General features: G+C 44.0%; 1 protein-coding gene across 1 annotated transcript; it reads left to right on the forward strand.

Annotated features, from left to right (window-relative positions):
- Window positions 1–31,253: 31,253 nt before the first annotated feature.
- GAREM1 (GRB2 associated regulator of MAPK1 subtype 1) lies at window positions 31,254–188,524 on the forward strand. Its single transcript, XM_044294980.1, has 6 exons — window positions 31,254–31,650; window positions 61,574–61,714; window positions 128,485–128,615; window positions 159,018–160,193; window positions 170,602–170,768; window positions 186,416–188,524. Exons 1-6 carry the CDS (start codon window positions 31,536–31,538, stop codon window positions 187,323–187,325), a joined length of 2,640 nt encoding a protein of 879 aa, XP_044150915.1. The 5' UTR covers window positions 31,254–31,535; the 3' UTR covers window positions 187,326–188,524.
- Window positions 188,525–229,003: the final 40,479 nt, after the last annotated feature.

The following is a 229,003-nucleotide window of genomic DNA, read 5'->3' on the forward strand; positions in this document are numbered from 1 at the left end:
AGCAGAAACCACTAAATTATGAAATTGCTAAATTGGGAATTGTACTTCAACCCAGAACAAAAAATGTGCTTTGACGGACACTAAATATCTTGCCCAGCAACAACAGTACAGCGGTGGGTAACGAGAGATTTAGAGGGATTTAAATTTGAGGCCTAGTATTTAGGCGCTGGGTGACAGGTATGGATTTAGTGACAGAATTAGACTTGGAAATGCACAGTAGCGGGTGTGTGTGAAGTTATTCTGAATGACCCTATGTGCACCTTCAATATTATATACCCTTTTAGGGATAGATTTCAAATAGCTCTGATATAGCAGGAAACCACTAAATTATGAAATTGCTAAATTGGGAATTGTACTTCAACCCAGAACAAAAAATGTGCTTTGACGGACACTAAATATCTTGCCCAGCAACAACAGTACAGCGGTGGGTAACGAGAGATTTAGAGGGATTTAAATTTGAGGCCTAGTATTTAGGCGCTGGGTCACCGGTATGGATTTAGTGACAGAATTAGACTTGGAAATGCACAGAAGCGTGTGTGTGAAGTTATTCTGAATGACCCTATGTGCACCTTCAATATTATATACCCTTTTAGGGATAGATTTCAAATAGCTCTGATATAGCAGAAACCACTAAATTATGAAATTGCTAAATTGGGAATTGTACTTCAACCCAGAACAAAAAATGTGCTTTGACGGACACTAAATATCTTGCCCAGCAACAACAGTACAGCGGTGGGTAACGAGAGATTTAGAGGGATTTAAATTTGAGGCCTAGTATTTAGGCGCTGGGTCACCGGTATGGATTTAGTGACAGAATTAGACTTGGAAATGCACAGAAGCGTGTGTGTGAAGTTATTCTGAATGACCCTATGTGCACCTTCAATATTATATACCCTTTTAGGGATAGATTTCAAATAGCTCTGATATAGCAGAAACCACTAAATTATGAAATTGCTAAATTGGGAATTGTACTTCAACCCAGAACAAAAAATGTGCTTTGACGGACACTAAATATCTTGCCCAGCAACAACAGTACAGCGGTGGGTAACGAGAGATTTAGAGGGATTTAAATTTGAGGCCTAGTATTTAGGCGCTGGGTGCACCGGTATGGATTTAGTGACAGAATTAGACTTGGAAATGCACAGAAGCGTGTGTGTGAAGTTATTCTGAATGACCCTATGTGCACCTTCAATATTATATACCCTTTTAGGGATAGATTTCAAATAGCTCTGATATAGCAGAAACCACTAAATTATGAAATTGCTAAATTGGGAATTGTACTTCAACCCAGAACAAAAAATGTGCTTTGACGGACACTAAATATCTTGCCCAGCAACAACAGTACAGCGGTGGGTAACGAGAGATTTAGAGGGATTTAAATTTGAGGCCTAGTATTTAGGCGCTGGGTCACCGGTATGGATTTAGTGACAGAATTAGACTTGGAAATGCACAGAAGCGGTGTGTGTGAAGTTATTCTGAATGACCCTATGTGCACCTTCAATATTATATACCCTTTTAGGGATAGATTTCAAATAGCTCTGATATAGCAGAAACCACTAAATTATGAAATTGCTAAATTGGGAATTGTACTTCAACCCAGAACAAAAAATGTGCTTTGACGGACACTAAATATCTTGCCCAGCAACAACAGTACAGCGGTGGGTAACGAGAGATTTAGAGGGATTTAAATTTGAGGCCTAGTATTTAGGCGCTGGGTCACCGGTATGGATTTAGTGACAGAATTAGACTTGGAAATGCACAGAAGCGTGTGTGTGAAGTTATTCTGAATGACCCTATGTGCACCTTCAATATTATATACCCTTTTAGGGATAGATTTCAAATAGCTCTGATATAGCAGAAACCACTAAATTATGAAATTGCTAAATTGGGAATTGTACTTCAACCCAGAACAAAAAATGTGCTTTGACGGACACTAAATATCTTGCCCAGCAACAACAGTACAGCGGTGGGTAACGAGAGATTTAGAGGGATTTAAATTTGAGGCCTAGTATTTAGGCGCTGGGTCACCGGTATGGATTTAGTGACAGAATTAGACTTGGAAATGCACAGAAGCGTGTGTGTGAAGTTATTCTGAATGACCCTATGTGCACCTTCAATATTATATACCCTTTTAGGGATAGATTTCAAATAGCTCTGATATAGCAGAAACCACTAAATTATGAAATTGCTAAATTGGGAATTGTACTTCAACCCAGAACAAAAAATGTGCTTTGACGGACACTAAATATCTTGCCCAGCAACAACAGTACAGCGGTGGGTAACGAGAGATTTAGAGGGATTTAAATTTGAGGCCTAGTATTTAGGCGCTGGGTCACCGGTATGGATTTAGTGACAGAATTAGACTTGGAAATGCACAGAAGCGTGTGTGTGAAGTTATTCTGAATGACCCTATGTGCACCTTCAATATTATATACCCTTTTAGGGATAGATTTCAAATAGCTCTGATATAGCAGAAACCACTAAATTATGAAATTGCTAAATTGGGAATTGTACTTCAACCCAGAACAAAAAATGTGCTTTGACGGACACTAAATATCTTGCCCAGCAACAACAGTACAGCGGTGGGTAACGAGAGATTTAGAGGGATTTAAATTTGAGGCCTAGTATTTAGGCGCTGGGTGACAGGTATGGGTTTAGTGACAGAATTAGACTTGGAAATACACAGTAGCGGGTGTGTGTGAAGTTATTCTGAATGACCCAATGTGCACCTTCAATATTATATACCCTTTTTGGGATAGATTTCAAATAGCTCTGATATAGCAGGAACCACTAAATTATGAAATTGCTAAATTGGGAATTGTATTTCAACCCAGAACAAGAAATGTGCTTGAACGGACACTAAATAACTCGCCCAGCTACAGCACTAGGGACAGATTTAGCTGGATATAAATTTGAGGCCTAGTATTTAGGCGCTGGGTGACCGGTATGGATTTAGTGACAGAATTAGACTGGGATATGGCCAAAAAATGAACAGACTATTGCTGGTTAAATGCACTTGGTGTGACAGCTTCACCCTGATGTAGGCTTTAGCCAAAAAACAACCACACCATTGAGGGTTAAATGCACTTGGTGACAGGCGCAGCTTGCCCCTGATTTTGTATATGGCCAAAAAATGAACAGACTATTGCTGGTTAAATGCACTTGGTGTGACAGCTTCACCCTGATGTAGGCTTTAGCCAAAAAACAACCACACCATTGAGGGTTAAATGCACTTGGTGACAGGCGCAGCTTGCCCCTGATTTTGTATATGGCCAAAAAATGAACAGACTATTGCTGGTTAAATGCACTTGGTGTGACAGCTTCACCCTGATGTAGGCTTTAGCCAAAAAACAACCACACCATTGAGGGTTAAATGCACTTGGTGACAGGCGCAGCTTGCCCCTGATTTTGTATATGGCCAAAAAATGAACAGACTATTGCTGGTTAAATGCACTTGGTGTGACAGCTTCACCCTGATGTAGGCTTTAGCCAAAAAACAACCACACCATTGAGGGTTAAATGCACTTGGTCGCAGCTTGTGCTGGCGCACCACAAGACACAAAATGGCCGCCGATCACCCCAGAAAAATGAGACTGACAAACGGTCTGTGCAGCCTAAAAACAGTGAGCAATTGAGGATCAGCAGCTCAATGATCCACAGCTGCAGATCGATCAGTTAATCAAGTCCTTTGGAGGAGTTAATCTGCCTAATCTCGCCCTACTGTCGCAGCCGCAACCTCTCCCTACGCTAATCAGAGCAGAGTGACGGGCGGCGCTATGTGACTCCAGCTTAAATAGAGGCTGGGTCACATGGTGCTCTGGCCAATCACAGCCATGCCAATAGTAGGCATGGCTGTGATGGCCTCTTGGGGCAAGTAGTATGACGCTTGTTGATTGGCTGCTTTGCAGCCTTTCAAAAAGCGCCAAGAAAGCGTCACAAAAGCGCGAAGAAAGCGACGAACACCGAACCCGAACCCGGACTTTTACGAAAATGTCCGGGTTCGGGTCCGTGTCACGGACACCCCAAAATTCGGTACGAACCCGAACTATACAGTTCGAGTTCGCTCATCCCTAGTTACAAGTACTCAAGCACTTTATATGATATTTATGAATAGCTGCTACAAATATATGAGTGACTTTTGAGATGGTATAGAAAAGACTATCAATACAACAGTATCTATCTTAACCCATTATACCTCATTTATACAGTCCTGATCAAAAGTTTAAGACCACTTGAAAAATGGCAAAAAATCATATTTAGCATGGCTGGATCTTAACAAGGTTCCAAGTAGAGCTTCAACATGCAACAAGAAGAAATGGGAGTGAGACAAAACATTTTTTGAGCATTCAATTAATTGAAAATAACGATTAAACTGAAACAGGCTGTTTTTCAGCTGATCAAAAGTTTAGGAGCACGCCTCCAAAAAAAAAAAAAACGAAACCCCCCCAAAACAGAAATCCAACTTCCAAACATGAACTCAGTAATGAGTAGCTCTGCCGTTATTGTTTATCACTTCAAAAATTCGTTTTGGCATGTTTGATGCAAGCATTTCCATGAGGTGAGTGGGAACATTTCTCCAAGTGGTGAAGACGGCCGCAGGAAGCCCATCTACTGTCTGGAACTGTTGTCCATTTTTGTAAACTTCCCTTGCCATCCATCCCCAAAGGTTCTCAATTGGATTTAGATCAGAGGAACACGCAGGATGGGCCAAAAGAGTGATGTTATGCTCCTGGAAGAAGTCCCTTGTCCTGCGGGCATTGTGTACTGTAGCGTTGTCCTGTTGAAAAACCCAGTCGTTACCACACAGACAAGGGCCCTCAGTCATGAGGAATGCTCTCTGCAACATCTGGACATAGCCAGCGGCCGTTTGACGCCCCTGCACTTCCTGAAGCTCCATTGTTCCACTAAAGGAAAAAGCACCCCAGACCATTATGGCGCCCCCTCCACTGTGGCACGTAGAAAACATCTCAGGTGGGATCTGCTTATCATGCCAGTAACATTGGAAACCGTCAGGACCATCAAGGTTAAATTTTTTCTCATCAGAGAATAAAACTTTCTTCCACCTTTGAATGTCCCATGTTTGGTGCTCTCTTGCAAAGTCCAAACGAGCAGTTCTGTGGCGTTCAAGGAGACGAGGTCTTTGAAGAAGTTTTTTGTTTTTGAAGCTCTTCAGTCTCAGATGCCGTCTGATGGTTATGGGGCTGCAGTCAGCACCAGTAAGGGCCTTAATTTGGGTCGAGGATCGTCCATTGTCTTGACGGACAGCCAATTGGATCCTCCAGCTCAGTGCTGATGACATTTTTTGGGGTCTTCCACTTGACTTTTTTGTTCCATAACCCTCAGGATCATTTAAGAAATTCCAAATGACTGTCTTACTGCTTCCCACCTCAGCAGCGATGGCGCGCTGAGAGAGACCCTGCTTATGCAGTTCAACAACCCGACCACATTCAAAAAGGGACAGTTTTCTTGTCTTTGCCATCACAACATGTGACTACCTGACAGAGAATGACAATGAATCCACATCTTTGGACAGATTTGGCCTTTTAAAGGCATGTGGTCCTAAACTTTGGATCAGCTGAAAAACAGCCTGTTTCAGTTTTATCGTTATTTTCAATTAATTGAATGCTCAAAAAATGTTTTGTCTCACTCTCATTTCTTTTTGTTGCATGTTGAAGCTCTACTTGGAACATTGTTAAGATCCAACAATGTAAAATATATTTTTTTTTTGCCATTTTTCAAGTGGTCTCTAATTTTTGATCAGGACTGTATATACACCAACGGATTTCATCTATAATAGTGACTTGTACATTATTACCAATAGCAGCAATGGACACATAATGAGCTCATTCAGTATTCTTGATACCACTCCTATATAAGTGGTAATTTCCAATAGAATATATGAATATTGGTTTTATATAGAGACCAGATATATCGTGGACCAATTTAATCTTATTCACTACAACCAATACTATGGTCTGGCCAGCTTAACCACTTCAGCCCCGCTAGGTGAAACCCCCTTCATGACCAGGCCACTTTTTACACTTCGGCACTACACTCCTTTCACCGTTTATCGCTCGGTCATGCAACTTACCACCCAAATGAATTTTACCTCCTTTTCTTCTCACTAATGGAGCTTTCATTTGGTGGTATTTTATTGCTGCTGACATTTTTACTTTTTTTGTTATTAATCAAAATATAACGATTTTTTTGCAAAAAAATGACATTTTTCTCTTTCAGCTGTGAAATTTTGCAAAAAAAACGACATCCATATATAAATTTTTCGCTAAATTTATAGTTCTACATGTCTTTGATAAAAAAAAAATGTTTGGGCAAAAATAAAATGGTTTGGGTAAAAGTTATAGCATTTACAAACTATGGTACAAAAATGTGAATTTCCGCTTTTTGAAACGGCTCTGATTTTCTGAGCACCTGTCATGTTTCCTGAGGTTCTACAATGCCCAAACAGTAGAAAACCCCCACAAATGACCCCATTTCGGAAAGTAGACACCCTAAGGTATTCGCTGATGGGCATAGTGAGTTCATAGAACTTTTTATTTTTTGTCACAAGTTAGCGGAAAATGATGATGATTTTTTTTTATTTATTTTTTCTTACAAAGTCTCATATTCCACTAACTTGCGACAAAAAATAAAAAATTCTAGGAACTCGCCATGCCCCTCACAGAATACCTTGGGGTGTCTTCTTTCCAAAATGGGGTCACTTGTGGTGTAGTTATACTGCCCTGGCAATTTAGGGGCCCAAATGTGTGAGAAGAACTTTGCAATCAAAATGTGTAAAAAATGACCGGTGAAATCCGAAAGGTGCACTTTGGAATATGCGCCCCTTTGCCCACCTTGGCAGCAAAAAAGTGTCACACATGTGGTATCGCCGTACTCAGGAGAAGTTGGGGAATGTGTTTTGGGGTGTCATTTTACATATACCCATGCTGGGTGAGAGAAATATCTTGGCAAAAGACAACTTTTCCCATTTTTTTATACAAAGTTGGCATTTGACCAAGATATTTTTCTCACCCAGCATGGGTATATGTAAAATGACACCCCAAAACACATTCCCCAACTTCTCCTGAGTACGGCGATACCAGATGTGTCACACTTTTTTGCTGCCAAGGTGGGCAAAGGGGCACATATTCCAAAGTGCACCTTTCGGATTTTGCAGGGCATTTTTTACACATTTTGATTGCAAGGTACTTCTCATACATTTGGGCCCCTAAATTGCCAGGGCAGTATAACTACGCCACAAGTGACCCCATTTTGGAAAGAAGACACCCCAAGGTATTCCGTGAGGGGCACGGCGAGTTCCTAGAATTTTTTATTTTTTGTCACAAGTTAGCGGAAAATGATGATTTTTTTTTTTTCTCTTTTTTCCTTACAAAGTCTCATATTCCACTAACTTGCGACAAAAAATAAAAAATTCTAGGAACTCGCCATGCCCCTCACGGAATACCTTGGGGTGTCTTCTTTCCAAAATGGGGTCACTTGTGGCGTAGTTATACTGCCCTGGCAATTTAGGGGCCCATATGTGTGAGAAGTACTTTGCAATCAAAATCTGTAAAAAATGACCGGTGAAATCCGAAAGGTGCACTTTGGAATATGCGCCCCTTTGCCCACCTTGGCATCAAAAAAGTGTCACACATCTGGTATCGCCGTACTCAGGAGAAGTTGGGGAATGTGTTTTGGGGTGTCATTTTACATATACCCATGCTGGGTGAGAGAAATATCTTGGCAAAAGACAACTTTTCCCATTTTTTATACAAAGTTGGCATTTGACCAAGATATTTTTCTCACCCAGCATGGGTATATGTAAAATGACACCCCAAAACACATTCCCCAACTTCTTCTGAGTACGGCGATACCAGATGTGTCACACTTTTTTGCAGCCTAGATGCGCAAAGGGGCCCAAATTCCTTTTAGGAGGGCATTTTTAGACATTTGGATCCCAGACTTCTTCTCACGCTTTAGGGCCCCTAAAAAGCCAGGGCAGTATAAATACCCCACATGTGACCCCACTTGGAAAGAAGACACCCCAAGGTATCCAATGAGGGGCCTGGCAAGTTCATAGAATTTTTTTTTTTTTCGCATAAGTTAGCGGAAATTGATTTTTTTTTGTTTTTTCTCACAAAGTCTCACTTTCCGCTAACTTAGGACAAAAATTTCAATCTTTCATGGACTCAATATGCCCCTCAGCAAATACCTTGGGGTGTCTTCTTTCCAAAATGGGGTCAGTTGTGGGGTGTTTGTACTGCCCTGGCATTTGAGGGTCTCCGCAATCATTACATGTATGGCCAGCATTAGGAGTTTCTGCTATTCTCCTTATATTGAGCATACAGGTAATGAGATTTTTTTTTCCGTTCAGCTTCTGGGCTGAAAGAAAAAAATGAACGGCACAGATTTCTTCATTCGCATCGATCAATGTGGATGAAAAAATCTCTGCCAAAAAAAAAAAATGGAGGGGAAAGGCGTCTGCCAGGACATAGGAGCTCCGCCCTACATCCATACCCACTTAGCTCGTATGCCCTGGCAAACCAGATTTCTCCATTCGCATCAATCGATGTGGATGAATAAATCATTGCCGGGATTTTTTTTTTTATATATATATATATATATATATATATATATATATATATATATATATACAAAATGCTTGCCAAAGCATAGGAACGCCGCCTCCTCCTCAGCTCGTATGCTTCGGCAAACGTATCTGTCACTGCAGAGGAGAAAATCCCGTCTTGCAGCGCCGCATACACCGACTTGCGTGTAATCTGACAGCAGCGCAATGCTTCTGTCAGAATGCACATCGGTGCTGCAGCTAGTTCATCGGTTGGTCCACCTGGAAGGTAAAAAGACAAAAAAAAAAAAAAGAAAAAACCAGGCCACAACGCAATAATTTTATTAACTTTGGAACAGAACATGTAACTTTAACTTTTGGAACTAAACATTAACCTGTTTGCTTACCTGTTTTTTTTTTTTTGTTTTTTTTTTGTTTTTTTACCTTTATAGAACAAACCTCTCCTCCCCCATGGGTCAATGTGCAAAGCGCAAATCGCCCAAAGATGTGGCGAAGTGCGTTATGCACTTTGTCCCAGGTGAAAGGAGAGGTTTGCAGCAGCAGTGAGTGAATGGGCCCTAAAAGCCCTGTGTGCCTATCCTGGTGAGATGTGATCCCTATGCTAGGTGTACCTGTGTGTGGTACTTTCGGAAACAATCCCCTAAGCATAGGGCAGGGTGGTCAGGACAGTCAGGACAGAAATACCGGGTGTCACGCCTTATTCCACTCCTGCTACAGACACGACATCTTTTTCGGGGTGACGGTTGGGTTGAGGTACCAGCAACGACATTGGGGAAATGTCGCTCGTGTAGACGGCTAACTACACTGGTGGATGGGGCCACGGAACCTTCTGGATACAGGAGGTTCTCAATGATCTCTTCCTGAAATTTGAGGAAGGATCCAGTTCTCCCAGCCTTACTGTAGAGAACAAAACTATTATACAGCGCCAATTGAATCAAATATACAGACACCTTCTTATACCAGCGTCTGGTTCTGCGGGAAACTAAATACGGAGACAACATCTGGTCATTGAAGTCGACCCCTCCCATGTGGAGGTTATAGTCGTGGACTGAGAGGGGCTTTTCAATGACACGGGTTGCTCGCTCAATTTGTATTGTCGTGTCTGCGTGAATGGAGGAGAGCATGTAAACGTCACGCTTGTCTCTCCATTTCACCGCGAGCAGTTCTTCGTTACACAGTGCGGCCCTCTGCCCCCTTGCAAGACGGGTGCTAACGAGCCGTTGGGGGAAGCCCGCGCGACTAGTTCGCGCGGTACCACAGGCGCCAATCCGTTCTAGAAACAAATGCCTAAAGAGGGCCACACTTGTGTAAAAATTGTCCACATAAAGATGGTACCCCTTGCCGAATAAGGGTGACACCAAGTCCCAAACTATCTTCCCACTGCTCCCCAGGTAGTCAGGGCAACCGACCGGCTCCAGGGTCTGATCTTTTCCCTCATAGACACGAAATTTGTGGGTATAGCCTGTGGCCCTTTCACAGAGCTTATACAATTTGACCCCATACCGGGCGCGCTTGCTTGGGATGTATTGTTTGAAGCCAAGGCGCCCGGTAAAATGTATTAGGGACTCGTCTACGCAGATGTTTTGCTCAGGGGTATACAAATCTGCAAATTTCTGGTTGAAATGGTCTATGAGGGGCCGAATTTTGTGGAGCCGGTCAAAAGCAGGGTGGCCTCTGGGACGGGAGGCGGTGTTGTCACTAAAGTGCAAGAAACGCAGGATGGTCTCAAATCGTGTCCTGGACATTGCACCAGAGAACATGGGCATGTGATGAATTGGGTTCGTGGACCAATATGACCGCAATTCATGTTTTTTTGTCAGGCCCATGTTGAGGAGGAGGCCCAGAAAAGTTTTAAATTCGGAAACTTGGACTGGTTTCCACCGGAAAGGCTGGGCATAAAAGCTTCCCGGGTTAGCGGTTATAAATTGTGTGGCATACCGGTTTGTCTCTGCCACGACTATGTCTAAGAGCTCCGCAGTCAAGAACAGCTCAAAAAATCCCAGGGCCGAACCGATCTGAGCTGTCTCAACCCGAACTCCAGACAGGGCGGTGAAAGGGGGAACTACAGGTGCGGCTGAAGTTGGGGGCTGCCAATCAGGGTTTGCCAGCACCTCTGGGATTCTAGGGGCTCTACGGGCACGTCTTTGCGGTGGCTGCGACGGGGTCACTACTGCTCGTGCCACCGTACCAGCTTCAACTGCCCTTCTGGTGCTCGCTACTTCACCAGGTTGTACGGCAGTGCTGGTACTAGGTCCAGGATGGGCTGGTCTGCTGGTGTATGCCTCACCACGTAATCCGGCAGCACCAGCCCCACTCTGATGCTCTTGAAGCGGATCCTGCGCAACCTGCGGTCTAGCAACACGGGGCCGGGTACGCCTGGTTCTATCAGGGACCTCAGCCTCCTCGTCCGAACTTTGGGTCAGAGAGCCGCTGCTTTCTACAGGTTCGTATTCTGACCCGCTGGATTCATCAGATGAGGGTTCCCACTCCTCATCCGACTGGGTCAGAAGCCTGTAGGCCTCTTCAGAGGAATACCCCCTGTTTGACATGTGGGCAACTAAATTTAGGGGTATTCCCTGAGACTACCCAGGTAAAAAAAGCAAGCCTGTCTTACAAAGGGGAGGCTAGCGAAGTACCGGAGGCCGCTGCGGTTGATAAAAAATATCAAAAGTGATTTTTTTATCGCCGCAGTGCGTGTAAAGTGGATGTGCAGCGATCAAAAAAAAATTTTTTTTTGTCACTGCGGTGGGGCGGGTGTGGGCGAACGCACGTGTGGGCGACCGATCAGGCCTGATCGGGCAAACACTGCGTTTTGGGTGGAGGGCGAACCTAAAGTGACACTAATACAGTTATAGATCTGACCGTGATCAGTTTTGATCACTTCCAGATACTATAAAAGTACAAATGCTGATTAGCGATACGCTAATCAGCGAATAACGGACTGCGGTGCGGTGGGCTGGGCGCTAACTGATCCCTAACTACCTAACCAAGGGACCTAAACTATACCTAAAACCTAACGGTCAATACCAGTGAAAAAAAAAAGTGACAGTTTGCACTGATCACTTTTTTTCCTTTCACTAGTGATTGACAGGGGCTAGAAGGGGTGATCAAAGGGTTAATAGGGGTTCAGGGGGGTGATCTGGGGCTAAGTATGTACTGTTGGTGTACTCACTGTGAAGCCTGCTCCTCTGCTGGATCCAACCGACGAAAAGAACCAGCAGAGGAGCAGGCAGCCATATAACAGATCATATTTACAAATATGATCTGCTATATTCAAAGAGTATAGGTTAGAGAGGGCTCACCTACTAGTCAAAAATGATATGGGTGCTCCTACAAGAGGATTTACCCACTCCTCTGAAATTTATGACGAAAAATGTAAAATTAGTAGGGCACACCAACACCTGGATTTCACACGGAGAGTTGGGTACAATATATGTATTTATTAGACACATAAAACAATCTATTCCGACATGTTATAATGCATGGATAAAATCTATAAAAGACATGGGTATGTGGATGTAAAAATATAAAATATAATATAAAACAAAAATAAAAAAATTCCTTATATTGACCTGTGGGTCAGAGTCTTTTGAGACAAAAGAGCTTATCGTGCTCGGCAGTAAATTGTTGCTGCAAAGTCAGTAAATTCACTATTAGTAATAGATAGGTCGCAGTTGTTTTACTCACTGTTTCGATACTGATGATTTATTTGTAACACTGGTGGCGTCCCACAAGTGATACTATTCTTAATGCGTTGCGGTGTAATAGGAATTTCCACCGAGTCTATGTAAATATCAGGTCCGGGATCTTCGGTGATGTAAGAAGCTGTACTGTCGTAGAAGCCGCTCAGTGATGTCTTAGTGCTGCGCTGTTTGTTTGTATCACGCAAGCTGTGGAGTCATCAAATGCGCTTCCCATAAGTTACCGACAGGTATCCAGCTTTCCTTTATGAAAGTGTATTCTCACCGATCCCTCGGCTGTTGATTCCTTTTCTTTAAGCGCTTTAATCTTCTGGTTCTATGTCTTATTTCATGGGATTTAAATCCCATGAAATAAGACATAGAACCAGAAGATTAAAGCGCTTAAAGAAAAGGAATCAACAGCCGAGGGATCGGTGAGAATACACTTTCATAAAGGAAAGCTGGATACCTGTCGGTAACTTATGGGAAGCGCATTTGATGACTCCACAGCTTGCGTGATACAAACAAACAGCGCAGCACTAAGACATCACTGAGCGGCTTCTACGACAGTACAGCTTCTTACATCACCGAAGATCCCGGACCTGATATTTACATAGACTCGGTGGAAATTCCTATTACACCGCAACGCATTAAGAATAGTATCACTTGTGGGACGCCACCAGTGTTACAAATAAATCATCAGTATCGAAACAGTGAGTAAAACAACTGCGACCTATCTATTACTAATAGTGAATTTACTGACTTTGCAGCAACAATTTACTGCCGAGCACGATAAGCTCTTTTGTCTCAAAAGACTCTGACCCACAGGTCAATATAAGGAATTTTTTTATTTTTGTTTTATATTATATTTTATATTTTTACATCCACATACCCATGTCTTTTATAGATTTTATCCATGCATTATAACATGTCGGAATAGATTGTTTTATGTGTCTAATAAATACATATATTGTACCCAACTCTCCGTGTGAAATCCAGGTGTTGGTGTGCCCTACTAATTTTACATGATCTGCTATATGGCTCTGTGATTGGCTTTTTTGAAAATCAGCAACCTGCCAGCCAATGATCGCTGGCTGGCAGGTCCTGACGAAATACTCCTCTATGAAATGCCGGCCCGCGATGCGCATGTGCGGGCCAGCTGCGGCGAAATCTCGCGTCTCGCGAGATGACGCGCCGATGCGTCCAGGAGGAGAAAAGCAACCACCTTCCGGACGCATCGGCGCGTTAGGCGGTCCGGAGGTGGTTAAAGGGCTTCTGTCACCCCACTAAAGTGATTTTTTTTTTTGGGCTGGTGAAATTAGTTATATTGCGATATATCACAATATAATTCTGTCACTTACTTTGATCCAGCAGTTTCTTCCAAAAACGAAGTTTTATCATATGTAAATTAGGTCTCTAACAGCAAGTAGGGCGGCTACTTGCTGCTAGCTGCTGCAGAAATCCGCCCCCTCGCCGTGTTGATTGACAGGGCCAGCCGGGATCTCCTCCTCCGACCAGCCCTGTCGGCATTTCAAAAATCGCGCGCCTCTGTGGGTTCGGCGCAGGCGCTCTGAGATGAGGAGGCTCGTCTCCTCAGCACTCCCTCAGTGCGCCTGCGCCGATGACATCACCGAAATAGAAGACGTCATCGGCGCAGGCGCACTGAGGGAGTGCTGAGGAGACGAGCCTCCTCATCTCAGAGCGCCTGCGCCGAACCCACAGAGGCGCGCGATTTTTGAAATGCCGACAGGGCTGGCCGGAGGAGGAGATCCCGGCTGGCCCTGTCAATCAACACGGCGAGGGGGCGGATTTCTGCAGCAGCTAGCAGCAAGTAGCCGCCCTACTTGCTGTTAGAGACCTAATTTACATATGATAAAACTTCGTTTTTGGAAGAAACTGCTGGATCAAAGTAAGTGACAGAATTATATTGTGATATATCGCAATATAACTAATTTCACCAGCCCAAAAAAAAAAATCACTTTAGTGGGGTGACAGAAGCCCTTTAAGTCTGTCTATACACTATATACAGTCAGGTCCATAAATTTTAGGACATCAACACAATTCTAACATTTTTGGCTCTATACACCACCACAGTGAATTTGAAATGAAACAAACAAGATGTGCTTTAACTGCAGACTGTCAGCTTTAATTTGAGGGTATTTACATCCAAATCTGGTGAACGGTGTAGGAAGGAATTACAACAGTTTGCATATGTGCCTCCCACTTGTTAAGGAACCAAAAGTAATGGGACGAAATAATCAGAAATCAAACTTTCACTTTTTAATACTTGGTTGCAAATCCTTTGCAGTCAATTACAGCCTGAAGTCTGGAACACATAGACATCACCAGATGCTGGGTTTCATCCCTGGAGATGCTCTGCCAGGCCTCTACTGCAACTGTCTTCAGTTCCTGCTTGTTCTTGGGGCATTTTCCCTTCAGTTTTGTCTTCAGCAAGTGAAATGCATGCTCAATCGGATTCAGGTCAGGTGATTGACTTGGCCTTTGAATAACATTCCACTTCTTTCCCTTAAAAAACTCTTTGGTTGCTTTTGCAGTATGCTTTGGGTCATTGTCCATCTGCACTGGGAAGCGACGTCCAATGAGTTCTGAAGCATTTGGCTGAATATGAGCAGATAATATTGCCCGAAATACTTCAGAATTCATCCTGCTGCTTTTGTTAGCAGTCCCATCATCAATAAATACAAGAGAACCAGTTCTATTGGCAGACATACATGCCCACACCATGACACTACCACCACCATGCTTCACTGATGAGGTGGTATGCTTAGGATCATGAGCAGTTCCTTTCCTTCTCCATTCTCTTCTCTTCCCATCACTCTGGTACAAGTTGATATTGGTCTCATCTGTCCATAGGATGTTCCAGAACTGTGAAGGCTTTTTTAGATCTCTGTCCTGTTCTCACAACATGTACCCCCGGGGTCTGTATGCAGTTCAACAGGCAGATATCACCATTCTACTAGTTAATAATATGAGACTTGTTTCTGTAGTCTGTGGTTTTTATTAACCGGCAGTAGATAAGGTAAACTAGGAAAATGAACATACAATAACTGAGTATACAGCACAATGTACACAAAATCAATACAAAAACATAAATAAATCCCTTACCGACGATGCTTTAGTAAGAGACACACAATGTGCAGCTGCTCCTTCCATGAGGTGAGGAGAAAAGGAAGCAGGAGCTTGTCTCTTTCCCAGAAAGCACTGTGAGCAGGAAGTCAGGTGACCTAATGAATATGCATAACTTAGCAAGGCAGAAGATGCACTTACAGCTAGAGGTCACTAGATGGTGCTGAAGGCACACACATGAGCACTCGCATTAACAAACTATGAAAGAAGACAGTACACTCCCCGCTTGACATCAGCCGATGTCACCATTAGAGTCCTCAACAGGTAACAGTAGGATTAGTTCGGAAGTAGGTCTGATAAACAGTTTGGTCTCATTTTGTTTGAAAATCTTGACCTCTACTTTACGGACATGTCCGTCTTCACTTGGGAACACTTTAGTAATGAGGCCCAAAGGCCAATGATTTCTTTGAGCCTGAGAGTCTTTAACAAGAACAATGTCATCAGGTTTTAGGTTGGGCTTAACTGTGTGCCATTTGGTTCTTGTCTGTAAGGTGGGAAGATATTGCCTCTTCCACTTATTCCAGAAGGTATCGGCAAGGCCTTGCACTTGTCTCCATTGGCGTTTGTAGAGATCTTTGGTGCCAAACTCTCCAGAAGGAGCACTCACTATACCAGTCTTTTGGGTAAGTAGAGAGGCAGGCGTAAGCAGTATTGGATCTCCTGGGTCATTTGATATTGGAGCCAAGGGTCTGGCATTGATAATGGCTGAGACTTCGGCCATAAAGGTTGTAAGGCATTCATGAGAGAGTCTAGCATTACCTACTTGTAGGAAAATAGAGTTCAAGATTCTGCGGGCTATGCCAATCATTCTTTCCCAGGCTCCTCCCATGTGAGAAGTGCATCCTTGCTCACTAAGGAATCTTTTTACACTGTTATTATCCAAGTTGGAGAGAATCTTTAGCTCATTAGCAGCCCCAACGAAGTTTGTGCCTCTGTCAGAGCGGATTTGTTTTACAGGACCTCTGATTGCAATAAAGCGCCTGAGGGCATTTATGAAGCTAGAAGTGTCCATAGACTCAATAACTTCAATGTGGACGGCTCGAATTGACATACAACTGAAAATGACTGCCCATCGCTTGGAGCTAGCGTGGCTACTTCTAGTTTGACGTGTGATAACGGACCAGGGACCAAACACGTCAAGGCCCACATTAGTAAATGGAGGGTCCATGTTAACCCTGTCGGGTGGGAGATTGGCCATTTTTTGCGTTTGTAAACTCCCACGTAGTCTGCGGCAAATGATGCATTTGAATATACATTTGTTAATACACCTTTTTACACCAACGACCCACAGCCCAGCAGCACGTAACGCCCCTTCGGTGAATAGTCGGCCCTGGTGTTTTATCTTACTGTGGTAGTGCTTTACAAGCAAGGAAGCTAAATGATGACCAGGTATTATGATAGGATGTTTCTCATTAAACTCTAATTTGGCCTCTTTAAGCCGCCCTCCCACTCTTAGCAGACCATTCTCATCAAGGACTGGGTCGAGCTTCACTAACACACTGTCTTTTGACACAGGTTTTTTGTTGTTGATGCAGTAGACTTCCTTAGCGAATGTCTCTCGTTGCATGGAACAAATAATTAGATTTTTCGATTGTTCTAGCTCACTTACTGAGTATCCATTCTTACAATGGTGCCAACCTTTGCAGTTACATTCCATAACAAATGGGGCATGCTTGAAGGAACGGGCTACGTGTGCTAAGCAGGTGATAGCTCGCACAAGTGACTTCCAGGTGGAAAACCTGATGAAACGGTAGACTACCGAGCTGATTGTACGAATTTACAGTGAGTAGTACAGATACTTGGGGGCGGATTTCTTTGTCAGAATCTGCATCTAACAGCTCATATGAGTCACAGGCAGAAGAATGTTCTGAGTTGTATAGAAAAGCAGGACCCGTGAACCAGACTGTGTTCTTAAGGTGACTGGCAGCAACTGACCTGGTTGCTAAGTCTGCTGGGTTATGGTCAGTAGGTACAAAGTGCCATTGCTTTGGGATAGTGGACCTCCTGATTCTTAACACTCGGTTGTTAACGTAAACGTAAAAACGCCTAGTTTGGTTGTAAATGTAGCCCAGGACCACTTTACTGTCTGTATAAAACTCGGTGTCTCGAATCTCTAGGTTTATCTCTGTTGTAATTAATTCCGCTAGTTCAACGGCTAGTACAGCGGCACAGAGTTCTAGCCTGGGTATTGTATGTTCGAGAAGTGGTGCGAGTTTTGCTTTGCCCATGACAAACCCTGTGTGGCACTGACCTTTGTTATCTATAGTTTTAAGATACGCTACAGCGGCAATTGCTTTGATGGACGCATCAGAGAATACATAGAGTTTTTGTGTTTTTACTTCTGTGGATGGCACAGGAGCGTAAGAACGTGGAACATGCAGGCTAGATAAAGTCTTTAGGGAGTTTCTCCACTCTATCCATAGGTTTCTTTTTTCAGGGGATAGTGGGTGATCCCAATCCAATGTTTCCTGAGTTAAGTCTCTAAGTAGCGATTTGCCCTGGATTGTAACAGGGGCAGTGAATCCTAAGGGATCATAAAGACTGTTTATGGCAGACAGGACACCTCTACGGGTAAAGGGCTTCTCTTCCTGGCTGACTTGGAAGGTAAACGTATCTGATTTTAGATCCCAGAGGAGACCAAGGCTACGTTGTATAGGAAGGGAGTCAGTCCCTAAGTCTAAGCTCTGTAGGTCATTTGAATGGTCTTGAGAGGGAAATGCTTCTATCAGCTGCTTACTATTAGAGGCTATTTTGTGGAGTCTCAGGTTTGAGCATGCAAGCATTTCTTGAGCTCTCTTAAGGAGACTTATTGCATCCTCAACAGTGGGTAGTGATTTTAGACAGTCATCTACATAAAAGTCTCTTTCTACGAATTGTCTGACGTCTGACCCATATTCTAGTTCGCCTTCCTGAGCAGAATGTCTAAGACCATAAGTTGCAACTGCAGGGGAGGGGCTGTTACCAAAGATATGTACCCGCATGCGGTACTCCGCAATATCTTTTGTGGGGTCATTGTCAACAAACCAAAGAAATCTTAAGAAGTTTCTGTGTTCCTCTTTAACGAGAAAGCAATGAAACATCTGCTGAATGTCTGCCATGAAGGCAACAGAGTCTTTGCGAAAACGAAGCAGTACTCCTAGGAGCTTGTTGTTAAGATCAGGACCTGAGAGCAGGACGTCGTTTAAGGAGACGCCTTCATATTTTGCACTAGAGTCAAACACTACTCTAATTTGACCCGGTTTCTTTGGGTGGTAAACCCCGAATATGGGTAAATACCAACATTCTTCAGAGTTTTTAAGGGTAGGAGCTACCTCAGCATGACCATTCTCAAATATTTTCCTCATGAAAGTAAAGAAGTGGTCTTTCATTTCTGGTTTCTTGTGGAAGCTACGCCTTAGAGAGACAAAACGTCTGTAGACTTGCTCTCTGTTGTTAGGCAAACGTTGCCTTTGAGGCCTGAAGGGAAGGGGTGCTACCCAACTATTTGTTTCATCCTTAGTGATTTCCTTTTGCATGGTTTCTAAAAACAATCTGTCTTCGTGGGACATTGCTACCCGATTGTCCTCCTTGGTCCTTTGGAACACTGAGCAACCTAGATGGTCTTTGTCACTGTCACAAGCTATGTCGTGGTCTACAGAGTCTATGAAAGAACAAGGTAGTTGAGTGCTATGTGGCAATTCCTTTATGAGGAAGTTGTTTTTACATTGTTGGAAGATAGAGGGACGTCCATTATCTAATGTGCTTGTAAGCATGCTATTAATGGAAGTTGGTTTGTGTATGCTTCCTAAGCAGACATCTCCTACTATGACCCATCCTAGGTCATGCCTTTGGGCATAAGGAGCATGATGAGGGCCATTAATCTGCTCTCTAGTTTTATGAACTTATAAGATATCTCTCCCTAGGAGTAAGATTATCTGAGCGTTAGGATCAAGTTTTGGTAAGAGATGGGCTATACGCTGTAAATGGGGGTGATGTATGGCTACCTCTGGTGTAGGGATCTCGTGTCTATTATCAGGAATTTGGTTACATTCAGTAATAGTTGGTAAGGAAAGACACGTTTTACCATCTATGGATTCGATTAGATAGCCACTAGCTCTCCTCCCCGCCGTTTCTACAGTACCTGCACAGGTCTTTAGGGAATAAGGAGTGTTGGGCCCTTTGATGCTGAAAATGTCAAAGAAAGTAGATTTGGCTAGGGACGCATTACTTTGGTCATCTAGGATGGCGTAAACATTGATGGCTTTGTCTCTGCAGCCCTTTGGGTATACTTTTGTTAGGCAGATTTTTGAGCAGGACCTGCCGCCTATGAGTCCTTTACAGACTTCAGTGCATTGTGAAGTAACTGCTGGTGGGTTAGCTTCAGAGGTACTTTCCTCCCCGCCATGCTCTCTGGCACTGTTACTTTGTGATGAGGTCCATGGGGAAGGCCCAGGATGTAGGGCCGTGTTGTGATCTGAGTTGTTGCATTCTGTGCATTTTACACTAACCTGACAGTCTTTGGCAATATGTGATGTAGATGAGCAGCACTTGTAGCAAATGCGGTTCTCTTTGAGGAAGGCTTTGCAATCTCCTATGGACATTTCTCTAAAGGCTCTGCACTTCAGAAGAGGGTGTGGCTTCTTGTGTAGAGGGCACTGCTTACCAGGATCTTTGACTGTTTCGCGGCTGGCGGAGCCGTAATGCCTGTAAGAATCTGCAGGTGAAATGTTAGTTTTGTGCACTGCCACTGATCCTTTGTGTGGTCTGTGGTCATAGGGAGTGGCACAAGACTGTGATAGATCAAAGCTAGGGTCATTACGAATATTAGCTTCTAGCCTTACAAAGTCAACAAACACACTGAAGGGAGGGAATGGCACATTGTAGGTATGTTTGTACCTTGACCCGTGGGAGACCCATTTCTCCTGCAGGTTGTGGGGAAGCTTTAATACAATAGGTTTGACACCTCTGGCAGTGTCGAGGAAAGCAAGCCCCGGTAAATCCCCTTCGGCTTTGGCAACCTGTAATTCCATCAGTAGATCACTTAGATCCCTAAGTTTCTGAAACCCATTGCTAGATATTTTAGGGAATTTGTCAATTCTTTTAAACAATGCATCCTCTATGACCTCTGCAGAACCATAACATTCATCAAGTCTATCCCAGATCATTTTTAGGCCAATCTCTGGGTAGTTTATATTAATATCCCTGATTCTCTTGGCATGTTCTACTGAGTCTTTTCCAAGTCGATCTACGAGGAAGTCTATCTCCTCACTGTATGACAGACCCAAGTCTTTTGTAATGTTATAAAAGGAGGCCCGCCATGCTCTATAGTTTTCAGGGCGATCGCTGAACTTCGCCAGTCCCTTTGTAACAAGCTCTCGTTTAGTAAAGAACCTGGCAAAGTCTATTGTGCTCTGGTTACTACTAAGGTTGGTTGGAGGTGGAAAGTCACAGTGAGAGTGTGGTGTGCGATCATACCTGTATGGAGTCTCTGACTTAGGCCAGCCCGTGTCATACCGTCTTATGGGATGCGGTGGCTCTGCAGGCTGGACTGGAAGCTGGCTTCCTTGGTGTGCAGGGAAGTTAGCTGGAGTTTTGTCACGTGGCTCTGGGTTCTCTTGTTTGTAGGACTGGGTTCCGAGTGTGACTCTTTCTTTTGGACGGTATGATTCTTCTGTGGCATAGGTGACATCTTCGGTTCCTGGGAATGGATCAGCATTGCTGCTTGGTCTGGAGTGTTGACAGACGTACTCTGAAGTGCGTTGTACAGGATCTTGCTGGCCGAGTTCTGGGCTAAGCACGCTGCGGTGACTTCCGGTTTTTGGGTATTCCATTGCCTCCAAGAACTCTGCTTCAGCTATGGCGGCTGCCGTTTCTTTCTCTACGGCGAGTTTCTCTAGCTTTGCATCTAAAAGGACCTTTTGCATGTCTATTGAAGCCTGTTGCTTTGCTTTCTCAGCCTTTAGCTTTGCCTTTTCTTCTTTCATCTTCATTTCCAGCTGTGCCTTTTCTTCTTTCATCTTCATTTCCAGCTGTGCCTTTTTTTCTTTCATCTTCATTTCTTGTTCGGCGAAGGCTGCTTTGACCTTCGCGGCTTCTGCCTTTGCGCGGGCAATGGCAGCCGCATTGCTAACAGAAGACGACTTAGTGGAACCATCCTTCCCTGATCTTGTCTTGTAGCTTGATACTGTGCTACGCGACATGGTGTTGATGAAGACACTTTTTTTTTTTTATTCTTTTTTTTTTCTTTTTTAAAAACATATCCACATAACATTTATAATATTATAAAGTCTAAGATCATCCCCGGCCCACCCCATCTATTCCCCCCCCCCTCCCAACCTTGCAGGAGGAAAAAAAAAAAAAAAAAAAGGTACATATGCATGCATACACATATACACACACATACATACGTGCATATACATATATACACATGCACATACACATACATATACACACAAAAAAAAAAAAAATAAAAAAAAAAATATATATATATATATATATATATATAAAAAAAAAAAAAAATAAAAAAAAATAAATGAAATCCAAATTAATTAACCATATCCCAGTCTTCCCACAGTTTACCCCATTTTAAATAGGATCCTCTTTGTTTATACAGAATCCTCTCATAGCTTTTCACTTTCTCTACCAAGGCCAGCCAATTGCGGCAATCTGGAGCGGAGGAACTAAACCATAACCTGGAAACAAGAAGCCTGGCCAAGAACATAACCTTAATCAATAATTTACGTTTTATGGGCTGATAATTAACCTCCGATAAGTCTCCCAAGACCCATATCCTGGGAGACAGAGGAACAGCAATGTTGAGTTTACGAGCCAGAGTGGTCTGGACCGATCTCCAATAGCTGCCCACCATTGGGCAGTCCCAAAACAGGTGTAAGTGGTCTGCCTCGGAGTCGCCACAGCGTGGGCAATCGGAGGAGGCTCTAAGTCCTCTTCTATATAACCACATAGGTGTCACATATATTTTGTGCAAAATGTTAAATTGTACAACAGTGTGATTAAAATTGTGTGAAACATATTTTAAACTTTCCCCTATGTTCTCCCAATCTGGGGGACCCACCTCTAAAAGTAACGAAGACCAGGACTTCTGTCCTGGTGAAAGAAGACCCAAAAAAAAATGTTTCATTAAGTGTCTATAGCAATGTGATATTTTAATTTTCGTGACGGGTTTCTTAATAATTAAATCGTGTAAAAATTCAGGAGTATCTATAAGAAAAAGGTGACTATTCAAAGTACTAGAAAGTGCAGACCTCAATTGAAAATATGCGTACCAGGCCACCTCACTCAGATTAGCCCTTTGCCCCAATTCCATCGAGGACAGAATTTGTCCACCACTAACCACCTGATGTAAGTACTCAACATTCCTAGTCCTCCAATACTGGCAGCAATTCAAGTCCCTTAAATTCAAAAGCTTTGGATTATGCCATAGTGGGGTACATATAAGTGATGCCTTAACTCCACACCAGCTCCTAATAACCCGCCAGGTCTTTATAGCCATTCTGCAGAAAAGTGTATGCCCGGTCTGTATATTTGATAAATAGTCGGACTCCAATACAGTAAGGAAATCCGTAAAACCTGAGTCTTTCACCACTTTACTGCAAAAGCTGCTATTTTCCCAGTCCTTAAAAAGGCAGAGTTGAGAGGCCATAAAGTAACCCCTAAAATAGGGGAGATTAAGGCCTCCCTGGTTATAAGGCATGGAGAAATAAAGCGCCTTCAATCTAACACGCTTCCTCCCCCATAATAGATCGTTAAGCATCCGCTCTATCAATCTAAAATACTTATCTGCGATCCATACAGGTGAGTTGCGCAGGACATAAAGAACCTGGGGAAGTACTACCATTTTTATTAGAGAAATTCTATCAGCTCTTGTATGCAGAATTTTTTGCCATATCTTGATTTTAGCCCTCAACTTTATCAGCAGGGGAATCAAGTTAAGTTGTAGATATTCCTGAGGTTTGGCAGAAACTGAAATCCCCAGGTACTTTATTGATTCAGAGACTGTTAACTGGTTATCCCAATCGCCTCGCAGCTCGTCTATAGGGAGGAGAACAGTCTTCTCCCAATTGATCTCCAGGCCAGACGGAGCAGAGAAAGAACCAACCAAATTCATTATACGAGGGAGAGTGGTTTCTGTTTGATGAAGAAAAACCAAGATATCATCTGCGTAAAGAGATACACGGTCATACTTCCCCATTATACCGAAGCCGGCCACCTGCAGATCCTGCCTTATACTGGCTGCTAAAGGTTCAATATAAATATTGAACAAAAGAGGGGAGAGAGGACATCCTTGACGGGTGCCTCTTCCTAAGGTGAAGCTCTCTGTAATCGTGTCGTTAATCCTGATCCTAGCAGCTGGGGAGCTATATAATAACTGAACCATCGCCATAAATCTAGGGCCAAAGCCCATTTTTTTCATCACCTCCCAGAGAAAAGTCCACTCCACCCTGTCGAAGGCTTTGGTGGCATCCAACGACAGGATGGAGCGGGCGCCGCACCCCGGGGACTGAATATTCATAAATAGCCTGTGCAGGTTGTGATGGGTACCCCTTTTGGGCATAAAACCATTTTGGTCTGGGTGGATAATAGTGGATATGACCCGTGAAAGCCTCCTAGCCAAAACTTTGGATAATAACTTAGCGTCTGTGTTTAGTAGCGAAATTGGTCTATAAGAGCTCATTTCTATCGGGTCCTTGTCCTTTTTAGGAATTAAAACGATAAGAGCCTCCATCATAGTACATGGTAAGCTCCCTGCCTGTGTTGCCTGGGAGAAGACCTCTAACAGCTGAGGGAAAATCACATCGCTGTACTTGCGGTAGACCTCATATGAAAGACCATCCATACCTGGCGACGAATTCCCCGAGACAGATCCCAAAGCCTCCTGGAGCTCCGAAAGAGACAACTCCTCTTCCAGATATTCTATTTGGGCTTCGTTTAGAGTAGAAAGTGAAATCCTCTCCAGGAACCGCGTCGCCAGGTCGGGTGACAGGCCAGAAGGCGGACTGTATGTCTGAATAAAATATTGTAGAAAAGTGTCCCTGATTCCTTCTGGATCTGTTATAATTACCCCCGCTATATTACGAATAGCGACAATAGATTGATTTTTCTTGTCTTGTTGTGTGATTATCCTAGCTAGCAGCCTACCAGGACGTCCAGACTCCGAAAAATATTTTAAGCCCTTGAAAAATACTCTATGATTTGCTTTCTCTATTATATATTTTTCCAAGGAGCAACTGGCCCTCTGCATCTCTTCCCTGTTATACTCAGTAGGTTGACTGGAAAATCGCTCAGTTGTGTCTGCAGCAGCCTTGGCCAGTTCCTCCTCTTTTTTTTTAAATGTTCTCTTTACTGCCGCAATCTCGCTTATAAAGACCCCCCTCAGATATGCTTTCAGGGCATCCCATACTATATTGATGTTGGCAGAGGGGCGATTCACCTCCCAAAAGGAGGATATCAGAGATTTAGTGGACTGAAGATTGTCCATAATAGTAAACCAATATGGATTCAACTTAAATCCTAGCCCCCTATTATCCTTGTTCTTCCCAGTGCAAACCTCAACCAGTACGGGTGAATGATCCGAAATTGTTCTTACCCCATATCGTATCTTGCGGATGTTACTCAGATTACTCTCATTAGTAAATGCTAAATCAATTCTAGACATTGCTCTACCGCCCCTGCTAACACAAGAATATACTCGCTTACCTCCGCCAAGATGTTCCCATATATCCACCAGTCCAACCTCCAGGCAGAATTGTGGCAGCGGGGAAGTACATAAGCTCCTCCCCCGTTCTGCATCTGATGTAAATCTATCTTTATTGGGGTCCATTACTGCATTGAAGTCCCCCATCAGAACTAGCCGGCATTCTGATCTCCCTTCAAAAAAAAGTGTTAGCTGGATCAGTGGATACATTGAAAAAGGCGGAGGTATATAAAAGAAAGCAAGGATATAACTATAGCCATGCAGCTTACCATACAAAAAGATAAATCTTCCCTGGTCATCTATATAGGATTCTATAAGGGTAAAGTCCACAGAATTATGAATCAGAACTGAGACGCCCCTAGAAGAGCTGCTAAAGGTAGAGTGATAAGATTGAGAGTACCATCCCGTTGTCAAGCGGGACACGGTTTCTCTAGTAAGATGAGTTTCTACCATGCAGATAATTGCTGGAAGATATCTTTTAAGTGCATCCATGATAGCTTGTCTTTTGACCCTTTCCCCAAGCCCTCTAATATTCCAAGTTACAATTCTAGTGGACATCCTTCACTGTAGCAAGAAAGAAAAAAAAAACAAAAAAAAAAAAAAAAAAACACCAAAGCAAAAAAAATAAAAAAATAAAAAAAATAAAGGAAAAAAAAAAAAAAAACCACACAACCCCAAACCTGCAAGGTGGGTTCCCCCCTCCCCTCTCCATTGATCCGCCCGATCTAATCAGCGAACCTCTAAACCTCCGGCCGTTCTCCCTTACCCCAACCCCCCCGCCCCCTCCATAATGATATTGCGCAATTTCATATGCCCATTTGCTCCATCCAGTCTAGCGCTTGTTGTGGTTTTTCAAAAAATTGAACAATTCCCTTATGGATCACTCTTAGTTTCGCTGGATACTGTAAAGAATATTTAATGTCCTTGGACGCCAAGCGTTTTTTAATCTCTATAAAATTTCTTCTTTTTTCCTGGGTCTGCCGAGCAAAGTCTGGAAAAAAGAGCAATTTAGTGCCCTGATATTCAGTAGGTGTGCACTCTCTTGCTCTTTTCAGTATCATATCTCTATCAGCAGACAATAATAATTTCATTATAATTGCTCGCGGCGGCCTCCCTGGAGTAGGTTTCCCCCCTGGTATTCGATGGGCTCTTTCTATTTGAAACATCGAGGAAAAGTAATCACTACCAAGATTGTTCAAAACCACATCTTTGAGTTGTTCCTCTAACTGTCGACCTTCAGCTCCTTCTGGAAAGCCAATTATGCGGACATTATTTCGCCTTGCCCTGTTTTCCAGATCCTCCAGCTTATTTTGTAATGATTGATTTTCTGAAGCCAGGAGCACGGTTTTGGATCTTAGCATTTCCACATCGGTTTGCAAGGAATCAACTATTTTTTCAACATTATAGACTCGCTCCCGGATATTTACAAGATCTTCTCTAATTAAGGCAATATCACTCTGCACTGAGCCCAGCTGGGTAGCCATCCCTTGCACTAAGGTGCCGTTATTTTCCACGGCGCACAAGATTTTATTCAGAACTGAAGGATCGTATTCAGTTCGCATTTGTGCAGAGAGACTTTCCTCTCCTGTCTCATGTCCTGCCTCCACTGATCCGTTATCGGATAGTTCATCAGTTTGGGGAATTCTCGCAGGTTTCTTTAAGTTCGCAGTCGATTTTATTTTAGCTGTGTTCTTTTCATTTGGGAGGGGTGATTTCAGGAACTTATCTATTTTATTGTCAGGGGTCTTAGACACCATCTTTGCTGCGGAGGAATCCACTGACCGTCGCTTTGGGGCCATTTTCTTCCCCCCCTCTTTACTCCTCTTATCCTCTTTCTCCCCCTTTTTTCCTCCCTTCCCTTGCTTTATCACCCTTCTATCCCCTCTTCTCCAAACACCACTAGAGGGAGCAAGACCAAAAAAAAAAATATAGCGGGGGAGTTTAGCAAGAAAAACAAGAATAGCGTCACAAACAGCAAATTGCAATGTTCTCACGTGTCCAGCATGCGCCTCAAGCCTAGCAGAAAGTCCAGGACCGGCCAAAAACGAAGGTGCACGAAATCCTTGCGGTCGCCCGGGTGGTTAAGTAAGCCAGGTGATGAGCCAGGGAATCTTCTCCAAAAAATAACCATCCAGATGCCGCCTTCAGCCGCGGATGAGAACCCAGGTCACAGAAGAAAAAAAGAAACAACATAGATGCCTGCAGTCCCAAGAATCACCAGCAGAGGGCAGGCTGCCACAAGCCAAGGAGCAGCCAAGGAACAGCTGATCGCAGACGAGTGCCGTGCACCAGGGTAAGGAGCCGGAGGCAAGCTGAGGAGGAGACCGCAGATTCCTCAAGGGAAACCAGGAAAACAGACCCCCCAGGAAGCGACACCGACCAACAACCAATGGAACAGCCGGCCCCCAGCCAGCAGAGAGGGAGGTAAGCCGACACCAACGAGAGTAGGCCAGGGAGCCGCCGCATTCAAGGCATCAGCTGTTTCGGCAGGAGCGGGAGCAGGAGCCTGGAGGGAGGAGGCTGGCGAGGAGGGAGAGCGAGACGCGTCTCTCACATCACGTCATCACGCCCCACGCCCCGTTGATGAAGACACTTAACCGCGTGGAGACTACTGTGCGGTGGAATGCCGGTCGCTATGCTTAGAGAGCGGTCACAGTATGCAATCAAATGTGTCTACATTGCTTGAAGCGGCTATCCCCTTGCAGCACTGGACTGTATAGAAGTCGCTGTGGTGTCCGTTTGCGGATATTGCGTGGACCGTAACAGACTTCTGTGTAGTCAGGTGTGCTTCTCTTGCTAGAAGTCGTCGTTTACTGTCCTGTTCTCACAACATGTACCCCCGGGGTCTGTATGCAGTTCAACAGGCAGATATCACCATTCTACTAGTTAATAATATGAGACTTGTTTCTGTAGTCTGTGGTTTTTATTAACCGGCAGTAGATAAGGTAAACTAGGAAAATGAACATACAAGAACTGAGTATACAGCACAATGTACACAAAATCAATACAAAAACATAAATAAATCCCTTACCGACGATGCTTTAGTAAGAGACACACAATGTGCAGCTGCTCCTTCCATGAGGTGAGGAGAAAAGGAAGCAGGAGCTTGTCTCTTTCCCAGAAAGCACTGTGAGCAGGAAGTCAGGTGACCTAATGAATATGCATAACTTAGCAAGGCAGAAGATGCACTTACAGCTAGAGGTCACTAGATGGTGCTGAAGGCACACACATGAGCACTCGCATTAACAAACTATGAAAGAAGACAGTACAATCTCGTTTGGCAAACTCTAATCTGGCCTTCCCGGTTTTGAAGCTCACCAATGGTTTACATCTTGTGGTGAACCCTCTGTATTCACTCTGGTGAAGTCTTCTCTTGATTGTTGACTTTGACACACATACACCTACCTCGTGGAGAGTGTTCTTGATCTGGCCAACTGTTGTGATGGGTGTTTTATTCACCAGGGAAAGAATTATTCGGTCATCCACCACAGTTGTTTTCCATGGTCTTCCGAGTCTTTTGGTGTTGCTGAGCTCATCGGTGCCTTCTTTCTTTTTAAGAAAGTTCCAAACAGTTGTTTTGGCCACGCCTAATGTTTTTGCTATCTCTCTGATGGGTTTGTTGTGATTTTTCAGCCTAATGATGGCTTGCTTCACTGATAGTGACAGCTCTTTGGATCTCATCTTGAGAGTTGAAAGCAATAGATTCCAAATGCAAATCGCACACTTGAAATAAACTCTGGACCTTTTATCTGCTCATTGTAATAGGCATAATGAGGGAATAACACACACCTGGCCATGGAACAGCTGAGAAGCCAATTGTCCCGTTACTTTTGGTTCCTTAACAAGTGGGAGGCACATATGCAAACTGTTGTAATTCCTACACCGTTCATCTGATTTGGATGTAAATTCCCTCAAATTAAAGCTGACAGTCTGCAGGTAAAGCACATCTTGTTAGTTTCATTTCAAATCCATTGTGGTGGTGTATAGAGCCAAACATGTTAGAATTGTGTTGATGTCCCAATATTTATGGACCTGACTGTAATACTGGTCTATCTACAAGGTATTTCTATTATTTTTATTAATTTTTTTATCTTTATGATTGAATTAGTATTTTTTATATTCTTTACCTTATGTGGTTAAATGATATATGGAGTCTGGCATGATATAGTACTATATACATTTTGAATGGAGAGATTCCATCCTTAGCTACCAATTGTCATAATTTTCAACACTAATAGGGGCTAACAGTGTCGGTTATGTGCTGATCCAACACCCTACGACCTATGTGATCGTGCGGTTCTGGACCATCCATATACATGACTACACATTGTTATCCTGTACCCCCTGTGGGGATTCACTCTGGTAGTTAGAATAAGCGGGTGCAGCACAGAGGCAAAGTACAAGTTTTTGGCCCAAAAACTGTGAACAAGTATCGGGGAATGAAGTGAAGGGAACCCGTCACCACCAAAATGCCCCCTAAACCACCCGCAGTACCTCACAGCTGAAGTCACCTCGTTTTTAATGAAGTCTTTGACTAATTTATCTGATGGGCAAAATTGCAGGAAAACAAGTTTTAGGCCCCATTCACATGACCATATTTTTGGTCTGCATCCGATCCGCATTTTTTGCTGATTGGATGTGGACCCTTTCACTTCAATGGGGCCGCAAAAAATGTTCATTCTGTGACCTCGCAAAAAAGATTTTACGTTTTACGGACAAGAATAGGCATTGTTATGAGTCTACTAAAAAAACTGATGAAACGCGGACATCACACAGACACCATCCGTATTTTTGCGTATCCGCGTTTTGCTGACCGCAGTATACATACGTTCATGTGAATGCACCCTTAGGCCTCATGCACACGACCGTTTTTTTTTAAGGTCCGCAAAAACGGGGTCCGTAGGTCTGTGATCCGTGACCGTTTTTTCGTCCGTGGGTCTTCCTTGATTTTTGGAGGATCCACGGACATGAAAAATGAAAAAAAAATCTAAGTCAAGTTTGCCATTGAAATGATAGGAAAAAACGGACACGGATCACGGACACGGATGCGGATGACAATCTTGTGTGCATCCGTGTTTTTTCACGGACCTATTGACTTGAATGGGTCCGTGAACCGTTGGCCGTGAAAAAAATAGGACAGGTCATATTTTTTTCACGGCCAGGAAAAACGGATCACGGATGCGGCTGCCAAACGGTGAAAGTCAATGGTTCCGCGAAAAAAAATGGAAAACGGCACAACGGCCACGGATGCACACAACGGCCGTGTGCATGAGGCCTTATTCTGCCACGGCTGTATGCAAATGAGGAGCTTGAAGTCGGGGGGGGGGAGAGGGCCAGCGGCCCCAGCCCTTGAACTCAAGCTCGCTGCACCCCCTTCCTGCCCTTTTGCGTTTGATGGCCTTTTGTATTGGTTTTTCCACACGAGATTCCCCAGGAGATTTTGGGCCTGTGCCGTACAATCTCGTTTTCGACGCCTGCGCAGTGAGCCCCGCAGAGATCTCCTGGGGAATTGCGCATGAAGAAAAAAAAGGCCATGAGTCAAACGTGAAGGGGCAGGAAGGGGATGCAGCATGCTTGAGTTCAAGTGTCGAGGCTGCTGCTCCCTTTACTTCAAGCTCTTCATTTGCGTACAGCCAGTGGTGGAATAAAAGTTGTTTTCCTGCGATTTTGCCCGTCGACCAATTAGCCAGACACCATTAGAAACTAGATGACTTCAGCAGTGTGGTCCTGCGGGCAGTTTAGGGGGCACCTTCTAACTCATGGGGATGGAAAAAAATGACACGTTGCTGTCAGAAGTCCTCCTCCTGCACTATGGTACACCTACCTATGTCACCTAGGTTTGGCTGTTACTAGTGGTGTCCCCCAGGCTCTAAATGGCAGACTTCATTACATTCTGGTGCTCAGGAACCGCACAGCTCAGTAAGAACAGAGCCATAAAGGTGAGTGCTGCAGCTAATGTAAGTAATGGCAGCATCCTCCAGGGGGCGCCCTCGGTAGTAGAACATCTTCCAGAATCAGAGCGACCATTCAGCTGTCCACATGAATGGCGCCGCAGTTCTCCGCGCGGCCACTAGGGGGCAGGGGCGGGCTGCCGCCTTCCCTCAGCTCCAGAGCAGCCGCCTGTGGATGTCAGGAAGTGTTCCGCTTGCAGTGGGATTTGGGCAGGGGAGGAGGCGTCTCCCGGAGCCGCACACCCTGTTGATTAGTCAGCGCGGGTATGGTGTATCTAGTCCCCGCAGGAGGGGAGCGACAACCAGAGCAGCAACTGCAGCCAAAGTGGCCTGGAGAGGAGACTCGCAACTCCGGCCAGCAGCCGCAGCATGAACCCGAGCAGCTGAGGACAGTGCACTAGAGCCTGCACTGCAGAGAGCGGCCGCCCCTGGAGCCCCCAGCCCTGCTGTCTCCCCCTGCACGGGGCCGGGGGAAGAAGATGGAGCTGGCACCCCCGCCGGGGCTGAAGGATGTGAAGTGGAGCTCGGCCTCGTTCCCCTTGGACTTGCTGGTCAGCTCTTACCGGCTGCCTCAGCTCGTCAGGCTGGAGAGCGGTGAGTGGCTGCCCCTACTGCATGTCCAGACAGTGTGCATATACAGTGTGCATATACAGGGTACAGACAGTGTGCATTATACAGGGTACAGACAGTGTGCATATACAGGGTACAGACAGTGTGCATATACAGTGTACAGACAGCCGTGCATATACAGTGTACAGACAGCCATAGGTATACAGGGTACAGACAGTGTGCATATACAGGGTACAGACAGTGTGCATATACAGGGTACAGACAGTGTGCATATACAGTGTGCATATACAGTGTACATATACAGGGTACAGACAGTGTGCATATACAGGGTACAGACAGTGTGCATATACAGGGTACAGACAGTGTGCATATACAGGGTACAGACAGTGTGCATATACAGTGTACAGACAGCCGTGCATATACAGTGTACAGACAGCCGTGCATATACAGTGTACAGACAGCCGTGCATATACAGTGTACAGACAGCCGTGCATATACAGTGTACAGACAGTGTGCATATACAGTGTACAGACAGTGTGCATATACAGGGTACAGACAGTGTGCATATACAGGGTACAGACAGTGTGCATATACAGGGTACAGACAGTGTGCATATACAGGGTACAGACAGTGTGCATATACAGGGTACAGACAGTGTGCATATACAGGGTACAGACAGTGTGCATATACAGGGTACAGACAGTGTGCATATACAGGGTACAGACAGTGTGCATATACAGGGTACAGACAGTGTGCATATACAGGGTACAGACAGTGTGCATATACAGGGTACAGACAGTGTGCATATACAGGGTACAGACAGTGTGCATATACAGGGTACAGACAGTGTGCATATACAGGGTACAGACAGTGTGCATATACAGGGTACAGACAGTGTGCATATACAGGGTACAGACAGTGTGCATATACAGGGTACAGACAGCCGTAGGTATACAGTGTACAGACAGCCGTAGGTATACAGTGTACAGACAGCCGTAGGTATACAGTGTACAGACAGCCGTAGGTATACAGTGTACAGACAGCCGTAGGTATACAGTGTACAGACAGCCGTAGGTATACAGTGTACAGACAGCCGTAGTATACAGTGTACAGACAGCCGTAGGTATACAGTGTACAGCCAGCCGTAGGTATACAGTGTACAGACAGCCGTAGGTATACAGTGTACAGACAGCCGTAGGTATACAGTGTACAGACAGCCGTAGGTATACAGTGTACAGACAGCCGTAGGTATACAGTGTACAGACAGCCGTAGGTATACAGTGTACAGACAGCCGTAGGTATACAGTGTACAGACAGCCGTAGGTATACAGTGTACAGACAGCCGTAGGTATACAGTGTACAGACAGCCGTAGGTATACAGTGTACAGACAGCCGTAGGTATACAGTGTACAGACAGCCGTAGGTATACAGTGTACAGACAGCCGTAGGTATACAGTGTACAGACAGCCGTAGGTATACAGTGTACAGACAGCCGTAGGTATACAGTGTACAGACAGCCGTAGGTATACAGTGTACAGACAGCCGTAGGTATACAGTGTACAGACAGCCGTAGGTATACAGTGTACAGACAGCCGTAGGTATACAGTGTACAGACAGCCGTAGGTATACAGTGTACAGACAGCCGAGGTATACAGTGTACAGACAGCCGTAGGTATACAGTGTACAGACAGCCGTAGGTATACAGTGTACAGACAGCCGTAGGTATACAGTGTACAGACAGCCGTAGGTATACAGTGTACAGACAGCCGTAGGTATACAGTGTACAGACAGCCGTAGGTATACAGTGTACAGACAGCCGTAGGTATACAGTGTACAGACAGCCGTAGGTATACAGTGTACAGACAGCCGTAGGTATACAGTGTACAGACAGCCGTAGGTATACAGTGTACAGACAGCCGTAGGTATACAGTGTACAGACAGCCGTAGGTATACAGTGTACAGACAGCCGTAGGTATACAGTGTACAGACAGCCGTAGGTATACAGTGTACAGACAGCCGTAGGTATACAGTGTACAGACAGCCGTAGGTATACAGTGTACAGACAGCCGTAGGTATACAGTGTACAGACAGCCGTAGGTATACAGTGTACAGACAGCCGTAGGTATACAGTGTACAGACAGCCGTAGGTATACAGTGTACAGACAGCCGTAGGTATACAGTGTACAGACAGCCGTAGGTATACAGTGTACAGACAGCCGTAGGTATACAGTGTACAGACAGCCGTAGGTATACAGTGTACAGACAGCCGTAGGTATACAGTGTACAGACAGCCGTAGGTATACAGTGTACAGACAGCCGTAGGTATACAGTGTACAGACAGCCGTAGGTATACAGTGTACAGACAGCCGTAGGTATACAGTGTACAGACAGCCGTAGGTATACAGTGTACAGACAGCCGTAGGTATACAGTGTACAGACAGCCGTAGGTATACAGTGTACAGACAGCCGTAGGTATACAGTGTACAGACAGCCGTAGGTATACAGTGTACAGACAGCCGTAGGTATACAGTGTACAGACAGCCGTAGGTATACAGTGTACAGACAGCCGTAGGTATACAGGGTACAGACAGCCGTAGGTATACAGGGTACAGACAGCCGTAGGTATACAGGGTACAGACAGCCGTAGGTATACAGTGTACATATACAGGGTACAGACAGCCGTAGGTATACAGTGTGCATATACAGTGTACATATACAGTGTACAGACAGCCGTGCGTATGCAGTGTACAGACAGCCGTGCGTATGCAGTGTACAGACAGCCGTGCGTATGCAGTGTACAGACAGCCGTGCGTATGCAGTGTACGTATGCAGGGTACAGACAGCTGTACGTATGCAGGGTACAGACAGCCGTACAGGCAGCCGCAGGTGTACCGGGTACAGGCAGCCGCACTGTGTACAGACAGCCGTGCGTATGCAGTGTACAGACAGCCGTGCGTATGCAGTGTACAGACAGCCGTGCGTATGCAGTGTACAGACAGCCGTGCGTATGCAGTGTACAGACAGCCGTGCGTATGCAGTGTACGTATGCAGGGTACAGACAGCTGTACGTATGCAGGGTACAGACAGCCGTACAGGCAGCCGCAGGTGTACCGGGTACAGGCAGCCGCAGGTGTACCGGGTACAGGCAGCCGCACTGTGTACAGACAGCCGCACATACATGTGTGCCCCCTGCTAGCGCCGCACATACCAGCAGACTGCACGTCCTGGCTATTTATAGCACTGTCTGCAGGTCAAGCCAGGGGGCACTGCTGGACTCCTGATGGCACCTGGGCACTCACTATGTCATACCAGCAGTGGTGCCAGCCAGAGTGTCCATAGAGCGGGGCCCTGACAGTGCTGCTCACATTTTTCATGGCAGCTGGGTTCAGAGGTTCACTGTTATCTGTGTGCTGCTGGCATCATCATACAGCTGTGCCCTGTGGTATGGTGCCACCACAGCGATATTGGCTGGCTCTAACCCAGCTTTTCTCAATCAGGTGACTTGGATGTGGCAGCTCCTGACAGACCTGTCTTCTGTATTCTGCCTGCTGGCATATAATAGTTTGCACCTGTAATGGATGCCCACTAAGTGCAGTGCCCGGCACTGCCGATTTGTAGTGCTGCTGCAGGTAATTGGCCCACGACGGGTTCTTCAGCAGTGACACGATTTTGGATTTTGCATTGGTCCGGTAATGAATGATGTCTGTTGCTGCAGTCATGGCATCGTCCACGCGCTTGTCACAGAAGAGCTGGGTATTCTGTACCAAGACCATGACCATACCCTGTCCAGGGGAAGTGAGGAAGACTGTCCTGTCTGCTGTGATGAGATCCAGTGCAGTTCTTGGTACATAATATAGGACGCTCTCGTTGGAGGTGTGACTGAAGCCTCAGGCGGTGTGCACACGGCAGTGTAGTTTATGTGGCTTTTTGTGCAGTTTTTGCTGCGTTTCCACAAGTCTGCATTTAGTTACTTGATTTTGAAGCTCTTTGCAAAGGGTGAGATCTGCACTGAAATTCCCCACAAGCAGTAGTAAATCTGCAGATTTCAAAATCATAAAAAAAACACACCATGTACATGAGATTTAGAAAATCTAATTACAGCGTACCTAACCTTTCAACAAACTTTGCATTAATCGATAACACAGTGGGTGTACATGAGCAATAACATGATTTGTGGCCCCTATGTGACTTGTATCTGACATTTCTTTAGCAGTTTTCCCGCTGTGCATGCTGAATGTCTAGTTTGCAGTTTTCTTCGAGAAGGTGGTGGAGACTAGCTGCCATCCACTGCGTACAGAAAGTAGAGGAGAATCTGCTTCCTAACCTTGTTTTATTCAATGAGAAGTAGCCCCAGGATCACGGAGGACGTTACAGAGAGGTACTGACTAGCGATGAGCAAATCGAGTCTAGTTTAGCAAGACTTTTTCATCTTCTGGTTTGGGAGCAGCTACTGTGCACATGCCGCTGCTCAGAAGAGTAGCGGTGCTGGTGCAGTAGCTGAATTTGGGCTTTGTCAGTGTCCTGTGCAGGATGTCAATCATATGGCAGGTGGGCGCTTCTTCACCTATTAAGACAGCCCCCCACAGCTGAGGAAGTCTGGCTAATGAGACAAATTGGTTTGTTAGAATTGATTTGCTCGTCTCTAGTACTGACCTGCATAGTTGTGAGTGAAGCACTTGTGCTGAGATATAAACTTCCTATTTAGCTGTGCAGTTTGTGTGCCTCATTCAGCTCCTGCTCACTCCTCCCCTCTCCATAGACTTGTAGTGACATGTGTAATATGATCCTTCTCTGGAGCTGATCTGTGCTGGACAGGTTTGGGAATAAACACTTTTTTTTTTTTTTCTCTCTAATGCCCACAGCCAGCCTCCGTAAATAGAAGTCCTCCAGTCCTCCTCGCCGGCTCCCCCATGTCCATATTCCAGTCCCTTGACTGTTTACATCCGGTGCTGCATGGGACTGGTCACATGCTCCGCTGCAGCCAATAACTGCCTTTAGCGGTGACTTGGCCACAAGCGGCACATCACCTCTGAAGCCAGTTATTGGCTGCAGCAGGGCATGTGACCAGTCCCATGCAGTGGCGGATGTAAATCAACCGTCTGGAGACTGGAATGTGGACATGGGGGAGCCAGCGTGGAGGGCCAGGAAGTATGAATCCTTTATTTACGAAGGCAGGCTGCGGGCATTAGATAAAAAGTCTTTATTCCTAGAGAACCCCTTTAAGACATTTTACGTAGTGTTTTCATGCCTTGGGCAAGGCATTGATAATATCTAAGCTTTACAAGGCGTTTCTTCATGCGTTTTTTTATGATGGTGCCATGTATACTTAGGACATGGTGGGCACTAGCTAGTGTAAATTTCCACCTTATGCAGTGTCTACATGGGCACAGGACCCTTCATTGACCTCTTACCGTATACTAGAGCAGGGATCAGCAACCTCAGGCACTCCAGATGTTCTGAAACTACAACTCCCAGGATGCTCCATTCACTTCTGTGGGAGTTGTGAGAACAGCCGGGCATGTTTGCATGCTGGGAGTTGTAGTTTCAGAGCAGCTGGAGTGCCGGAGGTTGTTGATCCCTGTAGTAGCGGCTGCACATAAGGGTTTTAATACAGGTAAGTTCAGACATGGTGGCAGGGCGTGAATGTGTTCTGAGTAGGGAGAGAGGAAGGAGACCCCCATACACATTAGTCAGGTCTGGTCAGAGTTCATTTAATGTATGTATTTGCACCTCACCATTACAGCTCCTGTAGAGGTGGTTACTCGCCACTTTAAACTTTGCTTATCAGAGAAATCCTAGGCCGTGTTCTGCTGCGAAACAGGACATTAGGGGTTATTTACTATGACCCTCTATGCCAGAAATTGGCAGGAAAAAAAGTTACAAATCCATGGTTTGCGACATTTGGATGCCACTTCACTTAAATTTAGGCGAATGTGGTGTTTGTATGCCACCCTTGCCACTTTTCGAAAAGGGGGAGTGGCAGGGGCATGGTGTGGGCGGGGCCACCGCCTATGGCACATTCACTAGTGTAAATGACGACTGAAATCTGCTGTAGCTCGGAGCTGGAGTACATTTAATTGTAGGCGCACGGTCTGCTGGAAAATGGGCCTCAGTGTTTGTCTCACCGAATCCTGGCAGATCGGAGTACCAGTTTAATCGCTGGGGCTCCGATCGGTAACCATGGCAACCAGGAGGCTACTGCAGTCCTGGTTGCCATGGTTACTTAGCAATATTAGAAGCATTATACTTACCTGCTGCGCTGTCTGTGACCGGCCGGGCGCTCCTCCTACTGGTAAGTGACAGGTCTGTGCTTTAAAGGGAACCTGTCACCGGGATTTTGTGTATAGAGCTGAGGACATGGGCTGCTAGATCACCGCTAGCACATCCGCAATACCCAGTCCCCATAGCTCTGTGTGCTTTTATTGTGTCAAAAAAAACGATTTGATACATATGCAAATTAACCTGAGATGAGTCCTGTCCCTGACTCATCTCACATACAGGACTCATCTCAGGTTAATTTGCATATGTATCAAATCGTTTTTTATACACAATAAAAGCACACAGAGCTATGGGGACTGGGTATTGCGGATGTGCTAGCGGCCATCTAGCAGCCTATGTCCTCAGCTCTATACACAAAATCCCGGTGACAGGTTCCCTTTAAGCAATGCGCCGCACAAACCTTTCACTTACCAGTAGGAGGAGCGCCCGGCCGGTCACAGAGAGCACAGCAGGTAAGTATAATGCTTCCAATATTGCTAAGTAACCATGGCAGCCAGGACTGCAGTAGCGTCCTGGTTGCCATGGTCACCGATCAGAGCCCCAGCGATTAAACTGGGACTCTGATCGGAACTCTCTGCTGCCACCAATGATGGGGGGGGGCGGGGGCACCAATGAAATTAATACAGTAGAGGGAGGCGGGGGGGCCGCACTCTGGCTACCAATGAAATTAATACAGTAAAGGGAGGGAGGGGGGGCCGGGGCGCACTGGCCACCAATGAAATTAATACAGTAGAGGGAGGGAGGGGGGGCCGGGGCGCACTGGCCACCAATGAAATTAATACAGTAGAGGGAGGGAGGGGGGGCCCCGCACTGGCCACCAATGAAATTAATACAGTAGAGGGGGGGGGGGGCGCAGTAGAGATCGGGTGCTGCTAGGCAGCAGGGGGCAGTCATGTACACAGTTCGTAGTATATTCTAACTTGAAGCGTCCCCATCACTATGGGAACGCCTCTGTTAGAATATACTGTCGGATCTGAGTTTTCACGAAATCTTTTATGCAGACGGATCTTCGGATCCGTCTGTATGAAAGTAGCCTACGGACACGGATCACTGACGCAGATGACAATCTTGTGTGCATCCGTGTTTTTTCACAGACCCATTGACTTGAATGGGTCCGTGAACCGTTGTCCGACAAAAAATAGAACAGGTCATATTTTTTTGACTGACAGGAATCACGGACGCGGATGAACAATGGTGCATTTTCCGAGTTTTCAATGGACCCATTGAAAGTCAATGGGTCCGCAGAAAATCACGGAAAACGGAACAACAGACACGGATGCACACAACGGTCGTGTGCATGAGGCCTTAGGCCGTGGTCACACGTGACTGATTAGCTGCAGATTTTTGTGCTGCAAATTTACAGTGTTGTACAGTACCAGCAAAGTGGGTGAGGATTTCAGAATTCACATTCACATGCTGCGTAAAAAAAAAAAAGCTGTTATATTGCTGATGAGAAATCGGCAGCATGTCTATTAATCCAGCAGATTTTACCCTTCTCAATGGAGAGGGTGAAATCTGCTGGCTTTTCTGCAGCAAAAACCATGTGTAACGCGTGCGATTTTGCTGCGTAGTTTTTTTTCTTTCTTTTTTTTTACAGCTGGATTTTCTGTCCCGTGTGAACCCGGCCTAACATCTGCAGCATTCCTTTCTTCTGGAGTTTGGCCGCAGTAAAATGTGCATACATTATAGTTGATGCTGTTTTTGTCATAAAAAGCAGAGAAGCTTGTTCGATATAGTCCTCCCACTGTTACCACACGGATTGCCGGTGGGAAGTGCTCCTAGTCTGGACTGACCATCTTCAAGAACAGAGAGCGCCCACGTCAGAAGGGGGCAAGAATCTGAGGAAGGGGCAGTAAAGGGAAGGCTTCTTTCAGACGCACCACAAATGTCCAGTGAAGCTGTTGGCCTTCATTTATATGAAGATGCAGCCTGGTAAATAATTGTACTGTGTATATAGCTTTACAGCGCAGTACGGAGGAAATGAATGCGCTGGGTGACTACAGACATTGATTTCTCTGCATATAAAGAGGCAGTGCCAGGAAATCTGCATCATTGCATGGTTTCCTGGTCTCTGTTATGGAATCAACGCAGGGTCCTAATCTCGTATAGGATGATGTGTTATATGATCACTCTTAGTGCTTCAGATGGTTAGACGTAATATAGCGCAGCAATTTAACCTGCTGGACATTGATCAGGGTGGTTGTAGAAGAGCGTTTCTTCTCCTCATCCATTACAGTGTGGTCTCAGGGATCATAGAGGATCTGTCCGTTCTCCTGACTTGTCTGTTTTAAGCCTCATTCACACATCAGTGTTTTGGTCAGTGATTTCAATCAGTGATTTTTAGCCTCCACAGACATAAGGTGTAAGGAAAAGATCTGCTCCTGTTCTGTGTTTAGAGCCGCACCTGATTTTGGCTTAAAATCACTGACCGAACACTGACGTGTGAATGAGGCATTAGTCAACCCTTGTATTATACTATATTCTGGATCATCGTCTCTTGGATCTGTTTGTCTGTTATTCCTCCTAGAAATATGAGTAAATTGACAACTGGGTGTTACCAGGTGCCGGGTGCCCTACACAGTTTTACACTGTCCATTCAGAGCTAACATTGTCACTCTGTACGGACACTCCCCTATAAAAAGGGAAATGGTAACTCCCAGTTGTCGATTTATTCATAAGTCTAAAGGAGGAATAAGGCCCCTTTCACACGAGCGAGTTTTCTGAGCGGGTGCAATGCGTGATGCGCACTGAATCCGGACCCATTCATTTCAATACGTCTGAGTACATGAGCGTTGTTTTTCACGCATCACTTCTTCCTTGCATGAAAATTGCAGCATATTCTATATTCTGCATTTTTCACGCAACACTGACCCCATAGAAGTGAATGGGGCTGTGTGAAAAGTGCATGGCAGCACTTTGTGTCAGTCATCTAATAAACCTCATCTCTAAACTACTGAGAGGTCATAAACACTTATTTAAGCCACATTCTTATCAGTAAGATAAGGACTGAGCTATAATGAGTCTTTATAATGTCAGAGAAAAGAGATAAGGAGCCTGTCTGCCCAGATGACGGAAAAGACATAAAATCCACAGGCAGCTAGTAGAGCATCTCGGCTCTGTACAGAAAAAAGGATTCCATATTGTTAATAAAGACCAATTGAAAAAATTATCTTTAGCTTAAAATGAGCACAATGCACTAATAAAGGTGTCGATGCCGGCTGTCTGCTTCAGCATAATACAGGCAACTGTCTCTGCTTCCTATCGAAAGCAGGTAAGTCCTATGGAAGCAGAGACAGCTGCCAGAAAGCGGGACATACCGTAACGGGACGGCCACTGCAATTCGGGACTGTCCCGCCGGATCTAAGACGGTTGGGAGGTATGTAAATGGAAGCCATGATACCAGTGTGACCAGAGTACCAAAGTGCTGGACTCACTGTGGTAAAGTGTGCTGGACTTTCATAAGACGCTATTGCTGTGCTGTTCAGTAAATTATTTAACGGAATACTTATGTCTTCATTTTAAGGCTCATGCACATGACTGTATGTATTTTGCGGTCTGCAAAAAATACGGATTACATGATCCATATTGCATCCATTTTTTTTGGCGGATCCACTGTAACAATGCCTGTCCTTGTCCGCAAAACAGACATATATGTTCGTTCTATCTTTTTTTTTCTTTTTTTTTATGTTCTATCTTTTTTGCGGAACGACCATGCGGATATACGAAAACGGAATTCAATGCACACTGAGTAATTTCAGTTTATTTTAGTAGACCTATTAAAGTAAATGGTTCCACATACGGGCCGCTAAAAAACCGGAACGGACACTGAAACGAAATACGTTCGTGTGCATGAGCCCTAAAACTGGGAATTCCACCAAAATAACACCCTGTAGTTAAAGGGGTTGTGCAAGAATGGGGGTGGTTTTGGCAAACCCCAAGATGATTTCTTGGTGCTGGCTCCCCACTCATTCTGCTCCAGGCCTGCAATGCTCCGCTGGACTCCATCGATGTCAACATACGGTTTGACATTGCCGCAGCCAATCGCTGGCCTCAGCGGTGTTCGGCTCCCCTTGAGTCATGTGACCATTTCCCATGACATCACAGGAGCCAGACACCGCTGTGGCCAGTCAAACTGGATGTTGACATCGTCGGAGCCCAGCGGAGCATCATAGGCCTGCAGGAGAAGGAGCTGCCACTGGAAAGCAGGTAAGTCCTTCAGAATTGGGGGAAGTGTGGTGGTGGGGGGGGGGGGGGGGTGCAGAAAACCAATAACCAAACCAAATGAATTAGGCTACATTCACACTTGCGGCAGGACGGATCCGACAGGCTGTTCACCCTGTCAGATCCGTCCTTTCGCTGTAATTGACTATAATGGAGATGGCGCTCCGGCGCAGTACGGCAGTTCGCGGTCAGAGGCTGCCGGACTAAAAAGTCGGACATGCAGGACTTTTAGTCCGGCGGCCTTTCGCTGTGCACTGCCGTACTGCGCCGGAGCACCACCCCCGTCCCCATTATAGTCAATGGGGGCGGCACAGGCGAAACAGCGGAAGGACGGATCCGACAGGGTGAACATCCTGTCGGATCCGTCCTGCCGCAAGTGTGAAAGTACCCTAATCATTTACCATCATCTTGTAACTAGGTGAGTAATGTGTGTTGATTAATCTGAGTAAGAAATGTTAAATTGTGTGGCTTCTGATATTTGTGGAGAATGTGACCTTGGCAGTTGTGGGCAGTGAATATCTATTGTTTCATTGTCTTAAAGTCCAGAACATGCAGGTCAAGACCGTAAAAGACGGAAAGCTAACATATAACCGCACTACATACAGTATTGTACTGCAGGTTTCACGTGAAACGTATACCGTATATAGAGCCTAAAGGTGTTCCACAAGCTTTTGTCTCTCACTTATGGTTTACTGGTTATTCAGCTTTTATGCCTGACACAAAAAAAGGGAAGGTCATGACTGTCAGAAAAATGACCTATTGAGCAAATCATGTCTTTACGTTAAACGTGTTTTTAAAGAATTTGTGGTAATGTTGTTTTAAATTTTTGCATTTCACTATCTATATTAAAAAATAAATAAAATTAAAAGATCCTGCGGTTTTCGCACTGGCTAGGGCATCTAATAATATTCACCACTTCTTCTTAGTCTCTGATCACTTTACTGCAGTCATCTCCTTATCATTACAGGCAGAAATACAATGACAAATATTACCTATATATTGATAACTCAGGACTAATTCTTTACAACAGGTGATATCACAGCTTATCTACTCCCTCCTGACCTCTTCACAGGTCACAGAGCATGTGGCTGCTGTTAAGAGCAGCTCAGGCAAGATGGCCGCCCACATAATCATGTTCAGGAAATAGAATAAATCTAGAATCGGAAAGAAAAATGGAAAATCGGTCTAAGGCTATGGGGCTAACACATTTTTGTCTAAAATATTCAATATTTTATTTTACAAAGATTGTAGACAATGGGGGTATGTCACTTACATAATGCTATTGAGCTGTTCGGCGGGGGTCCTGGGTGTCGGACCCCCACGATAAGATACTGATAACCTATCCAGAGAATAGGTAATCAGTATAAAGATTTCGGAAAACCGTTTTAAGTGTAACTCTATTTTGTAATGTACTGTTATTTATTTTTTCTGTATGCCTTTCCTTTGCTGGGAGAAAATGCACGATAAATGGAATGTTTTTTTGCTGCACTGAAAGTACAGCACAGTGCAATGTGTGGCAGTACCCTTACTGTACAAATTTTTAACGCAAGCGACTCTCCAAATCATCGCATGTTAATGACAAATATCTGCCCATCTAGTAGGACCCTTTCACTTTAAAGAGGACCTTTCACCAGTTCTGAGATTACAATCTTAATACTTGGCACTGTGGGTCATGTTTAGGAGATGTCATATCGCCATTTGTTCTTCAGATCCGCTGCTCCATTGCAGCATTGTGCCCCCCGTTCTCTTTTGGTGCCCTGTATGCTAATCAATAGCATCGGTACAGGGAGGAGGGGACAGCCATGTTTCTCAAGGGGCCTCTCCTTCTCCTTGGCTGTGATTGGTGAGCTTTTTTTTTTTTTCCTCAATGGCAGTGACGCGATCCGCTGTGATTGGACAGCTCACTGCCAGGGAGAAGGAGACACCCCCTGAGAAACACAGCCGTCTCCTCCTCCCTGTACCGATGCTATTGATTAGCATACATGGCAGCAAAAAAGAATAGGCACGGTGACCCAACGGAGCAGTGGATCTAAAAAAGAGAAGTTGTGATATGACATCTCCTAAACATGCCCTATGGTGCCAGGTATTAATACTGTAATCTCAGAACCAGTGAAAGGTCCTCTTTAAGGACTGTGCGTGGTGCTCTGCATACTGCTGTGCTGTTCCCTTGGCAACCCACAATTTAACTTTAAAAATGACGCGGGGAGGGGCAGACTTACATTATAAGCGACATAATAACTTTCCAGCTATGTAGTTACAATCATTTAAAGCACAAAAGAACACTAACCGCTAAATGCGTGTAAAAGGTAGCTTTATCTATAATAACACTCAACGTCCAAAAATTGCATGTTGTAAATGGTTGTCCTTTGTTGCTGTTGCTTTCATTTTTTGGGGTGAGCAATTACGTTCCACTCACTAACTTTTTTTTTTTTTTTTCCCTTCTATAACCTTTTCAGGATATGTAAGCTTGATATCACTTAGGTACAATTAAATGTATGTCTGTGTTCACCCTGCGCTTTGCTGTGTCATGCGGTATGAGGCGCATTTGATGGTAGGATAACAATGCAGGATGTAGAAAGACGAGAAGGACGCGCGTAATAACTTGACTGGTCACACTGTGATGGTGTCAAAAAGGTGAGGGAAAACTCATTACAGGGACTTAAAGGCATTTCTCATCCACGTGTACGACACGTATTCAGGAGATGTCTGAGGAGCTCATTACAAGGGAGTAGAGTTGTTGCGATACAAATTTTTGATTTGATTTTGATACCATAAAAAAGTATTGCGATATTCGATACCACGTGAAAAAAATATAAAACGCCAAAAAAGCCACGTGCATTCCGCATTTTAAAAAATGCGAATCGTGCAGTTTTTATTTTACATTATATATTTTTTTCTGTTCCAGCATTCACCGCATTTTTAAACTATTTTAATAGTTTGGACTTTTCGGACGTGGTGATATGTTTATTTATTGTTTATATATTTTTTATGTAAAATTGGGAAAGGGGGTGATTTATACTTAATATTTTGGTGTTTTTTTTTTTTGTTTTTTTTTGTTTTTTTTTGTCTTTTAAATTAATAACGATTTCCCCTCTTAGGGGGTAGAACCTGGGATCTTTTCATACCTTGTTCTATTCACCCTAATCGATCTCTATTAGGGTGAATAGGACTTTACACTCTCTCTGCTGACCTGTGCATAGTACACACAGCAGCAAGCAGGAAGCTGACCATGGCAGCCTGGGCTTCAGTAGCGTCCTGGCTGCCATGGTAACCGATCAGAGCCCCAGGATTACACTGCTGGGGCTCCGATCAGAAGCTGCCACTGCCACCAACGAGAAGGGGAGGGGACCCTGTGGCCCACTGCCACCAATGATTTTAATACTGGGTGGGTTGAGGGGGGGGCGCACTGCACCACCAATGATAATTAACCTTTAATACAGGAGGCGGGTGTCGGCAGCAGATCAGCGGCAGTTAACCCCCTCAGGTGCCGCACCTGAGGGGTTAACTGCCGCTAATCGCAGCTCCCTGTCAGAGGCAGGGTGCCAGCTATGTGATTCTGCTGCTGGCACCTGCCTCCTGTATTAAAAGTTAAAGACGCCCTTTCATGGATTCGGACTTTAAGTTAGCGGGCTACATAGAGCGGTGCCCAGAGATCTCCCTGCACTTACTATTATTCCTGGGCGCCGCTCCGTTCGCCCGCTGTAGCCCAGTTATCGTCTCCTGCTCCTTAATCTAATTACTACTATCGGAGCAATTGGGAGGAGACATCAGCTTCTCTCCTGGGCGTTCCTTCTCCCTGGCTGTGACGTTCTGCGCTGCGATTGGACAGCGCTACAGCCAGGGAGAAGGAACGCCCAGGAGAGAAGCTGATGTCTCTTCCCTGGTGTGCAGATAGTAGTAATTAGCATACGAAGCAGGAGACTGTAACTGGGCCACAGCAGGCGAATGGAGCGGCGCCCAGGAATAATAGTGCAGGGAAATCCCTGGGCGCCGCTCTATGTAGCCTGCTACTTAACAAAGTCCGGACCTATGAAAGGTCCTCCTATCATTGGTGGCGCAGTGCGCCCGCCCCTCTTTACTGACAGCACGGCACAGGGGGGGAGGGAGAGACTGCTTCCTTCTCCCCTGTGCAGCAGCGCAGCCCATTATAAAAAAAATAGAAATCCTGGTATTGTATCGATACCGAGAAAAGGTATCGATTGGGTATCGAAATTTCGATACCTGCAACAACCCTACAAGGGAGTTTTTTTTCTTTAGGCCTGGTTCACACTTCAGTGATTGTGAACCAAAACCATAAGCGGGTTAGAAACACAGAAGAGGAGCACATCTTTCCATCATACCTGATCTCTATGTAGGCTCCACTCCTGGTTTTGCCTCAGTCACTGACCAAATCACAGAAGGGTGAACTAGGCCTTGGGCCGTCTTCGCACGAGCATATTTGCAATTAAAATGGGCTGGATTTTTTTTTTTGTGCCGTCATGTTTTAAAATATATACAGTATAGACCAAAAGTTTGGACACACCTTCTCATTCAACGAGTTTTCTTTATTTTCATGACTATGAAAATTGTAGATTCACACTGAAGGCATCAAAACTATGAATTAACACATGTGGAATTATATACATAACAAAAAAGTGTGAAACAACTGAAAATATGTCATATTCTAGCTTCTTCAAAGTAGCCACCTTTTGCTTTGATTACTGCTTTGCACACTCTTGGCATTCTCTTGATGAGCTTCAAGAGGTAGTCACCTGAAATGGTCTTCCAACAGTCTTGAAGGAGTTCCCAGAGATGCTTAGCACTTGTTGGCCCTTTTGCCTTCACTCTGCGGTCCAGCTCACCCCAAACCATCTCGATTGGGTTCAGGTCCAGTGACTGTGGAGGCCAGGTCATCTGGTGCAGCACCCCATCACTCTCCTTCATGGTCAAATAGCCCTTACAGCCTGGAGGTGTGTTTGGGGTCATTGTCCTGTTGAAAAATAAATGATGGTCCAACTAAACGCAAACCGGATGGAATAGCATGCCGCTGCAAGATGCTGTGGTAGCCATGCTGGTTCAGTATGCCTTCAATTTTGAATAAATCCCCAACAGTGTCACCAGCAAAGCACCCCCACACCATCACACCTCCTCCTCCATACTTCACGGTGGGAACCAGGCATGTAGAGTCCATCCGTTCACCTTTTCTGCGTCGCACAAAGACACGGTGGTTGGAACCAAAGATCTCAAATTTGGATTCATCAGACCAAAGCACAGATTTCCACTGGTCTAATGTCCATTCCTTGTGTTCTTTAGCCCAAACAAGTCTCTTCTGCTTGTTGCCTGTCCTTAGCAGTGGTTTCCTAGCAGATATTCTACCATGAAGGCCTGATTCACACAGTCTCCTCTTAACAGTTGTTCTAGAGATGTGTCTGCTGCTAGAACTCTGTGTGGCATTGACCTGGTCTCTAATCTGAGCTGCTGTTAACCTGCGATTTCTGAGGCTGGTGACTTGGATGAACTTATCCTCCGCAGCAGAGGTGACTCTTGGTCTTCCTTTCCTGGGGCGGTCCGCATGTGAGCCAGTTTCTTTGTAGCGCTTGCTGGTTTTTGTGACTGCACTTGGGGACACTTTCAAAGTTTTCCCAATTTTTGGACTGACTGACCTTCATTTCTTAAAGTAATGATGGCCACTCGTTTTTCTTTACTTAGCTGCTTTTTTCTTGCCATAATACAAATTCTAACAGTCTATTCAGTAGGACTATAAGCTGTGTATCCACCTGACTTCTCCACAACGCAACTGATGGTCCCAACCCCATTTATAAGGCAAGAAATCCCACTTATTAAACCTGACAGGGCACACCTGTGAAGTGAAAACCATTTCAGGTGACTACCTCTTGAAGCTCATCAAGAGAATGCCAAGAGGTGTGCAAAGCAGTAATCAAAGCAAAAGGTGGCTACTTTGAAGAAGCTAGAATATGACATATTTTCAGTTGTTTCACACTTTTTTGTTATGTATATAATTCCACATGTGTTAATTCATAGTTTAGATGCCTTCAGTGTGAATCTACAATTTTCATAGTCGTGAAAATAAAGAAAACTTTGAATGAGAAGGTGTGTCCAAACTTTTGGTCTGTACTGTGTGTGTGTGTGTGTGTGTATGTATATGTGTGTGTATATATGTGTATACATATATACACACACCATTTTTTTTTTTTTAATAAGGCTCCATGTGACGGAAAATATTAAAGTAATGCTCACCTTACCAAACTGATGGTGCCAACACTTCAGACTTCTATCTCTACTTCCTGCTCCCTCTTGACATGAAGGAAACAACCGCTCAGCTATTCACTGGCAGAGACGGGTCCCGCGGTCGCCAGTGACTTCTGAGTGGTCGTTTCCTGACCAGGAAGTAGAGACTGGCAGGATACCGTGAATGTATAATATAACGTTCTCTACACAGAGACAATTGGACAATGTGGCGTCAATTTCTTTAACACTTGTTAGAATGAAATTACACAGAGTGTTGTTTTTTTTTTTTTTGTTTTTTTTTTGCGCCAAAGCCAGAAGTGAGCCTAACGGTAAAGAGATGTTTAAGCCCTTTCTTTATATTTCTTCCTTTTTTGGATCTGCTTTACTTTCAAAAACTGAATGTATGATCTCAGTCTTAGGCCTCATGCTCACAACCGTGAGGTGCGCAAATTGCGGATCCACAAAACACAGATACTGGCCATGTGTGTCCTGCATTTTCCCTTTCCAAATGTCCTGTACTATGTTAATAATGCCTATTCTTGTCCACAAAACAGACAAATAGAACATGTCCTATCTTTTTTACGTGGAGACGGAACGGACATACAGATGAGGACAGCACACTGTGTGCTGTCCTCATTTTTTGAAACGAATGGGTGCGCATCTGATCTGCACCAAAAATAGTCGTGTGCAGAGGTCGTGCTACATTTTTTCCCGGAAGAGTAAGTATTTTTTAGCCGAGGGGGAGTATGAAAGTTGAAGTAATTTTAAATGGATAATACGTAGCCTGCACTTGTTCACATCTACGTTTGTAGCCTCCGTCACAGATTTTGTTAAAAAGACTGGACAAAAAAATCCTTATATGCAGGACTTTTTTGTCTGGTAAAAAAAAGAGGATCCCAAACAGAAACTGAATGGATTCTATCATAGTCATTGGAGTCTGTCCAGCTCTGTTCCTGTCAGTTAGGCTGGGTGGACATCAGGATGATGCAGGATGAGAAGACTTGGTACACTACGATTTCCCATTCTGCCCAAAAAAAAAAGTATACACAAGCATATATGTGATATATATATATATATATATATATATATATATATAGATAGATATATATATATATAGATATATATTACACACACACACACACACACACAATTGAACTCTATGGTGATGGATACCAGAGTGTCATCTGTCTGAGGCCTCCATTAACATACAGTTTTTTTTTTTTTGTATACGTTAAAATCCAAGACTTCCATTATTTTCATTGTTCTGCTCATCTAACGGAGCAGAGCAACAGAAATAGTGGTGGTGTGAACTGGGCCTAAGAGGTGGGTATGCAGGGAACCATTACTGGTCTAAATAACATGAAGCAATTATAGCGAAGGGATAAAGTCCAGTCCAATATGGCGGATCTTCCCTGTACTTTATTACTTGGCTATAATAGCCTGCTGTGCATTCACTACACACTGCAGCACATACATCACACACCCTGCACTACATACACCAGTGTGTGGTGCAGTGTGTAGATCACCTTGTGGTGCAGGTCAGACTGGATGTCTGGGCTCCCCTGCAGTTGTCCAGCACTCCATTCCTCTTCAGCTCTACGCCATGTTTGTCGGTGTAATGTTATGTTTACCTACCTCGTGAGATTTCCCTACCCTCGTCACATCTGGTCGCACTGGACATGACGTGAGGAGGTGTGCTGCGCAGGCGCACAACGAGGGGGTGGGGAAATTTCACAGCAGAGTGCGCATGCGCCGGGAGCCTCGCCAGCGCTTAGGGTAGGGAAAAAGCACTGGCCCGTACGTAATTTTTTCCTTCCCGTAACCGCTGGTGAGGCTCCTGGCGCATGCGCAGTGTCGGCCGGTGTCCAGCTGAGAACATCCATCCGACCACCGCGCCTGTGCACTGGCCGGTGCAAGGTTTTTTGCCAACACAAGCGAAGCTACATTTTGGCGCCCCCCCACCTCGCAGCTCACCTGGCCCTGGTCCCGTCTGCAGCAGCTGGCTTCTCCTCTGTGTGTTCCTGGTATTTTCTCTCTGCTTCAGACAATAGCTGGTTTGAGGACCATATTTTTCACCCTCTAAGACGCACCTAGGTTTTAGAGGAGGATAATAAGAAAAAAATATTTTCCATTACACCTCAGGTCAGACCAGCCATCAGACCCCCAATGTTAATCAGACCTCAGATCAGACCCCCATGTCGGCCATAAGCCCCCCATGTCAGCCATTAGTTCTACCGGGCGTGTCATTCTTCTCTCTGGCGCGGAGCGCATCCAATCAGCGCGCTCCGCTCTTAGCCAGGGAGAAGACGCTCCAGTTCTCGCGAGATTCGCGAGAACTGGAGCGATTTCATCTATCCGGCGCCATCTCGCGAGAACTGGAGCGTCTTCTCCCTGGCTAAGAGCGGAGCGCGCTGATTGGATGCGCTCCATGCCAGGGAGAAGAATGACATGCCCGGGAGAACTTTTGAAGGCCCACCCAGTTGAGCCGAATCACTCATTAGCATACAAGGCGGCAAATATTCCGGAGGGCAGCGCGGACAAACGGGGGGCACTGATTGAAAAATGAATGACTGAATAAGCAATATCGGGGGCATGTAAGTAAGGCCATATCTTTAGTTTAACTTTCATTTTCAGGTGAAAGGTCCTCTTTAATCAAGAAATTTGATTAGTTATTAATTCATTTGTCACGAATCTCTGTAAATCTGGTATACCCAGGCCTTAGGGTATTGCCACACAGAGCGGCTGTGCTGCGGTGACTAACTAGGCACCCAATTAGCATCTGCCTTTCAGTTCATAATAAAGATCGCACTGTGTAGTTCTGCATTGTTAACGGCTGTGCAACACCTTTAAACAGGGTCTGTTGCTGGTATGTCTGTAAAGAATAAATCAAGGCAACTGGACGTACTGTAGATTTCTTGAAAACGTTTCGCTTGTTCTTCCAACGAGCTTTCTCAATTCTGAGTGATTGTCCAAAAATTCTGGGAATAAATATGTAACTGAATCAACATCTGGTAATTATACCCAGCGTTGGGTCAAAGGTGTTGATTCATTATTCTAATTGAAGTCAGTAGGTGATAAAGACTTCCCAGAAAAAGGTGTCAAGACAGAATTGTATGTGGCAGACAATAGATGTCTAACCCTCCCCCCCCCCCCGCCTCTATTCAAGCTTGGCTTCTCCATTTTTACGTAGATGGCCTCTTTCACGCCTCGTTTGTACCAATCGACCTCCTTATCAAAAACACGTACTTGTCTGTCTTCAAAGGTGTGACCTGTTCCTTTTAGATGTAAGTACACGGCTGAATCTTGACCAGAGGTTTTGGCTCTTCTATGTCTGCCACATACAATGCTGTCTTGACACCTTTTTCTGGGAAGTCTTTATCACCTACTGACTCCAATTAGGATAATGAATCAACACCTTTGACCCAACTCTGGGTATAATTACCAGATGTTGATTCAGTTACATATTTATTCCCAGAATTTTTGTACAGTCACTCAGAATTCAGAGAGCTTGTTGGAAGAAAGAGTGAAACGTTTTCAAGAAATCTACAGTACGTCCAGTTGCCTTGATTTATTCTTTACAGATATACCATGACCTGGATAAATGAGAACCTTCACAGACATGTTGCTGGTATGGGGTTTGGCTGGTTAGGTGGGGGGACACTATGCATATTATTGCTGTTCTGGCCTACAATCTCCTGCAGATTATTTGACAGTAAATTTGAAAGGAAAAAATCCAGCACCTCGATTTTTCGTTCTTAACGATGTTTTATTCCACAAAACCAAATATACAGCGGTGAAAAATCCTCAAGGTGCAAGCCCCAATACGGTCTACGCGTTTCGAACCAGATGGTTCTTAATCATGACCGAGCACTGGCTCAGCTATTTCTGTCGGCCCCATAGAAATTAATGGGAGCAGTGGGCGCACATGCGCAGGGCGCTCCCATTCACTTCAATAGGAGAGGCGGGGATCTGTGCCTGGTGGTGGACGGACCCCAGGAAACCCAAGGTCCTCCAGCCGCAACTCTCCCCGGCTCCGTTCTCCTTGTAGGTGCTGGTCCCACCTCAGGGATATGCCCCCATTGTCTAAGATGGGATAACCCCTTTAAGAAAGCGATTCACACCAGACATCCCAAGAATATTGCTGAACTGAAACAGTTCTGTATAGAGGAATGGTCAAGAATTACTCCTGACTGTTGTGCAAGTCTGATCTGCAACTACAGGGAACGTTTGGTTGAAGTTTTTGCTGCCAAATAGAGGTTCAACCAGTTATTAAATCCAAGGGTTCACATACTTTTTCCACCTGCACTGTGAATGTTTACATGGTATGTTCAATAAAAACATGGTAACATTTAATTCTTTGTGTGTTATTAGTTTAAGCAGACTGCGATTGTCTATTGTTGTGACTTAGATGAAGATCAGATCACATTTTATGACCAATTTGTGCAGAAATCCATATCATTCCAAAGGGTTCACATACTTTTTCTTGCAACTGTATATTTATGGCTGATGTAGGAATAAATAAGTGATGCAGAATAAATCTCCCTGCACTGTACCTGCACTCTCCCTCTCCAATATTCAGCAACACTGTCCCTAGCGCATGACCGCCTGCCACGTTTCTCCCTGTGCTCAGCTCACAGGACAATGGCAGGGATTAACGCGGATTAGGCTTCTATAGAGTTTATAGGGGATGGCTATCTGCGGATTGGCTGGCAGCATGGCAGCGTTCCTGTGCTTCTTACTTTCACTTTGTAAGACGTACAGCCACCATTTTAAGAAAAAGTGATTAGTTGCCACGAAGCGCAAGGAAATTTGGCTTGGTTCCGAATCGAAATTTTCTTAATATTTTTTGGACTGAATTTCGCTTTGCTCAACACTAATTATGACCTTTATCAAGTCATATATGGTGTGGGTGCATAAAAAGGAATGAGTACATGGCGCCACTGGAGGAGGAGAGAGCGCCGGAGATCCCAGGGTTATAAAATAGGCAGAGCTCAGGCACAGAACAATGATGGCAGCAATGCCCCAAGATTAGGGAACTCAATGCATTGTCACATAGAAAGTATTTCTGAAACATTCAGTGAGTCACAAACATAAAACGTAGAACTGCAATTTTCCGTTATCAATTGCTATGAAACTTAATAGGCGTTTTATTTCCTTATCTTTTTAAATGGCTCCTACTTGTCTAGGTGAGTGGTGTGTCCTGTGCATTTGGCCTTCAAAAATTCTCCTTAAATCTGAGGTCCAGTATTTATTAATTTGTTGAAGTAATGGTTAATCGCTGATTTTAGAACTGTTGTATTTTTGTGTAAAAGGAGCTGCCAAATCTCGTATTGTAGAATTACATGGGAGACAAGTGGCAGATGCTAGCATTGTAATGTTTTGTGGTATTGGCAGACGAACAGGAACAACCTATAATTATTACTTTTCTGTAAAGAGTCAGCTGAACATTCCATATTTCTTAGACGGTCCTGATCTAGGGAAGTATTGGGTTTACTTGGGAGGGTTCCTTATTCCAGCATCTAGGGAGAATGCAGCCAGATCAATGTCTACAGTCTCGGGCTAGGTGGCTTTCTTACTGTTTGAGCGGTTCTTCAGGGTTTTCTTTTATGCAAGTTATTTATTACATTTCAGATGGACATGAGTATTCCACACACACTTAGGTTTTTGTGTACTTCCAGTAGTTATCTATGGGGTCTATCAGAACATTTATGACTGGTTTTAAAAGATGTTTTGTAGAGGATAAGTGAAAATAACTAATGACGTGCGGACATTTGCTGGCTCATCGTGACGTGACCAGACGAGTGATATTACCCCTACTTTGTCATCACACAGAAATGTACCACATTTTGATGATAAGGAGACACTGTTTGTACCTACAGCGCAGTACTGCTTCATGCTTTGAAGGTCATGGACACAGTCACATTATTGATTCTAGATCTTTAGAAACCGAGGAATTGAAGACTTAATTGATGACTTGTCTGTGAAATAGGCTCAATCTTTCTGCAGAGTTGGCTAAAATCAGGGAAGAACAATCATTAGCAGGAATAATACGCCTGGCTGATGGCAGCCTTAAAAAAATATCACCTTAACATGTCTTTTTAGTTCTAAGTCGAGAATTAATAATCTCTCTATCGATCTATGTGTCTCCAGTATATAAAATTTAACCAAAATCTAAACCTCACTCCTATCTCCAAGACTGCACCAGTTCTCTGGAATACCCTACCCAGTTAGGTTAATTCACAACATCCACAGTTTTGGTCACTCCCTAAATACACATATTTTTTTTAGTGTCCTATCACTTCCTCTAATCTAACTCTTCTCCATTCAAACTTATTCTTCAGAACCTGATACACCATCTAACGCTATCCACCACACCAGGGACTCAGAAGCTCTACAGATATTGGCTGGTGACTGGCTCATGCAGCTTGTCTGGTTCTATGTTATGTGAGATTTTCTTAGATAAAGCCCTGCGGAATACGTTGGTGCTCTATAAATAAAGGTTAATATAAAAGAGCTATCTATGTTCTTGCAAAGCCTATTAGGGAGCAGTCATAAAGATAAGATGTCTATTCATTTATACAGTGTTAAAAAAAAACATTATATATTCTGGGAACTGCTTAAAGGGGTGGAGCAACAAAAAAAAAGTTTTTCAAGCCAGCACTTGGATTTGAAAACATTTGTAATTGCATGTAATAAAACATTTAGTACAGCCACTGAGTTATTTAATAAAATTGCACTGTATAGTGCCAACTGCTTTATTTTATTTTTTTCTCTCTCTCTCTTAGGGCAACTAAAGTAATAACTGGAATGAGGGAACTATAGTACCCTGAAATATTATCAAAATTAGGGTTATTCACTTTAGAAAAAAGACGACTGAGGGGAGATTTAATTACCGTCTTTTTCATCCCATAAGACGCACCTGCCCATAAGATGCACTAGGTGCCCATAAGACGCACCTAGGTGTTTGAGGAAGAAAATAAGAAAAAATAATTTTGAACCACAAGGTGTGCTTTTGGTGGGTTTTGAACTAATGGGGGATCTGTGGATGGCACTGTTATGGGGGGATCTGTGGATGGCACTGTTATGGGGGGGATCTGTGGATGGCACTGTTATGGGGGGATCTGTGGATGGCACATATAGCATCTTATGCTATAGTGTTGTCCACAGATCCCCTCCCCATAACAGTGTCCCTGTGCAAAAAGTGACCCCCAATACAGGGGGTGTAGGCCGGCAACTGGTGTTAAAATCGCGGTGGGGCCCGATGCTATCACTGTACTCTATTATACCGGGCCCCGCTCACCCCAGTATTCATATGTAAAGTGTAGGCAAGGTAGCGCAATCCACTACTCACTATGAAACTCCCGTACTAGCAGGCACTGCAGGCTGGCCGGTCACTCACTTAGTCATGGCGCATGCTCCTCCCACTTTATTAATGAAGCAGGCGGAGCCTGCACCGTGACAAAGTGAGTGACCAGCCAGCCTGTAGTGCCTGCTAGTACGGGAGTTTCATAGTGAGTAGTGGATTGCGCTACCTTGCCTACACTTTACATATGGATTGGCCACACTTTACATATGAATGCTGGTGTGAGCGCGGCCCGGTGTAATAGAGTACAGTGACTGCACTAGACCCTGCCGTGAGTCGCCGGCCTTCAGCCCCTTCTCCCCCCCCCCGCTGATACATCGCAGGTCGCGCTGTGCAGCATCGTGGCCGGCAATGTATTAGTGTTAGCAGAGTAAAAATGGCAGCATGCGTCTTATGGGGCGAAAAATACGGTACTATGTATAAATATATCAGGGGTCAGTACAGGGATCTCTCCCACATCATCTATTTATCCCCAGGACTGTGACTCTGACGAGGGGACATCCTCTGCGTCTGGAGGAAAGAAGGTTTGTACACAAACATAGAAAAGGATTCTTTACGGTAAGAGCAGTGAGACTATGGAACTCTCTGCCTGAGGAGGTGGTGATGGTGAGTACAATAAAGGAATTCAAGAGGGGCCTGGATGTATTTCTGGAGCGTAATAATATTACAGGCTATAGCTACTAGAGAGGGGTCGTTGATCCAGGGAGTTATTCTGATTGCCTGATTGGAGTCAGGAAGGAATTTTTTATTCCCCTAAAGTGGGGAAAATTGGCTTCTTCCTCACAGGGTTTTTTTTTTGCCTTCCACTGGATCAACTTGCAGGATAACAGGCCGAACTTGATGGACAAATGTCATTTTTTTCGGCCTTATATACTATGTTACTTCTCTGTCCACCTCACTAAGGTGGTCACACATGCTCGATTTAAATCTTCAACTGTCACCAGCCATGTCTTCTGTTAGAAGCTGTGGTAGTTACAAGGAAAGAGCTACAGCAGAAAGGGCATGCCCCTTGTGCTGCCAACCTGGAATGAATCTAGCAGAACAATTGGAACAATGAATGGGGAGATCTCTGGAGATTTGTGAGGTACATGGCTGGTTCTCACTTTGCTAGAGATGTACTGTATGATGTCTGAGTTTCAGTTTTTTATATCAATCATGGCATAAAGCCTTTAAAGGGTTTCCTCATGAAAGTTTCAGAATCGTTGGCAATTCCATTGTCTGTCCCCCACTAATTGGCATGTCCCAGCTACTTGTTGTAAAAGACTTCAGCATGGCACAGTTCATTAAAGGGACACTACACTACGCTAAAATCACATAACATAATTGACATGCTGCGGATTTTCAAATCCTCACGGAAACAAAATGTACATGAGACTTGTGTAATCTCATACACTTTGCTGGAACTGTACCACGGTGCAGATTTTCCGCACGGAAATCCGTGCAGAAAAACTGTGCGTATTCCGCAATGTGTGCGGAAACCTTGGCTTTGAAAGATGTGAACATGGCCTAAGCTCAGTGATTTTCTACGGATTTTAGGTACACATTTGTCCTTCTTTTACTACCTGATACCACAGTACTACAGCTTTACATTTTTACCAAGCTACAATCTCTGCTACAAACTCCGTAAGGCTATATTCACATCTTGTTGGAGGCTATGCTTGCTGTATTAGTATACATGAACCTGCTAGCGTATAGGTCAAATATATCCAGGGGGCTCCATTCACCCAATGGAGGCCAAAAGTGGTGTCCCTTTGACCTCCGTTGGATTCATCCCATGGTATGCTTAAACAGTTGGATATGTAGCAGCCTCCCATCTTAGGTATAAATCAGGAGATCCTCCCAACGTAAACTGCCTACATAGACTCCAAATATGGTGTGAACAGAGTCCAAGGCTAAATTCACACACAGTGGAGATAGAAAATTGATTTTCAGTTGCAGCAAATTGGCTTTGTGTGCCCGTTCCTATTTCAGAAATGTAATTTATACACCCCAGTAAAATATTGTAGTTTGTCACGTAATGTATGGGAGGGTCACAAATATGGAACTGTGGAGGTGTCCTAAAAGGTCAAGGACCTTTTCTGTAAGTGCTTCTAGATAGGATTTCAGCGAATCCAGTATATGGTTCAGATGGCTTTATTAGGTGCAGTTACATCAATGTGCAATGAGATCAAACCGATCTGTTCATCAAGATAGTACAAGATCCATGATGAAGACTTTTGATCAATATTCTGGATCTGTAGGAATGTTTCATCATGCGGTGCTACCAGAAAATGTCCTTCACTACTTCTGACCTTTCCATTGCACATGAACAGATGCCTGAGCCCACCATGGCAGGCGTTGGCAGCTTGACAACGTATACACAGGTTGAGCTGTTGTGCCCATAACATTAACTGTATAAAGGGAAGGGCACCTTCCCTGCTCAATGGTCTCTAAAGGGATTGCTCTGGGGAGTGTTAACTTTAGGAAAAACTGGATTAACGAATTAATACAGTGTTGTATTCCAATAGCAAGTCATCCCCTTTCCACTGGATTAAGTTATAACTAAAGAGTCAATTCTAATGAATCAAATACTTTCAGCCATATGGGGCACTGAGGGTCTGTCCTGATGCTTTAAGGGGTTATCCAACCCCTATAATGCCTGGGCCCCTCACACAGAATGTACTTTCCCTACTCTCTGGCACCCATGTCGCTCCTGATGCCTGTACTGCATCTCCCTGTCGTACGGGTGACGCTAAGGAGGATCGTCCCCTTTATGGCCTGCTATTGGCTGCTCTCAGTCTTTGGATGTTTTTATCCGTGCAACGGGGAGATGCAGCGGCGGCCATGTGGGCATCAGGAGTGACGCGGGTGCCAAGGAGCGAGATAAGTACATTTGGCGAGGCATTATAGGGGTTGGATAACATCTTTAAGGCCCCTTTAACACAAGCGAGAATTCCGCGCGAGTGCAATGCGTGACGTGAACGCATGGCACCGGCACTGAATCCTGACCCATTCATTTCAATGGGTCTATGTACATGCGCGTTTTTGTTTCACGCATCAGTTCTGCGTTGCGTGAAAAACGCAGCATGTTCTATATTTAGCGTTTTTCACGCAGACCTGGCCCCATAGAAGTGAATGGGGCTTCAGTGAAAAACACATTGCATCTGGAAGCAAGTGCTAAGAGATGTTTGTAAACCTTCAGTTTTTTATCACGTGTGTGAAAAACATATCAAAACACATTGCACCCGCGCGGAAAAAACTGACTGAACTTGCTAGCAAAATGGTGCGAGTTTCACTAAACTTTCATGCAAGCGCAGAGACTGCACTTGCGCCGCTGACATCTGGGTACGCCTGGAAGTGGGGACGGCAAGTGGATTCGCTCATGTCTAGTTTGAACTGTTAGATCAGTGGGGTCTAACTGCTGGGACCCCCTCTGATCACAAGAACAGGGGCCCTGTATCTCCCCATGTGAACGGAGTGGCAGTGGTGCATCTGCCACTGTTCATCTCTATAGGACTGCGGGAGATAGCAGAGTAGACTGCTCGGACTGTCTCTGAAAGTCCCTTAGAGTTTTAATGGAGTGGCAGTGCCTATGCTCATCGGTCATTCTGTTAGAATGGAAGATTTTGTCATACAGCTCATGAAAACCCAAATTTCCTATCTAAAAAAATTAGCATATTTCATCCGACCAATAAAAGAAAAGTGTTTTTAATACAAAAAAAGTCAACCTTCAAATAATGATCTTCAGTTATGCACTCAATACTTGGTGGGGAATCCTTTTGCAGAAATGACTGCTTCAATGCGGCGTGGCATGGAGGCAATCAGCCTGTGGCACTGCTGAGGTGTTATGGAGGCCCAGGATGCTTCGATAGCGGCCTTAAGCTCATCCAGAGTGTTGGGTCTTGCGTCTCTCAACTTCACTTCCCAATATCCCACAGATTCTCTATGGAGTTCAGGTCAGGAGAGTTGGCAGGCCAATTGAGCACAGTAATACCATGGTCAGTAAACCATTTACCAGTGGTTTTGGCACTGTGAGCAGGTGCCAGGTCGTGCTGAAAAATGAAATCTTCATCTCCATAAAGCTTTTCAGCAGATGGAAGCATGAAGTGCTCCAAAATCTCCTGATAGCTAGTTGCATTGACCCTGCCCTTGATAAAACACAGTGGACCAACACCAGCAGATGACATGGCACCCCAGACCATCACTGACTGTGGGTACTTGACACTGTACTTCAGGCATTTTGGCATTTCCCTCTCCCCAGTCTTCCTCCAGACTCTGGCACCTTGATTTCCGAATGACATGCAAAATTTGCTTTCATCCGAAAAAAGTACTTTGGACCACTGAGCAACAGTCCAGTGCTGCTTCTCTGTAGCCCAGGTCAGGCGCTTCTGCCGCTGTTTCTGGTTCAAAAGTGGCTCGACCTGGGGAATGCGGCACCTGTAGCCCATTTCCTGCACACGCCTGTACACGGTGGCTCTGGATGTTTCTACTCCAGACTCAGTCCACTGCTTCCGCAGGTCCCCCAAGGTCTGGAATCGGTCCTTCTCCACAATCTTCCTCAGGGTCCGGTCACCTCTTCTCGTTGTGCAGCGTTTTCTGCCACACTTTTTTTCCTTCCCACAGACTTCCCACTGAGGTGCCTTGATACAGCACTCTGGGAACAGCCTATTCGTTCAGAAATTTCTTTCTGTGTCTTACCCTCTTGCTTGAGGGTTTCAATGATGGCCTTCTGGACAGCAGTCAGGTCGGCAGTCTTACCCAGGATTGCGGTTTTGAGTAATGAACCAGGCTGGGAGTTTTTAAAAGCCTCAGGAATCTTTTGCAGGTGTTTAGAGTTAATTAGTTGATTCAGATGATTAGGTTAATAGCTCATTTAGAGAACCTTTTCATGATATGCAAATTTTTTTAGATAGGAATTTTGGGTTTTCATGAGCTGTATGCCAAAATCATCAATATTAAAACAATAAAAGGCTTGAACTACTTCAGTTGGTGTGTAATGAATCAAAAATATATGAAATTCTAATGTTTATCAGTACATTACAGAAAATAATGAACTTTATCACAATATGCTAATTTTTTGAGAAGGACCTGTATTTTAGCAGAATGCCCCTTAAGTAGCCATTGTGTTCCATTTATTTACTACCTTAACAGTCCCAGTTAATAAGTGAGCACACTTATCCTTCTCGTTGGGTTCATATATGATCCATTATGTACAGTGCCTGTTAATATCTAATCTCCCCATTAAATCTGATGTCTTTTATTTGATTAATAATGCGTGTATTGGTCCTTCTATGTGTGCTTTGTCATGGCTAAGCATGCTGCTCTAACCTAACGTTACACCATCGCATGGAGTTTGTATGTTCTCCCCGTGTTTGCGTGGGATTCCTCCGGTTCCTCCCACACTCCAAAGACATACTGAAATTTACCGTAGATTGTGAGCTCCACTGGGGACAGCGAATTATGACAATGTTTGTAAAGTGCTGCATATAAAATACAGTATGTAATAGATAAAAAATAAATGTTGGTCCTTATTTCTATTGTGGGTCTGGTCCATCTACTTCCTAGTGCCTCATACTTTACTAGGATACTCCGGACTAATGTCTTCAAAGGCATATTGGCTGAAAATATCCTAGGACACGTGCATAGAGACAGGCTATTATGTTCTGTTTTTTTCAGGGACATGTTCAATAATGGAGAGTATTTTTTTTTCTGTTACCTATCTTACCAAGATTGGAATAACGGTCAGCGTTCTTGGGTTAATATTGGATTTATCATGTATATTAATGATAGATATCTGTTTGAAATCTCACGTTGAGACTGTGTGAATTGAATGGATGAGTGTCATGTCCTCATGCATATATTTTACTTATTTCTCAGGGGAAAACATTGAAGGCCTGCGGGAGAATGACTATCTCTTGATTCACTCATGCCGGCAGTGGACAACCATCACAGCCCACAGTTTAGAAGAGGGACATTACGTCATTGGGCCGAAGATTGAGATTCCTGTGCACTATGGAGGTATGCTTACAGAAATATCAGTGCTATATTTTGTAGCAGTAAATGCAACGGTTTACAGTTTCACTTTTTATCATCATTGCCATTGGTCTGATATTGTCTGGGAGTGGACTGGAGTATTGGGCAAGCCGTATGCAAGCGCAGAGTATGTACAAATTCCAGTCAGATGTTCAAGCCTATGGGTACGGCCACATGGGGTGGATATACTGTGGATTTTCTGCCATGGATTTTTATGCATAAGCTACAAAGTAGATGAGATATTACCAAATCCATCAGCCACCTCTGAAGGAAAAAAATAAATCCTGTGTGAAAATTAACCTACGTTGCTAATTTTATATCTATAACATGTCAGTTTCAATTGCAGATTGCGACCACAACTTTATCTGTAGATAAAGACATAGTTTGCACATGCCATTCATTTATCTTTTCATTTTTAGGATAATTTATAAATGTGTCCATGAGGCACTTGGTATACATTTTGATTAAAATGCATAGGCCCACTCACCACGTCAAGGTGGCCTCTTTCCAGTGGGTCCCTAGTGTGCTGCCTGTGTGGTCCTATTTCAACAACATCCATCCCCTTTTTATTCCATCTACTTTGCCGTCTCATTGTCCAGATTTCAGAAGAAGACATTTTCCACCTGCAACACTTTAGGAATCTGTATCAATAAATTGCACATACAGTCAACCCCTGTATATGTATAATAGCCAAATCTATATCCCCTGTTTAATCCCAGAGGAATCGACAAGCTTCTTCAGTTTTCCTGTTGTATCTCATGCACAGTAGCTGCAACATTCTCTATAGTTTCTAAACGTTCATCTGCATTTGTATAGTGGATTTTTATGGGTTTTATTGGTTTCGAACATCCAGACAAATCCATTAGTGCGTCATTTGTAGTCAACATGGAAATACCTATGACTGTAGAATACAGTGGTCCCTCAAGTTACCATATTAATTGGTTCCAGGAAGACCATTGTATGTTGAAACCATTGTAAGTTAAGCAATCTGTTCCAAAGCCCCAAAATGTCATCCAAGATGAGAGAAAATGAAGATGTAAGAAAAGCAAGAAGATAACTAAGACAGATAAAACAAGTCCTTACCTATAACAGTCAGGAATAGCTGCTAACTATAACTAATCCAGCTATTTTACCAGAGAAGAGGCCTTGATTGGTTGGATCTGAGTCTGATGTGCTGTATGTGGAGTTTAGCTTCAACTTGTGATGTGTCAGAAAAGACCATTGTATGTCCAAAATATTGTATCCTGAGGCCATTATATTGCCCTGTAATCTGACTTTACCTGACCTGGGGTCTAGGATATTTGTGAGCAATGTGCACAGATGTCGACATTTATTGTAAAGTAGGGCTAGGACCTGCACCTACCTGACTTTGATGGCATATCCTAGCAATTCCATCAAAGTCTAAGATGAGCCAACCCCTTTAGGCTACATTCACACGACTGTATGTGTTTTGCGGTCCGCAAAAATGAATGGTTTCTTATCCAATCCGCAAAAAAAACGGAACGGACACGTAAACAAAATACGTTTGTGTGAATGTAGCCTTAAGGGGACAGCAGTCCCTTTTCTCTGCAGGAACCCCAACTCCTGAGTCACTGCATGACGATTGGCTGGAGGCTTTACTTCTGATCACACTTTCATGTCTGCTGCCAGGCTCGTCTATGGCAATTTCTGTGGAAACGTGATGCGTACCTAATCTGCTCCCAGTTATGTAACTAGCACATTGTTAGCATAATCAATAATGACTTTTTTTTTTGTGCAGCATTTTATGTAATGACATTTGAAATGCTCGGATGTTCGGTGCCTCCAGCAATGGGACATGATATTGCGGTTTCTCTCTTCTGTGCCGTGCTTCATTATTATCCCTTTGCAAGTTTTTGAAAACCGAAGAAGAGAAAATGAAATGAAACAATTCTGATGCAGGGGATAGTATGTAACTGTTATGCTGAAGGCCCTTCAGTGTGCAGTAAAAATGTGACAATACAGTTTCTTCACATCTGCATCGAGCCTAACAAAGTGTAAAGGACTATTGGGGGCTATTTATCATCTCCCTGTGCCACTTTCCTGGCATATAAAAGTCGCAAACACCGCGTTTGTGACTTTTTACATGACACTTGCATCAAACTTTGTCACAAGTGACCGTTTTACAACACCCTCAACACTTTTCAAAAAGAGAGTGTGGCCAGCACTCTCGACACAAGGTCATCGGCGCCAATTTTTTGGCAGAAATGTATGACGGCTCCGAGCTGCCGTAGATTTCATTATGGCGCAGGGGCCGCCAAAGGATGCGCCTTATTTATGAAGAGACGTGCACCTTGCCATAAATTAGGCGCATCCTCCAGCAGCGCTGGAGATTACAATGAAGGATCTGGACAGATTTTTGTTGCGCCATGAACACGCAGTTATTCTGCAAGAAGAATGAACATGGCCATACTTGTAGATTCATACGGAAAAGCCAAGCACGGTATGAGGCCCATGTGGAGTAGCCCCATGAATGAGGCTAAATCTCTTGCAGATCCATTGGCACCTCTAAGATACTTTCATGGCAAAAATCTAAATGTCAAGCTCCAAATCTGCCATGAATCGTATTGTGGCAAATCCAATACATATGAAAGGGAATGGAATATATTTCAGTTTCAATTAGAGGTGCTAAACCAGTATTAAAAGCTGTGAAAATTTTAGTATTGGTCACCGTTGACCAGTAGAGCTCTCCTTTTTGCTGTTGCCCAATTTCAACTTGAATAAATTAATTCTATATTTTTGCTATGGTTTGTTACACTGTATGTGTCTTATCAGATTGGATTGGATTGTCCATGAAAGCTTTCTGTGCAGTCGTTTGTTTGCTATAATGTTTATTAGGACTAGAAAATTACAAATATGAAATCGGAACTGATTTGCAATTCTTGGTTTCATGGTTGGCCATCTGTTACTGTAATAGATAAAGGGTTATTTTATATTCTCTCTGTATGTGGTGTAAAGGTTTGCGGTTCATATGGATTCAATGATAAAATTCTGCATCCTACAAATGACACAGTGATGTTTTCCTACATCTCTTATCACGTGGTGGTTTCCCACCAAGACTAAATGAAAGCAGGGGACCATGATGGCAATAAAATCTTTTGCAGTTTGAATATTTTCTTTGCTGATTCACTGGGTTTTAGATAAGGAACAGAATGGTGTACAGAATAAAAGAAGCATTACTCACCTCACTGTTACCCCACCGTTGCCGTTCCAACACTTACTGGGACCCTGCTGATCTCTTCTTCCTGTTCCAGGCTCTACACACACAAAATTACTAGAAATGTCTGCTCATCCAATCACTGACTGAAGCAGGTCCCTGCTGTGACCAGTGATTGGGTGAACGGACATCTCCTGCCATTTCTTGTGTTGAGCCCAGATTAGGAAGTGGAGAAGAACAGTGAGGACTTGGTAAGTACATATATATATATATATATATATATATATATATATATGTTTTAACATCATACTGCCGTTTATTTGAAATAATTTATCCCACCAAACCACCCCTTTTAAAAAGCACTGTTCAATAGAACCATCTATTTACCGTTTCCTATATTAGTTACCACGACTACGTTGCCTTCATGTTTCTGTTCCATGGCCGTCTTTGTAGCATCTTCCTCTCTTGGGGCCAGAGGAACTGTTCCCTGTTGCATTGCTTCTCTCTGACGTTGGATGGTTGCGTTCAGCGGGGAAAGCAGCTTGCAGTGAAATGTATGCTTACGGGCAGCCAGAAGTGGGTTATGTCAGGAGACTGTGACCCCCTTTTTATGACAAGGACTCAAGAAACTTGCCAACAGGACAAAAACATGGAATTTTGACTGAAAAGAAAATCGGGTACTATGGTACTAGTAAGGTCATTTGATATATTGGTACAGTAGGCTTCTAAAAATTTGGACTTAAACACACAAAAAAGCACCAAGTACTTCTTTAATTTTGAAAGTCATGATCAAGACAAAAGAACATGCATATGGCCCTTCAGGTCAGTCATCTGTATGTTGTATGCAGACCGGTGCCGTTAGCAAGAACTTCACTTTGCCTTATCGACCTTTTTATATTTTTTAGCTTATTTTTTATTTATTTTTTTGAAGACCATTTATGACTCCGTATAAATATAAAAAAGAGATTCAATTTTTGTGACCGTCTATTGCAATGCTCCTCCTGCAATGTTATGTGACATGAATATGCGTTGCGGAGAAGCTAGAACAGCTGTGACTTGAACTGTGGGTTGTTAAAAACTTGTTAAGACCAGTTTGATTAGTTAATGCTTTTTATAATAGGTGTTCATTACTTCACTTCATCCTGTTATTAGAGGGGACGGCATTGCAAATGCTTATAGGGCTGATCTGGTTTTGCTCTTGTTCTGTAAGGCAGGGTTTTGAAGCTCAGGTTTTTTTAGATGCAGTTTTTAAAGCGGAAGCCAGGAATGGATCTCTAAGGGGTTGTCCCATCAAGCCATTTCCACAGTGAGATAGGACTAAGCACCAACCCTGGTTTCAGCATAGCAGAAACGGAAAAGCTTCTGTAACTACGAGAGTTAAGGGGTTTTTCTCAACCCAGACGATGGGGGCATATTGTTAGGATATGCCTCCATTGGCTTATAGGTCCAACCTCTGGGACCCGCACCTATGATCACTTCTATGGGGAGTACACTTGGTGGTGGCTGGACAAAAGTCCTCCAGCCACCACCTTGCGGGGCTCCGTTCCCGATATAGGTGCGGGTCCCATCGGTGGGACCTGCACCTATAAGACAATGAGGGTATATCCTAGGGATATGCCCCCATTGTCTGAGATGAGACAACCCCTTTAAGGAAACAACATAGCTCTCATTAATGACAATGGAAGTTATGAAAAAAGCAGAGCGTCTGCCCAACCAGCTGTTTCTGTAAGCCCAGCCATCTGGGGCTGGTGCTTAGCCTCATCTCGTCACAGAAACAGCGAGATGGGTCAACCCTTTAAATGGAGGAACATATAAAGGAAATACTGAGTCTTGTGCTCTTTTTCAATCCTCTCCTGACTTTAGCTTCAGAAACTGCATCTAAAATCCTGGAAATGTCCAGTCATGTGAGTAACTGCTTGGAATGGAAATGCTGTGATTACAGTATCGGTATTGTCTGTGCCTAAAAGTATTTTTAAAGGGTTTACCTGGCTTTTTTTTTTTATATAAATGAAGCTAGTATATGCCAACTATTACTTCCTGTTTGCTTACTTCTTGATTTTGTACACTTTCTTGTTGGCACTTGTTTATATGTGCCTAGTGGCGTCGCTAGAGGGGGGCGAGGGGGGGCAAATGGCAGGCGGCGTCCGTCCAGGAGCAGGAGAGGTAAGTGTTTTTTTTATTTTATTTTATAAAAAAATGTGGCTGCTGGGGGCATTATGGGGGCTAATAGGAGGCACATGGGGGCTAATAGGAGGCATATGGGGGCATTTGGAGGCATATTTGGGGGCTAATTGGAGGCATATGGGGCATTTGGAGGCATATTTGGGGGCTAATTGGAGGCATATTTGGGGGCTAATTGGAGGCATATTTGGGGGCTAATTGGAGGCATATTTGGGGGCTAATTGGAGGCATATTTGGGGGCTAATTGGAGGCATATTTGGGGGCTAATTGGAGGCATATGGGGGCTAATTGGAGGCATATGGGGGCTAATTGGAGGCATTTGGGGGCTAATTGGAGGCATTTGGGGGCTAATTGGAGGCATATGGGGTCTATGGGGTTAATAGGAGGCATATGGGGTTAATAGGAGGCATATGGGGTTAATAGGAGGCATATGGGGTTAATAGGAGGCATATGGGGTTAATAGGAGGCATATGGGGGCTAATTGGAGGCATATGGGGGCTAATTGGAGGCATATGGGGGCTAATTGGAGGCATATGGGGGCTAATTGGAGGCATATGGGGGCTAATTGGAGGCATATGGGGGCTAATTGGAGGCATATGGGGGCTAATTGGAGGCATATGGGGGCTAATTGGAGGCATATGGGGGCTAATTGGAGGCATATGGGGGCTAATTTGGGGCTAATTGGAGGCATATGGGGGCTAATTGGAGGCATATGGGGGCTAATTGGAGGCATATGGGGTCTATGGGGCTAATTGGAGGCATATGGGGTTAATTGGAGGCATATGGGGCTAATTGGGGACTAATTGGAGGCATATGGAGCTAATAGGAGGCATAATGGGGGCTAATAAGAGGCATAATGGGGGCTAATGAGGCATAATAGGGGCTAATAAGAAGAATAATGGGGGCTAATGAGGCATAAGGGCTTATAATGGGGGCTAATGAGGCATAAGGGCTGATATGGGAGTGATGAGAGGCATAATGAGGGCTAATGAGAGGCATAATGTGTCATCCACAGATTCCCCATAACAGTGTGTCTTCCACAGATCCACCATAACAGTGCGCCTGTGCACTGACGAGAGACAGAAAGAAGGGGAAAGAATCCGTCGAAGCAAGCAGAGGACGGCACAGCAGATGACTCAATAGCTTCTTTTGTAAGTAAATTGTTTTATTATAACTGTATCCCTGCAGACCGCAACTCTCTCGTATTTTGTAATCTTATTTCTATATACTTATTTTGTTTTTGCCCCCCCATTTTTGACTGTGGTATCTTTGTGCCCCCCCTATATATTGTTCCTAGAGTCGCCACTGTATGTGCCTCTGATGAAAGATGGGTGGTCGTACTCGGCTTCAGTAAAACCAGCAAAACTACTTCTGCTATGATTCCCCTGCTTCCAAGTTCCTTCTTGTGAAAGCCCATCCTCCATGTGATGATTCATAATTTTTGAACTCACAGAGGGGAGAAGTCTATATAATACTAAAAGATCAGGGTACTTTCACACTTGCGTTGTTTGATTCCGGCAGGCAGTTCCGTTGCCTGAACTGCCTGCCTGATCAGGCAAACTGTATGCAAACGGATGTCATTTTTTCTGACTGATCAGGCATTTTTCAGACTGATCAGGATCCTGATCAGTCAGAAAAATGCCTGATCAGTCAGAAAAATGCCTGATCAGTCAGAAAAATGCATTGCAATACCGGATCCGTTTTTCCGGTGTCATCAGGCAAAACGGATCCGTTTTTTTATTTTTTTTCATTTTTAAAGGTCTGCGCATGCGCAGACCGGAATGACGGATCCGGTATTCCGGTATTTTGAATGCCGGATCCGGCACTAATACATTCCTATGGAAAAAAATGCATTCAGGCAAGTCTTCAGTTTTTTTCGCCGGAGATAAAACCGTAGCATGCTGCGGTTTTCTCTTTTGCCTGATCAGTCAAAACGACTGAACTGAAGACATCCTGATGCAAACTGAACGGATTACTCTCCATTCAGAATGCATGGGGATATGCCTGATCAGTTATTTTCCGGTATAGAGCCCCTGTGACGGAACTCTATGCCGGAAAAGAAAAACGCAAGTGTGAAAGTACCCTCAGACTGGTTTGTTATTTGTGCCTATTACTATAATACTACTATAATTTGGAAAGGTGGGTGGCCGGTTTCAGGAAGAAACCAGACGACCTCTGGGAGATGCCTGAAAGATTCTGCTCCACCGCTCCGGTTCTTTATTTATCCGACTGCAGCCGTGACCTCATGTCGGCCACGTGACTGCTAGAGCCAATCAGTGGCCGCTTTGGTGCACCCACTAGTGTACATGCGTTCAAAATGTGTGCGCCTCCTACATGGCAACAAACTAACATATTTTTTCAAGGATTTGTTAAAATGGCAAATTAAACGTGTTTTTCAGATCATTTAAAAGCCTGCCTCAGTAAGGCTACTAACTCTTTGTCGAACACTGTAGAACTTGCTGTAAGTAGGGTTCCAACCCCGTTAGTAGTAATAAATACAACTGCAGCATCAGGCCTTCCTCACACTGCCCATAGCATAGAAAGTACTGACCAGAGTGTATATATTAGTCAAAAACATGGTGATAAGACATAGTAAATATGATTTCCATCAAATATGATATTTTGTCTGAATTGCAGTAAACATTTGTATTTATTGAAAAACATGTATTACAAAGATATATTACAAAAGACGCACGTTATCCTGGATATCACGAGTTCCATGTGATGACATGCCATATCTCATCACATGGAACTCATGATATCCAGGATAACGTGTGTCTTTTGTAATAGTTTTACTGAAGCTTTTTCCTCCGGTTTTGGATCTCAAAACTGGAAAGGAAAGCACATATGTAAAAGTAGCAGACTTGTATCTAAGCCATGTTGGTGAATGCACAAGGGAAGAGATCAAGGCTTCATTTGTATCCTGCCAGTTCCCAATTTTAGCTGAATCAGGCACTTCAAACGTCTCATATTCGGAAATTTTTCCCTTCTTACCACATATATACCTATCTTTGTAGGTGACCAAAAAGAGGAGAAAACAGATCTTAGTGTGTAATATTAGGGAGTTGCAAGTATAGCAGTCACTTCATGTAATCTTATTGGGAGCATTTCTGTTAAACCAACATATTAAAGGGGTATCCTGGTTAGATTGCTATCCCCTATCCACAGATTGATTGGGGTCTTACCGTTGGAACCCCCATCAATCACGAGAAAGGGGGCCCCCGTATCACCTGCAGCCCCCCTGAAATGAACAGTCGCTCCGTTGATTTCTATGGGAATACCGGAACTTCCATAGAAATGAATGGAGCGGCCACACACATGTGTGACCAGCTGCTCTGTTTATTTCAGGGGTTATGGGGACCCGTTCTCGTGATCTGTGGGGCTCCCAGCGATAGGACTCCCTCTAATAGTTATCCCCTATCCTATGGATAGGGGATAATTTAATCTAACTGGGATCTCCCCTCTCCAGACATGTTTATTTTAGTAACTCTTTGTATTCCCCATGTAATACCAATTCTGGAGCCTCTATTCTTATCACTCTGTGCTGTGCCATTCCTTTATTATTCCCGCTAAAAGTTTACAAATAAATTTACAAGCAGTCTGCAGTAAAGATACTGCTGGGTGTTACCAGTAGTGGGTGTGTCTGACTGTCCAATCAGTGCTGCCAGTGTCAGTTTGTGCAGGGACTCCCCACCGGCTGGTAACACCCATCTGTACCTTTACTGCAAGCTGCTGACAATTGATTCATAACACAACACCGAGTCATAAGAACAGATGCTCCAGAATTGTTATTACATGGGGAATGCAAGTAGTTACTAAAGCCTACATGTCTGGCGAGGGGACAGCTCCTGTTTAGGGGAATGTGATTCGGTGCAGGTTGCTCAGCAGAAGGCAGATGTAGAAATGTAAGTGGGAACAATCTAGAAGATGCATGGCTGATTAAACCTTTCTAAACTAAGCGAGTAATGTGAAGCGTACTTCTATGTGCAGAAATGTGGCGGTGACGCAGATGTCACATGCAGCGCTGTCTCCCCTTATAAACAAAATGCTTGTGTCTTCTAATTACAGCCATTCTTCCCATTTCCTGCTCTTAGATCCCACTGAACAGCAATAAAGAAACCACTAGCGTGGGTAAGAATGCTCCCATTGTGCCTGTCGGTGGGCTGAAGAGCCAGCAGGCAGGACATACACTGCCGCGCGGCCTGCGCTGCACATGGATTACTGAGCACGTTGATTTTTATCTCACACTTTTTTTTCATCTTAACTATTTACATATCTACAAATATGAATGTTAGGAACAGGAAATTAACCAAATGAATTACTATAATCATTTACGTCTGAATCCCTATATAAAAGGCCGAGTACTGAATCCTGTCTGCATCATGGTTTCCACATATAACCCTTTCTTCATGGGGGATCTTTTAATCTTTTAAGACTTTTTAGGTATTGGTATATTTTCTTTGGAATCATTTTACATGGCTGTTTGCCTTGAACTGAGAAATGGCTAAAAAAACACCTTGCTGTATATAGTCTCTGCTTGTGTGTAATGCCATCAATGTCAGATGGTCGCACGTCTGGGGTCTGCTGTCTTGCAATGTCAGGTTACACGTCGGGGACCCGCTCCTACCTCCAGAACGAGACCCCCCGAATTGAACAGAGAGCACACTGTGCATGCGCGGCCACCCTCTCTTCACCGTTATGAGAGTTCTGAAAATAGTCATGTACGGTGTGCTGACCTTCACTTCGGGGGTCACCTCTGGGACCCGCTCCTATCTGACATTGATGGCATATCATAGCAGTACCCATTAATTCCGAGATGAATCTTGGGATTGTAGATCTTTTTAGGTCCAAATTGCACCAAATAATAAAGTTGTGGCCTAATATACAGATAGTTTAGTAAGGAGCAATTTAATAAAATTATTAAGGCATATTTATGCACTAATTCCCCAGGTCAAAAAAAAGGACGTTTAAGGATCAAAGAGGGACAGAGGGACTTGGATCAAAAAGAGGGACTGTCCTCCCAAAAGAGGGATGCAATAGATCATCAATATTAATGGCTAGACAAGCCATACACATTAGATTTTGGCATGTGTTATGGTGGCCTCCCGTCTCTCCCCTGACAGCTGATGTTGAGGGAGATGAAGATTGGGCAGGTTGGATTCAAGTGCCTGATCCTTTTATTGGCAGGGAAGCACCACTGGCAGTGCCCCTCCCCCACTTACTATGATACGGATTGGCTCTGGGTGTGTTCCGGGAAACTCCCACCCTTTTTCAATTAAGTTCAGTCAGTTTTGTCTGCGATTTGCGTTCAGTTTCTTCTGCGGGTGCAATGCGTTCTGATGCATTTTTCACACACGTGATAAAAAAGTGAAGGTTTACAAACCTCTCCTAGCAACCATCAGTGAAAAAACCCATCGCATCCAGACTTGCTACCAGATGCAATGCGTTTTTCACTGAAGCCGCATTCACTTCTATGGGGCCAGGGCTGCGTGAAAAACGTAGAATATAGAACATGCTGCGTTTTTCACGCAACGCAGAACTGATGCGTGAAAAAAAAAAAAACACTCATGTACACAGCCCCATTGAAATGAATGGGTCAGGATTCAGTGCGGGTGCTATGCGTTCATGTCGTTCAAGCATGTGGGTCAACATACAAGACCAATAGGAAGGAGCTACATAAATGCATTTAGGATGGAATTGAAGAAGATGACAACAATGAACTCATGATGTTCAGTGACTTACTGTTGTTTTCCAATTTGCTCTGGCTCTCAAAATAAGACGTTTGATAAAAACTGTGTCCAGGAAATCATTTTTTCTACACTTTTCTAGGAAAAAAAAAATATTAATAAGGTTCTTCTGCAATTCCATACAAAGTCTTGTGAAGTGCTCCTGGTGAAGTGGAAACACGCACTGTGCTGTGTGGGCTGTGTTTGTTCCTGCTCTTCCAGTTACATATGTACTGAAGCGTTATTTTTCCTGGAATATACTTGAAACAAAAATGCTGTTCCTGCCTTCAGAATTAGAGCTGGTTGTGACTACAACTGGTCTGAGTCACGGAGCGGCCTGTGCTTTGCAGCCCAGCTGACAGGTTCATTATGCTGCTATTGTTTGGTTGAATCTGAATTCCAGATTTATTGTTAGTTATAATGTTTTTACTAATACCCTATTATTCTTGTACAATGATCTTATAATGCACCTTTAGGGTTGCCCTGATATGGCACTGTACAAGATAGCACATATGAGACCTTAAAGGGGTGGTTTCACGTCAGCAAATAGCATTTATTACATAGAGGAAGTTAAGACATGGCACTTACTAATGTATTATGATTGTCCATATTGCCTCCTTTGCTGGCTGGATTCATTTTTCCATTCCATTATACTCTGCTCGTTTCTATGGTTACGACAATCCTGCAATTCACCATTGGATGTCATGCTTGCACACTATAGGAAAAAGCGCCAGCCTTTTTGGTGGCTGGGTCTGTGGAAATGCACATAGGCTGGGGCTTTTTACTATACTGTGCAAGCACGGCCACCTGCTGCTGGATTGCAGGGTGGTTGTAACCATGGAAACGAGCAGTGTATAATGTGATGGAAAAATGAATCCAGCAAAGGAAGCAATATGGACAATCACAGTAAATTAGTAAGTGCCTTGTATTATCTTTGTCTACATGATGAATGCCATTTGCTGAAGTGAGACAACCCCTTTAACCCATTAGCGATATGTATTGTACATGTACATTACATGCGTGCAAGGATTGTATGGAGAGAGTTCAGAAGCTGAACCCATTCCATACACAGTGGGTTCCAACAGCATCTGGGATCAGAGATCACTCCAATCTCAGCCTTTTAATCCTTCAGATGCAACAGTCAGTAACCACCACAGCATCTGAGTGGGGCACTTGGGGGCTGCCAAGTAAATCCAAAGGGAATAAATGATACCACAGAGTTTGTTTTTGAGTCACCTCGTCTCCTAAAATTTTTTAAGTAAGATCAAAAAGTCATATGGACCCTTAATACATTATATGGAACATTTACTCCAACTCGTCCTTGCAAAAAGACAAACGTCCATACTGCTATGCTGACGGAAAAATAAAAAAGCTCTTATAAGGCAGGGATGAAAAAACAAAAAGTGCCCGTGGTGCTAAGGGGTACCTTGGATAGCAGACTGGACTTTAAAAGGGTCTGCGAAATTCTGAATCTCTCTGATTTATGTTCCACTACTGTACAATGTGATCCCTAATCCAAGATCTTGGGGTGCAGAGCTATGAGAACGTGTGCATCTGTTCTGTACGTAAACTTTATTTTACAAAGTGCCTCCATAATGTTTTTTAATTAATTTTCCATTGGATTATTGGGTACCCTTACACTATTTTCACACATCGAAAATTTCACGTGGGTTTTAGAAAGTATTAAAGGGGGCTGCCTGCCAGGATTTCTGTGTCAATAAGTGTCATGTCAGTCACTTATTTTCCAGCAATGCGTACCGCACAGATTTCTCATCAAAATTAATGGGACACAGTGTACTGGTGGATTTTAGCATTTGAACATTCACTAAGCAGCATTTCACCTATTGAGGTAACATTTCACCACTGAATGGGGCTGATAAGCGTGCACTTATGCAGTTGGAAATCTATGGCAGAAATTGGATAACCAGTCTGAGTTCTGCTGCAAATATTCTCATTATAATTGCGCCCCCTGGTGTTCTGTATAGTAATGTTTGTCCACCTATTGAGGGGGTCGCACACTGCCATCAGCCATATCTACTGTTAGAAGCTCCAGGGAGAGAGGTACAGTAGATACTATACACCCCCGAGCTTTTGTACACACACACACCTGGGTGGGACTTGCACCTATCTGACATTGATGGCATATACTACCAATATGCCATCAATGTCCCAGTTGGGCCAACCCCTTTAAAGGTAAAATCACAATTTGCATATTAGCTGTCGCTTTTTCTGTCTATTTATTTGCAGATTTTTTACTATAGATTTCACGCGTTTCAATGTGATGGATTTGAAGCAAAATTGCCTAGGATCTGCATCACAATATTCTGTCCTGTGTGAATCATCATGGGGCTCGTTCACATTTCCGTTTGGAGATCTGCAGGGTCTTCTGACACAGAGCAGCATGCCGGATGATCCGGCCAATTTCCAGCCTAAATGCCGGATTTTGTCTAGACAAAAAAAAGTTGGATGCATTGTTTTTTTTTTTTTTTGTCCTGCTGATATTTGCACTGGATCCAGCCCACGGATCTCCGAACAGACACGTGAAAAGGGCCTAAAGGGTCCAGGATTAGAAAAAGCAGTCACTTTTTATTTGCCAGAAATGGGGTGGGCCGTTCCTAGTATTGCAGCTTATGTCTACTCAAGTGGTGAGGTTTCTTGAGGGAATACAGCGGACGAAAGAGATAAGATCTTCTGCAGAACCTGTGAAGCTCTCCATATGTTTTTAAGTCCTAAATTCGGCAGGAGAGGGCAGGGGTACTATTTCTCCTTGTGGACAGCACCTAGTAGGTTAAAGGGGTCTTAGGTAATGCTCCCCTTGGGAAAAAGGCATGCAAGAAAAGAAAGCTGTGACACTAGATGGTAGTAAGTCAAGTAAAATCGTAGCAAAGCCAGTATCTCATCTGTAGACAGCTGTTTCGGTTTGATTGGCCCTCATCAGTGCAGAGCACAGAGAAAAGACGTAGCTGGGTGAATGGGTCTTCCCAGAGGAGCACTACATGGCCTATAAGACTCCTTTAAACTACTAGGAGCTTTCCACAAGAAGAAACCGTGCGCCATGGATCTCTGACAAAGACCTCTCACCTAGCTAAGGGTACTTTAACACTTGAGGCAGGACGGATCCGACAGGCTGTTCACCCTGTCTTATCCGTCCTTCCGCTATTTCGCCGGACCGCCGCTCCGTCCCCATTGACTATAATGGGGACGGGGGCGGCGTTCCGCCGCATTACGGCAGTGCACGGCTAAAGGCTGCCGGACTAAAAGTCCTCCATATCCGACTTTTGACGGCGAACTTCCGTGCTGCGTCGGAGCGCTGCCCCGTCCCCATTATAGTCAATGGGGACTGAGTGGCGGCACGGCGAAATAGCCGAAGGACGGATCCTACAGGGTTAACAGCCTGTCGGATCCGTCCTGCCGCAAGTGCGAAACTACCCTAAGTTAGTTCTCTCTGCTCTACACTGATGAGGGAATTCGCCCTGAAAGAGTCATCTGCAGAAGATGGTACTGGCTTAGCTATAATACGTTATGTCTGAAGGCCTGTTTAAAGGTCAAACATTGACTTATTGGATAGGTGCCTTTCAACTGGTGCCACTTGAGGTTCAGTTTTCTTTTCTATTTTTTTGGAAAGAGCTAATTTCTACACCTTCAAATCCTAAATGAACATTCCTGCATGATCCGCAGTATTTTCCATAATTATGTACCAGTTGGAATAATTAAAATGAAGCACAATATTACCGCTAACGACATAAAAAGTGTTTTTCTGATTCTCTTTCCATCTGGTAATTGTTTTGTCTGAGAGATCTGATTATATGTCAGATGAAAAGAGAGACAGTGATTGCATCTTGTTAGCATATGGATTCAAACAATGATATAAACTTCTATCTTTCTGATTACCTAAAGAGTATGGGCCAGATTTATCATGACTCTGACAGCTCACTCCACTTTAACATATGGCTAAAGTCAGTTTTAGCCAAGTCAGATTTATGATCGGCCCTTTTAAGACTGTAATAAATGTGGTTTGACGGTAGCAGTTTACGAAAAAGTTGCACGTTTTTATGAAAAAGTTGCATGTTCTATTAAAAAGTCTCATAAGATAAGCATGGTCCTCACTGGAGTGTAATTGCGACTTTTTAAATAGTCCCAATAGTAAATCTGTCTAGAGATTCATTTACATAAGAAAACACGCCCACTTTCAGAAAACTGGCGAGCATAGTGCAGAGCAGAAAAAAGTCGCAAATTTGTGCGCAGTTTTAGCGTTTGGGACTTTTTGGGGGGACTTTTTCACTCCATTATTCTGACCTGAGCTAATGATAAATCTGGCCCTATGTTACTATCGTTCTCACGGACGGCACATAGAACAGATGAGGATCTTTCACTCATAGGAATTGAGTTATTAATTTATCATCTCCCTTTTGGTTGTAGTCAGTGACCCGAGTTGCAGAAATCATCCACATAAATCTTTTAAAGGGGTTATCCGTGAGTACAATACTGATTAACTATTCTCAGGATAGGCCATTGATATAAGATCAAGGGGCTCTGACTCCGGGCACCACTGCTGATCAGCTTTTTAAAAGGGATGCAGCACTTAGGTAAGCACTGCGGTCCCTTCGCAGCATATCAAGTACAGTGCTATACATTGTATAGTGGCTGTGCTTGGTATTGCAGCCCAAGCCCATTTACTTGAATAGGACTGAATTGCACATAGACTATGTGACTGATGAATGTAACTTCACTAGCCTAGGAACAGTTTTCAGCGCTCACCAGGGTGCCTAGGTCACTTCAAACAGCTGATCGGTGGGATGCTGGAAGTTCCACCCCCACCAATCAGATATTGATGACCCATTCTTAGAATAGGTTATCAATGTACGAATCCTGAAGACCCCTTTAAGGACACAAGGGAACTTATCTTTAACAACTTTCAATACGTTGGCATGTCATTTTATGTGGATGATAACCACACAAAGTGCATCTGTGTCATGTGGTTCCTCTAAAACATGGGTGCACAACCCGCGTCCCCCAGAACCAAGTTTCGCGCCCCCCGTTTTGCTGGGCAGAAACACAACTGATCGTGCGAACAGCCTTGTTTTTTCCTGAAGCGCCGTAAGATGATGGATGACTGCTCCTGCACTGTAGCAGGAGCGGGTCGGGCCCCCCCTGCTGGAAGTGATAGTGAGGGAGCCGAGGAGAAGGCATAAGCACTTTATCAGCACTTCTGAGTTCTTCTCAGATAGATGAGCGGTGCAATGAGCGACTTGGGGCAGAGGAGCGCAGAGCTACAGGGTCAGGAAACCCTGATCTGCTCTGCCTTCTAAGTACAAACTCCCACAGGAGGCTGGTTTCCCCTGTAACTGGGGATCCTTGAGGACAAGTTATGTAGAAAAACTAAATATATAAAAAAAAAAATACTTAAAAATATTGAAAACTAAATAAAAAATAAAATAACATTTAAATAAAAGAAAAAAAGAAATAAAATATGTGGCAAAAGAATATAAAGAAAAAACCATAAAGGGAAAAAGTGCAAAATAAGATTGTTCACTGTTCCCCAACAGTCTTTTTATGACCATTTGGGTCATAATTGGCAAAAATAAAAAATAGTAATAGAAAGTTCTAAAGAAAAAATGAAAATACAAATAAAATTAAAAATTAAAATTAAAAAAATTTAAATAAAATACAAATAAAAGTAAAAATTAAGAAATGGTGCAAAATAAGTGTTCATTGTCAATATATATATAAAAAAGTAATAAACCAATTATTAAAAAAATACTATAACCCTGGGTTCAGACCTGAGCGTTCTGAAAGGAGCGCTCTGTATGCGCGATTGTACCGGCGTTTACAATCGCGCATACAGAGACAGGCGAACACACATTGTTGCGCGTTCCCGAATATCTATGTACGGGAACGCGCGACAAAGAGCCCCAAAAAAGCTCAAGAACTTGTTTGACCGTCGGGCGTTTAACAGCGCGATCGTACGCGCTGTAAAACCCCCAGGTGAGAACCATTCCCATAGGGAAGCATTGGTTTCTCCTTGTTGAGCATTTTACAGCACGTAGGAACGCGCTGTAAAACGCTCAGGTGTGAACTTAGGGTAAAAGATTAATAAAATACAGATAAAAGTAAAAAAAGAAAGGGAAAAGGTGCAAATTAAAAAAAAAAGGATCAGTGTCCCCCAATGTTTTTTTTATGACCTCTTGGGGGGACATATCATGCAGCAGAAATATATTAAAAATTAAGTCAAAAAATATAAAAAATAAATAAAAAATAATGTAATTAATAAAAGTAAAAACATCCAACCCAACCAAAACCGCCACCATCACGTGAAAATATACATATTATATAACAAAACGGCCTACACAAAATAGGGAAATAATTATAATAATTTATTTTGGTGTCAGTTTGCATATTTAAAGAATAGGGAGCTATAGTTTAAAAAAATGCTTTAAAATAGTTTTATACAGTTTCCCCCAAATAAAACTACAAAAAAAATTGGTAGTTCAACAAATAAGATGGTTACAGCTGTTTGAGCCACTTGTGCTAAATCACAAAAAAAGTGTCTGGTCATTAAGGCCGTTTCAAGCCTCGTCATTAAAGGGTTAACCAATGAGCTCCTTCCCCACTAGTAAGTCAAAGCGCCTACTGGTTATTGCAGGGTCCCTATAACGGCAGGAGCCAATAATAATCGGTGAACACCGGCCTCTGCAGTGAAGGAAAGCGCTTACTGGTTATTGCAGGGCTCCTATAACTGGGGCCAGAGGCGGTAATAACCAGTGAGCACCGGCCTCTGCAGTGAAGGAAAGCGCTTACTGGTTATTGCAGGGCTCCTATAACTGGGGCCAGAGGCGGTAATAACCAGTGAGCACCGGCCTCTGCAGTGAAGGAAAGCGCTTACTGGTTATTGCAGGGCTCCTATAACTGGGGCCAGAGGCGGTAATAACCAGTGAGCGCCAGTCTCTGCAGTGAAGGAAAATGCAGATTTTTGAATAGGAGGCAGGATGGAAGGAAATGTTGCCACTTTTCCAGTAAAAACGATTTTTAACCAGTTCCTGCAGCATGGCCCCTGAAAGAAAAGGTTCATACTTACCTGCTCCCCGGTGCTCCGGTCTTCTGCGCTGCCCCCGCTGCCTACATCTTCCGGTCCTCGCACTGTTTACACCTGTCAGTGCATGGCCATGGTCACGTGCACCTCTCCAGCCAGTGACTGGCTTCAGCAGTGACATGCTGCTTGTGGCCACATCACCGCGTAAGCCACTCATTGGCTGGAGAGGTGCATGTGACCATGGCCATGCACTGCCAGGTGTAAACGGTGCGGGGACCGGAAGATGGGGGCAGCGCAAAGGACCAGAGGCATGGAACAGGTAAGTATAACTCTTGACTATGGACTATGCTGCAGGACAATATTCGGGACAATTACTGGGAAAGGTGTTCATAGGAGTGCCCATATCTTATATCCGGACGGTATAATCGTGCCGCTGATAAGTTGATAAACAAGATATCGCTCGTTTGTCTGCTGATTTTCATATTTTATCAGGATGAAAGGCTTACAATTATCTGCAGCGCATCTCCCGCTGTAATCAGGGATCGGCTACCGATAATATAACTAAATGAAGGCGGAATAACTGTGGTAGTGATCATTCCTCCCCAATCACTTTGCATCGGCTTGTGTAATAGGCTGATGCAAATGAGCGCCGATCGACATTTCTTTATTTGCGGCCCCTTGAAATAGAGCAATGTGACAATGCGTCCCTCACACCAAAAAAGGTTGTGTACCCCTGCTCTAAAACCATGCGGGTGAGTTGCTGAAGGAAAGGACATGATGCGTATTATTTTACTGCAGCACTTTCTTGCATCATTGCTCCATTTACCTTCCATAGAACATAATGCTATAGAAGCCAAGAAGGTAATTTTTTTCCACAAAAAAAGGAAAAGAGCAGTCTATTAAAAATAATTTTGCAGGTATATGTTTTGAAATGAGCAATCTATATAAAACGATTTCATGGAGAAAACGCTACAGTAGAACGCTAAACCCTCAGTGAAATAATACCGCTAGGAACTGTTCACGTGGCATTGGCACTCCCATTGTTTTCAGTGGGCCACTGTCGCTGTTCATACGGCCACGGGTTTCTAAACTGTGTCAAGGGTGGACATGCCTCTTCTTGGCACAGTTTCCAGCACGGACTTTATCCCCATTGAATGGAGCTAAATCTGCATGTGGATCCACACTTTGCAAAATGAAAAACCACAGCAGAACTTCGAGGACCCGCCTCTGCTTTCTGCCGTGGATTCCTAGGTTGATTTTTCTAACAGAAATATTTGCCATGTGAGCATACCCTAAATGTCAGAATTTCAAAATTATGACGTAAAAAATAGTCTATAGTCTTATAAGTTTGTAACAAGAAACAGTCTGTCCTCTGGGGAGGAGAACATACTGTAGAGATGAGTGCATTTACTTGTAATGTATCAGTTTAATTAAAGAGCACCACCCTCTGAAATTATGCGCGCTATCAGATGTTCAAATGATTACACGTGTGCGTGTTAGGACTGATTTCATGTGCATAATTTGTTTGATTGCGTTGTACAGCACTATAATAACAAGTAGAAAAACAGCTGTTTGCAAACTTTGATATATTTATTAGAGAAAAATGATCTCATCATCTCTATGTGCAATGTATGGGAGACCTCATAGCAGCTAGTCTCCACCCACTAGGTCGGGGAAAACTGGTGAAAAATGCTGAATATACCGTATTTTTCGCCCTATAAAACGTTCCTAGGCTTTAGAGGAGGACAATAAGGAAATTAATATTTTTCATTAGACCAGCAATCAGACCCCCAATGTTAATCAGACCTCAGCTCACAGCCTCAATCAGACCCCCAGTGTTAATAAGACCCCCATTCAGACCTCAGATGAGCCCCCATGCCATATATCAACCCCCAGCCTCAGATCAGCCTCTATGTCATATATCCGCCTCACAGCAAATAAATTTTTTTTTAAATCTACTTGCCTCTCCTGCTCTGGACGCCGCTGCTCCTCACTTCCAGTGCTCTCTCCTTCTTCTTCTTCTCCTTTCTGCCGTCGGCTGACCTCAGAGCGCCATCATGCTGTGCACAGCCGACTGCAGAGGACCAGGAAGTGGTGAGTACAGAGCCGGGGAGCGCTGCATTCACCACTTCCTGATTCCCCCCCCCCCGGTACTCCCGCATTGAAGGGAAAAAAGTCTTATGGGGCGGAAAATACGGTACTTCATACAACAAGCAGATATAGTGTTGTTCCTCATGTATGGTTTAAATCTTTTGATTTGTTGATGTAAAAACTATTCTTTAGCCCTCTTGCTGCAACCTTTCAACCCTCTGCCATTCTATAACCATCCTATAATCCAGTACATTCCTTGATAAGCGGGGCCCCTGTGTCTTTGTAGTGAACGCGACAATTTCCAGTACCAATGGTGGGTCTTTTATTTGCATCTCATCTGACAGATTTTTCCTTTTGTCTCCTCATCTGTGTGTCATGTACTTGTACTGCGGTAATATATTATGGACCATAACTGAATAGCAAAGCATTGCACTTTATTCAGACTGTTCCCCCGCACAGTACATTGCTTGTCTATAATGCAACCTTTGTGATTCACAACTCATTTGTACATGATATTAGGTTTATTACTTTGCCCTTTCCAAACTACTACAAGTCTAGCTTCTGTGTCACAGTACTACATTTTCAGATTACTCCACACAGGTATTTGCAAAAGATAAATGGGTGCTGTTTTAACCATCCCGTTTGTGTGTGTGTGTGTGTATAGTTATTTCCACTGGAGATTTAATTGCTTGTCTGCTGTCTTATCTTTGAAAACATAGGTGTCTGCTGCTTATTTTTTGGCCTATCTGTATTAGTGACTTGTCTAAGAAGACGGATGCAGTCTGAGAAGCAGGGGCGTTGCTAGGGTCTCAAAATTTCCAGGGCCCAAGCCCTAATGCATATGGCCCCAGTCGACGCTCCCTGCCCGCACTAGCGCTAAAGACATTTTACTTGCTGCATAGACACTATCAAACATACAGGAGTATACAGCAGCACATACCTCACATCCAAAGCCTCCCAAGTGGCGTCTCTACTGATCTTCTCTGTCATCATCTTCTACATTAGGTCAGAACACCTTCTCTCAGCCAGCCCTCGTCTCACAGACATCTTAGCTTCTTCACATTTCTATCATCACCCCCAACAGCCTGGAGTCCCTACAGTGTTATCCTGCTGCTCGCTGTGCCCCCCAATACTCCCAAATACTACCCTGAAGAAAAATTACTGCCATACAAATAGTCCCCCCCATAGTAATAGTGCTCATCCAAGTCCCACCAATAGTAATTCCCTTCTAGAATGCCCTCATTAGTAATACTGCCCCCTACAGTGTCCCCAATCGTGATAATGCTCCCCAAAAGTGCCTCCATTAGTAGAAGAGCCCTCCAGTATTAATAATGCCCTCACACAGCCCCCAGTAGAGATAAGGCCTCCTATTGTTCATTGTTCCCCCAGTGGTAATAAAGCTCTCTACAGCCCCAATGTATAAACACTCCTATAGAGCCCCCCTGTAGCAATCAGGACCCCAATAATGTCCTCTGTATTTATAATGCCCCTGCAGTGCCCCCTATAGTTATAATCCTCACTGTATTGCTCTCAGAAATTATAATGCCCCAGACATTCCAACATACAGACCCAATAAGATAATTTCCCTCCCTCCACCATACAGTCCCATGTAAATAACATCAATCCCCTGTCTCCCCCCCAACATACAGTCCCATGTACAAAACATAATTCCCTCCCTTCAGCCTCATCCAACATAGTCCCATGTAAGAAACATCTCTCCCTCCGAAACTGCCTCCATCATACAGTTCCATGTAAGGCTACATGCACACGAATGTAAAAAAATAAATAAAAATATAGGTGTTTAGAAGCAGACGCTCTGTCATAACCATTTTCTAACCCTTTGTGTGTCCATTTTCCCACCATCTGGCTGTTTAAAAATGGATGAATTTCATTGGCTTATCCCCACCCCCCATAATGGCCCCAATTGTAAATAATGCCCAAATATTGTCCCCCAGCATTAATAATGTCCCTCATAGTGCCCACCAGCATTAACAATATGGCCCACAGCATTTATTTATTTTTTTAAAAACATACCTCATCCACTTTCACGCACGGGGACACTCGCTCCTCACTGGATGCAGCAGGACCTGGTGTCATCATGCTGGGAGCGCAGGTCCTTCTGCATCCAATAAGGAGTCTGTGTCCCTGTGCTTTGGATGAGGTGAGCATTTTTTAAATTATTTTAACTCCTGAAATATAATTTATCCCACTGTACCTGTTTTTATCAGCTGTTAAATGGGCACACTCCTGTCTAGACGACTGTAAAAATGGCCCCATTGATTTCACGGCTGAAAATAGGACATGTCTCTCTTACATCCATGGACATATCCTGTCATGTAGACGTTCTCTTTCCTCTTCTCCTCCGTTAGACCGCCATGACAGATTCTTTCAGCCGCATCTAGTCTCTACAGAGTTTGCAACACAGACATGTTAGATTTCTCAGTTTTTCCATCAACCTCCCCAACCCGGTGTCCCCACAGTGTCATCCTGCTGCCACCCCCAATGCTGTGTCCGTTGTGCCCCCCAATGCCCCAGGTACTATACTGCTGAAAAAATAGTGACCCAGTAGACATAATTGGGGTTATTTTTCAAACTGGTGTAAAGTAGAACTGGATTTCCAAAAGAGCTGTCAAATATGAAAGGTGGAATCTGATTGGCTGCCATGGGCAAGTAAGCCAGTTCTACTTTACGCCAGTTTGATAAATTACCCCAAATGTCCCTATAGTGTCCACAGCAGCTATAATGTCCCCTCGGCTGCCCCCAGTAATAATAACACCCTATATTGTGCTCCAGGTAGTAATCCCTGTATAGTGTCCCCAGAAATAATAGAATATAATTTGCGCCACATAGTAATTTCCCCCACACTGCCCCCATACAGTAATTTCCCCCACACTGCCCCCATACAGTAATTTCCCCCACACTGCCCCATACAGTAATTTCCCCCACACTGCCCCATACAGTAATTTCCCCCACACTGCCCCATACAGTAATTTCCCCCACACTGCCCCATACAGTAATTTCCCCCACACTGCCCCATACAGTAATTTCCCCCACACTGCCCCATCACAGTAATTTCCCCCACACTGCAATCCACACAGTAGTTTCCCCCCACACTGCAATCCACACAGTAGTTTCCCCCCACACTGCAATCCACACAGTAGTTTCCCCCCACACTGCAATCCACACAGTAGTTTCCCCCCACACTGCAATCCACACAGTAGTTTCCCCCCACACTGCAATCCACACAGTAGTTTCCCCCCACACTGCAATCCACACAGTAGTTTCCCCCCACACTGCAATCCACACAGTAGTTTCCCCCCACACTGCAATCCACACAGTAGTTCCCCCCACACTGCAATCCACACAGTAGTTTCCCCCCACACTGCAATCCACACAGTAGTTTCCCCCCACACTGCAATCCACACAGTAGTTTCCCCCCACACTGCAATCCACACAGTAGTTTCCCCCCACACTGCAATCCACACAGTAGTTTCCCCCCACACTGCAATCCACACAGTAGTTTCCCCCCACACTGCAATCCACACAGTAGTTTCCCCCCACATAGTAATCCCTCCCATAATATTTTTCCCCCACATGTCCTCCTGTGTGTCGTCGTCGTCCCCCCCCTCATAATAAATAAAAAATAAATGCTCACCTATATCCAGACGCTTGCTCGCGGAGGAAGGCGCGCACACTTCACTGTACAGCTGCGTTCTGCCACAGGCGCGCGCAATCACATCATCACGCACGACTGCGTCGGGATTTCACTATCGCATAGGCATCAGGCCTACTAGGCCTAAATCTAAAAAAAGACTGCGCAGCTAAAACTTCTTCCATAGGGATGTTGCTAATAAGGGTACGTTGATAGTGTCTTTTAGGTGCAATCGATCACTGGATTCCAAGTTTTAGGTTCCCTTCACATTCAGATTTTTCATCTCCTGAGTGTTATACAAGAGAACTAGGCCTAAAGCCTATGGCGGTGATTGGTGGCGTGGCAGGGAACTATGCGCTCCCGTGCCCCGCCACAGTATGTAGGCGTCAGCGCTACAGCAATTAGCACTTCGATCTGTATTGATTGAAGCGCTCATTGCTTCTGGCACCCCCCTGAGGGCTGGCACCCAGGGTGGACCGCACCGCCCTAGGCACGCCACTGCCTTCCCTTCAGCCGCTCCAACATACAGTCCACATGTAAATAACATCACCCCCCCTCCCTTCAGCCCCTTCAATATACAGTCCACATGTAAATAACACCCCTCCCTTCAGCCCTAACATACAGTCCCTTGTAAATAACATCACTCTCTCAACCAAGCAGGGAGGTAGTGTGAGAGAGCAGAAATAAAACTCCTAGCATTCCTCTCGCTCTCACACTGTATCCATCCCTTCACTTACCTCTCCTCAGTCACAGAAGCCATCACAGTCAGGGTCTTCTCCACTAGTTCTCCTCTTCACAGCTTAGCTCCACCGCCCAGGCTCCGAATGTTTTAACCTAGTGATGCCCATGCTGAGAAGTAATAGCATTCACAGCAACCTGAATCTAGATTAAACGAGTCACAAGAGGGAATAGGACTTGTTTATCCATTCATTCTAATCATGTGGAAGATATTTACAGGACGGCCTATCAACCTTGAGCCAATCGGGAAATCTTTTTATGCCCTCATTATTCTTTTATGTAAGCTTGGCTTAAATAAGCCTAAATTAAACTCATGCCATAAATTGCTGATCTCTGTCGAATAAATTAGTTTCTGTAAAGCAGTCAATCATGGTATTGTGCAATTTTTTTCTTAACATTTTATGGTCTAATTCTTGCATTGGCCATTTCCCAGCAACTAATTTGGCTTTTGACCTAATATCTGAGCTATTAACCTAAAGCTTTGTCTGTCTTTTTTTTATAATGATTGAGATAATAGAGTAGATATTTGGGACAACCCAGGCGTGAAGGCTATGCCTTTTTCTGGATTTTTATTTTTTATAAATGGTTGAAATCCCATAATGGTGTCCAACAATCCCACTACCCCCTGTTAATTAATTTTTCTGGGGCTGTGAACTACAACTCCATCCATTGTATGTAGTGGACAGAGCTGGTTACTGTTGTGCTGCTCCTATTCACTTCAAACCAGATTTAGTGGATAGAGCTGTAGTCCTTGCAACGGAGCTACTTTAGAAGAATGGTTGGGTTTTTGGACCCCAACTTATGAGGAATTGAAGGTCTAGTCTGAGTTTAGGCCATCAGTATAAAAGGACTAGAAAACCACTTTAATAATTTATGTGAAGGAACTGTGGGCAATAGGGGTATATATACTGTATACTCTTATAATGTCCTTCATTGTCATAACAGTTTGAGTTACTAAGTCATAGGAATGTAATCCAGTTCCTGGTGATTTGGTATCTAAGCATATTGATAGACCTCATCAATACATGTCCACTAGTGTCCATGCAGTGTATTTCGAAAGTCTTCAAAACCTTTAACTTTTTTTCACATTTCGTTATGTTGCGGCGTTGTGCTAAAATAAAGTATTCAGGTTCATTCTGCCCTCGGTACCCCATAATGACATAATGAAAACAATGTTTGAAATCTTTGCTAATTTATTGAAAAGGAAAAATGAAAATCTTGCATTGACATAAGTATTCAGATCCTTTACTCAGTACTTAGGCTACTTTCACACTAGCGTTCTGCTGTCCGCTCGTGAGCTCCGTTTGAAGGAGCTCACGAGCGGAGCAGAACGCTTCCGTCCAGCCCTGATGCAGTCTGAATGGATGCGGATCCGCTCAGACTGCATCAGTCTGGCGGCGTTCAGCCTCCGCTCCGCTCGCCTCCGCACGGCCAGGCGGACAGCTGAACTGTCCGCCTGGCCGTGCGGAGGCGTGCGGATCCGTCCAGACTTACAATGTAAGTCAATGGGAACGGATCCGCTTGAAGATGACACCATATGGCTCAATCTTCAAGCAGATCCGTCCCCCATTGACTTTACATTGAAAGTCTGAACGGATCCGCTCAGGCTACTTTCGCACTTAGAAATTTTTCTAAGTTATTAATGCAGACGGATCCGTACTGAACGGAGCCTCCGTCTGCATTAATATGATCGGATCCGTTCAGAACGGATCCGATCAAACGCATGTGTGAAAGTAGCCTTAGTTGAAGCACCCTTGGCAGCGATTACAGCCTCCAGTCTTTTTGGGTATGATGCCACAAGGTTTGCCCATCTGGATTTTCTGCCATTCTTCGCTGCAGATCCTCTTAAGCTCTGTCAGGTTCGATGGAGACCGTCAGTGGACAGCCATTTTCAGGTCTCTCCTGAGATGTTCGGTTGGGTTCAATTCAGGGCTCTGGCTGGGACACTCACAAAGTTGTCCTTAAGCCACTCTTATGCTGTCTTGGCTGTGTTTAGGGTCATCGCCTTGAGGTCTAGAGCACACTGGTTCAGGTTTTCATTAATGTACTTTGCCCTATTCAACTTTCTCTCAACCCTGACCAGTCTCCCTGATCCAGCCGCTGAAAAATACATTCACAGCATGATGCTGCCACCGCTGTGCTTCACTGTAGGGGATGCTTTTTTGGCAGATGATAGGCAGTGCCTGGTTTCCTCCAGACATGAAGCTTAGAATGGAGGCCAAAATGTTTGATCTTTGTTTCATCAGACTAGAAATTCTTGTTTCTCATAGTTTTGAGAGTCCTTTAAGTGCTTTTTGGCAAACTCCGGGCAGGTTTTCATGTGTCTTTTACAGAGAAAAGGTTATCTTTTTTCTTGCCCAATAAAGTCCATATTGTATGAGTACTGTATTGATGATTGAACTTCTGGAAGTTTCTCCCATTTGCAGATAGGATCTCTGGAGCTCTTCCAGCGTGATCATTGGATTGTTGGTCACCTCTCTTACCAAGGCCCTTGTCCCCCAATAACTTAGTTTGGTAGGGCGGCCAGCTCTAGAAAAAGTCCTAATTGTCCTGAAGTTCTTCCATAATTATGGAGGCCACTGTTGTGAACTTTCAGTGGAATGGAGTGTTTTATGCTCTGTCTCTGAACTCTACAGGCAGTTCTTTCCTCCTCATAGCTTGTTTTTTGCTCTGATATGCCTTGTCAGCCGTGAGACCTTTTATAGACTGGTTGTGTCTTTCTAAATTTATGTCCAATCAATTGAATTTACCACAGGTGGACTCCATCAAAGACCAAGAGAAATTGTAGACCCCACAGCTAAGGGCTCTTTCACACCTGCGTTATTGTCTTCCGGCATAGAGTTCCGTCGTCGGGGCTCTATGCCGGAAGAATCCTGATCAGTTTTATCCTAATGCATTCTGAATGGAGTAAATTCCGTTCAGGATGCATCAGGATGTCTTCAGTTCCGGAACGGAACGTTTTTTGGCCGGAGAAAATACCGCAGCATGCTGCGCTTTTTGCTCCGGCCAAAAATCCTGAAGACTTGCCGCAAGGCCGGATCCGGAATTAATGCCCATTGAAAGGCATTGATCCGGATCCGGCCTTAAGCTAAACGTCGTTTCGGCGCATTGCCGGATCCGACGTTTAGCTTTTTTAGAGTGGTTACCATGGCTGCCGGGACGCTAAAGTCCTGGCAGCCATGGTAAAGGGGAGCAGCATACTTACCATCCGTGCGGCTCCCAGGGCGCTCCAGAGTGACGTCGGGGCGCTCCAGAGTGACGTCAGGGCGCCCCAGGCGCATGAATGACGTGATCGCATGGCACGTCATCCATGCGCATGGGGCACTCTGACGTCATTCTGGAGCGCCCCGGGAGCCGCACGGACTGTAAGTATACCGCTCCCCCGCTCTCCGCTCCTACTATGGCACCCAGGACTTTAATAGCGTCCTGGGTGCCATAGTAACACTGAAAGCATTTTGAAGACGGATCCGTCTTCAAATGCTTTCAGTACACTTGCGTTTTTCCAGATCCGGCGTGTAATTCCGGCAAGTGGAGTACACGTCGGATCCGGACAACGCAAGTGTGAAAGAGGCCTTAAAGAGGCTGTCCGAGTTATGTGAGCACTGCAAGTCTGATGGTCACCAATATATACATAAGCAAGTTTTAGGCAAAAAGAAATTATATTTATTCGTTTACCTGGCGCTGTTCTGGCACTTTGTTTACATGCAGTTGTAGAGTTGTGAGGCCGTGTAACGACCATCTGAGGTTTTCTTCATGAATATTTGTGGGTGTCAATAAACACTGCCATTCTGTTTTCATTTTCTCATTATGGAGTATTGAGTGCAGATTGATGGCGAGAACTTTTTATTTTATTTTAGCACAAGGCCACAACAGTGAAAGTGTCCGAAGACTTTTTGAATGCATTGTAGTGTTCTGCGACTTTTTTGTGCATACATTTCAGGAGTAGTTTTATTGTGGCAAATGATTACAAACGTATTTTATATTAAACGTATTGTCAAAGAAGTTTGGATTTTACATTTAATTTTCCATGTCCCGAACTGTACTTTAAATTTATTTATTTTTTTATCCTGGAGTTTTCACACAGACCTCTAACAATAATGGATTCTTCCTTGCCTCTACAGATAACTTTTCAGCAGTTATTTTATCACAGCAGGATTACAGTTAAAGATATCACCTTTGTATATAGATAAGGCTACTTTCACACCTGCGTTCGATCGGATCCGTTCTGAACGGATCCGCTCATATTAATGCAGACGGTGGCTCCGTTCAGAACGGATCCGTCTGCATTATAACTTAGAAAATTTTTCTAAGTGTGAAAGTAGCCTGAGCGGATCCGTTCAGACTTTACATTGAAAGTCAATGGGGGACGGATCCGCTTGAAGATTGAGCCATATGGTGTCATCTTCAAGCGGATCCGTCCCCATTGACTTACATTGTAAGTCGGAACGGATCCGCTCGCCTCCGCACGGCCAGGCGGACACCTGACCGCTGCTTGCAGCGTTCAGGTGTCCGCTCACTGAGCGCTGGCAGGCGGATGCATTCTCAGTGGATCCGCCTCCACTGAGAAGGCATTAGGGCCAGACGGCTGCGTTCAGGGCCGCTTGTGAGCCCCTTCAAACGGAGCTCACGAGCGGACACCTGAACGCAGGTGTGAAAGGAGCCTGACACAGGATCCACTATTCAGTAGATATCACAGCTTATCTACTCCCTCCTGACCTCTGCACAGGTCACACAGCATTTCTTGGAAAAATATCCCCTAGAAGTCAGTGGGTCTCATCCTGGCCTTTGTGTCCATGGCCTGTGTTGGCTGCTATAAAGCATATGTCTAATTCTGTTAAACAGGTTGTCCTAGTGTTTTATATTTATGACCTATCCTCACAATAGATCACCAATATCTGATCAGTGGGGGTCCGACTCCCGTCACCCCTGCTGTTCAGCTGTTTGAAGAGCAGCCTTGTCCTAAGCGCATTCATCGGTCACGTGGCTAAGGCGCTGGTCAGCCCTAATCAAGTGATTCAAGCACAACCTTTTATCCAATGACGCACCTGCACTTTGTAAGCTGCGGCCTCTTCGACCGTTTTAAGCAGCAGGCATCCGGGGCTAATGTATGCTATTGATGATTTAAATGTGACCACGGCATCTGAGAGGTCAAAAACTGGGAGCGCACACTGGCTTGGAAGACTCCAATGAATAAGTACAAACCGCCCAACAAAAAGTGCAAGTAAAACTATACATATGTGGTATGACTGTAATTGTACTGACCCAGAGAATGAAAGTAACAGGTCAGTTTTCCGCATAGGAAACTCTGTAAAAACAAAAGCCATAAAACTGTGGCGGAATTGTATTGTATTGTATTTTATTTTATTTTTTATAATTCCACCTCATTTCGAATTCTTTTTTCCTGCTTCCCACTACATTGTATGCAACCGTATAAAAAAAAAGTTATGGCTTTCTGAAGTAAAAGAAAAAAAAAAAAAGGAAATACTGAAAACTGTCTGGGCCTGAAGGGGTAAAAGGGGTTCTACACCTTTTTCCTACTGATGATCTATTTTTTGTATAGCTGCACCCAGGCCATCTGATATGGTCATGACATCACTAGCCCGCGGGAAGCAGCAAGAAGGCTGCAGTGCTCGGATAGATTACCAGTAACAAGTTGTGTAGAACCCCTTTAAAAACCCGTAAAACCCCTTTACACCTGAGGCAAGATGCAGCCCCCGTATTCTTGTTTAGGAAAAAGAATTAAACAAAAATTTATAATGAGAAAATAAAAACTGATTAACACAAAGGTGATATCTTATGGTCAGAAAATAGGATAAGCTCTGATATGTACAGTACCTTTTTTTGTCCATAGGCTGTCTGGTATTGCAGCTATATTGCCGACCTATTTGTGTGGTCTCTGACAACCTTCTAACTAGATTTACTCTTACAGGGTCTTTAAATAGTTACTTGTGCATTGAAGTTATAGAAATCCCCAAATGATTATATCCTTCTGCCCATGTCTCGGTTGTTACTTCTTGCATGAGATAGCAGATCATGAACCAAATAATGTTGCATCTTTTACCATTGTCTTTATCATGTTCATATTAATTTGCACTCAAAGGAACATGAAATTAATCAATTCCTATTTTTCACATGTAATTCTTAAATATGTAGGCGTCCCACCCATCAATGCCATGCTTATCCATAAAGCTTGTTTGTTCTTCATTTCCTATGGCAATTGTTCATTGTATACATAGATATGCTTATGTTCCTACACCCACAGCAACAGAAGAAAAATGTTCCTATTGAATGTTTAAGATTCTCTTAGGTCAGTGATCTTGCAGAACAGTGCTGATTATATGAGCAGAAGCAAGCTTCCCATAAGATACCTAGATATATGCAACAGACCTGAAAAAGGCTATAACTGGGGAGGACATGTTCTGAAGAACAGAGGAAGCCATTTGCTTAAAGAATTTCTGTCACCAGATTTAACCCTATTAAGCTAGCTGACATTAGCGATGTGCTAATGTCAGGTAAACCTAACTAGTCTATTCCTACTTTTATCTATGCCCCCGTTACGCCAGAAATCTAATTTTTATAATATGCTCATTAGCCTCTAGGAGCGGGGGAGGGAGGGACAGGCACCAGACAGATGCGAGCGCTGCCTGGCCCTGTCAATCAGGACTTGGAGGGAGGCGACAAAGGTGGGAGAGCAGAGCCTCCGGACCGCCTAACGCAGGATCGCGGTCCAGAGGCGGCTGTCCAAGGCACAGTGACCCATATACGCGTCATCTCGCGAGATTTCCTGTGAACGTTCACAGGAACTGCTGGTAAGCGAGCTGACCTACAGCCTGCCAGCGGCGATCGTTCACTGGCAGGCTGTAGATGCGTTTTTTTTTTTGTTTTTTTTAACCCCTAACAGGTATATTAGACGCTGTTTTGATAACAGCGTCTAATATACCTGCTACATGGTCCTCTGGTGGTCCCTTTTGCTTGGATCGACCACCAGAGGACACAGGCAGCTTAGTAAAGTAGCACCAAGCACCACACTACACTACACCCCCCCCCTGTCACTTATTAACCCCTTATTAACCCCTGATTACCCCATATACACTCCCTGATCACCCCCCTGTCATTGATCACTCCCCTGTAAGGCTCCATTCAGACGTCCGTATGTGTTTTGCGGATCCGATCCATGGATGCGTGGATCCGTAAAACATACGGACGTCTGAATGGAGCCTTACAGGGGGCTGATCAATGACAGAGGGGTGATCACCCCATATACACTCCCTGATCACCCCCCTGTCATTGATCACCCCCCTGTAAGGCTCCATTTAGACATTTTTTTGGCACAAGTTAGCGGAAATAGATTTTTTTGGTTTTTTCTTACAAAGTCTCATATTCCACTAACTTGTGTCAAAAAATAAAATCTCACATGAACTCACCATACCCCTCATGGAATCCAAATACGTAACATTTTTTAGACATTTATATTCCAGACTTCTTCTCATGCTTTAGGGCCCCTAAAATGCCAGGGCAGTATAAATACCCCACATGTGACCCCATTTCGGAAAGAAGACACCCCAAGGTATTCGCTGAGGGGCATATTGAGTCCATGAAAGATTTAACTTTTTGTCCCAAGTTAGCGGAAAGGGAGACTTTGTGCGAAAAAACAAAAAAAAAAATCAATTTCTGCTAACTTGTGCCCAAAAAAAATAATCTACTATGAACTCGCCATGCCCCTCATTGAATACCTTGGGGTGTCTTCTTTCCAAAATGGGGTCACATGTGGGGTATTTATACTGCCCTGGCATTTTAGAGGGGCCCTAAAGCGTGAGAAGAAGTCTGGAATCCAAATGTCTAAAAATGCCCTCCTAAAAGGAATTTGGGCCCCTTTGCGCATGTAGGCTGCAAAAAAGTGTCACACATGTGGTATCGCTGTACTCAGGAGAAGTTGGGCAATGTATTTTGGGGTGTCTTTTTACATATACCCATGCTGGGTGAGATAAATATCTCGGCAAAAGACAACTTTTCCCATTTTTTTTATACAAAGTTGGCATTTGACCGAGATTTTTATCTCACCCAGCATGGGTATATGTAAAAAGACACCCCAAAAACACATTGCCCAACTTCTCCTGAGTACGGCGATACCACTTGTGTGACACTTTTTTGCAGCCAAGGTGGGCAAAGGGGCCCACATTCCAAAGAGCACTTTTAGGATTTCACAGGGCATTTTTTTACACATTTTGATTTCAAACTATTTCTCACGCATTAGGGCCCCTAAAAAGCCAGGGCAGTATAACTACCCCACAAGTGACCCCATTTTGGAAAGAAGACACCCCAAGGTATTTTGTGATGGGCATAGTGAGTTCATGGAAGTTTTTATTTTTTTGTCACAAGTTAGTGGAATATGAGACTTTGTAAGGAAAAAAGGAAAATAAAATAAAAAATCATAATTTTCCGCTAGGTTGTGACAAAAAATAAAAAGTTCTATGAACTCACTATGCCCATCAGCGAATACCTTAGGGTGTCTACTTTCCGAAATGGGGTTATTTGTGGGGTTTTTCTACTGTCTGGGCATTGTAGAACCTCAGGAAACATGACAGGTGCTCAGAAAGTCAGAGCTGCTTCAAAAAGCGGAAATTCACACTTTTGTACCATAGTTTGTAAACGCTATAACTTTTACCCAAACCATTTTTTATTTTTTTTTACCCAAATTTTTTTTTAGCAAAGACATGTAGAACAATACATTTAGAGAAAAAATTATATATAGATGTCATTTAAAAAAGAAAATTACAACTGAAAGTGAAAAATTTAATTTTTTTGCAAAAATTTCGTTAAATTTCGATTAATAACAAAAAAGGAAAAAATGTCAGCAGCAATGAAATACCACCAAATGAAAGCTCTATTAGTGAGAAGAAAAGGAGGTAAAATTTATTTGGGTGGTAAGTTGCATGACCGAGCGATAAACGGTGAAAGTAGTGTAGTGCCGAAGTGTAAAAAGTGGTCTGGTCATTAAGGGTGTTTAAGCTAGGGGGGCTGAGGTGGTTAATAGGGTTAAATCTGGTGACAGAATCCCTTTAAGTGAAGGTTTGCTAGTCTAGGTTCATATTTGCAATGGAAGCTCCATTAGGAACCTAAACAGAGAAGCTGAAAATGCACAACGGATTTGAACCTAGTCCATGATTCGCAAACAAGTGCAGCTGATCTTGACTTGACCACCACTACCCTCTATAGATAACCACTGCTATAGCTCCTGAAAGTCTGAGGCCTCATGCACACGACCGTGCCGGTTTTTGCGGTCCCCAAGCCACTCGTGTGCCTTCCGCAATTTGCAGAACGGAACGGGCGGCCCATTGTAGAAATGCCTATTCTTGTCCGCAAAACGGACAAGAATCGGACATGCTATATATATTTTATTTTTTTGCTGGGCCTCGGAACGGTGCAATGGATGCGGACAGCACACGGAGTGCTGTCCGCATCTTTTGCGGCCCCGTTGAAGTGAATGGGTTCGCACCCGAGCCGCCGAAAATGCGGACCACAAAAACGGTTGTGTGCATGAGGCCTGAATCTGTGGTTTATCTCTCTAACCAGATAGGTCACACAGTGCGTAGCATCTGTCAGCAGATTTGCCCAGTGAAACTGGCTGACCTGTTGCATGTGTGCTTAGCAGCTGAAGCAATCTGTGTTCTTCATATATGCCTGCATTGCTGAGAAAAATGTTTTATATGGATATAAACCTCTAGGAGCAATGGGGGCATTGCCATTACACCTAGAGGCTTCGCTCTCTCTGCAACTTCTGCGGCCTCTGCACTTGAAAACGACATCATGCCTGGCTCTGTCAATCAAAGTAGAGAGAACACAGCAATTACAGAGAGAGCAGAGCCTGTAGGTGTAACGGCAACACCCCCGTTGCTCCTAGATGCTCATTTGCATATAATAAAACCAACACAGATGCCTTCAGCTGCCAAGTGCACATGGAACAGGTCAGCCAGTTTCATAAGGAAAGATCTGTTGCCCATTAATGAACGCTACATTAAACACAAAAAACTGAAGCAGCAATAGAGGTCAGCAGCTGAGGTCTCGGCAAGACATGACGACTGAGATTACTACGTATGAAGGAAAATGGATAAGGCCTACGGAAGGTGCATTAGTGGGAGCGTTGACCTCTTTTATAGATACATACTGGTGGGTACCTTTTCTCACTATTGGAACAGGAGGTTGAAAACCCACCATAACTTTTTCAGTTGTCAGTTTTCTTCAATAAATGGATGTTCCGTCTGGATGTTAGTCAAGCACTTATTCCCTATTATAGAAATGGTGTCAGGGCTCTCTGATGTGTCTTTTGAGAAATGAGGAGTACAGTTATGTTTAGAGATCCCAAGCCCGTGATTTTATGCCATCCCTGATTTGTGCTCATTGCAGGCTCAGCTACACAAATGCTAATGACTCATCTAAGCACACAGGACTTTCAAGCGTCTATTAATTAAAGTCCTTAAAAACATATATATATATATTATTGCTTTTTTTAAGGACTTGAAGCAATGCACCAATACTTGAAAGTCCTGTGTGCTTGGATGAGTCATTAGTATTTGTGTAGCGCAAATAGACGTGGTAGAAGTTGCCAAGGAAAGATACGAAAGCCCTGTCATTATACACTGTGGTTGTGCGAATGCAATATGTCATAGCCGTATCCCTTTGACTGTCTGAAAAATGTCATGGATGTCTCTTATATCCCCTGCGTGCTCTTTTCATCTGTCGGGTTAAAGGGAACCTGTCAACTCAAAAATACATCTATACCCTAGTCCGCAGCCTGTTAATAATCATATGTTTCATCCTGTTGTCCGATGCTGCGTAAGTTTAAAAAAACCGCAGTTTAAGGGTCCATTCACACATACGCAATTCCGTTCTGAATTTTGCGCAACGGAATTGCGGACCAATTCATTTCTATGGGGCCGCGCCCGGATCCGGAATTTTGGACCCACACTTCCGGATCCGCAATTCCGATCCCGAAAAAAATAGAACATGTCCTATTCTTGTCCGCTATTGCGGATCCGCAAAACACACACGGATGTGTGAATGGAGCTTATTCTCAATCAGCTACTGCCCCTTGACTTCAAGCTGGCCGGCAATATAGCGCTGATGGAGAATAAAACTGTGTTTTTTTAACTTACGCAGCATCGGACAACAGGATGAAACTTATGATTATTAACAGGCTGCGGGCTACTATGGGGTACTGCTGGCGGGTATAGATGCATTTTTGAGGTGAAAGGTTCCCTGTAATGTATTGGTGAAAATCCATAAAGTCCTGCCCAGCCCCGAAAAAATATTTAGAAAACGGCTTAGAATGTTCTATGATAACAAAAGAAGTTCTGCTCTCCTTACAGGTCCTCCACTGCTCCCCTGCCGGTCTCTGCTTTCTCAACATGGACTTGTGACCGCTGCAGCCAATCATTGATAGCAGAGACTGGTGGGGGGGAAGCATGGCAACCAGAGTGGTGATGCATTTGTAAGTGATTAGGACTTCTTTAATGTTCCTTTCCTAAATTAGTTGACATACCACATGGGTTGTAACCCAACTCTGTGGGCCTCTTGTTTAGTTTAGTTATGTAGTAAAAAGGGTCTTTTAACATGGCCTAGACCAGCTTCCTTGCTTGGGGTGGTGCTTTGTGTTCATCTATCTTCCAGATACGTTTTATTTCTGTGGACGCACTTCTTTAGTAAATCCGTAAGAAAGCAGTGTCTGAACAGAGTTGCTATGAAATGAAAGGGCTTTTTGAACTTTATAGTAGTACCGCAGACAGGAACCTCCATTGTTAAGAACTGGCTTTGAAGTATATGGAGTCTGTGAAGAACTCTGAAAGTAGTATGGCACTGTAGGATTTTTGGTCTTGGATATAAACGACCTTATCAATGTAGATGTGCAATAAAACTAGTAACATGGTAGTAAGTCCAGCATATGTGGGTGCGTAACCTGGTCAAATAGTTTGGAAACTTAGAATTACATGTGAGATCTTACAAGTTGATTTTTTTGCTCTATTAAGTGAATATACTCTAATGTCTTATAGAAGAAGAATCCTGCACATTGACACGGTTTTACAGAGTTTAATGAATATATTGAAATGACATGAACTATTTCCATACAGCCTACGCTGTCGGGGGATGATGGAAGTTGTCGTTTTGCAACAGCTGGAGACGCAGCTTGGAGATCACGGACTTGCAGGAAGCAGAGAGTGCCATAAATCTAGAAACAGAATTGTATGGATCAGCACCTGGGCCAAATGTCTAGTGTAAGACTTGGGTAACATCTCCATCTCGCTCCGTACAGTATTGAAACAAAGTTTTGTGCGAATCGACTTCAGATGTTTCATCCGTAGTTGATTCGCTCATCCCTAATTAATACTCTTTTGGCCTATTTAAAGTGAACGGAGCTCTGTGGATACATTTGGCATATAGGTTAGGAGCCTATATGCCTTTTCCTGGCATGTCCACCAATTGTAGGCTGTGATGTGAACAGAGCTTAAGCTAGTACACAGGGGTAGGCAACCTCCGGCTCCCAGCTGTTGTGAAACTACAATTCCCAGCATGCTCCATTCATTTCTATGAGAGTTCTTTGAAGAGCAGAGCAAGTATGCATACTGGGAGTTGTAGTTTCACAACAGCTGGGAGCCGGAGGTTGCCTACCCCTGAGCTAGTATGATAATGACTTGAGTCACTTAGCTGGATGTCTACTTTAATAAAAACATGGGTATCTAGGCAGGCCTGGATTTATGTTAATAATCTTGTATATCTGTCTTCCTCCAGAATTCTACAAATTTTGGTAGCAGTGGAGGGAGAAAAAAAAGAGTTAATGGAGTTAGAGAATGATGTCAGCAAGGGTTTGTTGGGAGACATACGTATTGATTAAGGAGCATTGTGTTGACCTGAAATCATATCCGCTCTGTTGTTCTTCATTTTTTATGTCTACTCCTTAGCAACACTGACTTTTCTCCCCGTAGAGTAAGCATTCCTCTTCTCTTGGCTAGGCGCCGGTATTCCTGTTCAGATTCTCTCTCCATAGTTTTAACTCTGTTTAAACTAATCCACTCCAAGTAACTGAATTTAAATTTAACCGAGTTTTGCAGGACCTTAATTAATCATATGTTTCCAATATACTGTCTTAACGTCTCAAGGTTGTGTGGATCGACTGCTCTAGAACCTAATCACGTGACTCTTCCTTGCAGAAAATCCTACATCTGCTAACATCCTGTCCATTTATAAGGTTTCCGATCTGGCCTATGGACAGGGGCATCACTCCCAAGGACATGAGTGGGGGGAGGGGGATGCTGTGGACAGGGCTAGTAGGGTAATTCGTTTCTCTGGCACAATTGCAAACTTCTGAATCCACCTTAGAGTAGTTCTGACCCCATCCACCGCATTTGCGCCATCCTTTGATGCGGAAGCGATGTTCCCATCCATAGACCAGATTTGCAGTCTGGTAAACAACGTGACGCCGGCAGATACAGGAGGTTATCACCAGGTCCCAGAGTGGCTGATCCACAAAACTATTAGATGGTAAAGACGGTACAAGTATGATTAATTAAGGCTACTTTCACACTAGCGTTTTGGCTTTCCGTTTGAGATCTGTCATGGGCTCTCAGAAGTGGTCCAAAACAGATCCGTTTTGCCCTAATGCATTCTGAATGGAAAAGGATCCGCTCAGAATGCATCAGTTTACCTCCGTTCAGTCACCATTCCGCTCTGGAGGCGGACACCAAAACTCTGCCTGCAGCGTTTTTCTGTCCGCCATGTGGTGCGGAGGAAGACAGATCCGTCCTGACACACAATGTAAGTCAATGGGGACGGATCAGTTTTCTCTGACACAATAGAAAACGAAAGTAGCCTCAAGTCGGTAGCTGGGTCCCAGAAGACCCTTTAAGCTCGCCATTAGAAAGGTGGTCATCAGCCTATACTCCCTCATCACTCTGCATATTCTGTTTGCTGGAGATAACTGTCTGCCAGGCACCTCTTCTCTTGGAGAAAACTAAGCATCTGGCAGGTAAAATCCAACCAGTGAGATACTCTCTTCTGGCGGTAGGTGTGGGGACTCTCAAAAACAGGCATTTCATTGTCCAAAATCCCATTCAAGTCGACGCTATCTACAGAAAGAAATCTTTTCCTATGCATGTTGCTGTTTTAATCCATAAACCATAGGAAACATAACCTTCTATTTGGTATGTATACTTTTAAAATATGGTATATTTAATCTTTGTATATGCAATCTAAAAATCTAGACATCCCTGGTCAAGATCAAAACCGTTTCCCACCATGTTATGTTACCATTGCAGCACAACAAAAACCTACATTTATTTGGAAATGATGAGCAGGTGCCATTGACTTAAAGGCTATACGCACACCTTTGGGGTCAATTTTATTATTATATTTAAAATTATCTTGGACAAAAATAGTTTTTTTCCGATTGGTCTTCATTCAAAAGTTTCTCTTCTAAACCCTTCAGTTGCACTGCATATTCTGACTGTTCTGTCTTTTCCTCAGTAAACCTGTCGGAGAGCTGCTTTGACTGTGCAATCTGCACCCTTATCTTTACCTTCCTGACAGCACATCAACACTCACTTACCCCAAATTCTTATCAAAATAAGATTACAGCTTAAATTATTGTTTGAGCTGTTGAGGAAGTTGGAACTAGAAATTAGAGCTACAGATCGAGCAGTCAGAGCAACTCGTTGACGGGTTTCACTAAGAAGAAGGAACAGTCAACAGATGCGGTAAGACCGAAAGCTTCAGAAGACAAACTGTTAAACATTTCTATTAAAGACCAATTGGAAAAATGTTTTTTGAATGCAGTCACAAAAGTCTCCAAAGTTGTCCACAGTCTTTAAAGTAGCTTTATGAAATATTCCTAAATCTACTACTTTGCAAATCTGCAGTTGTATATAGGTGTATATAGATGTTAAAACTGGTATATTAATAAACAGCGCTTCTTCATGTAGAGCAATTGTTAGCTTTGTCTACATTTTTCAGCATAGCAGAAGCCACCCATATTTATTTGTTCTTATGCTAGATAGATAATGAAATCCTTCTTTGGCAGCAAAAAAGGGCACTGAACTACAGAAGTGAAATGTGTAGGCAGTAGCAGCGTCCCATTCCTTTCCTAGATATACATTCTATGACCTTGACTCTGCTCCATGATAAACAGGCAGAGGTACAAGTGTAGGATGTTGGAATCTAGTTTTCCACTTGAATAAATCCAGTTATACAAACAGGAATTCCTCTGGAATTTACATCAAGGAGCTTCTTGCATTGGTAATGTTTCATATTACAAAGTTTGCATTTTGTTATATTACAATCCTTGTGGTTCAGTTAGGGTGTTTAGTTGGTTGCTAATAGAGATGAGTGAACCAGACAAGATTTGCTTTGTTTGAAGTTTGCAGAATTTTTTGAGACAGAAAGCAAGCCTAGTACAGAAATGTGTGTTTCTCAACAGTATATATGCGTTGTCTAAATGGTAGTCCCTTTCGTTATGGAGAGCCCATGGTACACAAAGTACGTGTGTGTGCAGTGTTGTAGACCAATCGATGCCCCTGCTATGCCAAGTACATGTGTGCCCAGTATTGTAGGCCGGGTGATGCAGTAAACAGTTCATCCAGCACTGAAGGGTTAAAAAGTATTTCCAGCTTTATTGAGGATACATGTTAAAAAAAACTTTTCGGGGCATACTGCTTTGCCATAATCCGTCAACGCGTTTCAACTGTTACACAGTCTTACCCATGACTGGCCAGGTGATGCCCCTCTGGGTTTCTCTGAAAGATTTCAAATTTGCTTTCCTAAACCTATCTGATGCCAGAGGATCTTAGACCTGGTAATTTGCATATATTGTACCCAGAAATCCAGAGGCGCATTGTCTAGCCTACAATAGTCATCACATATATCAACTGGTCTCCATAATAGAAATAGTACCCAGTACCACCCAAACGTTCCCCCTAAGGCCTCTCAACTAGAAATGCTGTTCTCATCTGCTTTTTTTTTTTTTTCCTGATTAAGGGCTTTTGTCCTGAAAGAACTATTTGCGGATTTGAGTCTGACTTGGCTATTTTTCTTGCTTTGCTACATAAGTATGTTTAAAAGACAGTAAAGCATCTCTACTCTACCAATTTGCTGTGTGAAAATAATATAATGTTCATATTGCTGCTGAGTTCCTCTTACTATTTACCTACTTTCTGTGCAGCAGCAAGTAGGTATAATCATTGCTCTCTCCTATTCACCTGAGCATACATCACCTGTATAGCCATTTCATTTACCATTTTGATCATATGAACCGGAGAGACCTCCAAAGTAACGTGAGATGAGAATTACAAAATCCCACCATCCTTATACCTCTCTCAATGAAACTCGCAAGCTAGTTTTTTTTCTAAAAGAACAAGAAAACCAGAATTCCTCAAGAAAAACTTGTCTTTCCTTATGGGGTGCTCTTTATCATTAGTGAGACAAAAAAATATGCATGAGTATTGTATGTCTGGCAACACTACTTTTGGTTTCGAAGAAGAGTATATTGCATATCTTAATTCTTCTGGCATTAGATATACCCTTTTTTTTTCTTTTTTGGGTCAGGCAAGCTAATTTGCATACCTTTTGGCTTTCTGGGAAAGATATTCAAATTAGCTTTTGTTTTTCTAAAACAGAAAAGAATGCTAATCTTTTCTCATGTTAGCCAATTAAAGATATGTGATTTGCATATACTCTTCCTAGAAACCAAGAGTAGTGTCATCTAGCATACAATACTCATGCTTATTTTTTCATCCCCCTAATGATAAAGATCATCCAAAGAGTACCCCACAAGGTAACTGAACCAAGTAAGACAAGTTTCTTTTGAGACATTCTGGTTCTCTTGTCCTTCCAGACATAGAACTAGCTTATTGGCCTTTTGGCTAAGAGCAAGTGTAGTATATTTTCTTATCCATCCAGGAGGTTTAGTCCAGGTCTCTATCTATCTCTCGTCTTGTCCACTTGCCTGATAAGGTAATCCACTGTGGATTTTACCTGTGCAAGGCTGCACAAAGGATATGCAGTATTTTCACTACATATCAATTTACGGTACCTTTATAATGCACCATGCAAATGATTTCTCTTGTAAAGTTCTGTAGCTTTTGATTTGTATCCAGTAATAATTTGTGTTTTGGGATAATTTTAGGAACTTTTCCACCTAAAGTTTCCGTCAGTTGTAAAGTTGTTTCTTAGTCATAGATCATTTGCAGGGTATTTGGCTTCTATTAACACCAACATTTCCCAGCTTAGCTATGCAGCTTTATATACTGTACTAGGGAATATGCATTGCTGTATAACAAAGCAGATTTACCATGGAGGACTTTGAGAGAGGTGCAGGAAAATCTGCATTGCCAAACCAAAGATAAATCCTATGGCATTCTTCCATAAGCAAGAAATCTCTTTTATTGTTGTAAATTGCATACAGTGCAAAGGAATAATCGTGAGGAAGTCCTCAGCACGTGGCAAACAGTCTTGAGAAAGCACCAGACAATGCGAAAAGGTCGTTAGCCACGTGCTATGGATTTCCTCCCTATTACTCCTTTGCACTGTGTGTACGTTACACCATAAAATTTGATTTCTCGCTTATGGAACGGTGCTGTGGAATTTCTCTCTGGTTTGAATGGATCTCTGTGGCTTATCTTGCCACTGAGCACCACCAGCGTGAAATGGAAGCCCTGAAAGCCAACTTACGTTCATGGGTGACTGGCCTGTGAGTGCTGATCTTGATTTGTTTGCATTTCTTTTTTTTTGTGACGGGTGTCTTTTATCGAGTAAAAAAAACAAAACAAAAAAAACATGACAGTGCATTTTTTGCACACGCTTGTTGTGGGAAAAACACCTGAAAATGCCATACCTAGAGCCTGCTGAGTTTTGAGGAAAAAACTCATGCACCCCCCCCCCCCCCAAAAAAAAAAACACAAAGTGGTAAAAATCACCACAAAAAACATAGGTTATAAGGGAAAATAATAGCATTCTGAATACAGAATGCATAGTACAATAGCGCTGGAGGGATTAAAAAAATAAAATAATAATTTAACTCACCTTAGTCCACTTGATCGCGCTGACCGGCATCTTGTCTGTCTCCTTTGCTGAACAGGACCTGTGGTGACGTCACTCCGATCATCACATGTTCCATCACATGATCTTTTACCATGGTGATGGATCATGTGATGACTGGAGTGACGTCACCACAGGTCCTGTCCCTGCAATGAATGCTCACTACATGTCCTGTTCAACAAAGGAGACAGAAGAGATGCCGGCTACACGATCAAGTGGACTAAGGTGAGTTAAATTATAATTTATTCATTTTTTTTAACCCCTCCAGCGCTATTTTACTATGCATTCTGTATTCAGAATGAATTATTTTGCCTTATAATATGGTTATAAGGGAAAATAATAGCAATCTACAGAACACCGATCCCAAGCCCAAACTTCTGTGAAGAAGTTCGGGTTTGGGTACCAAACATGCGCGATTTTTCTCACGCGAGTGCAAAACGCATTACAATGTTTTGCACTCGTGCGGAAAAATCGCGGGTGTTCCCGCAACACACCCGCACATTTTCCCACAACGCCCGTGTGAAAGGGGCCTTACAGCTAACATCTGAGCAATGCATTTTTGCTGCAAAAACACCACAAAAGATGCACCATTTTCCCTAAAAAGGCTTTGTTGGACACCTACCTCAGTGCTGAAATGGTGACCCTACACAGTCTTGGCTTCCCCCAAACCAGTTATTAAGAAACAATATAATCTTTATTCCTATGGCACCTACATAATATTTACACATAACACAAGTCAAATCCATGGGATTGAAACAAATAAACGAGCAATAGAACAGAAGGAGAACGGCCTAGGGCAGTGATGGTGAACCTTTTAGAGACCAAATACCCTAACTGCAACCCAAAATCCACTTATTTATTACAAAGTGCCAATAGGGCAATTTAACCTGAATACCAGTATAGTGTATCTTCCACTTACTTTATCATTTATCTATAATAGCCTGCCTACATTCAGTGCGCTTGCTGCCTGTGCCGTTCATAGTGCACCCTGCCCTGATGAATGGCAGGAAAAGTCTAAGGCATATTGGCACACCATAGACTTTTTCCAGGGTGCGGGTGCCCACAGAGAGGGCTCTGAGTGCCGCCTCTGGCACCCGTGCCATAGGTTCGCCACCACTGGCCTAGGGCTACACTAAAGATGGCCATGCACCTGTACATGTGTTCCCAGTGGTGAGAGAGAAGTAAGCTGCTGCTGGACACCTCTGGCAATGGCTTATCCCCTTGAGAACAAAATCATAAATTTACACACTGCAGATTCAAAATCGGTACTGCAGGTCCGTTTATGTGTTTGTTTTTTGCATGTGGGTGACATTTCTGAAAATCTCCTCCACATTTCTGGTACTGTAAAACAATGTGGACATTAATCCGCAGTGGCAAATCCTCAGCACATGCACCACTCAGGAACATACCCTAAGGCTGAGTTCACACGAGCGTGACAGATTTGGTCCGGATGCGTTCAGGGTGCGTTCAGTTAAACTCGCACCATTTTGCAAGCAAGTTCAGTCAGTTTTGGCTGCAATTGCGTTTAGTTGTTCAGTTTTTTCCGCGCGGATGCAATGCGTTTTGATGCATTTTTCACGTGCGTGATAAAAAACTGAATGTTTACAAACAACATCTCCTAGCAACCATCAGTGAAAAACGCATTGCATCCGCACTTGCTTGCAGATGCAATGCGTTATTAACGCAGCCCCATTCACTTCTATGGAGCCAGGGCTGCGTTAAAAACGCAGAATATAGAACATGCTGCGATTTTAAAGCATTGCAGAAGTGATGCATGAAAAAAAACGCTCGTGTGCACAGCCCCATTGAAATGAATGGGTCAGGATTCAGTGCAGGTGCAATGCGTTCACCTACTGCATTGCACCCGCGCGGAAATCTCGCCCGTGTGAACTCAGCCTAAAACATCTTAGGGTCCATTCCACACGTCCGTGTGTGTTTAGCGGATCCGCAAAACATGGAAATTGGTGATGTGCGTTCCGCATTTTGCGGACCCCACATCACCGGCACTTAATAGAAAATGCCTAGCCTTGTCTGCAATTGCGGTGTGTGTGTGTGTGTGTGGGGGGGGGGGGGGGAGAATGGCAGCGTGTCTCATAAGGCAAATACTTGCTTCCATTATAGAAGCACATATGAAGTGCAGTGCTGGTATTACTCACTACTCGTCTTTCTGTTTGGCGCTGGCTGTGTCGTGTCCTGTTAGCATACAGTGTCAGGATTTACTGCGTGTAAGCGTGCACTAGTACCTGATGCTTTGCAACGTTGGGTCACAGTGCAGTGCTGCATGAAAAGCGCACTGGATCTTCGCCGCTGTCCAGGGCAGGCAAAGTGGTTTTGTTTTGTTTGTTTTTTTTGGTCTGATCTGGTGTAGGTTATAGGGGGCCAAATAAAACTGAGGTCTGATTAACATTAGGGGCCTGCTCTGAGTCTGATACAAGTCTAGGAAAGCTGTGTGACAGCTGACAAAGGCCATATTGGTAGTCACCCAGCTTCCCCAGGTAGACATTGTCACAGGGCATTGGGTCTGATGAAGATTGGCGGTCTAAACTGAGGTCTGATGAAGATTGGCAGTCTAAACTGAGGTCTGATGAAGATTGGCAGTCTAAACTGAGGTCTGATGAAGATTGGGGGTTCTGAACTGAGGTCTGATGATGATTGGGGGTTCTGATCTAAGATCTGATGAAGATTGGGGGTTCTGATCTAAGATCTGATGAAGATTGGGGGTTCTGATCTAAGATCTGATGAAGATCGGAGGTTCTGATCTAAGATCTGATGAAGATTGGGGGTTCTGATCTAAGATCTGATGAAGATTGGGGGTTCTAATTTGAGGTCTGATGAAGATCGGAGGTTCTGATCTGAGGTCTGATGAAAAATATTTATATGTAGAGCAGAAAATATGGTAAAGTTAATAAAATATATATATATATTTCTTAAAAAGCCATCTACCTGCCTAAAACTGCCCAGTCCAACACTAGGGAGGGACAGCCATGTTCTCCTGCAAGGTGCACCTGTGCCTGTTGCTGAGCAGCCCTGCAGACTCATTCGAGCAGTCCATTGCAAGCTTCATTCAATAGTGAGATTACAGTGGATTTGAGGTTTTCACAGGAATTTCTCATTAAAGAAAAATTTACAATAAAACTTGCGCCTGTAGTCTTCAGGCTTATGGCTAACAAAATGACCCAGAGTGTTTTTTTTTTGACAAACAGAAGAATCTGGTGGAAGAATGCATTGTAGCATAAGCCTACACAGATGAATGAAATATATGGTATGTAATCCCACACACTAGGACATGTACAGCTAAGAAGCTATGAACAGAAAGATTACTTTGACCTAGAATTTTGGATTAGTGAATCAATGTCGTATTTTGCAGCATGGCTCTACACTTAATTAAATCAATGCGAATTATGGATTTTATTTAATTTTTTCATATTTTGTTGTTCTCTTGTAAAAAAAGAAACAAACTGTATGCAAATGTGTGCAAAATATCAGTGAGGCTGCAGATATGAACACTGACATTTAATGCAGTAAGTAATGGTATGAGGCCGTTCTGGATTTGTTCATTGGTGGAGCTCACTTTTAACTGCTGTTATGCCTTTTTGAGATCCTCCAGGCACAACATTCAAGTAGTTTTGTTAATGTTTTACATATATTTAAACTTTACCTTTTGACAGTTTTTTTGTCATGCTATTTCAGATAATCTAATGCTTAATAGTCTAAAGGCACAGTTAAAAAGGTTCAGTTGCATATACCAAAAATCAGATATAAGGGCTCATGCACGCAAACTTTTTTTCTTTTTTCTTTTTTTACTTTCCCGTGTTCGTACCATTTTTTAGAGGTCCATATGTGGAACCATTCACTTCAATGAGGCCACAAAAACTATGGAAATGACTCCATGTGCATTTCGTGTCAGCATGGCGTGCCGCGAAAAAAATAGAACATGCCCTATTTTTGTCCGCGTTACGGACAACGATCAGCCTGTTCTATTATGGCCCGGACATTTCGTTCTGCTAAATGTGGGACACACACTGCATGTAATACATTATACATAGAGCCAGAACTGACTCCTTAAATGTTTAGCTGACAACCCGCAGCTCTAAGGGACCATGATGTTTGTATTAGGGCTCTTTCACACTTGCGTTGTTCTGTTCCGGCATAGAGTTCCGTCGTCGGGGCTCTATGCCGGAAGAATCCTGATCAGGATTATCCCCATGCATTCTGAATAGAGAGAAATTCGTTCAGGATGCATCAGGATGTCTTCAATTCCGGACCGGAACGTTTTTTGGCCGGAGAAAATACCGCAGCATGCTGCGCTTTTTGCTCCGGCCAAAAATCCTGAACACTTGCAGCAAGGCCGGATCCGGAGTTAATGCCCATTGAAAGGCATTAATCCGGATCCGGCCTTAAACTAAACGTCGTTTCGGCGCCTTACCGGATCCGACGTTTAGCTTTTTCTGAATGGTTACCATGGCTGCCAGGATGCTAAAGTCCTGTTTGCCATGGTAAAGTGTAGTGGGGAGCGGGGGAGCAGTATACTTACCGTGCGTGCGGCTCCCGGGGCGCTTCAGAGTGACGTCAGGGTGCCCCACGCGCATGGATGACGTGATCGCATGGACACGTCATCCATGCGCATGGGGCGCTCTGACGTCATTCTGGAGCGCCCCGGGAGCCGCATGGACAGTAGGTACTTACTGCTCCCCACTACTACTATGGCAACCAGGACTTTAATAGCGTCCTGGCTGCCATAGTAAAACTGAACGCATTTTAAAGACTGATCCGTCTTCAAATGCTTTCAGTTCACTTGCGTTTTTCCAGATCCAGCATGTAATTCCGGCAAATGGAGTACACGCCGGATCCGGACAACGCAAGTGTGAAAGAGCCCTAATATGTTCTAACGCCATATTAGTTGTCTTCTCCACAACGTCCGATCTGCTGTTTGGGTGCTTATCATTTCTGGGATAATCTGCATCCATTTTGTTGTGGGTTGTCCTCGTCCTCTAGCCCCATGTTTCTATGCATTTGCTATGTCCTGTCATAAAATGTTCAGAATATAATTGACTTCATGACTAGATGACTTCAGTTTGATCATTTGTATTTTACATGATAGATTTTTTTCCTCTTTTAGCACAGGTCCTTCTTACCTCCAGGCAGTCCCATTCTCTGGATTGTTGGAGGCCACAACTACCTTTCCACCACCAATCTGACTCTTTTCAGACAGGTTTTGGCTATATTTCCTACTAGTGTAGCCACACTAAAATAACTGGAAAAAATATCCAGATATTTTACTGCTGAAAACTTTGCTCCCCTCAAAAATAAATCTTGGTTACATGCTGCAGGTCAGCGAGTGTGGAGAGTGAAGACCAAATATATATATTTAGGAATAGGTTTTGGATTAGGTCTTTCCTTCTTTCTTCGAAATGTGAGAATATGATTAAGTGATACTTAGTCCATTTTGGCAGGACATCATTTTATTATGGATCAGGTCAATGTGATGTCTGCCGGAAAAATGCATGAATATAATTAGGAAGAAATGGAAATATTTCCTCTTGTCTTCAGGTTCTGCCTTTTTGTGTTACAGTAAATGTCTGCAGCTTTGGGTATTTTATCCTTCTGTGCTGATGCCATTCCTTCTGTTCTGCAAAACCATGCCAATGGTACAGGCGTTCTGTCTTTGGCAGGCAATTCCCCTACCCTCCCACTGAACTTTACAGCTGAACACCTGGTATTGAATAACTTAAGCTGTAAAAGATCTCTTAAAACAATTGTTGTGTTCCTTCTCAGTATCACCTATTGGCAGGTCTCAAAGGTGAGTAGGCGTAGAAGTGTAGGCGTCCACAAACAGATCAGTTGTCAGGACAGAATAAGAACTCTGGAGTTGTCTGTATGTGAAGGAATGGACGTGTATATACAGTATCATATATAAAGTTTATACTGGCAGCCTTGCTTAGATTCTTTTTATGTTTTACTTTTCACATCGAAGATCTACAACTCAGTGGATCTAAATCATTAGAATAACTTTCCAGGAGTCATAAGGACAGCAGTTATCAATGCCGCCCATGTAATAACATTACAGATTCTAGTCATAAATTCCCCCCCAAAAAAAAACAACTTAAAGGGAACCTGCCCAATGACATTGCTATCCAACCTACCAGCATTGTGTTATAGAGCGGGAGGAGCTGAACAGATTGATATATAGCTTTGTGGGCAAAGAGTGAGTGTAACTTGTATTTATTCACGTAAATATCTGCTCAACTATATATCAATCTTCTCAGCTTCTATAAAATCCTGCTTGCAAATGGGACTGCATGTTTAATGTGTCAGGATCCCTTTAAGAAAATTGCAAGTAAGCTGACACCATTGCCTTCAGAAATTCTGGCTCTCCTGTAGCCGTGTACATCTTATAAACTGGGATGCTGAAAAAGTTTCAGTAGTTCTTCTAATGCAGTTTCAGGATGTCCATTCTCCTAAGCAGTGGTGGTGGACATTAAGGTCTTCAGAACAAGAGCATTTCTGTTGAGATACAGAGTTATGTGATGGTTTTGATCGTTTGCACAGATGTTTGATTGTTTTGTAATGTGCAGTGCTCAGTGTTAACTTCAGAGTGCTGACAGTCACACCCGGGCCAGGATCGCTGGCCAGGTCAGGTCTGAAATGTAGGAAATGTCTGGCGAGCAGTAATTTGCTATATTACTTAAGGATTTGAAATCCTGGCCAGCTAGATCTCTGCGCCAAGAGTATGTCATCTCCTGAGTGTAAATCTCCCACGCAAGGAGAGAAGACGGAACAGAGAAGCATATTATTCGGATACACCTCCGTAGTGGGACGCCGGAAATTCATTCCTACCAACGAAAACTTCATGTGCAATGCTGGTCAGATACAAATGTTAACAACGTGGCTCCTGGGATGGGCTGCCTGGCTCCTAATTCTACAGTGCTTCATATAGACGCATATACACCCTAGTGAAAGCTGGGCAAACCATGTAAGGTTACAGTGCAGGTGGTCTCTGTGTTGGATGGTAGAGTAATGAATGGGCAACACAAGTCAAGTCATGGATAAAGAGGTCAAATCCTTTCATTATATACTACGGCCTGCCAGGAGAGAGATGCTTATTTTTTCCTCTTTGTGGTGGCACTGTAGATGTTGGCATAGACTATAAATGAGGTCTCAGATTTTCCTGGCTACATTTAGTACACATGTGTACTTTAGTACACATTTTAACCATGACTTAGATGGAACATTTTCAAATAATAATCCTTAGAATATGAATTTTACCACCTATCCTTTTTATTACGAACTCCGGCAGTGTTGGTGACCCTTCTGCTTTTCTATAAGGGGTTGTCCTATTAGTGAGATATATATATATATATATATATATATATATATATATATATATTATAATATAATATAATTTTTTTTTTTTTTTTTAATTACGCGAATTGGGAACATATAAAAATTCAATTACAGGTAAATTATAAAACCCCTGTATTGATGCAGCTGAACCTTTCCTGTAGCAATTAAAAGAAAAGCTTTCTGGAGTATCAGAAATACTGGAGTACAAATACCGTATTATAAGTAGTTGACTTTAGGCTGCAGTCCAGTGTTTGGAGAGATACAATAAATGTCTGTGACTGTGAGTGCCGCCATACTATGTTCAGCTAAATATTAATTGTTTTCAAATCATCCATTTCTATCTTTTTTTATTTTGCCCTAAAAGCATTGCTTCTAAGATATAATGCAGTACTGTACGTGTTGTTCTAGCAAATGTGACTACTAAGGCCAGTGATTGGCTGCAGCAGTCACAGGAAGAAACTACAGGAACTGGTCGGTGGTGAGACTTTTTTTTTTTTTTTTTTATAGTTATGGTTTATGACGATTGGCTCCTAGGCTGGACAAAATTGTATAAAGAACAGAAAAAAGAGCAGAGTAGAATTTTTCAGCCTTACTAATTAGAATTCATTGTATTATATAAATTTTACAGAAAATAGTCTTTGTATCCTATTTTTTTTTTTCAGTGTTCCTATAGACTTCCAGAGCCTTACTTGTCACTAAATATTAGGAATACACAATGCACAATATACAGTTCTGACAAACCAGAAATATATATGTGTCGGCTAAATATAAAAGAAACTAACAACTATTCCAAATGTAGAGATTTCCTGCCTCCATTTTTAATCCATCCCCGCCTCAACCATTATTGAGGGAGAGATGTATAGAAAAAGTAGTTAAAAAAACCCCACTCTCTAGTGATGCTGGTGATGGCCACTTGTCTTTATTACTTGTCATTACTTGAACAGTGCTATGCAGCAATATACTCCCTATTCCTGCCATTCAGGACTGTAAAATCCCAGAGAACACACTTTCGGGAGCTTTTCTAGTTTTAATGTAATAGAAAGTTTCCCTTTAATTACCCCAACCAAAGACATTTGTATTTTTACGGCAATTTAGATGGAAGGTGTCTTCTAGATTTTATTGGCCAGTAAGCCTAATGATAGGCGTCACTTCTTGGTCTGTACAGATCACTTTACTGCAGTTATCTGCTTATCATTACAGGCAGGTTTACAATGACAGTTGTTATATATACACACACAACATTCACCATTCACAATAGGTCATATTGAAGCTGATCTTCTCACAGGTCACAGAGCATGCCTAGAAAACTCTCCCGTAGAAGTGAATAGGGTCCCCTCCTGTGTGTTGTGTCTGTGGCCATGGTGGCTGCTGTAAAGCATAAATGCTGTTATGAACAGCTCAGGCAAGATGGCTGCTCACATAATCATGTTCAGGAAATAGAATTTAAAAAATCTACAATAAGAAAATAAAGAAAATACAGTTTACAAAAAAAGATGTCAGTATCTAGTTCAACGGCAGAAGACAATTAGGATCATGTGAAGATTTTGTACCTCCCTGGGTTTATTTTATTTCACTGCATTTCTTAATGAAATATAAAACAAGCAATAAACTATGTACATCAGTCATTAAATATCACAAAAATATTGGCTGGCATTAAGAAATTTAGTAAAATAAAGGGACATGATCTTCACTTGATCCAAAAATTTCAGTGACACATTCCCTTTAAGATGCAAATTCTACATAAATGTGCTCCTCATCTACCACTGTTTAAGCACAACTTTTAGGCTACACAACGAAATTTGTCATGCGACTATTTGGCGACATTTTTTAGAATGGCAGTCTATGGTGTTGCACTGTGACACGATAATGTTGAGCAACATGTCGCAGTGTAGTCGTGCCCTTTCGTTGCGCAAATGTCGTTGTGTAGCCGTACCCTTAGGCTTCCCTGTACCCGGCCTCCTGACTTTTTCAGACCCCTTTACTTGTGTCAGTGTTGGCCTGTTTCTTATGAGTAATTTAGAGGCAGAAGCTTATACTGCACATTTATGCCACTGGGAACAAGCATCTTTTCTATGTCTGTCTGCTGACAACAGTAAGGTTTAACTAAATATCTGTCCAGCTGTGGCATAACAGTATGGCCTCTTCCCACGAGTCTAAGACTCCAGAACAGATGCACACTGCCTGTAGTAACCAGTAAATGCCTCACTTGTCAAAAGTGAGTGTTTCGGACACTAAAAATATGGCCACCTTTGTTATGTTATGAGCAGGTGCTGAAATCACATGGCCAGCACTTAGCAGGTTAAGGTCACAGTCCACCTGAGGGTATGTTCACACAAAAAAATCTTCTGCACATTAAAAATTTGCCCGCTGGTCCTGTGTTGCTGCTCCTAACTCCACTAGCCTCAGTGCAGTGGTGGCCGGAGCACCAGCATGTGATATTTTTAACTGCTGTCTCCCTGTATTAGAAATCGTGAAAATTGCATTTCTGATCAGTTACGATATAACCAAATACAGTTGGTTATAGGGTCTGATAGGCCCCCAAAAAAGCTGTATGGATGGAACAAAAAAAAAAAACCCACGAACAGCAGCTCTGGAGTGCAAACTGCTGCTGGGAAATACTGAGCAACATCATGGATTAGGAGAGTGTGTGTGTGTGTGTGTGTGTGTGTGTAAAGTTTGTATAGTCCCCTGTGTAATAAAACAAAAACAAAACTGTATGTCATATGGAGCTGCAGTGCACCAATAAATGTGAAGTCATGCATTGTGATTTTTAAATTGGTCATTCCGCTGAAGTCAGTGTACGGCCTGTTCCCATAAAATGTTGTAGACCACACGACCACTCTTTTCTATGCAGAGGCATTCCGCAAAAAAGTATAGCATGAAGCCTACTTTTTTCCCCACTAGAAGCCTATGGACTGTGTATCCCACAGTATAACGTTATTGGAGGTATATGGTAGGGCTGCAGTAAACGATTATTTGAGAAATCGAGTATTCTGCCGATTATTTTTACGACCGAGTACTCTAATAAGAAAAAATAAATTGACTGTTTTTCTTTATAAAATCTTATCAGTCCCCAACACCCTTTGTTCCCCCCTGTGTGACCAGCCCAAGTGCATCAGTTCCCCCAGTGCCATCAGCTTCCCCCTGTGCCATCAGTTCCACTATCCCCCAGTGCCATCAGCTCCACTCCCCCTTGTGCCATATACAATCACTTATAGACTGTGCACATACACTGTATGTAATCACCTATAGACTGTGTATAATCCGCTATAGGCAGTGGACTTGTGGATTGCCCTTTATACCGGATGGTGTATACGGGCTCAGGGCAGCGTACACAGGGGACGCGGTACATCCTGGGCTGCAGCTACTCCCGGTTCCATCCATTTCCGGTCCACCAATATCCTGGATTTACCTGATGGTCTCTGCGGCCGGAAGTTGTTGTGACTCGGCCTCTGCTTCCCGGCAACAGTCTCCAGGCGACCAGCTTGCATGGGCCCGACTGCCAGAACTGCGCGTGCGCTCACAAGTCACGTGATAGTGCCTGAGGAGCCCCTATATCTGTTGTCTGAACTCCATGCACAGAAAGGACCTTGTGTGGTTTGAAGCCGTCTCCAGGTATAGGAGCGGGGTAATATATGATGGTATGTACTGTGAGGCTCATGGCCCTAGATTGAGGCTTCCAATATCACATGATGCTATGATGTCAGAAGGTCCTTACAGCGGATGAAGTTTACTGCTGTATCTAATCCTTTCCTGTGTTGCAGACCAGCGTGACACCACGGAGCCGGAGTAATAGCAAGTGCTTCACTCCCGCTCCATGGTCGCATGACGCAAACGAATCCTTGATGCAAAAAAATGTCATTGAGGGATTTTTTGTGTTGAATTACTCGATTGAATAGAGTACTCGTTGCAGCCCTAGTATATGGCGGTAGCTTATGCTGATGTATATGTCGAACAGACTGGAAATCATTTGACTTGTCTGTATGTGCACTCCACATCATGTATATTTTACTCTATAACATGGATGTCAAACTTATGGCCCTCCAGATGTTGCAAAACTACAACTCCCATCATTCCCTGATAGCTGTAGTATGCCCAGGCATGATGGGAGTTGTAGTTTTGCAACAGCTGGAGGGCCACGAGTTTGACATCCCTGCTCTATAACATTATCATTTTTATATTTTTTTCCCATTGGCAATGCAGAGGTCAGAGGAAACCTGGCCTGGGATTTGTCCTACATGAAATTTCCTGTTGTGGGCAATAGATGTGAAATGAAATCTCATAACGGAGATCTGGCAGCGGGCTTGGTTCTCTCGATTGCTTAACTGGATGTTTCTCGGCTTTCACTGTCAGGATGTAGAGGGAAGCTAGCGTAGTGAAATATTGGCAGTGCCAGTGGACCGCTCTGCGCCTACAAATAAAATGCCTCCTCCCACGGGAATTGTTTTGAACTCATTTTACTTCCAAATAGCAACAATTCTCCACACTGTGTTACACTAATTATTCCGGATGTGGAGGAAATCTCATTTTGGGCCTGGGGACAATTTTTCTTAACTCCTTCTGCATCTACCTGGACTTGTTTTACTCCTGGCACAACAGACTGTATTCAATTTGTTGAGTGGAGTGTTTTTTTTTTTTTTGTTTTTTTTTTACTGATTCATGAGCCGAGTAATCTTTGTTCAACCTCACTCTGACTGATTGACTTTTAGTGTGTAGTTTTAGATTATGGCTAGATGGCTGCTACTGACACATGGTAGCTTTCACCAATATTACACCATCCCTTGCCTAACTGCAGTAATCAAGGCTGTCTTACACAGGATTCACACGCACAGTTTTTGCTGGGAGTAAATTCAAATCTCCAAAAACTGCATGTGTCAGTCCAGCCTACAGACTATCCATGCAGTTTATCTCCAGAGCTGTCTAGCCTTGGGGGCCATTCACAGGAACGTATTTATGGGTCCACATCCGTTCCACAATTTTAGGAACGGATGCGGACCTATTCATTTCAATGGGGCCCCAAAAGTTGTGGACAGCACACTGTGTGCTGTCCACATCTGTACTCCCGTTCCGCGGCAAAAAGATAGAGCATGTCCTATTCTTGTACGCAATTGCATACAGAAATAGGCATTTCTACTATAGGACTGGCCGTGTGCATTCTACAAAATGCGGAACGCACATATGCCGATATCTGTGTTTTGTGGACTGCAAAACACAAAGTAAGGCTAAACCTAGAAATTAAATGCAAAAGTAAACCAGAAAATAAGTTGCCCCACTGTATTTTCTACACAATTCTAATGCAAACTGTAGAAAATCTGTAGAGAACTCAGGGGTCAATCTTCTGCTGATCTGTTTTATCTTTGGCTGGTGACTGGCTGTTCTACCGCACGCAGGACAGAGCATGGAGGCTCCTGCTGCAGTCAGTTATCTCACATCCAGACATGTGTCAGTGAGGTGGAGAAGGGAGGACATGGCTGGGAATAGTTCTTCATATATTTCTTAGTTGTAATTGTGATGTGAGCTTAAATATTTTCACAGGAACAGTAAAGATTAAGGCCTGTGGGGATGTGCTCGTGGTAGGCTACGGTAGCGGCGGCAGTATTGAGGCAATCATAGACAGTCTTTGTGATACACTGTGACTTTATTCACACCAACGGCATAACAGGCAATGTGCAGACCACACAGGTGCATATCCACATAGTGCATAGAACAAAAGTTCTTCCATAGAAAATAAACAGCAGGTTTGAGTCACCTTGTTTTGGACAGACCACAGCAGTTCTGCAGGCTTCTAGGCTATCTGCCTTTGTCTCCCTCAGGCCAGAGCCCCTTCGGCTCGTAGCACCACAGGTCCCAGGGCTATCCTTCAATGTGTGCTGCGCCCAGACTCTCCTTCACCAGCACTCACTCTGTCTGTGTAAATCTCCAGCACAGCAAGACACACCCCACCCCCATCATCAGCAGGCTGGGTTCTTTAAAGGCCCAGCTCCACCAAAAACCTGGGCTGGCCGTGGGGAACAGTAAGAACCGGCCCGGACACGCTGCGCCAGCAGCATTCGCCGCTGTAACCGCAATGATCCGGTTCTTACTCCACCGAGGCCAGGACCTCTGGTGGCACGTATCGTCCGTCCATTATTATTCCGGGGACTCTCCTACATATCCCCCCCCTTTGTTCACCCCTGAGGGCTTGAACATACCGTTCAAGCCTGAGGGGGTGAACACACGCACAGCAGTGTACCCGGGACAGGGCATCTGCGTTCCCCTGTAAGCGGCCGGCCCTGTGCTCAACAGTGAACTTAAAGTTCTGGAGGGACAAGAACCACCTGGTAACCCGAGCGCTCCCCTCCTTAGCCCGACTCATCCACTGGAGAGGGGAGTGGTCGGTCACCAGACGGAACCTTCTCCCCAGAAGGTAATATCTGAGAGACTCGAGTGCCCACTTGATGGCGAGGCACTCTCTCTCCACAATGCTATACCGGGTTTCTGCTGGGGTAAGCTTGCGGCTTAGAAAAACCACGGGGTGCTCTTCCCCGTTGAGCTCTTGGGAAAGCACAGCCCCTAGTCCTACTCCCGAGGCATCTGTTTGAACTACAAACTCCCGCTTGAAGTCGGGCGTTACCAGAACTGGGGACTCATATAGGGCCGACTTCAAACGGGAGAACGCCTCCTCCTCCTTCTCCCCCCAGCGAACCATCACCGACTTTCTACCCTTCAAGAGGCCGGTTAACGGGGCTGCCAAGGTGGCAAAATGGGGAATGAACCTCATGTAGTACCCAATCAGGCCCAAAAATGACCGTACTTGCTTGGACGTACGAGGCCTGGGCCAATTCCGGATTGCTTCAACTTTATTCACTTGGGGCCTAATGACTCCGCGTCCAATCACATACCCCAAATAGCGAGCTTCCTCTCGTCCCACCGAGCATTTTTTTGGGTTGGCAGTTAACCCCGCCTTCCTTAGAGAATCTATCACCGCCTGAAGTTTTGACAAATGACCCTCCCAGTCTGGGCTAAACACGACTATATCATCCAGATACGCGGAGGTATACTGGTGATGGGGCTTGAGGACGACATCCATCAGACGCTGGAACGTAGCCGGAGCGCCATGCAACCCAAAAGGCAACACCCTATACTGAAAAAGCCCCTCCGGGGTGACAAAGGCCGTCTTCTCCTTTGCCGCCTCCGTCAGAGGTACCTGCCAGTAGCCCTTCGTGAGATCTAGGATCGAAAAATACCGGGCTTTTCCCAGCTGCTCTATCAACTCGTCTACCCGAGGCATGGGATAGGCGTCAAATTTTGATACCTCATTCAATTTCCTAAAATCATTACAGAACCGTAATGAACCATCCGGTTTGGGAATAAGGACAATCGGGCTAGCCCACTCGCTCTTTGACTCTTCTATGACCCCTAGACGTAGCATCGATCTTACCTCCTGCGAAATGGCCTGTCGCCGAGCCTCCGGTACTCGGTATGGTCTTAGGCGGACTTTCACCCGGGGCTCGGTGACAATGTCATGCTCGATCAAGGTGGTACGTCCAGGAAGGTCAGAGAATACGTCCCTATTCCGACTAACAAATTCTTTCACCTCTTGTGCTTGTTTGGTCGACAGTCCGTCCCCTATCGTCACCCCAGCGGCGTTCTCCGGAACACCTGGTGACCCCGCGTCACTCCCTGACGTCCCGACAGAGGGCGGGCTGTCTGCAAACAAATTCTCTCTGTCTCTCCAAGGTTTTAGTAGATTCACATGATATACCTGTTCGGGCTTCTGCCTCCCTGGCTGGTATATCCTGTAATCAACTGGGCCCACCTTCTCCTTAACTTCATAGGGTCCTTGCCACCGGGCCAAGAATTTACTCTCGACCGTGGGCACAAGTACAAGAACTCGGTCCCCCGGGTGAAATGTCCTTACCCGGGCGGTTCGGTTATATACCCGACTCTGGGCCAGTTGTGCCGCTTCCATGTGCTCACGGACGATCGGCAACACGACCCCTATTCGGTCCTGCATTTTTCCTATGTGCTCTATCACACTTTTATGAGGCGTAGGCTGTTGCTCCCATGCTTCCTTAGCGATATCCAGTAGCCCACGGGGATGTCGCCCATATAACAACTCAAAGGGCGAGAACCCCGTGGACGCCTGGGGCACCTCCCGTACCGCAAACAAAACATAGGGCAACAGTAAGTCCCAATCCCTCCCGTCCTTAGCCATGACTCTTTTTAGCATGGACTTCAGGGTCTTATTAAACCGTTCTACTAACCCATCGGTTTGGGGATGGTAGACGGACGTGTGCAGGTGTTTAATATTTAATAGCTTACACAATTCCTTTGTTATTTTGGACATAAAGGGTGTCCCCTGGTCTGTCAGAATCTCCTTTGGTATCCCCACCCGGGCAAACATACTCATGAGCTCTTTAGCTATTACCTTGGCCGACGTATGGCGCAATGGGACCGCCTCCGGATAGCGAGTGGCATAGTCTATCACTACCAGAGATTGTGTTGGTGACCTCGGGCTGACTTAATAATGGGCCCTACAGATCCATGGCGATCCTTTCGAAGGGCACCTCTATAATGGGCATAGGTACCAGTGGACTGCGATACTGAGGTTGGGGGCTAGTCAGCTGACACACTGGACAGGACTGACAGAACCTCCGGACTTCCTCATATATCCCAGGCCAATAGAACCGTTGTAGAATTCGCTCCAGCGTTTTCTTAACCCCCAGATGACCACCCAACACATGCGCATGCGCTAAATCCAAGACCATTCGCCGGTAAGGCTGGGGCACCACCAGTTGTTCCACCACCTCCTGCCTCACCTTGTCTTCCCTATATAACAGGTCCTGGTTATAGGCCAGGTGAGGAAATACGGTATCGGCGCCGGGACGCTGGGCAACACCATTAACCACCGACACACCTTCTCTAGCCCGCAATAACGTCGAATCCTGGAGCTGTGCGGTCCCGAAGGTTTCTCGGGGTACCTCCAGATCCAGGATGGACGAACTTTCTACTGTCTCACCCGCCAATACTTCTAGGGGAAACCGGTCAGGGTTACACTCTACCTCCTCTACGGTGACCCCTACAGCTGGGGCCCCTGCCTCGGGGTCCTCGGGCTCGGGACCTGGACATTTTCCTTCCCCATAGGTAGGCAACCCGTTCCTCCACAAAGTCCAGAACAGGGGAAAGTCCCTCCCCAATATTGCGGCATAAGGGAGCCGTCTCCCCACCCCGACGACATGTGGTACCTCCTTTCCACACACTGCCAGGGTAACCTTAGTGGTGGGATACTCCCTGCGATCCCCATGTATACAGACAATGGTAAGGGTTCGCCTTTCTGGGAGTTTTTCCGTTACCAGCGACTCATGGACCAGAGTTACCAGGCTCCCAGAGTCCAGCAGGGCCTGCACGGAGTGTCCATTAACAACGACATCACACACCGGAGGGTTGTCCGCCGCCAGCAGGGGGTCAGCTATATACACCGGTTGGGCATAAAAAGAGGACCGGCGAGCGAACCCGCAGTCCATGGGTTCGGATGCCCTAGGGCAGTTGGATGCCACATGTCCCCAGTCCTGACAATGCCAACATCTGATCCTTGCAGCCTCCCTCCTCCCCAGGGTATTCCTCCCACGGACTGGAGATCCACTCCCCTCCTTATGTGGTGGGATCCCTTTTTCAGGATCCCGGGTCGGCAACGGGGGCTGACGTGACTTCGGTAGTACCGCTGAGTCCCGCCCCAAATCCTGAGTGGCCATATACCTCTCCACCAGGCTAACCAGTTGTTCCAGGTTGCCTGGATCGCCTTGTCCCACCCAGTGCTGTATGGCTCTCGGGAGGGTACGCACGAACCTGTCGACCACGACCCTTTCAACCATCTGAGAAGGGCTCAATATTTCAGGCTGAAGCCATTTTTTTACTAGGTGAAGTAAGTCATAGGCTTGTGACCGGGCGGGTCGGGACTCGGCAAACACCCACTGATACACCCTGTGCGCTCGCACATAGGTGTTTACCCCCAACCTGGCCAACACCTCAGCTTTTAGCCTCTCATAGTCCTTGGCCTCATCGCAGCTGAGGTCAAAATAGGCCTTTTGTGCGTCCCCCACCAGAAAAGGCGCCACCACCTCGGCCCACTGCTCCAACGGCAGCCTTTCTTGCTCCGCTGTTCTTTCGAATACCATCAGGAATGCCTCTATATCATCTCCCGGACCCATTTTCCTCAGGGCGGATCGGACTTTGTCCCTGGCGGTAGACACAGTCGGGGTTGTCGCAGTTGAAACTCCTTGCAGGGATGTTCGCACCGACTCTTGCATGGCTACCAGCTGCTGCATTAGGAGATTGTTTGTTTGTTTGCTGCTGTGCACACATAGCCTCCTCATGTCTTTTTTGCTGTAGCTCATTACTTTCCCTCTGAGCCTGCAATGCCTGTTGCTGCTGTACATTACTCTGAATCAGGTGCTTAATGGCCTCCTCCATCTTGTCAGGAACCATAAAACTTGCAGGCCTGATATATGACATGCAGTCCACAGGCCTCAGGCCTGCCTCACTGCAGGAATGCCCGCTCCAAGCCACCAATTGTGGGGATGTGCTCGTGGTAGGCTACGGTAGCGGCGGCAGTATTGAGGCAATCATAGACAGTCTTTGTGATACACTGTGACTTTATTCACACCAACGGCATAACAGGCAATGTGCAGACCACACAGGTGCATATCCACATAGTGCATAGAACAAAAGTTCTTCCATAGAAAATAAACAGCAGGTTTGAGTCACCTTGTTTTGGACAGACCACAGCAGTTCTGCAGGCTTCTAGGCTATCTGCCTTTGTCTCCCTCAGGCCAGAGCCCCTTCGGCTCGTAGCACCACAGGTCCCAGGGCTATCCTTCAATAGCACTCACTCTGTCTGTGTAAATCTCCAGCACAGCAAGACACACCCCACCCCCATCATCAGCAGGCTGGGTTCTTTAAAGGCCCAGCTCCACCAAAAACCTGGGCTGGCCGTGGGGAACAGTAAGAACCGGCCCGGACACGCTGCGCCAGCAGCATTCGCCGCTGTAACCGCAATGATCCGGTTCTTACTCCACCGAGGCCAGGACCTCTGGTGGCACGTATCGTCCGTCCATTATTATTCCGGGGACTCTCCTACAGGCCCCATTCATTTTTTTTTTGGTCCGCATCCAATTCACTATTTTTGTGGATAGGATGTTGACCCATGTCCACATCCGTATGCCACGCAAAAAAGATAGAACATGTCCCATTCTTGTCCGTTATGCGGACAAGGATAGGCAGTGTTACAACAGATCCACAGAAAAAACTGATGCAACATGGATGTCATCCATATTTTTTGCAGATCCGTGTTTTGCGGATCTGCCAAAAACATAGTCGTGTGAAAAAAATACGTTTGTGTGAGTTTTTTAGTGCATTTTTTTTTTCAGTTTAGTGTTATTTTTAATAAGCGAACATCCACTCTGAGCAACCCCTGTCCATATGGACCTTGGGTATATGGATGTGGTTTGTTATTTAGGGTTTGTTCCCCCGTCCTACCAATTATCCAATCCCAGGCATGGATTCTAGCTGTTCTGTAGTTTGTACAAATTTTTTATACCTAATCATTCATACCAGTTGTAAGTGACCTTTTCAGAATTTGTTTTAATGTACTTAGCAATAGTCCGCCTTTAAAAATGTTAGTGTCAGCAAGAAGCTCAGCATGTTTCTACCTATGCTATGTCTTAACCCATATTTGCAGATTTATGTCACCCTTGAGAAGAGGACAACCATAGGACTGATTTTTACAGTTGATGTTTTTTTATAAAATATACAGTACAGACCAAAAGTTTGGACACACCTTCTCATTCAAATAGTTTTCTTAATTTTGATGACTATGAGAATTGTAGATTCACACTGAAGGCATCAAAACTATGAATTAACACATGTGGAATTATATACATAACACTAAAGTGTGAAACAACTGAAAATATGTCATATGCTAGGTTCTTTAAAGTAGCCACCTTTTGCTTTGATTACTGCTTTGCACACTCTTGGCATTCTCTTGATGAGCTTCAAGAGGTGGTCACCTGAAATGGTCTTCCAACAGTCTTGAAGGAGTTCCCAGAGATGCTTAGCACTTGTTGGCCCTTTTGCCTTCACTCTGCGGTCCAGCTCACACCAAACCATCTCGATTGGGTTCAGGTCCGGTGACTGTGGAGGCCAGGTCATCTGGCGCAGCACCCCATCACTCTCCTTCATGGTCAAATAGCCCTTACACAGCCTGGAGGTGTGTTCTGGGGTCATTGTCCTGTTGAAAAATAAATGATGGTCCAACTAAACGCAAACCGAATGGAATAGCATGCCACTGCAAGATGCTGTGGTAGCCATGCTGGTTCAGTATGCCTTCAATTTTGAATAAATCCCCAACAGTATCACCAGCAAAGCACCCCCACACCATCACACCTCTTCCATGCTTCACGGTGGGAACCAGGCATGTAGAGTCCATCCGTTCACCTGTTCTGCGTCGCACAAAGACACGGTGGTTGGAACCAAAGATCTCAAATTTGGACTCATCAGACCAAAGCACAGATTTCCACTGGTCTAATGTCCAATCCTTGTGTTCTTTAGCCCAAACAAGTCTCTTCTGCTTGTTGCCCGTCCTTAGCAGTGGTTTCCTAGCAGATATTCTACCATGAAGGCCTGATTCACACAGTCTCCTCTTAACAGTTGTTCTAGAGATGTGTCTGCTGCTAGAACTCTGTGTGGCATTTACCTGGTCTCTAATCTGAGCTGCTGTTAACCTGCGATTTCTGAGGCTGGTGACTCGGATGAACTTATCCTCCGCAGCAGAGGTGACTCTTGGTCTTCCTTTCCTGGGGCTGTCCGCATGTGAGCCAGTTTCTTTGTAGCACTTGATGGTTTTTGTGACTGCACTTGGGGACACTTTCAAAGTTTTCCCAATTTTTCGGACTGACTGACCTTCATTTCTTAAAGTAATGATGGCCACTTGTTTTTCTTTACTTAGCTGTTTTTTTCTTGCCATAATACAAATTCTAACAGTCTATTCAGTAGGACTATCAGCTGTGTATCCACCTGACTTCTCTACAATGCAACTGATGGTCCCAACTATTTATAAGGCAAGAAATCCCACTTATTAAACCTGACAGGGCACACCTGTGAAGTGAAAACCATTTCAGGTGACTACCTCTTGAAGCTCATCAAGAGAATGCCAAGAGTGTGCAAAGCAGTAATCAAAGCAAAAGGTGGCTACTTTGAAGAACCTAGAATATGACATATTTTCAGTTGTTTCACATTTTTTTATGTAAATAATTCCACATGTGTTAATTCATAGTTTTGATGCCTTCAGTGTAAATCTACAATTTTCAGAGTCATGAAAATAAAGAAAACTCTTTGAATGAGAAGGTGTGTCCAAACTTTTGGTCTGTACTGTATGAGGCGATAGTAGACATCCACCAGGTTCCCCACCATAAACTGGGGGCTATAAAAAGACATTTTTAACCCTGTACGTGGGTCAAAGGATGAGTGCTTAGAACATCTGTGTAATACTTGGTTTGTGAACAGATGACAAAAGCTGCTCCTCTCTACTAATAGCACTCGAGCTATATCCGATAGCTCAGATTCATCAGACAGGGCATATAGGCTCAACGCGTTTCTTCTGGTTCAGAATCATCAAGAGAAAGTAAATCTTCCTATAAATGCATAGTTATGCTGAGCTGCAGCGGTCCCAACAGCATGGTGACAGCCTCCACCGCTAGTTCGGCCGTGAAGTGGCGGCCAAAAATGCTACTTTATAAAGGGGGAATCCCTCCCCCCTGCATGACTCAGGAATCCTAGAGCGGACCAATAGCTGACCGGGGGTTAGCTCCTGTCATCGCGATCGTCTTCGCTGGATAGAGAATGCCAGCGTCAGGAATTAAATAGGTAAAGGTAAAGGACTAAATGACCAAGGGAAACAGACGGGGAAGGTAATGTGGCACTGAAGGTAGTGCGCTGTATAAACCAGTCACATGAGACATATAGCAATATAGAGCCAGACATGGGTGTGCCACACGAGCAGAGATGCCAGGAGGGGGTAGCAAAGGGGGTACATAAAAATGCCAGAAGATATATTATTGTGCCACCAAGCCACAGTATTACATGGCGTCGTAGCATGTGGCTGAACCATTTCTCTATTATCCGGCCTTAAGTGAGATGGAACTAGGAGGTGAAAAACTGCAAGCATGTACTCCCTGAAAGGTGACAACGTGCAAGCATTTGTTCAAATCGGTCAATAAAGCTGACATACAAAATATAGTCATTAAGTCTATGAGGCCGCAATGTTCCCAATTTAAAGGTCCGTTGGGCCTCCTTCTGTAGGACTTGTTGATCCAAATGGCCCCCACGGGGGAAGGGGCGTACCTCCTCAATCCCCTGAAATCGTATGGCCTGTATGACGCCTAAATGTCGAGTGTTGACATGAGGGGCCACAGGAGTGTCATTGTTATTGCGGATGTCATTAAGATGTTCTCCTATACGATGTCCAAACTCTCGAATCGTCATCTCCACGTACTGTGTACCGCTGATACATGTAATCAGGTATACCAGCCCGGAAGATCTACAATTAATGAAAGTATGGATAGTATATGACAGACACAGTTACCAACGTCGGGAGCCATCTGCAAAATCCCCCAATGCTTACGGAGGATCTCCAGTATAGGACCATTTGCCGCATCAAAGGTGGCCATTAACCGAACCTGTCCCTGAGCATCCTCCCTCACACGAAGGTTGAGGAGTGATCCACGGGCACACGATAGCAAATGTTGAAGAAAGCAAAAGCTGAAGAAAGTACCTTACGGGGATAACCTCTATTAATGAATCGGTCTGGTCATCAGCTTTAGGCCTCATGCACACGACAGTATTTTTTCACTGTCCGCAAAACGGCTTTCCGTTGGTCCGTGATCCGTGACCGTTTTTTCATCCGTGGGTCTTCCTTGGCCTGGCCGTGCGGAGCCAAACGGATCCGTCCTGAATTACAATGCAAGTCAATGGGGACGGATCCGTTTGACATTGACACAATAAGGTGCAATTGCAAACGGATCCGTCCCCCATTGACTTTCAATGTAAAGTCTGGAGTCCCTTTATACCATCTGATCGGAGTTTTCTCCAATCCGATGGTATATTTTAACTTGAAGCGTCCCCATCACCATGGGAACGCCTCTATGTTAGAATATACTGTCGGATATGAGTTACATCGTGAAAACTCATATCCGACAGTATATTCTAACACAGAGGCGTTCCCATGGTGATGGGGATGCTTCTAGTTAGAATATACTACAAACTGTGTAAATGACTGCCCCCTGGCAGCACCCGATCTCTTACAGGGGGCCGTGATCAGCACAATTAACCCCTCATTTTTTTGACGGACAGGATACACGGATCACGGTCTCGGCTGCAAAACAAAGCATTTTCCGATTTTTCCACGGACCCATTGAAAGTCAATGGGTCCGCGAAAAAAAACGGAAAACAGCACAACGGCCACGGATGCACACAACGGTCGTGTGCATGAGGCCTTAACCTGGAAATCTGAAAGGGATAAACAGTTACGGCACACTCGAAGAAATTGTCCCTTCGTTATAGCCTCTTTCAGCAGATAAGGGCGCCAACTCTCCCAATGTAGTAGTGTATATGTTGCCGTGTTTTTACAGTACAGCCTCGTATGTATCCTACCGTCTTCCGCCTTTACAATGGTCAGATCAAGAAACGAGATCTTGGTAGAGTTAATGTCCGAGGTAATGAAAAAAGGCTATAGTTGTGAAGGGCCTGCACAAATTCATTGAACTCCTGTACAGTCCCATTCCCAGATTAACAGCACATCTTCGATGTATCTAGCCCACATCATGATGTGACCTGACCTGTTCATCTCATCTCCCAAATGCTGTCTCCCTCTAACACCAGCCCAGATACAAGTTGGCATAAGATGGCGCGCATGGGCTACCCATGGCCACGCCCCTGAGCTGGTGGTAGACGCGCTAATTAAACAGGAAGACGTTACGGTGTAGGATGAAATAAAGCAGTCTGACTACAAATTCATTATGCAGGCATATTCACTGCCTCGTTCTTGTAAAAAGTACTGTACAGACCTACACCTCACCTCATGCTTCAAAAGCGGAGTTCAAAATATATTTAAGTTCTTTAGAATACTGCTCAGTTAGATTAGAGGGGAGAATATTATAACAGTCCTTATTGTTAAGAATATCCATACACATCTTAACATATTGTTCCTGGTCTAGTGGCACAATATTCCCCCCCTTATCAGCAGGCTTTATAACGATAATGTCATCGCTCTCAAGGGATAAAAGGCCCTCAAGTTCCTGCTTAGTAAGGTTATTAGTGCCCCACCTTTGTCCCTCAAGTGGTGCAGCAGCCGGTGCCATGGATTATCATGTTTTAGTATTTTTTTTAGGTTTTAAATACGTATATCTGGGGCACGTTTCTGCTAGAAATTTGCATCATAGAACATCTGTCTAACCTGCTTGGTTTGTAGTCGTCACAGTTCACTAATCTGTGATTTGCTATAAACAGCCATTAGGATTATGAAATGCATTTATATGATAACAGCGCTGTTATGTTTTCACCGTATTTATGTTCCTAGTGACGATGATGAAAAATTTTCCATTTCACAATGTTGTGCAGTCATTTCTGGAATTGTCGAACGTCTCCACCGTAACAGATGTCCAACATAAATATCTTACAAGACTTGTATTTCTCACTTGTTTTCAGGACAGTTTAAATTGCTGGAGCAAGACCGGGATATTAAGGAGCCAGTGCAGTATTTTAACAGTGTGGAGGAGGTGGCTAAAGCATTTCCTGAGCGGGTCTACGTCATGGAGGAAATAACATTCAACGTCAAGGTAGCGAGGACAAATATTTATCACTACTGTAATGGTTAAGTGGAGACGACTCTTTGTTACGTCCTGTAATGGAATCATGTACCGTGTAAATGTTGGATAGATCGGAAGTCAGTTTTAGCCTTGCGGCTTTTTCATATTACATTTTTTAGCTTACATTTACATACCAGCCTTTTATTGGCAGATGAAGGACAAACATGGTAGCCTGTGGGTGACAGGTGCCACCGTATTGCATCTGTCAGAGGCATCCATTACATAATGATCTTAGGTTTTCATGCCATGTCCATTAAAAGGGTTTTCTGAGATTTTTGAACTGGCAGCTTATCTGGCCAGGTCATGTAACCAATGAATGTGACGTCACATGACCTTGGGAAAGCTGCAAAAAGGCCACGGCGCAACTGCAAACGCCGGTGCCTTCCCAAACAGTTGATCGTCTGGGGTCCTGGGTGTCAAACTCCCACCCATCAGATACTGAAGATCTATCAGGAGGATACGAAATCGGTTCAAAAATCTTAGAAAACCCTCTGGGTAAGTGATGTGTTAAACCAATGCCTGGCATCCATTTAAAGAAAATGTAATAAAAAGCTATTGAAAAGCTTATGACCTATCTATTATAGTATATGGGATATGGATGCTACCATTATGCATCCATCACAACCTCCATTTAACCCCTTAAGGACACAGGGCGTACAGGTACGCCCTTGTGCCCTGGTACTTAAGGACACAGGGCGTACATGTACGCCCTGTGCATTTTCGATCACTGCCGTGCGGCTGGCAGTGATCGGAACCCGGCGCCTGCTCCCCTCACTGAGCAGGCACCTAGGCTAAATGCGCGGGGGGGTCCCGTGACCCCCCCATGTCGGCGATCGCGGCAAACCGCAGGTCAATTCAGACCTGCGGTTTGCTGCGATTTCTGCAGTTTCTGATCCCCGCGGTCCCTGACCGCGGGGATCAGAAACTTTAGGATTAAAAATTGTTTCCTGTATCCCTCCCCCCTGCACCCCTGAGTTGTTCGAGCACGGTGGGAGGTGCAGGGGGAGGGTTGCGGGCGGTGCGGGCGGTGCGGGAGGCGGGCGGTGCGGTAGGCGGGATCGCGATCCCCCGCCCGCCTCCCATTGCGTAATCGTTGGCGTCTAGTGGGTATACCAGGGTGCCAGCACATTGCTGGCACCCTGGTATAAACGGCTGACATCGGTGATGCGATGTCAGCCGTTTAACCCTTTCCATACAGCGGTCCGTACGGACCGCTGTATGGAAACGGTTAACAGTAAGAGGGAGCTCCCTCCCTCTCCGATCGGGGGGCTGCTGTGCCTTTGCAGTCCCCCGAATGGAGAGGGAGAGAGCTTCCAGGCAGCCCCCCCAAGCCCCGTCCTTACCCTTCCCCGTCTGCGCAGTTCTGGCCACTACTGAGCAGACGGGGAAGGTTCCCATGGCAACAGGACGCCTTCTCAGGCGTCCTGCTGTCCATGGTGCTGAACAGATCTGTGCTGAAAGCATAGATCTGTTCAGTGTAAGTAAAATACAGTGCAGTACTATATATATTGTACTGTACTGTATTATGCAGACATCAGACCCACTGGATCTTCAAGAACCAAGTGGGTCTGGGTCAAAAAAAAAGTGAAAAAAGTGAAAAATAAAGTAAAAATCAAAAAACACATTTATCACTGATTAAAAATGAAAAAAATAAAATTCCCTACACATGTTTGGTATCGCCGCGTCCGTAACGACCTGATCTATAAAACGGTAATGTTACTTTACCCGAACGGTGAACGCCATAAAAATAAAAAATTAAAAACTATGATGAAATTGGAATTTTGCCCACCTTACTTCCCAAAAAAGGTAATAAAAGTGATCAAAAAAGTCGCATCTACGCCAAAATTGTAACAATCAAACCGTTATCTCATCCCGCAAAAATCATACCCTACCCATGATAATCGCCCAAAAACTGAAAAAGTTATGGCTCTTAGACTATGGAAACACTAAAACATGATTTCTTTTGTTTCAAAAATGAAATCATTGTATAAAACTTACATAAATAAAAAAAAAGTATACATATTAGGTATCGCCGCGTCCGTATTGACCGGCTCTATAAAAATATCACATGACCTAACCCCTCAGATGACCACCGTAAAAAAATAAAAATAAAAACGGTGTAAAAAAAGCCATTTTTTGTCATCTTCCGTCACAAAAAGTGTAATAGCAAGCAATCAAAAAGTCATGTGCACCCCAAAATAGTGCCAATCAAACCGTCATCTCATCCCACAAAAAATGAGACCCTGCATAAGATAATCGCCCAAAAATTTAAAAAACTATGGCTCTTAGACTATGGAGACACTAAAACATTTTTTTTGTTTTAAAAATGAAATAATTGTGTAAAACGTACATAAAAAAAAAAATTGGATACATATTGGGTATCACCGCGTCCGTGACAACCTGCTCTATAAAATTACCACATGATCTAACCTGTCAGATGAATGGTGTAAATAACAAAAAAAAAAACGGTGCCAAAAAAGCAATTTCTTGTTACCTTGCCGCACAAAAAGTGTAATATAGAGCAACCAAAAATCACATGTACCCTAAACTTGTACCAACAAAACTGCCACCTTATCCCGTAGTTTCTAAAATGGGGTCACTTTTTTGGAGTTTCTACTCTAGGGGTGCATCAGGGGGCTTCAAATGGGACATGGTGTCAAAAAAAACAGTCCAGCAAAATCTGCCTTCCAAAAACCGTATGGCATTCCTTTCCTTCTGCGCCCTGCCGTGTGACCGTACAGCGGTTTACGACCACATATGGGGTGTTTCTGTAAACTACAGAATTAGGGCCATGAATAATGAGTTTTGTTTGGCTGTTAACCCTTGCTTTGTAACTGGAAAAAAAAATATTAAAATGGAAAATCTGCCAAAAAAGTGAAATTTTGAAATTGTATCTCTATTTTCCATTAAATCTTGTGCAACACCTAAAGGGTTAACAAAGTTTGTAAAATCAGTTTTGTATACCTTGAGGGGTGTAGTTTCTTAGATGGGGTCACTTTTTGGAGTTTCTACTCTAGGGGTGCATCAGGGGGCTTCAAATGGGACATGGTGTCAAAAAAACCAGTCCAGCAAAATCTGCCTTCCAAAAACCGTATGGCATTCCTTTCCTTCTGCGCCCTGCCGTGTGACCGTACAGCGGTTTACGACCACATATGGGGTGTTTCTGTAAACTACAGAATTAGGGCCATGAATAATGAGTTTTGTTTGGCTGTTAACCCTTGCTTTGTAACTGGAAAAAAAAATATTAAAATGGAAAATCTGCCAAAAAAGTGAAATTTTGAAATTGTATCTCTATTTTCCATTAAATCTTGTGCAACACCTAAAGGGTTAACAAAGTTTGTAAAATCAGTTTTGTATACCTTGAGGGGTGTAGTTTCTTAGATGGGGTCACTTTTTTGGAGTTTCTACTCTAGGGGTGCATCAGGGGGGCTTCAAATGGGACATGGTGTCAAAAAAACTGTCCAGCAAAACATGCCTTCCAAAAACCAAACGGCGCACCTTTCACTCTACGCCCCGCTGTGTGGCCGTACAGTAGTTTACGGCCACATATGGCGTGTTTCTGTAAACGGCAGAGTCAGGGCAATAAAGATACAGTCTTGTTTGGCTGTTAACCCTTGCTTTGTTAGTGGAAAAAATGGGTTAAAATGGAAATCTAGGCAAAAAAATGAAATTCTCAAATTTCATCCCCATTTGCCAATAACTCTTGTGCAACACCTAAAGGGTTAACAAAGTTTGTAAAATCAGTTTTGAATACCTTGAGGGGTGTGGTTTCTTAGATGGGGTCACTTTTATGGAGTTTCTACTCTAGGGGTGCATCAGGGGGCTTCAAATGGGACATGGTGTCAAAAAACCAGTCCAGCAAAACCTGCCTTCCAAAAACCAAACGGCGCACCTTTCACTCTACGCCCCGCTGTGTGGCCGTACAGTAGTTTACGGCCACATATGGCGTGTTTCTGTAAACGGCAGAGTCAGGGCAATAAAGATACAGTCTTGTTTGGCTGTTAACCCTTGCTTTGTTAGTGGAAAAAATTGGTTAAAATGGAAAATTAGGCAATAAAATGAAATTCTCAAATTTCATCCCCATTTGCCAATAACTCTTGTGCAACACCTAAAGGGTTAACGACGTATGTAAAATCAGTTTTGAATACCTTGAGGGGTGTAGTTTATAGAATGGGGTCATTTTTGGGTGGTTTCTATTATGTAAGCCTCGCAAAGTGACTTCAGAGCTGTAGTGGTCCCTAAAAATTGGGTTTTTGTAAATTTCTGAAAAATTTCAAGATTTGCTTCTAAACTTCTAAGCCTTGTAACATCCCCAAAAAATAAAATATCATTCCCAAAATGCTGCAAACATGAAGTAGACATATGGGGAATGTAAAGTCATCACAATTTTTAAGGGTATTACTATGTATTACAGAAGTAGAGAAACTGAAACTTTGAAATTTGCTAATTTTTCCCAATTTTTGGTAAATTTGACATTTTTTTATGCAAAAAAAAATATTTTTTTTAACTTTATTTCACCAGTGTCATGAAGTACAATATGTGACGAAAAAACAATCTCAGAATGGCCTGGATAAGTCAAAGCGTTTTAAAGTTATCATCACTTAAAGTGACACTGGTCAGATTTTCAAAAAATGGCCTGGTCCTAAGGTGTAAAAAGGCTGTGTCCCTAAGGGGTTAAGGCTATATTCACATGACCATTTTCAGAACAATTTAAGAGGATTCCCATTTCAGACAATGGGGGCATAACGCTAGGATATGCCCTCATTGTCTGATAGTTGCGGGTCCCAGAGGATCTCATAAATGCAGCCAAAAACAAAGCTGGCAAAGTGGTGGCCGGCAGTGTTGGGTCCGGCCACCACCAAGTTCCTATTGACCCAACGAAAATAGCTGAGCGTGCCACACACCGAGCTAGCGCAGTCACCGCTTCCATTCACTTCTATAGGATCAGCGAAAATAGCCGAACCAGTGCTCGGCTATTTTCGGTCGCCCCGTAGAAATGAATGGGGGGCAGCCGTGCATGCGTGGTGCGTCCTCCTTCACTTTGCCGGCTGCCTTTTACGCTATAGGTGCAGGTTCCACCTCTGGGACCCACACCTATCAAACAGTGGGGGTATAACCTATTGATAAGCCCTCACTGTTTTAGATGGTGAAAACCCCTTTAAGTCTGTGGGTGTATTCACATGTCTATTTTAACAGAGTGTAACTACCGGCCGTCAAAAAATAGGACATCCTATTTTTGTCGGCCTAATGCACCACATAGTAATGGGCCCTTTCTACAGAATGGAATGTGTCTGACAGCCGTTAAAAATTGGCACAGAAATCCCCTCCTATGCTGTAGAAGCAATAAAAATTGGCGCCTGGGTAATCATGTGGCCTTCGTGTGGATGCTTTCATGTTGTTGGAGGGGGGGGGGGCGGAGAGCCAGTAAAAGCCAGTGTTTTAAAAGAGATGGTGAAAAGGCCACTAAGAACAGGTAGATGCCTGGAAAATGGATGGAAAAAAAAATTGACACAGATAAAAAAAAAATGGCCATGAAAAACTGGCAGTTTAACTTTTTTTAGAGTTGTTTTTTTATTTCTTCACTGTGAATATAGCCTTATGTTTGGTAGATTTTCCCTGATGTGAACAGGGCCTTATTGGCATTGTTTGATGTGACTAATCAGCAAAGCACCCAAGATATCTTCCTTGAATGGGATTGGGAACAAGCAAACTGTCATAGCAGCGTAAAGATCTACCATGATTCGATCATTATTAGCATGCTACTGCTATAGCTATTAAGTGATTCTCATATAGGTGATTGATTAAAGGTTTTATGCCTTAAAGAGGTCGTTTGAGACTCAATAAATTTCGCCTGAGATGGTTTAATAGCAAAAAAACAAACAAAAGGAACCACACAACTTTTCAAGTATCCTGAATCCAGCGCCGTGGCTCCCGTCCCTGCCAGACCCAAAGTGATGTTGTACTGGTAACACGCATGTGAGCACTGACGACCCATTAATGACCCCAAATCCCTGTCCCCAGGCACAGTTTTGGCCAACTGTGTGCAACACCCACATGATAGAAATACTGAACAAATATATATTTTGCTAGCAGAAGGACCCGGCTTCGCACAGGTACATTTAATCTATTTTATTTGTTTCTGTATGTCGTTAAAAGTTATCGACCGTAACAGTGACCTCTACAGCACCCCGCTCCTTTAACAGTGAACTCCACAGTCCCCCACCCCTTCGGACCGCCTAACGGGGTGGGGGACCGCCTAACGGACCGCCTAACGCAGATGTGCGGTCCGGAGGCGGCAGCCCTGCGCTCAACGACGCATATACGCGTCATCTCGCGAGGGCCAGGATTTCCTGTGAACGCGCGCACACAGACGCGCGCGCTCACAGGAACGGAAGGTAAGCGAGTGGATCTCCAGCCTGCCAGCGGCGATCGCTCGCTGGCAGGCTGGAGATCCAAATTTTTTAACCGCTAACAGGTATATTAGATGCTGTTTTGATAACAGCGTCTAATATACCTGCTACCTGGTCCTCTGGTGGTCCCTTTTGTTAGGATCGACCACCAGAGGACTCAGGTAGCTCAGTACAGTCGCACCAAACACCACACTACACTACACCCCCCCCCGTCACTTATTAACCCCTTATAAACCCCTGATCACCCATGATCACCCCATATAAACTCCCTGATCACCCCCCTGTCATTGATCACCCCCCTGTCAGGCTCCGTTCAGACGTCCGTATGATTTTTACGGATCCACGGATACATGGATCGGATCCGCAAAACACATGCGGACGTCTGAATGGAGCCTTACAGGGGGAGTGATCAATGACAGGCGGGTGATCACCCATATACACTCCCTGATCACCCCCTGTCATTGATCACCCCCTGTCATTGATCACCCCCCTGTAAGGCTCCATTCAGACGTCCGTATGATTTTTACGGATACATGGATCGGATCCGCAAAACACATGCGGACGTCTGAATGGAGCCTTACAGGGGGGTGATCAATGACAGGCGGGTGATCACCCATATACACTCCCTGATCACCCCCTGTCATTGATCACCCGCCTGTCATTGATCACCCCCCTGTAAGGCTCCATTCAGACGTCCGCATGTGTTTTGCGGATCCGATCCATGTATCCATGGATCCGTAAAAATCATACGGACGTCTGAATGGAGCCTTACAGGGGGGGTGATCAGTGACAGGGGGGTGATCACCCTGATCACCCCGTCATTGATAACCCCCCTGTAAGGCTCCATTCAGACTTCCGCATGTGTTTTGCGGATCCGATCCATGTATCCATGTATCCGTAAAAATCATACGGACGTCTGAATGGAGCCTTACAGGGGGGGGGTGATCAGTGACAGGGGGGTGATCACCCATATAGACTCCCTGATCACCCCCGTCACTGATCACCCCCCCTGTAAAAATATCTTGGTCAAATGCCAACTTTGTATAAAAAAAATTGGAAAAGTTGTATTTTGCCAAGATATTTCTCTCACCCAGCATGGGTATATGTAAAATGACACCCCAAAACACATTCCCCAACTTCTCCTGAGTACGGCGATACCAGATGTGTGACACTTTTTTGCTGCCAAGGTGGGCAAAGGGGCACATATTCCACATTTTTTACACATTTTGATTGCAAAGTTCTTCTCACACATTTGGGCCCCTATATTGCCAGGGCAGTATAACTACCCCACAAGTGACCCCATTTTGGAAAGAAGACACCCCAAGGTATTCCGTGAGGGGCATGGCGAGTTCCTAGAATTTTTTATTTTTTGTCGCAAGTTAGTGGAATATGAGAATTTGTAAGAACAAAATAAAAATAAAAAATCATCATCATTTTCCGCTAACTTGTGACAAAAAATAAAAAGTTCTATGAACTCACTATGCCCATCAGCGAATACCTTAGGGTGTCTACTTTCCGAAATGGGGTCATTTGTGGGGTTTTTCTACTGTTTGGGCATTGTAGAACCTCAGGAAACATGACAGGTGCTCAGAAAGTCAGAGCTGCTTCAAAAAGCGGAAATTCACATTTTTGTACCATAGTTTGTAAACGCTATAACTTTTACCCAAGCTGAAAGTGAAAAATGTCATTTTTTGGCAAAAAAATTGTTACATTTCGATTAATAACAAAAAAAGTAAAATGTCAGCAGCAATAAAATACCACCAAATGAAAGCTCTATTAGTGAGAAGAAAAGGAGGTAAAATTCATTTGGGTGGTAAGTTGCATGACCGAGCGATAAACGGTGAAAGTAGTGTAGTGCCGAAGTGTAAAAAGTGCTCTGGTCATGAAGGGGGTTTCAGCTAGCGGGGCTGAAGTGGTTAAAATGGGACCTCCACAGCAGCCTATCCCCTTAACTTTGACCTTCACAGCAGCCTGCCCCTTTAACAGTGAGTTTCACAGCACCCTACTCCCTTGGCAGTGACCTCCTCAGGGGCCGGTCCCCTTAACAGTGACATCCACAGTATCCCGCTGCCTTAACAGTGACCTCACAATACCCTGCTACCTTAACAGTGATCTCTACAGCAGTTGCCCCTTTAATGGTGGCCCCTACCCCCTTAACAGTGACCTCCACAGCACCCTGCCCTTTTAACATTGACCTTCACAGCACCCTGTCCCTTTAACAGTCACTTCCACAGTGACTGCCCCTTTAACAGTGACCTCCACAGCGCCTGCCCCTTTAATGCTAGGGCTACACGAGATTTTGTCTGAACAATTTTTATAATGATAGGCTATGGTGAAGAAAAATGGCTGAGTTTATGGAAACCTGGAGTAAAACTGTGTGTATGGCAGTTGGGATTTGAAGAGAGAGAGTTGCAGGCTTGTATTGGCTAATGCAGGTAATTTTTCAGGAACGTTACGTCCTAGAGAGCTGAGACCCCGGTCTAAAACCTTCCTGGACACCTGATGTAGCATGGGCATAGGGATCACCATAGCAGCCATAGCAATGGCTATGGGGCCCTACGCCACTGGGGGCCCGGGCTGCCTGCTGAGGATTATTATACATTTTTTAATTCATGTGGTATAGCTACAGGGGTCGCAGGCCCCTCCAGGACAGACAGAGAAAGCACTATCTGCAGGCTGTGGGCGGTGCGATAGGGGGTGGCTGGAGGCAGAGAGGCGTACCTGCAATGAGGAGATGGAGTGGTCCCGCTCCCAGTCTGGGCGGCAGTCCTACTGGCCGGAAGTGGAAGAGGCGGAGCGTACTGGGCCTGGGCCTGGTAGCACTGCTGGAGTGTGGGGGCGCGCAGATGTTCAAGTGGCTGTGAGGTGAGGGCTGGCTGACTCTGGGACTGGTAAAAATTTACTCTGGAGTCCTGGACCATTATATCTAGGGAGGAGGGGGGAGCAGGACCCTGGAGGTCTGGACCAGTACATTTAAGGAGAAGGGGGAGCAGGACCCTGGAGGTCTGGACCAGTACATTTAAGGAGAAGGGGGGAGCAGGACCTGGAGGTATGGTCTGGACCATTATATAGGAGGGAACACGACACTGGACCATTATATCTGGGGAGGAGGGGGAGCAGGACCCTGGAGGTCTGGACCATTATATTTAGGGGGGAGCAGGACCCTGGAGGTCTAGACCAATTTATTGAGGGGGGAGCCGCAGGATCTTCAAGGTATAAACCATTAAATTGTGGGGGGGGGGGAGCAGGACACTTGATGTCTGGACCATTATATCTGGGGACGGGCGGTGGGAGATTTAGGATGGGTGTGGGGGTGGGATGTCTTGGAGGAGTGTGGGGATGCTGGGGTAGGAGGTACTGGAGGGGTGTTTGGGTGGGAGATCTGGAAGGGGTGAGAGGTCTGAGAGGTATGTGAGGGTGGGAGATCCGGGAGGGGGGCCCATAAATTTTTTTGCTATGGGGCCCAGTCATTTCTAGCTACGCCCCTGTGATGTAGTGAAGATCGGTTCAGTCGTTTGGTCGGGCATAAAGAGCAAACAGATGTCCAGACAAACTCATTTTTATATATATGAGATATTTGTCCACTAGATGAGCCAGCATTCCCACTGTAATGGCATTTAAAAAGTTGTAAGACCAGGGTTTTAAAGCCTTTTTTTAAGCCAAAGAGAAGGCATAGGGGGAATGATAAATGCCCTTGTTATCTCCATATGTCCCTGTTCTAGCACAAAGAGATGAATTATAGGGCATATCTGTAAAAAATTTAAAGAGTGGTGCCATCCTGGAATGCTGGGCGTAGCGTGATGGTAGTGTGCTGATATACCCAGCACACGTGGGGAAGTAGTGGTGTCCCTGGATGAGAGAAGCAGCGCTACTGGTCTAGTGCTTGGCCAGTTGAGTCTCCTATAGGCCATGTAGCCTAAAGGGCAATCACCTTGTTTGTATTAATTGATATCAGTTCCCTCATTCTGAGTGTAATTACCATGTTCTTTGAATACTCACAATGTTGGATACCAAGGTACTTCCAGCGCCTAGTCTATCTAGCTGCCACCAAGAATTGTCTCAAGAGACCCTTGTTTGGATGTGATATTGTACCTAGCGTTAAAGGGGTTTTCCAGGATGGAAATTATTGATGACCTATTTCCAGAATAGAAGAAGAATATATTTGAAGACGGCACCGATGCACGGTCTCCAGCGGTCAGACTCCTTCCTGCTCCAAACTGTAGAAAATAAAGCAATTATGACTCTTTGGTACTTTATTTTTTATCAACACATCAGACAAACCAATGTTTCGGCTTATAGCAAGCCTTTATTAAAGGATAACTGTCACATTTAGACTTCAATTTTCACATATGTAGTTACTAATAACATGATATTCCAGAATCAGTTACTATTAGACTGACTTACCCCATATTTAATAAGATTCAGCCCTTAGCAACCAGTCTGCATAAAACTGCAATTTCACTATTCAGTTAAGATGGCCGCCACTGCCCTCACCCTGAGGCTAATCCCGCCTCCCCTCACTAGCCAGTAACAATAGCCCCCCAAAAGTGTCAGTAACCAGAGCCCTCCCCCTAAAGGGTTAATCTCCTGCAGCACAAAGGTGTCCTCTTACCACATGTTGCTTTCATTTATACACTGAGCAGATGGCAGATCTCCCTTCCCTGGTCTGCTCTGCTTCAACTCTGCATTCTCCAGCTCTGCTGAGTGAGGGAGCGTCTGCCAAGCGGAGGGACAGGGAGAAGTGCACACAGCCCAGGCACTGTTATCAGCTGCTGGGGAGGACCTGGCTTTAATCATTTACTTACAGTCCCTGGCTGTCAGTAATGTGATCTTGCACGCAGCCTGCACGCATGCCTAGCAACCCTATTTTAAGCACAGGTAAAAGTAGGCAGTACAGGGAACTAAAATGTGGAATTAAGGGGTAATTGAATACACAGTGAGAAGTTGAAATAGGGCCACCAAGGAGATATTAATTCACCACAATCCAATACTCCCAAAAAAATACGACAGTTATACTTTAAGAGCCGCATTGTTGCCTTGTCACAATTGCTTTATTTATTTTCTATCCTCAGAATAGGTGATCAATACATGATCAGTGGGGTTTGGGCACCTGCCACTGATCAGCTGTTTGAGGGGCTGCAGTGCTCTGCTGATAGCCGTGGCCTCTTCACAGCATACCAAGCACAGACCTATTCATTGTATGCCCAGGCTCCATTCACTTGAATAGGACTGATCTGCACCCAGGTCATGTGGCTGATGACCATGACGTCAATAGCCAAGGAAAAGGCCACAATGCTCACGCGAGTGAAGCAAACTCTTCAAACTGCTGATTGGTGGGAGTGCAGAGCGTTGTCACCACCGATCACATATTAATGACCTATGCTGAGGATAGGCCGTCAATATTAAGCTCCTGGGGAAAAAAAAAGCCTTTAGTGGAAAAGTCTGAGTGATCCCTACAGAACATGGTGTAGCAGAGGAACACATACTACTTTATGAAAAGAGGTAAGATCAGAAATGTTTTTCTGATTGGTCTACTTTAAAAGAGTTTTCCAGAGTTATCCTTATGTCCCAGCCCATACAGCTGTGAGCCTTCAGTGCCACATCCTTTTCACTGTTTACACAAGCCCAATATCTTACATTGAGTGTGCTGGTGCCCATTACTGCAACTGGGAATTGGATTGAGCTACCAGGCACCGCCGCCTGTACTGACAAGTCACTGCCTTTGTAATAAATGACCTTTAGCCACCCTTCTTCTTGTTGAGCGGTAGGTGAAACTGGTGGCTAGAATGTCACCAGTCAACCATCATCGGCCTATCCTAAGCAAAGGTTTGCGGGGGTGAACAAGTCTCCCAACAAGTCTTTTCTGCCAGGCTCTTAGAAGCGCTGAGAGAGCTCATCTGACCCAAAGCCAAGCAGCAAGGGGATAACCTTTGAGTTAGAGAATGCACTTACAGGTTAGGGTTCAACATTTGTCTATAGGATTCACATACATTTAGAGGTTAAATTGTATTTACTAGTTTGGATGTTAGACAAGGAATCTGTGTGTTGGAAGAAATAGGCTTCATATTAGGCTCCTTTAAATATTTCAAGTGACATTTTAATCTGTGGACGGATCGATGAGTGAAATCCTGGAATACCAGTAATAAGTGTTTGTCATGACATGTTATATGAATATGTAAAAGCATTATTTTGGCGCTCATCCTCAGGCACCTTAATTCATGTTAATTAAAGGGTGCATTTAGACGACACTCATTTTCTTCAGCTGGCTATCCATTTTTTGTTGCCAATCTCTGCAATCTCATAGCAGGTTCTCTTCCTCTGATTTGTGGGCATGAGGCCTACATTTGGGAAATGTTGTGTACAAGGCTTCATACACACGGCCGTGTTCATGTTTCATCCACAAAATACAGACAGCGACTCACCGCATTTTTCTCAATGTGCAGAGCTGCCACACAGACCAGCAAAAAATGCACATATGCATGGCCCCATAGAAATGAATAGGTCTGTGTCATATGGATGAGGCCTACATTTTGGAAATGTTGTCTATTAGGGCTCATTCACACAACCATATAGCCGCGGTGCCCGTGTAGCGGACCACAAACACCGGTTTCACAATACACTGGTACCGTGTGACTTGAATGGGTCTGCGATCAGCAAGATACGGCAAAAGATAGGACATGTCCTATCTTTTGTGGATCTGAGGTGCGGATCGGAAGCCCACAGAAACACTAGGAAGTTTTTCCGTGAGCTTACGATCCATGCCTCGGCATCGAAAAAGATAGGACATGCCCTATATTTGCCATATCTTGCAGATCACGGCCCCATTCAAGTCAATGTTAACACGGCCGGTGCCTTATTTGCGGTCTGCAACACGGCACAGCGGCCATACGTTCGTCTGAATGAGTTATTCTGTTGTATTTTACAGTTTTTTCGCTCTATGCCCCTCCCTGTCCTATTTTTTTTCCCTGTTGTATTGACCAGGGAGTAAACCGACATGAATAACAAAAATTACCCTGTGTAACGCCCGAGGCACTTGTGATGTGAGATTCCTGCAGTGCTCTCTTCAGTTATGTAAGCAGAAAGCAAAGGTTCAGATGAGTTTTCTTAATAATGAAGGTTGGATGCCACCAGTTTTACATCTGACGTCAAGGTTTCCGTGACAACTAAGCATTTCGGTAAACTTCTTTATTCACAACAAGGTAACCGGAGACCAAAAAAAAATCCTTCCTAAATCCTACTTGGTTCAAGCACTTGAAAATGAGTTGCTACAGATACAGCAAACATTTCATAAGGACTAACAATGCTCCATAGATGAATATAGTCCATGGTGATGAGATGTTCTAACCTGTGTGTTACAGAAAATCAACTTGGAAACATCTTCAAGTTGTCTTTTACGTGTCTGCTGTCTGCCACAGCTCTAGTAATGGATATGTTTTGTACTAATTTGGAAGTATGTGAATATAAGAAATGTCCCGGTGACGCTCTGTGCCTGCGGCCATTCCTCTCTCTCCACTGTAGGTAGGGACACCACATCACTCACCAAGCGTCTGCCTGGCTGCGTCCCATGCTGTAGGCTGCAGCCTGGCCGCAAGGCCTCTTCCTGTAAGTGTATTAGCTAGACTTTTCCTTGCAGCACGGCAGGAGTTAATGACCTTTCTGTTTTTGTACTCACCCCTTTTATATAACTGTGCTGCACTTCCTTGTCTGTGCAGTTGATCTGTACAGTTTTTGGTCTCTGGTCTCTCAAGCCTGCTAGAGCTATAGTCTGTTTGTCTGCCAGTGTACCGACTTGTGCATGATTCCTGGATCTTTACCATCTGCCACTTGTGCTTACCTGTGCCTGTTCACTCTAGTGTGCCTGTTCTGCCTAACCTGACCTCTGTTTCCTTGTTGCCACATGCCGGTGTCTCTGATCCTTGTGAGTCAGCAGCCAACCACACTGGCACTATTCCAAGAGGTAGCAGCCTGGTGGCACCCCTGCAGCAAAGGTCATATCCCTGTACAGGGTTTTAAGGGGTTCTCCAGGCCATTGATGACCTATCCTCAGGATATCAGATAGGTGGGGTCCAACACCCAGAACCCCTGACCATGAGCTTTATAAAGGGAAGGCATGCATGCTGTCTACCTTCTCTCTTCCAGCTCGTCATAGACCTAGCAGCTGCGAGCAGGAAGAGAGAAGGGAGATGGCGCATGTTCACTGCATGTGCCTTCCCTTCATAGAGCTGATCAGCAAGGGTTTTGGGTGTGAGACCCCCGCCGATCTGATATTTATGACCGATCAGGAGGATAGGTTATCAAAATTAAAAACCCAGAGGGGCCCTTTTTAAAGGGTAAATACCAGGGGAAAGCAAGGATAGTGCCCTTAGTCTGGTTGGTTGGCGCAGTGGTTCCACATCCACTGCCCTAACAATATACTAAGTCCAAACCTATAGAATAACTTGGAAAATGAACCGTGTTTTTATTGTGCATCTGGGTATATGTAGTAAAAAGGACCTTTCATGTTTTTGTTTAATTAAATACCTTTCTTTACCCTGCCACCCGGCCTGTTTTTTTTCAAATATCGCTCGTACGCCCCGCTGTGCCCCCCTGCTGTTTTCCCACCCAGTGTGTTAATACTGAGCATCGGTACAGGGAGGAGGAGACTCCAGGGTTTCTCAATGGGCATCTCCTTCTCCCTGGCTGTGCCGCAGTCCAATCACAGAGGAGAGCGTCATGGCCGGGGAGAAGGTGAACTTTTTTTTTTTTCTCCCTGGCTGTTTTGTTTTTTGCTATTTTTGTGATGGAGGCTCCTAAAACGTCCCATGGTGACCTTTAAATGGGTATTCAAGGATTTCAGTACAGCCTTTTCAGGCTAGCTTCAGTTTCAGAAGTCAGGGCTGGAACTACACAGCTCTGTCTATTGTGTAGTGGCCGGAGGTGGTTGCATTGAAGGGAATGCAAGCATCACTACAGTAACCATTTCTGTCCACTACTCTATGGATAAAGCTGTGTAGTTCCAGAGCCACTCGGGAACAGCTGATCGGTGGGGACTTTGGGTGATGGACCCCTGCCGAACCTGAGTGTAGGCCTCAATATAAAAAGCATGGAAAACCCTTTAATGACCCCTTTATATTTTTGATAAAGCATGGGTTAATAATGGACTTGCGATTGAATTATATGTTATTTCTAATAGAGTTTAGGAGATAAATTAATTTCATACACCACAAACGCATTATAGCCAGGGCTTTGTAATTTTTTAAGAGGGCCATGGCCTATTCAGGCTGATAAGCAGGAAGATGATGATTTTCATTATCCTGAGGGTTAGATTGCTGCCAGGCAGGGGTCTTGGTGACACAACTAGTGCAGTGCAGTGTGCTTTACAAGAAAACCAAGGTTATGAGCTTGAAAGATGCAACAGCGTACTGCACATTTTCTGCCGGGCAGACATCGCACAATGACTACTTTCATTAATGATGGATAATTGAGTGGGAAGTTGTGATTGAAAATAAGCTACTGCCGTGTACGTGCAAGTGTATGACATCTAAAAATAGAGATGATTGAACCTAGCCCCACAGCTCGTCCAGATAATCAATAGGTTCATGCATAATTTGTGCTTTGTACGTTGTGTAGTATTATATGACATGCTGCAGCTCTTCCAGAGTAGATTGGACATTCTGGAAACAATATAGCTACAATGCTAGATAATAATTATACTTTAGTAATCAAATAATATAATTCCAGCTGTATGTACACGAATATACAATACATGTTCTGCCAGTCCAAATGAATGATATGTATCTATTAAGAAAAGGGTAGCTGTTACCAGATAACCGTCCAGGGTACACCACATTGGTTGCTACAAACATAAAGTATTGGGACACCTACAAGAGCTTTTGACATCCCATTCTAAATCCACAGGTATTAATATGGAATTGGTCTTCCCTTTGCAGCTAAAACAGCTTCTGCTCATTTGGGGAGGCTTTCTACAAAATATTGGGATGTCTGTGGAAAGTTTTAACCCATTCATCCAGAGGAGCATTTGTGAGGTCAGACACTGATGTTGGATAAGAGGACCTTGTTTACACACTTTGTTGTAGGTCAGGGATCAGCAACCACTCCATCTGTTCAGACAACTCCCAGAATGCTCCCATGTTTGCATGCTGGGAGTTGTAGTTTCACAGCAGTTGGAGTGCCGAAGGTTGCTGATCTCTGTTCTAGGTCATCCCACAGGTGTTCGATGGGGTTGAGGTAAGGACCAGTGGGCCAGTCAAACTCTTCCACACCAATCTCACCCAATCATGTCTTTACGACCTTGCTTTGTGCACTACAGCACAGTCATGCTGGAACAGAAAAGGGCCCTCCCAATGTTGGAAGCATCCCATTGTCAGAAATGTTGTGGTATGTTGAAGCATTAAAGGGGAACTAAACCTGGAAAAAACATAAATACATTTAATCCATAGTGCAAACACAGCTGTGTGTACAAGGTGCTTATGAGGAAAGGAGAGCTCTTGCAGACATTTTCTGTTCCCCACTCTTCTCCATCTTTGGCTTCAGAACGGCTGAAGGAGCCCGACATAAGACAAACTGACTGGCAGTGCACTGCTATAGAGACGATGCCCTTGGTCCCTACAGTCACTTTCTCTCCCACTTCGCTGAGATCTATCATCTGCCTCCCAGCCTTTTCAACTTGCCTATTCCACTCCATCCAGTTTTATTTCACACCATTTACCCATGGAGACAGAGCCCAGCAGTGCAGAGAATGAAGGGCCTGTCAGAACCTGTGTGATGTCACAATGTCTCTATTTTGCATTGTGTTTCTGGGGGTTGTCAAATACCAGGGGTACTATTGTTTTCCTTCAGTCCCTGTAATGTCATCTGATAGCCCATAATAACATCCCAAAAATGCTAGAAGTTGTAGTTCTGTCCTCTTATATCCTTCTACATGTAATGGCCACTGATGCCCCATAACAGTCTCGACATCCTGAGAGTTGTAGTTTTCTCCTCTTATGCCCTTCTCCATGTAGGGTTCATTGATGCCCAATAATAGCCTTACATGCTTGAGTACTAATGACTTAGTCACTTATCACTAGTGAGGAGGATCTCACTGTATACAAAAGTTATCCAGACTAAACCCAGCCCCATCCTCCTATACTTTCTGGTTCATGTGCACTGAAAGAACAAGGACACCCAAGGATATTATATTATGTTATGTTTTGTTGGTTGTTCTTTTTTGTTTGGATTCTGGCTTTAGTTTCCCTTTAAGATTGCCTACTACTGGAGCTAAGGGACTGCCGCCAACCCCTGAAGTACAACCCCATAGCAGTATCCCTCCTCTACCAAACTTTACAGTCAGGCAGGTGACGTTTTTCTGGCATTGGCCAGAACCAGGCTCGTCCATCAGACTGCCAGATAGAAAAGCGTGGTTCGTTGCTCCCCAGAACGTGTCATCCATGGTTTTCACTGCGCCCATACACGTTTGATAATATGCGGCCAAACCAGTAAGGTTGGTCAATAATCTAATGTGGACAGAGGCCTCCTGCCTCTCCCCTGATAGCAGTGGTCATTGGGGAAAAAACATTATTCATGTTGGATTTCAACATTTCCTAACAAGTTGTTCCCATGAATTTTAGGGTTGTTTCAATACCAAAATTTTGATTCGGCTTTAATACCATAAAAAAGTATTGTGATACTCGATACCATTCGATACCACGCGGAAAAAAGTAAAACACCAAAAAAGCTGCGTGCATTCCGCATTTTATGGAACGTCCGGCCCATAATTAAACAGTCCTGTCCAGGGATCGACCGATTATCGGTTTTACTGATATTATTGGCCGATATTCAGGATTTTGAACGTTATAGGCATCTATTTTGTCGATATTCCGATAACTAATCGGGAACACTGATCGCGCTTCTGTCAGCGCTCTCCGTGTTCCCTCAGCAGCACAGGGGAGAAGGAAGCAGTGTCTCCCTCCCCCTGTGCCGCTGCCACCAATGAGAGGAGGGAGGAGAAAAGGAGGGGAGGGGCTGTGGCCACTGTGCCGCCAATGAAGATACCTCTCTAGATCTATCAGGGTGAATAGGACAAGGCTTCTAGTCCCTAAGGGGGCTAATAGCACACCAAAATATTAATTATAAATGAAAAAGAAAGATTTACAAACAAAATACACGTTAACAATAAACCTATTCATTTTCAGCCGATTTGTGTAGGAATTATTCTTTTTTTTTTTTTTTTTTTTTTTTTAAATGAAAATTCACAGAATATCGGTATAAATTATCGGCTATCAGCCTGAAAGTTCAGATTATCGGTATCGACACAAAAAAAAAAAAATCAATATCTGTCGATCCCTAGTCCTATTCTATTTTATTTTTATTTTTTTTGGGGTGGGGGGGCAAGGTAACTAAAAAAAGACGTGGCAGTATGTAATGTTTATTTGTTTAGATATTTTATATGTAAAATTGGGAAAGGGGGTGATTTATACTTAATAATTTGGTGTTTTATTTTTTACTTTTACATTTTTTTTATAACTATTGCCTTTAGAGGCTGGATCTTTTAATCCATTGTCCTATTCACCCTAATAGATCTCTATTAGGGTTAATAGGACTTCACACTCTCTCTGCTGCCCTGTGCATAATGCACACAGCTGCAGGGAGCTTACCATGGCAGCCAGGGCTTCAGTAGCGTCAGAGCCCCAGGATTAGGATTACACTACTGGGGCTCCGATCACAAGCTGCCTCTGCCACCAATGAAGAGGGGACCCTGTGGCCACTGCCATCAATGATTTTAATACTGAGGGGTGGGGGAACACACTGCGCCACCAATTACTTTAATACTAGGGGGTGGTGGACGCACTGGGCCACCAATGATTTTAATAATGGTGATAATTAACCTTTTAATACAGATACAGGAGGTGGGTATCATTGGTGGCACAGTGGCCAGGCACCTGCTATGCTGGCTGCTTGACTCTGGGGAGGACACTCAGGAGGAGGCTGCTGCCGTTCGCTGAGCTTACGGCGCAACAGTGTATTCCCTCCCCCATCCCGCCTTCTGCTTTAATTAATAGCGGCACATTTATTAGTGGCAGTGTTGCGCGCAGCTTCAGAGCCCGCTCACTTAATTGGGCTCATCGTGGCCGCGTAATACCCTCCCTTCTTCTCAACTGTCTGTGTGCAAGCTGAGCGCCATGAGAGGAGGGTCTAGTATCAAAAAAATTAACATCCTGATACTGAATCGATACTGGCATAAAAGTATCAATTGGGTATGGAAAGTTCGATACCTGAAACAACCCTAATGGATTTTCGGGTGTTCACCACGTGGGGAGACATCTGCCTATGTAGCACGCAGATTTTGCAACTGATTTGCCATGGATTCCAGTGGATATGCCATGAATGCCTAAGATGAGAAACCCCCTTTAGATATTTTTGTGTGTTTTTCTTTACGTAAACTGGCCTTATATGAAAAAACTATGAATGAACAATGAAATCCATGCAGCTTTACTGTAAGAATCTGGAGAATCTTTCTTTTTTTCTCATCAAAGGCCGCTGGACGTGCTCCCAATTATTAGCGTACTGTGATTGTTTCCTCATCTGTTAGCCAGGAAATTATCAGAGGTGTCCAGATAAAGCAAATTGTGAATAGTTTCCTCTCAGGAAGCAGTAGAAGTAGTGTCTAGGCCAGAAGACTGAATGGACTGTTTTCATTATCCTGTCACAGATTTCCTGCTTAGTGATGTCACCATGTTATGATTATCTTGTCACACCCAGCTTCACAGTGACGTGGGTGAATGTGATATGTGCATTTTGTGATCAAGGGCCCTTTAACATGGGGTTAATATAATGGACAACAACCATTCCTGATGATTGCCCCCTTGCTTAGGCCTTTTTCACACTTGCGTTGTCCGGATCCGGCGTGTACTCCACTTGCCGGAATTACACGCCGGATCCGGAAAAATGCAAGTGTACTGAAAGCATTTGAAGACGGATCCGTCTTCAAATGCTTTCAGTGTTATTATGGCACCCAGGACGCTATTAAAGTCCTGGTTGCCATAGTAGGAGCGGGGGAGCGGCATACTTACAGTCCGCGCAGCTCCCGGGGCGCTCCAGAGTGACGTCAGAGCGCCCCATGCGCATGGATGACGTCATCCATGTGCCTGGGGCGCCCGGACGTCACTCTGGAGCGCCCCGGGAGCCGCACGGATGGTAAGTATGCTGCTCCCCCCGCTACACTTTACCATGGCTGCCAGGACTTTAGCGTCCCAGCAGCCATGGTAACCACTCTAAAAAAGCTAAACGTCGGATCCAGCAATGCGCCGAAACGACGTTTAGCTTAAGGCCGGATCCGGATCAATGCCTTTCAATGGGCATTAATTCCGGATCCGGCCTTGCGGCAAGTCTTCAGTTTTTTTGGCTGGAGCAAAAAGCGCAGCATGCTGTGGTATTTTCTCCGGCCAAAAAACGTTCCGTTCCCGAACTGAAGACATCCTGATGCATCCTGAACGGATTTCACTCCATTCAGAATGCATTAGGATAATCCTGATCAGGATTCTTCCGGCATAGAGCCCCGACGACGGAACTCTATGCCGGAAGAAAAGAACGCAGGTGTGAAAGAGCCCTAAGCTGCATATACATGCAGCAGTTATGTCTTGTTTGGTGATAATTGATCGCTACCATGATTATCTTCCCCATACAGCATCATTGTCAGTAGCACCTTTACACAAACAATGATTTTATGTGCTGCCTAAACGACCCAATCAGCCAACAAACAGAATTTTGCTTGTTTGCTTGGACAGTTTCATGGGCAATATACTGGTAATGAATGTTTGTACAAATGTTCAAAAGGGAATCTGTCCCCTCCCTTAAAAGGGTGGTGTAGTACTTCTATGTAGATGGCCTATCCTGGATGGAGATGTGTAGTTCCATCACCAGAACTACTGCAGAACAGCTGATCGGCGGGGGTCCCATCAATATAAAAGTACTGGACAATCCATTTAAGCACTAGTAACTGTAGTGCTACTGACTCTGGATCCATACTCCCTGCTAATCACGTCTATAATACATTGTAGAGGACATCTTGAGTTCAAGCTCATTAGTCCTCCCAATGTATTGCAGCAGTGTTTGTGGGGGCACAAGGAGGAGTATACACATATCCAAGTCCGTGGCTTAGCATCGCTTTCCATTCCTACAAAAACGTCTATCTTGCTGTTTGCACTGTGACATGTACTTTGTACTGTCCTATGAGCTTTTTCTACTACCTCTCTTTTTTTTTTTTTTTTTTTTTTTTTAGCTTTGAGGATGTTGACCATTACATTCTATTTGCTTTCTTTCTCTCAAATCAGGAGCTTGAATCTGCTTCAAATCAGTGTTTTCCAAGCCAATTTTCATTTTACAAACTGTTTCTGAAGCTGATTTTGATGTCGATGACATTTTTTTGCTTTGTTGAAAAGTAGATTTTAACCACTTCAACCCCGCTAGCTAAAACCCCCTTCATGACCAGGCCACTTTTTACACTTCCGCACTACACTACTTTCACCGTTTATCGCTCGGTCATGCAACTTACCACCCAAATGAATTTTACCTCCTTTTCTTCTCACTAATAGAGCTTTCATTTGGTGGTATTTTATTGCTGCTGACATTTTTACTTTTTTTGTTATTAATCAAAATGTAACGATTTTTTTGCAAAAAAAACGACATCTATATATAAATTGTTCGCCAAATTTATTGTTCTACATGTCTTTGATTAAAAAAAAATGTTTGGGCAAAAAAAAAAAAATGGTTTGGGTAAAAGTTATAGCGTTTACACACTATGGTACAAAAATGGGAATTTCCACTTTTTGAAACAGCTGACTTTCTGAGCACCTGTCATGATTCCTGAGGTTCTACAATGCCCAAACAGTAGAAAAAACCCTCAAATGACCCCATTTCTGAAAGTAGACACCCTAAGGTATTCGCTGATGGGCATAGTGAGTTCATAGAACTTTTTATTTTTTGTCACAAGTTAGCGGAAAATGATTTATTTTATTTATTTTTTTCCTTACAAAGTCTCATATTCCACTAACTTGCAACAAAAAATAAAAAATTCTAGGAACTCGCTATGCCCCTCACGGAATACCTTGGGGTGTCTTCTTTCCAAAATGGGGTCACTTGTGGCGTAGTTATACTGCCCTGGCAATTTAGGGGCCCATATGTGTGAGAAGTACCTTGCAATCAAAATCTGTAAAAAATGACCGGTGAAATCCGAAAGGTGCACTTTGGAATGTGGGTCCCTTTGCCCACCTAGGCTGCAAAAAAGTGTCACACATCTGGTATCGCCGTACTCAGGAGAAGTTGGGCAATGTGTTTTGGGGTGTCATTTTACATATACCCATGCTGGGTGAGAGAAATATCTTGGCAAAAGACAACTTTTCCATTTTTTTTATACAAAGTTGGCATTTGACCAAGATATTTTTCTCACCCAGCATGGGTATATGTAAAATGACACCCCAAAACACATTCCCCAACTTCTCCTGAGTACGGCGATACCAGATGTGTGACACTTTTTTTGCAGCCAAGGTGGGCAAAGGGGCACATATTCTTAAGTGCACCTTTCGGATTTCGCAGGCCATTTTTTACACATTTTGATTGCAAAGTACTTCTCACACATTTGGGCCCCTAAATTGCCAGAGCAGTATAACTACCCCACAAGTGACCCCATTTTGGAAAGATGACACCCCAAGGTATTCCGTGAGGGGCATGGCGAGTTCCTAGAATTTTAAATTTTTTGTCACAAGTTAGCGGAAAATGATGATTTTTTTTTTTTTCATTACAAAGTCTCATATTCCACTAACTTGCGACAAAAAATAAAAAATTCTAGGAACTCGCCATGCCCCTCACGGAATACCTTGGGGTGTCTTCTTTCCAAAATGGGGTCACTTGTGGCGTAGTTATACTGCCCTGGCAATTTAGGGGCCCAAATGTGTGAGAAGTACTTTGCAATCAAAATGTGTAAAAAATGGCCTGCGAAATCCGAAAGGTGCACTTTGGAATATGTGCCCCTTTGCCCACCTTGGCTGCAAAAAAGTGTCACACATCTGGTATTGCTGTACTCAGGAGAAGTTGGGGAATGTGTTTTGGGGTGTCATTTTACATATAACCATGCTGGGTGAGAGAAATATCTTGGCAAAAGACAACTTTTCCCATTTTTTTATACAAAGTTGGCATTTGACCAAGATATTTATCTCACCCAGCATGGGTATATGTAAAATGACACCCCAAAACACATTCCCCAGCTTCTCCTGAGTACGGCGATACCACATGTGTGACACTTTTTTGCAGCCTAGATGCGCAAAGGTGCCCAAATTCCTTTTAGGAGGGCATTTTTAGACATTTGGATCCCAGACTTCTTCTCACGCTTTAGGGCACCTAAAAAGCCAGGGCAGTATAAATACCCCACATGTGACCCCACTTTGGAAATAAGACACCCCAAGGTATTCAATGAGGGGCATGGCGAGTTCATAGAAATTTATTTTTTTGGCACAAGTTAGCGGAAATTGATTTTTGTTTTTTTGTTTTTTTCTCACAAAGTCTCACTTTCCGCTAACTTAGGACAAAAATTTAAATCTTTCATTGACTCAATATGCCCCTCAGCGAATACCTTGGGGTGTCTTCTTTCCAAAATGGGGTCAGTTGTGGGGCATTTGAGGGTCTCCGCAATCATTACATGTATGGCCAGCATTAGGAGTTTCTGCTATTCTCCTTATATTGAGCATACAGGTAATGAGATTTTTTTTTCCGTTCAGCCTCTGGGCTGAAAGAAAAAAATGAACGGCACATATTTCTTCATTCGCATCGATCAATGTGGATGAAAAAATCTCTGCCAAAAAAAAAAAAAGGAGGGGAAAGGCGTCTGCCAGGACATAGGAGCTCCGCCCAACATCCATACCCACTTAGCTCGTATGCCCTGGCAAACCAGATTTCTCCATTCACATCAATCGATGTGGATGAATAAATCATTGCCGGGATTTTTTATTTTTTATTTTTTTTTTATTTTTTTATATTTTTTTTACATACAAAGTGTTTGCCAAAGCATAGGAACGCCGCTTCCTCCTCAGCTCGTATGTCTTGGCAAACGTATCTGTTACTGCAGAGTAGAAATCTCGTCTTGCAGCGCCGCATACACCGACTTGCGTGTAATCCGACAGCAGCGCAATGCTTCTGTCAGAATGCACATCAGTGCTGCAGCTAGTCGATCGGTTGGTCCACCTGGAAGGTAAAAAAAGAAAAAACCAGGCCGCAACGCAATAATTTTATTAACTTTGGAACAGAACATATAAACTTTAACTTTTTGAACTAAACATTAACCTTTTTGCTTACTGGTGTTTATTTTTTATTTTTTTTTAACCTTTTATAGAACAAACCTCTCCTTCCCCATGGGTCAATGTGCAAAGCGCAAATCGCCCAAAGATGTGGCGAAGTGCGTTATGCACTTTGTCCCAGGTGAAAGCAGAGGTTTGCAGCAGCTGTATGTGAATGGGCCCTAATAGCCCTTTGTGCCTGTCCTGGTGAGATGATCCCTATGCTAGGTGTACCTGTGTGTGGTACTTCCGGAAACACTCTCCAAAGCATAGGGCAGGGTGGTCAGGACAGTCAGGACAGAAATAGCGGGTGTCACGCCTTATTCCACTCCTGCTACAGACACGACATTTTTTTCGGGGTGGCGGTCGGTTTGAGGTACCAGGAACGACACTGGGGAAATTTCGCTCGTGTAGACGGCTAACTACACTGGTGGATGGGGCCACGGAACCTCCTGGGTACAGGAGGTTCGCGATGATCTCTTCCTGAAATTTGAGGAAGGATCCAGTTCTCCCAGCCTTACTGTAGAGAACAAAACTATTATACAGAGCCAATTGAATTAAATATACAGACACCTTCTTATACCAGCGTCTGGTTCTGCAGGACACTAAATACGGAGCCAACATCTGGTCATTGAAGTCCACCCCTCCCATGAGCAAATTATAGTCGTGGACTGAGAGGGGCTTTTCAATGACACGGGTTGCTCGCTTAATTTGTATTGTCGTGTCTGCGTGAATGGAGGAGAGCATGTAAACGTCACGCTTGTCTCTCCATTTCACCGCGAGCAGTTCTTCGTTACACAGTGCGGCCCTCTGCCCCCTTGCAAGACGGGTGGTAACGAGCCGTTGGGGGAAGCCCGCGCGACTAGTTCGCGCGGTGCCACAGGCGCCAATCCGTTCTAGAAACAAATGCCTAAAGAGGGCCACACTTGTGTAGAAATTGTCCACATAAAGATGGTACCCCTTGCCGAATAAGGGTGACACCAAGTCCCAGACTGTCTTCCCACTGCTCCCCAGGTAGTCAGGGAAACCGACCGGCTCCAGGGTCTGATCTTATCCCTCATAGATCCGAAATTTGTGGGTATAGCCTGTGGCCCTTTCACAGAGCTTATACAATTTGACCCCATACCGGGCGCGCTTTCTTGGGATGTATTGTTTGAAGCCAAGGCGCCCGGTAAAATGTATCAGGGACTCGTCTACGCAGATGTTTTGCTCAGGGATATATAAATCTGCAAATTTCAGGTTGAAATGGTCTATGAGGGGCCGAATTTTGTGGAGCCGGTCAAAAGCAGGGTGGCCTCTGGGACGGGAGGTGCTGTTATCACTAAATTGCAGGAAACGCAGGATGGTCTCAAATCGTGTCCTGGACATAGCAGCAGAGAACATGGGCATGTGATGAATTGGGTTCGTGGACCAATATGACCGCAATTCGTGCTTTTTAGTTAGACCCATGTTGAGGAGGAGGCCCAGAAAGGTTTTAATTTCGGAAACTTGGACTGGTTTCCACCGGAAATACTGGGCATAAGAGCTTCCCGGGTTGGCAGATATAAATTGTGTGGCATACCGATTTGTTTCGGCCACAACTAAGTCCAAGAGCTCCGCAGTCAAGAACAGCTCAAAAAGTCTCAACCCGAACTCCAGACTGGGCAGTGAAAGGGAAAACTACAGGTGCGGCTGAAGTTGGGGACTGCCAATCAGGGTTTGCCAGCACCTCAGGGATTCTAGGGGCTCTACGGGCACGTCTTTGCGGTGGCTGCGACGGGGTCACTACTGCTCGTGCCACCGTATCGGCTTCAACTGCCCTTCTGGTGCTCGCCACTTCACCAGGTTGTACGGCAGTGCTGGTACTAGGTCCAGGAAGGGCTGCGCGGCTGGTGTATGCCTCACCACGTAATCCGACAGCACCAGCCCCACTCTGCTGCTCTTGAAGCGGATCCTGCGCAACCTGCGGTCTAGCGACACAGGGCCGGGTACGCCTGGTGCTATCAGGGACCTCAGCCTCCTCGTCCGAACTTTGGGTTAGAGAGCCACTGCTTTCTACAGGTTCGTATTCTGACCCGCTAGATTCGTCAGATGAGGGTTCCCATTCCTCATCCGACTGGGTCAGAAGCCTGTAGGCCTCTTCAGAAGAATACCCCCTGTTTGACATTTGGGCAACTAAATTTAGGGGTATTCCCTGAGACTACCCAAGAAAAAAAGCAAGCCTGTCTTACAAAGGGGAGGCTAGCGAAGTACCAGAGGCCGCTGCGGTTGATAAAAAAAATATCAAAACTGATTTTTTTTTATCGCCGCAGTGCGTGTAAAGTGAATGTGCAGTGATAAAAACAAAAAAAATTTTTGTCAATGCGGTGGGGCGGGTGTGGGCGAACGCACGTGTGGGCGACCAATCAGGCCTGATCGGGCAAACACTGCGTTTTGGGTGGAGGGCGAACTAAAGTGACACTAATACAATTATAGATCTGACCGTGATCAGTTTTGATCACTTCCAGATACTATAAAAGTACAAATGCTGATTAGCGATACGCTAATCAGCGAATAAGGGACTGCGGTGGGCTGGGCGCTAACTGATCGCTAAACTACCTAACCAAAGGGCCTAAACTATACCTAAAACCTAATGGTCAATACCAGTGAAAAAAAAAAAAGTGAAAGTTTGCACTGATTACTTTTTTCCTTTTCACTAGTGATTGACAGGGGCAAGAAGGGGTGATCAAAGGGTTAATTGGGTGCTGGGAGTTGATCTGGGGCTAGTATGTGGTGTTGGTGGGTACTCACAGTGATGTGTGCTCCTCTGTGGACCTTTCACCAGGATACATGTATTGAAATAGTTATATTACCTTACAGTGCGGCCCCCAGTGATGTCTTTCCGCTTTTTTTTTTTTTTTTTTCTTTTTTTTTTATCAAAGGACCCCTTTCGTCCGCTGTGGTCCCCCTTTGTTTTGGCGCCTCATATGCTAATGAAGTGATTCGGCTCAACTAGGCAGGGACTTGAATTTGTCTTGGGCACGGTTATCTTCTCTCTGGCTGCGAGAGCATCCAATTAGAGCGCCCCACTCTTAGCCAGTGAGAAGGAGCTCAAGTTCTCGAGGGAGAAGGAGCTGCGATTCTCGCAACAACTTGAGCTCCTTCTCCCTGGCTAAGAGCGGGGCCATGTGCAGTCCTTTCTGTACACGGTCTAAAAATATAATCAACTGAATCAGGGCTCTGGGATATTTATCTTGAGGTTTTGGGATATTTAAAGGGGTTCTGCACCTTCATTTAACTGATGATCTATCCTCTGGATAGATCATCAGCTTCTAATCGGCGGGGTCCGACACCCGGGACCCCCGCCGATCAGCTGTTTGAGAAGGCAGCGGCGCTCCAGCAGCGCCGCGGCCTTCTCACTGTTTACCGCCGGGCCGCCCGCCCACTGACGTCACGACTTGTATCAACTAGAGTGGGCGCGGCTAAGCTCCATTCAAGTGAACAGAGCTTAGCCGCGCCCACTCTAGTTGATACAAGTCGTGACGTCAGTGGGCGGGCGGCCCGGCGGTAAACAGTGAGAAGGCCGCGGCGCTGCTGGAGCGCCGCTGCCTTCTCAAACAGCTGATCGGCGGGGGTCCCGGATGTCGGACCCCGCCGATCAGAAGCTGATGATCTATCCAGAGGATAGATCATCAGTTAAATGAAGGTGCAGAACCCCTTTAAAGAAATATGGCACTGATATTGTCAGATTTGTCAATTCTTCCATAGTGCCCATCCTGTCCCATCTGTGAATTTGTATATATGTGTATGGAGAGAGAATCAGCACTGATATATACTCTGTGCTCTTGTAATTAGGCAGTCTAATTATCTTCCATTGATTAAAAAGTTAAAATCAGTATATTTTAGAATAAACAAGACATACTAAAATGCCTTTTACTTTAAATAAGCATTTGACAGTCATAATGACTATTAGGTAATCATCTGTTCCTGCAAATATGCTCTTCCGTCTGTTAATTTCTAATCTACCTCCCACAGCCACAAAGATAGATGAACGTTAAAAACACAAATGAAAAATAACTGCACAGGTTCTGCACAGTGTAATCCATGACCGAGAGTACACAGACTTCCGATGGCCTGTTTAGCGGTAGGCCGGCACATACAGTACAGAAGTATAGTTGTCAGGAAGTTATTCAAAACTCTGCAATTGTATCACCAAATTATATAGTAGACTGGAAAATGAATGAAAGCTCAACATATACTGACGATTGCCACCATACCACCATGGTACCCTTCATATGTACAGTAGTTGTAACTAGTGTACTAGTGCTGAATTAGAACCTTCAGTATACTCCAGAGCTGCATTCACAGTTCAGCTGGATGTTACTGGAAACGGTATTCAGGCTCATCCCTAACCACTAGACTAAGCTCCTATAATGTAATTGGGGCAGATGCATTTTCCTACATGGATTTACTATGGTGCCCCAGGGCAATCTCATTTCAGACTTCGAACAGCGGGAGAGCCTGCAAACATGTCAGTGCAACTCTATAGCTCCAACTGTGTCATGTTTCCATGTATTGCACAGATAAGACAGGACATCTGAAGGGGAACCTCTCTGTGCATTGGGTCTTACTAATAGGGAAGGAGGCCCCAAGTGGGAACCCGTCCTCTATTCCATTCATATGCCCACCATGGCCTCAATGCTGCAGATGAAACCTTCTTCCCCTAGACAGAGTAGATGCCCCCAGTTATAGATTTGGGTATAGGAATTACATAGCCATCTGTATCGCCCTTTCATGTATTTATACATAGTAATTGGGTCATCCGTAAAGCCGTCTTTATTCCCAAACTAAATAACCATAGTTCCTCAGATACAGTAATCCCTCCGGTTTATTCCGGGTTGTGCTCAGTCGCCTTGTCCTTGCAGTAATAACAATAATAAGCGTTATTTTCCGGCAAGCAAAGCTTTTTCTGCCCTTTCCCCAGATCATGAGCATAGTGACACCCGATAACTATTGGTGAGGAGATCACTATAAAATCTTGCTTGCCTGTGAATTGTAATAACAGTGAGGCCACAATTGCAGACAGTGCCCGTCATCTCCTAGTTGTCCTACCAATAGAAGTTTATTCAATGTTAATGTAAAGTGTAAAAAAACTAGTAAATTAAAATAAGTTTTTCTGTTTCATTGTAGCAACAGAAGCGCAAATCCACAAGTAACACATGCAGATTATAGTGCGCAGAAAATCGGAATAAACGACCCTACGGTGTGCATATCCCCTAAGGCTGTCTTTATTTAGAGCAGTGTATCTCTGGAGCCTACGTTCCCTGAATTCATTTGAAAGGGTATTTCCATGTCTGACATTGATGGGATATGCCATCAGTGTCAGATAGGTGCAGTTGGCACCTCCGAGACCTGCTTCCATCTCCACAATGGGGCCCCTGAAGTAAGGGAGAGCACATAATGAACGCATGCACTACTATTTGACGAACTGCCTTTTTATTTTTATTTTTTTTATATAAAAATGTGCGTCTTATAAAGTGGAAAATACGGTAATCTTTATGATTTGTTACTAAATATGTTGTTGTTTCTGTGCAACTTATTCATCGCTTTGTACAGATGCATTATCTGGTTTTTAAAGCTCTGTTATTCCCTGTGGATGACACCAACGCTATAACAAATATAATTTGCTGTACTTACAGGTCGCTTCAGGAGAGTGCAATGAAGACACAGAAGTGTATAACATCACGTTGTGCACTGGAGATGAACTTACCTTAATGGGCCAGGCTGAGATTCTTTATGCAAAAACATCCAAGGAGAAGTCACGTCTGAATACCATATTTAAGAAAATTGGAAAATTGAACTCAATCAGCAAATTGGGGAAAGGCAAAATGCCTTGCTTAATATGCATGAATCACAGAACTAATGAAAGCATCAGCCTTCCATTTCAGTGCAAAGGGAGGTTTAGCACACGCAGTCCTCTAGAGCTTCAGATGCAAGACGGAGAGCATACTATCCGTAACATTGTGGAGAAGACACGACTGCCTGTGAATGTGACCGTGCCTAGCCCCCCTCCCCGTAACCCATATGATCTTCACTTTATACGCGAGGGACATCGCTACAAATTTGTCAATATACAAACTAAGACGGTCGTTGTTTGTTGTGTGCTCCGAGCTGGTAAAATCATTCCCATGCATTTTCCATTACACTTATCTGTCCCAACATTTAGCCTACCCGAAAACATAGCAAAAGGAGAAATGTGGGAGGAGTCTGTGGTACAAGCTTGGTACAACGTATGCCAAGAGCAGTTTGATATAGAGGAATATTCCCGTGCGGTGAGGGACGTAAAAGCAGACTGGAATGAAGAATGCAAGAGCCCTAAGAAGAGTTACTGCTCTGGACATAGTCACATACCAAACTCCCTCAGTTACGCCCGTGATGAACTGACCCAGTCCTTTCATAGGCTTTCAGTCTGTGTTTACGGGAACAATCTTCATGGAAACAGTGAGGTGAACCTACACGGCTGTCGAGACCTCTGTGGGGATTGGTCTATGTTCCCTCAAGATTCTTCTCAGTTCCAGGACTCTGGTGACAGTGGTAGTGACTACCTTTTCCCTGAAATGGGCGAGGAATCTATAGGTTTACCTACCAAGCCAGAGCTTCCCTATGAGGAGCTCTGGTTAGAATTGGGAAATGGGAAACATGGGGGACAGCCCCTAACCCGATCACAAAGCGAGAAGAACAAATGTGATCCTTTCCGAAGTTCATTGCATTCCAAGTGTGGCACATCCTCCCTCTCATCTCCTGGATGTCTACTGACAAGCAAATGTTCGGATATATCTTTACCTCCACCTCCAGTGCCTCCCAAATCTGAAGCTGTGAGTAGATGTCTACATTTCAAATCACATTCTTTCCAAGTATAACATTATATCATACATCTAAGCCCTTCTCCTGCTATACCATGGTAGTCAGAAAAATCTGGGACTGCTTATGATAACTTTAAAGGGGTTGTCTCACTTCAGCAAATGGCATTTATCATGTAGATACAGTAAATACAAGGCACTTACTAATGTATTCTGATTGTTCATATTGCCTCCTTTGCTGGCTAGACATCACGTTATGCACTACTTGTATCCGGGGTTACGACCACCCTGCAGTCCAGTGGTGGCCGTGCTTGCACACTATAGGAAAAAGTGCTGTCCTCTCTGGTCTCTGGGGCTGCGGGAGTGTGCATAGGCCAGTACTTTTTCCTATAGTGTGCCAGCACCACCACCCTTCTGGATTGCAGGGTGGTCATAATCATGGAAAAAAGTTGTGTAAAATGTGATGGAAAAATGAATCCAGCCAGCAAAGGCAGCAATATGGACAATCACAGTACATTAAGTGCCCTGTATGAACTTTCTCTACATGATAAATGCCATTTGAATTTTTAGATTGTGCATGTGTTTTTGAGGTCCAATCTATGATCTTAGAAATGACCCTTATAAAAAGTGTAAGTAACGGGTCCACAGGTGAAGGACAATGCTGATATTGAAAAGGGAATAGGTTTGGTAGTTAAAATCTTTCTATGTAATATTACCTATATTCACAACTTGCAGTTTATTCGTCTTTTTTATATGTTTTTCTATTTTGCCCTGTTTTCATTAAATAATGTGTATGTTACAGGTGTCTTGATATTTGCAGATTACCATGTAAATCTGAATACTACTATTGTAGGTGCCTTCCTAAATGTATGTGCTGACTGGAGATGAGAGTGCCCTCCAACATGTATGGTCCGGGGTGCAGGAATATTTGGGCACCATGCATAGAGCTAATCTCCCATAGAAGCAATATTTCTAGGTGTGAATACTTCCATGCAGCCAGTGATTTGCTGTCTGGTTCGTACAGTAGAAGCCTCATGCAGCCCTGTTATGGCTCCATACAGCCCTGAAGTAAGGCCGTGAGCATCATCTCTCCGAACTAGTAAGCACTTGGCATCTCCCAATGGACTAACTAAAGGATACTAGAAGTATAGTAAAGCATTGACTGCGCAGACATCCAGCGCCAGGACAGAAGTGTGGAAAACTAGGCATTTATATTCCGTGCTACATAAAACCCAACAATAGTCTGTGTGCGCACAATAGCTGACATTCCTCACATAGTTATTTACTGGTAGCATCCCACATCCTGCATGTCTGGATTCAATGGAGCCATAAGTATAACTAAACACCTTAAAGGGGTTGTTTCACTTCAGCAAGTGGCATTTATAATGTAGAGAAAGTTAATACAAGACCCTTACTAATGTATTGTATTGTGATTGTCCATATTGCTTCCTTTGCTGGCTGGATTCATTTTTCCATTGCATTATTCACTGCTCGTTTCCATGGTTATGACCACCCTGCAATCCACCCTGCACACTATAGGAAAAGTGCCAGCCTCTCTAGTTGCCAGATCCGTGGGAGCTCACATAGGCAGTTTTTTTTTTCTATAATATGCCATCACTGATGAATTGCAGGGTGGTCGTTACCATGGAACCGAGCAGTGTATAATGGGATGGAAAAATTAGTCCAGCCAGCAAAGGAAGCAACATGGACAATCACAAAACATAAGTAAGTGCCTTGTATTAACTTCCACTACATAATAAATGCTATTTGCTAAAGTGACACAACCCCTTTAAGGCTAGTTCACACTTGCGGCACTGTCGGATACTGTCCCACCAGACCCCATTGACTTTAATGGAGTCCGACACAGATCTGGGTGCTAACCAGCAAATATACTGGCTGGGCAAAAACCATTACGTACAAGTGTTTTTTGTCTAGCCAATTCCAAGCATAGTCTGCCAGACTTCCTGACCAAAACACCCGGCCGCAGATTTGAAAGAGGCCTAATAAGGATGATGAAACTTAGGCTTATTCACATGTCAGTGATTCACGGACGTGTGCTGTCCGTGTTCTCCACAGACAGTACACATACCCATTTATGTTAATGTGTGTTTTCACACATCAGTGTTATAGCACGGTCTCTGTGTTTACAGATCAATCACTCTCATTATAGTCTATGGAGCCTTGAAAAACACTGATGCCTTCTGTGTTTCACGGACCATTCAGAGATGCTCCGAAATGTAATTTTCAGCTGTGCAGTGTCTGTGGAACACAGATGACACACAGAGAGCAAAAAAACGGAAATGCGGACCAAACACTGATTCTTTACAGATGAATCGCTGACCATCTTATCATGGATTTCATTGCGGCCACGGACACGCGAATGAGGCCTTAAGCCGGTTTCGCTCTGGTTGATGCCGTAAGTAGTTCAGACATCAGGGGTTCAAATTTTCTTGTTAGATGTTCTTCTCTTCGGGATTGTAGAGTATTTATAGTGACTATAAGATGTGGAAATCATCCTCCAATCCATTCATCATGTGGATTAAACATCTGAAGACTACAAGAGAAGTGAATTGTGTAATCCTCCAGCTGCTTCTGCCCACACAACCAAAGGAGAATGTCCGGTTGTCTTATACAGGGCCATCCGTAGCTGCCAAGAGGAATATAGCAGTGTATATTGAAATATTACCCCTACAAGGCCGCAGGCACACCCTGCCCCTGGTGCCTAAGGGGGCACAAAGATGCCTCTGCTACATGGAGTATTGTAGATAGGTATAGGTTTAGCATATATCCTAGGATGAGCTTTAGCCATTGGGGTAGAAGTCATATTTTGATTACCTACAATGCACTGCATAGTGCAGTTTTCCCTATAATGTAGATTATGATGCCTTCCACACAGAACTATCTTTATCTATGGTGCCCACTCTGGAGCAGAGTTGGCACCAAAGCCGACCAGCTGTTTGCTGTTTGAAACAGCAGACATCCGGAGGCAATGTCTGCAATTGGCGATAACGGCAATCGCAGACAGATAACTCCCTCAATTGTGGTGGTCGGGTGTGACCCCACCTATCCTGAGGATTGACCATCAATAGTAAAGGAGTTGACAGCCCCTTTAAGACATCCAGAATTAAATGATGTGAATAAAGTGATAGCAGGTTGTTTGTGGGAATGAGATTTCTGGGTAGGGCTGACAGTTGATGAATATAGTCTTTTCTAGCTGTGGCATAGGGCGTGTTTGTGAATATGGATGAGTTGTACAGTAATCTGGATAATTATAAATGCAAGAAGCCTTTCCCATTGTACTCCCACTCCATGTGCTCTATTAAGGCAGTGCCTTAAGTGCCAGAATAACCAGAGGCATCTGTGAGCCACTAATATTAATCTAGTTATAGAATGAAGAGTCAAGGAATATTGTAATTTTTGAACAAACAGCCACATAATGGTGTCCCGAAACATTTATATATTCTGTGCTACATTGTCACAATTTATATATTCTGTGCCACAGGCAAGGATGGTGGCTCAGTGGTGATCACTGATGCCTTGCAAATACGACCAAGGAGACCATATTTGCATGGGGTTAGTATTTCCTCTCCAGTATCTGCATGGGTGCCCTCTGGACCCCTCCTACATGCCAAAAACATTCTGTAAAATAGTAAAATTAGTTTGAGAGCCACACTGGGGACAGTGACTGATGTGGAGCGACACAAGTAGGTGGGGCCAACAATACCGTAGTGTAGCACTAAATACCTAAATCCTGGTCCAGGTCGCCATCGCCAGTGCAGGCCACAGGACTTTTCCAGCCTGCAGCCTGAGATGTCCATGTGTCGTTTGTACACTACTTCAGTGGCATGTGGCCTATGAGAGTGAACAGAAGGACAGGTGGTCATAGGCTTCCATGCCCTGCTACAGTATTTACCGTCCTGAGGACAGCCGTACAATTGAGTTCATGAGAGCACCTGCAGATACATAAGCACCTAATCCTCCCAGCATGAAGTAACCCGACCAGTGGCCGTGAGGAGACCCCACCAAGAAGTTTCCCTGTCAGGTCTATGGCTGACTCGGTAATGTAGAGACTGTCAGCAGCACTATGTAAGCACCAGAAATGTCTTCTCCCTCCTACATGCCTCTCAATCATAGATCCACACAGGTCAGACATCTGCACAAATGATTTTATCCGCAGAACGGAGGATCATTCAGACCGTACATTATGGGTGTCATTTTTAGAGTTTGTGTTGTACAGGATGAAATGTTTTCAGAAGAAGCGACTGTTCTCCTGTCTGCGGAGATGAGTCTGGGTGGAAACATAAGCTTCAAATTACAGGTAGCGTTTATAATAATGTGTTCTCAAGTAACTTCCCACACACGTCAGGAATCCAGGAAGAATAATTGGTGAGAGATATAACCAAAACACTCACACCCACGCCGCGGTGCATATACATCTATACGTCTGGTGGATTGTGGAGATGATGCAATTTCTCTGCGGAAAATTAATTTAGCAGTACATGTAATAGAACATCACCTTGGTATCTCAGAACTCGCAGATTCCATTACGGTCTGCTGAAATGTGACGGTGTATATTACTATAGTCGTCCCTGGCATGTACAACCAAGGTCCCTGCGTCCTACAAATGACTGTCAAAACAGCATTTATTTGCAAACCTAAAAGGACTTCTAAAAGGTCCTGAAGATTTACATTTCCTGTAGGTGTATAGCAGAGGGGCGGATGTGTACCACTGTTTCTGTCCATAAATGACCGAAGCTTGTAGTAATGTGGGAAGGTTTCTGCGGTAGCAAGCTACCTCCCACAGGATGGCAAAGCTGTCTATACCAGCCTGCTTGCCAATGGTGGTCAACCTGCTACATTACAAGCACCTTTTATGCAGCCAGGCAGGGCAGGGGGGAGCCATACATACGTATTATAGGTTAGGTTTGCAGGTTCTTCTGTATAAAGAAGTGCTTTTCTAGAGTAAATTTCTTTGCAGATTCCTGGTAAAATCTGTGCATATTATGTACCATGGACAGCAAATAGAGCCTTGTTGACAAACCCTATAGTATGTGGAAGTGTTCCAACCTGGGCTGATCTTTTACATGGCCTGCATTGCTTCCAGACAGTGCCAGCCAAAGTAGCACCATAGAAGCTAGCTACTCTGCCACCCATAAAAGCGAGCCCATTAGCTTGCTGAGCCTCTGTAATGAGCCTTCCATAAATGTCGGAACAGTGTTCCTCCATAAAAATCTAATTCTCCTGAGAGTGGATCAGATGCAGACCTATTTATTTCAGTGGGGACACAAAAGATGCGGACAGCACACTGTGTGCTGCCTGAATTAACATGTCCATTCCATGGTTCTGCAAAAATTAATAAAACATGTCCTATTCTTATTTGTTCTGAAGACAAGAATGGGACGTTTCTACAGGAGTTGGGGAAAAGGGCGGCATGCACAGGGCCGGTATCCATGTTTTGCGGATCTGCAAATTGCACACCACAAAACGCATACGGTCGTGTGGATGGGGCAATACACAGTCAGCTGAGACGTGTTTGTCACTATTCGGCTAGAACGGTGGTTTCTTATTTGAAACCATGCCCACCGGTCACCACTACTCTAAGCCAGGGAGGAAGAAGAAGAACAAGAGACGCCTCTGAGAAAAGCATTATGGCAGAGGTACTATGACTTGGTAAGCTGGTAATGTGCGCCAGATTTGTGGGCTGGCATAGTTTATGATGAGTCTGGCTAAAGAGGCCCCATCCGCTCTGCTAAATCCCAACCATTTCTTGATAAATATGTACCTTGAGCAATGGAAAATCCCCAAATTTCCTAATTTTCATGCAGAAAACCTTTGTACAGCAGTGATAAATTGCCCCCATTGTCACATGAAGTCATTTTATAATACATGTTTGTACAGTAACCAGTTTGTATTCCTTACAGTTCTCTATTATACTCTGAGCAGCAGAATTGCTCCGAGCATCATTTACTGAGCCATCAAGGTGACAGAATATTTATACAGAAGCTTCACCTTTGGAATTTAAATAGAACAAGTGACATTGTAATTTCCGTGAACCCCCTCCCCCAGCAGGAGCGTGCTGGTGGTGACCTGCAGGGCTGGGGAATTTCTGTGGTTTCCCTTTATCTCTACAGATTATAAAAGAGCCTATATCTGCAAGTTGCTATATGAATTTCAGATTTGGGTCTGGAATGATTTTATTTCAGGTGAATACGTGAAAATAAATGCTGGCTCCCATAGGAAATATGCTGTATCATCCTCTAATTGATAGCAGCGTGGTCAGGAGCGCTAGGCGCCTCTGATTCTTACATTCCAGCAGGAAAAGAAACCTTGTAAATCGGCCCGACAGTTCCCCATGAAGCCTCTCGTAATGCAGAGAAACCTGTCTGTACAACATTACTGCTTAAAGGGCAGTCTGGAGCTGATCCAGAAACTTCTCAAGAGCTTAGCTGAGACTCCAGTAAGGTGACCTGCGGTAGACTCCTCTCTAATTGGGGTGACACCCTGTGATTAAGAGGCGAATGCTGAAGAGCGACATCAAAGCAGCAAAGTGACTGACAACTTTATATGTGATGGAAAACTCTCTGAATCATGTTGCTGGGGTCAATTGTCAAAATTCTGACATAAGGCCACAAACATGATATTGCCAAGCAGAGGCGTAACTTGAAGCTCCAGGACCCAACGTAAACTCCCCACCTACCATGTACCATTTATAATACTGGTGTCCTCTTACATGGCAGATGGGCCTTTGCTACCTCTGCATCTATGTAACAACCTTGGTACAATGATTTATCTGCAATATTGTCTGCATCTAATATCTATGACAGTACCACCTATAGCCTGGATCTGCAGGTCCCACTGGGAGCCCAGCAGGCAGACATGTTACTACCACATCTAAAGTGAATGGTGGCACCACAGAGGCAGCTAAAATTTCCCCCAAATTGTGACAAATATTGTGGCAATTGAATGTGGTGTTGGGTGGGGAAATGTGGAGAGCAATTGGGGTATTTACCCCTTGCCAAGAGGGCACTAACAAGTCACTTTACCTGGGCCCAAGGTATTTAGGTACAAGATAAGAGCAATTAATTGACCCTTTCGGCCTGGGTGAAGGAAATCATCGCTATGACTCTGGATTCATAGTCCCACACAAGCATGGCAGGATGGAGTTTACTGGTTTTTAAAAATCCGATTCACTTTGAAGTGGTATTTACCATGTAGATAAAGTTAATACAAGCCGCCTACTAATGTATTCTTATTATCGATATTGCCTCCTTTGCTGACTGGATTCATTTTTTCATCTAATTATACACTGCTCGTTTCCATGGTTATGACCACCTTGAAGTCCATCAGCAGTGGCCGTAGTTGCACACTGTAGGAAAAGTTGCCGGCCTTTCTGGTGGCTGGAACCGTGGGAGCTCACATAGGCTGGTGCTTTTTCCTATAATGTGCAAGCACGGGCACCGCTGATGGATCACAGGGTGGTCTGTAGTCATGGAAACAAGCAGTGTATAATGTGATAGAAAAAGGAATCCAGCCAGCAAAGGAGGCAATATGAACATTAGTAAGTGCCTTGTATTAACTTTCTCTACATGATATGTGCCATTTGCTGAAGTGAGTTAACCCCTTTAATGTGTGAGCACAACATAAAGAAACACCCTATGGAATAAGCCTTAAAGAGGACCTGTCACAACTCCTGACATGTCTGGTTTAATAGCTTCATACATCCCCCATGTAGTAACAGTTCTGGAGCATCTATTCTTATGGCTCTATGTGGTCATATTCCTTTATTATTTCTTCTACAAGTTCTGAATAATTTCGCTAGCAGTCTGCAGTAAGAGTACAGAGGGGTGGTAACCAGTTGGGGGTGTGTACCTGCACAGTCTTAAAATGGCAGCACTGATTGGATAAAGTCAGACTGTGCAGGTCCCCCCCCCCCCCCAAACTGGTTACCACCCCTCTGTACCCTTAGGCCCCTTTCACACGGGCGAGTATTCCACGCAGATGCAATGCGTGAGTTGAACGCATTGCACCCGCACTGAATCCCGACCCATTCATTTCTATGGGGCTATTCCCATGAGCGGTGATTTTCACGCATCACTTGTGCGTTGCGTGAAAATCGCAGCATGCTCTATATTCTGCGTTTTTCACGCAACGAAGGCCCCATAAAAATGAATGGGGTTGCGTGAAAATCGCAAGCAAGTGCGAATGCGGTGCGATTTTCACGCACGGTTGCTAGGAGACAATCGGGATGGAGACCTGATCATTATTATTTTCCCTTATAGCATGGTTATAAGGGAAAATAATAGCATTCTGAATACAGAATGCATAGTAAAATAGCACTGGAGGGGTTAAAAATAAAATAAAAAATAATTTAACTCACCTTAATCCACTTGATCGCGCAGCAAGGCATTTCCTTCTATCTTCATCTTAGCTGTGTGCAGTAACAGGACCTGTGGTGACTGTCACTCCGGTCATCACATGGTCCATCACATGATCAATCACCATGGTAAAAGATCATGTGATGACAAGAGTGACATCACCACAGGTCCTGTTACTGCACACAGCTAAGATGAAGACAGAAGGAGATGCCGGCTGCGCGATCAAGTAGATTAAGGTGAGTTAAATTATTTTTTATTTTATCTTTAACCCCTCCAGTGCTATTTTACTATGCATTCTGTATTCAGAATGCTATTATTTTCCCTTATAACCATGTTATAAGGGAAAATAAAACAATCTACAGAACACCGATCCCAAGCCCGAACTTCTGTGAAGAAGTTCGGGTTTGGGTACCAAACATGCACGATTTTTCTCATGCGAGTGCAAAACGCATTACAATGTTTTGCACTTGTGCGGAAAAATCGCGCGTGTTCCCGTGTGAAACCAGCCTTACTGCAGACTGCTAGCAATTCATTCATAACTTCTAGTAGAAATAATAAAGGAATGGCACAACATAGAGCCATAGGAATAGATGTTCCAGAACTGTTATTACACGGGGAATGCATGAAGCTATTAAACCAGACATGTCAGGAGCGGTAAAAGGTCCTCTTTAAAGGGGTATTCCCATCTGGACATTTATGGCACAATGATGGTATATGCCATAACCCTAAGTTCACACCTGAGCGTTTTACAGCGCGTTCAAACGCGCGGTAAACGCTCAACACGTGAAAACCAATGCTTCCCTATGGCCCTGGTTCACACTTGAGCGTTTTACAGCGCGTTTGAACGCGCTGTAAAAAGCCCGACGCATAAACAAGTTCTTGAGCTTTTTTGGGGGCGTTTGTCGCGCGTTTTGGCCATAGACTCATTGGACAACACTGCAAACGCGCGTTTACTATTGCTAAAAACGCGCGACAAATACGCGCGTAAAACGCGCGTCTCAGAAACGCTCAGGTGTGAACCCAGGGTAAATGTTTGATGGGTGCGGGCCTCACCATGAATATAGAGCAAGCCACACATGCCCTTCTTTCTCTAGTCACTGCTATGTGACTTTCAAACGTGGCAGAGTGCTGGCTTGGCTACTTTCAGAGATCCCACATTGGCTGCGCATGCACAATGTCCTTTTCCATTTACTGTTATGGGACTTCCAAAAATAGTCGAGCCTGCTCCCTCAGCTATGTTTGGAAGCCCCAAAGCTATGAATGGAGAGGAGGCTGTGTGACCGATTCATAGGGTCCCATTCTTCATACAGGAGTGTATCCCGCACCTAGCGGACACTTTTAACATATCCTATTAATATGCCACAAATGTCCAGATGGACGACCCCTTTAGGCCACCTGCACACGTGTGCGGGTGAATGCACATAAGATCCTCATGAATATCCGTGCGAATTTCTGTGCGTTTCTGCAGCATATCCACACCAAAATCCACAATTTCTTCATGAGGATTTTGATGCGGATTATATGCAGTTTTGCTCGAGATCTCACTCTTCATTGGAAGAGGGGGAAATCTGCAGCTAAAATCACAAACATAACTTAGAAATCCTCAGTGCTGGACAATTTCCACACAGAAAAAAATTTCTTCAAAGTGTACATGAGATTTGTGTAATCTCATACACTTTGCTGCAGTGCACATTGCAGAAAAACCGCACGTATTCCGCAACGTGTGCGTATGGCCTTAAGATATATATAAATCATGAAAACCCAAATGGATTTTTGTATCCCTTTCTTCTACCAGTTTCCGATCATAAACAAGAACAGGTCAGGACACAATCTCTAGTGCAGGGGTCTCCAGCTGTTGTGAAACTACAATTCCCAGCATACTCCATTAATTTCTATGATAGTTCTTAGAAGAGCAGAGCAAACATGCATGCTGGGAGTTGTAGTGTCGGAGGATGTCTACCCCCTGCTAGTCCAGATGACCTCTGTGATACTCTCATTCCCAGCTCAGACGACTTACAAATAAAAATCAACCTTTTTCTCTATTTTAGGTGAAGGAAGAATGCAGACTGCTGAATGCTCCACCTGTGCCTCCTCGCAGTTCCAAACCATCGTCCCCCACCCCATCTGTTCCTCCGCCAACAGGAAAAATGGCACGGCAGCAAACCCGCTCTCCCAGTCCTACGCTTTCCTACTATTCCTCAGGGCTGCACAGCATGTAAGTACTGCCTGTCTCTGCAAACACTGGAACTGCTGAGAGCTGCATTATAGAGCAAAACTCAGCAAAACCCCAAGACTGGAGGTGACTTCTAGACGTTCTCTCAAGTCACTAGGCTTGCATTAGATGTAACATTAGCCAGGCAGCGTGATAAGGACTAAGCATTATCCGGCTGCAGGCAAATATTTAATTCACTTTAAATAGGTCACAGAACAGAGAGAAAAGCCCCATAGGGACTTGAGATACATACCGATGCAGCAATCCTTATCTTGATACTTAACAAGTTGGGTGACAAGTGGCTTTTCAGTGGCTCTTGGTCCTGATATTGTGCAGGGACGTGATATCTCTCGGGTTTAGAAATGCTCCATCTGAGGAAGGATGCTTATTCTAGATCCACACGTCACACAATCGCGCCTCGAGAGAAATTCATATATTTTTCAGCTATTTTCTAATTGTCCCTCATGTTCAGGTAGCAATACAACACGTTTAATGTATGTCTGTGAAGGCTCCAATCCTGATTTTGGCTAATAATAACTGATGGCAATACACTGACGGGTGAATTCGGCTTTAGAGAATTCGCAGAACACTTGAGTAACTCCTAATAAAATGCATAACAACCCCTGTGGGTTCTGTAATGGCAGTCTCATTAAAGGGGTTGTCTCACTTCAGCCAATGGCATTTATTAGGTAGACAGAGTTAATTCAAGGCACTTACTAATGTATTGTGATTGTCCATATTGCCTCCTTTGCTGGCTTGATTCCTTTTTCCATCACATTATACACTGCTCATTTCCATGGTTACGGCCACCCTGCAATCCAGCAGTGGTGGATGAGCATCCACACCTGGAAATGACGAGCAGTGCATAATGTGATGGAAAAATAAATCCAGCCAGCAAAGGAAGCAATATGGACAATCACAGTACATTAGTAAATGCTCTGTCTACATTATAAATTCCATTTGCTGAAGTGAGACGGGGTTGTTTAACTGTTTCATGGCCATGGTTATTTCTGTCTTTAGCATCAGATACAATTTAATGCTAGGGCTACACGACATGTGTTGTGCAACATTTTGTCTCGACAATTTTTATAATGATAGGTTATGGTGTCGCATTGCGACATGTGACATGCTGCGACTCCGACACGACAGTTGCAAAAAATCCATCCAAGATGGACTTTTTTGCGATTGTTGCAGTTGCAGCATGTCACGTGTCGCAGTGCAACACCATAGACTATCATTATAAAAATTGTTGCGCGACATTGGTGCGACATCAATGTCACGCGACATATGTAGCAGTGTAACTGTGTCCTATGTGTCGTGCGACACATGTCATTGTGTAGCCCTAGCCTAAAGCTGACCTACAGCAGTGAAGAAAAATGTCTGGGTTGTTATGGAAACCTGGAGTAAAACTGTGTGTATGTGGAAAACTAAGGGCCTCCAAGCTTCTATTGGCTGATAAGGGACATGTGACCATGTGTATGGCAGTTGGGATATGAAGAGAAAGACCTGCAGGCTTGTATTGGCTAATGCAGGTAATTTTTTGGGAATATCTCAGGAACGGTACATTCTAGAAAGCGGATTTAAAACCTTCCCAGGCACCTGATGTACCTGTGTGCCCAATTTGGTGAAACTCGATCCAGTCGTTTGGTTTTGCATAAAGGACAGACAGACAGGCGTCGGGACAGACATAAACTTATTGTGTATCGGCATGTTACCTTCCACAGTATTCTTTCCCAGATAGTAAGTGATATGTGTACCAAGTTTAGTAGAAATGGATCGATGAGTTTTTGAGTTAGAGCAATATGTGTGTAGCAATAACTGTTGGAGCATACAAACTCCATGCAGCTGTTGTGTAGGGGTGTATGACCCCCACAAGATTTCTTTCCAGGTACCAAGGGATGTGTATACCAAGTTTCGTTGAAATCGATGGTTGTGTTTTTGAGTGATTGCAGAACATACTTACATACACACATACACATATATATACAGTTGCAAGAAAAAGTATGTGAACCCTTTGGAATGATATGGATCAAAATGGACCAAATTGGTCATAAAATGTGATGTGAAGTCAACGGTCAGGAGTAATTCTTGACCATTCCTCTTTACAGAACAGTTTCAGTTCAGCAATATTCTTGGGATGTCTGGTGTGAATTGCTTTCTTGAGGTCATGCCACAGCATCTCAGTCGGATTAAGGTCAGGACTCGGACTGGACCACTCCAGAAGGCGTATTTTCTTCTGTTTAAGCCATTCTGTTGTTGATTTACTTCAATGCTTTGGGTCGTTGTCCTTTTGCAACACCCATCTTCTGTTGATCTTCAGCTGGTGGACAGATGGCCTTAAGTTCTCCTGCAAAATGTCTTGATAAACTTGGGAATTCATTTTTCCTTCAATGATGGCAATCCGTCCAGGCCCTGATGCAGCAAAGCAGCCCCAAACCATGATGCCCCCACCACCATACTTCACATTTAGGCCGAATGCACATGGCCAGTGTATTACTGTATTGCGCCGGCAGCAGGAAGCGCACGGCGTCATAGCAACCAGTGACACCGTGCGCTCCTGTTCTCAGCAGGAATCCAGCCCGTGGTTCCACGGACCGATCACGGCCGTGAGCATTCGGCCTTAGGATGAGGTTTTGATGTTGGTGTGCTGTGCATCTTTTTCTCCACACATAGTGTTGTGCGTTTCTTCCAAAAAACTCAACTTTGGTTTCATCTGTCCACCGAATATTTTGCCAGTACTGCTGTGGAACATCCAGGTGCTCTTGTGCAAACTGCAGCAATAGTTTTTTTGGACAGCAGTGGCTTCCTCTGTGGTATCCTCCCATGAAATCCATTCTTGTTTAGTGTTCTACCGTACATATGGTAGATTCGCTAACAGGGATTTTAGCATATGCCAGACACTTTGGTAAGTCTTTAGCTGACACTCTAGGATTCTTCACCTCATTGAGAGGTCTGCGCTGTGTTCTTGCAGTCATCTTTACAGGACGGCCACTCCTAGGAAGAGTAGCAGCAGCGCTGAACTTTCTCCAATTATAGACAATTTGTCTTACCGTGGACTGGTGAACAGCAAGGCTTTTGGAGATACTTTTATAACCCTTTCCCGCTTTATGCAAGTCAACAATTCTTAATCGTAGGTCTTCTGAGCATGGGTGTAGGAAGCCCCAAAATCTGGGGGGGGGACAGCATTTTTGCTCGCCGGGTATGTTCTTATTCAGTAAACTGCGAGTTGTTTATATTGTTAAATTATGTGTGTGTGTGTGTGTGTGTGTGTGTGTGTGTGTGAAAAATCTCACAACAAAAAAATATGCAAAAGGAACAGTTCTTTGTTTATCAGGTCACAGAAATAAACCAAACGTTTGGCATATATTTCAGTTATTCCGGCTACTTTCTCTGAAGACTCAGGGGTGCTGGCTGGCTGGCTTGGCCTCAGGGGTGCTGGCTGGCTTGGCCGGGCAGAAGGAGTGTGGGAGACTGTGAGGCCTTTTTCTCCGAGCTGCTCCGGATTAGTGCTCTGGGCAGCTGGGCTCCGGGCTGGAAGTGGGCACAATAAGAAAAAAATATTTTTCCTTACACCTCAGGTCAGACCACCAATCAGACCCCCAATGTTATTCAGCCCTCAGCTAACAGCCCCAATAAGATCCCTAATGTTAATAAGACCTCAGATCACACCTCAGCTCAGACCCCAATATGAATGACCCCCAATCAGACCTCAGATAAGAGCCCCATGCCTCATAGCAGCCCCCAGTGCCTCTCATCAGCCCCCCCCCAGTGCCTCTCATCAGCCCCCCCAGTGCCTCTCATCAGCCCCCCCAGTGCCTCTCATCAGCCCCCCCAGTGCCTCTCATCAGCCCCCCCCCAGTGCCTCTCATCAGCCCCCCCAGTGCCTCTCATCAGCCCCCCCAGTGCCTCTCATCAGCCCCCCCCAGTGCCTCTCATCAGCCCCCCCCCAGTGCCTCTCATCAGCCCCCCCCAGTGCCTCTCATCAGCCCCCCCAGTGCCTCTCATCAGCCCCCCCCCAGTGCCTCTCATCAGCCCCCCCCAGTCCCTCTCATCAGCCCCCCAGTCCCTCTCATCAGCCCCCCCCCAGTCCCTCTCATCAGCCCCCCCCCAGTCCCTCTCATCAGCCCCCCCCAGTCCCTCTCATCAGCCCCCCCCCAGTCCCTCTCATCAGCCCCCCCCCCAGTCCCTCTCATCAGCCCCCCCCCAGTCCCTCTCGTCAGCCCCCCCCAGTCCCTCTCTCATCAGCCCCCCCCCCCAGTCCCTCTCATCAGCCCCCCCCCCCAGTCCCTCTCATCAGCCCCCCCCAGTCCCTAGTCCCTCTCATCAGCCCCCCCAGTCCCTCTCATCAGCCCCCCCCCCCCGTGCCTCTCATGAGGAACAGGAAAGGGACAGCACACCTCCCTGCCCTGCTCCTCCGCACAGCTTTCTGTTTGTATCGCTGTCCTGAGGACGGCGATACAAACAGATCACTATGGAGATGAGCGCTTCGCTTCCACAATGAAAGGCACCCGCTGGGGGGGATTTGACCAAACCTGTCGTCCCCCCGTCCCCCCCCGCATTATTTCTTGGGGGAAATCCGTCCCCCCCGCTTCCTACGCCCATGCTTCTGAGAGCTCTTTTGTGCGAGGCATCATTCACATCAGGCAATGCTTCTTGTGAAAAGCAAACCTAGAACTGGTGTGTGCTTTTTAGAGGGCAGGGCAGCTGTAACCAACACCTCCAATCTCATCTCATTGATGGGACTCCAGTTGGCTGACACCTCACTCCAATTAGCTCTTGGAGATGTCATTAGTCTAGGGGTTCACATACTTTTTCCATCTGCACTGTGAATGTTTACATGGTGTGTTCAATAAAAACATGGTAACATTTAATTCTTTGTATGTTATTAGTTTAAGCAGACTGTGACTGTCTATTGTTGTGACTTAGCTGAAGATCAGATCACATTTTGTGACCAATTTGTGCAGAAATCCATATCATTCCAATGGGTTCACATACTTTTTCTTGCAACCTTGCAACTGTACGTCCTTCTTTTTACAGACGTGGACAAAATTGTTGGTACCCTTTGGTCAATGAAAGAAAAAGTCACAATGGTCACAGAAATAACTTTAATCTGACAAAAGTAATAATAAATTAAAATTCTATAAATGTTAACCAATGAAAGTCAGACATTGTTTTTCAACCATGCTTCAACAGAATTATGTAAAAAAATAAACTCATGAAACAGGCATGGACAAAAATGATGGTACCCCTAACTTAATATTTTGTTGCGCAACCTTTTGAGGCAATCACTGCAATCAAACGCTTCCTGTAACTGTCAATGAGACATCTGCACCTCTCAGCAGGTATTTTGGCCCACTCCTCATGAGCAAACTGCTCCAGTTGTGTCCGGTTTGAAGGGTGCCTTTTCCAGACTGCATGTTTCAGCTCCTTCCAAAGATGCTCAATAGGATTGAGGTCAGGGCTCATAGAAGGCCACTTTAGAATAGTCCAATTTTTTCCTCTTAGCCATTCTTGGGTGTTTTTAGCGGTGTGTTTTGGGTCATTGTCCTGTTGCAAGACCCATGACCTGCGACTGAGACCAAGCTTTCTGACACTGGCTAGTACATTTCTCTCTAGAATTCCTTGATAGTCTTGAGATTTCATTGTACCCTGCACAGATTCAAGACACCCTGTGCCAGACGCAGCAAAGCAGCCCCAGAACATAACAGAGCCTCCTCCATGTTTCACAGTAGGGACAGTGTTCTTTTCTTGATATGCTTCATTTTTTCGTCTGTGAACATACAGCTGATGTGCCTTGGCAAAAACTTCGATTTTTGTCTCATCTGTCCACAGGACATTCTCCCAGAAGCTTTGTGGCTTGTCAACATGTAGTTTGGCATATTCCAGTCTTGCTTTTTTATGATTCGTTTTCAACAATGGTGTCCTCCTTGGTCGTCTCCCATGTAGTCCACTTTGGCTCAAACAACGACGGATGGTGCGATCTGACACTGATGTTCCTTGAGCATGAAGTTCACCTTGAATCTCTTTAGAAGTCTTTCTAGGCTCTTTTGTTACCATTCGGATTATCCGTCTCTTAGATTTGTCATCAATTTTCCTCCTGCGGCCACGTCCAGGGAGGTTGGCTACAGTCCCATGGATCTTAAACTTATGAATAATATGTGCAACTGTACTCACAGGAACATCTAGTTGCTTGGAGATGGTCTTATAGCCTTTACCTTTAACATGCTTGTCTATAATTTTCTTTCTGATCTCTTGAGACAGCTCTTTCCTTTGCTTCCTCTGGTCCATGTCGAGTGTGGTACACACCATATCACCAAACAACACAGTGATTACCTGGAGCCATATATATAGGCCCAATGGCTGATTACAAGGTTGTAGACACCTGTGATGCTAATTAGTGGACACACCTTGAATTAACATGTCCCTTTGGTCACATTATGTTCTGTGTTTTCTAGGGGTACCATCATTTTTGTCCATGCCTGTTTCATGAGTTTATTTTTTTACATAATTCTGTTGAAGCATGGTTGAAAAACAATGTCTGACTTTCATTGGTTAACATTTATAGAATTTTAATTTATTATTACTTTTGTCAGATTAAAGTTATTTCTGTGACCATTGTGACTTTTTCTTTCATTGACCAAAGGGTACCAACAATTTTGTCCACGTCTGTATATATATATAAATACGAAAAATGGCGGCACTGACTACAAACGGAGAAAATGAGTGCACGTTCCAGGGGAATCGACCCCTTACCCCAATTAATGGATCCAGAAAAAGGGACGGCACTCCGGTCTTGAAAAAAGTGAAATTATTCTTTAATCAACCTTGCGGTACAACGTTTCGGCTCCAATACTGAGCCTTTCTCAAGCACGTGCTTGAGAAAGGCTCAGTATTGGAGCCGAAACGTTGTACCGCAAGGTTGATTAAAGAATAATTTCACTTTTTTCAAGACCGGAGTGCCGTCCCTTTTTCTGGATCTATAAGGACCCTGCTTCGCACGGGTATATTTCATCTATTTCATTTGATGTTTGTGTGTCATTAAAAGATATCGACAGTATCCCCCATAACAGTGACCTCTACAGCACCCCGCCCCTTCAACAGTGACCTCCACAGCGCCCTGCCCCCTAATAGTAACATCCACACCACCCTCCCCTTTTACAGTGACCTCCACAGAGGCCGCCCCTTTATTAGTGACCTCCACAGTACCCAGTCTCATTAACAGTGATTTCCACAATAACCCGCCCCCTTAACAGTGATCTCTACAGAGCTCTGTTCCCTTAAAATGTGACCTCCACAACATCCCGCCCCGTTAACAGTGACCTCTACAGCACCCCGCCCCTTAACACTGACCTCCATAGCGGACCGCCATCTTAACAGTCCCTGTCCCCCTTAACAGAGACCTCCACCATACCCGCCCCTTTAACAGTGACCTTCACAGAATCCTGTCCTCTTATCAGTGACCTCCACAGTAGCCTGCCCCTTTAACAGTGGCCTTGATAGCATCCCGCCCCCTTTAACAGTGACCTCCACAGCGTCTTCCCCTTTATTAGTCACCTCCACAGTACCCCATTTCCTTAAGAGATTTCCATAACACCCCGTCTCCTTAACAGTGGCCTCTACAGCAATCTGCCCCTTAACACTGACCTCCATAGGGGAACGTCCCCTTAACTGTGACCTCCACAGCAGCCTTCCCCTAGGGTGGCCAGAGGTCCAGTTTCAGTCCGGCTTTCAGACTCCCTGTCCTCTGTCCAGCGCAGGACCAGGACGGACACAGGGATGTTCTTTTGAACAGCTCACTCTCAGACAGCATGAGCTGCAGGGAGAAAGTCACCCTCCTGACAGAAGTTGAATTTTACCTTAATTTGTTTAATCCCCGTCGGCTGCGGAGTGGGAGGGGGTGTGGCTTAGCGGGACCTAGGGGCTCGGTTTTTAAGTCCGTCTTTTGAGGGTGGCCTACATGGCCACCCTACCTGCCCCTGAACTGAGACCTCCACAGCACTCCGCTCCCTTAACAGTGTCATCCACCGTGCCCTCCCTCTTTGAAGCTAACCTGCAGCAGTGAAGAAAAATGGCTGGGTTGTTACGGAAACCTGGTGTAAAACTGTGTGTATGTGGAAACTAAGGACCTGCGAGCTTCTATTGGCTGATAAGGGTCATGTGACCAGGCTTCTATTGGCGAATTCATTTTTTGGGAATATCTCACACAGGGATGTCCTTTTGAACAGCTCACTCTCAGACAGCAGTGTCTGACCGTGAGCTGCAGGGAGAAATTCACCCTCCCTCCCATCCCTGCAGCTGACAGTAGTTGATTTTTACCTCATTTTTTTCAATCTCTGTCGGCTTCGGAGTGGGAAGGGCGTGGCCTAACCGGATCGGAGGTGTGGCCTAACCGTATCGGGGGCGGGGTTTTAAGTCTGTCTGTTAAGGGTGGCCTGAATAGCCACCCTACCTGCCCCCTGAACTGTCCCCTCCACAACACTCTGCTCCCTTAACAGTCTCATCCATAGCGTCCTGCCCCTTTAAAGCTGACCTACAGCAGTGAAGAAAAATGGCTGGGTTGTTATGGAAACTTGGATTAAAACTGTGTGTATGTGGAGACTAAGGGCCTGTGTACTTCTATTGGCTGATAAGGGACATGTGACTGTGTGTATGGCAGTTGGGATATGAAGAGAAAGACCTGCAGGCTTGTATTGGCTAATGCAGGTAACTTTTGGGGAATATCTCAGGAACCGTACGTGCTAGAGAGCTGTGACCCCCACAAGATTTCTTTCCAGGTAGCAAGGGATGTGTATACCAAGTTTGAAATCGATGGTTGCGTTTTTGAATGATCGCGGAACATACACACATGCATGCATACATACATACATACAGGTGAAACTCGAAAATTAGAATATTGTGCAAAAGTCCATTTATTTCAGTAATGCAAATTAAAAGGAATTGCATTAATGCAGCTTAAAATTAGAATTTTGTGAAAAGGTTCAATATTCTAGGATCAAAGTGTCAAACTCTAGTCAGCTAATTAATCCATACCCCCTAAGCAAATGGTACCTCAAAATTTAGACTTTGGGGTTTCATAAACTGCAAGCCATAATCATCCAAATTATAACAAAGGTTTGAGATATCTTGCTTTGCATGTAATGAGTTGCATTACTGAAATAAAAGAACTTTGCACAATATTCAAATTTTTCGATATATATATATATATATATATATATATATATATATATGTGTGTGTATACAGGGAGTGCAGAATTATTAGGCAAGTTGTATTTTTGAGGATTAATTTTATTATTGAACAACAACCATGTTCTCAATGAACCCAAAAAACTCATTAATATCAAATCTGAATATTTTTGGAAGTAGTTTTTAGTTTGTTTTTAGTTTTAGCTATTTTAGGGGGATATCTGTGTGTGCAGGTGACTATTACTGTGCATAATTATTAGGCAACTTAACAAAAAACAAATATATACCCATTTCAATTATTTATTTTTACCAGTGAAACCAATATAACATCTCAACATTCACAAATATACATTTCTGACATTCAAAAACAAAACAAAAACAAATCAGTGACCAATATAGCCACCTTTCTTTGCAAGGACACTCCAAAGCCTGCCATCCATGGATTCTGTCAGTGTTTTGATCTGTTCACCATCAACATTGCGTGCAGCAGCAACCACAGCCTCCCAGACACTGTTCAGAGAGGTGTACTGTTTTCCCTCCTTGTAAATCTCACATTTGATGATGGACCACAGGTTCTCAATGGGGTTCAGATCAGGTGAACAAGGAGGCCATGTCATTAGATTTTCTTCTTTTATACCCTTTCTTGCCAGCCACGCTGTGGAGTACTTGGACGCGTGTGATGGAGCATTGTCCTGCATGAAAATCATGTTTTTCTTGAAGGATGCAGACTTCTTCCTGTACCACTGCTTGAAGAAGGTGTCTTCCAGAAACTGGCAGTAGGACTGGGAGTTGAGCTTGACTCCATCCTCAACCCGAAAAGGCCCCACAAGCTCATCTTTGATGATACCAGCCCAAACCAGTACTCCACCTCCACCTTGCTGGCGTCTGAGTCGGACTGGAGCTCTCTGCCCTTTACCAATCCAGCCACGGGCCCATCCATCTGACCCATCAAGACTCACTCTCATTTCATCAGTCCATAAAACCTTAGAAAAATCAGTCTTGAGATATTTCTTGGCCCAGTCTTGACGTTTCAGCTTGTGTGTCTTGTTCAGTGGTGGTCGTCTTTCAGCCTTTCTTACCTTGGCCATGTCTCTGAGTATTGCACACCTTGTGCTTTTGGGCACTCCAGTGATGTTGCAGCTCTGAAATATGGCCAAACTGGTGGCAAGTGGCATCTTGGCAGCTGCACGCTTGACTTTTCTCAGTTCATGGGCAGTTATTTTGCGCCTTGGTTTTTCCACACGCTTCTTGCGACCCTGTTGACTATTTTGAATGAAACGCTTGATTGTTCGATGATCACGCTTCAGAAGCTTTGCAATTTTAAGAGTGCTGCATCCCTCTGCAAGATATCTCACTATTTTTGACTTTTCTGAGCCTGTCAAGTCCTTCTTTTGACCCATTTTGCCAAAGGAAAGGAAGTTGCCTAATAATTATGCACACCTTATATAGGGTGTTGATGTCATTAGACCACACCCCTTCTCATTACAGAGATGCACATCACCTAATATGCTTAATTGGTAGTAGGCTTTCGAGCCTATACAGCTTGGAGTAAGACAACATGCATAAAGAGGATGATGTGGTCAAAATACTCATTTGCCTAATAATTCTGCACTCCCTGTATGTATAAAAAATATATATATATATATATATATATATATAAAATTTTAGAGAAATGCTCAGTTTATGTGAAATATTAATGTAGAATTAACACGGGTGTGGAGACAGACACATTCTTCTACTTCATAATTATCATGTAATAGACTGTAGACAATAGTGTACATACAGATCCGGTTCTGTTTTATCACATAATTACTGTACTTGACATGAGGTAGTGAGTGCACTGTGAAGAAGGCTTTCGATTATAGGTTCCCTTATGCATTAACCCCTCAAGTTTTCTGTTTTAGTTTTTTACACCCTGTCTTCCCGGAGCCATAGCTTTTTTTATTTCTCCGTTCACACAGCTGTGTGAGGGCTTGTTTTTTGTGGGACAAGTTGCACTTTCTAGCGGCATTTACTATTGCATACAATGTAGTGGGAGTCTGGAAAAAAATGGCAAAAGGGGTGGAATTGGAAAAAAACTCAATTCAGCCACAGTTTTAGGGGTTTCGTTTTTACGTTGTTCCCCATACAGTAAAACTAACCTGTTACCTTAAAGGGATTCTGTCACCTCGTTTTAGCCTATAGAGATGCGGACATGCACGGCTAGATCGCCGCTAGCATGTCTGCAATATACCTGTCCCATAGGGCTGTGTCCTTTTTATCATTTTTAACACAATAAAAGGACACAGCCCTATGGGACAGGTATATTGCGGACATGCTAGCTGCAATCTAGCCGTGCATGTCCGCAGCTCTATAAGCTAAATCGAGGTGACAAAATCCCTTTAATTCTCTGGGTCTGTATGATTAAAGCGATGCCGCATTTATGTAAGTTTTTCTTGTGTTTTAATACTTAAGAAAACTTAAACTGAAACATTTTTTCTTTGTATTGCGATATAAAAAAAAGTTATGAGGGTTTGTATATTTCCGTTTACAGAGCTTTGTGAGGGCTAATTTTTTTGTGGGGGCAATCTGTAGTTTTTATTGATACTATTTTGGAGTGTGTATGACTTTGATCATAACATTTTTTTATTCTGTTACAGCTTTCACCGTTCAAAATAAATACGCTTAGATTTTAATAGCACAGGCATTTTTTGACACAGCGATAACAATTATCTTAATTTTATTTATTTTTTGTTTATTTATTAAGGAAAGGGCATGATTTTTTTAAATATTTTTGTGATTTATTTTTTTTTTTTTAGTTTTATTTTTTTACTTTTTCAAAGTCACCCTAGGGGACTTGAACATGCACTGCTCAGATTGCTTCTCCCATAGACTGCAACGAATTACCTTTGCAATCTTTGGGTGTTTCATTATTTTCCTATGGAGACCTGCCACAGGCAGACCTTTTGATCCTTCAGAGGGCCCAAGGGTGCCATAGCAACCAAAAAGCCATTTGGAGCCTGGGAATGCTGCACTCCTAGGAAAAGCCCTCTTAAATGCTGTGGTCACAGACATTGCCTCCAGGTGTCTGCTGTTTAAAGACCTGACTTCCACCATACATATACGGCGGAGGTCGGGAAGTGGTTATTAAGGAAGGACAGTCCTTCAGGACTGTTCACATATGACTGGCAAGTTCACACAGGCCTCTATATCTGCTCCTGTGCAATAGTGCCTAGTCTACCCAATAACTGGCTAACACATGCCTTATTAGCTCAGGACTCAGGATCCTTCCAAAATAGCCAGTATCCCCAAAAAACGTGTGACTTCTGATTCAGAATAATGTGTAGTATGTTAAACCATCCACTTACCGATTTTAGTTAACTGTAATCAATGATTTGGTCAAAATTTTAAGTATTAATCATTTTGGTACCATAAATGTAAAGGCTAAGGTTAAAAGGTTGTGCAGGATAAGACATGGCTGCTTTCCTCTAAACTGCACCACACACCTCCTCGGGATCTGTGGGGTATTATACCTGTCCCTCATTCACGTCATTGAAACTGAGCTGCGAAAACAAACAGATGAGAAGGCGTGGCACTGTTTTTGGATGAAAGTAGCTATGATTGTCTGAGTAAAAATTCAGGGCTGGTCTTTTTAAGGAGAGTCAGTAACCTAGTTGTATCCAGCGCCTCGCAGTCAGCTACCCAGACTCTTACTCTGTACTGATGAGGGGCAAGCACCCCGAAACAGCTGTCCAGGGATGGATCTTTGTCCCAAGGGATGTAAAAAGTCGGCATTTCACTCATAGGGGGCCACTTCCACAAGGTGGCGCTAGCAAGATGGTATCTTTCCTTGGGATATACCTCTTTGCATCTTGTGCTACAGAGAACTTATTGTACCCCAATTAGAAAAAAATGAGGAGACCATTTGACTTGCTATATGCTATAGTAGGGGTGGGCGGTATAGGCGATATGCAATATAAATTTGTGCCACGATATGGATTTTGTGCATATCGCCTATATCGCCGGACTGCAATATGACCACGGAGCGACCATGGTATGTCAGTGAGCAGCATTATACTCACGTGCGCGGTGTCCGCCGGGCGCTCCTCCTTTATCTGTGCGGCGCATTGCTAATGCTTATAGCTCACGTGCGCCGTGGCCGCCTGGGGGCTGCTTCTTCTCATAGGTCTGTGCGGCGCATTGCTAATGCTATAAGCATTAGGCTAGGTCTACACGACGACATTTGTCGCGCGACATTTTGTTGCACCAATGTCGCGCGACAATTTTTATAATGGCAGTCTATGGTGTCGCACTGCAACATGCGACATGCTGCGACTGCGACGCGACAGTCGCAGAAAATCCATTCAAGATGGATTTTTCTGCGACTGTCGCGTCGCAGTCGCAACATGTCGCATGTTGCAGTGCGACACCATAGACTGCCATTATAAAAATTGTCGCGTGACATTGATGCAACAAAATGTCGCGCGACTTTTTGTAGCGCGACAAATGTCGTCGTGTAGACCTAGCCTTAGCAATGCGCCGCACAGACAGAAGAAGGAGCGCCCGGCAGCCACGGCGCACGTGAGCTATAAGCATTAGCAATGTGCCGCACAGACAGAAGAGGGAGCGCCTGGTGGCCACCGCGCACGTGAGTATAATGCTGCTCACTGACATACCATGGCAGCCAGGGCTTCAGTAGCGTCCTGGCTGCCATGGTAACCGATCAGAGCCACAGCATTACACTGCTGGGACTCCGATCGGAACTCCTGCTCCCACCAATGATGTGGGGGGGAAGGGGGTCCCTGCCACCAATGATCAATACTGGGGAGGGAGGGAGGGGCCCACTGCCACCAATGATGGGGGGGGGGGGGACCCTGTGGCCACTGCCACCAATGATTAATATTGGGGAGGGTGGGTGGGTTTGAGTTAGCAGAGGGGGATGATAAGAGGGAGAGACTGGGGGGGGCTACATCAGAGGCTGGCTGCCATGGTCATCTCCCTGCTGTTGTGTGCACAAAGCACAGGGCAGCAGGGAGAGTGTAAAGTCCTATTCACCCTTATAGAGCTCTATTAGGGTGAATATGACAAGGGTTCTAGCCCTTAAGGGGGCTAATAGTTATAAAAATAAAAATAAAGTTTAACCCCCCCTCCTCCCCCAAATATAGAAAACAATATATATCGCACATGCTTAAAATTATATCGCAATATAGATTTTAGGCCATATCGCCCACCCCTATGCTATAGTCATGGATTTGACCAGTCGCACTGGCTTTTGCTTTCACCCGTCAGTGTGTAGGAATAGGAAGGATTAGGTTAAGTACAACTGAGAATCTTTTATTGCTCATTTCATCATAGACCGACGGATTATTTTGCATTGTTAATGTAGCTTTAAGTCTTAGTACATTATTAATGACTTTATCTTGGAGTAAATATAATACATGTTGACCACTAATATTTATCATCTAGACATAAGAGCGCGGTCAGCAAATGCTGGTGTGACGTGGATCTGTCTTCCTGGTGTTCAGCATAAGAGCACCATACTTCCTTGTGTTAATGTTCAGGTTTTACTCCTGGTTCTTCATTATATTAATTCCACAGTGGAATAAACCAGAGAGACCTATACCATATTGCATACCTTAGTGGTTTTGCATCAAAAGGAACTAGGGAAGGGCAAGTTGAATGCCTGGGACTGATCTTCTCGCAGCAACGATGTGTGATGGACAGGAACAGTCTGAGCCTTGTCAGTTCCCCACTACATACCCTATGCCTGCTAAGCATAATATGCCATCTGGACATGTAAACTTAGTCTAAGCATCAGAGACTGGAAAACCCCACTAGGAGACTTGGACCATTAGAGGTGTGTGCACACGGGTCTTATTATTACCAACTAAGTAGATGCCATTTCTAATGCACATGGTGTGGAAATTGTCAGCTCAGAAATTGACCTGTGGTGTGGATTCAGTTGTTTGTGCAGGTTTCCAATGCAGATTTTACCCTTTGCAGTGGCAAGAGCAAGACCAAGGGCAAATCCATGTAAAAATTTGTGAAAAATCCGCAAGGAACACATGCAGATTTGGTGCAGAAAAGCAGCGCAAAATCACATAATCTACACTAACGTGTACATGCACCCTCAAAGTGATCCACTTCATGGAGGACTTTTTAAATGTTTCCAATATACACAGAGTACCATGTCTTACATTAGTGACTGTCTGCAGTGGGTCTCGCACTCTAAATTCCCGGTCTCAGACACACAAATTAGGGTCAATTTTCATAGGAAAGCTGTGGGAGGAAACCAGAGAACCTGGAAAAAACACATGTAAATACAGAAATTGTATGCACACTGTACATATTTTGTCCATGGTTAGATTCAAACCCAGTTCTAAACTCTTATCCACTGTGCTGTCCCCAGTATGACGTGGTGTTAAGTTATGCTAGGTTTTAGCTGGTTTAAGTATATAACATTGGTTTCTTTCTATATATTTTTCCAGTGGTGTTGCAGAAAATGAAGTTGCAAGCTCTTCAGACAATGCCCAGGTTTCATGTTACCCCTGTAACTGGATCAAGAATGAGTCAAATGATCTCGAGAGCAAGTTGCCTTGTGGGTTAACAGCTTCTGAAATCCCTCCTTCTCGACTATCCTGGCCTAACCGTTACTGTGGTGGGGCTGAAGGTATGAACACAAATGACCTGCTTGCGGACCAGTGCCGCAGTTATTACAGCTATCCACGACAAAAGACACCAGCCACACCAAAGAAAAATTTTCCAGCTCCGTTTGACTTTAGTGGGATTGATCCTTTAAATGGTTGCACACAGGGCAAACCAAGCGAATTTCCTGACGTAGCTGCAGGTTGTCCAAAGTCAGCCAGCTACTCATTGGACACCTCATCGGACAAAATTGTCCCTGACAACAGCACAAGACAAAGTATGTCGTGTCCTGCGTTACCCCCGCGGGCACCGAAGACAAGTGAGGTAAACCCTGTCCTCGAACCCCTCTGTATTTCTATGAAAATTGATGGAGCAGAAGAAGGTTCTCAGACTTGCTCTCCTGATATTACAGAAGAGCATTATTTGGCTAAAAAGGGCATGCAGGACATTTTCTCCATTTCATACCCATTCTCTTCTCCACTACACATGCAACTAGCACCAAGGTCATGTGGAGATGGCTCTCCTTGGCAGCCTCCATCTGACCTCTCAGGATTGTCCATTGAAGAGGTATCAAAATCCCTTCGATTTATTGGGCTATCAGAAGATGTTGTCTCCTTCTTTGTCTCGGAAAAGATTGATGGTAATTTACTTGTCCAGCTTACAGATGAGATACTTTCTGAGGATTTTAAGTTTAGCAAACTCCAGGTTAAAAAATTAATGCAATTTATAAATGGTTGGAGGCCTAAGATGTAAGACTCAAGGTGTTACAAAAGGTACTGAACAAACGTATGAGCGCCCTCGGCACAAGTGCCGTTCTTTGTACAATCTGAAATTATTTTGCACTAAGAGAATAATCGTGGCTGTATATAGTCCTACAAAAGAAGAAATTCTTACTATGCAGTGAAAGGTACGAGCTGTAGTTGTATCACTTAGTACTGTACATTAATGCAAACCTTTATGAGAACACTCACAGGGTGCCTTGTGCATCACTGACCACTGAGCGGCTGCTACAAATTGGTTCGAAACATTAAAGGGAATTTTACATTATAGGCTTCATGTTAAAAAAATATAATATATTACTTACTAGCCAAAGCTTACAATATAGTTATGTTATCTCATTTTAGACCAGAATAAATTAAAACCATTGACAGCCCTTTGCCCCTCCCCCTTCCAAAGTAATATGAAGGAACACTTCTGTATGCAATTCCCTGCACATGCAAAAAAAAAACACTATTCCATGTGTATGGGTTTTACTAAAGAACGTCCAAAAAACCTTGGACATCGCACTAAAGGTCACAGGTTCCAGCTTTCATGTACATGATGTGCAATGTGATGATCTATTTCCTGTCTTGAGACAAGTGCATGATCAATAAAACTTATAGAATTTGGCATTGTAACTCCACACCGGATACAGATGTAACCGATCCGAGTGCAACATCTGCTGTATTATGTGCTGAAGTAATATGGAGAATCTTATTGTTGCCTTTATTACCAATGTTTTATATGTTCCAGTGAATTCAGTCAAGATGAAGATAACCTTGTTACCTGGTGTTAGTGTTTATGCAAATAACTTGCCTCAAGGTCTGATATGGACGTGGGCTCTTACTGACCAATATCCATAGACCTACATCCTCCCCATTCCTATATTCATCTGTGAAGTCATTCGCAATCTGACGTTTTGCACTTGTGTTGCCTGAGTGGCCCAGCTTAAGGATGGCCCCGTTCTTAAGAAACTGTTTGTTTTATTCCAGCTTCCGAAGGATGAGCCTCAAACGGTCAAGTACAGTTTTTATGATGAAGCTTCTTTTAAATCCTATTTTTTTTTTTATAAAATGTAAGTCCCAGAACAAAACCACTTCTTGAGACGTAGAAAGCTCTTATTGTGGTAAAGCTATGGACATTCATGTATGTTTTGTGTATCTCAATATGTATAATATATAAAGTTATTTTCACTCTCTGTGTGAGACTTTACTTTCTTGGAAAGGTGCTTTTCGATGCATTTTCGTATACCCTATTAGGCCACCTACACATGGCTGTAGGTTTCAAACAGAATTTCTGCATGAATTTTCGTGTGGGTTTCTTTGTGTTTCCACGCCAAATTTGCACCAAGATCAAATTGATGTTTTTTTTTTTCTCCAATCTGCAATTCCAGTGCAAAGCAATGAAAGGTTAATTTCCACTGTAAAAATATACACAAAGTTTACATAAAATTTGCCAATCTTCACTTTGCCAGTACTGTATTACACTGTTTTTTCTGCACGAAAATCCATGCGAGAAACCTGGATGTAGTCCGCAACGTGTGCTGGTACCCATAGAGAGAAGCTACTGAAATCATATCTCGCTCTAGAAGACCCAACGTGTTCATTAATCATCTCAATTAGAGATGAGCGAATTTCCTATTTTGAAATTCGTTTGGTGGTTAAAGCAGAATTGCGTTATTGATTCCGTTACCACGGACCATAACGCAATTCCATGATGGAATGCATACCGGAATTCCTTTAGAGGCATTCCGTTATTCCTTTCGTCATAATAGAAGTCTATGGCCTGCATAACGGATCCATCTCGTTTCTGTTATGCAGGGGAGTCCTCTCCTGCATAACTGAAACAGGGCGGATCGGTTTTGCAGCCCATAGACTTCTATTATGACGGAATGAATAACGGAATGCCTCTAAAGGAATTCCGGTATGCATTCCATCATGGAATTGCGTTATGGTCCGTGCTAACGGAATCAATAACGCAATTCTGCTTTTACCACCAAACGAAGCGCAAACAAATTTCATAACATCCCTAATCTCAATTCTAAACAAAAGATGTATAATAAAGAATTTCAATTTTTTTTGAGAATTCACAATATTTATATATGATCATCATTTAAAGTACCATTCATTTCATAGTGCTGTACATATGAAAAGCAGTGTACATCCATAAAATAGTTGCAGTAAGCATGAACAAGACAAGTTACAAACTGGTACAGAAGGAAAGAGGACTTACAATCCTCAAGGGATGGGGGAAGGCTACAGTAAGTGAGGGTATGGTGGCAGCAGGGTTACTCTAGGTTGTGTATATATCATTGAGTGTTCACAATTCATGTGTGTGTGTGCAAATATATATATATATATGTATATGTGTGTGTGTATATATATATATATGAGAGAGAGAGAGAGAGTTCTGACATCATTGGAGTTACGTAGATAGTATTTATCTATAACCCAGAAGATCATATCGCCCCCTACTGAGAGTTCACGATTTCTCTTCCAGCCTCTCCAGTTCAGTTGCTATTGCTGCTGTTAGTTTTGTGAAATAATGTTCCATTGACACTGAGACCTCCTGGCAATTCACTGTTATTGGCTGCCAAAACTAATAACAGCCCGAATGGACGAGGACAAAAAAATAACTGCACAGGAGTCAGCAAAAGTGATGCAGCCACTTGTACACCTGTGAGGCCTCCTTTACTGTGTGGACCGTATCAGACACACAAAGTAATCCAATAACCAAGGCCTCATGTACAATCTTATTATGGAGCTTACAGTAATTTTATGTGCTCCAGTATAAAAATCATGCCATGTCTCTGTTTATGGTGTATAATGAAATAAAATGTCCTACTCGTCCGATATCCACTGGGCCTGTAGTGGTCACGTTCCTCTCTTGGTTCTCCTGACCTCTGAGGCCAGTAATTGATTCTTTTTTAATTTTACATACGCCATTGCTCCCTGATAAATAAAAAATATAAGTCTTGGTCAACCACTTAAAAATTATTATTATTTTTTTAATAAAAAGCACAAAGCATTGGGAATAGTTAGCATGACAACCCATTAGAGATGAGCGCTGTCAGCCGTACCCAGCTGTTTTATCCTTCACACGGAGGCATTTCAAGGCCGGCTGAATTGCATATTATGAACAATCCTTTCCCTGTTCATGGAATAAACATGGTGATGATTCCTATTTTGTGTGACTGGAAATAGTACATGTTGACTCTGGCCAGGACTACTTTCCTCTGAAGAAAGGGCAGTTCATGTGCAAACTCCCTATTAACTAGCTTGTCTCCTTACATATAAGAGGTAATTGAAGGACATCTGCAGCTTCGGTGGCCAGTGTTTCCCCAAGGTAAAAGACTAGTAAGGGAGAAACCAAAATCAAAGTTGGACCTCATTCAGAGAGCTGTACTGTTAGCGCATCTGTGTAACAGCTGCAAATCCCTGCCCAACCGTGGGTGTAATGATCTGAACTTTAGATCCACGGTCAGGCCAGTATAGTGTGCATGTCATGACTGCAATATGGACAGAAAAATGCACCAACATTATGGCCACCTGAATGAGGCCGTTTCAGATGTATTATGGCCGGAATTACAGGCCTGACTTCTGGTATAGTGATCTAAAATTAACACCATCATAGATCCTGGGTGCTGGAACCTGAGAGGCCCAAAATGTTCCTCTGCCCCATATAAAGAGACCAATACTACAACTGAGTCTATATAGTTGAGGCACTTTTACAGATTATTCATTGGGGCCCCAGGAACTTCAAGTAACCTGAGTGGGTCCCATTCAAGGGATTAGGAGCTGAGCTGCAGTGCCCAAAAATGGCTCCTACCCATTGTATGGAGCTGTGGAGATCCAGCTCTGCACAGCGGCTGCAGGTAAATTGGACCCCCACTCATCTGATGTCCAATGAATAGCTCATCAATAAGTATAACCCAGAAAACCCCCATTTAAAGACTGTAGTTCTGTCCCTCAAGAATATTAATAAAAAATTGCAGCAATTCAGGACTAATAGAAAGCAATTTGGTAGCAGTGGAATGTTATGTCTGTAGGTTACATTCTTTCAATGCCTATAATATATGTCACACTATACAAATGGTCCCTACAATATTAATTTGTTCCAGGACAACAATTGTAAGTTGAAAACATTTAACTTGAGATCATAAGGCCCCTTTCAGACGAGCGAGCCTCACGCATTGGACTCGCAGTGTGAGTATGCAGCAGCTCCCATCCTGACCTCCCAGCACTGACGGGGTCACATAACATTATATTGATTTATGAGGCGGTTTCCCCTTACAGTTCTGGAATGTATTGGATAACACTGACATAATGCTGTCAGTGTTATCTAATACATTCCAGAACTGTAAGAGTTACATAGCATCATAAATCTGTAGAATGCTATGTGACCCCGTCAGTGCTGGGAGGACAGGACCTGCTGCAAGTCCAATGCATGAGACTCGCTGGTTTGAAAAGGGGCCTAAGTAACATAAAATATCAACCCATATTAAGAAGAAATAAACATTAAAAGAGTTGTCCAGCCCAGGACTCTTGGCTAATTAATAAAAATTAAAAAAAAATTCCTGTCTGTAGTCCTGCCACTACTGCACCACTAGCCCCGTCCTGGCCGCTTTTTGCTGCTGTTCCGGAAGTGGCTTGGGCTTGTCGCTGCTGCAATCAGTCAGTGGCCTCAGAGGTAACCTGCTCGAACCCACATAACTGCTAGTAATGTCTCATTCTAGCAGATGACCACTGAGGCCACAGAACCAAGCCACTTTCCTTTTATTTTAAGTGCCTGCGCGTTACAACTATTGGGGTTATCTGCTACTAGGCCAGAAAACCCTTTTAAAGTAAAATTAGAGGGTAAGACTTCCATCAAATCCCCGTTGCGAAATCTGTAAAAAAAAATGGTGGACAAAATAGAGCAGCATACAGTCGTATCTCTTAAAACGAACACCCCATTATAACTAACATGGGATCCATAACTTGACAAATCCAGCTAATGCAAACAACATATAAAACTAGCCCAAGGTCTTTCCGTGTCTTAGTGTTTTCTGTGATTTTTTTTAAAGAGGGCCTTTCACCAGTCCTGACGCGCCTGTTTTAATAGCTTCATGCATTCCCCATGTAACAACAATTCTGGAGCATCTATTCTCATGTCTGTATGTTGTGCCATTCCTTTATTATTTTTATGAATTGCTAGCAGTCTGCAGTAAGGGTACAGAGGGGTGGTACCCAGTTGGGGGGATGTAACTGCACAGTCTGAAAATGTCAGCACTGATTGGATAGTCAGTCTGTGCAGGACACACCCCCCCCCCCCCCCCGCCCCCCAACTGGTTACCTCCCCTCTATACCCTTAATGAAGGCTAATAGCGATAATTCATGCATAACTTCTAGCAGGAATAATAAAGGAATGGCACAACATAGAGCCATAAGAATAGATGCTCCAGAACCGTTATTACATGGGAAATGCATGAAGCTATTACAACAGGCGCGTCGGGAGCGGTGAAAGGTCCTCTTTAAATTCTTGGGTTTCATCAGTTTCCATGCACATAAGAACTGAAGGACAACATACATCATCTTCTAGCGACCATCAGTGAAATATGGACAGTAGCTCAGAATTATTTTTCCACTGACCCATTGGGGGACATTTCTTAAGTGATATATGCCAAAATAGTGGTGTTTTAAAGTGGCCGATTTTGGTGTGGTCCATTTTTGCTGCAAATCTGTGACTTTTCCCTGCTTGCGTTACTTTTCCAAAGAGGCAGGGAAGCTCCTGCCCATTTATCATTTTCCAAGGGGCTGGCGTAGAGTTAAGTCTGTCTCACAGCCGGACGGAGGAAGCCCCAATGGCAACTGCAGCCTCAGTCGGTTTCACTACATCGACGTAATCAATACAGAAGCACAAATAATACTCAAATTCAAAAATTTGTAAAGATAAATTTGGTGGAAATGTGAATAGAGAACAACCTGCTGTAAATTTGGATTGTTTACACACATTTTACCCTTTACTGGTAATTAATGTATTGGTTACTGTTATGAAGAGGCTCTAAGCACCTTTTATTCCATGGTTGAATCAGCAAAAAAGCACTAAACAGAAGTGGTTACACCAACATTAGATGAATATGTTTTGTTTGCTAACAGCATTTTGAAGTCGTATGCTTTTGAGCTTACTTAGCTCTCTTGACCAGGCATGCTGCCAATACTAAGGATACACCTACACAGCGATTCTGGCCACAACAGCTGTTGCGCGACCAAAGATTGCAGTGTAGTGGGGCTGCCATAGGAATAAATGGGGTCTCAGCGTTACTCGCACATTTTCTGTGACATAAGAATCACAAAAAATACAACTTTGATGGATTTTTGAATGTCACTGTCACAGCAAACATGTGAGCTGTGCTGTGACCCCATTCATTCCTATGGCCGCCCCGCTACACAGCAATCTTGGGTCACGCGACAATTGTTGCGGCCAAAATCGGCCTGTAGATGTACCCTGTGCAAAGGGGTTTCTGCAAATGTAATGTTATTGCTATCTATTTTCATGTATTGGCTGTTCATGGCAGAAACAGGTCTAACCACCCTGTTCCTCCCCTCTTGGTTTGAGTGGGCTGGTCCTGCTTCCTTCCAGGAGGGGGGAGTTCTAGTTCAGAGAGAGAGGTCTTATACCTGAACCAGATCCAGTTCTCCTGTGAGACCATCACTACAAAAAGACCTTCAGAATTAGGGCTCATGCACACGAATGTATTTTCTTTCCGTGTCCGTTCCGTTTTTTTGTGGACCGTATATGGAACCATTCATTTCAATGTGTCCGCAAAAAAACAGAAGTTACTCCGTGTGCTTTCCGTTTCCGTATTTCTGTTCCGCCAAAAAATAGAACATGTCCAATTATTGTCCGCATTACAGACAAGGATAGTACTGTTCTATTAGGGGCCAGCTGTTCCGTTCCGCAAAATACGGAATGCACACGGACATCATCCGTATTTTTTGCGGATCAGTTTTTTGTGGACCGCAAAATACATATGGTCGTGTGCATGAGGCCTTAACATCACAGCTTCCTGAAAGCATCAATGTGTCAAGGCAGCATAGTGATCAGCGGAATTACAGCTTTACAGACACTGCTGCTGGTGAGGGTCTACGGCTCAGATACTCATTACCTAAACCACCGCTAGACCATATTTACATCAAGTTGTGTTACAGTTGACACCTATATCCACAAGTGCCTGCTAGTGGCAATCAATTGCAATCTAACCAGCTGCCATACCTCATTGCCTGGTGACCAAACCTGCACTATGTACCTACTGCTGCTGGATGTGCCACAAGTTATATTTTGCACTAAGTAAAGAGAAATTTTTACATTTCCTTCTGGCTTGATTCTTCAAAGTACTTTTCCACTGCACTAATCCCCAGGGAGCAAAGGCCTGAGGGAGTATACAATGACCAACACATCAGGGCCACTACCATCCTCTGCATCGGCTCCTGCACTGTACATATAAAGCACAGTGGGCCATAAATACATGCCATGAATAAACAGTAAAAATCAAGCTGGTGCAAAAAGAGAGTGGGTGTACCATCAAGGTATAGTGTGTTTACTCTTATTTTATTGAACAAAAATTGTATCCTATACAGCTGTTTCATTGGCTAATATTCATACATGTTCAGTTCACGTATTACACCAACATTTTCAAACATTTTATGGGTACATTGGAATCTGTACTATTGCGCCAACTGTTTCTGTTGTGCCAGTTAGTTCTACTTATACCAATCAAAATTGTTCGGTATATACACAAAAAAAAATTAGAAAGGGAAGGGGGGGGGGGGGAGAATGGTATCAAGTAGTAAAAAAGAAACAGAAAGTAGGGAACTTGGTAAGTATCAAACCTATTGTTGCTACTCTCTTATCCAGACTTATCCCCTGGACAGTTCTCTAAGAAGGTCAGAGAGTTCTGCAGAATAAATGAACTCAGAAAGGGCGTCCACCTAGCGTAAAACCTGTCCCTCTAATCATGGGAGTGTGCAATCAATTCCTCCATGCTAAGTAAATGCCTAATTTCCGCTGCCCATTCACTGAGAGAGGATGCATCACTCGACTTCCAGTGCCTCGGCATTACCAACCGTGCTGCCATAAGTAAGAACCTCAATGCGCTTTTCTTCATCTGGGCCAAAGTTCCTGTTGTTAGTGACAGGAGGGTCACTTTGGGTGAGTTGACTATTGTTTTCCCTGAGAATTTGCCATATACTTGAATCACCTGATCCCAAAATGTTTTTATGGGCTTGCAGGACCACCAGATGTGTAGCATAGTGCCCTCCTCTTCTCCACATCTCCAACACATATTAGAAACACTAGGAAACATTCTATGGAGGGTTGATGGGCAGTAATACCATCTGGATAGGATCTTGAAGTTCTTTTCTTTTGCATGTGCCACAATAGATAATCCATGAGAGAAAGTACACATCTTCAGGGCATCCTCCGGTGAGGAGGTAAGTTGTAGTTTTATTTCCCATTTATGAAAATAGGGAGCCATATCTGCATTGCATTGATCTAATAAGATTCTATACAGTTGTGATAACAATCTGTAATGTGTGTCAGGTTTTAAAAAGAGGGTGTCAAAGTCCGTCATGTCAGGGCATTTGTTCCCCTCAAACAGGCTACCTAAGTATGATCTCAGCTGAGCATATGTGAAACACATTGAGCCCTGTCGCCTATCTTCCAGGACAAGAGAGTCATATGGTGTCACCCGTGTATTCTCCATTACTTTTCAGACTCTAGGATACTCTTTGCTATGCCAAGTCAAGAACGTATCTACCCGGTACCCAGGTGCGAATGCAGGGTTGCCCACAAGAGGGGTCATGGGGCCCGGTCTCTACGGTATCTGGAATCGTGTGACCCATCTGTCCCATTGGGTAAGAGTCTGATGCACTAAAAAGGGCCATTTCTCCATTGGAGGTCTGATGCCTTGTGACACTCATGGGGCCACCAGTAAATCCAGTGCGGAGAGTTCTTGCTCCAACTGGACCCATAGTGCCGTTGTGTGGTACAATTTTCAGTATGGTAGTCCCACTCCATGTCTACTACTGGGTTTATTTAATATCTTAGTGTTTATCCTTGGTTTACTGTTACCCCACACGAAGCATACCAAAGCTCTGTGAAGGGTCATAAAAAATCTTTCAAGCAAATGGGTATTGCTTGAAAAAGGTATAAAAATCTCGGTAAAATATCCATTTTAACCACACTCATCCTCCCAAACCATGATATACATTTTTGTGATTAGTTCTGTAAGTCCCCTAAGGTTCTTTTTTTGTAAGGATAAGTAATTAAGTGGGTACAGGAGGTGTAAGTGGGTCGGGATCTGCAGCCCTAGGTAAGTTATGCTCGTGTTCTGCCATTTAAAGGGGAAGTTGTCCTGTACATGTTGTGCATCAGTTGCTGGGAGTGAGATGTTTAGCATCTCACTTTTATTAAGATTAATCTTAAAATTACTGAGATGTCTAAAACTCCTTAAGAATGGATGGGAGAGTAATGTGGGGGGGGGGGGGGGGTTAGACGTACATGAGAAGATCATCCGCATAAAGCGCCAATTTATGCTGCTGAGCTCCTATTTTTATTCCAGAAATGTCCCTATTTCTGCTTAATGCAATAGCCAGGTGTTCCATGACTAATACGTACAACAAAGGCGAAAGCAGGCATCCCTGATGAGTTCCATTTATAATATCAAAGGAAGGAGCAAGTATGCTGTTAGTCCTAACTCTGACGGTGGGATTAGTGTAAAGAGCGCATATTCTGTCTGTAAAGGTGGGGCCTAGTCCTACCTGTCTCAATGTAGCCACCATGAATCTCCAGTGTACTCTAGCGAATGCTTTTTCTGCATCAACTGACAGAAGACACAGGGGACTCTGCTGGCCCCGCGCCGTGGAGATAAGATTGATAGTTCGGATGGTATTGTCCCTGGCTTCCCTGCCTGAGATAAAACCCACCTGATCTCTGTGGATAACCCCGGGGATCACTTTGTTGAGGCGGTTTGCTAGTAGTTTAGAATATATTTTGATATCACAATTAATTAATGAAATGGGCCGGTAATTGTTACAAGGATTCGCATCTTTATTGGGTTTCGGGATCACAACTATATGTGCCTTTTGAGCCTGCTTGTGAAAAGGGCAGGAAGGTGATATGCTGTTGAATACCTTTAGGAGGAAAGGTACCAGCAGATCTTTAAACTTTTTTAAAAAGGGTGCAGTAAAGCCATCTGGGCCTGGACTCTTCCCTCCTTTCAGAGAGGTCAGTACCTCTGTAATCTCAGTTTCAGAGAATTCCTCCTCCATCTCAACCCTCGCATCTACGGAAATTGCTGCTTCTTCTACGTATGCTTTTATCCGACTTTTCAAGTCTTTTGTCTGCATGTCAGCTATTTGCCCCTTAATGTTATAAAGTGCCTCATAATAGGATTTAAAAGCTTCTGCTATTTGGTCTGGATGATGAACTGGTGTGCCTCTCACATTTTTTATAAATCTCGCTAAAGCTTTTCCGGGTTTATTAGAATTCTCAAATATGTAACTGTGGAACCATTCAACGTTTCTAAAGGAAGATTCTGTGAGGATTTTTTTGTAGTTGATCTCTTGTCGTGGTAAGCTCGGAGAGGATCCTTGGGTCAAGTGACTGTTTGTGTGAAGACTCCAGAGCAGCCACCTTTGTCAATAACTGTTGTACTGTGGCGGTCCGTTCTCTCTTAAGTCTAGAGTCATTTTTTATCATTTTACCCTGCGCACACATTTTAATGCTTCCCACTGCATAGGGAGAGCCATATTGTCCAATGAATGGTCTGTTATTAACCCTTTTATGGTGGATTCTATATCAGCCCTACATACCCTGTCATGTAATAACGCCTCATTTAATCACCAAGTCCATTCCTTGGCTACTAGTCCCGGTAAATCTAGAGACAAGAATATTGGGAAGTGATCAGACCAAATGGAAGTCAATGCGTGATGAGATATTAGGAACATGTCCAGCCTGCTGTAAGACTTATGAGCCGGAGAGAAGTAAGTATAATCCCTATCCTTAGGGTGTAAGATACGCCCGACATCTACCAATTGCCTATCGTGTAATGCTTGCTTTTTTCGGATAAGAGCTGATTTGGGAACTGATGTCCTGCTTGTGGAAGAGTCCAACATGGGTTCCAAAGTCATATTGAAGTCGCCCCCCAGTATCGCGGTCCCCTCTGCGAAAGCGTCCAGAATACCTGTGAGCGCCTTGCTTTGTCTTAAGTTCGGTAAATAGATGCTCCCAATGGTGTACTTTCTCTCATGGATTCTTATCTTCAGGAACAGGAACCTGCTACATGGGTCCGACCGAGATTTTAAAAAGGTATAACAATGCAATGGAGACACCTTTCGATTTAGATTCAGAGTTAGTGCTGTGAACCCAATGGGTGTAGTATTTAGAGCAGGCATCCTCAAACTGCAGCCCTCCAGCTGTTGCAAAACTACAACTCCCAGCATGACCGAACAGCCTACAGGTATCAGCCTACAGCAGGGCATTGTGGGAGTTGTAGTTTTACAACAGCTGGAGGGTGGCAGTTTGAGTATGCCTGATTTAGAGTGTATACCTGTTATGGGAGCCTGTTTAAAGTGTGTCTCCTTCAGTAGAAGAATTTTCACCCTCTCTATATAGGACCTTAGATCGCTTTCCCGGGATGTTGAATCCCCTAACATTTAGTAAAGCTAGTTTGACACTAGGTGGAGCCATTGACTCAGGTATTAGTCAAATGTGAGACAGTGATATGTTCTGTACTAGAAACAGAGGGTGAGACAAGGAAAGCAGTAGATGGTATGGGATATATAAGTATCTCCTGAGTTCCCTTATTACTTATGAGAGTCAGCACTCACCCCAAAAAAAATAAAAAAAGGAGAGGGGGGGGGTGGATGTAGAGAAAGAGAGAGGGATTTCAAAGAGATCTGAGGCTATAAGTAAGACTGTGTATATACTGAATATACTGATCCTTGCCGGAAGATCCCTGTACAGCTAAGGTTTGTTTGTGGAAGTGTGAAGAGAAAAGACACGAAGAGGAAAAGAAGGAAAGGAAAAGGGGGAGATACAAGCACAAAATAAAATTAACTACTCAAAAAATCCCTTCTTTGGGGTTTCTAAATGGAAGACGGTCTTCCAGTAACGGAGTAGAGGGACCGCCTCGAGGCCGAAAAGACAGTTTGTAATATAACTACTCTATAAACCTTTTATCAACCCTGTCTAACAAAAAACATATGACTTTAGCTGGCATAGTATTTAGGCCGAGAAGCTGTAATCAAACTGTGGTTTGCTGAGTCCTGTAACTCTCATCTGCGAAAGTTCAAAGAACGCGCTTGATCATCTGTGTATCACAACAACTCCCAGGAGGCTCAGGTAGGCAGAGTCCTATTGCTGCGTCTTTGGAGATCGCTCCAAGGTCTTCGAAGCAGCGAGTGTGAGGGAAGTGGAGGTATACTCTGCCATTACGGTAGTTGAATGGTATGTAGATCCAAGGCTGTGAGGAAGGATTGCAGATCCTCTGGGTCTCGTAGCTCGATGCGGTGGCCGTTTTTGCGTACTATTAGTTGAAACAGGAACCATGAGTAAGGTATATCATTCGCTTTAAGGAGGTCTAGCAGGGGTTTAAGTGCTCTTCTCTGAGCTACAGTCACTCTTGATAGATCTTGTAGGATTGTTAAAGTAGCTCCATCAAAGTCAATAGTAGAAAAGTTGCGAGCCTTCTTCATGATTTCTTCTTTCACTGTATAGTAATGAAGACGGCAGATGACGTCCCTCGGTTTAGTGGGGTCTGGATTAATGGGGCCAGTGTTCTGTGAGCTCTGTCTATCTCTAGGCGATCCGAAACCGGTTTCTCTAGGATGGTGCTAAATAAGCCTTGCAGCGTGGGGATCAGGTCCTCTACTTTGGTGGATTCTGGAAGCCCCCTTAGTCTTATATTATTTCTTCTATTCCAATTTTCAATATCATTGTGTAGGCGATATAGTTGACATATATGACTATCTCTAGATTCCCCTTGGGCCATTAGTTCTGCTACTTTAGTGGCTGTGTGATCGTGCATGGAGGCTACCTCTTCCACCTTCTCCTCTATAGCTTGTATATTGGCTTTTACCGCAGTTAATTCCTGCTTATAAGAGTTTTCCAGTCTCTCTACAAATTTCTCCATCTGTTGTCTTGTAGGAAGTAACTTCATGTGTTCCTTCCAATCCCATGAGTCCTCTGAGGGTCCTCCTTTTGCCTTTCCCCCTCGAACTGTGATCTGCTCCATACCTGCGTGCGATTGCCATACTTCGCTGGTGCTCAAAGATGGCGTCAGCCTCGTGGGAGAACGCTGTGGCAAGGAAGGGAGTGGGACCAGCGGATCGGGTAGGGGAGACTCTGCGCTGATGTCCCTTGTTATAGTCGGGTGGCAGGCTAGCATTGCGCTGCTGGGCTGGGTGGAATGGAGCTGCTTCTGGATTGTAGCCTGTGGCTGAGTCTTCTCTTGCTGCTGCGACCGTGAAGTAGTGGTGTAGTCCGCCTTGTTCGCCCGGCTTCCCTGTTGAAGATGTGCCAGCCAGGGACCCCTTTCTCGTCCTCATCTTATGTGCCGTTCTGGAGGTCTTAAAGTCGGGTTGGCTTGTGATCTCTTCGCCTCGTGGCGGGAGCCCCACACTGGTGCGTCTTCACTCCGCCATAGTCAGGTCATGCCCCATCCCATCAAGGTATAGTAAATACAGATTTATTCCAGTTGGTACACTTTTCTAAAGAGGTGAGTTTTCAGGTTGGTTTTGAAAGATTGGACGGTGGGAGAATCTGATGTATAGAGGTGGTTCAAGAGTATGGGCGATACACAGGGGAAATCGTGAAGACAATGATGTGATGAGCAAGGAAGGTGTTGCAAGGAATGGTGGATTCAGGGCAAATATGTATGGAGTGTGTAGACCGCCTTGTATGTGATTGGCAGTAATTTTAAATTAATTTGCTGGGCGATAGGTAGCCAATGAAGGGACTAGCATAGGGAGGCAGCAGAGGAATGAAAGGACAGTTAGACTAAACTGATAGTGGAATTAATGTTTGGAGGTGTGCAGAAATGTTGGCGGGGTGGTCAGAGAAAAATATATATGTTGCAGTAGTCTATGTGGGCTATAATAAGGTCATGTACAAGTAGTTCTGTTGACTGTAGGACAACAATGGAAATACTAGTGCTGACGTGAATATGTCCTTATACTTCTGTATTACATATATTAGATCATGCCATAACATAGAGGGCCACCAGCTGCCATGACATGTACTCAGCACCCCACAACCGTGTTCTCTCTTTGTAACTGCTTAGATGCTTTGGTTGCTATTGACAGCAGCATCTGAAGAAGTTAAACTTTTAGTATCAAAGTTATCTCAAGCACCCACAAGAGATAGCACAGCACCTGAGCCCATGCCATCACAGCACCACATTATTATGGTGCTGATTGTTAAGACCTGATTCATAGCAATGCAACCGGACAGAGTTGTGCAGGACGGGGTTAAATATCTGTTCTAAGAATAACGTTTCTCCTTATGGAGACCACAAAGTTGGCATAGGGAGTCTTATAGGCCGGGAAATGCTTTATGGGGAAAAAGGTATGCTAACCAGCTTTCCTCCAGGGAAAAACCCAATAGGTGGCACTAGAGATCCAGTTTTCCTTTTTACTTAGAGCACAGCTACCTTGAACAGGGTTGGACTGGACTACCAGAGTACAAAGTACAAGAGGATCCAACGGTTGGCCCAGTCCCTGAAGCCATAGTGGGCCCCAATGGTCCAAAAGAAAAAAATCACTTGTCATCCATGATATTTTCATATAATGCCTCCTAGAACCATAATAATGCACATTTTCATATTTCTCCAGAGGTGAATGTTCTTGGAAAAAAGTTTTTTCTATGCAAATGGCTTTCTAGCTATGACAATTCTTCTTCTTCACCTGCAAGATGCCTGGCTATAAATGGCAAATGTTCCTAAAGTAAGACTGTGTGTTCTGAGACTGCTTGCCACCTACACAGCCAACTGTCTCTGCCTGTAATGTATGCACAGTTTCTTCAAATGTTTGATTTTTAAAGCTGCAAAGAAAGCATTATAATAAAGAACAAAGGCTTCCAAAGGAAAACACCTTACAGGCAAAATGACATAACAGGGGAACTATTGTACTATTGTCCAAAGGTAAAGATAACTAAAAATATTAATATCCAGAACATTCCCTACAGTCCATTTCAAGATGCTCCAGTTCTATCAGCTACACATCTACAGCAGCCGCACTGTATAGTGAAGTATGTGTGCGCAACTAGGAATATTCAGCTGCAGGGGTTTTGAAAAGCATGTTTGTCACTTGGCGACCAAGATGCCAAGTCCAGAGAGAAAGTACCATATATCCATGTGTTAAATGTAGCGAGCTAGGGGTATGACAGTGTGTGAATGACAGTCCTGTGTGTCTTTATGCCCCTGCCCTTTCTCAACAGCAGCTTGTTCTATCCCTGGTGTTTGTGTGCCACATTTCCCATTATAAATGCAAACAGAAGTATTCAGCACTTCTGTTGTAGGTAGCCATTGTATGGATATTAGTGTTGATCGAGCACCAAAGTGCTCGGGTGCTCGGGTCGAACACCTCGGGATGGAGGTCAATGGGAGAACCCGAGCATTAATCCAGGCACCCCCTGCTCTGAAGAGGTGGTGTCTGGTTCATAGAAAAAAGGTTGGAAATTGATGGAATCACCACCGAAATAGTTCGGGAACAGCATGGGGAGGATGTCTGGATGCATCTTGGACTCCCAGGTCACTGCTGGGAACGATGTTGTCCGAGTAGTACGCCACTATTACAGACTGATAATAATAAGCACAAAACCGAAGATAAAATCGATTTTAAAGGAAAAATTGTTAGAAAACATTTTTTCCTGTATATTTACTTGTATATAAAGTACAAGTGCTGCCATAAATTACAAGGAAGAGGCACTCCGATACAACCTGTATATCACATAAAGGAGGGCCTCATTCACATTGTGGTACAATTGTTCAGGTAGTGGGACTCCTACACTCATAAAGCCTATGCACTAAGTGAAAGGGCTGTCAAAAATTACAAGGAACCGACACTCCAATACACCCTTTATTACACATAAAGGAGGGTATCATACACACTTGAAAAAGAGCTGACTATTATGTGCGAGTGCCTGCTGCTGTGCTGACTATTGAAAAATTTATGGGCGAGGGCCTGCTGGTGACCTGACCCTGTAAAACATTATGGTTGAGGGCCTGCTGATGAGCTGACCCTCTAAAACAGTGGTGCCCAACCATTTTTCGTCTGAGGGCCGCACTAGACATGGTATAAATTTCGCAGGCCAGAACCAGGTAGCTTTGCCAGAAAGAAATGCAAACACTGTGAGGGGGCACGTGTGAGCATTACTAAAATACATAATACGTAGGCCTTCAAATCTGCGTTTGGAGCCTTTGTTGCAGATTCTGTCGAAAGACCACACAATAAAGTTTTGTATGCAGCACTTTTGTGTCCGGTAAAAAGACAGGATGCCAAACGGAAACTGAGCGGATCCCATCATAGTCGGTGGAGTCTGTTCAGCTTCTTCCCTGTGGGGTTACAGAAGGAGGGGGAGCAGAAAAACTAGTGGGGTGACAGGAGGAGGGAAAGCAGGATCACTAGTGGGGTGACAGGAGGAGGGGGGAGCAGGGTCACTAGTGGGGTGACAGGAGGAGGGAGAGCAGGATCACTAGTGGGGTGACAGGAGGAGGGGGAAGCAGGGTCACCGGGGACCAGTCACATGAGTCCACGCATCCATTGGAGGCCTCCACTTAATGTATACGTCATTGACGACCCATGTTTGCGAATACAAATAGGGGGAACATGGCATTCTTTGTTTTGGTTTCACTTTGTCCTCTCCTTTCCTTCTGCCAGGTGTCACTTATTTAGACTAATCGTCTTCCTTTATATTTCCTCCCATACTGCCTCACTTTGTGGTTTATACTACTTCCTGGACGAAGTGTTCACTGCTGGAGGCTGCTGCTGCTGTTTGCTCAGATAAGTCTTTTTCTTTATTGTGTTTCCTTGCTGGCTTGATTCTAGGTGACCCTGACTCCGTCCGTATTAAGTGCAGGGAGTCGGTGGTTGTGTCCCCTCACTATTATAGGGTTTTCAGGTGTCACACAGTCTTAGGTACGTGGGCATGCAATCGACTACCATTGAGACCCTTGCATGTGCATAGCAGTCAGGGAGAGCTCTTAGGGTTTTAAAGGGCTCACCTATATGCTCCTTAGTTGGGGATCAAGCCAGTCGGTCGATTATTTATTAGTTCCAGCTATCTTCAACTTCATCCATGACACTGTCTTCAGGAGAAGCGAACCATCTAATCCGGTCTGCGCTGCTGCCTTAAACAGGAGCGCAGAGCCAGACACTGAAAATGACATCATTACATGTGCGCCGTGCACAGCGAGGCTCCGATCTCACCTCCCCCTTCAAAGAGGCCCAAAAAAGAGAAGAGGACCTTCTCTCCCACTCAAGAAACTTCAAGAAGCAGGAGTAGAAATTATCCTGTGCAATCAAGCGTGAGGAACAACAGCAAGAAGACACCAGCAAGCCACCAACGGTCATCTTGATCAACTGCCAGAAATAGTCGTCAAATATTGACAAGGCTACAATCAACAGCCAAGATGGTGAGAGTATATTAAATACACCCAAAATACATAAGGGTTTTAATGTACAGAACTCTGAAACACAATGCCATAATTTTTCTTTTAATACAGATACTTTTTCAGCTGAAAAAGTACAACTTTTTAAGGAATTGATTTCATTTATGTCAAATAAAGACACTAAACATGATCCAATTCCTGTCTGGTCTTCACCAGACAGACAATCGGATATGGAGAGTCAAAAAGATAATATTTATTGTTTTCGTAGTCATGTCCCACGGTGAATATTCATTCCACTAAAGATAGAGGTTTATTACATTCATTAGTAACGAGCAGCGGCGTAAAGAAAACTTCATTAGAAGAAATAATGCCCAGCCAAGTTTCCCCATTGGGCTTTCACTTAGCCCTTCAGATAAAAGAAAAAATATGGAATAAAGAATTCATTGATGTTTTTTCTCTCCTCCCGTTGGCTAAATAAACTTAAAAATCTGAAAGAAAAGATGAAGATGAGAGAAAAAGAACACAACAAAAAACGTTTTTTAATTGGTTACAGGGCTTCTGCATATATTCAGCTGTATTGGGTGAAAAACACCCAAACCTATGTTGTGAATTATTTTAAAATCTAGATGGCATTCTTGAAGCTTATGAAAATTTTGGAGGTACTGCATGATACAACTATGACGAGTCATTCTGCCAAAAATTAGCAGATTATCCTGAACTTAATTGGGGGTCAAGGGATGTCAGCCTATGGATTAACTTATTACCACATAGGTCGAATCTTTTTCGTCAGCAAATTCCCAAAAAAGAAATTTGTTTTGCATACAATGAGTCAGTTTGTAGATTGCTAAATAGTTGCAAATACAAACAAGAGTGCACTGTACAGGAAGCCATCCAGCAAATAAATGTTATTAAAAACATTGGCATGGTTCAAAAAACACTAAACACAATAGTGCAAGTGACCCCACTGATTTTTAAGTGTTCTTGCATGGCAAGACCACTTACTGTTATTTAACATATATATTCTTATTATTTTGTAGCCAATTTTACCACCCTAACTCCTCCCACCGTTTTTACACTACATAGACAGTAATATACCGAAACGCGGGGATTGCTCCCGATTGGTGTGCTATTACTTTGTGGAACATTTCGCCGAATGGTTCATGAAATATCAGTATTTTTGTGGCGAAATTGGTCCCATAGGAATGAATGGCAGAATGTTCAAAACTAGAGTGGGAGCTGAGAAAAGCTAGAGTGGGAGCTGAAAAATCAGGCCATGATTTCTAAACTGCCACCACTCCCTCATTTTCAAGCCCACCTACACAAATCTTATATCAAAATGTTCAGCTATCCCAGCTGCCACTAAAAATGTCCACGGCTAAGCCATAGTCCTTATAGTTTTCACAATATGTTTGTTTGCAACTCACGCCACCTATTGACATTCATTGAAACTCCACTCACTCTAGCCACTTCAAATTTAAAGGCCAATTTCTAAACTGCGACTGTGCCTTCATTTTTTATATTTCAGAGACATACTATACATCATGTAGGTCTGGGTCTTGTGATTCTCACAATATAAAACTCTTCAAAGTAGGATTTATCATTTTTAAACTACAACCGTTCGAAGATGGCAACCACTAGTGAAGTGAGCAAGTTTGAGCAGTTTGTTTTTACCGTTCTTCTCTGCCCTTGCTGTAGAGTGAGTTGCCATAGGAACCCAGGTGTGTGAGCAGCCAGCGGAGTGACAAAAGCTAGAGTGTGAGCTGAAAAATCAGGACATGATTTCTAAACTGCCACCACTCCCTCATTTTAAAGCCCATCTACACAAATCGGCTGCTAATGCTTTTATAAATGTATGTTTTAATGTAACTGTGAAGCACTTTGGGCAAGAACATTGCAATTAAATGTGCTATATAAATAAATAAAAGTTGAAATGCATTTCTTACTTTATCAAGCTTGCCATGAGCACTTTTTAAATTTGATCAATCAATTGGTTAGTGTAATATTTACTATCTTTACTCACTCCAAACACTCCACACAGGTACTAGGCCCACTCTATAAAATTACTCTGCCCAGTCCAACCTTTCCACAGTTACTCCAGCCACTCCAACCACACAACAGTTACTGAAGTCACTCCACCAAGTTACTCCGCCCACTCCAGTTGTAGACTACTTGTGGAGGCAAGAAAACTTCACACAATTTCCCCAGAAATTGTAGCTTTTCTAGTTCCAAGAATCATTCAATGTTTAAACATTTATCTAAACAAAGTGATAGCCCAAATACTAATTGATAGTTTAACTTATGATTTCTACGTTCCTTCGTTTACGGGTTCAATGGTTAATAACTTAAAATCTGTCAATTAAAAAAAAATGCAGTTCAAGAAAAAGCAAATAAAGAAATCCTTGAAAATAGAGTAGCTGGTAAAAAAAATTAATTATCCCCCCTTGGTTTAGTACCCAAAAAGAAGCCTAATAGTTACAGGATTATACACCATTTATCATATACAAAAAACAACTCTTTAAGTGATCTTATTCTGCCCCAGCACAGTGAGATTCAGTTTAGATCACGTCCATTTCATTTCTAATTCATTCTGCTGCAATTCTCGTATTTCTGTAGTGATTAGTTAGGTTATAGCACAATCTAGCCGTCTTAAAAATGTATTGCACCTTGTTTTTCTGTTAATAAAGATTACTGTATTGAGGGAGGTACCAAGCATTGTGGTACTGTAATGCATCCCTGGAAAGAGAAGCCCAGTCTCCAGTCCTCATGTTACAGGACATCACAGTGCTGTCTCCTGCATATCTCCTTTTCAAACCGCACCATCCTTGTGCCAGCATATCTGCTAAGACCTCTCCCTTTGTTTCAGGGACATTATGTATGCAGTGCTGTTTAGCTAGGTACAAGTGTTACTCAGGGAAGAGGTTGTAACTGTTAGATGCTAGACATGCAATCTATGTATAGGCAGCCATTTTGGACATAAGCACAGTGGAAATGTAATGTTATAATACATGCTGTTCTATGCTTTCTGCTGATACATGTTATGCCTTATACTTATACAAGTTTTTGTATTATTATAGTTTTACCACAATTGATCAATCACATCAAATACTCCTGTTTTGCCAATAAACAAGTTAGACTACAGAAAACAGTCCTCTTATTTGGAAGATAGGAATGGTTTATGCTGAATGTTATACTGCACACTGTGTGAACATGTATGAAGACAGAACAGTAAAATAGATGCTGGTCACCAGCGATAGTGGATCTGACTATATGGAGCCGCCATCACACACGCGCTCCTGCGTACACGATTGCAGCTGCTGCCATACAGTCACAAGAAGTGAGAGTGTAGCTGCCAGCAAGTGCAGCACGATCCAGACAACGCTGCAATCCGTTTCTATATAAACTGAGTCCTGCACATTAAGCAGCCAGCAAACAGGTATACAATGTCCACTAACAAGGCATCATCATACAGGACCAGGTCACAAGCAAGCTGCTCTAGCAAATCCTCAATAATAGAAAAGGCTGCTCTCGCCCATGCAGAAGCAGCAAAATTAAGGTCTTCCTTTGCCGTACAAGAGATGCAGCTAAAGCTAAGCCAAGCAGATCAAGAAACAGAAAGAGCATGCATGCAAGCGTCAATGGAAACAGAAAGAGCATGAGTGCAAGCGTCAATGGAAAAAGAGAGAGCGTCACTAGAAGAAGAGAGAGTATGCCGTCAAGCGTTAATGGAAGAAGAGAGAGTACACCGTCAAGCGTCAATGGAAAAGAAGAGAGTACTCCTGAAAGTGTCACTGGAAAAACTCGCCGCAGAGAAAGAAGCGGCAGCCGCAGTAGAAAAAGTAGAGTTCCTAGAAGCCTTGGAGTTTCCCGAATCCGAGAAACACAGTGAAGTACTTGGGCCAGACCTAGATCAACAAGATCCAGCACAGCGCGTCTCAGAATATGTCCATCAGCATCCCAAGACAGATTACGACTATGATCCATCATATCAGCCAGCTTACACAGAGTGCAAAAGATCCTACCTTGAACCACAGTGCCTCAAGCAGGACGGTATGCGACAACACGATGCTGACCACATCTACCGCCCTACATAACGAAAGCTCCAACCTTCACTTCGACTTAAAGAGACACCCTTTGCATCAGAAAACTATTATACAGACTTCCCTAAGCCAGAGACCCCTAAAAGGTATGTTGATACAACACACATGCAGCATAACAACAACAGCGGGTCGTATTGGCGCTAACCAGGCCGCCATAGACTTCGCTAAGTTCTGTGCTAAATGGTAGCTGGTTACCAAAGGACTTATAAAGTTCACTTATCCTCGACCCGAGAATTACAGGGCATAGCGAGCCTCCTTCCAAAACGCCATAAGAGACTTAGATCTTTCCTATAGTGAGGCGTCAGATCTCTTGGTAAAGTGGCTTGGAAGCGAGTCTGCTGAAAACTCCAAAAGAATCAGAGACATTAACAAACTATCCGGGCAAAGGCCTAAAGATGGTGTGGGAAAGACTTGATGAGTGCTTTATTTAAGAGAATTGATAATTTTCCCAGAATAGTGGGTAGGGGTTACCAGAAGCTCAGGGAACTCAGTGACTTGTTAATAGAGGTACAGGTTGCCCAGGCAGAAGGAGATCTGCCAGGGCTAGCATTCCTGGATACCGCCAGAGGTGTCAACCAGAAACTCCCTTATAACTTACAGAAGTAGATCGTGCATGGTTTTCATTATAAACAGGTTCATAATGTACCATTTGCCCCCTTCATGGTGTTTGTAGACTTTGTTACTCAACAGGAAAGGATCAGAAACTATCCCAGTTTTGATTTTACATTGTCATGTCCCACTACCCCTGGTGTCAAACCTCATAAAACACCAGTGGCAGTCCACAAAACTAACGTTGCCTCCACAGGTTCTCCTTAAGAACATACTCAAAGATCTTACCAAAGAATGCCACCTGCACAAGAAACCACATTCTCTACTAAAGTGCAGAGCCTTCAGGAAGAAGTCTTTAGAGGACCGCAAATAATTCCTCTAAGAAAACAACATCTGTTTCAGGTGCTGCACTACAACATTGCACTTTGTCAGGAACTGTAAGGTCAGTGTGACATACACAGAATTCAGTAGCACAGAAAACAACTCGGCTTTACACCCTGGACCATCTTCTCAGGTATCATCCCAAGCAGAGGAACATGAAGGGAATCAGACAAAGACACACCGCAGTAGTCACTTCTCACTGTACAGAGATCTGTAAAGGACTCGTAGGAGGGAAGTCCTGCTCAAAAGTCTGCCTTGCCAGAGTTTATCCGGGCGGCCACCGAGATAAGACGATCAAGGTATATGCAATCTTAGATGATCAAAACAACAGGTCTTTAGCTAAATCCACCTTCTTTGACACCTTTAACATCATAGGGCCTGCTTCTCCCTACTCCTTAAGGACATGTGCAGGTACCATTGAGACGGCGGGGAGGAAAGCAACTGGGTACAAGGTGGAGTCCATAGATGCAGGGCCGGTGCTTCCATAGAGGAAATAGGGGCAATTGCCCCCGGGCCCCTAACTCCTTAGGGGCCCCCAGCGCCGGCCGCAACTAACCACTATTCTATAATTCTATTTCTTTCTGTGTGGGACAGGACAGTGTGGCGGCGCTGCAGTGCTAATAATAACCCTGCAGGAGTCCTAGGTGGGCGGTCCGGTCTGGAGTAATGTAATTAAACTGGAGAGGCCCCCCCCCCCCCCGCCGGTGGCCGCTCTGCCTGCGCTGTCTGTCTCTTTAAGAGACTCGAGAGCAGTGGTTAAAGTCAGCAAGTGTCATGTAGGGGGGCCCCTTATTGTTTTTTGCCCCAGGGCCCCATTTCACCTAGAACCGGCCCTGCATAGATGGACAGACCTGCTTGTCACTGTCAACAATACTGGAGTGCAATAACATACCTGACAACCGGTCTGAGATACCTACACCAGAGGTAGCAGAATACCACCCTCACCTGAAGCATATACACTAACCTAAAGAATTATTAGGAATACCATACTAATACGGTGTTGGACCCCCTTTTGCCTTCAGAACTGCCTTAATTCTACTTGGCATTGATTCAACAAGGTGCTGATAGCCTTCTTTAGAAATATTGGCCTATATTGATAGGATAGCATCTTTCAGTTGATGGAGATTTGAGGGATGCACATCCAGGGCACGAAGCTCCCGTTCCACCACATCCCAAAGATGCTCTATTGGGTTGAGATCTGGTGACTGTGGGGGCCATTCTAGTACAGTGAACTCATTGTCATGTTCATGAAACCAATTTGAAATTATTTGAACTTTGTGACATGGTGCATTATCCTGCTTGAAGTAGTCATCAGAGGATGGGTACATGGTGGTCATGAAGGGATGGACATGGTCAGAAACAATGCTCAGGTAGCCCGTGGCATTTAAACGATGGCCAATTGGCACTAAGGGGCCTAAAGTGTGCCCAGAAAACATCCCCCACACCATTACACCACTACCACCAGCCTGCACAGTGGTAACAAGGCATGATGGATACATGTTCTCATTCTGTTTACGCCAAATTCGGACTCTACCATTTGAATCAGACCAGGCAACATTTTTCCAGTCTTTAACAGTCCAATTTTGGTGAGCTCGTGCAAATTGTAGCCTCTTTTTCCTATTTGTAGTGGAGATGAGTGGTACCCAGTGGGGTCTTCTGCTGTTGTAGCCCATCCGCCTCAAGGTTGTGTGTGTTGTGGCTTCACAAATGCTTTGCTGCATACCTCGGTTGTAACGATTTCAGTCAACGTTGCTCTTCTATCAGCTTGAATCAGTCGGCCCATTCTCCTCTGACCTCTAGCATCATATTCGCCCACAGGACTTCCGCATACTGGATGTTTTTCCCTTTTCCCTAGAAATGGTTGTGCGTGAAAATCCCAGTAACTGAGCAGATTGTGAAATACTCAGACCGGCCCGTCTGGCACCAACAAACATGCCACGCTCAAAATTGCTTAAATCACCTTTCTTTCCCATTCTGACATTCAGTTTGGAGTTCAGGAGATTGTCTTGACCAGGACCACAACCCTACATGCATTGAAGCAACTGCCATGTGATTGGTTGACTAGATAATCGCATTAATGAGAAATAGAACAGGTGTTCCTAATAATTCTTTAGGTGAGTGTAACTCACATGATACCGGAATTGAACCCAGAAGCCCCAATAGTCTTACTCCTTGGAAGAGACATACTACGAGTTCACAAGGCTGGAGGACAGATTAACTGTCCCCAAAACGTTCCATACGCCCAGAGACTTTGTCTAGGAGGAGCACATAAGCCAACCTCAGTCAATAGTATGCTCACCAACACACTTAAAAATAGATGTCCTTCCCTATTCCAGTCATGTCCCAGCAGTTTCCTAATAAAAGAATTGCCACACAAAGCTCCTGTGCCTTGTCCTTTCATGGATCCTTCCTGTGAGTAAGATAACTTAGGGTGCACAGTCTTCCACAGGACACGAGAAGACAACAGGGTCGCAATGTCCATAGAAGACAGGCTGTTCTTGGCTATCATGGATCAAGGAATAGTAAAAGACCAGTCAAAAAGCTGGGTCGTACCTTTGCCGTTTAAACGCTTACCTAACAACAAAAAACTTGTCTACAGTCGATTTATCTCCCTCAAGCACAAACTTCAGAGGACACCAGAGACGAAAGAACATTTCTTTATCTTCATGGAAAGAATATTCCAGAACAACCATGCAGAAATGGCACCCGTGCTCCAAGACTCCGAGGAGTGTTGGTACTTACCCATATTCGGCGTGTATCATCCAAAACCAGGGCAGATATGAGTAGTATTCGACTCAAGCTCCAGGTGCGAAGGCGTCTCGCTAAATGATGTCTTACTGTCTGGTCCAGACCTCAACAACAGACTTCTGGAGGTACTTCTAAGCTTCCGCAGAGATTCCATAGCATTTATGGCCGACATACAACAGATGTTCCACTGCTTCCTCGTCAAGGAAGAACACAGAATCTACTTGAGGTTCTTCTGGTGCTGCAACAACGACCCCAATGAAGACATTATAGAGTACTGAATGAGAGTGCACATCTTTGGAAACAGTCCTTCCCCTGCAGTCGCTATCTATGGTCTCAGACATTCAGCCTGAGAGGGTGAAGCAAAGTATGGGTCAGATATCAGCTCCTTTGTGGAAAAAGATTTCTACGTGGACGACTGCTTGAAAGCCACACCCACGAACGAGACTGCAATCAGTCTCCTGAAAAGGGCCCAAGAAATGCTCGCTCTATCAAATCTGAGGTTGCACAAAATCGCCTCCAACAGCCGTTAGTTAATGGAAGCCTTCTCACCCCAAGACCATTCAAATGATCTAAAGGACTTGGATCTTAGCATCAACTCTCTTCCTATGCAGTGGAGCCTTGGTTTGCTCTGGGACTTAAAGGCAGACACATTCACCTTCCAAATCAGCAAGGAAGATAAGCCCTTCACACGTAGAAGAGTTCTGTCCACCATAAACAGCTTATATGATCCTCGTAGCGCCTGTTACCATCCAAGGTAAGTTTATGCTAAGGGACTTCACCACAGAGACGTCTGATTGGGATGATCCGCTTTCCATGGAGAAAAAGGACCTTTGAACAAGTTGGAAGAAGTCTCTCGAAGCTTTGACCAGCCTTCAAGTGGCACGACCATATGCTGCCGTGCCATCTACTGAAGTCAAGATGCAAAGTCTATACATCTTCTGCGATGCTTCAGTCAAGGCGATTGCAGCTCTAGCATACCTACATACCATGTCAAAGAACAATGCCATATAGGATTTGTCATGAGCCAGACCAAACTGGCGCCACTCCGTGAACACACGATTCAAAGACTAGAGCTCTGCGCTGCTGTGCTTGCAGTGGAGTTGGCTGAACTTAAAACATCGGGAATGAACCTGGAAATTGAAGAAGTTAAGTTTTACACGGACAGCAAGGTAGTCCTAGGATATATTTGCAACAAAACCAGACGCTTTTACGTCTAAGTCTTCAATCGGGTGCTAAGAATCAGAAGATCTACTTGTCCTAAACAGTGGCACTACGTGCCTACACAGCATAATCCTGCGGACCACGCGACTAGATCCGTCGCACCAAGCTACCTTAAGGACACAACATGGTTTACGGGTCCTGCAATCCTGTACCTTTCAACGTCTTGCAACATCGGATCCGACACATTCGAATTGGTAGACCCAGATACAGATGAAGAAATCTGACCTGAAGTATCTGTTCTACGTACGGTGACTTTGAATCACCAACCCAAATCCCATTGTTTCAACAGGCTCTCCACCTGGATGTTGCTCTTCTGTGCTATAGCCTGTGTAGTTCATACATCTCAGACATTACCTGTGAGCCGGAAGCCCTGCAAAGGTTGGCATCACTGCAAACACGCTTTTACCGCGCCTAATCTGGAAAGGTCCAAGAACATAATAATTTGCATGATACAATGTCAATGTCATGCTAAGGAAATAGACTACCTCAGCAAAGGCCAAACAGTCTCCAAAGATAGCGCTTTGAAGAAGCTTGAGCCCACCATTGACCAAAAAGAAAGACACCAACCTAGTTGGGGAGTCTGTTGACTCCAGACGGGGAGTGTTCTGCCCCAGCACAGGGAGATTCATTTCAGATCACGTCTATTTCATTTCTAATTCCTTCTGCTTTAATTCTTGTATTTCTGTAGTGATTAGTTAGGTTATAGCCCCATCTAGCCGTTTAAAAAATGTATTGCACCATGTTTTTCTGTTAATAAAGATTATTGTATTGTGGGAGGTGCCAAGCATTGTGAAACTGTAATGCATCCTGGGAAGGAGAAGCCCAGTCTCCAGTCTTCATGTTACAGGACATCACAGTTCTGTCTCCTTTTCATAAATCTCTTTTTATTGAAAGAATTTTACACTGAATGCAATTGAGAATTTGAACAACAAATGGACCGCAGACAGGCAGCCTATGAACCATAGATTATAAAAACGTTTCATCATCGTGCCCACTTGCGGTAGAGTTATCCGGCAAGCAGTTCCATCAATCCGGCAAAACGTATGCCAACTGATGGCATTAGTAAGCCTGATCAGTCAAAAAAATGCATTGAAATGCCGGGTCCGTCATTCCGGTGTCATCCGGAAAAACGGATCTGGCATTTACGTTTTTCACCTTCTTCGGTCTGCGCATGCGGCATTCAGGTATTTTGAATGCCGGATCCGGCACTAATACATTCCTATGGGAAAAAATGCCTGATCTGGCATTCAGGCAAGTCTTCAGTTTTTTTCGCCGGAGATAAAACCGTAGCATGCTACGGTTTTCTCTTTTGCCTGATCAGTCAAAATGACTGAACTGAAGAGATCCTGATTCATCCTGAACAGATTACTTTTTATTCAGAATGCATGGGGATATGCCTGATCAGTTATTTTCTGGTATAAAGCCCCTGTGACGGAACTCTATGCCAGAAAAGAAAAACGCTAGTGTGAAATTACCCTTAAAGGGACACTGACAGGCCCAATAAGCATATTGAGTTATATATATCACAGTACAGGTCATATAAAGTGTATTAGAATCATGTAAGTATCCCCCCTGCCCACCTTATAAATACGGAAATATAACGTTTTATAACCTGCTTGTCCGGTCTCCAATCTGCCCAAGGGGCGGCGTTTCATCTGAAAATGCGCCCAGCCAGCCGCTCCCAACTGCCGTTCTGAAGCCCCGCCCAGCTCATCAATATTCACGTGGCTGGGCGGCGGCTACAACTCTCCAGGTCTCGATCCTGCGCATGGGCAATCGAATCCTCCTGGCATCGTTCGTGTGTAATCTTCTGCGCCTGCGCCCCGCCGTGGTTAGATCGCGCCTGCGTACACACCCTGCCTGCGTCCCCGAGCCTCTGCCTCATGCGCCAGACACTGTTCATAGCAGCAGCGCTTCAGGCGCCTGCGCATGAGGCAGAGGCTCGGGGACGCAGGCAGGGTGTGTACGCAGGCGCGATCTAACCACGGCGGGGCGCAGGCGCAGAAGATTACACACGAACGATGCCAGGAGGATTCGATTGCCCATGCGCAGGATCGTGACCTGGAGAGTTGTAGCCGCCGCCCAGCGAAGTGAATATTGATGAGCTGGGCGGGGCTTCAGAACGGCAGTTGGGAGCGGCTGGCTGGGCGCATTTTCAGATGAAACGCCGCCCCTTGGGCAGATTGGAGACCGGACAAGCAGGTTATAAAACTTTATATTTCCGTATTTATAAGGTGGGCAGGGGGGATACTTACATGATTCTAATACACTTTATATGACCTGTACTGTGATATATATAACTCAATATGCTAATTGGGCCTGTCAGTGTCCCTTTAAGCGTCCTGATATTTGTGAATGAATAGGGCTACAAATATGGAACCTAAATCCTAGATAGAGATAAAAGTGCTCTCAATGGATTCAAAATCAAATATTAATAACATGAAGATAACACTAAAATAATAATGACATACAAATAATATTGCCGCCGGAGCCCCCGGGGAGGACGAGGTAACGCCACCGATACACTTCGGTTCAGGAGTGCTGTGACTTGTTTAATGATTATTTGTCACTATGCATAATAAATGCTGTTGTAGAGATAGTAACAGGTACATCTAGAAAAACAACATATTAACACAAGAGTTATCACATTTTACGGAAGATAATCCAGGGCCTCCATATCCGTAAAAATTGTTTGTGTCTGCGGTCGATCAAAGAGGTAAGTTCCTCAAGCCTACAAATCTGATCAACCCTATTTAACCATTCCTGTTGAGAAGGGGGGTGGGAGGAAGTGGTGTCTTGCCATAACAATATTAGGTTAGGCATTAAAATCGGGGGTTCAGGGCAGACCTATCTGATTGTTTCCTCCACCACTGTCCAGAAGGGCTTAATCTTTTCACAGAACCACCATATGTGTGATATTGTTCCTTAGCTAGAATGACATCTCCAGCAGACATCGGTATCTACCACTCCCCTCTCATATAAATATGCTGGTGTCCTACACCATCTACAGGGTGGGCCATTTATATGGATACACCTTAATAAAATGCTGTGAAGATACTAGATGTGCAGCACCTGAAACTACGGATACTGGAAGCTAGCATTTCTCCTGCGGTGTTGCTATCAGTGTGTGAATAGTGGGAGAAGAGGGTTGCATTGACAATCCAACACAATGGGCAGCACATTGAACACATTTTATAAGTGGTCAGAAACTTGTAAATAACTCATGAAAGAATAAAGTTACGTTAAAACCAAGCACACCATTGTTTTTCTTGTGAAATTCCCAATAATAATTTGATGTGTCACATGACCCTCTTCCTATTGAAAAAACAAAAGTTGGATTCAAAATGCCCGACTTCAAAATGGCCGCCATGGTCACCACCCATCTTGAAAAGTTTCCCCCCTCACATATACTAATGTGTCACAAACAGGAAGTTAATATCACCAACCATTCCCATTTTATTAAAGGGCTTCTGTCAGCCCACTAAACCGTTTTTTGTTTTGTTTACTAATAATCCCTATACTGCGAGCTCTGCATACATAATTTAAATAATCATTTTGGTTCAGTAGAATTTGATAAAAAGCTATTTTTAAAATATGTAAATTACCTTGCTACCAGCAAGTAGGGCGGCTACTTGCTGGTAGCAGCTGCATCCTCCGATCCTAATGACGCCCCCTCCGCATTGTGATTGACAGGGCCAGGGAACGGAATCGTTCTCTGCTGGCCCTGCCTGTTTGCATTCAAAATTCGGCGCCTGTGCCGCAGCCGTACCTATCTTCAATCTGCGCAGGCGCACTATGAGGCGGCCGCCTCTCAGATTGAAGAGTGCGCAGATTGAAGATAGGTACGGCCGCGGCGCAGGCGCCGGATTTTGAATGCAAACAGGCAGGGCCAGCAGAGAACGATTCCGTTCCCTGGCCCTGTCAATCACAATGCGGAGGGGGCGTCATTAGGATCGGAGGATGCGGCTGCTACCAGCAAGTAGCCGCCCTACTTGCTGGTAGCAAGGTAATTTACATATTTTAAAAATAGCTTTTTATCAAATTCTACTGAACCAAAATAATTGTTTAACTTATGTATGCAGAGCTCGCAGTATAGGGATTATTAGTAAACAAAAAAAAAAAAGATTTAGTGGGCTGACAGAAGCCCTTTAAGGTGTATCCATATAAATGGCCCACCCTGTAGACAATGTCTTATATGAATTTTCTTGCAGAAGAACACATCTGGAAAAGCCATGTGATCTGGAAAGGATCTGCTGGGCATCTGTGTCGGAAAAGGAGGTACATAGTTCCACCGCCCAGTCCCTCAAGAGCCTTGGTATTTCTGTTATCGCGTCACTTAGTATTAATTTGTCAATTTTGGACATTCCCCTAGGCAAGGATCGGGCCGAGAACAGTGCTTTCTCAAATTCTGTGATTTCTCTACTATTTGAGCTACTGACAATAGCTTTTTGGCAAATGTTATGAAAATGCGAGTATTGCAAAAAATGCAGAGGGGGCCCAGTAAGTTTCTGTGAGAGTGAGGTGTGTGATGGGATTTTCCCCCCTTGAAGGAGGACTGATATAGGGCACAATTGTAACTGTTCCCATAAGTCCATAGCATGTGCGGGAGGTGGGAGACTCCCGAATATATACGGCAAGTAATATGCAGGTGTTTGAGGCGAGGGGAAGGGCGCTATTGCTGGATGGTTCCGGATCCCGTGCCAGGATAATAAGAGACCCTTAGATAGAACGTTAATGTTACCAACTGAATATCGGAGCCTAGTGTTAGACCACATTAGAGGCATAAGTGAGCGTCTCTCTCCAATAACGCAGACAAGGAGTTGCCAGCATATTTGTTAATGTCTACCCGACGTTGAAGTTGTATAGCTGTGTAATATGATTTTATATCTGGTAGGCAAATCTCTCCTCGCTGCTTTGGTAAAGAAAGGAGCTTATAGCTCAGTCTAGGGTGAGTTTTTCCAAAGAAATTTGGAGAATAACCATCTGACTTTTTGAAAAAAGGAAGCTGGAAGATATATAGGGGCGACTTGCATCATGTCTAGGAATTTAGGTAGTATATAAGTAGTGAGATAATGTTTTCTCCCTATCCATGAGAGAAAAGGTATTCTGTCTCTAGATAATTATGTGTGTACTTGGCTAAGCAAGGGATGATAATTCTGCTCAAAAACCTTAGAAAGATCATTAGGTACCTTTATTCCCAGATATGTTATAGAGGTAGTTTGCCAGGCAAAGGGAGTGGAAGCTTTCAGGTTCTCCCTCTCCTCCGTTCCTAGAGTAATATTAAGAACTTCAGATTTCCCCAGATTTATCTGAAAATTGGATAACCTTCCAAAATCTCGAAATAGGGATAAAACACATGGGAATGCGTGTCCTGGGTTGGTAAGGAATATTAAAAGGTTGTCCGCATACACGGCTGCAGCATGTATACCCGATATTGTCTTATTGCTTGGATCAATGTTTACATACACATAACAAATAGGCTGGGCGAAAGGGGACATCCCTGTCTCATGCCGTTGGCAATGTTAAAAGTTGGTGACCATGAGTTGTTAACCTTGACCCTTGCCGATGGAAATGTATATAGCGAAAAAATTGCATTGAGAAAAGGTAAGGGGAAACCAAATTTAAGCAGGGTCTTCTTTATAAAAATCCAGTTTATTCTATCAAGCGCCTTCTCGGCAGTGGTGTTGCGAAGGGGGTGCGGCGGGTGCCAGTAGCACCGGGTGACACCAGTCTGATGGTGGCGGTGGCAGAGCACAGGGAGATGAGAACTTCCAAATCCTTATTATGAAATCTTTCTCTTTAGAATAAAACACTACATCAGCTCCACCGAGCCCCCCAGCCAAAGTGTTGAAGTGGTGTCCGAGATCCCCAAGGGCCAAGCCAAGTAATTGTAAGTTTTCATGTGAAATATGTTTACAGAATGTTATACACACAGAGCATACACTGTGAGGCAATGTGAGAGCGGGCAGAGGGGCCCCTAAGCAGTGAGTGAGATAGCTCCATGAGTTGTGAGACTGCTAGGAAACGTTTATGTACTTCTCTAAGGCCCCATTCACACGTCCGCAAATTAGTTCCGCATTCTGCGGAATGGAATTGCGGACCCATTCAATTGCGGACAAGAATAGGCATAGTCTATTAGTGCCGGCGATGTGCGGTCCGCACATTGCAGGTGTCCGTGTTTTGCGGATCCGAGGATCCACAAAACACACTACGGATGTGTGAATGGACCCTAAGGCTGAGATTTGGCTTAGCAGAGAATCAACCCCTTATGATCTTTTCTTTTTTTTACAGCTGCTCCTAAAGCTATGAACTCTCCTCTGATGTAGGCCTTATATCATGGGGAATGAGACATTAGAAGTGATATTAGAAAAAAGATTGAAAGTTTCTCAACTAGTGCTGAAATTGTAAAAGGGTTTTCGTTGAGTCTCCAGGACCAGGCTTTCCGGCCAGGAGATGGAAACTGTAGTGACATGAATTGGAGCATGATCTGAGACTGAGATTGACTCTATGCCGCCCAACCTCACCCCGGCTAATTGTGCCTGAGAAATAAAAAGATAATCAATACGCTGGTATGAGTGGTGCACCTGTGAAAAAAAAGACTAATCTTTAGCATCTAGGTGAAGCGCTCTCCATGTGTCTAAGTGGAGACTCTCTAGAGAAGCCTTCAGAGTAAACCTGTAAATGAAATAGCAGAACGCGAGGATGATGAATCTAATAACGGATTAAAAGTGACATTGAAGTCTCCTCCCAATATAATCATACCCTCTGCAAACAAATGCAGTTGCTGAATATTGTTAGTTAGCCATTTCGCTGGCCCCTATTTGGGGCATACACATTTGCTAAGGTAATGGGGATGTCGTCCAACTTCCCTTATAAATCTGCCTTCTGGGTCAGATTTTGATCGGGAAAAAGTGAAGGCCAAACCTTTTCTAGAAGAGATACTAATACCCCTAGATGCCTGAGAACTATTACAGCTGTGAAACCATTGGTCGAGTATTAGAGTTTGGGAATTTTATGAGTTTTAAAATGTGTCTCCTGTAAGAAGAGTATAGAGGGCGTGCTCTTGCGTATCAAAGTAAAAACCTGAGATCTCTTTTGAGGTACATTGAACCCCTTCAAATTGAAGGAGTACATCGTGTCTCTTGTCATGTCACAAAACTGGAAAAGGGTGTGTCCCCTATAGTGCATCCCCCCTGTCCCACCCATGGGCCCCAGCAAGCAAACAAAGTAAAACTTAAAGAGGACCTTTCATCGGTCCAAACATTGTGAACTAAGTATCATGATATATACAGCGGCGCCCAGGGATCTCACTGCATTTACTCTTAACCCTGGGCGCCGCTTCTTTCTCCTGCTATGCCCTCCGGTATGTTCGGTCACTTGGTTATAGTAGGAGGAGACTGCCCTTGTTCTCCTGGGCGTCTCCTTCTCCTAGGCTGTAGCGCTGGCCAATCACAGCGCAGAGATCACAGCCTGGGAGAAGAAGACGCCCAGAAGAACAAGGGCAGTCTCCTCCTACTATAACCAAGTCCCCTTAGTCTCCGCCTACTATAATCAAGTGACCGAAGATACCAGAGGGCATAGCAGGAGAACAGAGTGGCGCCCAGGGATAATAGAAAGTGCAGTGAGATCCCTGTGCGCCGCTGTACAGATCATGATACTTAGTTCACAATGTTTGGACCGATGAAAGGTCCTCTTTAACATAATTGAAAGATTGCATTAATAAGTAATATTTTGACGAGCTCAAGTTGGGCTGACTCCGAAGCCCACACGAGAACACCCAGAGCAGCCACCAACTCGACTGGATTGGGCTCGTCCAATGCGAAAGGACAGTCGGGGTGGAGTTGGTGCAAATGTGATACCATTACTTAAGCCTGCCCCACATAGGCAGCCAGACCTCGCTAGCGTAGTACCCATAGGAGGGCGTCAGCATTGAGATGACAAAGAAATTATATGCTGTGGAGACTTATAGTAGAGCAACAGCAAGGATGGAGGAGGGAAAATGGAGGGGGGTGCATGAGCCTCAACATAAATTCTGAACTCACTAAGTGGCTACAGAAACATATAGCCTCAAACCTTTTCTTAACTTCTGAACCAGAAAATATAACCCACTTATAACTGATTTAACCAACTTCCACTTTACTAGGTGAGCCCAGTGACCACTCATCCCAATAGGAGTTATTTCCCTATTACAATGAGAAAGATCCCGTATAATATAGAAATACTTGCAAAAGTCTCATACGCTCAAGACGCAGAATTCTTCAAGAAGGATCTCTTTGCCCAATGCTGTTGTTTTTTCTCGCCCATTGTGGACCATGGATCCGGTGGTGCAGGCAGAGCCGGTAGATCATGCTCCATCGGGACCGGCGTCCAAGAAGGAACTTGTACTGGTGGAATTTCCAGTTTAGACCAAGCAGCCTGTAGGTCTTCTGGTGTACGGATGACCAGTTCCTTGTTGTTTTTCAGGATCACAATCCCAAAGGGGTAAATCCACCTATATAATAAGCCATGAGCTCTCAGGTGTTCCAGTAAGGGCTTCATGGTTCTTCTTTTAGCTAAGGGTACTTCCACACTAGCGTTTTTCTTTTCTGGCATTGAGTTCCATCACAGGGGCTCAAAACCAGAAAAAAGTTTTATCTGTACCACAGTCGTTTTTTTATCACACGCGTGCAAAACACATTGCACCCGCGCGATAAAAACTGAACATCGGAACGCAAAATTGCGTACCTACTCGCTCGGGTTTGCCGCAATGCACCGGGACGCATCCGGACCTAATCCGGACACGCTCGTCTGCAAGGGGCCTAACTGGTTAATGGCTGCATTAAGTTGGCGCTGTTGTTCCAAGAACTTGGATCTCACCGGATTGCCAAAGTTAAGTATCGCAAGTTTTCTGGTCTTCTATTGTATTTACGCGGCCTCCTAAATGACGGAGGTCCGCCCTGATATCCTTTAGCTCATTCATAATTGGCAATATAGCCTGTGAAATGGTGTGCTTCAAGAAAGCACGAGTGATGGGCTCTGAGTCTCTCATCCCTCCTGCTGTGCTGTCTGTGTCTGATTCTTCAGCTACATCCGAATCTAGTGTTTCAGCAGCCGACACCATCTTGGACACCACAGCTTCGGTAGCAAGATCCTTCTTTTTAGAAACTTCTCCATCTCCGACTGCTGTTTCAGTAGTCTGGGGGCACCGGGAGTCTCCTTACTTCTATACCTGCCGATTTTCCCCATGGTAAGGCTGCTAAAAGCTGATAAAGAGCCGGGTAAGGCGTCAGGCAGGAGAGGAGCTCTGGACTATGCTTCCTTCTCCATGCACGCACAGACTCCGCCCCGTGCTGTCTCCTTTTCAGACCCCACCATCCTTGTGCCAGCGTATCTGGTAAGACCACTACCTTTGTTTCAGGGACATTATGTATGCAGCGCTGTTTAGCTAGGTACAAGTGTTACTCAGGGAAGAGGTTGTAACTGTTAGATGCTAGACATGCAATCCATGTATAGGCAGCCATTTTTGACATGAGCACAGTGGTAATGAAATGTTATAATACATGCTGTTCTATGCTTTCTGCTGATACATGGTATGCCTTATACTTACACACGGTTTCTATAGTCTTATAGTTTTACCACAATTGATCAATCACATCAAATACTCCTGTTTTGCCAATAAACAAGTTAGACTACAGAAAATAGTCCTCTTATTTGGAAGACAGGAATGGTTTAAGCTGGATGTCATACTGCACACTGTGTGAATGTGTATGAAGACAGAACAGATCTAATTGGTAAAAATTCCTCCTCAGTACAATACGCATCCTTTGACCAGGTACTGCTGTTACTAAAAAAGGCTGTAAAAAGGCAATGTTATCTGAAACGGATATCAAATTGGCATTCAGATTATTATCAGTTAACCCAGAGGGCTTTAACTCACCAGGATTTCAATTTGAAGGCAATTACTATTATCATAAAGCCGCCCCCCCCCCCCCCACACACACACAATGGGATTCTCATTATCCTGCCTTTACTTTGAGGCTTTCTCAAATTTTTTACAATGCATGCTGGAAAAACATACTAACCGTGGGTATATGATCCACTACTTGGACGATTTTTTGTTTATAGGCAGACATGGTACTGACGAATGCATCAATTTATTAAAAACATTTAAAAATATTAGATTATTTCAATATATCATTAGCTGAAGAGAAGACGGTTCATTCTACAAAAATAATCACTTTTTTAGGTATCGCTATAGATACTGAAAAAATGGAATTCAAAATACCAGAAGAAAAAATCATTTCTTCTCATATCTTACTAATTAATCTACTATCGGCTAAGAAAACCACATTAAAAAGGTTACAATCGGCTTTGGGCTCATAAAATTTCATAGCCAGAGTCATCTCAATGGGTAGAGTTTTTTCAAAACGTATGTACAGTATGCAGCTACAAAAGGAAAAAAGTCACCAACTGACCACATTCGTTTGTCTAAACAAATAAAAGATGATATAAAAATATTGCTGGAATTTTTTGACAATTTCAACGGTAGAACAATTTGGCAATATGAATTCATAGATTCAAAGTATATGCATCTATTTACAGATGCAGCTGCATCAGTGGGATACGGAGAGTTTTACAAGAACCAATGGTCGGCTAGACCAATCATTTATAAAAAAAACATAGAAATTTTCCTGTTCTGGCTGCATTAACTATATGGAAAAATGAATTCAATAACAAACGTATTTTATTATTTTCGGACAACAAAGGAGTGTTTTTTTGCCATAAACTGTTTAGCGGCAAAATCACAAGTAGTCATAAATGTGTTAAGACAAATTACTTAGTTTTGTTTCAATAACAACATTTGGCTAAGGGTAGGCAGGCTGTTTCGGTGGGTGAACAGTATGTCGGATTAGTGCTGCCGCTAGTGTACGCGTGCCCCCGGACTACTGCTCCGGCCTCGTTGACTATAACGGGGGCGGGCTGGAGTTCTGGGGGCAGCACGGCAAACATGCCGAGAGGCGGCCGGAATAAAAGTATGACATGTCGTACTTTTATTCCGGCCGCCTCTCGGCATGTTTGCCGTGCTGCCGCCGGATTTCCGGACTGCCCCCATTATAGTCAATGGGGCTTGAGAGGTAGTCCGTGGGCACGCGTACACTAGCGACAGCACGGATCCGACAGGCTGTTCACCCGCTGGAACAGCCTGCCGGAGTTCCTTGCCGCTAGTGTGAAACTACCATAAAAGCCAAATACATCGAAGGTAATAACAATATAATAGCAGACTCTTTATTCTGTCAGAACTTTGCTCAATTCAGAAAACTGGTACCAGACGCAGAAATGACAGGAATTCCTTTCCCTCAACGGCTTTGGAAGATAATCTGGACATAATCAACAAACTAGTTAGTAAACCCTTGGCACCTAATACATGGGCTGCATGCGCAGCTGCATGGAATAATTGGAGGACTTTTTGTTCTGCCAACAATATAAAGGTATTAGACAGCAACATAGTACACAACATCGAATTCAGGTTAGATTTATTTTAAAGGGGAAGAAAAGCAGAATACATACAAAAAATATTAGTGGGGATTTCATTTTTTCAAAACATTTTCAACTCAATACCAATTTAGTTTTTTACTCAAACAAATAATTAAAGGGATAAAAAGAAATAATATTAGTAATAATAAAACTAGGCCTATTTCTCTAGAGCTTTTAAAGAAATTCATAGATTATTTACCCGCCATATGTTTTTCTCAATACGAAGTCATTTTGTTCAAAACTGCCTTTTTACTTTCATTTTTTGGAGCACTCCAACAAAATTACAGCAGTGAACAGAAACACAGAAGCACCATTACTATTTAATGAGGACCTTTCATCGGATTTTATTAATTGAGATAAGTAACTGCCACCTTGCCTGTTTTGTTAAAATAGCGCTCCTACATGCGCCGTGCCCCCCGGTATTTTCCCCGCTCAGTATGCAAATACTGAGCATCGGAGCAATGGGGATGAGACGCAGTGGGCGTCTGCTTCTCCCCTTGCTGTAGCGCTGTCCAATCGCATCAGAGAGCGTCACAGCCAGGGAGGTTTTCTCTCCCGCTGCTTTGACACTCTGTGCTGTGACTGGACAGCGCTACAGCCAGGGAAGAAGGAGAAGCCCACAGAGAAGGACTACATCTTCTCCCCATTGCTCCTCAGCGGGGAAAATACCAGGGGGGGCACAGCGCGGCGTAGGAGTGCTATTTTAACAAAACAGGCAGGGTGGCAGCATCAGCGGGGGGTACCCCACAAGTACAGGTACTTATCTCAATTAATAAAATCCGGTGAAAGGTCCTCTTTAATGATCTCAAAATACATACAAATTACATTAAACTGTTCATAAAAAAAGTCAAAAACAGATCAAGACGGTAATGGTAACTGATTAAGATTAAATGAGTTCACTTCCTCTACACTCTGTCCAGTTCAAGCCATAAAAGAATGGTTATTCATTAGGTCCAGTAAACCAGGCCCATTATTTCTGCATTCCAATAATTCACCATTGACAAAATTTCAGTTTAATTTCATTCTACTCAAATGTAAAAACAAAGCAGGCTTAGAAAAAGAAGAAAATGTCATCTCATTCATTCAGAATTGGAGCGGCCACTTTGTCATCCAGGATTGGTTTAAAGGAAAAAACAATAAAAAAAAATAGGGAGATGGACCTCAGATATAAGTTGTATGTTTAGACCTGAGTTATCAGATTCTGAATGGATGAGATGGCTTATAGGAAATGAGCTTATTTTGGAGGCTAAAAAACATTCTTCATTAAAATTTAAATCAGACAACTTAGGATTCAACAGCAAGATAATTTTTTTAAAAAAAAAAAACATTTGCACTACGAATAAAAAACATTTACTCTGAATGTATATCGGTATGAAAAAAATGGCCGTTACCTAATTTGTTGATTATACATGCCGGTTCTTTTGACATAGGTAAATTAAAAACACATTATTTATTGAATGAGTAAAAAAAACACAATGGAAAAAATTCATTATCAATTTCCACAAATTAAGATAATTTTTTCATAAATAACACCCCGGTGGGCCTGGAGAGTTGAAAACATGATTTTCATAGAAAAGATCAGAATGCGTATCAACAAGAGTATGGAAAACTTTATGGAAAAGATAAACGGAAAATATTATAGGCATATTGAGCTGGAAGGATTTGTCAGTGGGTTATATGATGAATCGAACAGATTCTATCTGATATTGGATTGGATATTCTTAATGTTGGATTCCAAAATGTGATTGAAGATGGTTGCGGTGCTTTTTAGCAATTCAGCTACACTATATATAGGTAAAGTTGTGTTGTGTTGGTTGGTTTGTTCATACATACATAAAGTGTTATTGGTTTAATTGAGTTTTATATAATACTTCAGGTAAGATTAGGCAACGTGGCCATCTATAATCCACTAATAAAAGCTTATTGATTCTTAAATTGTGTAATTAGTCATTTATTAACATAATTGTTATGATTTATTTGGGATCTATGACACCATATGTATATGTTAAATGTGGGACAAAAACCTTATGGTGAACCCAGTCTTATTTATGTGCATACGTTAAACGTGTACTGCTGATGGACAATTTAAAGGGGTTTTCCAGTAATATACCCTGTACATTTATAAAGATTTTCTGGTAAAGCACCAGTACATGTGGCTGAGACTGGTACTGTAGCTCAGCCCCATTTACTGACCCTTTCTGTGTGTGGGTGAGCGTTATCCTACTAAAAAATGCCAGTTGGAGACTCTGCCATGAGAGGTAACTGTGGCTGCACAATGTTCTGAAGATATCGCTGATCTGTTAGTGTCCCTTGTATCACTTCTATGGATGACTGTTGTATGCGATGGCTCTCTCGATCATCACACAAGCAGTTGGGGCAGTATTGAAGTGCTTACCACAAGGCCTCCATACTCAAACCAGACCATCCTGGGATCCCAAACAGAACCTGGATTCATCACTAATGAAGATACAGTACTAGTCCATAGCAGTTCAGGTGTCTTGCTGCAAACAAAGGCAATGGTGGCTGGCTGTCAATGGGAGGATACGTAATGGGCACCATGACACCAAATGTCCTTCTGCTAAGCACTTGGAAATAGTGAACATCAAAACTGTGGGAGATGCTCATGCTTAATGGTGGGTCAAATGATCCGCTCTTCTGGTGGTCTTTCTGAACCATCTGGAGCGTTGTGCGCTGTGTGTACCCACTGCACCTAATTCCTCCTAGGTCAGAACGGCCTAGATACCAGGCAATTGATTCTCTCAGTGATGCATCCCCTCTCAAAGTCTGTCAACTGGGCAACATGTCTTTGAGTGCATTGTAGAGGAATGTCTAGCAGTCATCGATCTCTCACAAGATGTACACTATCCAAAAGTAGCCTCTGAGAGCCTTTTCATAGGACAGCGGGAGAGGCACTTTTACGCCCTCTTTTGGCACGACCCACTGTATAATCAGACCACATCTGTAATCATTTACATATCTGCCTGAGACATAACTGCACGCCAAGTTTTGCAGCAATCCGGCATTTCTATCTGGGTGCGTTTTTTTTGTCATTGAGTATATGCTTAAAGAAAACCACTTGCGCTCTGCCCTTCCTTTCTACTTGGATAAAAAGGAATGCTATTCACACATTTTATTTTTAACTACTGAGGTTTACAACGGGGTTGGAGCATGTTGCTACCTTATGAAACCAATTCTGTTGAGCTTTTTAGACCTTATGCCATCTGAGTTGAATAAAATGAAGGGTCAGTGTGACTGGTTTCATTATGAGTGTAATTCTGTGTCTGCAGCTTGGTCAGAAGGTGCGTAGGACAGCTGTTTTCTAAAAAAAAATGCAATTAGAAGGTGCAAAGTCTTATCATTTTGAAGTGGCGCCATCTATGAGGTAGAAACGTTCAGTTCCTAGTAATGTGAATCTAGTAACCAGAATCATGCTGAAATAAAAATGTTTCTTTAGGCCATACAATAAATTGAGTAGCCTGAAGGCTTGTGGATAGTGGGATAGTGTATACGTC

This window comes from Bufo gargarizans, chromosome 5 (genome assembly GCF_014858855.1).
Source record: "Bufo gargarizans isolate SCDJY-AF-19 chromosome 5, ASM1485885v1, whole genome shotgun sequence".
Lineage (NCBI taxonomy): Eukaryota > Metazoa > Chordata > Amphibia > Anura > Bufonidae > Bufo > Bufo gargarizans.

Coding starts and splice junctions, on each gene's coding strand:
- GAREM1 (XM_044294980.1), top strand. CDS start 31,536: ATGGAGCTGGCACCCCCGCCGGGGCTGAAGGATGTGAAGTGGAGCTCG. Junction 61,715..128,484: donor GATTCCTGTGCACTATGGAG/GTATGCTTACAG, acceptor ACTTGTTTTCAG/GACAGTTTAAATTGCTGGAG. Junction 128,616..159,017: donor AAATAACATTCAACGTCAAG/GTAGCGAGGACA, acceptor CTGTACTTACAG/GTCGCTTCAGGAGAGTGCAA.